This window comes from Scyliorhinus canicula, chromosome 11 (genome assembly GCF_902713615.1).
Source record: "Scyliorhinus canicula chromosome 11, sScyCan1.1, whole genome shotgun sequence".
Lineage (NCBI taxonomy): Eukaryota > Metazoa > Chordata > Chondrichthyes > Carcharhiniformes > Scyliorhinidae > Scyliorhinus > Scyliorhinus canicula.
In genome coordinates this window covers 14,427,697-14,716,054 of record NC_052156.1, presented here as the reverse complement: position 1 = coordinate 14,716,054, position 288,358 = coordinate 14,427,697, and the positions used below count along the sequence as shown (strand labels likewise).

The following is a 288,358-nucleotide window of genomic DNA, read 5'->3' as shown; positions in this document are numbered from 1 at the left end:
AGACACAGGGAGAATGTGCAAACTCCACATGGACAGTGACCCATACCCGGGATCGAACCTGGGTCCTTGGCGTCGTGAGACAACAGTGTTAACCACTGCGCCACCATGCCGCCCCACTCTGAGTGTTCTTACCCTCCACATTTCATCCCCTACCTGATTGTTCCTTCAGGTTGAATGAAGCAGAATCCGTATGTCATGTTTGAATCTTTCCTGAGCTTCGAACCCTGTACCCTCTCTGTCTCTGAGACTGTCCTCCAACTCTTCCACAAAAATGGCCTGTCCTCCCTTACCAATCCTCCTCACTGCTAGATCCTCCGCCTTACCACCAGGCTCAATTTCTGCAAAGTTCAGGGCCCAGGGGAATTTCCAGCCTTCATTGTGGAAGAGATTCCGCCCTCTACCGGCAGCTCCTTCAGCCTCATCAAATCTGGGAATAGTCGGAGACAGTTGCCGGACTATAGAGCAAAAGAGGGTCAAGGCCGATGGATCCCCTGTGCTGGTAAGTCCAGGATCTTGAGCCAGGAATGTTTGGGAAGGTTAGGGAGAGGGTGGGAAGACCTAAGGAGGAAAACGGCAACCTCTGAAGTGACCTCTCTCCCCTATCCTCCCCCACCCTCTCCTTCCTGCCCCTGAAGCATCTTATTTACAAACAAACATTTTATAATTTGGCCAGCTGTTTAATCAGGGTCACGTGGCTTGATAACTAACCTAATTAACCGTTGATTATCATTTAAATATGGCGGGTGTAATGCCAATTTCAGTGCCTGGCCACTCCGCATCCCCACTGTATTATGGGAGAAAGCTCGGGGGTGGATAGGTGTTGAGATGGGCACCCCACATGAAACATACCTGCCAAGAGCGCGTAAAATTCAGCCTGAAACTTTCTTAGTAAACGTTCCCATGTTCATTGGGATTTTCTCCCCACGCTGAATGTGCTGTCCTTTGACATTCATTCTAAGACTATCTCCATGTATGTGGATAACCTGGTTTACCACATTTAAAATTCCTACTTTCATGGCACCATTACCGAGACCAACGTTCAATTCCATATTTTCTTTTACAATGACCGTTGGTCATTCTGAGGGGCGGTCTCACAGCTGACCCCAATTTCCACATCTGCACCCTGCCCAACATCGTGTTCAGAGTCTGAACCTTGGCTGATGTTTTTTCTCCTCCCTCCTCCATTCCTCCCTTCCCCATTCCTCCCCTCCCTATTCCTCCCTTTCCCATTCCAAGGGCAGCATACGTTCTGACCAATTATATATAAAGTGCTGGTGCCAAGGTCCCAGGTTCCATCCCGGCTCTGGGTCACTGTCCATGTGGAGTTTGCACATTCTCCCCGTGTCTGCGTGGGTTTCGCTCCCACAACCCAAAGATGTGCAGGTTTGGCCATGCTAAATCGACCCTTAATTGAAAAAAATGAATTGGGTACTCTAAATTTAAAAGAATATATATATAAAGGGCTGGATTTTTCGACCGCGCCCACTGCAAGATCGCCACAGGCGGGATGGGGACCATGTAGAGGTCCGTTGACCATGGGCGGGAATTTGTGGTTGATGGGCAGGCGCGATCGAAAATTTCCGCCCATAATGACAGTTTCTTGACTATGATCGGACGATGCAGCAACGTTGCGGCAGAATCGACTAAACACCCATCCAACGCGCTGAGAATCTCTTCAAAATTAGCTAACTCAAACGTGGGTGGGAGATGCAAAGAGAGAATAATGGCAAGGGGGTCCAAACGTGAGAGGGGCTGTGGAATCAGTTGGATTTCTCGCCCGTTTCCCACTGAATTCTGTGCGCGTCATTTTCTGAAACACGGATTTAGCAGATGGATGGTTTAACTTTGTCCAAGACTTTTCAGCTTTTGGGGCTCTGCCCATCTGCATTCTTTGTTGCAAGCGCAGCAACAGATGTTGCTTTAAACAATGGTGTTACGGCCCGTACCCATCCACCATTTTGCAAGCTGAGGCAGCTAAATAGGTCGAACAGGGCTTCAGCCTTCGAGAGGTCGGCACGAGGCGAAGGTAGCGCGCTGTCCTTGAAAGAAACCCAGGGGCTGTTCTGCCGTAACTGTGCCGGACACCCAAAGGGTTAAAATGATTAGCAAGAGAGAGAGAGAGGGTCAGCAGAAACCGAGCCAGCGGGTCTGTGAAATTCAGTCACGTCCCGGGAGGCGAGAGATCGGTTTCATGCTTTAGGGCAAATTTACTGCAGTTATCAAGCAACAGTGGTGATTGGATTTCAAGCTGATTATTGCCCATGTCACCATTACCCCAGATATACAACCCAGCAAAAATCACTCCCTTACTGAGTGACAGAGAAATCCATTGGCGTTACAGTATAATTGAATCAGAATGGAAGTATTACAGAGACTCAGATAACAAAATGGAAGTGAATTGCCAGGAACTGGGCTAATAGTGGCTGGCTCAGCCTAATTAAAATCTCTTTTTAAGACCCCAGAAGTAAATGTATATTTCCATGAAATACACACTTGTCCACACTCGGGGAAAAAAAAGTTAACAGCTGGACTCAGCAGAAGGATCAAACTACACAGAATGGTTACATCAGTGTCTCTGCTGTAGCGGGGACTGTAATAGCATTCAGATGGAAGCACTCATCCGTACTTGCCAAAATATTTCTCTGTCAGTCTGGGGCCAAACATACTGAGCATATCATGATGCTCGCTTTACAGTCTTTGTGGTTCTCGGTCCCAGGCCAAGTGGGAAGGGATTTTCAGGTACAATATCGGAGAGCATCTTAACGCTTCGAGCCAAATATTTCAAACATGTCATGAAAAGCTGAAGAGGGGCAGAGAGAGAGAGACACACACGCACGCACACAGAAACAGATGTATCCACACACACAGACAGATACACACATATATATATACACGTTTTATGAAGACACTGGACACAATGGATGTTTCCAGGTGCAAGTTCAGAAAGGAGTCACCATCATCTGTCAGAGAGAAAAATCTAATCCAAGCATTGGGACAGATTGAGAGATTGCTGGACAAGGTGGAATTGGGAAAGCTTTTGGTAACAGTGATCATAATTCAGGTAGATTTAGCGTTGTTGGAAAACATACAAACACGTATATATTCGCAACAGGAGTAGGCCCTCAGCCTTTCAAGTATGCTTTGCGATTCAATCATGGTCGATATGATTTTAAACTCAATGCCACATTCTGGCCTACCCCCCCCCCCCCCCCCCCCCGATAACCTTTCACCCCCTTTCTTATCAAGAATCTATCTACCTCCGTCTTCCATATTCAAGGGTTGTGCCTCCAGCATTATTTAAGGAAAAGAGTTGCAAAGACCAGTGGCCTTCAGAGAAAATAATCTCCCCCTATCTGATCTCCATTGCAAATGGGCAACCGCACACTTTAAACAGTGACCCCGTAGTTCCAGACTCCCCCACACGAGGAAACCACCCCCCCCCCCCCCCCCAACATTGACCCCGTCAAGTCCCCGCCAAGTCTCCGCCGTATCAATCAAAAGAAATGATAGGACTAAAAGTTCTCAGTTGGTGATAGGCCAATGTTATGAAGCTGAGGTGTAGCTGAGCAAATGTAGACTCCACCTCTGTCTACTCTATCTATGCCCCTCATAATTTTATACATCTCAATCAATTCCCTCTCAGCCTCCTCTGCTCGAAGGAAAACAATCCAAGTCTATCCAATCTCTCTTCATAACTAAAACTCTCCACTCCAGGCAACATCCCGGTAAATCTCCTCTACACCCTTCCCAGTGCAATCACATCCCCCCTATAATGTGGATTCCAGGAATGAACACAGTACTCAAGGCAGCTTGAAGATAAATCAGTTTCATAGCAGCGGGAGGCATTCAAGGAGGGAATAGTGAGGGTTCAGAGTAAATATGTCCCCACACAGACACCCAACCTGCAGCCCCATAGATGTCACGGTACATACAGGTTGGATAAGGCATAAAAGAGACCGTTGAGCACGATTTAACTGCTGCATTACGCTGACGCGGATCCAGGCGTGCTGGTTAAATTACAGGAGAGGCCGAAGTCAAGATATACGCTCGGCATGAATCAGTTTGAAAACTAACTGGCCCAGGGCTGGGGGGCTGGGCGCCAAAGATCGGCAGTCGCCCCAGGGTTGGGGGGGGGGGGGGGGGGGCTTGGCATCTGTGCTTCCTACAGGCCATGTTCCAATATTGTGCATCCCATTCCTCGGGAAACCATAGCTGCTGTCTGTTTGCCCTACCAAACACTTCCGGGACAGAGCCCTGTTCTTGGTTATGTACTTAAACTCCCTCTGACTGTGAGCAGCCTCTGGCTGCACAGTTGAAGGCTATCGCTAATAAGGAATTGGCCTTGTTATTTGTGAGAGCAATTCACAGCTGCAGGTGGTGCTTACTGCTTGCGCCTGCTGGTGGCTGCAGATGCCTGGAGGCTGCTGTTGCTGTTTCCTTCCTTTTCTGTCGCCGGAAAGAAGGACAATTGTTTCTAAGGCACCTGGGTCCTGGAACACCGGGCTCGGGGGGATGTACAGTCCAGAAGGCAATCCGCTTTGGAACAAGAAGACGCTGCGGGAGCCGGTGCGCGAGATTAATCCAAATGGACCACCTGATGAAGCTGTTGAAGAAATGCTTTCGCTGATTGCTGATGCTTTTGTTGCTGGTGTGATGAGCACTGCATGTAACTGGCACATGGTGCAGGCCAATGTGGCAGTCGGTGGCGGCTCTATCCTTGGACAACCCCGCGATCGCCAGGGCCCCAACCTCAGGTTTGTACCCAGTTCTAGGTCACTGTGTGTGGAGTTTGCACATTCCTCCCATGTTTGCGTGGGTCACACCCACACAACCCAAAGATATGTAGGGTTGGTGGATTGGCCATGCTGAATTGCCCCTTAATTGGAAAAAATGAATGGGTACTCTAAATTTATTTTTAAAAAGGACAGGAGGATAACTAAGGAAAGCGTAAGGCATATTAAAGATGAAAATGGAAACGTGGGTGTGGAGGTGGAAGTCACCAGGCTGGTTCTTAATGAATTCCTTGCATCAGTTTTCACAAAAGAAGAGGTCGAAGCACATATCGCAGTTAAAGAGGAGGAGTGTGGAATCTTTGATGGGATAAACAATAGGGGCTGGTTTAGCTCACTGAGCTAAATCGCTGGCTTTTAAAGCAGACCAAGCAGGCCAGCAGCACGGTTCGATTCCCGTACCAGCCTCCCCGGACAGGCGCCGGAATGTGGCGACTAGGGGCTTTTCACAGTAACTTCATTGAAGCCTACTTGTGACAATAAGCGATTTTCATTTCATTTTTATTTCATTTCATTTCAAGTGAAGAGGAAATATTTAAGGGATTTAACGTTTTTTCAAGTAGATAAATTGCCAAATCCGGATGCTTAAATCCAGGCAGCAGGGTAGCATGGTGGTTAGCATAAATGCTTCACAGCTCCAGGGTCCCAGGTTCGATTCCTGGCTGGGTCACTGTCTGTGTGGAGTCTGCACGTCCTCCCCCTGTGTGTGTGGGTTTCCTCCGGGTGCTCCGGTTTCCTCCCACAGTCCAAAGATGTGCGAATTAGGTGGATTGGCCATACTAAATTGCCCGTAGTGTCCTAATAAAAGTAAGGTTAAGGGGGGGGGTTGTTGGGTTACGGGTATAGGGTGGATACGTGGGTTTGAGTAGGGTGATCATGGCTCGGCACAACATTAAGGGCCTGTTCTGTGCTGTACTGTTCTATGTTCTATATGTATCCCAGGCTGTTAAGCAAAGGAGGAAATGGCGGAGGCTGTAACAATCTGGACAGCTGGGAAGGCCATTTTCAGTGGGTTTTCACAGTTATGTAATCGGATGCATTCACAGAATCATAAAAAGATGGGCATAGTAGCTCAGTGGTTCGCACTGTTTTGCTTTTCTAATTTAGAGCACCCAATTATTTTTTCTTCCCAATTAAGGGGCAATTTAGCGTGGTCAATCCACTTAACCAGCACATCTTTAGGTTGTGGCGGTGAAACCCACGCAGACACGGGGAGAATGTACAAACTCCACACGGACAGTGACCCAGGGCCGCGATTCGAACCCGGGTCCTCAGCACCCCAGTCCCAGTGCTAACCACTGCGCTACATGCCGCCCCGTGGTTAGCACTGTTGTTTCACAGTGCCAGGGTCCCAGGTTCGATTCCGGATTGGGTCACTGTGTGGAGTCTGCACGTTCTCCCCGTGTCTGCGTGGGTTTCCTCCGGATGCTTCGGTCTCCTCCCACAAGTCCCGAAAGACGTGCTGTTAGGTGAATTGGACATTCTAAATTCCCCCTCAGCGTACCCGAACAGGCACCGGAATGTGGCGACTAGGGGCTTTTCACAGTAGCATCATTGCAGTGTTAATGTAAGCCTACTTGTGACCATAATAAAGATTATTATTATTAGAATCCCTCCAATGCAGAAGGAGGCCATTCGGCCCATCAAGTCTGCGTTAACTCTCCGAAAGAGCTCTCTATCTAGGCCCACTACTCCGCTCTATCTCCGTTACCCCACCTAACCTACACATCTTTGGACACTGAGGGGAAATTCAGCTTGGCCAATCCACCTAACCTGCACATCTTTGGACTGTGGGAGGAAACCGGAGCACCCGGAGGAAACCCACGCCGACACGGGGAGAATGTGCAGACTCCATACAGACAGTCACCTAAGGTCGGAATCAAATCCAGGCCCCTGGCGCTGCAAAGCCACAGTGCTAACCATTGTGCCACCGTGCAGCTTTGCATGGTACATATCTATGAGTTAGACTTAGATTGCAGGAACACGATTAAGAAGTTGCCAATGATTCATGTGGTTGTTAGTGAGGAAGGAAGCTGGAGTCTGCAAGAATGGACTAGTCGGATGGCCAGAAAAGTGACAAATAGAATTCAGTCAGGAGAAATGTGAGGTATGCATTTGAGTGAGACAAACAAGGCAAGCAAAGACATAATAAATGGCAGGATACTGAGGAGGAGGAACAGAGAGACCTGTTCACAGCCTACTGAAAGTAGCAGGAATAATCAAGGTTAAGAAGGGATACAGGACATTTTTATTCGCAGAGGCAGAGTGAGTAAAATCAAGCAAATTATGGTCGATCATCATTTCGACCAAAGCTGGCGTACTGTCCCCAGATCAGGTCACAGCATTATAGAAGGGAGGTGATCTCACTAGAAAATGTACAGAGGAAGGCGTAAAGAACTTACAAAATTGGTCAAGAGAGCAAACAAATAATTGGCAGATGGAGTATAATGAGGAAAATGTAAACTCCTGCACGTGGCAGGAAGAATAGCAAAGCAGCATATCATTGAAATGGGGAGAGATTGGAGAACTCGTGAGGTCCAGACGCACCTGGGTGACTTGGTGCGTGAATCGCAAGAAGGTTACTGCAGGTACAGCAAGTGTTGAGGAAAGCAAATGGAATGTCGCCACTCATTGCCAGGGGAATGGAGTATAACAGTGGGAAGGGTTGCTGCGATTGTATAGGGCGTGGGTGAGGCCACTTCTGGAATACTGTCGACAGTTTTCGTCTCCTTATTTATGAAAGGTTATAATAGCCCTCAAAGCAGTTCAGAGGAGGTTCACTTGACTGATAACTGGAATGAAGGGGTTATTTTATAAAGGAAAGGTTGGACCTGTATCCATTTGAGAATGAGAGCTGATCTTATTGACAGAGTGGATGCTGAGAGGATGATTCCTGTAGTGGGGGAGGCGAGAATTAGGGGACCACCGCTTAAAAATTATAGGACGATCCTGTTTAAGGAGATGAGAAGAATTTTTTCTCTGGGGGTGGTTATCCTGTGGAATCCTCATCCCCAGATTTGAAGAAAGAGGATGCCGGGGAGAGTGGGGGGGAGGGGGGGGGGGGGGGAGTAGTGGGGAGTGGGGGGAGTGGCCTGCTGGTGGTGGTTAATTATGGTGCATGAAATTATGAGGATCCCGGATAGGAAGGACCCATTTCCCGTTGTAGCGAGGTCAATAACCAGGGCGGCATGGATTTAGAGTAATTGGGAGAAGGATTAGAGGGGCGTGGATGAGAAATATTGCCACCCAGAGGCCAGTGGGGATCAGGAATTGAAAGAGGCAGAAACCCACGTCAAATTAAACCAGAAAGACTTGACATGTCCTTGAGGTGTCGTACCTAAAGTGAGATGAGGTTTAATAACCCGTTTATTAGCCAACACAGACATGATACACCAAATGACTTCTTCCTGTGATTCTCCGAGACTGATGCAGATTGAGAAAGGACAGTGAGTCAAATTGTTGAATTTAGGGATTTATCTTAGAATTTTGAAAATCACATAACACAAAATTGCGCCCAATATTGTTTCCACCAGTTATCTCGCCCAATAAGTTGGGAATATCCAAGTGTTTATGTTCATGAGCCACACAGGAAATGAATTGAAAATGAAAATGAAAATCGCTTATTGTCACAAGTAGGCTTCAAATGAAGTTACTGTGAAAAGCCCCTAGTCGCCACATTCTGGCGCCTGTTCGGGGAGGCTGGTACGGGAATTGAACCGTGCTGCTGGCCTGCCTTAGCGATTTAGCCCTGTGCTAAAAGGGAAATTGTGCAGTTTAAATGAAACATTCCCAGTAATTGGAGGGCCTGGTTTGATAGGCCCCTTTGTGCGTATGCCATCTCCGTGAGGGGTTATTTAATTATTCCCACTGCCCTGCTCGTTTCTTATCGCCCAACAAAATTCTTTTGCTTTCAAGAACATTTCCAATTTTGAAATTTGTGCGCTCTGTTTCCACGACCCTTTTCGTTGTATATTCCAGACTCAACAATTCACCTTCTAGCTAGCTGTTTACCTTCAATTAAAAACAGCAAAACTGCTGGTTTGGGCTCTGGAAATGATGTTGATGGTGTGCAAACAGACTCTGGGGGGATTTGTCGCAAGAATCAAGACTTTATCTGAGAGTCCTGGGGAGTTATACAGGGCTATTAGCGTCTGAGTAGCAGAGGAAGACTTTCAGGGTCAAGATGTTATTGCTCATTTTAACCGTACAAAGAATCACAGCCAAACTTGGTGTGCCTTTCTTCCTTGGTCTTTATACATTGGATGTTGACAACATCAGGAGATTTGACAACAAGTGAATTGAACATTGTGTAAGGGAGTTGAAATCAGCAGAGCAATACAGGAACTGCACGTCAGTCGTTGTGTGTGTCTAGTTCAGCTCCCTTTCCAACCTCCAATTAATGGGAATGTTTGATTGAAACTGGACAATGCACCAGACGATCCTCATCCCTGTGGATGCTAGGGGACCCCTGGGCTCCCACGGGATGGAGGGGCAGCTAGATTGAGACACAGAAGCTCCGCTGTCCTCTGGCGCTGGCACTTGTGGATTTCCACCAGTGCCTGCAGCATGCAGTTGAATCCCTGCACCATGGAGTTCATGCCCTCAGCCATGGAGTTCATGCCCTCAGCCATGGAGTTCATGCCCTCAGCCATGGAGTTCATGCCCTTAGCCATGGAGTTCATGCCCTCAGCCATGGAGTTCATGCCCTCAGCCATGGAGGTCATCAGCTGAACCATGGATTCTGCACCAAGGGCTCCACTGCAGATGCCAGTCCCGCAGTGTTGGCCTGGTTACCTCGGAGTGACAGCACCTCCCGTCAGACAGACGGTGATGGGACTCCTCCAATCGGTCTTCCAGTCCCAGGAGGGGTGCTGTCATCTCTTCCTGCTATTCACAACTCTATATTTGTAGCTCGTGCAGCTCGGGGAAGACCGGGCCCAGGGGCATGTCATCGGCCTGGGGGCTCAGCAGGGTCATGGACTCCGGCGTCCCTACGAGTGCCGGAACCCTGGAATGTCCCTGCGTCCGCCTGCTGAGGATCATCAGCTGCAGGATGCTCATCAGTGGGTGGCCCACCAAGGTGCAAACATCCGTGCTGGCGAGGGTGCGGGTGACAGCCGTGAAGCCTCTTCGATGCTATTCTCAGATATTTCCCTCAGAGATGCTCAAGTCCGTCATGTCCAGAGGACGAGAGGATGAGCCGGGCTGGTCGACTGTTTGACCTGCAAGGGAAGCGAGATGAGATGACTGCATGACAGGGGCATAAGGAAAGCAATAACTCATGAGAGGGTGGCCATGACTGGATTTTCTGGGGGCTCTCACTTTTGTGTCTTGCCCCACCTCACCCTCAGCACCCTCTCCTCTCTGGCCAGCTCATGGGCTCTTTCCTCAAACGGAATGAGGGCCTTCAACTCAGGCATCACTCCAGCAGGCTGTGCCCGCTGATGGTGCGGCTCCAGATTATAATGCAATGAGACAGATGGGGAGAGTGTAGGCCTCCCTCAGATGGTAAGGATGACTGGAATGCGCGCCGGGTGAGTGGGGGTGGGGAGAATAAGTGGGGGTGGGGAGGCGAGGAGAAGAGGATCCACTGCGGGGGCTAAGGGATGGGGAGGGTCACGGCAGGGCGAGTGTTGGAACTCTGTGAGGTGGCTGGGAGTGAGATCACCATGGAAGGGTGATGGGTCTGTTAATGGGTGCAGGTGGACACTTGGCAAGAATGACTTACAGTGGCTGCACGAGGAAGGTCATTCATCTTTCTGCACTGGATCCCTTTCCTCTTATGCAGCGAGCTGGCGCTTACTGGCGATGCCCCCGCCTCCCATGTAGGGTCGGTAACCTTGTTGGCAAACCATCTGCCCGTGCGCAGGGAGGGGATGTTGCGCCTCTGCTCCACCTCATTCAGCATCTTGGTCAGGGCTCCCTCTGAGAAACATGGGGCTGGCTTCCTGGCTGTCATCCCCCCCCCCCACTGGACTTTGAACAAATGCTGGGGCGGCATTTAAAAGGTGCGCCCAAGGTCGGCACATGGCATAGTGGTCAGCACTGGGACTACGGCACTGAGGACCTGGGTTTGAATCGCGGCCCTGGGACACTGTCCGTGTGGAGTCAGCACATTCTCCCCGTGTCTGCGTGGGTCTCACCCCCACAACCCAAAGATGTGCAGGGTAGGTGGTATAGCCACACTAAATTGCCCCTTAATTGGGAAAAAAATAATTGGGTACTCTGAATTTATTAAAGTTTTTTAAAAAAGAAAGAAAAATAAATAAATAAATAAATAGAAGGTACACCCAGCTGATTGCTGAGATCATGTGATGCCGGGGCGAGCGAATCAGAGTCGGGGTGTTTTTTCTAAATGGCTGACGGTCTGTCGACTTTTCTTGCTGACGGCGCCAGCATGATCCTCTTGGGTTGTCTCGCTGAAACCGACACTGAGATTCCGGCCCGCCACCGGCGGGCATTGCTGGGGTAGGATGGGAAATTTTGGGGAGCCCGGGCCCAGCATGACTCCCGCTGATGGTGAGGCTGGAATATCCCCGTCCCCTCCACCCTTTGTTTTTCCTTCTGTCCACAGATGAGGTAACAAAATGAGTGTGGATGTGAAATAAATCCCTTGGGGCAATTGAAAAGACAAGTGGGGGATGTTTACGCTGCAGCCTGACCAATATTTATCCCTCAACCAACAAAACAAAACCAATGCTCTGGTCGTCATGACGGTGCGGCATGTGGGAGCTTGCTGTTCGCAAATGGACACGTTTTCTACCCTGCAAAGGTGGCTGCTTTCCTAAAGCATTTCGCTGGCAATAAGGTGCTCGAGTGTTTCCTGAAGTCATGAAAGGCGCTATATAAATGCAAGCCTTTTTTTTTAAATAACACCAGCGGGGAAACTCTGAGAAATCCTATTACTGTCACCAAGGGGACCACCAGGCGTTTTACTTCCCATTTCCTAACCAGCGAACAGACCACTGCGCTCCTCTCAGTTCCGTAGAGCTGATTTGTCAGAGGGGGTGTAGGTGGGGGAAGTTCTCTGGCGGTAAATCCCGTCCTCAGCGCTGATGAAAGTGCGACGCAATCGTACTTGCTGACGGGGAAAGCCTTTATTCAACTTTTGGCCAAGAGGAAATGTTGACCTCTGCCGATTTAAGGAAATGCTCAGCAGGAAATTTTGGGGAGAGGGGGCAGGTAAGCGGGTGGGAATGTTAAATCAGCCCGCAAAACCTTCCCTGAATAGATTGGCTGGTTTAGCTCACTGGGCTAAATCGCTGTCTTTTAAAGCAGACCAAGCAGGCCAGCAGCACTGTTCGATTCCCGTACCAGCCTCCCCGGACAGGCGCCGGAATGTGGCAACTAGGGGGCTTTTCACAGTAACTTCATTGAAGCCTACTCGTGACAATAAGCGATTTTCATTTAATTTCATAATAGATCACGCATTCTGCTTGCAATGGCGAAAACAGTTTCACGCTTCTCTGTCTGTTTTAGTTTGAGCCACCAGTCCATTGTAATCTGCTCTGTCCAAGCATTTCTGTTACTATAATAATAATCTTTATTGTCACAAATAGGCTGACATTAACGCTGCAACGGTGTCACTGTCAAAAGCCCCTGGTCGCCATAGTCCGGCGCTGTGGATTCAAGGAGGCTCACTGAGACACGGCACGTTTCAGCAAAAAACTGAAATTTCTAAATTTAAACGTTCGGTGTCGCAGGAAATTGAAAGGTCAAATAGCAGAGCATGATAAAGTGTCCATTGAGCTCCCTTAATGAATTGTCTGTGTGCCCCTTTAAGCAGAATTTGCGGCCTAAATGCTCCAGCTTTGTTGGGGCTGGTAAATATGGAATTAATTTTGTCTCCGACTTCCTTTGCCCAGTAGGAGCATGAATAGAGGGAGAGGACAGCACATGTAATTGGTTTCAGTAATAAACTCCCTCAGTGATGGACTTCAGAAGGTTTTCATTGTAAGTTACAATGTGAAAGAAGAAGGACTTCCTGCCGTAGGGTCGGGGCATATTGAAACCAGATTGCTGTGAGCTCCTCTGATCTCTCGCTTCACTTCAGATACATCACAGGCGCACTGTCTTAAAACAGCCCCTTCGTCACTTCAGTGAAAAGAAAGATTGGATTCAGTAGCATATCCGACTGTGTCTCCCTTTTTAACACTTTCACTGCCACACTCCTTGGGGGGAGCAATTTTAGAAAGGGATGGTGATTTGTCCGGATGGTTTTGTTCCGCCTGGTGAGTTATGTAACAGTGGCCTTTCCCCCTCTGGGACCAGCACTTGAATCCAGTCTAGACTCTAGGGTTAAATAATCTCTTTTATGTCAACTTGACTCAGCACTCTTACCTGAGTCAGAATGACGTTGGTTCAATACCTACACCAGGACTTCAGCCAAGGCTGATCGTTCAGTGAGGGAGTGCTGGACTATTGGAGTTCACTCAAGTAAAATGTTAAACTGGGCCTGTCCAGACGACGTGAAAAATCCCAATGACGCAATTTAGATGAATAGTGAGGAGGGAGGGAGGGGGGGGGGGGGGGGGGGGGGGGGTGCAGGGCCCAGAGCCCAGACTTGAGGCCAATATTCTTCCCTCAACCAACACCATCACAGAAAACAGATGCATTGGTCATTCAACTATTTCCCTGTTTGTGAAATCTTGCCATGTACACAATTAGCAGACAGATTTCTCAGCTTTTATCTTGCTGCTAGATAAGAGTGACCTCCTTCTATTACACAACTACAAAGCTCTGAGCTGCGTTACCACATGACTTCTGTCTTACCCTTAGAGTCATAGATAAAGTCATGTTTTACTTGGAACCCCGACAGTGCAGAAGGAGGCCATTCGGTCCATCACGTTTGCACAAACCCTCCGAAAGAGCAGCCTACCTAGGCCCCCTCCGCCGCCCTAACCCCGTAACCCCACCTGACCTCTGGTCATACTGAGGGACAATTTAGCCTGGCCAATCCACCTATACTCCACATCTTTGGACTGTGGGAGGAAACCGGAGCACCCGTAGGAAACCCACACAGGCAGGGGGAGAAAGTGAAAACTCCACACAGGCAGTCAGCCAAAGTCGGAATCAAGCCCGGGTCCCTGGCGCTGTGAGTCAGCACTGTGTCACCATGCTGTAAATTCACAATGCTGTTGGGTGGGTAACCGGGATTATACCTATTTTGGTGATCAGGTTCCTTAATTCTATTAGTTTCAAATGGGATATACAGGTTTATTGTGGTGGGGTGAGTCCTTTTTAATTATGTACGTGGAATATTCCGGGAGTTCTGCCAGTGCTTTGGTTAGTGTATTCTGCAATTTATATCCATTTTAATGCGAGAGTTGGAAATCAGTGGTCTGTCTACAATTGTAATCAATCCCAGCTCCCATTCTATACTTTGAGAGCTTAAAATGCATCCTTTAATGGGGTATGACAGTGATCCCTGACAGATTGTACGCTGGCTGCATTTAACTTGAACAGTGTGGTGTAGACGGTTGAAATAGCGAGTGTGGAGCTGAGGGCAGCTCCGCTATAACTGGGCCAAAAAAATCTTTGAAGACATCAACTATTGAAAGAAGGTATTTCTCCCTCTAAATGTTGCGGCTTGAGTTCCTGCAGCTGAGCAAATCTTTTGGCACCCGACTTAAATTTCAGATGGTTCCCAGTAAACTCTACTTGACAACTCTGCCTTATCCACAAAAATGTGACGGATGACCCAGGCTGATGTGAAGGGTGAGTGGAATTGGGCCAGGTATTAGAAACAGATTTGATTATCTTCCATCCATCCTTTTAACCTGTCTGAGAATCGGGCAGTTTCACATCTGGTGAACTGATGATGGGATCTTTTAATATTTGGATATCATTCTCTGTCTCTCTTTGTCTGATCCTTTCCATCAGTTAAAGTATTTCAATTCCGGTTAAAGCAGCGACAGATTCCTTTTATTCTTTCAAGGGATGTAGGCATTGCTGGCATGGTCAACATTTGTTGCCCATCCCTAGTTGCCCCTTGAGGGCCAGGTGAGCCATCTTCCTAAACCCTGCAGTCCATGTGGTGTAAGTACATCCACAGTGATGTTGGGGAGGGAGTGCCAGGATTTTGACCCAGCGACGGTGAAGGAACGGCCGATAGAGTTCCAAGTCAGGCTGGTGTGTGGCTTGAAGGGGAACTTCCAGGTGGTGGCGTTCCCATGTATCTGCTGTCCTCGTCCTTCCATCTTTGTGATAGCAGTCATGGGTTTTGAAGATGCTGTCTGAGCAGTCTTGGTGAGTTCCTTCACCTCGTAGATGGTACACATCATGTGTCGGTGGTGGAGGTGGTCAATGTTTATGGATGGGGTGCCAATTAAGTGGACTGTTTTGTCATGGAAGATGTCAACTTCCTTAAGCGTTGTTGGAGCTGCACTCATCCAGACAAATGGAGAGTATTCCAACACACTGCTGACTTGTGCCTTGTAGATGGTGGACAGGCTTTGGGGAGTCAGGAGGTGAGTTACTCACCACAGGGTTCCTAGCCTCTGACCTGTTCTTGTAACCACAATATTTATATGGCTAGTCCAGTTCAGTTTCTGGTCAATGGTAACCCCCAGGATGTTGATAGTGTGGATTCAGTGATGGCAATGCCATTGAATGTCAAGAGACGATTGTTAGATTATCTCCTGTTGGAGATAGTCATTGCCTGGCACTTGTGTGGCAGGAATGTTACTTGCCACTTGTCAGCTGAAGTCTGGATGTTGTCCAGAACGTGCTGTATTTGGACATAGAATCATAGAATTTACAGTGCAGAAGGCCATTTGGCCCATAAAGTCTGCACTGGCCCTCGGAAAGAGCACTCTAACCTCCACCCTACTCCCGTAACCCAGTAACCCCAGCTAACCTTTTTGGACACTAAGGCAAATTTAGCATGGCCAATCCACCTAAACTTCTTTGGGCTGTGGGAGGAAATCAGAGCACCCGGAGGAAACCCACGAAGACAAGGAGAGAATGTGCAGGCACCGCACAGTGACCCAAGCTGGGAATCTAACCTGGGACCCTGGAGCAGTGAAGCAACAGTGCTAACCACTGTGCTACTGTGCCGCCCCAAGCTGCTTCAGTATCTATGGAGTTGCAAATGATGCTGAACATTGTGTAGTCATCAATGAACATCCCCTCTTCTGACCTTATGATGGAAGGGAGGTCATTGATGAAGCAGCTGAAGATGGTAGGACCTAGGGAACTACCCTGAGGAACTCCCACAGTGATGTCCTGGAACTGAGATGATTCACCTCCAACAACCACAACCACCTCCTTTGTGCCAGGTATGACTCAAACAGCAGAGATTTTCCCCTGATTCACATTGACTCCAGTTTTGCTAGGGCTCAGAGATGCCATAATCAGCCAAATACTGCCTTGACGTCAAGGTAAGTCACTCTCAGTCACCTCTTGATTTCAGCTCTTTTGTTCATGTTTGAAGCAAGGCTATGGTACGGTCTGGAGCTGAGTGACCCTCAGGGAAGCCACACTGAGCATTAGTGAAGTGCCCCTTGATAGGACTGTTGATGTTCCATCACCTTACTGACGATTGAGGATAGACTGATAGGGTGGAATTTGGCTGGGTTGGATTTGTCCTGCTTTTGGTGTTCAGGGCACACCTGGGAAATTTTCCACATTGCCGGGTAGATGCCAGCGTTATACCTGTACATGAACAGCTCGGCTAGGGGTGCGGCAAGTTCTGGAGCACACGTCTTCAGTACTATTGCCAGGATATTGTCAGGGCCCCGAGCCCTTGCAGTATCTACTGTCTTTAGCCATTTCTTAATAACATGTGGGGTGAATAAAATTGGCTGAAGACTGACCTCTGTGATGCTGGGAACTTCGGGGGGAGGCCAAAATGGATCATCCACTCGGTATTTCTGGTTGAAGGTGTCTGAAAATGCTTCAGCCTTAACTTTTGTGCTGATATACTGGGCTCCCTCAACTTTGAGGATGGGGTTATTTGTAGAGTCTCCTCCTTCAGTGAGTTGTTTAATTGTCCACCACCATTCATAATTAGATGTGGCAGGACTGCAGGTCTTAAATCTAATGCATTGGTTGTGGGATCGCTTACCTCTGGCTATCACATGCTGCTTACCCTGTTTTGTATGCAAGCAGTCCTGCGTTGTAGCTTCACCAGCTTGGCAATTCATTTTTAGATATGCCTTGTGCTGCTCCCAGCATGCTCTCCTGCACTCTTCATTGAATCCCCGGACATGGTGGTGATGGTATAGTGGGGATATGCCAGGCCATGAGGTTACAGATTGTGGCTGAGTACAATTCTGTTGCTGTTGATGGCCCACAGCGCCTCATGGATGCCCAGTCTTGAGCTGCTAGATCTGTTTGAAATCATGCAGCACGGTGTTAGTGCCTCACGACACGATGGAGAGTATCCTCAATGTGAAGATGGGGTTTTGTCTCCACAAGGACTGTCCAGTGGACCCTTTCACGGTTTGTCAATGACAGATGCATCTGTGACAGGCAGATTCATGAAGATAAGGTCTAGTATACTTTTCCCTCTTGTTGGTTCTCTCACCACCTGCCGCAGACCCAATCTAGCAGTTATGTCCTTTAGGACCCAGCCAGCTCGGTCAGTAGTGGTGCTACTGAACCACTCTTGGTGATTAACATTGAAGTTCCCCACTCTGAGTACATTCTGCCACCTTGCCACCCTCAGTGCTTCCTCCAAGTGTTGCCTTTTTTACCTACTATAAATAAGGCCGTCAGTAAAGTTGCCCTTCTTTCTTTGGATATTAATATTATATTGCTCAGAGTCGCCAGGTATCAGATGATACCACCACAAGGTTTAACCGGATATCGATCAAAGAGCCAAACACCAGTTAGTTAGTTCAAGATCAAGGGTACTTTATTTACACACACACAATTAATGATGCAACATAGACACTACTAGTTAAACTACACCTATCGACTATGACAACCTGTACTTAACTTCAGACACCCGGCTTAGGTCAGAGGAACAGTGGCCATTGTTCGATTCTGTATCCATTGGGTCTGTGGAAGTAACTGCTGCTCAGCTGGGCTCATCCATCTGGTAGCGGGCGTTGAACTTGAACTTGCTTCTGGTGGGGCTGCAATTGGAGGTAGACGTTGCTGGAGTGCCAGGTCCAAGAGAGGCTGAACACATGGTGGTCTCTCTCTCTTTATCCTTGGGGATTTTCACACTCTTTTGGGCGGTCCTTCAGTTTGGAACCCACTAATTGGGTAATTCTTGATCACTGTGTTCGATTTGAACCAATAAAGGGGCGGATGCGTTGATGGCTGGGCGTGCCCTTAGCGGTCATTGACCCTGTTGTTTACGCTTCCCGCGTACAGGGAGTGGTGCCAAAATATCTGGGATTGTATCGGTTGCTCAAGTATCTGGTCTAGCTCACTGGGCTAAATCGCTGACTTTTAAAGCAGACCAAGCAGGCCAGCAGCACGGTTTGATTCCCGTACCAGCCTCCCCGGACAGGCGCCAGAATGTGGCGACTAGGGGCTTTTCACAGTAACTTCATTGAAGCCTACTCGTGACAATAAGCGATTTTCACTTTCACTTTCACTATTAGTCTTTTGTCTGATGGAGATGGGCCATCAAAATGCTAATCGGTTGGGGGTTTTGATACCGTCTGGATTCTTCGCTCACAAATATACATTCAGGCTCTGAGCCTGCCTGAACCTTACATTGACCATTTTTCCCGTTATGCTTTGCGACCATCCATGTTTCTTATTGTAAGTGGCCATCCCAGGTGGCTACAAAGTGATGGTTAAAGTGGAGGAGCTCTGATTCTTAGCTGAGGGTGGGTGTGGTGTGGTGTTGGGTGCATTCCATCATAATTAGAGAAGGTTACCTTGCCCATGTTTGACATGGTGCCAAGAGACCTCATGGGGTCCAGAAAACTCCCTTCTGACTATATACCACTGAGCCCGCCAGCCCTGCTGGGTCCGTCGTACCTGGGACATTATCTGTAAGATATGAACCTTTTCAAGAAGCTTTCAAAGTGCTAATGAAAAACTGCTTCAAGGCAGCCCAGAGTTATGGTCAAGTGAACTGCAGGAGCTTTGTTTTTCCATTCCTGGGGAATTGAGGAACATTTGGTTCAAGTTGGCATTGTCCTTAGCTAAGTGCAATGGCCTCATGATTATGATCATGGGTTCAAATCCCACCGGCACAGGTTGTGACATTGGCTGTAATCTTCCATTCTGGAGTCAATGTTTGGTGGTGATTTCTGCTGGGATGGCTGGCGATGCGCAATCTGTTCAGCTCATTAAATATGCATCCATGAGGAATTGGTGAATCTCGTGGTGCAGGCAGGCAAGATGTTGCTGCCCCTGACATTACCTCATGAGTTCAAAGGTCTGGCCAACATATTTAAAGGGCGCCCAAAGAGCCTGCATGATCCCTTCCACCTTTACCTGGCCACGTCTCCACCCTTTCCCGCTAACCCTACCTCCCTCACTTGGTCACCCTTCACGTGACTTTCACCGCCATCACCTGACCTCAAGCATAGCTCAAACCCTTGGCCTCCATCACCTCGATGGACAAGGGCAGCATATACGTGGGAACACCACCATCTGAAAGTTACCCTCCAAGCCAAACATCATCCTGACTTGGAACTATACCGCCGTTCCTTCACTGGGTCAAAAACCTGGAACTCCCTCCCTCACAGGGTGTTCCTTCATCTCAGAGGTTCAAGAAGGCAGCTCACCACCACCTGCTGAAGGGCAATTAGGGATGGGCAATAAATGCTGGCCTAGCCAGCGATGCCCACATCCCATGAACACATTTTTTAAAGGTTGGCATTTACAGATGCCCCTCCACTGAGAGAGGGCAATGCAGTGACAACTCACTGTTAATCTCGGAAGATGTCTACCTCACCAGATGCATGTCACTTATATACAGCCATAAATATGAGCGTTGTACTTTTTCGCTGGTGAGGCGCTTACCCTAGAGGGTGTAAAGTCCCACCCAAGCCATCACTCGGAAGCGATGTTTGTAGCAAAACATTTGATTGTACTCGGGTTACAATACACTCCTACTCCGTGAAGGGTCACCGGTGAAGGTACTGCCAGAAGATTCCGCCTGTCAAATTAATAAATCTAATCGTTTGTTGGTTGAAAACAAGTCAAACGACCGTGGAATAGTTGGGTTGTCAAATAAAGCCAACTGGTTTAGTAACGCTCTTCAGGAACCCGCCATCTCTATCCAATCCGATTTCACACCTCTTCATCACCACACTATTATTGGGACAGTCCACGTTACCGTGATAGTGTCGCTCAGATCCCATGACTCGATTGAAAGAATGAACAAACCATGTTATCAGTGATTGAGACGGAGAGAACACAACAGCCATTGGGCGTCTTTTCTAATTGCAGTCCAAATAAATTCCAGACACCGGTGCATTTATAAGGGAGAGGAATCAAATTCTTCTCATTGCACTTGTCAGGTAGGCAAAAGAACAATTGTCAGCAGCATATTCCTGTCCAGAAATTCCCAGACATGTACGAATATTGACCCATCCCTTGGGAAATTGTTAGTCCAACCCCGGAGAGGGTGGGAGGAGCGGGGTTACCAGCAAGTTGGACTTCACCTTCTGAAAGTGTGGTGGACACAGACTCAATGCTAACTTCCTAACGGGGAGTTGAATGTCAATGAAGATGTCACAAGGCTGTGGGAAAAGAGGAGGCGGGTGAATCACAGAATCCCTACAGTGCACAAAGAGGCCATTTGGCCCATCAAGTCTACACCGGCTCTTGGAAAGAGCACCCTTCTTAAGCCCACGCCGCCACCCTATCCCCGTAACCCAACCTAACCTTTGGGCACTGAGGGGCAATTTATCACGGCCAATCCTCCTAACCCGCACATCTTTGGACTGTGGGAGGAAATCGGAGCACCCGGAGGAAACCCACGCAGATATGGGGAGAAAGTGCAAACTGCACACATACGTTCTTTCAAAGCATCCGCACGGACACGATGGGCTGATTGGCCTCCCTCCGGGCTTCATGACTCATTGCTTTGGATGTGAGGAAATTTTGCCATCGCCGAGGCCACAGTATTTACACGAATGGTTGGAATGTCATACATTATACAGCCCATTCAGAATAATTCATGAATAGCTCGTATGTTGAGGTTGTAAGAAACTCTAAGATCAACAAGGAATGACAAGCTGGCTCCAAGCCTGCTATCCGTGTCATGAAATGTAAATCTATGGTCCATGTGAATGAACAGTTGCTTGGAAAAAGGCCTACGAGGCCAGGCCGTCAATCATTCAACACAAACGGTTGGGAACCCCTCCTGCCGTTCAGCTGCAACACGTGAAGATGGAATCTGAAACCAGTTACATGATTTTAAGGTTACTCTCGCCTTGCCTTACCACGGCCGATCTTGAAACAGATTTCTTCATTGCTGATCTATTTATAGGCCCTCTCCCAGCCCCCGAGCCCCTGCTTCTAATCGGTCTGACGGTCCCTGGAGCGAGAAGCAGACAGAATGGTTCGAGTCCGTATGGCTTCTCCGGAGCTCCCGCGAGGAGTCATGCCGAATCTGTGTCTCTCTCCACAGATGCTGCCAGACATGCTGAGTTTTCTCTGGTTATATTCCTGGTCCTACATGTTGCTGGAACCTCTCACTTAAGTTCTCCGTCTCTTTCGTATGGTCCTCTTGCTGCTACAACCCATTCTAGAAGTGACACCGTTACAGGGCCAGTCATTGATCATGCTGGACCCAGCTAAATTATAGGAATGTATCTGTGAGTCAGGGTTTGGCCATCTGCACATGGATCTAGTTGTGTAAACTGTGAATTGCGGCAAAGTGTCACTAATAAGAGTATGGACAGGACAAAGTACGCAGCAGATATCGGCTCTTCCCCCCCCCCACAACACCCCACAGTTATCAGCAGATAGTGTCCGCTCTCTGCTGCCCCCCCCAGTTATCAGCACAATCTCTTTGCCGCAGACTAAACACAGATAATGCCTCGCAAGGTCTGAGTAAGTGCCGTGAGCTTTGAAAATATAACTTGTGTTGGAGGAAGCTGTCCTGTAGTAGCCTCCATACCTGCATCATCAATAGAATAGAATAGAATTTACAGTGCAGAAGGGGGCCATTCGGCCCATCGAGTCTGCACCAGCCCTTGAAAGAGCACGCTACCCAAGCCCACACCTCCACCATATCCCCGTAACCCAGTAACCACACCTAACCTGTGGACACTACGGGGCAATTTAGCGTGGCCAATCCTCCTAACCCGCACACCTTTGGACTGTGGGGGGGAAACCGGAGCACCCGGAGGGAGCCCACGCAGACACGGGGAGGACGTGCAGACTCTGCACAGTGAGTGACCCAAGCCGGGAATCGAACCTGGAGCTTGGAGCTGTGAAGCAACAGTGCTAGCCACTGTGCTGCCGTGCCAGTGCCGTAAAACTGGGATTCAAAGCCGAGCAGAGGAGTCCTTCCTGGTGTCCTGGGCAAGAGTTATCCCTCAACCGACATCACTAAGACAGATTATCTGGTCATTAACACATCGCCATATGAGCGTTTGCTGTGTGCACATTGGCTGCTGTACCTCCTGCATTATATCAGTAACTGCACTCAAAAGAACTTAATTGGCCGTAAAGCACTTTGGGCCATTCCATTTATAGTTTTTTTTTAAATTTAAGAGTTCAGAACATGGGCAACACTGTCAAGGCTGCCACATATTGCACATCCCATCCCTCATTCGGTCTTGGTTGTGAACCATCTTCTCGGACAATTGCAATGCATGTGCTGTAGGTGCTCCCATTGTATATTGGCTGGGAGCTTCAGGGTTTTGTTGCCCAGGATAAGCTTTCAATTCCAACTTAATGAATGAATTGATTTTAAAATCCACCAACCGTCATGATGGGATTTGAACCCCTGTCCCCAGAGTCGTAATCTCTGGACGTCTAGGCCAATGGCATTAGCACTACACCATCATCACCCCGCAAGAGCTTAAGAATCTGAAATTATATGTTCCGCATGGCGGGGTTCTCCGGGGTCAGGTACCAATGACTCCAGATTGGCACCTGAGATACTCTCAAAGACATTGAGATAGATATCTCAAAGATATTAGGGTGGCACAGTGGTTAGCACTGTTGTTCGATTCCAACCTTGGGTGACGGTCTGTGTGGAGTTTGCTTGTTCTCCATGTGTCTGCATGGGTTTCCTCCGGGTGCTCTGGTTTCCTCCCACAGTCCAAAGATGTGCAGGTTAGGTGAATTGGCCATGATAAATTGCCCCCTAGTGTCCAAATGTCAGATGGGGTTACGGGGATAGGGCGTAGATAGGGTGCTCTTTCAGAGGATCAGTGTAGATGGGCTGAATGACCTCCTTCTGCACTGTAGGCATTCTGTTCCATGATTCTATGCTCTATGTTCATACTCTCGGCAGTGGCGTAGTGAAACAATGCCATATTGTCCGAGGTGCCACATTCCGGATGAGACGTCAAGTTTGCCCTCTCCGTGGACATAAAATGGTCCACATGGCATTTTTCGAAGAAGGGTAGGGGAGTTGTCCCTCATGTTCTGGCCAATGTCACTTAACCAGTATCACTAAAAGAGACAACCTGCTCAGTAGCTCATTGCTGTTAGTGGAGTTTTACTGTGTGCAAATTGGCTGCCATATTTCCAACATTACAATAGGGACAATGCTTCACTAAAGTACATTGGCCTGAAGTATTTTGGGGTGTCTTATGATCATAAAATGAGGTTTATTAAGGCAAGTTCTTTTTTTTCCCATTCCCCACACACCCTCACTATTTGGATTCCCCAGTTCCTTCAGGCACGGCTCAGAAAAAGGCCACATGACCAACTCCCAGGTCTCTTGCCAGTGCCGACACAGTGGGTGCGATTCACCGATCGCAGGACAGTGGGCGCGATTCGCCGATTGCTGGACTAAGTGTCCGCGCCATCATGAACACCGTCGCGTTTCACGATGGCGCGAAACGGGCGCGGGCAGTAGCACGGTGCTGGAGCGGTTCACGCCGCTCCAGCTTTACATCCTGGTGCGGACTGGGGGCGGCGCCAACCCGCGCATGCACAGTGGCGAACCGCCAACATGCAGTAGACACACGGAACGCTCCGACCCCGACGCAACATGGCACGGGGGTTCTGGGGCCGGAAGCTGAAAAGAGTAGGCCGGGATGGGGAGAGGCCAGCCTGCCGATCGGTGAGCCCCGATCGTGGGCCAGTCCCCGTCGGAAGCCCCCCCCCCCCGGTGAAGGAGCGCTTTTCCCCGTCCCCCCCAACCCTTCGCGCAGAGTTCCTGCCGGCAGCGACCAGGGGTGAATGGCGCCAGCGGGACTCGGCCATTTCCGTGCGGCTGCTCGGCCCATCCGGGCCAGAGAATCAGCGGCCCAGCCGCGGACAGCAGCCCGCGACCGGTGCCGCGCCAAACCTGCCGGAGCAAATGCCGCTGATTCTCCGCACCTTGGAGAATCGCGCGCCGGCGTCGGGACAGGGTGGCAAGGTTGCGGCAATTCTCCAGCCTGGCACAGAGCTGTAGAGGTTGGGTCATTAATTGTGGTCAAGGCTGAGAGAGACAGATTTTTAATCAGTAGGGGAATCAAGGGTCATGGGGTTAAGGCGGGAATGTGGGGTTGAGGATTTTATCAGATCAGCCATGATCTCGTTGAATGGTCAGCAACAGCCCCCAATGCCTTCTACTTCAATGGACACGGATTCTGTGTCTCTCATTCTGATTTAATTCACTCTGGCTGATGGTTTGAAGCAAAGTTCATAGAATCATACTGCCCAGAAGAAGGCCATTCGGCCCTTCGTGCTTCTGCCGGCCCTTTGAAAGAGCAATCCAATTAATCCTGCAGTCCTGATCTTTCCTCCTAGCCCTATAAATATTCCTGTTTCAAACATATAACCAATGCCCCTTTTGAGAGTTACTACTTCTGCTTCAGATGCAGGGAGACCGTTTCAGATCATGACAACGCGCTGTGTTTAAAAAAAAATTCTCCTTATCTTTTGCCAATTATCTTAAACCTGTGTTTTTTTTTATTCTATCATGGGATGTGGGCGTCGCTGGCAAAGCCAGCATGTGTTGCCCATCCCTGATTGATGTGAACTGAGTGGCGCCCAGTGTGTGTGTTCTTGACTGACTTGCTCTCCCTTCATCATGGGCTATGGGGATGGACAAATTACAAGTGATCCTTGGTCCCATACATTGAGGTATTGAATACAAAAGAAAGAAAGATAGCTAAACCTTTATAAGTCCCCAATTAGGGCTGTGTCTAATTCTGAGCACCACATTTTAAGAAAGGTGTCAGCGCCTTGGCACAGAGGGGCCTTACCTGAGCTGAGACACTCCAGTTATGTTTAGACACCGCAAACAGTAAGGGTGGGATTTTCCAATCCCGCCCACCGTCGGATCTGAAATTCCCGCGCAAAGTCAGCAGACCTTTCAGAGACCGGGATCAGAGATTATGGGGAGATGACAGGGGATGAGAAACATATCAGCCATGATTGAATGGCGGAACAGACTCGATGGGCCAAATGGCCTAATTCTGCTCCTATGTCTTATGGTCTAAGTAAGGACAAACTGTTTCATGAGGTAGAAAGACCAGAAAGGAGAGATCGTAGCATAGTGGCAACGTCATTAGATTAGTAAACCTACAGTCCCAAACTAATACTTTGGGGACATGGGTTCAAATCCCATGTCCCCAATATTTCCCACCATAGCTGGTAGAGTTCAGGACTAGTTAAAAACTTGTCTTAGTAATGACATGAAACTATCCTCAATTGTTGTAAAACGCCATCTGACTCACTCGGGTCTTCTCAGGGTAATCTGCTGTCCTTACCCAGCCTGGCCTACATGTGGTTCCAGAACCCCAGTAATGCAGTTGACTCTTAATTGACCTCTGAAATGGCTGAGTAAGCCAATCAGGGATGGGCAACACACGCTGGCTTTGCCAGCGACACCCACATCCCATGATAGAATTTTTTTTTAAAAAACACAGATTTAAGATAATTGGCAAAAGAACCACGGGGAGATAAGGAGAGTTTTTTTTTAACACAGTCATGATCTGAAATGGTCTCCCTGCATCTGAAGCAGAAGTAGTAACTCTCAAAAGGGGCATTGGTTATATGTTTGAAACGGGAATATTTATAGGGCTAGGAGGAAAGATCAGGACTGCAGGATTAATTGGATTGCTCTTTCAAATGGTCGGCATAAGCACGAAGGGCCGAATGCCCTTCTTCTGGGCAGTATGATTCTATGAACTTTGCTTCAAACCATCAGCCAGAGTGAATTAAATCAGAATGAGAGACACCGAATCGGTGCCCATTTAAGTAGTAGGCATTGGGGCTGTTGCCAACAGAGAGACAAATAGCGTACGGATTTCAGCAAGTCAAAACCATAAGGCATAGGAACGGATTTGGCCATTCAGCCCATCGAGTCTGCTCCACCATTCAATGGGATCATGGCTGATCTGATATAATCCTCAACCCCACATTCCCGCCTTAGCCCCATGACCCTTGATTCCCCTACTGATTAAAAATCTGTCTCTCCCAGCCTTGACCACACTTAATGACCCAGCCTCTACAGCTCTCTATGGTAAAGAATTCCCAGATTCACTTCCCTCTGAGAGAGGAAATTCCTCCTCATCTCTGTGTTAAATGGGCGACCACCTTACTCTGAGATTATGCCCCCGGTTCTAGAGTCTCCCACAAGAGGAAACAACCTCTTACCGTCGACCCTGTCAAACCCCGAGAATCCGTTCAGTGGGATTCTCCGACGCCCTGCCGACGTGGCGCGAATCCCGCCTCACCGCCCGGATGCCGTATGCCGTATTCTCTTGCGCCGTTTTTCAGGCGGGGCGGGGTTCACGCCACGCCGGTCGGGGGCCGTTGGCAGCGGCCAACCCGGCAATTCTCCGGGCCCAGGTGGGCCGGGCGGCTGTCCGTTTTTGGCCAGTCCCGCTGGCGTGGGTTAGACATAGTCCCACACGGAGGGACCTGGCAGGTAAGTCGGCGGGGGCAGTCCTCGGGGGGACGCAGGGGCCTGGCCATGATCGGGGCCCACCGATTTGTGGGCGGAACCTGTGCCGTGAGGGCACTCCTTCCTTCCGCGCCGGCCCCTGTACAAGCTCCGCCAATACCGGCGCGGAGAAGAGAACCCCCCGCGCATGCGGCAAAACATGCCGGCGGTTCCGCTCATGCGCGAGATCACGCCGACCCTTTGGCGCATGCGCGAACGCGCGCAGTCCCTCTGGTGCCGGCTGGAGAATTCCGCACTTTCTGGGGCTGTTGACGCCAGCGTGGTTCGCGCCGGTTTTCCTGCTGGCGTGGGGACTTAGTCCCTGGCCCGTTATGTCGGAATAAGGTCGCCTCTCATTCTTCTAATTTCCCAATGAGTACAGGCCCAACCTACTCAACCTCCCCTCGTAAGGAATACCCTCCACGCCCGGGATCAACCTCGTCAAGGCTGCTCTATTACTGCAGTGACAGTAAACCCGCTGAAAGGGTGTGTTTTTTTTGACTTGGTGAATCAGAGTAGAAACTCATTAAGGTGGTTAGAACTGGCTTCATTACAGTGAGGCACACAGGAAAGTCAGTGCATCTCACTTAAAAGAGGAGGGACTTGATAGACCTGTAAGGAAAGTAAAGTGACTGCCATCTATCTCACTTACACACACATACACATCACATGAGGATGCTGCATTAGGGAGGGAATCCTTTTAAGCCTCAGTAAATTATCACTGTTTGATTCTCTTCAATTATGCCACGGATATATTTCTCACCTACACTGGAGGAGGCAATCCAGAACCTTCCAGCTATCATCCCATTAACCTTTGTCAACGGTAAGACGGGCACTTTGATTAAAAAATAAATCTTTTGCTATCAGGAAACTCTTCATCATTCCCTTTCCTCCGGAGTTAGTCCCTAAAGCTTTCCATACCTGTATTGTACGGCACTCTGTTTAAAATGGGGCATTGCTGCCACATGTGCTGGACGTGGTTTATGTTTGATCTCTGTGGGTTTATGAGGAGGAAGTAATAAACTGAAGCAAATTACTTGCCCACTGAGAGGGAACATGAGTAAGATGGTGAATGTTGGAGGAATGCTGTGTGGTTAAATTGCCAAACTGCTTCTAAGACCCTTTCAGTTAGATCAAAGCCGGTCTGAATTTTAACTCCATTTACCTGATTCGAACCCTTCATGCCTTTATCCGTCAAAAACCTGACAATCTCAGTCTTGAAATGTTCAGTTGACCCAGTATTCACAGTCTTTTGAGGGAACAAGTTCCAGATTTCCACTACCCTATGGGCAGGTTTTCTGCATGTTTCCCGGCGGATTGCCATTGGGATTTTCCAGTCGCGCCGATGTCTGCGCCATTTTGCAAGGCTCACCTGCCCCGCCAGCGGGGAACCGGCCACAGGGGGGCGGTCTTCAACGGGGCCAGAATATCCCGCCGGGAGGGGAAAGGGCTGGAAAATCCTACCCGTTGTGCCAAAAAAGTGTTTCCTGCCTTCCCTTCTAAATGACCGAGGTCTGATGTTAAGATGGCTCCATTTGCCACCATCACAACCGGAGGTTGGGAAATCTCTGAACGCGTGGGCGCAGTGCCTGTGACATCTTGCCACCACTAGTGGTGCACAAGGCAGACTTTCACCTGTTCCCGTGACGAGGTTTTTCCTGGAATGGATCACAATCCTGTCACCAGGGGCTTATAACCTGAGGGACGCCACTCAGCACCAAGCATGTTTATGACCGGGAGTCTCACCCTCTCTTACCACCTGTTATTAGCATGTTGGAGGGATTTTGCAAGTTGATACGCAACCTTCTGGCTCAGAGGCCAGCATGCTACCCACTTCCCCACAGGACCTCCCGCTTCACGGGAGAGCGATCCATCAAATCAATTAACATGAAATGAAAATCGCTTTATTGTCACGAGTAGGCTTCAATGAAGTTACTGTGAAAAGCCCCTAGTCACCACATTCCGGCACCTGTTCGGGGAGGCTGATACGGGAATTGAACCGCGATGCTGGCCTGCCTTGAACTGCTTTAAAAGCCAGCGATTTAGCCCAGTGTGCTGAACAATGACTTGGACATCGAGCCACATAAGGAGATATTAGAACAGGCGGCCAAAAGCTTGCCCAAAGAGATAGGTTTTAAGGAGCATAGTAACGGACGTAGGAGGGACGGGGATATTTGAGGAAGGGATTGCAGAGGTTGAGGCCTGGGCTGCTGAAATGAAAATCGCTTATTGTCACGAGTAGGCTTCAAATGAAGTTACTGTGAAAAGCCCCTAGTCACCACATTCCAGCGCCTGTTTGGGGAGGCTGGTACGGGAATTGAACCCGCGCTGCTGGCCTGCCTTGGTCTGCTTTCAAAGCCAGCGATTTAGCCCAGTGTGCTAAACAGCCCCTGCTGAAGGCATGGCCAGGGATGGTGGAGCAATCGATATCGTGGATAGGAATTGGAGACTAGGGCGGCACGGTGCTTAGCACTGCTGCCTCACGGTGCCGCGGTCCCAGGTTCGATCTCGCCCTGGGTCACTGTCCGTGTGGAGCTCGCACATACCCCCCTTGTCTGCATGGGCCTCACCCCCACGACCCTAAAGATGTGCAGGGTAGGTGGATCGGCCACACTAAATTGCCCCTTAATTGGAAATAAAAAATAATTGGTTACTCTAAATTTATTTTTTTAAAAGTTCAGCTAAGGGTGGCTTGCATTTCTCCCAGCAGCTTTGGAATGAACAGGAAGAAAAAAATAGTGCCTGTCACGTGGGCATGGCCACTCCTAATGACTAATGGCTTTTGTTTGCAGCACGAGCCAAAGTTATTCCCGAACATTTAAAATCCCATCTTGTAAATTGTGTTTTTCATGTTCAAAACAAAGGGGGCGGGTGTTTAAGTTCCGTGCCAGCAGCCAGCTCTTTCCCTTCCATGACACATGTCCACATGATACCTGTTATTTTTGTTTCAACTTAAATTGTCTTCATAATTGGAGCAACGTTTGGAAAGGGAAGAGAGGAAGAGGGAAGTAAGAGAAATACAAGGGCCGGAATTTTCCGACCGTTCTTGCCGGTGGGATTTTCCGGCCCTGCCGGTGGCGAACACCTGCCGCGAGATTCCCGGCGGCATGGGGGGAGGGGGGGGGGGGGGGGGGGGGGGGGGGGGGGGGGGGAGCGATTGTCAGCAAGTGTTGGAGCAAGGCTTCAACTTGACTCCCAAGCTACCAACTCGGCCCCCGCCCGACCACCCATCCCCAACTCAATTTAACATGTCCCAATCTGGACACAGTTTGATTATCTCTCTACTTTATATTGAAAAGACGTGTTCCAAATTGTGATGGAGCTTATGTTCACCATCAAGTTTTTAAGAATCATTTCATGGCACGTGGGCGTCGCTGGCTTGGCCGGCACTTGTTGCCCATCCCTAATGACCCGTGAGAAGGTGGTGGTGAACTGTCTTCTTGAACCGCTGCTGTCCATCAGGTGCGGGTACTCCTACCATGCTGTTAGAAATTAGGATTTTTAAAAAAAAATTATTTTAGACCTAGCGACAGTGAAGGAACGGCTTGGAGGCGATCGTGCAGCTGACAGGGTCGCGTGTGTAAGCTGCACTTGTACTTCACGGTCAGTCGTGGGAAACCTGCAGCCTGTGGGACATTTTGTTGACCGTTGACCACGTGTGGGGTTGCCAGATTCCACTGGTTTCCGCTCCCATGGATTTTGTTCCAACCAGTTTGACTAAAGTGAGACATACACAAAGCAAGGGAGCGCGAAGCGAGGAGCGCGCTGATTCCACGTGACATTGACTGTGAGAGCCGTAAATTCCCTCTGCATCCAATCAAAGCGTAAATATTTATTTTCTTTTTACCATTTGGAATTGATGACAGTTCGATTAATACATGAGTGATTAAGCATTTTCCAACGGTCATTATGAAATTCTCGGCGTGTATTAAATGTATTTAACCTTATTCAGGGGGTCATAGTTTGTGAACAAGCCTGATTTCAATCTTGCAGCCCACTGAGATGAAGGAGGGCCACTCATGCGGCCCACTCACCAGCCTAGGTTGTCTATCACTGTTCTCGGTGATGGAGGTCTTGGGTTTGGAAGGAGCTCTCTAGGCAGCTTTGGTGCAAGACATCTTATAGGTGGTACACGCTGCTGCCACTGTGCATCAGTGGTGGAGGGGGTGAATGTTTAAATTGGTGGATGGGGTGCCAGCCAAATGGGCTGTTTTTTCGTTGATGGTGTTGAGTTTCTTGAGTGTTGTTGGAGCTGCAGTCGTCCAGGCAAGTGGAGAGTATTCCATTGAATTCCTGACTTGTGCCTTCGAGATAATGGACAGGCTTTGGGGAGACCGGGGCCGGGATTCTCCCCTACCCGGCGGGGCGGGGGGTCCTGGCGTAGCAGAGTGACGCCAACCACTCCGGCGTCGGGCCTCCCCAAAGGTGTGGAATTCTCCGCACCTTGAGGGGCTAGGCCCGCGCCGGAGTGGTTGGCGCCACGCGGACTGGCGCCAAAACCGGCGCCAACGGCCTTTGATGCCCGCCGCCCGGCGCCGGGGCTGGCCGAAAAGCCTTCACAGGTTCGCGCATGCGCCAGTGCGTCAGCCGCCGCTGACGTCACCACCGGCACATGCGCGGTAGGGGGGGTCTCTTCCACCTCCGCCATGGTGGAGGCTGTGGCGGCGGCGGAAGAAAAAGAGTGCCCCCACGGCACTGGCCCACCCGCCGATCGGTGGGCCCCGATCGCGGGCCAGGCCACCGTGGGGGCACCCCCCGGGGCCCGATCGCCCCCCCCAGGACCCCGGGGGCCCGCTCACGCTGCCAATCCCGGCGCCACCAGATGTGCTCCAATTCCCGCCGGCGGGAGAGGCCTGTCAGCGGCGGGACTTCGGCCCATCGCGGAGAATCGCCGCGCCGTGATTCCCGCTCCCGCCGATTCCCGGGTGGCAGAGAATTCTGGCCACGACGGGGGCGGGATTTACGCCGGCCCCGGGCAATTCCGCCCCGGAAGTGAGTTACTACTCAAAATTACCAGCCTCTTCCTGATCATAGATTTCATAGAAATTACAGTGCAGAATGAGGCCATTCAGCCCATCGGGTCAACACGAGCCCCTAAAAGAGCACCCTACTAAGCCCACCTCCGCCCTATCGCCGTAACCCAGTAACACCACCTAACCTTTTGGACACTACAGAGCAATTCAGCGTGACCAATCCACCTAACCTGCACATCTTTGGACTGTGGAAGGAAACCGGAGCACCCGAAGGAAATCCACACAGACACGGGGGGAACGTGCAGACTACGCAGAGACAGTGACCCAAGGTGGGAAATGACCCCGGGTCCCTGGTGCTGTGAAGCAACAGTGCTAACCACTGTGCTACCGGGCCGTCTCGTGTCACTACAGAACTTATATGACTGGTCCAGATCAGTTTCTGGCCAATGTCTGCAAATAGCAGGGCCTTGTGTAGTAATGTATGTAGCTTTCAATTGTGTCGAACTGCGATTCCGACTGACAATCTTCCATATGTTGTCAGTGTGTCCTCAGTAAATTGAGGATTATTTAGCAAATGCTGCCCAGTCAAGGATTCACATTGGACAGTGTGGGTGGACGATCCCACCAGCGGGAGCAGCCAGGAAATCCCACCCTACGTTTTGAGTTTTGCGAACAAAAGTTGGTTGAATACAGTCTGTACCTTGCCCGTTGCAAACAGCAGAATAGTCATGTTGTTTATTATGATCCGCCAGGCTATGGGACATACAGCTTACATAGCGAGCATCACACTGGCACTGAAATTCATAGACCACATGACTCATTGGTGTGGCAGGCAGAGTGAGTTTTGATGGTACCATGCTGTCAGTGGCAAACACCGCCCGTGTTGCTACTGAATAGCAACAGCGTGAAACAGCTAGCTTCACCGGTTGCTCAAACCTCTGAGACTCTCTTTCATTGGACCAAACAGTTGCCACTGAGCTATTTTGTGGGACAAGTTTAAGCTTGAGATTTGTCATCGCCATTTAAGAAGATGGGTAAGAATTGTTCTGGTTGGTTGCGTGCAAAATATTCGTAAATACATTCAAACAGAACGTGCAGGGTTCCGGGAGACACCGTTTCTCCTGCATCACTAACGTTTAGAGGTAAAACCAGTGGTGTTGCTACAGCCACTTCACAATTTGGGGCTGGTGCATTTACTCAGACCATCTGCCATTAACAGCTGGTGAGGCAGTGGCTGCAATTTAGGTTAACACCGTGCGTTGCAAACTGAAATTAGCACTCCTGTTAAAGGTGATAGATGAACTGGGAATTCTGCGCAGGCCCGGACCGAGTTTCCAATGGGGAAGGTGTGCTAGACTGCACAGCTCAGAGGTGTTAATGAGAGGAGACTCTCTGCTACTTTGAGGTGTGAAGGTCAGTGTGTAATTAGGGTCAGACAAAAGAAACATTTGGCGATCCCTTCTGTGCTGATCTCATCAAAATAAACAAATGGCTCTGCCAAAGGGCCTAATTATGTGCTGCTCCCTTCAGATCAGAGACCCAAGCCCAGGAAAGTGATTAGGAGGCAGATGGAAGCACGTTGAAACTTTTAGCTTCATGCGCGCACTAAAGACATTGAGAGAATTTAAGGTAGGAGTTAAAAACCCTGAGGAAATGAGGGGCTTTTACATCGGCGAGTGAGTGCCATATACGTCAGTAGTCATTCAGAAGCCCCAGAACTAATTATCTGAATCCCGGCCTTGCAGTTTGAGAATTTGAATTAAGCTTTTCTATGAAGTGTTGCTCTCAGCAAAGCTGCTGGGCTGCCATTAGAACCCTAGCTGGTTCCACTCTTGGCCTCTCAGTTTGGAAATTGGGACCGGATCCTCCGGATTCCAAACCAGGAGTTTCACGATGGCGAGAGGCGGTGTATCATTCGCGGCTGACGGGATTCTCCGTTCCTGCCGCTGTCAATGGAATTTCCCATTGGAGCCACCCCACGGGACCGGGAAACCCATGGGTGGGGGTGCGCTGCCGGAGGAAGCAGAGAATTCCACCGCCAGCTAACAGCCGGAAGATTCCGGACTCCGTGTCCTTACGCAGTCCCACGTCAATGTGGTTATCGCCTAACTACTGTCAGTTGTATTCAGTGGAAGAGGAAGCTCCACCTGCTTCTCAAGGCAACCAGGGATGGGCTTCTCGGCCTTTTGGGTAAGATCACCCGTGGATCTAGTGTGTCTACTCTGTGGGGACCATGAATTGGATTCAATTCCTGATGAGCGTAGGTATGAACTCCCTACCTTCCCTTCAAGGCCAACAATGTAGGGCGCAACTTAACCACCGCATTGTGGCCAGCGTGGATTGGGGCACACTGAGCAACTAACGGGAAAGGCCAAAATTAGGATCCACGCTAAGCGTGATCCATCAAGCAACTCATCTGACCTGCACCAAATGGCGAGTTCCAGACTCACCCAGAAATGGCGAGAACATGATTTACCCTCATTTGCATTGATTTCAATCTCATTGGTGAGATTAAAGTCGAATATTGCGGCCTCCCAGAAATTACCAGACTCCCCAGCGAGAAATTACATGGGCATCGTTTGCTCCCCAGGGCTCGGGAGTTAGGGGGTAGCTTAGCTATGGGGCTGAAGTGTTCCAGGTCGGGGGTCGCCCCTCGGCCGGGGGGGCGGGGGAGGGGGTGGTGAGGGACTTTGCGTGCATGAGGATTTCAAGCCATCTTTAAATATTGTGCAGACCCATAACAAGGGCTTCTGCTTACCAACACTTCCAGGACAAAGCTTCGGTCCTAAAAAGTTCATTTCAGCCCCTTTGACTGTGAGCAGCCTCCAGCTTCAAAGCTGAAGGCTATTTCAAATGAGGATTGTTTGCTGGTGTTGATTCCACACAAGCTGCCCTCGCGTTGCTGGTGACAGCCGAGGCGGGCAGACGCTGGAGAAGGCAGCAGCGACGACACAGGCTGGAGGCGGCACTCCATGTGCAGGGTGACACTGCACACCCTGAAGACCAGGCAGCCAATCAGGCTGAGACAGGACCGAGAGGCGAAGGCCAGTGATGGCCCAAGGTGTACAGGCGTCGTTGGTCATTCAATGAGATGACAGACACCATGTGCCGCAGATGACTCTGTCTCAGCTGTAGCTTTGATGCCCTTGGTGGGCGTCCTCTGGAGGATCTGGAGCTGGAGGGCCCCGGCCAGCTTACCAGTGTCACTGGCATCACCATGCCACCCTGTTCTGCCCACTGCCCTTGAGATGTGCTGGTGTCAGGAGGGGAAGTACCAGTAATGGTATCATTATTCAAGAATGGAAGTAGGGGAAAAAATGGTAATTACAGGCCAGTGAGTCTAACATCAATGGTAGGGAATTTATTGGAAAAGATTCTGATGGACAAAGTTAATCCCTACTTGGAGGGGCCAGGATTAATCAAGGTTAGTCAGCGTGGCTTTGTCTGTGGAAATCATGTCTAACAAATGTGAGGAGGTGACTAGGTGTGAAGGTAAGGGCAGTACGGTTGATGTAGTCTACATGGACTATAGGAAGTTTTTTGAAAGGTCCTGCATGGCAGACTGATCAGGAAGGTAAGAGCCATGGGATCCAGGGCAATTTGGCAAATTGGACCCAAAACTGGCTCAATGGAAGGAGGCAGACGGTGTTGGTCGGAGGTTGTTTGTGTGACTGGAAGCCTGTGTCCAGCGGTGGACTACAGGGATCGGGGCTGGGCCCCTTGCTGTTTGGTTTGTACATTAATGATCTCGACGGGAATGTGGGGGTATGGTCAGTGAGTTGACATGAAAATTGGTGGTGTGGTCAATAGCAAGGAGGAAAGCCTCAGACGGAACACTCTGGACGGGCTGGTCAGATGGGCAGAACAGTGGCAAATGGAATTTAACCCTGAAAAGTGTGGGATGATGCACTTTGGGTGGACTAACAAGGCAAAGGAAATGCACAATGAACGGTGAGACGCTAGGAAGTACAGAGAACCAAGAGGTTCTTGGTGTGCAGGTCCATAGACCCCTGAGGCAGCAGGACAGGTAGATAAGGGGTTAAAAAACATGTGTAATACTTGAATTTATTAGCCAAGGCATAGAATATAAGAGCAGGGAGGTTATGATGGAGTTTTTAAAACACTCCATTAGGCCGCAGCGAGAGTACTGTGTGCAGTTCTGGTTACCTCTATAGGAAGGATGTGAAAGAGGGTGCAGAGGAGATTCAGCTGGGTGTTGCCTGGGCTGGAGCGTTTCAGCTATAAAGAGAGGCTGGTTAGGCCTGGGTTGTTTTCCTTAGAGCAGAGAAGGCTGAGGGGGGGGGGGCCTGATTGAGGTGTACAAAACCATGAGGGACAGAGATAGGATAGGTAGGAAGAAACGTTTCCCATTAGTGGAGGGGTCAATAACCATGGGGCCTAGATGTAAGGTAATGGGCAGGAGATTTAATGGGGATTTGAAGAAAAACGTTTTCACCCAGAGCATGGTCGGAATCTGGAACTCGCTGCCTGAAAGGGTGGTAGATGCAGGAACCATCTAAGAAGTATTTAGATGAGCATTTGAAACGCCAAGACTATGGACCAAGTGCTGGAAAATGGGATTACAATAGATAGGTGCTTGATGGCCGGCACAGACACGATGGGCTGAAGGGAGTCTTTCCAAAGTTTCCAAAATTCTTTGGACTCTGGAATGGTTATGGTTCCTACAGATTGGAGGGTAGAGAATGTAACCCCGCTGTTCAAAATGGGAGGGAGAGAGAAAACAGGGAACTACAAATCAGTGAGCCTAACATCGGTAGTAGGGAAGTTGCTGCAGTCCATTATCAAGGATTTCATAGCACAGCATTTGGAAAGCAGTGGTGTAATCAGACAAATTCAGCATGGATTTACAAAAGGAAAATCGTGTTTGACAAATCTATAGAATTCTTTGAAGAAGTAACTGGTAGAGAAACCAGGGAGAACCGGTGGATGTGGTTCATTTAGACTTTCAGAAGGCTTTCGACAACGTCTCACTTAGCAGATTAATATGTAAAGTTAAAGCACATGGGATTATGGGTAGTGTCTTGAGATGGATAGAAAGTTGGTTAGCAGACAGGAAGCAAAAAGTTGACTTAATTGGTCTTTATCTGATTGGCAGGCAATGACTAGTGGGGTGCCGCAGGGATCTGTGCCAGGAGCCCAACTGTTCTCATTATAAATTAATGATTTGGACGAGGGAACTAAATGTATTATCTCCAAATTTGCAGATGATACAAAGCTGGGTGGGAAGGTGAGCTGTGAGGTGGATGCAGAGATGCTTCAGAGGGATTTGGACAGGCTGAGTGAATGGGCACATGCATGGCAGATGCAGTAAAATGTGGATAAATGTGAGGTTATCTGCGTCGGTAGCAAAAATAGGAAGGCAGATTATTATTTCAATGGGTGTAAATTGAGAGAGGTGAATACTTAATGAGATCTTGGTGTCTTTGTGCAACAGCAGCTGAAAGTAAGTGCGCAGGTACAGCAGGCAGCAAAGAAGGCAAATGGCCTGCATAGGGAGAGGATTTCAGTATAGGAATAGAGATGTTTTACTGCAATTGGATCGGGCATTGGTGAGGCCACACCTGGAGAATTGTGTGCAGTTTTGGTATCCTTATCTGAGGAAGGATGTTCTTGCTCTGGAGGAAGGGCAGAGAAGGTTTACCAGGCTGATTCCTGGGATGGTGGGACTGTCGTATGACGAGAGACTAAGGGCGGAATTCTCCGCTCCCGGGAAAAATCGGGAGGGCCGTCGTGAACTCGGCCGAGTTTCACGACGGCCTCTGAGGCTGCTCCTCGCCCCCTATTCTCCCCTCCCGGCGGGGCTAGGAGCGGCGCTCCGCAACTCTCGGCCACGGGGGTGTCGCGCCGAGAATGACGCGGCCGGCGCGCCTAATGACGTCAGCCGCGCATGAGCAGGTTGGCCGGCTCCAACCCGCGCATGCGCGGCTGACGTCACGACGCTGACAGCTCGAACCCGCGCATGCGCGGTTCCCGTCTTTCCCGTCAGCCGCCCCGCAAGACGTGGCGGCTTGATCTTGCGGGGCGGCGGAGGGGAAATAGTGCGTCTGATTGAGACGCCGGCCCGACGATCGGTGGGCACCGATCGCGGGCCTGTCCCCTCCCGAGCACAGTCGCGGTGCTCATTCCCCACGAGGCCCCCTAAAAGCCCCAAACGGGCATCTCCACACCCGTTTCACGATGGCAGCGACCAGGTGTGGTTGCCGCCGTCGTGAAACGGTCGCGAACGGCAGGCCGCTCGGCCCATCCGGGTCAGAGAATCGCTGGTCGCCGTGAAAAACGGCAAGCAGCGATTCTTCCGAGCGGGGGGGAGGGAGAATCGAGGGGGGCGTGAAATTTGTTGGGGGGCCCTCCCACGATTCCCCCACGCAGCGTGGGGGACGGAGAATCGTGCCCTAAGTCGGTTAGGATTATAATAATTAGAGTTTATAAGAGTGAGAGGCGATCTCAAAGAAACTTGTAAATTCTAATGGGATTAGACAGGGTAGATTCAGAAAGAATGTTCCCGATGGCGTGGGAGTCCAGAACTAGGGTCACAGGTTGAGGATAAGGGGTAAACCTTTTAGGACTAAGGTGAGGAGAATTATTTTCACCCGGAGAGTGGTGAATCTGTGAAATTCGCTACCACTGAAAGTAGTTGAGGCCAAACCGTTGTGTAATTTCAAGAAGGAATTAGATGTCGCTCTTGGGGCTGAAGGGATCAAGGGATATGGGGCGAAGGCGGGATCAGGATATTGAACTTGATGATCAGCCAGGATCATAATGAATGGCGGAGCAGGATCGAAGGGCCGAATGGCCTCCTCCTGCTTCTATTTTCTGTGTTTCTGTGCTGACTGTATGGCTGCACTGCTGCAACATAACTGGGCTGCCACCGTTAGAACAGTGGATCCTCAATACATTAAAGAATCTTTGCCAATTGAAACAGTTCTATGACATAAAGAGGCATGCTTGACCCTTGTTAATGCGATACTAGCCAAGGAAACACAAACCAATATGATTAAAAGATTAATTGAGTCAAATGACTCACTGAAAAACATGAAAACATCATCTTCATAGAGATCTTGTCAGCGATTTAAAAACTCTTTGTTCTGGGCTTGTGGGTATTGTCAAGGCTGTACTTATTGCCCATCCCTGGGTGCCTTGAGGACATTGAAAGTCAGTCATTTAGTGTGGTTCTGAAATTTCAAATGGGTCAGACCAGGTGGGGTGGCAAATACTCTTCTCTCCCCTGAGGAACATTAAAGGAACCAGTTTGGGTTTCCCCAACGATCTGACCAGGTGGTCACCAAAAATCACCTGAACGTCCGAACTCTACTTGCCAATTGGCCACAATATTTCTTTATTCTTTCTTGGGATTTGAGAGGCCAGCATTTATTGCTCGCTCCTAATTGCCCTCAGGAAGCTACTTTCTCGAACCGTTGCCATCCCTCCGATGTCAATACACCTACAGAGGTATAGTTCCAAGTAAGGATGGTGAGTGACCTGGAGGGGGACTTGCAGGTGTGATGGTGTTCCCATGCATCGACCTGCTACCCCTGCCCTTTTTTTGAATTTTAGAGTACCCCAATTCACTTTTTCCAATTAAGGGGCAATTTAGTGTGGCCAATCCACCTAACCTGACCACCTTTGGGTTGTGGGGGTGAATCCCACCCAAACTCGGGAAGAACGTGCAAACGCCACACGGACAGTGACCCAGGGCCGGGATCGAACCTGCAACCTCTCGGAAGAGGCTTGGCAAGTTGCTGCAGTGCATCTTGTAATTGTACACACTTCTGCCACTGCGTGTTGTTGATGGAGGGAGTGAATGTTTAAGGTGGTGGATGAGGTGCCAATCAAGCAGGCTGCTTTGTCCTGTATGGTGTTGAGCCTCTTGTGTGTTATTGGAGCTGCACTCACACAGGTAAGTGGAGAGTATTCCAGCACACTCCTGACTTGCGCCTTGTAGACCAGTGTTCTTCAAACTCAGGGGCACGACCCGCGGGCAGGTGTCGGGAGGGTCACGGAGCCGTCCTTCGTGGCGCTGCCGATCGCGCGAATCAGCCGCAGCAGCCGGCTTTTAATAAGCAGCCTTCAAAATGGCCGCGAACATATTTTTAAAAAATTCATTTATTTTATTCATTTAATTTTTGTTTCATTTATTTTATTCATTTTATTTTATTTCGTTTTACACTTTCGGGGGGCTTTTATTTGATAAAGTTTTACAGGAAAAAGATGCAGAACTTTGGACAGATGGAGACTCCATACTTTCCGACACCGGAAGGCTTCACCTTCATCCAACAGGTTCCATTGGAGGAGCGTGTACGAGGGCCAAAGGGACCCAAACCCATTTCCTCCATTTCTGTCAGCAGCAAACAAAGTAAGAGAAAATGGTGGGTCGCGAAGATCGGCCGGCGCGGGTCCACAAGGTTGGCCGGTGGTAAAAATGGGGCCCTGGAACAAAAGTTTGAAGAACGTTGTTGTAGATGGTGGACAGGCTTTTGAGGGGGGGGGGGGGGTGCAGGAGGTGAGTTAATCACCACAGAATTCCCAGCCTCTAACATGCTCTTGTAATCACAATATTTATATGGGATCCACAACCTCTGCGTTGCTGGTTTATTACTATTAAGAATGAGACTACCTTCTACTCAGCATTTGTAACACTTGTCAGTATTTCTGTGGGGCCTCAATTGCATGAAGCTAATGTTTCCAGGTTCGATCACATTCATTGCCCTCAATGAATCCTCCTTCTATTTCTCTGATTTTTTCCAGCCCAGTGCACATGTTCAGCTGAAAATAGAACTGCTGATATTGACTTTAAATTCACACCTTGCACTGATCTTCCATGATCTTGCGCTTCCACCAGATTGCAATGCTTTCTGCGGGAATTGCACATTCTGAAAAGTGCTTCATGCAGGAAGTGCTGGATCGTGGAATCACGTCTTTCGCACACATTTACTCCCCTCCAACTGCTGCACTAATACAATTGACTTTCATTTCACCCCAACACTAGTCACATCTTCATTACAATTTGAATCCAAAGTCAGCACCCCCCCCCCCCCCCCCCCCCCCATCTAACTCTAGCATGAAGTGGTGTGGGCACAGACACTATCTGCGTTATCTTGTGGTGTGAATGCCCACTTTAATCAGAGTGCCCCTGTGTCCATTTGGACGAAGCGCTGTTCCAACATGACTACAATGTTGTTGTGTGCCATGTGATACAAACGAATTAGGAGCAGGAGTAGGCCACTCGGCCCCTCGAGCCTGCTCCGCCATTCAATAAGATCATGGCTGATCTGATTGTAACCCCAACTCCACATACCTGCCGACCCGCCAATAACCTTTCTGCCCCTTGCTAATCAAGGATCTATCTTGCTCTGCCTTAAAAGTATTAGAGACTCTGCTTTCACTGCCTTTTAAGGAAGAGAGTCCCAAAGACTCATGGTCTCTGAAAGAAAACACTTCTCCTCATCTCAATTAATCGTAAATAAGCGACCCCTTATTTTTAAACAGTGACCCCTATGGTGAATGTATAAGCACTAGTAATTCACCAGTATACTGTGTTGCATTATGCCATGCCATTAACCCTGTGGGCTCCATCTATGGGCCACTGTGTGGCTTCACACACAGGGGGAGATGTGGAGCGAGCATGTACGGGCTCCACCCATTGCTCCGCCCCTCATAGGAAGTATAAGAGCAGCTGACCTGCGGGACTGCCTTCAGTAATGTACCAGTCGCAGGCAGGCAAAGTTGTAAGCTCATTAAAACCACTGTTTACTTCGACTTGAGTCTCTGAGTGAATTGATGGTCGCATTAACCCCTAATTCTAGACTCTCCCACATGTGGAAACATCCTCTCCACATTCACGCTGTCAATACCCTTCAGGATCTTATTTGTTTCAATCAAGTCGCTGAACACTCGTCTAACCTCCAGCGGCCACAAGCCTAGTCTGTCCATCTTCTCCTCAGAAGACAACCCACCCATTCCATGTGTTAGTCTAGTAAGCCTTCTCTGAACTGCTTCTAACACATTCACACCCTTCCTTAAATAAGTAGACCAATGCTATACGTGTGCCGCACATTATTGTGTCATACAAAACTGTATTGTATTCTGTGTGATGTACAGGATTATCTGCCTTGATAAAGGAGAGAAATTGTCAATAAGACCATAAGATCACAAGACATAGGAGCAGAATTAGGCCACTCGGCCCATTGAGTCTGCTGCGCCATTCAATCATGGCTGATATTTTTCTCATCCCCATTCTCCTGCCATCTCCCCATAACCCCGATCCCCTTTTAATCAAGAACCTATCTATCTCTGTCTTAAAGTCATTCGGTGATTTGGCTTCCACAGCTTTCTGCGGCAAAGAGTTCCACAGATTCACCACCCTCTGGCTGAAGAAAGTCCTCCTCGCCCTTCCTCATTGCTGCCAGTGACCACCGCCCAGCAATACCCACTCCCCACTGTTCCTAGGTGTGGATGTCAGTGAGATCGGTATTGCACTGGGTAATAAAGGCAAGTCACGGTGGGGCTCCTCGGTGCAGAAAACGGGGCGAAATACGGCGTCGTCAGGGAGTCCCCGCTGAGGCCCGGATCTACCCCGATGGTCGTTAGATAGCAGGGTGTTTCTCAGCATTCCAAACGCCGGGAAACACTCGGCTGATCTTGCGCACTGCGTGACTCCGTCCCCATTTGGGTAGATCGCGCCCAGATTTCCAGAGCTTTGGGGCTTTCGGAGTTGTAGGCATGACCACCACACGTTGGGAATGTTCAAGAGGCCAGAACTGGAAGAGATCGCAGAGCGTTGTCGGGCTAGTGGGTGGGGGGAATATCAAACATACTGAAGTGCATGGCTATACTTGTATGCAGAGGGGATACAAGGTATCATTGTTAGTGCGGTCCCCCCCCCCCCCCCCCCCCCCCCAGCGTGAGAATGTTGAGTGCCCTCGCTGCAACCACTGGCAAAGGAGGAGACCACCCTCTCGATCACTGGCCAGTATTTGAAACCAGCTCCCAAGAGAAGCAAGGGCGCCCGTCACTTGCTCATTGTCTGTCACCTGTGAGGTGGATCTGCCATGGGTGGCAAACAACAGATCCCTGCCTGCAGGGTATGGACTTGCTTTGCAGAAATTGGTGTCTGCTGGATTGGGGAGCTGTGTCACGTTGTAACAGTGGATATTTTTATGTGTAACTGTCGTGCAAAAGGTCTTGAGCCTGGCATGGGTTTGTGTGTTGGCCTCTTCTGATATCGTAAGCAATAAAGTGCAAATTTATCAAGGAAGCGAAGTGGCCTTGACGGATTCAGGGCTTTAGATTGATGTCTCCTTCTGAAGCCAGCCCTCATTCCAGACCTGAAAGAACTAGTGTTCTCAACCACTGGGCCGTCCTTGTCCCCCGCCTGAAAGAAATGTCTTTTACCCTGACCCTACTGATATGACAGGAAACCCTGCACTGCTAACATAATAAATACGCTGACTGCTGCTTTAAGGGTTGGAGTGCAAGGTCTGAAAGTCTCAAATGCTGCCTTCTTTGAACATTTTCTCCACAGCTGTGGCCGTTTAACAAAACAAATAGGAGTTAGTTAATTGCTTCTTTGAATGGTAACTAAGGCGAGCAAGTTATTACAATTCCTGCCATCGTCCTTCAACTTTGCTGCCATTTTCCTTTCTCTTGTGGAAATGACAACAAAAGGGGCAGGCCTTTTTCTGCCTCATGATGATGAAACTCGACATGAGTATACAAAATAAACAATCTTATTTCTGTTTTCCTCTCAGAAATGGACTCGCTGCACAATCACACATCTACCCCCACCCCCGCCCCACCACCGGACTTGTATTTGTTGCCACAATCCATCTCCCCCCCCCCCCCCCCCCCCCCAACCCTTCCTCACTCGAAGCTTCTCTCGCTGGGTGGAGCGTTGAGGGCACTGTCTGATTTTCGGGAGAGATCAGGAGTGAGAGCACTTGGATGGCTTCGCTGTGACCACTACTTCAGCTGAGATGAGTGCCGCTTGTGGCTCCGCTGGCAGCACTCTCACCTCAGAGTCGCAAGGTTGTGGATTCAAGCCCCACCCCAGGACTTCAGCGCATTCATTTGGGCTGGCAGGGCAGGGCAGTAACTGAGGGAGTGCTGCACTGTCTGGGGTGATGTCCTTCGTACCAGGCGTCAAACTGAGACTCCATCTGCCTGCCTGGGTGGATGTCAAAGATCCCACGGCACTACATGCCGGGAATGATCCCCGGTGTGCTGGCCAAAGGTTACCTCTCGGCCAACACCGGGAAAAGACAAATAACTGGTTGTGACCACATTTCTCTTTGCTGGGGCTTGCTGGGCACAAAATGGCGGCCATGTTTCCTGCATTAGAACAAGGCTGCAAGAGCACTGCATTGGTGGTAAATTGCCTTGGGACATCTGATGGCCGTGAAAAGCACAATAAAAATGCTATTCTTTTTCTTTTTTGAGATCAGTTATCAAAATGGGGACTTTACCGACCCACATTGGGCTGTGCCAGGGGCTGGCCCTCTGGGGCGCTCCCTTATTTGTGGAATGGGGAGTTGACCCGGTTCTTCTGCCGGGGGGGGGGGGGGGGGGGGGGGGGTTGCCCCGGTGCTTGTTGGTGGAGGGGTTGGTGGGTGTGGATTGGGGGGGGGGGGGGGGGGGAGTGGGGTTACCCGATGCTTGTGGTGGGGGATTTACCCAGGTGATTGTGGGGGGCGGGGGGGGGGGGGGGGGGGGGGGGGGGGGAGGATGGGGCAGGGTTCCTCGTATCCATGTGGGAAAGTGTGGGATATTTCTTTCAGCGGAGATTGAGACATCCTTTAAAAACGGCACCCCGACCTCTGTGGAGATGGCGTTGTCGTCTCTAAGTCGGTGTCTATTCCTGAGCCACCAACCTGTCTTCCCGCTTGACGTGCCAGTTTGCAACATTTTCTCTGTTTGCCCTCATTAATCTGTCTCTCTGCCTATTTTGACACCACAGTGCTTGACATGTCAGTCAGAGCCTTCCCCCAGGATCAGGGATGCCGGGGCAGAAGTTCTATCCGCCAAGAGCTTCTGGCCAATCAGAGGCTGACAGCTGTATTGAACAGCAGCTTCACCGAGGGGGGGCGCTGACTGCTGCCAGTGCAACATTCACCCAAGGTCTGGGATCGCCACTGGGTCCCCAGCCACAAGTGATTGATGGTGGGGAGCGGTTGTGGTGCGTGGGTGTGAAGTGCAGGACGTTGGCATTTCACAGCCAGGGCCCGGGGTTAGCTGATGGGGCCTAGCTCTCAGCAACACCTAATTCCCAATTCCAGGGAACTCAACCATGTACTGAGTGCCTTTCAACAATGGGCATCCCGGCCTCCAGCAGGCCACAAGTGACCCCACACGGGTTTGTTTGTCAATCTCCCCGGATGGCCAGGGCCGGCCCAAGGTACCGGCAACTCGGGCAGTCGCCCGGGGCGCCATGTGCTAGGGGGCGCCAGAGACTCGGGTCCCGCGCATGCGCAGTTGGGCCGGTGCCAACCAGCGCATGCGCGGTGGCCGCTCTCCCCCAGGGCGGCCCCCTCCCGCCGCCCCCCTCGGCCCCGCCCCCCTCGGCCCCGCCCCCCCCCTCGCCCCCCCCCCCCCCGAAGGGCGCTGAAGTTCAGCTTGCCCGGGGCGCCAGCAACCCTAGGGCCGGCGCTGCGGATGCCGTGACTCCAGCTGCCGCATTTCCCCCTGACCTGCACGTCCTTGGACTGTGGGAGGAAACCGGAGCACCCGGAGGGAACCCACGCAGACACGGGGAGAATGTGCAGACTCCACATAGACAGTCGGCCAAGGCCGGAATTGAACCCGGGTCCCTGGCGCTGTGAGGCAGCAGCGCTAACCACTGTGCTTCCGGCGGCAGAGGGATGAAGCCCTTAAATGGGCTATAATTGGCCACCATAGGGCTCAATTGGCGGTGGGGTGGGAAAGTCGTCCATGAACTTTCCCGCCACGGACTTAATCGGGTGGAGATGATAAGGTGTCGGGGTCCCCACCTTGCCACCCTTCCACCTGACTAAATGCTGTCCCTGCTACTGAACCCAACATGGGGGTCGACTGGGACTCCGGCCATAAAACGCAAAACACAGAAACAGGCCATTCTGCTCAATAGTTTTATGTTGCACTCAAATCTCTTTCTATCCCTCACCTTGTCGTCCTATCAGCAGGACCTTCCCTTCCTTCCTCCCTCGTGTGTTTTCCTAATCCTTCACTGCATCCCTGCTATTAACTCTGACTATCCCTTGTGAGTTCCACACTCTCTGGGTAAAAAAGCTTCTCCTGAATTCCTGACTGGAGTTATCAGTAACTGTCCTAAATTTATGGCCATTAGTTTTATTCCACCCCCCCCCACTTCCTGCCCCGCCTCGCCCAACAAGTAGAAGCCTGTTCCCTACATCTATCCTGTTAATCCCTTTCATTATCTGAAAGGCCTCAACCAGATCATCCCTAACATTTGAAGCATTAGTCCATATTTTTTTTACAGTGTTTCAGTTAGGGAAGAAATAGTTGAGTTTAGGTTGGGGATAAATTCTTTCCAATGGTTAGGGAATCCATGGGCGCCATAAAAAATCAGAACAGGACCAAGAGAAATTAGGAAATACTTCTGCACGCAGGGAGTAATAAAAGTTTGGAATTCTCTTCTGCCATGGCATCTGAGGCGAGATCATTGAGTAATTATAAAACTGAAACTGGTAGATTTCTTTAAACCAAATTGATTGAGAGATACCATCTACAAAAGTATCTGCAGGAACTCACCAAGGCTCCTTAGGAAGCACGTACCAAACCCACGACCACTACCATTTCGAAGGACAAGGGCAACAGATATATGGCTACCCCACCACCTGGCAGTTCCCCTCCAAGCCACTTGCCATCCTGACTTGAAACTATGTTGCTGTTCCTTCACTGTCACTGGGTCAAAATTCCTGGCGCTCCCCTCCCCTAACAGCACTGTGGGTGTACCTACACCACATGGGCTGCAGCAGTTCAAAAAGGCAGCTCGCCACTAACTTCTCAAGAGCAACAAAGGATGGCCTGGCCAGAAACACCCACATTCCACCAAATGATGAATAAAAACAAAATATGGGGCAACGGTGGGCGTACGGAGTTACGTCACAGTTCAGCCATGATCTCATAGAGTTACCGAAATGGTCCGCTCCTATGTTCCAACCAACATGAGATTACAATCAGACACGGCTAAAATCAACAGCAGGTGAAGCAGTGCCTGAGAGAGAAAAATCAGGTGACTTTTTTATTGTGATTCTTCAACGGAACGTTACACTTTTCTGTTCAAAGCCACAGAGAAGGAAATAATCTGTTGTAATATTTCTGTGTCAGTAGCTGCTTTCACTTGCGTTGCTGTAGATTTGCAGTGCAAGAGATGTGTGTATAGTTAAGGAAATGGGATAATATTCTATTTGGCAATTTTGTGGAGTGTAATGTTAATTATAATGTCTGGATCTACGTGTTGCACTGATTATGAAAGCAGCCAGGCTGATGTTTTTGACATCTCCTAACTTGGCAGTTGTATTCGAAGACAGGTTGGACTGAAAATGGAAAAATATAATTGAAACGTAATTATCACTGAGGAGTGTGTTAATGAGGTAATGCGTTGAGCAATCTAGGTGGTATAAGTCACGTCAGTGAAACTATAATATATAAGAATATCATCTTTATTATTGTCACAAGCAGGCTTACAGTAACGCTGCAATGAAGTTACTGTGAAAAGCCCCTAGTCACCACATTCCGGCGCCTGTTCGGCTACACGGAGGGAGAATTCAGAATGTCCAATTTGCCTCACAGCACGGGTGCAATTCGCCAATCACGGGACAGAGTCTCTGCGCCGTCGTGAATGCCGTCGCGAAACGCGAGCGGGCACTAGCGATTCTGGCTCCAATAGGGGGACAACACGGCGCTGGAGCGGTTACCGCAGCACCAGCCTCACTTCCTGGCAGGCACTGGGGGTGGCACCAACCCGCGCATACACAGTGGCAAATCGCCAACCCACGCATGCACGGTGGCTTTACGGAACGTGCGGGCCCCGACGCAACATGGCGCGGGGTTCTGAGGCCAGACGCACAACAAAGTAGGCCCGGGGTGGGGAGAGGCCGGCCCACCGATCGGTGGGCCCCAATTGTGAGCCAGACCCCATCGGAGGCCCACCCCCTGTGGATGGAGCCCCCCCCCCCAACAGGCCGCCTTCCCCGCCCCCCCCCCCCCCCCCCCCCGACCCTTCGCACAGAGTTCCCTCCGGCAACGTCCAGGTGTGGATGGCGCCAGCGGGACTCTGCTTTTTCCGCTCGGCCCATCCGGGCCGGAGAATAGGTAGCCCGGCCTCGTACAGCGGCCCGCAAACGGCGCCGCGCCAAACGCGCTGGCGCAAATGGTGCCGTTTCTCTGCACCGTGGAGAATCGCGCGCCGGCGTCGGGGCGGCGTGGCGCGGTTGCACCGATTCTCCGGTGTGGCGCGGGGCTGGGAGAATCGCGCCCCACGTCTTTCGGGACTTGTGGGAGGAAACCGGAGCACCCGGAGGAAACCCACCCAGATACAGGGAGAACGTGCAGACTCCACACAGACAGTTACCTAAGCCGGGAATCAAACCGGGGACCCTGGCGCTGTGAAGCAGCAGTGCAAACTGCTATGCTACCGTGCCGCCCTGAAGAGGTTTATGAATGTTTTCTCAAACCTACGCTGTGCTTCCAGCCTGAAGCATTCTCCTGCATGTCCGTCCCTTGTAATTTTTGCAGAATAAAATGGATTTTTATTCAGAAGTACTGTTCAGCAGCTGAGACTTTAGATGCAGACCCAGTCAGTCATCCTTCTCGATAAAAGATGATAAAAGATGTCACGCCGCTGTTTCAGAGAAGGGCAGGAGAACTCTTCGCCAGTGTCCTCATAAACATAAACCCCTCATCTGCCATCTAAAAGTAGATTATGGGGGGATTCTCCTTCCGTTCATGGCGCTGTGATTCTCCAGAATGGGATATTTGGCTGAGCGAACTCGAAGGCTGGAATCGACAGAGTTTTGGTCTCTCAGGGAATCAAGGGACATGCGCGGTGGGCAAGAAAATGGAGTTGAAGCTGAAGATTCATGATCTTATTGAATGGTGGAGCAAGCTCGATGGGTCACATGGCCTACTCCTCCACCAATTTCTTGTTTCGAGGTAAGTTCCCTCCTTAACGAAGGAGTGGCTCCATTCTGTCTCTTGTTAGTTATCTCTAACCACCAAAATGACAGTAATTTTAAGTTCAGCCATGAGTCATCTCCGAAGTCTTCTGGATAGACTTCAGCATCCCGTGAATAAAAAACAAACATTCCCGTTTAGATCTGTTGAGATAATCAGCTAGTCCACAATGCGGATTAATTTGAGGCCCACTGAGTGGGAGCCCAGTTCTTCATTTTTCGCATTTCCTCTCAATATCCACGTATCCAAGGGTGGCACGGCGGCGCAGTGGTTAGCACTGCTGCTTCACGGCGCCTCCCCGAGTTCGGTCCTGGCCCCGGGTCACTGACCGTGTGGAGTTTGCACATTCTCCCTGTGTCTGTGTAGGTCTCACCCCCACAGCCCAAAGATGTGCAGGGTAGCTGGATTGGCCACACTACGGAAAAAAAAGATGTCATGATATGCAGACAATGCACATAATGAGATACAGACAGAACACAGAGAACAGGACATAACCAATCAGCAGGCAGAACACTTGGGGGTGGTTTCCCACTATAGAAGGCACGAGGCACTCCGCCTCTTTCCACTGGGGACATCTACAGAGTGAGTCAGGGTGTATATATCACATAACCCCTCCAGCACGTGGCTAAAAGCTAGTCTGGTTCAATCAGACAGAGTAACCACACTTAGGTTAGCAGCGAGTCGAACTCACAGAGAACTGTGCTAAACGTGTGACAGATTCAATAAATCAAATTGAACTAACTTCAAGGTCTGGAGTATATTTCAGTTAAAGCTGCATCCAGTTGCAGCCCGTGTTATCTCAGTGTGCTTAACATGACAAAAGAATTGGGCACTTAAAAAACAAATTATTTTTAGATGTCCACGAATCCACCTTGAAACAGTCATCCAATTTATTTTCATAGCCTTTCACCTTCCAGCCTGCATAAACTTTAATTGGTCTAGAATTCAGCTGTCCCACATGATAGGCGGGATTTTCCGACCCCCCTGCCGGGTCGGAGAATCGCCGGGGGGGCGGTGCGAATACCGCCCCAGCCGGCCGCCGAATTCTCTGGCACCGGAGATTCGGCGGGGGCGGGAATCGTGCCGCACCGGTCGACGGCCCCCCCTGGCGATTCTCCGGCCCGCGATGGGCCGAAGTCCCACTGCTGTAATGCTGGTCCCACTGGCGTGAATCAAACCACCTCCCTTACTGGCGGGACTGGCGACGTGGGCGGGCTCCGGGGTCCTGGGAGGCGTGCGGGGCGATCTGACCCCGGGGGGGGGGGGGGGGGCTTGCCCCCACGGTGGCCTGGCCCGTGATCGGGGCCCACCGATCCGGGGGCAGGCCTGTGCCGTGGGGAAACTCTTTTCCCTCCGCGTCGGCCGTGTCAGCCTCCGCAATGGCCGACGTGGAGGTGACCCCCCCTGCACATGCGCGGGGATGACGTGTGGCGGGACTGCAACCACTCCAGCGCGGGCCTAGCCCCTCAAGGCGAGAGCTTGGCCCCTAAAGGTACGGAGAAATCCGCACCTTTGAGGCGGGCCGACGCAGGAGTGGTTCCCGCCACTCCATCCCGCCGGGACCCCCCGCCCCGCCGGGTAGTGCAGAATCCCGGCTGATGTCTCACTCACCCATCAGCCCCTATCCTCACCAGGTGTAATGGTTTCTGTTCGCAGAAGCATTGGATGTAAAATGATCGCTCTAATCTTCAAATCTCTAATCCTGTTCTGAAACTTTTTTAGCCACTGTCCCCTCCCACTGCACTTTCATTCTCTGGCCTTTTGTGCATCTGCCCCTCCTGTTGAGCCACAACTGTGGTAAAGACTTTAGCCGTGTTTATTGATCCTTATCGTCTTTCATGGAATGTGAGCTTCACTGGCTAGGCCAGAATTTATTGCCCATCCCTAATTGCCTTTAAGAAAGTGGTGGTGAGCTGCCTTCTTGAACCGCTGCAGTCTCTTGAGGTGTAGGTACATCCACAGTGCAGGATTTTTACCCAACGACAGTGAAAGGTGCAGTGATGTAGCTCCAAGCCAAGATGGCATGTGGTTTGGAGGGGAACTAGCCGGTGGAGGTGCTCCTGTACATCTGCTGCCCCTGTCTTCCTGTGTGGTAGAGGTTGGTGAGGCCCGCACCCGGATCGGTGGGCCCCGACCTTGGTGAGTTGCTGCAGTACACACTCCTGCCACTGTGCATTAGTGGTGGAGGGAGTGAATCTTTAAGGTTGGGGTGCCAATCAAGTGGGCTGCTTTGTGCTGGATGACGGTGGTGGTCTTGGACATTGTGGAAGCTGCACGCATCCTCTCACTATCAGTTTCCTTATCACTTTCATCTCTTGTCCCTCGGGCTATCTGTAAAGTGCCACTAGATACCTTCTGTGCTCAGGGTTTTATCTGAATGGAATTTGTTGTTGGTGTTGAATGGGAATCAAGTGTTCTGTTACTAAAGCTGATGAATGGGTGAACCTGTACTTCCAGAGTTCATGGACAGTTTGGGAATCCGTCACTTAACTGTTGAAACCGCTTGGTTCTCTGAAATAAAATCCAGCGTTCTATTCCTGATGTAATTTGCCCCCTTAATGTGCAGCCCGTCCTTTGCCGCTGGAGACAAAGGGTCTACTCAACAGAAATTCAATATCCTAATGCCTCAACCAATGGCAGTTCATCAGTTTTATTGCTAGAAGTAGCGGACCATCTTTTTGGGGGGCTCTGTCCCACTTCAGTTAATTATCCACTCTGAATGATCGGCCAGTTATTTATTGTTGTACATAATGGACCCTTTGAATGGTGCTCAGTAATCTGCCATTAAAGCTACCGAATTCACTCCCTGGAAGTCCACTGCTCTGGTGCTAAAAATAATGCACTTTCTGAATGAAGGTCCTGTCTTGGCTTGACAGAGCGGAGGCTCTGAATCGGGGTGGGGGGGGGGGGGGGGGGGGGCGGTGAGCGGGAGTGTAGTTTCAAAGTTAGTGAGTCTTCTGAATGGTCATGTAGTTCTGATCACTGGGTCCTGAGCTCGAGGTTTGGAAACATGTTTTTAAAGTTCTTTGGCTCACTGCAAGGATCAGATAGCGATCAGATAGCGATTATGCTGGCTCTTTGAGTTATATTTCTGATGTATAAGACCCCTCGTGTTTCATTCCTTGGAGGAAGGCAGCTTGTTGACTGTGTTGGGTTGTGTTCAGAATAAAAATGAAGCCTTTGTTCCTCCCACAGCATAGCCGCCTGCATCATATTGCTCATCCCTGCGAGAAGCAGTAAACAGAGACAGGTCTTTCAAATCATTAACATGGCACAGCTTTCAATGGACAAGTATATGCTTGTAGCCTGTGTGATCAATAACAAGTTCTAATTGATCATGTTTTTGGTCCTGTCTTACAGCAGAGTTCAAAAATATATATAACTAGTAAACCGCCCATTATTGCTTCATATTCCTGTTGTTCCAGGGCCACTCAAGATAAAATTTACTTTGAAGTAAACAGTCTGAATAAACAATATAAAACACAGTTCGTGACCCCAGGATGTCCCAAAGGACTTTGCAACCAACGAGGTACTCTGGGAAGTGTAATGGATTGCAGCGTAAGAAAAGGCAGCAACAATTGTGTGTGCAACCAGCTCCCACAAACATTCATGAGATAATGACCAAGTTTTCATGATTTTGAATGAGGGCTAAATGTTGGCCAGGGTGCTGGGAGAATGCGCCAACTCTTCTTAAATTAATGCCTTGGGATGTTTCACCTGCGAGGGCTGTCGGTATAATATCAGATTCAAAAGATAGCTCCCCACAGTGAAGCACTACCTCAGTACTGCGCTGAACTATCAACCCTCGGCTGTGCGTTCAAGTCTCTGACCCGGCCTGGGTGATCTTTTTAAAAAAATTTAGAGCACCCAATTATTTTGTTTCCCCCAGTTAAGGGGCAATTTAGCGTGGCCAATCCACCTACCCTGCACATCTTTGGGTTGTGGGGGTGAAACCCACACAGACTCGGGGAGAATGTGCAAACTCCACACAGACAGTGACCCGGGGCCAGGATCGAACCCGGGTCCTCAGCGTCGTAGGCAGCAGTGCTAACCACTGCGCCACCGTGCCGCCCCTTCGAGGCGATCTTCTGACCTTCAGCCAATGATCTACTGTCTCAGGTGTGAATATACCCTTGACTGTGCCAAGCTAACACCTTGATGCATTTTTGAAATATGCACCTATTTCATTTACTGTGTAATCCTTCTCTGCCAGCATCTTGTTCGAAAATGACCTGGTGAGTCTAGATCTGGGTGTGGGCATTGGATTGGGCTGGCTTCGATTCCTTTCACATTCAAATAATCTGCCAGGCAACAACAACTTGTCTTTATAGAGCACCTTTAATGTAACAAAGTGTCCCAAGACCCTTCAAATGAGCATTATACATCTAAATATGACACCATGCCACATAAGGGCATATTAGGCCAAATGGGCAAAACGCTTGGTCACAGAGGTAGGTTTTAGGTGGTGTCCAAAGGGAGAACACGAGGTAGGGAAGTGGAGCGATGGAGTCCCATTGCTGAGGACCGAGGCATCGTGGAGCGATTAAAATCAGGAATTACCAAGACGCCAGGATTGGAGAAGCACGGATATCTCAGAGGATTCTGGGTCATTAGGGTCACATTCGGAGAACGGCGGCTCAACAAGCTGCCTTCACCATTCAGCCAGGCCCCAGCAGGTGGCAACATCTTCGGGAAAGGAGAAGGAGAGCAAGGGGAAGAAGGACTGATTCAAACAAGTGAAAACATCGCAGTGTCCATGGACTGCTTTTGCAATGTGCTATGGTGGGCACACATTGGTCGATGGATGTCATGGTGCGAAGGAAATACAGAAAATGCATTTAAGTGACAATTTCAACAGAAAGAATTTGGGGGCGATTCTCCGAGCCCCGCGCCGGGCCGCTGAATCGCCACAACTGCGCCACGACTCCCCGACGCTGGCGCGCAATTCTCCGAGGTGCAGAGAATCGGCACCATTTGCACCGGTGCGTTTGGCGCGGCACCGGCCATGGGCTGTTGGAATCGGCGGGGCTGCCGATTCTCCGGTCCGGATGGGCCCAGCGGCCGCTCCGATACGACAGAGTCCCGCCGGCGCCGTTCACCCCTGGACGCTGCCGGCGGGAACTCAGCGGGAACAGTCGGGGGGGGGGGGGGGCGGCCTCGGCCTCGGCCTCAGAGTTGCGAGTCCCACTGGAATGTTGTGCTTCAGAACAAGCACACACAAGCGCACAACAACATGTCGATTGGTTTAACCAAGTCGTCAAGGCAGCCTTGAGGAGGAGTTTATACAATGTATCCGCAATAGTTTCCTGTAACAGTATGTAATGGAACCTACGAGGGAACAAGCAGTCCTAGATCTGGTCCTGTGTAATGAGACAGGATTGATTAATGATCTCATAGTTAGTGATCCTCTCGGAAGGAGTGATCACAATATGGTGGAATTTAAAATACAGATGGAGGGTGAGAAGGTAAAATCAAACACGAGTGTTTTGTGCTTAAACAAAGGATATTACAATGGGATGAGAGATGAACTAGCCAAGATAGACTGGGAGCAAAGACTTTATGGTGAAACAGTTGAGGAACAGTGGAGAACCTTCCAAGCGATTTTTCACAGTGCTCAGCAAAGGTTTATATCAACAAAAAGGAAGGACAGCAGAAAGAGGGAAAATCGACCGTGGATATCTAAGGAAATAAGGGAGAGTATCAAATTGAAGGAAAAAACACAAAGTGGCAAAGATTAGTGGGAGACTAGAGGACTGGGAAATCTTTAGGGAGCAACAGAAAGCTACTAAAAAAGCTATAAAGAAGAGTAAGATAGATTATGAGAGTAAACGTGCTCAGATTATAAAAATAGATAATAAAGGTTTCTGTAAATATATAAAACAAAAAAGAGTGGCTAAGGTAAATATTGGTCCTTTAGAGGATGAGAAGGGAGATTTAATAATGGGAGATGAGGAAATGGCTGAGGGACTGAACAGGTTTTTTGGGTCGGTCTTCACAGTGGAAGACACAAATAACATGCCAGTGACTGATGGAAATGAGGCTATGACAGGTGAGGACCTTGAGATGATTGTTATCACTAAAGAGGTAGTGATGGGCAAGCTAACGGGGCTAAAGATAGATAAGTCTCCTGGCCCTGATGGAATGCATCCCAGAGTGCTAAAAGAGATGGCTAATGAAATCACAAATGCACTCGTGATAATTTACCAAAATTCACTAGACTCTGGGGTGGTCCCAGCGGATTGGAAATTAACAAACGTGACACCCTGTTTAAAAAAGGAGGTAGGCAGAAAGCAGGTAATTATAGGCCAGTTAGCTTACCTTTGGTAGTAGGGAAGATGCTGGAATCTATCATCAAGGAAGAAATAGCGAGGCATCTGGATGGAAATTGTCCCATTGGGCAGATGCAGCATGGGTTCATAAAGGGCAAGTCGTGCCTAACTAATTTAGTGGAATTTTTTGAGGACATTATCAGTGCGGTAGATAACAGGGAGCCAATGGATGTGGTATATCTGGATTTCCAGATAGCTTTTGACAAGGTGCCACACAAAAGGTTGCTGCATAAGATAAAGATGCATGACATTAAGGGTAAAGTAGTAGTATGGATAGAGGATTGGTTAATTAATAGAAAGCAAAGAGTGGGGATTAATGGGTGTTTCTCTGGTTGACAATCAGGCCACACCTGGTGTATTGTGTTCATTTTTGGTCTCCTTACCTGAGAAAGGACATACTGGTGCTGGAGGGTGTGCAGAGGTGATTTACTAAATTAATCCCAGAGTTGAAGAGGTTGGATTACGATGAGAGGTTGAGTAGACTGGGACTGTACTCGTTGGAATTGAGAAGGATGCGGGGGGTTCTTATAGAAACATATGAAATTATGAAGGGAATAGATAGGATAGATGCGGGCAGGTTGTTTCCACTGGTGGGTGAAACTGGGGGCATAGCCTCAAAATAAAGGGAAGTAGATTTAGGACTGAGTTTAGGTGGAACTTCTTCACCCAATGGGTTGTGAATCCATGGAATTCCTTGCCCAGTGAAGCAGTTGAGGCTCCTTCATTAAATGTTTTTAAGATAAAGATAGATAGTTTTTTGAAGAATAAAGGGTTTAAGGGTTATGGAGTTCTGGCCGGAACGTGGAGCTGAGTCCACAAAAGATCAGCCACGATCTCATTGAATGGCGGAGCAGGCTCGAGGGGCCAAATGACCTACTCCTGCTCCTAGTTCTTATGTTCTTATACTCTAACAACTCCTCCAAATAAACAGGAAAATAAAATTAAAATTAATCAGTGTTTTCCTTCTGTACATCTTTGGCTTAAAGGTGCGAATTACGAGATACGGGACTACCGCCTCAAATATGGGATGGTCCAATAAAATCCAGGATGGTTGGTCACCCGGATCGGAGTTAAGGCACATATTGATAACAGGGACATTGGAATGAACTAGCTCGGAGTCACCAGCACCCTTAGAACTTCACCCTATCTGCACCTTTGGAAGATGATAGACGAGAACATGTTTATAAATCATATAATGTTCAATTATTTTATTTCTTTGCAGTTAACTAGAAGGTGCTTCTTAAAGCAACGGTGTTGTATAATTTATATCTCAGATCTTGCAGAGGTGACGCTAGTTTCTATGATTGTAGGAACTCCACAAAGTGCTTTGAAATGTCTACCCCATGCTTCCAGCTCAGGCTTCCACTTCTTTCTACAGCTTTGCTTATTTATCTCTAAGTCCACACCCAGGCCTAAACAATGAGCATCAACAGTAAACAGACTCACATAGTCGAACACAGAACAGTTGAACACTGAACAGTACAGCAACAAATTCTGTTAGCCTCTGCATTCAGGAGGGCCCAAACCTTTCAATCAAGTTCATAGCATTCTGATGCTTTCTCCTTTATAGATTTAGTTTCTAGTTTTTCCTTCCATATAATTCTGAATTGTTATGATCTGCAGCATAAACCTTAGCATCTCCCGACTCTTAATTGTACCCTTGAAATTCAAGGCTATCACCGCCTGCATGGCAGCGGCCGCTCACAGACCCGGCCCGTGAAATAGTGCCCCCCACTTTGGCTGACTCGCACACCCCGGACCACCCCCCCAAAGTGCCCCCAGCCCCGAATAATGTACCTCCCCCCCCCCCCCCCCCCCTGGCCTGTGAATTGGCCGTCCCCCATCTGGGGTGGCGCTGGACTGAGTCCACAGCCGCCACACCGAGTTCCTGACGGGTGAGACCATGAGAGATCCACGCCGTTGGGAACTCGGCCAGTCAGGGGCGGAGCATCGGGGGTCATAGCTTTGGAGGGGACGGAGCATCGCCAAACGGTGCCACACCATTTCCGTCAGAAACTTGGATTCTCCGGCCGGTTGCCAAACACGATTTCAGCGTCAGCGACCGGAGAATCCAGCCCAGGGTGGTTTGGAGTTGAGAGCGAGTCAGGCTTGAGAGAGGACAAGAAGAGACATTAAATATGAAATAATCAGTTTGAGTATTGCTGAAACAAGAGACTTTTTTTTGTCAAGGCTTTTCACCTTGCACTCATCAGAATGTTTGCAAGAATACAATGTAAGGGAATTCCACAAATTTGTGCTGTATGAGCAGGGTGCGGATTTGTTTGCAAGTAGACTCTGATCAGTAGAGGCACTGCCATGGAGAATGCACCAGTTGATGGCGACTGACAGATAACTGCCAAGCGTTGTTTGAAATTCAAATCAGGCAGCTTGACTGTTTGGTCAAGGTGTTGCCCTGAAGAATGAACCGGTGAAAGGCTGACCCTTGTTTTGTTTAGCTGGTAAAGGCACAATTTGTATACATGTTTTTTTCTGCTATCATAAAACAGGCTCCTGGATTAATATATGTAGCATCCAGTACGTGCAAATGTGCCACACGACTGACAATCGTAAATCGGTTGTCCGTGTAATTTTTAACACACTGAAGATTATTTAGCAACTTTTGTTTAAATTTCATTTTAAATAAAACTCTCGGCGGCAGATTTAACGGAACTGGAGATGAGTCAAACTGGTAACTTACTGTTCTAGGTGTGATATATTTGCCACTTCTTTGTTACTAAGTATAACTACCGCCTTTAGATGACATCATCTCGGACTGTGCCTCCACTCCGTGTTTACTTCCCATTCACTGAACAAAACGGAATAGACCACATGGGTTTAGAAACAAGAGATTGATCCTCACAAATACACTGGAATAATTTGAGGAAGTAACTTGCGCATCAGAGCGCAGAGAGCGATTCACTGGATATATTTGGACTTTCAGAAGACATTTGATTAACCTACCACGTTGGTGCCTGATAAAGAAGATTAACCAGCATTAATTAACTGCACATGAGCTAAACCTAATTAGAATTGGCTGAGCTGTAGAAAACAGAGGGCGAAGATAAACAGTGAAAAAATGTCCAGCTGTGAGCCAGAGATTGCTGGAACCCGGTGTGGGGAGAGGGGGAGGGGATGTTGGTGGGGGGGGGGGGGGGGGGGGGGGGTCATGGGGTCTATTCTGGGTTCCCTATTGTTGACACTGCTCCGGAATGATTTGGAATTGGGTGATAGGGCTACTTAGCCCACATTTAAGTTAAGAAGCTCAAATCTGCCTAGTTAACAGCGCCAACTGAAGCTTCTAAGTAAATCTCTGTATGAAGCATTTCCCGAAACACTTTGATGTGTTAAGGCATGACATAAATGTGAGATAAATTAATCAACATGAAACTCGAGATCCTATTTCCCCAAAATGTAAAAAGGATTAGTTCCTTCATAAAGTTGCAGGATAATAAAAGATGTAGGGGCTGGTTTAGCACAGGGCTATATCGCTGGCTTTGAAAGCAGACCCAGGCAGGCCAGCAGCACGGGTTCAATTCCCGTACCAGCCTCCCTGAACAGGCACCGGAATGTGGCGACTAGGGGCTTTTCACAGTAACTTAATTTGAAGCCTACTCGTGACAATAAGTGATTTTCATTTCATTTCAAATGAAAGATATTGGCATGGGCAGAACATCGGCTAGCCAACAAGACAGTAGGCATAAATCAGTAATTTTCTGGGAGATGGCGTGTAACCACAGGGATCAGTGCTGGGGCCTCAAAGGTTAAGTCCCAGATGACCACAGGCTGCTCTCCCCTTTAGAGGAGGAGGGGGGGGGTTGCAGGGAGAGATGACTGGTGGTGGTTTAGCCTGAGGATTACCACACCTCAGGCGAGGGGCAAGGTTCAGAAGGTGGGGCCTTCATGAGTGACCTCAGCCAGTACGGGAATTGAACTCAGGCTGTTGGTCTCATTCCGCGTCACGAACCAGCTGACCAGCCAACTGAGCTAAACTGGAATTTATATAAATAACAGCCAAATTGGCTGATGACGCAAAGATAGGTTGAAAAGTAAGTTGCGAAGAGGACTTGGAGGCCACAAAAGGGATAGAAATAAGTTGAGTGAGTGGTAAAGATCTGGCCAATGGAGTAGAATATGGGAAAATGTGGAATTCTTCATTTTGGCAGGGAGAATAAAAAAGAAGCAAATGATCTAAATGGTGAGAGATTGGATAGCTCTGAGATACAGAGGGATCTGGGTGTCATGGTGCTTTAATCGCAAAAGGCTAGTATGCAGGTGCAGCAAGTAATTAGGAAAGCTAATAGAATGTTTATTGCAAGGGGAATTGATTACAAAGCTAGGGAGGTTATGCTTCAGTTATGCAGGGCATTGGTGAGAACCCATCTGGAGTATTATGTACAGTATTGGTCTCCTTATCTAAAGAATTGAACCCGGGTCCCTGGTGCTGTGAGGCAGCAGTGCTAACTACCGTGCCATCTGAATACCCCAATCAACTAAAGTTCGCCATTCGGGTCTTGGAGTGGAGCTTGAACATTCTGCTATGGAGACTCAAACAAAACCACTGACATTATGATTGAAGCATGGTCCAAGCAAATGCAGTTCAAACCCGAAAAGCCATCAGTCGGCAATCATTCATCCTATTATGGTCAACAGCTGACCCTACTGAACCTTTCAGGGTCAGAGCACTGCCCTCATTTTTATGTCGTGGATGGATGGTTTAAATGGATTAATCCAAACAAAGTCCTTTGGAAAATTGTCAGTGCCCCAATATATCTGGATCTCCGCTACATTTGCAACTCATGCAGTGCACTCTAGGTCATGTACCTTTGCTGCAGTTTTGATCAACACTGTAATAAAATAAATGGATGAATACAAATGAGGTCTCCTAAAGCTAAGCAACAATAAAAGTCCCTTTTGTGGAACTTGGTTCCATTGAAATATCACAGTAAGGATCACAACGAGTCAAGATTAAGTCAGACGTAATATATAATACAAAGTTCCTGAGTTTCACCTGGTTTACCTGGGAAAGTGGGTGAGAAGTGGCAGACGCTTTCTTCAGGAAATTGAGGAACAGATATTCTTCTTCAGTAACCAGGAATGAGAGGGCAGCAGGGCAGCACACGTCGCTAGCACTGTGGCTTCACAGCGCCAGGGTGACAGGTTCAATTCCCCGCTGGGTCACTGTCTGTGCGGAGTCTGCACGTTCTCCCCGTGTCTGCGCGGGTTTCCTCCGGGTGCTCCCAGTTTTCTCCCACAGTCCAAAGACGTGCAGGTTAGGTGGATTGGCCACGCTAAATTGCCCTTAGTGTCCAAAAAGGTGAGGAGGGGTTATTGGGTTATGGGGATAGGGTGGAAGTGAGGGCTTAAGTGGGTCGGTGCAGACTCGATGGGCCGAATGGCTTCCTTGTGCACTGTATGTTCTATGTATCTATGAGAGTGAGACAGAAACCCTTGCTGCACATTTGAGCTCTCAAGTTTCGTGTGATTTTCCAATCATTTATTTCAGTGGAGAGAGAGCCGCTAATGGCTTCTTTCAGAATTCGTGGTAAGTGCCTCAGCAATTCATTCACTCAAGCTCTTTAATGCCTGAGTGATGAAGAAGAAAATTTGCCTCTAAATGCATTGAATAGAGCCATCATGGAGTTGATTGTACCCAGTCTTTCAAAAGAATGGGCTTCTTATCAAAATTATTAGGCACGTGCTGTGATGGCTTTTGTTCCAGTTCAATACATAAAGAAAAGGGCATGAATTTATATTAGTGCCTTTCATGGTGTCCCAGCGAGCTTCACAGCCAGAGCCAACAGAACCCAAATTTACACCTAAACCAAAAATCGGCTCCTCAGCAAAGTGTAGCGTCAGGCTGGTACATGTATTCACACCTCTGCATTGTCTGAGAAGCAAGTGTGCTACCCCTGATGGCATTGGGTTATCCTTAAGTCACATTTTAAAAACATAATTCATGTTAATTTAATGTGCAATGCAATGGTGCATAAATATGATCGATTTGGAACGAGGGAAATAAAGTTGAAAGCTGTCGCATTTTCAGCTGGCATGTATGTTCCATCGTAACTCTTATTGGAGTTGCTTTTGCTCCCTGATCAATACTTTGTCTGTGTTTCTGGTGACGGAGCATCCATTGGATTGATTGGAACTGACCGAAAAGGGACCAGTACACCTGGGTGCAGACTCTATGATGAAGATTGTGACTCGTGCATGCACTTCCTCAAGTGCAAACCATTCAGTTGACAACAAAAAAGTAATAAGTTGCTGTAGTCGGGGCGATGATGACACAAACATCTACAGTTGAAGCACAAATCGCAGGGCACACTCCTTGCTTTTCTGATGGGTCAAGCTTTATCCTGTTGAGGATTGCTATAGCAATCGGCACACACGCAGACAAAACGCCCATTGATTCTGAAACGTCTTACTCATTTCTTTGGCAGAGCTCTGGCTTTCTGTGGCCAGTTTACTATTCCAATTGAGTGTTTCTGGAGAAGTAATTGCTTGTCGATTATCGTTTCTTGTGCAGGGGCTAGAAGAGAGAGCTCATTATAATGTCACTAGGAAGGTCACAGGGTGGCTTTGCTAAAAGAGCCCTTGGAGCATCCGACTGCAGAACAGGATGACATTTAAGGGAAAAATATAATAAAAGTCTTGTCCAAAGCCCTGTATTTGTGCCCAGTACATTAACCCATCCTTCCTCCCTTTTTGTATGAACATCTCGCTTATGTGTCGGGGTCTTTGTCTACATGCAAGAGCTGACAGAGACTCTTTCATTGCACAAACCACTATATGTACCATGTCCACATTCTTGGCGACCCTCAAATAAGTCACTTCTTTTTAATTTGCCTTCATTAACTGGCCTGCTGCTGGGCTGTGTGAGAGGAGTTTCTTGGGACTCTGTAACCCCCCCTGGGGTTACCTCAGGATATCCAGGGGCACCACAGCAGGAGCGGGCTGTGCTCCTCGCATTAATTAGAACCTAATTTGGCACTACTGTACTGTGAAATGATGGTGTGGAGATTAAACCCTGGCTTCCTTTTTTTTCAAGAGTCATGTATTTATTTGTTTTAGTCATAGACAGGAAATTGTATAAACTGTAGGCTAGTAATTGTCAGGGGATGTCAAACTACTGCAGTGAGGTTAGATGAGTAAGCACACAATCATCAGGATAAGCAACTAAACTTGATCACTGGTGTAATTGCTCTCATCCCTTGTGGCCATTGAGACAGGTTACTTCAAATGTAACTCTTGTTTTTTGCACTCCTCCTGGAGGCCGACATCATTAAGCTCTGCAGTAGTGCGAGTCACCAAACATGAGTTGCACATCTGAAAACTTGTGCATTTGTGTGCGTACAAAGAACTCTCACTTTTCATGGCCATCAAGATGTTTTACAGCCAATGAAGTACGTTTGAAGAAGAACTGTTCTCATGTCGGAAACGCAGCAGCCAATTTGTGCCCAGCAAGCGCCCACAAACAGCAATACGATAATGACCAGATTATCTGTATTAGTGATATTGATTGAGGAATAAATATTCACCAGCATACTGGGGATAGCATCCCCGTCTTTCTTCGAAATCACATTGTAGGATCTTTAATGTCCACCTGGGAGACAGATTGGGCATTTCATCTAAAAGGCCGCATTGATCATAGAATTTACAGTGCAGAAGGAGGCCATTCGGTCCATCGAGTCTGCAGCAGCCCCTGGAAAGAGCACCCCACTCAAGCCCATACCTCCACCCCATCCCCGTAACCCAGTAAACCACACCTAATCTCTTTGGACTAAGGGGCAATTTAGCGTGGCCAACCCACCTAACCTGCACATCTTTGGACTGTGGGAGGAAACCGGAGCACCCGGAGGAAACCCACGCACCCACGGGGAGAAAGTGCAAACTCCACACAGATAGTCACCCGAGGCTGGAATTGAACCCGGGACCCTGGAGCTGCGGGGCAGCAGTGCTAACAACTGTGTCACCGTGCCGCTTCCTCAGCACTGCCCTGGAATATCAGCTTTGATTCTATTATTGTGTTCAAATCTTGGAGTATGACTTGAACCCACAACCTTTTTGGCTTGGAGGCGACTGAGCCACAGGTGGGCAACTGACTGTAGAGAACAATAAGTTAATGTTTGGCCTTCTTTCCTGCTTACAGGCCAGGTAAGGGATACCCCAAAGCAAATTCAAGGTCTCAGTTCCCTAAGGACAAGCACTTTAAGAATAATCGTTGATTTTGGACTAAATATTTGTTCAATTCTCAGAAAGTCCAATGAAACTGGATAAAATTTGTACCAAACTCTGTGTTTATATATTGGACCCAACTATGTTATATTACTGGGCACAATATAGGCTTTTGTTAATTCGTGCAATGATTATATGAATTTAATTTCGCAAGGATCATTTTCTGAAGTTAGTCAATACCTCTGTTGTGCCAGCAATAATAATCTGGTCATTTAGTTTTTGCATAGTCAAGATTTTAAGGGATCCTGCTGCTGTTATCAGAGCCCCAGCTTTGCAAGGGAGATCCTAATTTCCTCAGGAAGCCTCACACCCGGATCTGATTTATTGCTTGTTTCCGGAAATATTATTTTAATCATCACGTCCCATTATGATGAATTTCCTCTCTGCAACCATTGCGAGACGAGCCTATTGCCACCTCATATAATGATACCTACCCTGATCCAAAAGGATGTGTCCTCTCTTGCTTGTTTGTGCCTCGCGTGGACTGAGGTTAGTGGGTAGGCTGAGTGTAAGCTCACACAAGTTTGGGCATGACTCTGCATTTGAGCATTGATGCCGTCACCTCCGTAGAGTCATCGGGCTGGATTTTCCGATTGCTGATCCCAAAATCACGTTCGGCGATTGGCCGGAGAATCCGATTTTACACCGAAATCTGGGGCGCCGCTGTTTTTCAGGTGCTCTGCCCCCATCATCGCTGAGAATGCCGCACGCCATCGGGTTGTTACCTGAGGCCCCCCCCCCCCCCACCCACCGAGAGGAGCATCAGTGCGGGGGCGCCGCCGACTTTTTGGTCGTAAGACGAGACATACGCTCCGAACATAGCCTCAAAGTCGGAGAGTCAGCCCATTGAGTTTTACTGCACAGAAATAGACCCTTTGGCCCATCGCGTCTGTGTCGCCCCTCAAGCACTTTGACCACCACTTAGTCCATGGCCTTGGGCGCCACGGCATTTCAACGGCTCATCTAAATGCTTCTTAAATGTTGTGAGAGTTGCTGACTCGACCTCCCTTTCAGGCAGTGATTCACTCCACCCTCTGGGTGAAAACATTGTCCCTCAAATCCCCTCTACATTTCCTGCTCCTTAAATCTAGGCCTCCGGGCTATTGGCCCCCTACTAAGGGGAAAGGTTTCTTCCTATCCGCCCTATCAATATCCTTCATAATGTTATACACCTCACCGAGGCACCCCTCACATCCTTCTCTGCTGTGAGGAAGACATCTCCAGCCTATCCACCCTCCCTTCGTAGCTGAAACCCTCCAGCCCAGGCAACATCCTGGTGTATCTCCTGTGCACCCTTTTTAGTGCAATCACGTCCTTCCGATAGTGTGGGGTGACCAGAACTGCACACAGTACTCTAGCTGTGACCTAACGTGCATTTTATACAGCTCCATCATAGCCTATCTGCTCTTATGTTCTGTGCCTCAGCGAATAAAGGCAAATATTCCATGTGGCTTCTCATCATTTGAAAGACCTGGCAAAGCCTGAGCTAGTGGTGCTTTGGAATGTTTGCAGTAATCGCAGATTAAACCTCATTAACGGTTTAATGTGAGTGCTGTTTAAATTTCAGCGGTGATTGATTGGGAGGGAGGGGAGAGGGATGGAATGGGGACCCTCCATAAGGAATGAATTGTAACCTTTGACACTCAGGCTCACATTAAGATCGGATCCCAACTCCCTGGGCTCAAGCGACTGAAGTCCAGATGTTGCAGCCTCACCTCAGTTGTGGAATACCAGATGCAGTTGAAAAATAATTCAGCAGATTTCCAAAGGACAGTCCATAGAATCCCTCCGGTGCAGAAGGATGAAATTTGGCTCATGAATTCCGCACCAACCCTCGAAAGAGCACCTTCTCTAGGCCCACTCCCCGACCACACCACATCTTTTGGACACGAAGGGGCAAATTAGCACGGCCAGTCCACCTAACCTGACACCTTTGTTCTGTGGGTGTGGGGGGGGGGGGGGGGGGGGGGGGGGGGAACTGGAGCGTCTGGAGGAAATCCACGCAGGCATGGGGAGATAGTGCAGACTCCACAGAGTCACCCAAGGCTGGCATTGAACGCGGGTCCCTGGAGCTCTGAGGCAGCAGCGCCAACCCCTGTGCGACTGTGATGTGACAACTATCACAGGTGACCATTACATTCTTTACACCCCCCCGCCCTCCCTCCATCCACCACCAGAATATATCCATTGTCAGCTGTGCCATATCTACTCTGAGAAAAGGTGAAGTATTTTCAAACAGAAACCTGGGGCTGGATTCTCCGCTCGCTGACGCCGAAATCGCGTTCGGCGATTGGCCGGAGAATCAAAGATCCCGACCGAATCGGGGGCGGCGCCACTTTCACGATGCTCCGCCCCTCCAAAATGCGCCGTGTATCGACAGCTTCAGGACATTGCCTGAGGCCCGCCCCTCCCCGATGCTCCGCCCCCGACCGTCCGAGTCCCTGACACGTGACGTCTCCTCCGTCGGGAACTCGGCGTGGTGGCTGCGGACTCAGTCCAGCGCCATCACAGTCGGGGGAGGGCTGATCCGCGGGCAGGGGAGAACTTCAACAGTGGCTGCGGGCACTGTGGGGGGGTGGCCCAGGGTGCGCAAGCCTGCCGAACTGGGGGGGGGACTATTTCGCAGGCCGGGTCTCCAAGCCGTATCAGCAGCTGGAGCCGGGTGCTCTACGCTGCCTTCCTGCTAGCCCCCTGCAAAAAGAGGTGGCCGTTTTACGCCATTTTTTCCACTGTTCCCATGTCGGCGTGGGGACATAGCCCCAGAATCGGAGAAACCAGCCCCTTAAGTCATAGAAAGTAAATCTTCAGACTGAAGAGTTAAATCTTCCGTTTAAAATGTCCTTTTTTTTTTGAAGGACTGTTCCTTTCCAAACAGTCCAATCTCTATTTTAGCATGCTTTTTTCATTCCTTGGGAGGCTCAACGTTTCATTTAGCTGACCCCCAAAACACCACCCCACCCCCACAAACCAAACCCGGGCTAACTTCATGTGATCCTGTGCAGACCCAGCCTGTGTGCAGCACCTCCAGATCACATCTTGACTTGTGAAAGCACAATCTTTCACAGGGAGTTGAACCTTCCAAATTGCGAAATGGAGCAGCATTCACTATCAAACGGAAAGAGAGAGAGAGAAAGAGAGAGAGGGACTGCTGCTGAAGATCTGTTCCTCATTAGCGGGCTGCTTGCTGTTATTCCATTGCCCCTAGCCCCGCAGTATTCCTGACGTTGAGGTGGTAAGTCAAAAGCTCTGGCCGGCCCGAGTTCTTGGCTCACATCAGCCTGTGGCAGCATTTCCGCTCTCAGCTCCCCTCTTCCTCCCCCACTTCACATGTGGATTGATGGAGACAGGAAACAAGCTGAGGAGAGAGGGAACAGCTGTGGGTAACCCCCCCCCCCCCCCCCTCCCCCCTCCACCTTTGGAAAAGAGGCATGAACCTAGCCAGACAGGCAAAGAAAATGCGCCAGAGAGACAGATGTAATAATGGGGGTGGAGACATTAATAGGAGCCAGGAGATTTATCTACCTCAATAATATTTCTGAGGTGGGGGAGGGAGGATGGAATAGCTGTACAGGTGGTGAGTTAACGTCCATGAAAAAGGAAAATGCAAGACACCCATTGCCCAGTATCTGGTCTGAATAAAGGGAAATTGTTGCATGCCATTTACCCTATAACATGCTTACCCAAGATAAATTAATTAATAGCTGCTCTACTTATAACCCCAGCCGAATACATCAATCACTCCAGTTATTTGACTCAAAAAGCTGTTCTCGGCTGAAGGCTGCAGTGGTAAACTACTGACCCCAGAGCTTGTGGCAATGTCCACGGTGGAACAGTGGTTAGCACTGCTGCCTCACAGCACCAGGGACCCCGACTCGATTCCCGGCTTGGGTCACTGTCTGTGCGGAGTCTGCACGTTCTCCCCGTGTCTGCGCGGGTTTCCTCCGGGTGCTCCGGTTTCCTCCCACAGTCCAAAGGTGTGCAGGTGGATTGTCTATGCTAAATTGCTCCCAAGTGTCCCAATATGTGCAGGTTAGATGGGGATAGGGCGGGGGAGTGGTCTTAAGTCGGGCACTCTTTCGGAGGGTCGGTGCTGACTCGGCGAATTGGCTCGCTTCCTTCTGCACGTTAGGGATTCTATGATTGAACACTGAAGATTTGGGTCATCATTGCTCTCTTTTAAAACCCAAGGAATGAAGGCTTATACTTTAGAATATATTAAATAGATAGATGTGTGTGTGTACATGCATGTACTTCACATTTTAAGAAGGACAATCTTTTTTATTGTTGAATGGGTGTATTCTTTGGAACTAACTCAAAATGGGATTACATGGGACAGAAATGAAGACATTGTTCTGGCCCAAAGGGGGTTGAACCACAAAGCCAGATTGCAACCACTTTTATCTTGCAACTCAATATCACAATTACCATACTTTTCTTGCAGAGATATTCGTTTACAGTCACGAAATTATGCCGAACGAATATCAATGTGCGAGTATTTAATGCGCCAATCTGAAGTATTTTGAGGGAGGGTTAGGATTATTTGAGACAGATTGATTTTGAAGTCTTTGTGGTATTTCATTATCACACGGAGACTTGGTGGGATTCCTGAACCTCCTGTGGCTGAAGATGTGAACGGCACAAACCTAATGCCCATCTCGCTTGGAGCTGTAAACTTCCTGGTTGATTTTTTTTTCATCAAATGGATCAATTTAATATTTTTTTTGCAATAATTTTTATTGAAAAAATTTTGATTTTATACAACAATGACGCACCTTAGAAAAATACCAAAAATAACAATAATATTAACAATCATATACATTCGCCCCACCTCCATGAACAACACAGCATTTTAACAACAACGCAGATTAACACATTGTAAAGTTACAGAATAGACACTACAATAATGAACCCCCCCCCCCCCGGGTTGCTGCTGCTATTGACCAAGATACCTATCTTTGAGCCAGGAAGTCCAGAAATGGCTGCCATCGTTTATAGAACCCTTGTATTGATCCTCTCAGGGCAAATTTGACCCTTTCCAACTTTATAAACCCCGCCATGTCACTGATCCAGGTCTCCACCCTTGGGGGCCTCGCATCCTTCCACTGCAGCAAGATCCTCCGCCGGGCTACTGGGGACGCAAAGGCCAGGACACCGGCCTCTTTCGCCTCCTGCACTCCCGGCTCTACCGCAACTCCAAAAATCGCGAGTCCCCACCCTGGTTTGACTCAGGATCCAACCACCCTCGACACCGTCCCCGCCACCCCCTTCCAGAATTCTTCCAGTGCCGGGCATGCCCAGAACATATGGGCGTGGTTTGCTGGACTCCCCGAACACCTGGTGCACCTGTCCTCACCCCCAAAGAACCTACTCAGCATGGTCCCGGACATATGGGCCCGGTGCAGCACCTTAAATTGGATGAGACTAAGCCTCGCACATGAAGAGGAAGAGTTAACTCTCTCCAAGGCATCCTCCCAAGTCCCGTCCTCTATCTGCTCCCCGAGTTCCTCCTCCCATTTAGCCTTCAGCTCCTCCACTGACGACTCCTCCACCTCCTGCATTACCTTATAGATGTCAGACACCTTCCCCTCTCCGACCCACACCCCCGAGATCAATTTAATATTTGAGACAACAATGTGGATATTTGATTTGGCCCCTTAAAAAACACAAAAAAACAATTGCAAAGTGTCCAATTCAGCTGCTATCTTGATCTCTATTCTAACTTCTGTGAATTGGTCTTATGCAAAGAAGCGAAAGATATTACCCTTGTAATGGAAGCTCCCTCCTAAAACAAGGGACGAAACGATGGCCTGCAACCAATAGTGACCTACAGGAAACTGTATTCTGGCTGCCACTAGGAACCTAGGGCTTTTCTATGTAATGTGTGTATCATAGAACACTGCTACAGTGCCATATTGGTCACGTCAGCTCAGCACTAGTTTTTCTTACACGTCCTGAGCACTCGCTAAATACCACAAATCCACGTTTACCTATTTTCGGTTGACATGGGATCGAAAATCTGGTGCACCCAAAAACTGCCAATAGTTGAAATTGTTTCCACCCAGGGGGCTTTTTGTCCTGACAACACCTATTGTTTCAGTCCAGGGTTGTTTCGGTTTTATTCTGCTCTAATACCAATTTGGTGGTCCTGTCTAGAACAATGGGCGGGATTTTCCGATTGCCAGCGGCAAAGTCGCATTCGGCAATTGGCCGGAGAATCCCTTTTGATGCCAAAATCGGGGGCGGCACCTGTTTTCGGATGCTCCGCCCCCTCCAAAACGGCATCATCGGTGAGTACGCGGCACACCATTGGGACGGCCTCCGGACATCACCTGAAGGCCCTCCCCCCCGATCGTCCGCCCCTGATGGGCCGACTTCCCGACGGCGTGGATCACTTGTGCTCTGAGTTTTCATCAACCTCACGTGGTGGCTGGGGACTGTGTCCAGCACCGCCACAGTCAGGGGGTGAGGGGGGGGAGCCGCTCTGCTGGCCAGGGGTGCTTCGGCGGGGGTTGGGGGAGCTGGTGGGAGGCTGTCCAGGCATGGCGAGGGGGGTTGCATGGGGGGGGCACTATCTGGCAGGCCAGGTCCGAGCGCAGCCGGTGCCATGTTGTACAGCACTGCAGGTCACTGGCACGCGTATGCGGGGTCACGGACCAGGCAAATCTCCGTCCGTATCTGCAGCGAGAGTCGGGGGGTTTACGCGGCACGGCTGCCAGCCCCCCACCGGGCAGAGCATCGGTGCGGGGGCAGCAACGATTTCTTGGGTAGTAACACCAGGCACATGCTCCGGACATGGCCTCAAAATCGTAGAATCCAGCCCAATATATTTCAACACCAAAGCTTTCCAGAGATATTTGTCTTGTGGTGAGTTGTGTTTGTGACAGTGTGACAGCTGAACACTTGGAAATGATCACAGCCAGTAACGATCTAGAAGGTCTGAACGACACCTTCTGTACTGTGGCCGTCTGGCCCCGGAATGTAAAGGTCAGGCACACTGTCTGACAATTAAGTTAATTTGAAGAAACTTTAGATTTTATTTTCAAAAGTAAACAAGTAAAGTTCAGTCTTTCCTGTGGGCTAAATTCCATACAGAGTATCTGCCTCCAATATACCTGTCCAAACAGACACATGTAAATCAGGAGAAAAACACAAATCATCTCACTCCTCTTCCCTACACGCATAACTGTGAACACAAACTTGAAGCTCCTCAAATCAGCGGTTTTCACCCACTCCAAAGCACCCACCCACTCTCCTGCCCCCGTGTTAGAAAATTCCACAGACCAGCCCAACCAAGACAAGTCTTTCCATTTGTTTAAAACATGGTTATATGATGAAACATGTTTATTTATTATAAGTTATGTTTTGTTTACTCATGTGTAACTTATTGATGAGCAACAAATCCACCCCCCCCCCCCCCCCCCCCGACCCAGATTTTCGCTCCCCGGTTGGGAGTATCCTTGGTTCTGTGAACCCGATTTTTAAAATGGACGCCCGCAATTGGGATTCTCGTTCGGGATGTGGGAGGTGGGGGACTGGATTGGAAATTGGGCCTATGTTCCAGGTACGAGTGCGGAGGCTGCTGGGTGTAGATCCAAGCTCGGCGGAAGGCTGGCCTCTGTGGTCCAGGTCCAGCACTTTGTTTAAGTTAATTTTTGAAAGAACAAAACAAAAAAAAGATCTCCTGCTCACACCTCCCCCACAAATTCCCCATGGTCCATCCATGCTAACCGATGCCATCTCCATGGCCCCTCATTTCCCCCATGATCCCACCTCCCCATGGCCCTTCAGCCACCATGCCAATTTAGTGCCAACTCATGCCAACCAGTGCGCACCACTCTTTGAACTTATACCCTCCTTGCCTCCTCAACGTTGACAGTTCTTTGACAGGTTTGACAGTTCCTTGATAGTTTCAACAGCCCTAGTGAGTTTATGCACTTTTTACACACAATCATATTTACTATTAACAATCCCAAAAGGTGCCTTATCTCTCCCAAAGGGTGTCTTACATTTCCCAAGACAATATCCAAGTGGTGGCTACCTTCCCTCTCCAAAGGTTTTCCAAACTAATCCGCCAAGTTCGCTTACCTGGTCTAATCTGCACACTTTGGGTTTAACACACCTGTCCGACTAAAGTCCCACGTAAATGGAGACAGGTGTGATGTAAATGGCCAGTTTCCTCCATCAACTACACACGTGCAAATCCAGGTATGACTCCAGTCCTGTCCACGCAGAAATGGAACAAGCCATGTTTGGGGCAGGATTTAGAATTTTCAGCCATTTCCATGATTTTCAGAACTATAGAGTGTTTCTCCATCATAGCAAGTATCTGAGACGATGTGGTTGACTGGCCACGTTACAATCTCTGTCCAGTTTAATACATGTTGAGGCTTAAATGGTACTCAATGTGTTTTCACATAGCCTGGATGGTTCAAGGCACTTCACAGAGAAAATTACCTTCAGGGTGTAGTGACCCTGTGGGCTAACTCACACGTTTGTGGGTGCAAACTGTATTCTGTTCTGCTCATTCTCTGGTTATTTCTGGCAGGTGCCTTGAGACTAACTGACAGAATTCTGCCCCTTAACCAGCCCAACTTGATGACCACATGTTTAACTTTGTCTTCTCAATGTTGCAGTTCCGTGGCAAAGAATGGACAATATGGGATCGCTTTGATGTCCAAGGCATTAAACCAGATGGTAAAGAGATGACACTGGCAGAGTTCCTGGATTACTTTAAGGTAACAGAAACTTCCCTGTTGGTTCATTCATTTAGTTTTGCGGTACAACCTAAACAGAGGTGTATACTCATATTATGGATTGTATTTATCAGCCAATAGGAATGTATAATGTAGGGCGGCACGGTGAGGCAGTGGTTAGCACTGCTGCCTCCTGGCGCCGAGGTCCCAGGTTCGATCCCGGCTCTGGGTCACAGTCCATGTGGAGTTTGCACATTCTCCCCGCGTTTGCGTGGGTTTCCCCCACAACCCAAAGATGTGCAGGGTAGGTGGATCGGCCAAACTAAATTGCCCCTTAATTGGAAAAAAATTATTGGATCCTCTAAATTTACTTTAAAAAAAGAAAGAAAAATAAAGGAATGTAGAAAAGGAGCCCATTTTTATTGGGATCTTTATTCCAAAGCAACACCAAATGCACACATGTGCCATGCCTGGCAGATTGATGTGCCTCAGGGTTTTCAAGTTGTTCCTCACTAAGAAGACTTCGAACCCGACTGATGTTTTTTATCTTGTTCATCAATCGTGTGCTGTTTGTTTGAGGATCTCTGTGATGCAGCTCCAGCACGAATACTCTGTGTCACCCAAGCGTGACTAAAAACAGCAGAAAGTGATGGAACTATGGGGTGGGACTTTAGCGCTCAGACAAGGTATGGCAATGGTCTCACAGGGGTTAAAGACCTTTCAAAAAGAACCCTACCCGCTAACTTTTTAACTCCGCACCTTGCTCTCATGCTGTCCATACTTGCAAGGACACATCCAACCTTGGCCTGCTGCAATGCTCCAGTGAAGCCCGGCGCAATCTGAAGGCGCAGCAACTCATCTTCCGATTGGGCACGTTGCCACCGTTGGGACTCAACGATGAGTTCGACAACTTTAGGTTTTGACCTCTCGCCTCCATCTTAAACCCCCCCTTTTCCCCCCCCCCCACTCCATACATGTATTGCCTCAATGCAGAGCACCTCCCACCCACCCCACCGCACCCCAACCCCCCACACACACTTGCTCTTAAAGTTGCTGCCTTTGTTGTAGTTTCTACATTTGCCCTCCTTTCAATTCTGACGAAGAGTCTATGAGTCGAAACGCTAGCTCTGTTTCTCTCCTAATGGATGCTGCCTGACCTGCTGTCTCTCTAGGGTCCTCTGTTCTTATTTCTGCCAAGTTAGGGGCTTGTCGGAGGTAAGACATGGCAAAAGCAGTCAACCCGCTCCCAGGAGCTAAGGGTGGCAAATTAAAGAGTTTAAAGAGGCTGGCTCTGAATATTATTCAGCTGGCAATTTCAAACCAGTGCCATTTTGCAAATTGCCGAACTTTGAAGGGTGTGTGTCTAATAACCCACTAATGTGGTTGACAGTTAAAGACTCTCTCAAGCACCAAGTGAGAACCACATTACATCTGTGGGGGATTCACTTCTACTTTCATAAAAAATGCAATGTAGTGCAAGTTCATAAATGCAAACATTCTAACAAGGGAAAAAGGCCGAAGTTCTCCGGCCTGACTGCTGGCGGGAGTCTCTGGTCCCACCGGCAGCGCGCCCCCCCCCCCCCCTCCCCCACCCCCCGGCGGCATGGGGTGGCATCAATGGGAATTCCCATTGTCAGTGGCGGGAGCACAAAATCCCACCGCCAGTGAACAGCTGACTGCCTCCACCACCGAGGAACACGTAACTGGGTGGCCAGAGAATCCTGCCCAAAACGTGTAGACAAAATACAGTCTGGATCCTTTTTTGTAAGGAAGCCAAGTTTGCTTTCTATCGTGCCAAGCACCTTTAAACTCAGATTAAGAAAGTCTTAATTGCCACCAAACTAGACACTGCCAGATATTAAGTTATTTACACAATAACATTCATTAAGAGCTGTTCTATCAATATGCACACCTCTCTCCTCGCATTAAATTGCTCCAAGCGTAGCTCCTTCAATAACTGCTTCAGAATACACATCCCCCAGGTAAGGTGTTGGATTGGACCCTTCGTCCAACAACCTGTAAATCTGGAGTGTGATGAGAATTTGGAATTGGCCAACACGTGCACTGTTAGGGTGAATAGCCTAGATGCATTTACGGGGAAGGTGAATACAAGAGGGAAAAGGAAAACTGAAGGATATATCAATAAGGTGACACAAAATAATTAAACTGGGAAACTGCTCATGTCAAAAACAAACACCAGCATAGATGGGTTAGGCTGAATAGGATGTTTTTTTCCCAGTCCAATTCGCTTCCCCGCACCTAATGAAAATGAAATGAAATGAAAATCACTTATTGTCACGAGTAGGCTTCAATGAAGTTACTGTGAAAAGCCCCTAGTCGCCACATTCCGGCGCCTGTCCGGGGAGGCTGGTACGGGAATCGAACCGTGCTGCTGGCCTGCTTGGTCTGTTTTAAAAGCCAGCGATTTAGCCGAGTGAGCTAACCAGCCCCTTTAATTAAATGGTGCACTAAGGCAGACATTTCCCTGTTTCCATAGCTAATAATTCCTGGAACAGGCCGCTAGTTTGTCGCCAGGGGCTTATAGCTTGAGGGTCATCAAGCGTGGCTGATCGGGAGTCTATCCCGCTCTTACCGTCAGCCATTGGCCTATTTCGAGGTATTTATAGGTTGGCAGTCACTTGGTTAACCACGTTGTGAATGCACCGTCCTTGCCCATCATGTCCTGGGGTGGGACTTCAACCTGGAACATCTGATTCAGAGGCAGGGACAGTAACCACTGTGCCACAAGACCTTGAATAGGATGTTTCTGCAGCTGTAAATACTCTGTAACGTTGTGATTTCCCAACTTGCACCTCAGATGGGGCAACACGGGACAAAGTGGTTAGCACTGCTGCCTCACAGCTCCAAGGTCCCGGGTTCAATCCCGGTCTCGGGTGACTGTCTCTGTGGAGTCTGCACTTTCTCCCCGTGTGTGCATGGGGTTTCCTCCGGGTGCTCCGATTTCCTCCCACAGTCCAACGGTTAGGTAGATTGATCATGCTAAATTGCCCCTTAGTGACCAGAAGGTTAGGTCCGGTTATTGGGCTACGGGGATAGGGTGGAGGCCTGGGGTTTAAGTAGGGTGCTCTTTCCAAGGGCCGGTGCAGACTCGAAGGGCGGAATGGCCTCCTTCTGCACTGTAAATTCTATGATTCTATGAGATGCATGCTTGAAGGGTTTACTGGGAGTTGCTGAACTGAGCTGCTTACCTCACAAGGAATGGTTTGGTTCCAACATTTAGACTTTACGTTACTGGGGAGATTAGACCTGATACCATACCCGGTGAGCACACGTTGTCAAAAAGTTCCAGTCAATCAAATGGCTTTGCCACAGACCCCTGTCCAGTACGCAGAGGGTTAAAGTAAGAGTGCGTACCCACCATGCCTCGGTAGCCTTGTTCGGGAACGCAACAAGGATATAAAGGGTTAATAGTGAGACGATGGAAAACTCTCAAGGACTGTAAAAAACTGGGATGGATGTGCAAGTGGAGTTCAGCTCCTGCCTGATGGACAGATGGGTCATTGTAGGTTCAAGGGTAGCATTCGTCATGGGGGGAAATGATCCTTGTCAATCAGGATGAATGCAGGTAGACACAAGTTGGTGCTGTCAACAGCACCGTCTCCTCAGAGCTGAGCCATCACATTGCTCTGTGTTTGCTTTAGTCTGTTATCCTGGCACGCCTCCAGCTGTGCCAGCTGTGAGATTGGTATCACAGCAAAAAAAAATACGATTGAAATCTAACCTCTAATTCTGAGCAACAAATCATATGTATTTAGTTTGCACAAAACCGCGATAACGACGTGTTTCTGACACAATGTGATATTTGGAAAGTGGGGATGTAGAGGGGGAGCGAAGATAAGCCTCAAGAGTAACTAACCTGCGGCATTAAAAAAACGAGCATTGGAAAGCCAAAAACAAACTCCTTTACTTTCTAAAATACTTGAAGTAAATTGTAATTACACACATTACCCGGGGGTTGTTTCTCATCAGTTGTTCACTGACCCTCGCCCCAATGTTACTGTAAACTCCAGCACCCACTCATTCAAGCCAGCAGTTGTGTCTGTGTTAATATAGGATTCTTTCTGAATGGAGAGTGGTGGTTTTTTACATTTAAAAAAAAAAGTTTTGAGTACCCAGTTAATTATTTTTCCAATGAAGGGGTAATTTAGCGTGGCCAATCCACCTACCCTGCACATCTTTTAGGTTGTGGGGGCGAGATCCGCACAGACACGGGGAGAATGTGCAAACTCCACACAGACAGTGACCCTGGGCCGGGATCGAACCCATGCAGGGAGTATAGGGAGGGGGGACAGGGGAGGGAGTCGCTGGGGTGGGGAGTGCGGGGGGGAGGGAATTGGAGGTGGCACAGGGAGGCTGAACTGCCGGTGGCCTCCTAGGCAATGTACCTGGAAGTTATAAGATTCTCCCTTGCGTAGCAGCCCTGGCGCAGTTGTTGCGTGACCTCCTCTGCCTGCCCAGGCCGCATGACCTGTTCATCCTGACCATCCTCCACATCCCCCTCATTGGATGAGGCCTAGAGTTCCTCCTCCCCCTCCTCCAGTACGTCTCCCCTTTGCAGCGTGACGTTGTGCAGGACACAACAGACCAGCACGATGTGGGAGACCCTCCCCCCACCAGAGCGATCCAGGCATCAGAACCACATCTTTGGGACACCGATGCACCGCTCGTGGCTGCTGCATGGGCATCGTTAGAATGGTTCTCCATCTTGAACAGGGACCTGCGGACAGGCATCATTAGCCACGACCGCAGTGGATATCCCTTGTCACCCAGGCGCCAACCCTCACCCAAGGGAGTGCCTCAAAGATGTTGGGCACCAACGTCGCTAGGATGTAAGCGTTGTGCACACTGCCTGGATACCGTGTGCATACATGCATGATGTGCAGCTGGTGGCCACACACCAACTGCACATTCATGGAGTGGAAGCCCTTCCTATTGATGGAGCGCACTCCCTTATGCGACGGTGCCTGTAGGGCGGCATCTAGCACCCCCTGGATCTGGGAAATGCTAGCAATGGTGACGAATGCTGCTGCCTGGGCAACCTGGTGGGCTCGATCCAGATCAAAGTTAATATAGTCTGCCACCCATGGTACAGGGCATCCATGGCAGTGAGCATGTACCTGTGCATGATGTCTGCGACATCCCTGACAGGTCCCACTCAACGCCTGGAAGGACCCCGTTGCAAAAAGGTTCAGGCGACCGTCACCTTGACAGCCACCAGGAGTGGGTGTCCTCCTCCATACCCCCGTGGTGCCATGTACGCCATCATCTGGCACAGGTGGTGCACGGTCTCCAGTCAATCAAAATCTTCGGCGACACTCTCCGTCCGCCAGGTCCTCCAAGGACAGGCGCCGAAGATATACACTTGAGGTTAAAGTCCAAATAAACCTGTTGGGCATTAACCTGGTGTTGTAAGACTTCTTACTGTGCTCACCCCAGTCCAACGCCGGCATCTCCACATCAAGTATACACATGGTCTGACGTCATGCCTCCTTTGCTTCTCCCCCTCGGCCTGTTGGACTGCCTTACTGGCTGTGGCCCCTGCCCCTCTGGGGCAAGCTCCTCTTGTGCAGGGTCCTCCCTGAGCAGTGCTTGTGCCTGCAGCCACAGTGCATCATAAAAACATAAGAACTAGGAGCAGGAGTAGGCCATCTGGCCCCTCGAGCCTGCTCCGCCATTCAATGAGATCATGGCTGATCTTTTGTGGACTCAGCTCCACTTTCCGACCCAAACACCATAAGCCTTAATCCCTTTATTCTTCAAAAAACTATCTATCTTTACCGTAAAAACATTTAATGAAGGAGCCTCAGCTGCTTCACTGGGCAAGGAATTCCATAGATTCACAACCCTTTGGGTGAAGAAGTTCCTCCTAAACTCAATCCTAAATCTACTTCCCCTTATTTTGAGGCTATGTCCCCTAGTTCTGCTTTCACCCGCCAGTGGAAACAACCTGCCCGCATCTATCCTATCTATTCCCTTCATAATTTTAAATGTTTCTATAAGATCCCCCCTCATCCTTCTAAATTCCAACGAGTACAGTCCCAGTCTACTCAACCTCTCCTCATAATCCAACTCCTTCAGATCTGGGATTAACCTAGTGAATCTCCTCTGCACACCCTCCAGTTCCAGTATGTCCTTTCTTAAGTAAGGAGACCAAAACTGAACACAATACTCCAGGTGTGGCCTCACTAACACCTTATACAATTGTAACAAAACTCCCTAGTCTTAAACTCCATCCCTCTAGCAATGAAGGACAAAATTCCATTTGCCTTTTTAATCACCTGTTGCACCTGTAAACCAACTTTCTGTGACTCATGCACTAGCACACCCAGGTCTCTCTGCACAGCGGCATGCTTTAATATTTTATCGTTTAAATAATAATCCCGTTTGCTGTTATTCCTACCAAAATGGATAACCTCACATTTGTCAACATTGTACTCCATCTGCCAGACCCTAGCCCATTCACTTAACCTATCCAAATCCCTCTGCAGACTTCCAGTATCCTCTGCACTTTTCGCTTTACCACTCATCTTAGTGTCATCTGCAAACTTGGACACATTGCCCTTGGTCCCCAACTCCAAATCATCTATGTAAATTGTGAACAATTGAGGGCCCAACACTGATCCCTGAGGGACACCACTAGCTACTGGTTGCCAACCAGAGAAACACCCATTAATCCCCACTCTTTGCTTTCTATTAATTAACCAATCCTCTATCCATGCTACTACTTTACCCTTAATGCCATGCATCTTTATCTTATGCAGCAACCTTTTGTGTGGCACCTTGTCAAAGGCTTTCTGGAAATCCAGATATACCACATCCATTGGCTCCCCGTTATCTACTGCACTGGTAATGTCCTCAAAAAAATCCACTAAATTAGTTAGGCACGACTTGCCCTTTATGAACCCATGCTGCGTCTGCCCAATGGGACAATTTCTATCCAGATGCCTCCCTATTTCTTCCTTGATGATAGATTCCAGCATCTTCCCTACTACCGAAGTTAAGCTCACTGGCCTATAATTTCCTGCTCTCTGCCTACCTCCTTTTTTAAACAGTGGCGTCACGTTTGCTCATTTCCAATCCACCGGGACCACCCCAGAGTCTAGTGAATTTTGGTAAATCATCATTAGTGCATCTGCAATTTCCCTAGCCATCTCTTTTAGCACTCTGGGATGCATTCCATCAGGGCCAGGAGACTTGTCTACCTTTAGCCCCATTAGCTTGCCCATCACTACCTCCTTAGTGATTACAATCCTCTCAAGGTCCTCACCTGTCATAGCCTCATTTCTATCAGTCGCTGGCATGTTATTTGTGTCTTCCACTGTGAAGACCGACCCAGAAACCTGTTCAGTTCCTCAGCCATTTCCTCATCTCCCATTATTAAAACTCCCTTCTCATCCTCTAAAGGACCAATATTTACCTTAGCCACTCTTTTTTGTTTTATATTTGTAAAAGCTTTTACTGTCTGTTTTTATATTCTGAGCAAGTTTACCCTCATACTCTATCTTATTCTTCTTTATAGCTTTTTTAGTAGCTGTCTGTTGCCCCCTAAAGATTTCCCAGTCCTCTAGTCTCCCACCAATCTTTGCCACTTTATATGCTTTTACCTTCAATTTGATACTCTCCCTTATTTCCTTAGATATCCACGGTCGATTTTCCCTCTTTCTATCGTCCTTCCTTTTTGTTGGTGTAAACCTTTGCTGAGCACTATGAAAAATCGCTTGGAAGCTTCTCCACTGTTCCTCAACTGTTCCACCATAAAGTCTTAGCTCCCAGTCTACCTTAGCTAGTTCTTCTCTCATCCCCTTGTAATCTCCTTTGTTTAAACACAAAACACTAGTATTTGATTTTACTTTCTCACCCTCCATCTGTATTTTAAATTCCACCATATTGTGATCACTCCTTCCGAGGGGATCCCTAACTATGAGATCATAAATCAATCCTGTCTCATTACACAGAACAAGATCTAGGACCGCTTGTTCCCTCGTAGGTTCCATTACATACTGTTCTAGGAAACTATCGCGGATACATTCTATAAACTCCTCCTCAAGGTTGCCTTGACCAACCTGGTTAAACCAATCGACATGTAGATTAAAATCCCCCATGATAACTGCTGTACCATTTCTACATGCATCAGTTATTTCTTTGTTTATTGCCTGCCCCAACATAACGTTACTATTTGGTGGCCGATAGACTACTCCTATCAGTGACTTTTTCGCCTTACTATTCCTGATTTCCACCCAAATGGATTCAACCTTATCCTCCATAGCACCGATGTCATCCCTTACTATTGCCCGGATGTCATCCTTAAATAACAGAGCAACACCACCTCCCTTACCATCCACTCTGTCCTTCCGAATAGTTTGATACCCTCGGATATTTAACTCCCAGCCGTGACCATCCTTTAACCATGTTTCAGTAATGGCCACTAAATCATAGTCATTCACGATGATTTGTGCCATCAACTCATTTACTTTATTCTGAATACTACGAGCATTCAGGTAAAGTACACTTATGTTGGTTTTTATACCTCTGTTTTGAATCTTAACATCTCCAGTTTTATTCCTTTTAGTATTACTGGGCCTATTCACTGAGCTCCCCTCAGTCACTGTACCTTGTACTGTCGCCCTTTTTGATTTTTGACTATGTCTTTGCCTTGCACTTTTCCCCTTACTTCCTTTTGCTTCTGTCCCTGTTTTACTACCTTCCAACTTCCTGCATCGGTTCCCATCCCCCTGCCACATTAGTTTAAACCCTCCCCAACAGCTCTAGCAAACACCCCCCCTAGGACATCGGTTCCAGAGGGCTGCTACGACCAGGCAGAGTGCAACCAATGCTGGCTGTATCCAAAATCCATTCTCTGCAGGGGGATCAGGGCTGATATCATAGAATCTACAGTGCACAAGGAGGCCATTTGGTCCATCGAGTCTGCACCGGCCCTTAGAAAGAGCACCCTACCTAAGCCCACACCTCCACCCTATCCCCGTACCCAGTAACCCCACCCAGCCTTTTTGGACACTAAGGGCAATTTAGCGTGGTCAATCCACCTAACCGGCACATCTTTGGACTGTGGAGAAAAAAAACGACAGTGACCCAAGCCGGGAATCGAACCTAGGACCCTGCAGCTGTGAAGCAACTGTGCTTACCACCGTGCTACCGTGCCCCCCATATGTTAGCATGATGAGTACTACTGTACCCATCCAGATCCATCAGGCTATGCAGCAGCCCTGGGTTGCACTGCAGGTCCCTCCCAAATCTCATCCCCACCCCCGGCTGTTCCCCCCCCCCCCCCTCCCCGATACTGTGCCATCCACAATGGCCCCATTGGTGACTGGCCCTAGGAGGGCCTCTACTCCACCAGCTGTCCTTGCCAGCAGGGGTACCAGTGGTTGTCACAGCCCATGCCAACATGTCCATGTCCTGCTCCCTCCTGTTGGGTCAACTGTGAGTGTCCTCCTAGGGCGGCTGTGTGAAACCCTAGCAGCGGGTTGGCGAGTGGTGGCAGGGGGCCATAGTGCGCCACCGCCCACCTCCATGCCTGGTGGTATGCATGCGGCCAGGGGCCACGGGTATGGCTGGGCGAGGGGGGTTGGGCACCAGTTGGGATTGTAGCTGTAGTGTGCTGTGGGTCCTGTGTGCAGCACCTGGGTTGTGCCAATCTGTCTGGGGACAGGATGGATGGGGGCAGGGGCGCAGTGGGCAGGCAGGGCATGGAGACAGCCAGTGGTCCTGCGATGTGGGCTAGCCGATAGTGTCACTGGTGGGGCCTCTGCCCTGCGAGGGGCATTGTGCCAGGGAGGATGTCAGAGGCACGTCCACTGTTCGGGGTAAACTCTGCTCTTCCCCTGCTTCCCCTGCAGTGGGGCCGCGGTTCCGATGTGTTATCGGAGGGGTGCCAACACCCGTTGGGCCATGGGTGCACTTGTCCACGCCCATCCCGTAGATGGGTCGGTTGGGGTCTGCGGGTTCCCACGGTGGCGGCCTGAGGGGTGGGGTGCAGCCAAATGACCGGTGGCGCTCTGCACATGTACAGGACACAGTGGAAAACCAGTGCTGTGCGCAGTCTAATGGCTGCCTTGCAGAGGCAATGCCGATCCATGCCTGGTCACCCTGAACCTGTGGCCTGTCTCCGGGTCAGTTCCCGCTACTGCCCCCGGCCCTGGCAGATGCCCCCCAGCCAGCGGCAACCCACTACTGCGAATTGGGAAACGTTTCTGACCGCTTCTCTCTCGTTCAGTATCTATGGCGCCCGATCCCTGTTTTTAAACACTTGTAGCAAACGTCCACCTGGCGGGGGCGCGGCATCGCGGACAAACCCGGTAACGATATGTTAACGCATGCAAATGCCAGTTTTGCATGCCAATGCCGGCGGAGGCATGGCGAGCGATGGTTGGCGCTACCATTGGGGCCCTGGAACATGGCGGTCGGTTCGGCACCCAGCGCCACACTTGATTTTCGGCTGACGCCCGATTCTCCGCCTGATCGCGTTCCGCGTTTCTGGCTTCGCGTGATGGAGTATTCACCCCATAAGGTCTGTACCAATAATTGACCCTCACGGCCACATCTTACTTCATATCAGCACTGTGATGTTCTGACCATCAACAATAACTTAGAGTTATACACTGCCTTCAGTGTAGTAAACTGCCCCAAGGCACTCCATGGGAGCATCATAGAACAAAAATAGACACTGAGCCATGCAAAGAGTTCTTGGGGCAGATGGCTCGGTCAAAGTGGGCATTATTAAGGAGGGTCGTAAAGGAAAGAAGGGAAGCAGTGAGGAGAAGAGGATCAGGGAAGGAACTCCTGAGCTTAGGGTCTGGGCAGGTATGACCACCAACGATGGAGCGATTAAAATCAGGGTTGCTGGAGTGGCCAAACGTCGGTGAGCGCAGGTATCTGGTGGGGCTGGGGAAGATTAGGGAGGGAGGTGGGCGTGAAGGGAATTGAAAACAAGGATGAGAATTTTATAACCAAGGCGCCACTCAACCTGTAGGAGCCAACGTAGGGCGGCAAGTATAGGGGTGATAAGTGAGCCGGGCTTTGTGTCAGGGAGAGCAAGGCCGCAATGTTTTAAATTACCTCAAGTTCATAGAGGATAAAATGTGGCAGGGGCATATGAGGCAACACAACTCCTAAGTTATATCTTAAAGCCCTGTGACCGCATCTTAAATGCCCCCCTCCAGGCATGTTTTTGACAGGAGGCATGTACCATAGGCCACCCCCACCAACTTCCTATCCACCTCCATAATCCAGGGATTATGGTACCCACTCACCAGGTTTAAAACAACTAATTCGGAGCTAATTGAGCTCATTCACAAGCTAGTTGACCCATATTATACGCTGCCCACAGCATAAAACGATTGGTGTGGTCATTCGGGCGGGAGTGGGTAGGTCACTTTTAGAAAAATCTTTTCAAAGGGCAGGATGGAAGGGAGATTACTTTCTTCAGTGAGTGGGGGTGGGGGGACCTTTGCACATCGGGGTAGCCCCCCCTAAAATAATACCCCCATTTTCTGTATACCCGCCTGCTGTATACACGCAAAGCCCACCCTGCCCCCCCCCCCCCTTCCCTAAATTGCCCTAACCATCCCTTTCCCAAGATCACGGACTTGCCCTGCTCTGGGATCCATGAGCCTTCTTGTTCCTGTTGGAAAACACTCTTGGCGGTATCGGGACTGATGATTGGCCGGCAGCTTCCGGGGGCGGGGCTTTGTCCGCAGTGAGGACCCTCCACCGCCACAATTCGGCCTGCCCACAGCGCGTCATGGCAACTTTGCTCCTGGGCGAGGATAGGAGGGGGTGGGACGGCCACCGCCCCCTCACTGTGCGATGCTCTTGGTGTGTTTTTTATTTGCCAATCGGATGATGTAAGATTATCGCAATCAAGCAAAAGCAGTTTCTCCAGTTTCCTGTTGGGAAAAGCATGTTCAATTACTCATAGCTATCTAACCTGCCCCCAAAACTCCTTTAAAATAAAATTTTGAACAACAAATTAAACTCATGCTGAAGAAATTAGCAAAATATGACTGACTCACGAAAGCGACCCCGACCCTCATTTGATCAAGCGGGAAAGTGCATCTTCCCAGGTCTCTCAGACCCCAGGGACAACAACTTGCATTGACGACGCACCTTCAACAAACTAACACAACTCGAGGTATCTCACAGCGACATTATTAACCAAAATTTAGCATCAAGCTACATAAAGAGATATTGGGGCGGGTGACCGGGGTTTTCCAGACCAGCCAAACGTCCATTGCCTTTCAGTGAGAACAGACAGTCCCAGCAACGGGAAAATCCTGCCCCAAGATTTGGGCAAAGAGTTGGGACATTCCTAAAGCAAGAGAGAGGTATAGAGGTTGAGGGAAGCAACTATCATATAAGCAACTGAAGACATGGCCACCAATGGTGGCACGATTAAAATCCGGGATGAGAAAGAGGCAGGAATCAGGGCGAGCGGAGAGATCCCGGAGAATTGTCGGGCTGGAAAAGCTTACAGCAATGGGAAGGAACGGCAGCCGCGGGGGGATTTGGAAACAAGGGTGAAAATTTTGAATTATGAGGTATATCCTGTTCCGGCAAAGTATCAGGCAAGATTTATCTTACATTTGCTCGTTGGGATATCCTGAAGGAGGGTCACTCCACATTTTAGCTTCGGAGTTCTATAAAATCCTCCATATTGATAACACAGTGCAAGTGCCAGGGGTTTATTGGCATTGCATTCTGTCAAGTGCATTGAGATACTTTACTGCACTGACGGTGCTTTGTGAATACAAGTTGTTGTTGTTTTTTTAAAATTTAGATTGGCCAATTATTTTTTCCAATTAAGGGGCAATTTAGCGTGGCCAATCCACCTACTCTGCACATCTTTGGGTTGTGGGGGCGAAACCCACGCAGACACGGGGAGAATATGCAAACTCCACACGGACAGTGACCCAGAGCCGGGATCGAACCTGGGACCTCAGCGCCGTGAGGCGGTTGTGCTAACCACTAGGCCACCGTGCTGCCCCAAGTTGTTGTTGTTGATGCGAATCATTAGCAGCAGCTACTTGCTTCTGTTCATCGTTGTAGTGGTGGGAACCAAACTCAAGATACACACACCACACATACAGACACACACACCACAACGACACACACATACCACACAGACACACAGATACCACGCACACCACACAGACACACACACACCACACAGACACACACATACCACACAGACACACACATACCACACAGACACAAACACACCACACAGACACACAGAGACACACACACCACACAGACACACACACACCACACAGACACACACAGACACACACACACCACACAGACACACACATACCACACAGACACACACACCACACACACACCACACAGACACACCACACAGACACACACACACCACACAGACACACACAGATACACACACACCACACACACACACCACACAGACACACACACCACACACACACCACACACACACACCACACAGACACACCACACAGACACACACAGACACACACACACCACACAGACACACACATACCACACAGACACACACACCACACAGACACACCACACAGACACACACAGACACACACACACCACACAGACACACACAGACACACACACACCACACAGACACACCACACAGACACACACACACCACACAGACACACACATACCACACAGACACACACACCACACAGACACACCACACAGACACACACAGACACACACACCACACAGACACACACAGACACACACACACCACACAGACACACCACACAGACACACACACACCACACAGACACACACAGATACACACACACCACACACACACACACCACAGACACACACACCACACACACACACCACACAGACACACCACACAGACACACACAGACACACACACACCACACAGACACACACATACCACACAGACACACACACCACACAGACACACCACACAGACACACACAGACACACACACACCACACAGACACACACACACCACACAGACACACCACACAGACACACACACACCACACAGACACACACACCACACAGACACACCACACAGACACACACAGACACACACACACCACACAGACACACACCACACACACACACCACACAGACACACCACATAGACACACACAGACACACACATACCACACAGACACACACACCACACAGACACACCACACAGACACATACAGACACACACACACCAAACAGACACACACAGACACACACACACCACACAGACACACACACCGCAGGCACACACACACCACACAGACACACACACACCACACAGACACACACACTGCACAGACACACCACACAGACACACACCACACACACACACCACACAGACACACCACATAGACACACACAGACACACACACACCACACAGACACACACCACACACACACAGACACACACCACACACACACACCACACAGACACACCACATAGACACACACAGACACACACATACCACACAGACACACACACCACACAGACACACCACACAGACACACACAGACACACACACACCAAACAGACACACACAGACACACACACACCACACAGACACACACACCGCAGGCACACACACACCACACAGACACACACACACCAAACAGACACACACAGACACACACACACCACACAGACACACACACCGCAGGCACACACACACCACACAGACACACACACACCAAACAGACACACACAGACACACACACACCACACAGACACACACACCGCAGGCACACACACACCACACAGACACACACACACCACACAGACACACACACACCACACAGACACACACACACCACACAGACACACACACCGCAGGCACACACACACCACACAGACACACACAGACACACACACACCACACAGACACACACAGACACACACACACCACACAGACACACCACACAGACACACACACACCACACAGACACACACATACCACACAGACACAAACACACCACACAGACACACACAGAGACACACACACCACACAGACACACACACACCACACAGACACACACAGACACACACACACCGCACAGACACACACCACACAGACACACACACACCACAGGCACACACGGACACACACACACCACACAGGCACACACACCACACAGGCACACACACCACACAGGCACACACACTCCACATTAACACACACACCCCACACACACACATGCAATCTCCAAATAACACTTCCCAGTAGTTTGTAATGCCAAGTATCTTAAACTCCAAAGCAAATAGCAGGGCATCAAATTCAAAGCATTGGAAGGACTCCTTGGAAAGCAACAGTGATCTTCGTTCCCGATATCATCACAGGAGAGGCTTTAATAAAACTGTGCTCACATGAAGCTGACCTCATTCACTCCAGGCTGTTCAGTGGGCTGACGGTGGGAAGTGGTCCCATTGTTCTGCTAACCATTTGCAGCTTGGCCCTGAATCTCCCGTATGGACTGAAGGAACCCATTCCTTCAGGTGCTAGAGATTTGTGACTTGTGCAGGGCAACAACATTACCGAATTCTTAATTAATATGCCAGTTAGACTTTTCAAACTGCCGTCATAAAGTCCTGTTTATTATTAATACATATATATGTATGTGTGTATGTATTTGTATATATATATCTTTATATTGATGTATGCGTAAAATTATTAATGGTTCCTGGTAAAGCGTGTGCTTGTTGATAACCCCTGGGGGAGGGACATGGCAGGAATGGTCCTGCACTTACAGTGAGATGGGAATCCTGATAAAGTGGATGAATGTCGGCAAATTGCTGTCAGAACAGGAGCCAAAACTTTTGTGAAGCTGGGGTTTCAAGTGTAAACCTGCAGCTGAGCATCTGTGCCTCAAATGGGGTGTGCGCTCCCCTTTGTAATTGCCAGTGTCTGCCCACTAATGCATGAAGGAGGCTTTGAATGACGACGATATGTTATTAGTACCTCTGCTTTATCAAAGAAAAGAAGCCCTGCAGGCAAAAAGAATATAAAATAAAATTCTGAAAGTCCTTAATGTGATGTTTTGGTGGGGGGGGGGGGGGGGGGGGGGGGGGGGGGGGAGGGAGAGGGGGAGGAGGGGGAGGAGGGGGGAGTGCCAAGATTTACAGATCAAAGATTCCTCAGTATTTTGCTACTTTAGTGAATTACCACAACTGATGAAGTACTTCATTAAAAGTGGTGTTAGAGTACACATCTTTTCTTCAGCCAGGTGTGCTGCTTTGAAAAGCGTTGCCCTCTTTCCCTTCAGTGAAACTTAAATCGAAGTGCAGTACAATGGGAGTTTCATCTGTGGGGAACTCCCCCTCCCCAGAAAATTGAATGGGAATTAACTAATTTTATTTTGCGGATCTTCGCCCTCATAATCACCACTGAATTGTGAAATTTGGGGGCAGGTGAGCGTGCTCTGCTTGTGTTTCTTTCTTCCCATCTGAAGGACGGTCTCATCGACTGCGCTTGTTTTGCTTTTTTGCAGAAAGAACACGACCTGGACGTTAATTTTGTCGCTTGTGAGTGTTGGAATGTGTACGCTGGGCACTTGATCCAGAAGATACAGGAGGAGCGATTACCACAGAGGTCCGTCATATTCCTTTCAACTGAGGCCACCATGCTATGATTACTTAGTGGCAGCCATTTTAACTGTTAGCACTACTGTATAGCGGGCATTAACAGATCAGCAGCCATTTTACTGATCTGTATTTCTATTGACCGAAAAGGAAATAAAAGTCAGGAGAGATTTCTTTTTCTTTATAAATTTAGAGTATCCAATTATTTTTTTTTCCAATTAAGGGACAATTTAGCGTGGCCAATTCGCCTACCCTGCACACCTCTCTGGGTTGTTGGGGGTGAGACCCACACAGACTCGGGGAGAATGTGCAAACTGTTATGGGCCAGGGTTTAGAGAACCCCAAAGTGTATCATGGAGTTCACCTGACCCACAACTTTTGATAGATTGTGGTATGGGGAGCACACGGCCCACTCTACAGGTGTGGTACAGCAGAAATGGGAAAGTATTTTTTTAAAGCAAAACAATGTTTATTCTGTGAGCTCAAGTTAACCTTTTTAAAACATACAGTGAACGTCTTAGCAACCATTAATTCAAATACAACCCCCAAAGACTACAACACTAAGTAAACCTTTAAGCTTTCCTTTTTAACATCCAGACGACTGAAAAACAAAATCTTTATCAGAGGCACCTCAGGTTAAAGTCACCACTGAAAACATTTATAATTCTGAATTCACCAAATGATCAAGAGATAGTCTTTTGATGGCAGAGAGAACAGCAGTACACCTGCTTGGTCTGGCTTCAGCTCCAACACTGAAAACTAAACTAAAACACACCCTGCAGCCTGCTCAAAAACTAAAGTAAAAAGCTGACAGACAGCCCAGCTCCATCCACTCTCTGACATCACTGCAGTAGTAAACACCCATTTCTTAAACATACTCTCACTACAGATATTTATATACACACCCATGTATAAACACCCATTTCTTAAAGGTACTCTCACATGACAAAACTCCACACAGACAGTGACCCGGGGCCGGGATCGAACCCGGGTCCTCAGCGCCCTGAGGCAGCAGTGCTAACCACGGTACCACCGTGCCTCCCATAAGTCAGGAGAGATGTAAGGTTGCCAATTTGCCCATTTTTATTCTACTGCTTGGAAGCAAAATGTTCCCCCTTTCCCCCCCAACGACCTTGTTGGTAACCAACCTACCCCCAGGAGCTCTCCCATATGAATGCTTTAACTAGGTTGCATGCTCCAGATCAGATCTTGAACACTAGCTGCCAGGGTTAGCCAAGCCATCAGGGTTAGCCGACAGCTAAAGGAAGGAGAGGACTACTCAATGATGGAGGTAAGTTATTTTTCAGAACTGCTTATGGGCCAGAGTGAGTGTCGGAGTACTTTCCAAAACCACACAGGTAAACTTATTTCCTCTCCACCAGCTCCCTCACAGCTGCCCCCTCTTTGCCCCGATCTATTTCTGTCAGCTTGTGACTCTCCGAACCATCCAGTCCCCCCACCCCCGGACTCTCATTCGCAAGGAGAACCCCAAAGGAACAGGAGACAGCCTCTTCCGGAGTAATCCTCACCCAACAAAGGGCCAATGTTGCCAAACAGGCTGGCTTCTGGCAGGAAACATGTTTTATTTTAAAACACAGCATTCAGGGCAAGACCAGAACTGCCCCCCCCCCCTCCCCCCACCCGACGACTTGGAGATCCCACCCCAAGTGGGGCTGTTTATTGGAAGTAGGTTCCCAGTCTGACTGCACTGCCCACTGCCACAGGTTTTCCACACCACTTAGGCTAAACATTGTAAAGAATGGAACTCCAATGCGGAACCAAGCCAGATTTAAAGAGTGAGAAAGAAGGGAGGCCTCAAGGACATCATGAACTGCAGTAGGTCTGTTTTGCTTTTTTGACAGTGTGAGCCCCTGGCGCAGCCTTTGGAGACACTTGGAATCTGCAGTGCTGGATGCCGAGGGCTGTAAACTACAGAGCTGGGAAGTGGGATCAGACTTGGTGGCTCTTTCATGGCAGTTACGACGTGCAATTCACACTCCGTAGAGTAAATCAGGGGCTGCTGGCTGTGAGTTGCCCTGTACTGCGCTGGAGATCAAACCAGTTGCAAGTCGTTACTGCAGTATAACTATCCAAAAACAGGGCGGTACTTCTAACTAGTTTAAATAGTGTGACTTAATATTGTACGTTCATTCCTTTGAAAGGAGCATGTGTTTTAGGATGTAAATGCTGTCCACAGTGCAATGGTGGAAGATCTTCACTCCACAGCCTGCCACTGTTTACCCCGGGCAGGAAAAAAGAAATTCCTGTTCAGATTCAAAAGACAAACAATGATGAGGATCTGATTGAATAGAAGGAGGGTGCAATTTTGACCAAAATCACCAGGATCCAACCAGATTGTGTGGGATGCCTGTTTTAACACTATTAGTCCACATTGGTCTTTGTAAAGAGTAAATTTGAGTGGTGTATTTCACCCAATCCCGATTATTGACGGGAGATTTGGTTAGAATTGCCCCCACAGATCCATCCCGGAATGCCGACCAGAGCAGTTAGCAAGTCAGCAATGCATAGAACCCTGTAAAACCAGTATCAACATACACAATCAGCAGTCTTTGAGTCCAGGACTGGATCACGTGAAAATGTGCTTCCATTGTATTTGCTTCCTAGGATCACCACACTAATGAACAACTTTCTAATTGTAAAGCACGTCTGCAACAAGCTGAGGCCATGAACACTGCTATAGAAATCCAAACTCTTTTTTTTTATTGTTCCAATTAAGGGGCAATTTAGCATGGTCAATCCACCCACCCTGCACATCTTTGGGTTGTGGGGGTGAGATCCACGCAGACACAGAGGGAATATGCAAACTCCACACGGACAGTGACCCGGGGCCGGGATTGACCCCGGGTCCTCGGCGCCGTGAGGCAGCAGTGCTAACCACTGCGCCACCGTGCCGCCCTCAAACTTTCTCTTCTAAGAATATTTACATTTTTAACCCATGTTGATGTCGTGACATTTCTTCTGGTTTAGCACACTGGGCTAAATCGCTGGCTTTTAAAGCAGACCAAGGCAGGCCAGCAGCACGGTTCAATTCCCGTACCAGCCTCCCCGAACAGGCGCCGGAATGTGGCGACTAGGGGCTTTTCACAGTAACTTCATTGAAGCCTACTCGTGACAATAAGCGATTTTCATTTCATTTCATTTTCAAACAAGGAACCTCTTTAAACATGACAATTCCCCAAAACAATAACAAAACATGTATTTGTGTCGAGCCTTCACTGTTCTAAAGCGTCCCAAAAGCCAGCACAGGAACGTTATCAAACAATATTTGTTACTCAGCCACATAAGGAGATATCAAGGCCAATGGGTAAAGGCTTGGTTGATGACGTGGGATTTCAGGAACATGTAAAAGGAGGATTGAAAGGTGGAGAGGATTGGGGAAGGACGTCCAGAGCTTAGGCCCTGGTAGCTTTAGACATGGCGACCAATGATGGAGTGATTAAAATTGAGAATGCTCCAAAAAAACAGGATTTCAGGAATATTTAGGAGGGCTGTGGGGCTGGGGAGATTCCAGGGATGGTGAGGGGGTGAGGCCATGGAGGGGTTTGAAAACAAGATTGAGAATTTTAACATTGAGGCTTTGCTTAACCGAGAGCCGGTTTAGATCAGCTAGCGCAGCGGCAATGGGTGAACGAGATTAGGCGTGAGTTTGAACACAGGTGGCAGAGCTTTGGGTGACCTCAAGTTTACAGAAGGGAGAATGTGAGAGGCCGGCCAGTATTTCAGTGGAATAGCCAAGTGTAAAGGTAACAAAGACATGGATGAGGGTTCCAGCATTAGATGAGCTGAGGCAAGGATGTAGTCGAGCGATGTTAGTGATAGCGTAGTTAGGTGGTCAGACAGCCACCTCAAGGTTAAATATGGCACCAGGTTGAACCAACTTGGCTCATCTTAAATCAGTTGCCAAGGAGAGAGATGCTTCAGTGGCTTGGGAACAGAGTTTGTGCTGAGGACTTAAGACAATGGCTTCAGTCTTCCTAATATTTAGTTGGGGAAATTTCCATAGAAACCCACAGTGCAGAAGGAGGCCATTCAGCCCATCAATTCGGCACCAACCCTCCAAAAGAGCACTCGAACTAATCCCACACCTCCACCGTATCCCCTTAACCCCACGCATTGGTGACGGCCACCTAACCTGCACATCTTTGGACTGTGGGAAGAAACCGGAGCACCAGGAGGAAAACCCACGCAGATATGGAGAGATTGTGCAAACTCCATACAGTCACCCGAGACCAGAACCGAATCCAGGTTCCTTGGCGCGGTGAGGCAGCAGTGCTAACCACTGTGCCACCATGCCACCTAGAAATTTCTTCCCCATCCGGTACTGGATGTTGGACAAACAGTCTGATAATTTAGCAACATGAAAAAGTTGATAGAGATGGTGGTGAGGTAAAGCTGAGCATTATCAGTGTACGCCGGGGAAGCCAACACTACATTTACGAATGTTGTCATCAAGAGGTAGATGAGAAATAGGAGAAGCCTGGGAAAGGTGAATAGGAATTTGGGAGACAACACTACATTCCATTTCCAAACACACTCTTTTCTCCCACTCAGCGGTCTGACATGATCCTCAGCTCTCCACTCAGGGTCTGTTTACAGGAGAGAACGGCAAACTTGGTCAGCGAACCATCTACAGGTCTTTGTGATCACATTCAAAACACCTGATCACAAGGCCGTGAATCACATCACTGTTTGCGCATTGGACGCCTTGGGATTGTGCTCTTCAAGGAGCAAGACCTGGACAACATTTAGGCTTGGGCTGATAAACGGCAAGTAACATTCGTGCCTTAGGGGCAGTGGTTAGCACTGCTGCCTCACAGCGCTGAGGACCTGGGTGCGATCCCGGTCCCGAGTCACTGTCCGTGTGGAGTTTGCACATTCCCTCCATGTTTTGCGTGGGTTTCACCCCCACAACCCAAAGATGGATAGGGTAGGTGGATTGCCCATGCCCTTAATTGGAAAAAAAATAGTAATTGGATACTCTAAATTCAAAAAAAACATTTATGCCTTACAAATACCAGGCATCCATAATAGTTAGAGAGAATCTAACCATTTCTTCTTGATATTCAAAGGCATTACCATTTTTAATTCCATTACTATCAATATCCTGGAGGTCAACCTTGACCAGAAACCTAACTGGGCCAGCCACATTGATACTGTGGCCATAAATCAGGTCAGAGGCTATGTTTTTTGGATAAAGTAACTCAATTCCTGACTCCCCAAAGCCTCCCCACCATCTACATGACACGAATCAGGCATGTGATGGAATGCCCTCCACTTGCCTGGATGAGTGCAGCTCCAACAACATTCGAGAAGCTAGATCCTCATACCAGACCCCCCCTTACTCCATCTTAAAGATTTGTTCCCTCCAGCACATCGCAGGTGCAGTGTGCTCCGTCCACAGGACGCATTGTAACAACTAGCCAAGGCTCCTTTGGTACCAACTTCCAAAGCTGGGACTCCTAAGATTTTGGAGGACAAGAGAGCCTTGGGCACATGAGAAGAATACCACCTACAAGTTCCCTTCCAAAATACACACCATTCTGGTGAGGAAACGTATCAGTGTTCCTTCACTGTCGTTTGGTCAAAACCTTGAAACCCCCTCCCTAACAAGGCTGCGGGAGCATTTTACCACATGGACGACAGGAGCTCAAGAAGGTGGTTCACCACCATATTCCCAAGGACACCATCCCATGAAGGAATTGAAAAGAAAGTTCTCTGGTCACAGCGAAATATTTGCCAATTCAATTAATAATAATCATTGGCACCTTTGCTCTGAAATCTCTCCATTATGGTTAACGTAAAGAGGAATTCAGAAAATGTAAATGATTGTATTGTTACTTACGGAAGGTCTTGGCGATGGGATTGAAAGTTCCAAGTATCTAAATATATATATAAATAATCGGCTTATCTCCACAAAGGAATGAGTAACTGCTTCCGTTACTTCGCTGTGTGAAATTTAAATAAAAGTCCAATTACTGAACCCCTGTCAACAGATGGACTCAATCCTCCAATTAAAATTGCACACAATAAACATTAAGCTATATATACTTATATATATAATAGTGCATTTCATAGCTCCATTGAAACACTGGTATAGAAATGCAAATATAGTTTGTACTCAGGCAAAGTCCCGTAACGATCTAACACTGTATTTTCATGAACATTTATATGTTTTAGTCACTTGGGTGACAACGGGATACAAAAAGAGGACAAGGAAACAATGCAAACGGCCAGAGAGAATTTCTTTGTATTCCCTCCCCTTCCCTTTGCTCATGAATGTGGGACAGGCACAAACCTTCAGTGTTTTCCTCCCTCCTCGACTGTAGACCCCCTTAAACCAGGAAGTGGCTAAGTCGAGGGCTTGTTGGGACTGAGGTAACCCGACCTTGGAGGGTACATTAAGGAATGTTGCACTGACACGACGCCACTGTCTGGGATTTTATTTGCTTGTTGTAATTGTTGGAAATGTCTTATGCTTCTGTTCATGTGTGTGTGGCTCTCAGGGCTGGAGGTTATCCCTCTCAACCAGCAGCTGAAGGATGTAAAATTGTAGCTGCAGTTTGACTAGTGGAGTAAACATCCGCCTGTGGCTATTTCCTCTCTGATACCAGCCCAAGACATTTCCTATCACTTTAAAAAGAAAAGCACAGGATCTCTTGACAGCATCACATACACCAGAGCAGAGCAGGATTCTGCTGCCGTGTGCACACGCATGCGTGTGTGTGTGCGCTTGGTGAGTAAGACATTTGCCAGTCTTGCTCGCGAAAAACATGTTCATTTTCACTTTCTGTGTCCAACACCCAATTACAGGGAGGCGCCCCATCTGTCTCCTCCATAGGTTCTTATTATAAAGCCTTGGAGTGCCACATACTCGAGCTTAAATCAACTGCGACATGTGTCTCTAGTTTCCAAGACATAATGTGTTCTGATTCGGGTTTCTATTCACTGATCAGGCAGCCATTAAATAAAATGTAAGAGGGGCAGCACGGTGGCGCAGTAGTTAACACTGGGACTGTGGCGCTGAGGACCCGGGTTCGAATCCCGGCCTTGGGTCACTGTCCGTGTGGAGTTTGCACATTCTCCCTGTGTCTGCGTGACTTTCACCCCCACAACCCAAAGATGTGCAGGTTAGGTGGATTGGCCACGCTAAATTGCCCCTTAATTGGAAAAAAAATAATTGGGTGATCTAAAAAAAATTTTTTTTTTTTAAATATAGGAATGAGTTGCCTGAGCTTGGGAGCTAAGTTGACAGATATCAAGGACACAGAATAGGCAAGATCTTGTGTCCGATAGAAAGTACAGTAGGATGATGTAGTAAAAATCTTTTACAAGTTTAGATTAAATTTATGTCCATTTTATTTCTAATGACACCATAACCTTCTTAAAATAATGGTTTAATACTTCCATTAAGAAGCAGAGAGAAAGGGCGGCAGGGTGGTGCAGTGGTTAGCACTGCTGCCTCACGGCACCGAGGACCCGGGTTCGGCCCCGGCCCTGGGTCACTGTCGGTGTGGGGTTTGCACATTCTCCCCGCGTTTGTGTGGGTTTGACTCCCACAACCCAAAGGTGTGCAGGGTAGGTGGATTGGCCACGCTAAATTGTCCCTTGGGAATTTTTTTTTATAATGAAGAAAAATGTTGCAAACAGGAAGGGCGCACAGAACCACGATTGCCCATGGATTTATCCAGCAATTGTGTATTAATTGTCAAACTTTCAATCATACTTCACAATTAGCCTAGATTCTATTCAGAGTCACAGAATTGTTACGACGCAGAAGAAGGCCATTTGGTCAGTCCTGTCTCCATCGTCTCTTCGAATGAGTGTTGTGACTTAGCGCCATTTCCCCAGCCTTTTCCCCGTGACCCTGCACACTGTTTCTATTCAAATAGTCACCTAATGTCCTCATGGAAGCCTCGATAGAACCTGCCTCCAGCCCACTCCCAGGCAGTGCATTCCAGACCCCGACCATTCCCTGTGTGAAAAAGTTTTTTCTCAGATCGCATTTTCTTCTTTTGCGAAACACTTTGAATCTGTGGCCTCTCGTTCTTGATCCTTTTATGATCATCATCCTCTCGATGCTGTGCACAGGCCGTTCAAAAATGAATGTATATCTACTTAAAATGAGGCCCAGGAAGCCAATGTATATCTAACCCTTGAATGAACTCTAATTGTTGAATCCAGATGATGATATTGCATGCAAACATAATTCTTGTGGTTTGTAAAATAATCTCAATCGTTCAACCACTCTCTGATTAAAACTGCCTTAGGCCCTTGATTAAATCTGTAATCTCAATCCCAGGCATTTATTAATCTGTGCATAACCCATCCAAACCTTCTGATTAGATTACAGTCTCTCATAACAGCAATCTGCATTTATAGAACGTTTTACCTTTCCGAAGGGGCTTCACAACGAGCATAATCAAACAAGAATTGACGCTGAACCAACGAAGGGGATATTAAGATTATTGACCAAAAGCTTGGCCCAAGAAGTAGGTAGTAAGGGACTTATTATAAAAAAAGGACGTTTGGGGGGGATAAAACCCCGCGAGTGAAGAAAGTGTTGCTGGAGCGTAGTCGAGGGGAGGGTGAGCTGGCGCTGCTGAAATTTAGCAACTATTACTGTGGGGCAAATATAGCCATTTGCCTCCCTGGTAGCCCAGAGACGGATACTGTTAGCACGGGGGGACTCAAAGCCCCCGAGATCGGAGACCTGGGTTAGCGACATGGCTGGGTTTCTCAGTCTTGAGAAAATCAAGATGTGGAGATGCCGGCGTTGGACTGGGGTGAGCACAGTAAGAATCCTTACAATACCAGGTTAAAGTGATTCACCTGAGGAAGGAGCAGTGCTCCGAAAGCTAGTGTTTGAAACAAACCTGTTGGACTTTAACCTGGTGTTTGTTGTAAGACTTCTTACTGAGATAATCAAGTTCACCCTAAGAGGGTCAATGCTCGGGTTCGTCCGGAGGTAGCAGCCGTTTGTCAACTTCTTCGGGGAACATTAACTGTCAGCAGAGGCAAAAAATTTAAGGGGGGGGGGAAGTTAGGTTATTTTCTGTTTAGGATAGGAGGGACTTGTTAGGGATGGAGATAATTTATGCAATATGTTTATATTTGGATTTGCATTGTTTACTGTTGTTGTTACTGTTATTATTATAAAATTACAAATACCGGACTTCCGGTTGCGGCTATGCGGAGCTAAGCCGCACGTTCGGCAGCTCCCGCTAAAAACGGACTTTGGGGCTCTTTTCAGGGCCCCCAACGGAACTTCTTCGACGAATCCCGACGTGGGAAGGGGTCTGGAGTAGATCCCTAGGGTCCTATGGTCCGGACCAGGAGTGGGGTGAGCAGTAAAGCAGTGGAAGCGCCCCTGGAAAAGCGGGGGAAGGGAGACAAAATGGCGGCCGGCGGAGCCCTCGAGGAGCTGAGGCAGTGGGCGCAGGAGCAGCAGGAGACTCTGCTGCGCTGCTTCCAGGAGCTTAAGGTGGAGCTGCTGGAGTCGTTGAAGGTTACCACCAGAGAGCTGATGGAGGCTCAGACGGCCCAGGGGGCCGCGATCCAGGAGCTGCAGCAGCAGGCCTCCGAAAGGGAGGATGAGGCCGTGGCCGTCGCGGGGAAGGTGGAGATGCACGAGGCGCTCCATAAAAAGTGGCAGGAGCGGTTCGAAGAGCTGAACTCGTTGATGGGAGCTGGGTCCTTCCAGGGGCCCCTGGAGTTGGAGGGGGTCACAGAATTCTGGCTAGGAGCCCCAAGCCGAATGAGCCGCCGCGGGTGGTGTTGGTGCGGTTTCACCGGTTCGTTGATCGAGAGTGCGTGCTCCGGTGGGCCAAGAAGGAGCGGAGCAGCAAGTGGGAGAACACGGAGGTGCGGATCTTCCAGGACTGGAGTGCGGAGGTGGCTAAGTGGAGGGCCGGGTTCAACCGGACGAAGGCGGTGCTCCACAGTCGGAGCGTGAAGTTTGGCATGTTGCAGCCGGCGCGTCTGTGGGTCACCTACAAGGACCGGCACCATTATTTTGAATCCCCGGAGGAGGCGTGGGCCTTTGTGCAGGCCGAGAAACTGAACTCAAACTGAGGGTCAAGGATGGGGGTTTTTGTATGATAATGTATTGTGTTTAATTTTTGCTCTGGAGTGGGGGGTTCTCTGTTTAATGCAAGATCTGTGTTGGCTTTAGGGTGGGTGGGGAGATGTCGTTATGTCTTTTTGTATGGGTCTGGTGGACGGGTTCGGGCAGGGAGGTAAACTGGGAGTGCGGGGAGCTGGTGGTGGGGACCGGCAATGGGAGTCACCCTAGAGGAGGCGGGGTTGGGCAGGGCGAAAGCGCGGGCTTTTCTCTGGTTTTCCCGCGCTGTGGGATGATGGGGGCGGGGCTGAGAAGCGCGGGGCTTTGCTGGCTGTTATTTTCCCGCGCAAGAGTGGGGGGGGGGGGGGTAGGGCCTGCTGATGGGCACGAAGGAGGAGGAGTAGTCCCACGTGGGGAGGAGTCGGAGGTATGGCAGGAGTCGCCGGGGTCAGCAGAAGTTAGCTGGCTCACGGGAGTGCTATGGAGGGAGGAGCGCGGCTAGGAGTGATCCTAGCCTGGGGGGGGGGGGGGGGGGGGGGGGTGTGTGTGTACCGGGTTGCTGCTGAAATGGCCAGGAAGGAGCTGGAGTATGCAGGGGGTGCCGGGGGTGGGGGGAGGGGGGGGGGGAGTTGCCGCCGTGGGGAACAGGCCGAGCAGGGGACGCTGACCAGTGGTGGGCAGGGGATGGGTTATGGCTAATCGGCAGGGGAGGGGGGCAGCGAGCCCTCGGATAACCTGGAATGTGAGGGGACTGAATGGGCTGGTCAAATGGGCCCGGGTGTTTGCGCACTTGAAGGGGCTGAAGGCTGATGTGGCCATGCTCCAAGAGACACACCTGAAAGTGGCGGACCAGGTTCAGCTGAGGAAGGGATGGGTGGGCCAAGTATTTCATTCAGGGCTGGATGAGAAGAATCGGGGGGTGGCGATCCTGGTGGGAAAGAGGGTGTCGTTTGAGGCGTGGCTGACAGTGGCGGGAGGTATGTGATGGTGAGTGGTAAGGTGCAGGGGCAGCGGGTGATGTTGGTGAATGTTTACGCCCCAAATTGGGACGATGCGGGGTTTATGCGGCGCATGTTGGGCCGCAATACGGACCTGGAGGTGGGGGGCCTGATCATGGGGGGGGACTTCAACACGGTGCTGGATCCCCCATTGGATCGATCCAAGTCCCGGACGGGTATGAGGCCGGCGGCGGCTAAGGCGTTGAGGGGGTTTATGGATCAAATGGGAGGGGTGGATCCCTGGAGGTTTGCGAGGCCAAGGGCCAGGGAGTACTCGTTTTTCTCCCACAGGTATAAGGCCTATTCTAGGATTGATTTTTTTGTCCTGAGCAGGGGGCTGGTTTCGAGGGTGTAGGATGTTGAATACTCTGCCATTGCCATTTCGGATCATGCCCCGCACTGGGTGGACCTCGGGTTGGGGGAGGAGAGGGACCAGCGTCCGCTCTGGCGCTTGGAGGTGGGGCTGCTGGCGGACGAGGAGGTGGCCGGGAGGGTCCGGGGCTGTATCGAGAGGTACCTTGAAGCCAACGATAACGGGGAAGTCCAAGTGGGGACGGTCTGGGAGGCATTGAAGGCGGTGATTAGAGGGGAGTTGATTTCCATCCGAACCCATAGGGAGAGGGGGGGAGCAGAGGGAGGGGGAGAGATTGGTAGGGGAGAGGGTGAGGGTGGATAGGAGATATGCGGAGGCTCCGGAGGAGGGATTGCTGGGGGAGAGGCGTAGTAGCCTTCAGGCCAGGTTCGACCTATTGACTACCAGAAAGGCGGAAGCTCAGTGGAGGAAAGCACAGGGGGCGGTGTATGAATATGGGGAGAAGGCGAGCAGGATGCTGGCACACCAGCTCCGAAAGCGAGACGCGGCCAGGGAGATTGGGGGAGTGACGGATAGAGTTGGGAAGGTGGTGTGGCGGGGGTAGACGTTAATGGGGTCTTTAGGGACTTTTATGGGGAACTGTACCGGTCCGAACCCCCGGTGGAGGAGGGGGGAATGGGGCGCTTCTTGGACAAGCTGCGATTTCCGAGGGTGGAGGAGGGGCAGGTGGAGGGACTGGGGGCGCCGATTGAGCTGGAGGAGCTGGTTAAAGGGATAGGGAGCATGCAGTCGGGGAAGGCGCCGGGGCCGGATGGGTTTCCGGCCGAATTTTATAAAAGGTACACGGATCTGTTGGGCCCCCTGTTGGTCCGGACCTTTAACGAGGCAAGGGAGGGGGGGCTTTGCCCCCAACTATGTCACGGGCGCTGATTTCCTTGATCCTGAAGTGGGACAAGGACCCTCTGCAGTGTGGGTCATATAGGCCGATCTCGCTGCTCAATGTAGACGCCAAGCTGCTGGCAAAGATCTTAGCCACAAGAATAGAGGATTGTGTGCCGGGGTTCATTCACGAGGACCAGACGGGGTTTGTGAAGGGAAGGCAGTTGAATATTAATATACGAAGGCTCCTCAACGTTATTATGATGCCGGCTGTGGAAGGGGAGGCGGAGATAGTGGTGGCATTAGATGCGGAAAAGGCCTTTGATAGGGTTGAGTGGGGGTATCTGTGGGAGGTGTTGGAAAGGTTTGGGTTTGGGGAGGGGTTTGTCCGTTGGGTGAGGTTGCTTTATGAGACCCCGATGGCGAGTGTAGCCACGAATAGGAGGAGGTCGGAGTACTTTCGGCTGTACCGGGGGACGAGACAGGGGTGTCCCCTGTCCCCCTTGCTCTTTGCGTTGGCAATTGAGCCCCTGGCCATGGCGTTGAGGGAGTCAGGGAACTGGAGGGGGCTGGTGCGGGGTGGGGAGGAGCATCGAGTGTCGCTTTATGTGGACGACCTGTTGCTGTATGTGGCGGACCCGGTGGGGGGGGGATGCCGGAGGTGATGAGGATTCTCAGCGAATTTGGGGGCTTCTCTGGGTATAAGCTCAACCTGGGCAAGAGTGAGGTGTTTGTGGTGCACCCGGGGGATCAGGAGGAGGGGATTGGTAGGCTCCCACTGAAGCAGACAGGGAAGAGCTTCAGGTACCTAGGAGTCCAGGTGGCTGGGAGCTGGGGGGCCCTGCACAAACTCAACCTCACAAGGTTGGTGGAGCAGATAGAGGAGGAGTTCAAAAGGTGGGATATGTTACCGTTAAGATGACGGTGCTCCCGAGGTTTTTGTTCCTGTTCCAGTGCCTTCCAATCCTTATCCCGAAGGCCTTTTTTAGGAGAGTTAACAGGAGTATTACGGGATTTGTGTGGGCGCATGGGACTCCGAGGGTGAGAAAGGTGTTCTTGGAACGGGGCAGGGATAGGGGGGGGGGGCTGGCGCTGCCCAACCTCTGTGGGTACTATTGGGCTGCCAACGCAGCAATGGTGCGTAAGTGGGTAATGGACGAGGAGGGGGCAGCATGGAAGAGGATGGAGATGGCGTCCTGTGTGGGCACGAGCCTGGAGGCGCTGGTAACGGCGCCGTTGCTGCTCCCTCCAACGAGGTATACCATGAGCCCGGTGGTGGCGGCTACCCTCAAAGTTTGGGGGCAATGGAGACGGCATAGGGGAGAAGTGGGGGGCTCGATGGAGGCCCCGATACGGGGGAACCATCGGTTTGTTCCAGGGAACATTGAAGGCGGATTTCTGGGCTGGCACAGGGTAGTGGTTAGGAGGTTGAGGGACCTGTTTGTGGAGGGGAGGTTCGCGAGTTTGGGGGAGTTAGAGGGGAAGTTTGGGCTCCCTCCGGGGAACATGTTTCGGTACATGCAGGTTAGGGCGTTTGCCAGGCGGCAGGTGGAGGGGTTCCCCTTGTTGCCCCCACATGGGGTACGGGACAGGGTGCTCTCGGGGGTGTGGGTTGGAGGAGGGAGGATTTCAGACATATACCGGGTAATGCAGGAGGTAGACGAGGCTTCGGTGGAGGAACTGAAGGGTAAATGGGAAGAGGAGCTGGGTGAGGAGATTGAGGAAGGGACGTGGGCGGATGCCCTTGAGAGAGTGAATTCCTCCTCCTCCTGGGCGAGGCTTAGCCTCATACAGTTCAATGTGCTGCATAGGGCCCACATGACTGGGACGAGGATGAGTATGTTTTTCGGGGGCGAAGACAGGTGTGCTAGGTGCTCAGGGAGCCTAGAGAACCACACCCATATGTTTTGGGTGTGCCCAGCGCTGGGGGAGTTTTGGAAGGGGATAGCAAAGACGGTGTCGAGGCTGGTGGGATCCAGGATCAAGCCAGGCTGGGGACTCGCAATTTTTGTGGTTGCAGTGGAGCCGGGAGTGCAGGAGGCGAAAGAGGCCGGTGTCCTGGCCTTTGCGTCCCTCGTAGCCCGGCGGAGGATTCTTCTTCAGTGGAAGGATGCGAGGCCCCCAAGCGTGGCGGCCTGGATCAATGATATGGCGGGGTTCATTAAATTGGACAAGGTGAAATTTGCCCTGAGGGGATCAGTACAGGGGTTCTTTAGGCGGTGGCAGCCTTTCCTGAACTTCCTGGCGGAACGGTAGGAACATAGGCCAGCAGCAACAGCAACCTGGGGGCGGGGGGGGGGGGGGGGGGGGCGGCGTTTGGTTCGGTAGGAGGGAGAATTGTGTCCATGGGTTTGTTGGATGTGGCGGGTGTTATCTCTTTCCATTTTGTTGTTTGCTTTTTTGTTTTGTTTTTGTAGTTGCCTTTGTAGTTGGGTGGTTGTTGTTCTTGGGTTTGTACCATGGTTGTTTTGTTAATATTGTTTTGTTGTTTATATTTTGTGAAAATCTTAATAAAAATTATTTTTTAAAAATAAAATAAAATTACAAATACCTTAATAAAATGTTTTTTTTTAAAGGAAGTAGAGGCAGAGAAGCCTGGGGAGGGAATTCCTGAGGTAATGATCGAGATAACTGAAGACATAACTGTCAATAGTGGGGGTGGGAGCGGTTGTTACGCAAGAGGCCAGAGAACCAGTCAGGGGATGGTTTAGCCAGGGGCTGGTTTAGCTCACTCGGCTAAGTCGCTGGCTTTTAAAGCAGACCAAGCAGGCCAGCAGCACGGTTCGATTCCCGTACCAGCCTCCCCGGACATGTGCCGGAATGTGGCGACTAGGGGCTTTTCACAGTAACTTCATTGAAGCCTACTTGTGACAATAAGCGATTTTCATTTTTTCATTTTCAGTTGGAAAAATGGAAAGTTCTACTTGGGTTGTCGGGCTGGAAAAGGTTACAGAGGGAGTGGGGGGGGGGGGGGGGGGGGGGGGGGGCGGAGATCTTGACCAGAGTGGTGTGGATTAGCATACGTACAGCAGAGATTTGGATAATCTCAAGGTTTTGAAGATGGGTGGTGTTGTGTTAATCACCCTGGGGTAACACAGACTGCAACTGGATGCAGTTGTACTTGAAAGTTGACCCTAAACATTGATTTTCGTTCAATACGCTTTATTGAACTTGTTAAGCAGTGCACATAGTTCGCTGTGGGTTTGACACTCTACCAACCTAAGCTACTATAGCTAACTAGACCAGACTAGCTCTGAGCCACTAAGGTGCTAACTGATATATACACCCTGACTGTCACTACAGTTGTCACCAGTGGAAAGAAGTAGAGTGCTGATGCCTTGTGCGTTTTATAGTGGGAAACCACCTTCTAGTGTTCTGCCTGGTGATTGGTTGTGTTCTGTCCTGTGTGCTGATTGGCTGTACTGGGTGGCTGTCACTGCCTGTCTATCTCATTGTGTGCATGAATGCATATCATGACAGGTGGCTGGTTAGGAAAACATTGGGATGGTGAATTCAAGGGCTTTCAAAAACGTGACTGAGACTTTCACCTGCAGATGGGCAGAGGCTTGTGCTCTGTGGGCAAAAGTAGGTGGACTTTATAAAGGGAGGATATAGGATCAGAAGCTCAGCCCTGTTAAATAGGACGCTGAGGTTGCGAACATTCTGGCCCAGCTGAAGACATTGACCAAGGACAGGAGATAGTGGGATGGAATCAGTCAAGGGGGAACAGAGCTTTGTGCTGGGTGCCAATTAGCATGCCGTTGTCCTTTTCCGTGTTTAACGGGAGGAAATAACCCACTTATTGTACTCAGTGTTTAAAATGATGTGCCTTTAATAAGAACATAACATTCATAGATACACTTGAGAAAAGGGTTATTAGTCAAATAATAGGCAAATTTCCTGACTGAGACCCATGAAATGGCACCTACTTAAAATCTTATTTTAGTCCGTTAAGCAAACAAATTTTAATTGGACCATTGAAAACTTAGCATCGGATTCAATGCAGCTGAATAATAAGGGGATCAGGGGCTATGGGGGGAAGACAGGAGAATGGAGATGAGGAAATATCAGCCATGGTTGGGTGGCGGAGCAGACTCGATGGGCCGAGTGGCCTAATTCTGCTCCTATGTCTTATGGTCTTATGGTTTAATTTAGAAGTTTCTATCAAATAATTTGACGAAAGGGCAGCGCGGTGGCGCAGTGGTTAGCACTGCTGCCTCACGCCGCCAAGGTCCCAGGTTCGATCCCGGCTCTGGGTCACTGTCCGTGTGGAGTTTGCACGTTCTCCCCGTGTTTGCGTGGGTTTCACCCCCACAACTCAAAGATGTACACGGTAGGTGGATTGGCCACGCTAAGTTGTCCTAATTGGAAAAAATTAATTGGATACTCTAAATTTATCTTTAAAAATAATTTGACAAAGCAACATGTTGCAAACTAATGAGTTTTGATTATCTATTCTCTCAACCTTTGAGACCCTTCTTTAAATTCTTTAAAACATTTGGTCAGCCCTCCCATCTCATTGACTCTGCATTCCATTTTTATTTACGTTGCTGTAGGGTATGCTATATAAATGCAAGCTATTGTCCTTACCAAATACAAAATATAATGGTATAGAATCATATAGAATATATAGCGCAGGATCAGACCATTCAGCCCTAACAGTCCATACTGGTGTTTAAAGTCCACTTAAGCTTCCTCTCCCTCTTCCTCATCTTTTTAATAAATTTAGAGTGTCCAATTCATTTTTTCCAATTAAGGGGCAATTTAGCGTGGCCAATCCACCTAGCCTGCACATCTTTGGGTTGTGGGGGCGAAACCCACGCAAACACGGGTAGAATGTGCAAACTCCACACAGACAGTGACCCAGGGCCGGGATCGAACCTGGGACCTCGGCGCCATGAGGCAGCAGTGCTAACCACTGCACCACCGTGCTGTCCCCTCCTCATCTAACTCCATCAGCAAAAACCTATTTTCCCTTCTCCCTCATGTTAGTATTTAGTGTACTTTTGAGTGCATCAGTATTATTCACCTCAGCTACTACCTGTGGCAGCAAGTTCCATACTCTCCCCACTCTCTGAGTAAAAGAGGTTCTTCCGAATTCGCTATATGATTCTTGGTGACTATCTTATATTGATAGCCTCTAGATTTGCTCTTCCCTTCATTTTTGCCCATAACGCCAAAACGCAGATGATTTATAAAGGTATGTGTAACCTTTTGGATTTTCATTGTCAGTTGCTCTTAGAATCCCCAAGTCATCAGAGGACTTTAGTTCTTTGAAGAGAACCAATGGACATGATTTATTTAGATTTCCAGAAAGTCTTTGACAAGGTGCCACATAGGATACTGTTAAATAAGCTTAAGAGCCCATGGTGTTAAGGGTAAGATCCTGGCATGGATAGAGGATTGGCTGACTGGCAGAGAGTGAGGATAAAGGAAAGAGAAAATGCTGGAAAATCTCAGCAAGTCTGGCAGCAACTGTAGGGAGAGAAAAGAGCTAACGTTTCAAGTCCGATGATTCTTTGTCAAAGAGTCATCGGACTTGAAATGTTAGCTCTTTTCTCTCCCTACAGATGCTGCCAGACTTGCTTAGATTTTCCAGCATTGTCTCTTTCGTTTCAGACTCCAGCATCCGCAGTAATTTGCTTTTATCGAGTGGGGATGAAGGGGTATTTTTCAGGACGGCAGCCAGTGCCTAGTGATGTGCCTCAGGGGTCGGTGTTGGATCACAATTTTCACAATGTACATTAGCGATCTGGAAGAAGGAACTGAAGGCACTGTTGCTGAGTTTGCAGATGATACAAAGACATGCAGAGGGCAGGTAGCATTGAGGAAGTAGGCGGGCTGCAGAAGGACTTGGACAGGCTAGGAGAGTAGGCAAACAAGCGGCAGATGGAATACAATGTGGAAAAATGTGAGGTTATGCACTTTGGAAGGAGGAATGGAGACATAGACTATTTTCTAAATGGGGAAATGCTTAGGAAATCTGAAGCACAAAGAAACTTAATAATAATATCTTATTGTCACAAGTAGGCTTCAATGAAGTTACTGTGAAAAGCCCCTGGTTGCCACATTCCGGCACCTGTTCGGGGAGGCCGGTACAGGAATTGAACCCATGCTGCTGGCATTGTTCTGCATTGCAAGCCAGCTATTTAGCCCACTGTGCTAAACCAGCCCCTTGGGAGCCATTGTTCATCTGATGGGAGTTATATGAGAGTACCTTTAAGAATTGGGTGTTTATTACTGCAGTGATGTCAGAGAGTGGGTGGAGCTGGGCTGTCTGTCAGCTTTTTATTTTCATTTTAGGCTGTTTGCGGCAGGATGTGTTTTAGTTTTGTTTTCAGTGTTGGAGCTGAAGCCAGACAAAGCAGGTATACTGCTGTTCTCTCTGCCATCAAAAGACTATTTCTTGAACATTTGGTGAATTCAGAAATATTCTCAGTAGTGAATGTGCTTCTGTTAAAAGGTGTTTCTTTTGTCTGGATGTTGTTTGGGAAGTTATTAAGGATTACTAGTGTTGTATTCTTTGGGGGTTGTATTTGAATTAATGGTTGCTAAGATGTTCACTGTATGTTTTAAAAAAGTTAACTTGAATTCATAGAATAAACATTGTTTTGCTTTTAAAATTACTTTTCCATTTCTGCTGTACCACACCTGTAGAGTGGGCCATGTGCTCCCCATACCACAATCTATTAAAAGTTGTGGGTCAGGTGAACTCCATGATACACTTTATTGCATGTGTGGTGACACAGTGGTTAACACTGCTGCCTCCCAGCGCCAGGGACCCGGGTTCTATTCCGACCTTGGGTGACTGCACATTCTCCCCATGTTTGCGTGGGTTTCCTCCGAGTGCTCTGGTTTCCTTCCACGCCCAAAGATGTGCAGGTAGGTGGATTGGCTATGCTAAAATTGCCCCTCAGTGTCCAAAGATGTGCATGTTAGATGGGGTTATAGGGTTATGGGGATAGGGCTAGGGAGTGGGCATATGTGCGGTGCTGCAGACCCAATGGGCTGAAGGCCTCCTTCTGTACTGTACAGATTCTATGAGTTTGACTTGATTTATTATTGTCACATGTCACAGAACAATGCCAGAAGCACGGGTTCAATTCCCGTACCAGCCTCCCCGAACAGGTGCCGGAATGTGGCGACTAGGGGCTTTTCACAGTGACTTCATTTGAAGCCAACTTGTGACAATAAGCGATTTTCATTTTTCATTTTCATGTATTAGTATACAGTGAAAATTATTGTTTCTTACATGCGATACAGAGAACGCATACCGTACGTGGGGAAGGAAGGAGAGACTACAGAATGTTAATGTTACAGTCATATCTAGGGTGTAGAGAAAAGATCAATGGAATACATAGATTCACATGCAACTTGAATTGAAGGGATTAAATCTTCTCTAAACTGGTAGTTCCAAGTGAAATCAGACTTATGATGAGGAAAGTGTCTTTCTAAAGTTATGAGTTCAGATACAGTTACAGGATACAGAAATTTACCTTGCAAATGAACTGTCCAGTAATGATCACAAAAAAAAATTGCCTCTTACAGAGTGAAATAAACCACCCTATTTGCATCAACTGAATCGTAACAAGGGCACATTATCTGAATAGAATAGTATGTGGTATCGGCAAATAATCAGAATAATCAGTAGTTGGCGGTGTCAGTCCCGCTTTGGCAAGACTAACCGCGGAGGATGTGGTTGGCTAGCCAGAAGGCCATTAATTTTCGATTTGACTACAAGACCCCAACGGCAGGCATGGCCCGAAAATCCCAACCCTATTAAGGGGGGGTTGGCGAGATAGTGAACTGTCACTGGACTAATAATCCAGAGGCCCCGAGCAATGCTCTGGGGACCGGGTTCAAATCCCACCAGAGCAGATGGTGAAATTTGAATTCAGTAAAAATCTGCAATTAAAAGTCTAATGCTGACCACGAAACCATGACTGGAGTGAAAACCCATCCGGTTCACTAATGTCCTTTTAGAGAAGGAAATCTGCTGTCCTTATCTGGTCTGGCCTACGTGTGACTCCAGACCCACGGCAATGCAGTTGACTCTTGATGCCTCTGAAATGGCTCAGCAAGCCACTCAGTTGAAGGGCAATTAGGGATGGGCAATAAATGAAGTGAACGAAAATGAAAATCGCTTATTGTCACGAGTAGGCTTCAATGAAGTTACTGTGAAAAGCGCCTAGTCGCCACATTCCGGCGCCTGTTCGGGGAGGCTGGTACGGGAATCGAACCGTGCTGCTGGCCTGCCTTGGTCTGCTTTAAAAGCCAGCGATTTAGCCCAGTGTGCTAAACCAGCCCCGTCTTAATGCCATACAGTTATTAATGAGAAATCATAAAATAAGCACTATTGACATTTTGCCTCTTTCTTTTCAGATTGTCAGAGATCGTGGCGAAGCTCAGTAAGAAAAAGATCGAGGAACATGTGAAGGCCCTAAAGATTGAGATAGACTGTAATTCTGAGGAAGGTGAAGAAGATGTTGATTTTCCCACTGTTTACTACCGGATCTGATGAAACCATAGGGGCATTGGGATCTCCACCCTGCCCGTCTCACCCAGACAATTGCACTACTTTCCGATAGCCTTATAGAAACCTCTGCATTGTTGGCCTATCAACATTACAAAGCTTGGATATTTTCTTTAAATATAAATTGAGAGTACCCAATTTATTTTTTCCAATTAAGAGGCAATTTAGCGTGGCCAGTCCACCTAACCTGCACATCTTTTGTGTTGTAGGGGTGAAACCCACACAAACACAGGGAGAATGTGCAAACTACACACGGACAGTGACCCAGAGCCAGCTTGGATATTTTCAAATGCTACTGAACTTTCTCTCCCAAAAACATTTTTCTGATGGTAATGATCCAGTTAATCACCACCACTAATGACTTAAGATGCCACTGGCGTGTGCAGCCACTTTAATTATCATTAAAAAGTGATAGACTGTGGACAGAATCAGAAGCCCATGTTTCAGATTGTCCTGAAGACTGGTGGCAGTCCCTTCTAAAATAACAAAGAGCAGAAAATCTAAGCAGCCCAACTGTTTCATTCTAGGATCTGGATTTGAATCCAACCCAGACTGTGGGAATGAATACATCCTCTGTATCTTTCTTTTTGTTCCCTGCAAGCTTGCCAAGTGGCATGAATTGGGACAATCTCAACTCCGTTGTGTATTGGTCACGAGTCAATCTAACTCGTGTCAGCCTCACTCAGTAATAATTGGCACTAAATTTAAGGCAGCACGGTGGCACAGTGGTTAAGCATTGCTGCTTCACAGCGCCAGGGACCCGGGTTTGAATCCAACCTTGGTTGACTGTGTGGCGTTGGCACTCATTCTCCCCGTATCTGCTTGGGTTTCCTCTGGGTGCTCTGGTTTCCTCCCACAGTCCAAAGATGTGCAGGTTAGGTAGATTGGCTTCACTAAATTGCCCTTGGTGTCCAAAGGTTAGGTGGGGTCACAGGGTTAGGGTAGGGGGGAGCAGGCCTGGGTGGGGCGATCTGTCAGAGGGTAGGTGCAGACAAATGGCCTCATTCTGCACCGTAGGAAATCTATGATAAATTGCCAGATCCACTCCGAGGATTTCCATTTCCACTCATTGTCTATCCCGCCACCAATTTAGTGTGGAAAATGGAGCTGTCACATCATAATGCAACAGGCTCATCCTAAAATCAGGATTAAATCTGAGCCAACTTCACCTGCACCTGGTCCATGTTTGAAGAATATGTCATAGCAGAAGCCAATGGTGAAAAATGATCAATTCCTCAACACACTTCCACCTTATTGAGCGCAGATTTCCCTGTAAATTGAAACACTTCGAATACCAAAGAAAAATAAATGTAATGTTTCGGACTGAAAATGCCAAAATAGCATTTTGCCAGCCAATTTGGACTCAGATATAATAACCACAGGATTAATTTTGACAGAACAACAAAATGAAAAGTAATAACAAAAAGAGAAACTGATTAGCTAGAGAAAAATGTCACTCCCCCCCCAAAAAAAAGTGCATCCCACGCAAGTTTGGACACCGAGGTTGCTTTCAAAAAAGGAATTTTATCACTTACCTGATAGATATCAAAGAGAAATCACTCGGCCCTCAGAAACAAGGCAGCTGGTTGTGAAGTATGTGCCAATGGGAAGCCTCAGTATATAAATGGTGCCACTGAAAGACTCCCTCTGTCGTATTGGGCGTTTGGAAGTAAAATCGACTATATACTCGCCACGGGTTAATTTTCACAATTCATTGAAGCAAGCACAGCTTCAGTTACAAGTTATATTTTGTTACATGCGGAGAATACCCCCCTTTTCTGGTCAGCTTGTTCTACATACTCAGCTCATCACATTCTCCAATGGGGCTGGGATATCTTGTGAAAGCAGCAACATTTTAAAAGTAACATTTAAGATGTGATAGGCTTTTGAATAGAGTCTGGATTTGGGCATGTTGCCTCATGGATTCACACTGCTGCAATAACACAAAGCAATACAAATGATTAACATGACTCCTCCCGGATGGGTGAAGACTATGGCTAGTTTCCACCCCTTTTGAACTCTCCTCACAGTTTCTCCATAATACCAGTTTGCAAATGGTAACTTCTACAGCAACTAGGATTGTGTGCATCTCACTGCTGGTTTAATGATTGAAACGGCGTACGCTGGAAGTAAAGAGCACGTTCATCTTTTCCCTTTGTGGAAATCACACAATAAATAATTGTCACCACCAAGGCTGTGAAACCTACAGTTAATTGAAACAACTTTGTTTAGTAACAGATGCTAATTGCTTGCAAAAGTGAGGGCCAATTCTGATTGAGATTGGCTGCAGTTCTGAAGTGTAAAGCTGTAAAGAAGGTCCGATCATGGACATAGACCAGAAAATAGTAATGAAGACATATACCTGCAAAGTGCCATGGAAAGGATTGCACAACATTGATAGAATTGTGGTGATTGATCTGTGCTGGAATTTGACTTCCAAATAAACAAAGAGTTGTCAAACAAAATCATTGAAGAACGTTTTGTGTTTATTTTAAGGCATTGTATAAAATATAAAAATGTATGTTGACAAACTACATAGCTATATACATTTTGGCTTATATCAAAAAGTGATACAAAAATGAGATTAATATGTGCCTCAAGTTGGAAGCACAGGAGTCAATGTTCATTTTGTTTATTCTATACATAACTAATTGTGTCCTTGCAAATAATTGGTTTCCTACTTCTGCTTTTCATCAAAGCAATAAACTTATCAAAGTCTGTTGATGCTTCATGCGTCTGGGGTAGGTTAGAGTGAGAACGATGCAGATAAGAGAGCTTTGGCATGTAATTACCCAAATTTGTCGGACAAGAGAGTCTCTTTGATAGCATGTGTGCATGGCTGTTGTCTCTGCTGCTTTGGTGCTTGGGGTCTGTACTCTTTGACCTGTCAGACCTCGAGATGTTGGCCAGTTTACGCCTGACATTTCCAGAGATGTTCAGGATGAATTCGTGAGGCTTCCCCAACCATCTGCCAGAGTGATCCTTCGCCTTTGATTCCATCGTCTCATCGCCCTCCTCTGGTAGATCCATCCAGTTTTCCACTAGATCTGCAAAACAGTTGTCCCCCAGTACAAGGGGCTGCCTATTCCTGCTCTGGGAGAGCAAATTCACTGTCCAGTCATTGGGATCCGTGTAATCGAAAATCTTCCAAGAGCACTGTTCCGAATAAACATCAGAAGTGGATTTTGGTCTCACTTTTTTGTTTAGTCCCAGGCCAATTTTATTCCTCAAGATTCCAGCAGGAGGAAGTCTATTCTCTCTCAAACATGGCGAGCTTCCCACGCGTGCTGCCTTTGTTAATGTGGGGCCAGATGCCTCTGAATAACCAGAGTCAAACTCTAAGCTTCTCTCACTGCTGGGTGACGCAAATACTGATGGGCTGCTTTCCTCCTCGCTTCTCGGAGATGCCAGGCAACAAGCGGAGTCGTAGGTGTCCGATTCGGAGACGTCGGAGGTAAAACTGTGGGAGCTCCTCCCCTTGGCGGGGGGTAAGGGCACCTCCTCCTCCTTCAGGTTCAGCGTGCTAATGCTCTGGATCTGTTTTAGGTCCTGCAATGCTTGCATCATACATTGCATTTGATCTCGAAGACAAGCCCCTGCCTCCTTCATGTTTATCTGGTCGAAGACAAAATGCAAGGAAACAATGAGTCATTCAAATTGAAGTATTGATTGTTGGTAATTAGCTTCCCATCATTTGTTTAATATTAACTATTGTAGCATAAAATCTCCAAGGGAAGGCCTCTGATTTGTTGAAAAATATTTTTTACAACTCAGCTCACTGTGTGTGGGTGTCTGTATGTGCCTGGGAATGTGCATAAAAGCTCTTTGGGGTAACACATTGGCATGGGTGGATGATTGGCTGGCTACCAGGAATCAGAAAGTAGGCATAAATGGGTATTTTTCAGGTTGACAAGATGTAACATGTGGTGTGCCACAGGGATCAGTGCTGGGACCTCAATTGTTTACAATTTGTATAAATTACTTGGGTGAAGGGACAGTTGCCAAGTTTGCTGATGACGCAAAGGTAGTAAGTTGTGAAGAGGACTAGAGAAGACGTAAGGAAGCTGCAAAAAGATAGGTTAAGTGAGTGGGCAAACTTGGAGGAATGTGGGAATATGTGAAATGGTCCATTTTGGCAGGAAAAATAAAAAAGCATAGTATCGAAACGGTGAGAGATTACAGAGTTTTGAGGTGCAGAGGGATCTGGGTATCCTTATGCATGAATCACAAAAGGCTTGTATTCAGGTACAGCAAGTAATTAGGAAAGCTAATAGAATGTTACCATTTAATAAGAGGAGATTTGAATACAAAACAGGGAGTGTATGGTTCAGTTGTACAGGGCACTAGGGAGACCATATTTGAAGTACTGCCTACAGTATTGATCACTTTATTTGAGAAAGGATGTAAATGCATTGGAAGAAGTTCAGAGAAGGTTAATACCTGGAACGGGTGCGTTGTCTTATGAGGAAAGGTTGGACAGGTTCGGCTTGCATCTGCTGGAGTTTTAGAAGAGTTAGCAGCAACTTGATTGAAACATATTAAATCCTGAGGGTTATTGACAGGGTGGATGTTTCTTCTTATGTGAGAATCCAGAACTAGGGGTCACTATTTACAAATAGAGGGTTGCCCATTAAAAACAGAGGTAATTTTTATTCACTCCGAGGGCCGTGAGTCTTTGGAACTCTCTTCCTCAAAAGATGGTGGAAGCAAAGTCTTGAACATTTTTATTGCAGCTGTGGATAGATTTGTGGTAAGCAAGGGGATGAGAGGTTAATGAGAGTAGGCGGGATACAGATTTGAGTTTACTATCAAATCAGCCATGATCTTATTAAATGGCAGAGCAGGCTAAAGGAGCTGAATGGCCTATTCCTGCTCCTTGTTTGTATGTTCCTTTGCATATTTCCATTAGTAACACTGTGCTGTGTATCCCTCTTCATGTGCATGTGTGAATGCATACTTCTGTACATTGTGTGTATACATGCATATGAGTGCACACCTTGTGCATGTAGGTCAATGTATATATGTCTGTACTTGTGCCTATGCATGTGTATGCTCCTGTTTTCATATTCTATGTTCACAAGTTAGATTGACTCATAACCAACAGTTCCTAAAGAGAAAATAGAATAAACTACCCAAAAAGAGTGGTGAGAATGTGGAGCTGGCTACCACACGGAATGGTTGATGGGAAGGGTCCAGATGCATTTAAGGGAAAGCTAGCATATGAGGAAGAAGGGAATAGATGGTTAGGATGATAGATCAAGGTAAAGAAAGATGGGAGGAGGCTTGAGTGTAATATAAATGCTGGAATGGGCAAATTGGCCATTTCTGAGCAGCATTACCTTTATATATATCCCCACCTTCATGCAAAATCTGGTAAAGGTTTGGCACTCTCCCATGCAAAGCAGCAGATCCTGGCTCAATCATTTTAAATGTGTGATTGAAAGATTCTTGCCAGACAATTGTGCGAAAAGATATAGAACCAAGGCAAATGGATAGAGTCAAGATTCAGAGCAGCCATCACCTCACTGATTGGCAGAGCAGACTCGGGGAGCTGAACAGCATACACCCCTTCCCATGTTCCTCTGTAACACCAGCATTTGCCCAACTTTGCTCCCATACCAATACCCCTTAAACCCACACAATAATTACCATTACTGTCTAAACGCCAGTGTCATGAAGATCTACTTCGCTCCAGACCTCGTTATGCCTTGCCGCCTGTGGGACTTGTATTGTGTGCAACCAGCAATGCTTAATAGATTAATCTGTGAGCATATACGACTGGTCCCATTCCCTCAGCTCTGTGTCAAGTGAAGGATGGAGTGTAACCTACAACACATTAAAAATAACTTTAGTAAATATTTCCTATGAGACTAAGATTTTTTTTTATCTCTTCCCATTATGTCCATACTCTTACAATAAGAAATTAAGAGGCAGCCATGAGTTGTTCAGCATTTGCATCACAGCTTCAGGGACCCATCCCAGGTTCGATTCCCGGTTTGGGTCGCTGTCTGTGCGGAGTCTGCATGTTCTCCCCGTGTCTGCGTGGATTTCCTCCGGGTGCTCCAGTTTCCTCCCACAGTCCAAAGACGTGCAGGTTAGGTGGATTGGCCGTGATAAATTGCCCATAGTGCCAAAAAAAAGGTTAGGTGGGGTTATGGGGATAGGGTGGCGGTGTGGGCATAGATAGGGTGGAGGTGTGGGCATAGGTAGGGTGCTCTTTCTAAGAGCCAGTGCAAACTCGATGGGCCAAATGGTCTTCTTCTGCACTGTAAATCCTAAGATTTCCATGAGGCATCAATGACAAAACACAGTTACAAATCTAAGATTTGTGTACCAACTAAAATGCCACTCTGTGTATGTAGGTGCTCCTTTCAATAAAGATGAATTCAATTTAATTAATCGCCCCCTGTCCTAGCTAATTTTAAAAAAATACGGAGTTGACTTCCTCCAGATTAACGTGCAATCCAGTGTCATGTGCATTGTGGTAATTTGAAGGAAATTTTACTGAACGATTGAACAGAGGCTCCCTCTGCTGACCCAACAAGTCAATGCATTGTGCGAGGTCGGATTGAGCCATGCAGAGCAGCAAGATCCCAGGTTCCAGCCCTCATCTGTGCTTTTTATAGTTTAATGATTTCAGGTCAGAAAACCACTCGGCCCATCACTCCTTCCAGATGACTAACCCAAACACGTTACACAGCCCCCCTGACCCAATATCTCGAACTGGGAAAAGGAAAGTGATGGTACAATTAGAAAGTGGGGGGGGGGGGGGGAGAGACAGAACTTCCTCCTCCCTCCCGCCAAAAAAAAATCTTGCTCCAAACAATCCTGCAGAGTGTTAATAAAGGTTCTAATTGTATATTTCCCGTGAATGTATTGGACTTGAAGGGAAAGGAAAAGTCAATGCCCCCCCCCCCCCCCCCCCCCCCACCCCAGCACCCTCACTGTTTCGAATGAGTTAAGAGATGAGTAAGAAAAGGGTCACAGGCTCTCCCTCAAAGACATTCCATTCCAGCTGTGTAGACGCTGAGGGCAGGTAAGAACATGCAAAGCCCTGCTGCATGGAGAACACCTGGACACACTTACTGCTCACCTGGCCTGCTTCACATTGCACACTCTCCCCTCAATATCTTTACAAATTCGCCCCCCCCCCCCACCTTCCTTCTCTAAAATTAAAAAAGGGGCTGGTTGGGGGCCACATGACATCTGGAATAAGGATCAGATGGATACTGTAATAAACAGCATCTCTGCCTATTTGCCCCTTCTACAACTCACACTGCTAATTGCCCCCTGTGTGTGTCTGTCTCATCGTTCGGGGTTGGCTTACAACCCGGGACCACAGTGAGGAACTCAGACCAGGAAAACCTTAATTAAATCAAATAATTAACCCCCCCCCCCCCCCCCATCCCCCCAAAAAATCTAAGTGTCATTTCATGTTAAAGACTGCTGGGTCCAGGGAACTCATAAATGCATTGTCATTTCTAATATTGCATGGATTGGCATAATGAAGAATTTAGAATGGGGGGGGCGTTATTTTTTTTGTAATGATCACAGGTTCCCAGAGCGATACTGGATTGGAGTTGCAGTTTCCCCGTTCTCAGTCTGAATCTTGTCATTTCCTTGACACAAAAAGAAAAATAACACCCCCCCCCCCCCCAAAAAACAAACAAACCGTCAACTGTTTTCTTTTTTCCTGGGGAAGGTACAGTGGACACAAATCGCCGCGGAAAGTGTCCCATTTATTTATCTTTCTGGTTAACTCACCATTTCTTTGCGGAGATGACAAATGAAATCATCCAATTTGGCGTCCTGCATCGCCCAGTCTTTCAGCAGCCTGCCCTGAGTCCCAGCTGTGTACCGAGAACAGCCTCAATCCTACATCAGAAATTGTTGCTGCCTCTTCAACTCTCTTCAAACCCCCTGCCTGTGATTTCTTGCCCCTCTCCCTCTCAATTTTTGTTTCAAATTTCAGTGACACTGGCATACGCTGATGTATATTATATATGGGGAGTGTCACCTCCCCTCTTGCCCTCCCTCCTCCTATTTAAAAAGCAGCCAGTCAGCACACGGGTCCGTCCCTCGGAGCCAGACACAGTCCAATCGCCTTGCTCTGTAACCTTATCCCAGAATGTATCGCCAAGATTTACAACGTGGAGAAATTGGCCCTCCGCCAGTGTCACAATTAAGGGGCCATGCGCTAAATATTTCTATTTTTCCTGGGGAAGGTACAGTTTTGCGAACTTTAAAAACTGCAGAGTAATTGGAGTTCCCAACACGTTTGAACATCATAGGAAGTTTGCATTGATCTGCTGCAACTTTTTCTGGATCTGTGGGTTTTCTGCATTTGCGAAGTGGACCTCGACATGACAAATGTGCCCTGGAAACTGTCCACAGTGCTCGGTTCCTGGCAATATGTTCTGGCTGTTAATCTGTTTTCTTTGTCCTTTTGCCCAGATTCTGGGTGAAGTCCCCGCTAATTGTCACTCACAGCCCTCTGCAATGGAAATCCCAGGAATGAGCCGGCTGGCGTCACACACGCAGATGTGGGAAGGAGATATTTTGGCTTCTAAAACCTTCTGCAATTCTTCTGGTAGTTAGGGCAATATCGGGTGCAGAGGAGTTATAGATATGAGGGGGTAGTGGTGCTGAGGACTATGATTTTTCATCAGTGAGCAGTGACTGGGTTGGTAATATAAAGGGGCTGCATGGTGGCACAGGGGCTAGCACAGCTGCCTCGCTAGCACCAGGCACCCGGGTTCAATTCTGGCCTTGGGTGCTCTTTCAGTATGCCAGTGCAGAATCGACGGGCCGAATGGTCTATTGCACTGTAGGGATTCTATGATTCTTACCTCTAAATGGTGTGGTCAAGGCCGACAGTTCAAGGCTCACTGGAGGACTTGGTTACAAAGTGGATTGAGGGAGTGCTACACTGTCGGAGGTGTGGTCTTTTGCCTGAGGTCCCATATGTCAGCTGGACACGGGAGAGCAGTTGAGCGGTCCCAATTTCCTGGTCCATATCTATTTCTTGATCGACATCATAAAAAAGATTACCCAGTGCATAGAACCAAAGATTCTCCGTCGACCCTCTGAAAGAGCGCCCTTCCAAGGCACACTCGCCTGCTCTATCCCTGTAACTCCACCTAACACATCTTTGGGCACTAAGTGGCAATTTATCATGGCCAATCCACCTAACGTGCACATCTGTGGGAGGAAACCGGAGCACCCGGAGGAAACCCACGCAGACACAGGGAGAAATCGCCACACAGTCACCCAAGGCTGGAATTGAACCCAGGTCCCTGGCGGCATCAGTGCTAACCACTGTGCCACCATGCCGCCCTCATTATTATTAGCACATTGCTATTTGTGGGAACTTGCGGTGCACAATTTAGCTGCCGCATTTCCTCCATTACAACAGTCATGCTGAAGTGAAGAGGCCACATTTGAAAAGTGCGTCATTGGCTGTAAATAACTTTGGGGCTCCTGAGATCATGAAAGACATTATATAAATGCAAGATTTTCCTTATCTTCTGTATCTTTAAAAAGTATTTCACAGGATGTGGGCATCGCTGCCAAGTTCAGCATGTATAACCTATCCCTAATTGCCCTTGGACTGAATGGATTCTAGGTCATTTCAGACAGCATTTAAGAGTCAACCACATTCCTGTGGATCTGGAGCCATATGTAGGCCAGACCAGGTAAGGACTACAATTTCATTCCCTAAAGGACATTACTGAACCAGATGTGTTTATTGTTTTTAAGTACCCAATTCATTTTTCCCATTAAGGGGCAATTTAGTATGGCCAATCCACCTACCCTGCTAACCACTGTGCCACCATGCTGCCCTAAACCAGATGTGTTTTTGACAATCGACAATGGTTTCATGATCACCCTTAGACTTTTAATTCCAGATTTTTATTTAATTCAAATTTCACCATCTGTCGAGGCGGGATTTGAACCTGGGTCCCCAGAGCATCACCTTATACGACTAGTGACAATACTACTACAGTAGTGCCTCCCTTATATGCTGACATTCCAATGTCATGGCCCATCAATCAAAGTAATTCATTCAATCTAGTACAGAATACCATTGTAATTTATAATGATAATTTCAATACATTATATTCAATTTAATCTCCAAGGTTTATTTTAATCGATGGGAGGTTTCAGGGTGGAATGGTAACTTTAATGCTGGTTATCTATAACCCATTATAAACTTGAAGGCTAGTGTGTCCTCACTGCAGGAAGCTGAGGTTCAATTTGTATCTAAGTGAGATGTGCTTAGCAGAGTTATCATCGAGGATGGACAATTTTCATGGTGCAAGGACTAGCCAGGCATTTATACTGTATTCAAATCTTAACATTTGTACTTTCTTAGGCAGTATCTTGGTGACCTCATGATGCAGGAGCTGATGTGCAATTTGACCAGGAACTCACTGATGTTACAATCCCCTCGGTATCTGTCTTACCTGCAGTTCCTCCCAAATGCCATTGCTTTGCTCCGTGAGTGAACCTTGTGCATTAGGCCGCAAGTGGCAATTCCTGCTCTCATAATAAAGGAAGAGGATGCTTCTGCGAAGAGAGAAGAGGGTGTCTATGGGGAGACCGGGTCTTTGGGAAGAGATAAAGCAGTGCCAGTAAAAAGGGAGGCGCGGGGGGGAAACAAAATCACCAGTGATGGTCATTGTGTGGCATTAGAACGTTGGGCTTAGGATCAGAGTAGGCCATTCAGCCCTTCAAGCTTACCCTACCATTCAGTAAGATCATGGCTGATCAGGTGTATTCGCAACTCCACTTTCCTGTCTGTCCCCCGTAACCATTGACACCCTTGCCTCACACAAATCTGTCCAATTCAGCCTGGAATAAATTTAAAGACCCACCCCCCACACCTTCTAGAAAGAGCATTCCACACTTAAATGACCCTCTGTGAGAAAGAACATTCTCTGCATCTGTCTTGAAAGGTAGACTAAACTCCATCCCCTAATTGTAGTCTCCTGTACAAGAAGAAACATCCTCCGGGTAGCTCCCCTAATCACGTCTCCTCAGGATCTTAAGTCTTTCAATAAAATCACCTCTCATTCTTCTAAACTCCACTGCGTCTAGGCTTAATCTGTTCAAGCCTTCCTCATAAGATAAGTCCTTTATGACAGGAATGAGCCATTGCGTGTTAGAATGAATGAGTAGTCATTTTTAATTATAGACATGTGCCCCAAGTACTATTGAGAACATCTTTTCAGTCCCTCCTCCACACTCCCCCCCCCCCCCCCCCCCCCCCCCCCATGTCGTGTCAAGACACCCAACCCTTGACATCCCTACTCGTAAGTAATAAAGCCATATTTGCTGTCATTGCCAGTGACTAATTTAAAGTTCCTGACATGCCTTAACGTCTTTTTTTTTTATTAGAGATGTGCTTAAGGAACCTGAAGCTGGCTTTTACCAACAGTCATGACACAACTTTGGAACTATTGTTGGGGCCTTTAGGATTCGAGCCTAGGGTTAGGGTTCGGAGTCCAGTTGTGGCAGAGGCTAATGGTTTGCTCTGGTAGTTCTGGTCATGGAGGGGCCATTGGTCAGGTGAGGGAGTGAAATGAAATGAAAAATGAAATGAAAATCGCTTATTGTCACGAGTAGGCTTCAATGAAGTTACTGTGAAAGGCCCCTAGTCGCCACATTCCGGCGCCTGTCCGGGGAGGCTGGTACGGGAGTGACCGTGGCAACGGGTGACTGTGGGGATAGGACTCAATTTTTACAATCTAAGATGGGTCGCAATATCTCGGAATCGGAGCTGGGAGATCCCAAAGCTAATTATTGAAACATTGTCACATAACTTTGGTTGCAAGTGTGGAGTATGCAATCACAGGCAAGTAAAATGAATAGTTGAGTTTGATGGCGACAGACAAGTTGCAAAAGTTGAAGGGAATTAGCAACAACTTGTATGTATATAGCACCTTTAATGGAGTTAAAAATCTCAATGCAATTACAGGGTTATCACCAAACAAAGTTTGACAGCAAATTGCATAATGGTTACCTTCATCTGAGGGCAGAGGGCAAGTAGCCAGATATTTGGTAAAGAGGTTGTTCATTAAAGGAGGGAAGCAGAGCGATTGGCGTAATAGAAAAGTGTCAGGAGAATTCATTGTGACATCTACAGACAATGCAGCCACAGGAAAGATTTATTTAATGGTATAAAAGCAAAATTCTGCAGCTGCTGGAAATCTGAAATACAAACAGAAAATGCTGGAAACTCTCAGCAGGTCCGACAGCAACAGTGGAGAGTTAACTTTTCAAATCGAATATAACTTCTTCAGAAATCTGATAACATATCAATGCACAGATCAATGTCTGTGTAAGGATATGTGTCTGGTCTTTATCTGCCCTAACATCACACACAGGAAGCCAAGACGAAATGTGAAATAAGATTAGATGAAATATATAAATTTTACCAGTGCATCCAGATACAATTCAGTCAATAATTCTGCCCTGGTTTTTATGCTTGCAATATAAACCCCTATGTCAACATTTAGTATGGAAACTGCCTATGTAAACTTGTCACGCGGTAATTCCACCCTCTCGCCAATGGCAATGTTATTTTGGAATGTGTAATTCTCTTCCTCGTTTGTTTTCCTGGTGCATGTGGTCAGAACACAACTCGTTCCCACTACTATTCTGTAGTGGGAATGATCTCAGCTCAGGGCCATCCCTCCTGAAATGCTAAACTGGATCAAGACTCTCCATTTTCTCTCTGCTGTTTATACTAACTCCGGCAGACAGCCGATGGTTACGTGGCAAGGCGGGTTTCAGCAGAGCAGAGTCAGATTCAATTTGTTGGGGTGATAGCAAAAGTATAATAATAATAATCTTTATTGTCACAAGTAGGCTTACATTAACACTGCAATGAAGTTACTGTGAAAATCCCCTCGTCGCCACACTCTAGCGCCTGTTCAGGTACACTGAAGAAGAATTCAGAATGTCCAAATTGCCCAACAGCATATCTTTCGGAACTTGGGGGAGGAAACCGGAGAACCCGGAGGAAACCCACGCAGACATGGAGAGAACGTGCAGACACCGCACAGACAGTGACCCAAGCCGGGAATCGAACCTGGGACCCTGGCGCTGTGAAGAAAGAACAAAGAGCAATACAGCTCAGGAACAGGCCCTTCGGCCCTCCAAGCCTGTACCGGTCATGATACCAACCTTTGCCGAAACCCTCAACACTTGCTTAAAGTAGCAACAGTGCTAACCACTGTGCCACCCTGGAAATCTGAAAATAAAGAGAGAGGTTACGGAATCCAAACGTTAACTCTCGTTTCCCTCCCCACAGGCGCTGCCAGGCCTGCTGAGTTCCCTGCAACATGTTGTGCTTTTATTTCAATTTGCTGGAACATTTCCCCTGGATCTTGCCAAGGGAAGGCGCTGTATGGGTCGCGTGGTCGCAGGTTGAGACACGTGCGGAGGTGGAAATGTTACAACTTGAAACTCTCATCTTGACACATTTTTAGCCCGGAAGACACACCCACGAGCCTGAGAGCTCCTGGGACATTTAATACTTTATTATCACTCCAGTACCTGGGGAGGGAGGGCTGTGCTTTTCATCACCTTATTCTAAGATCACACACTTTTAAAAATAAAGGAAAGACCCCGGGGGGACTGTCTAGTGAGTGCAATCGGTGCCGTTGAATGATTTCCCTATTAAGGGAAGACTGAAGTCTTAAAGGAGCGAATTTAACCCCGTCGGGGTAAAAAAAAATCAAACACTGAACCCCTGGGGGGGGGGGGGGGGCAACAGGCATCTTTCAAACCGCTCCCCAAAATTGACCCAATCTCCAGTTTAAACCTGGGAGCAGGGCAAGTTACGTTTTGCAATATTGGACCACAAAAGGCTTAGCCCCAGATCCGGCGGCCAAACAAAAAAATAAAAATAAACCCAGGCTAAATAATGGTTTAGAAAGTAGCAGTTGTCACTAACTTCAGTCTGTAGGTCGCAAATCCCATTCCTGTTTGCGCTTTGCCTGTGGGGACGGGCTGCGGTTGCATCAACCAATTTTAAGATGACGTTCAATTAAAACTACCGGTTATCTCAGCGAGGCACCTAATTCTCTTCCCCGGGACCAAATTGTGCAAAGCCTTTAAAAGCATTCTGGGCGGTTGCCCATTTCGAATGTAGTTTGGTTTCCCCCTTGTGTCCAACCTGTCTTGTTACAAGCTCCTTCGGAACTGCAACACTGGAAATGTAATTGCATCTCCCCCTCTGGCTGGCTGGCTTGTTAAACCACAGCATTGTCACTGCTTTCAGTACAGTCTTTAATTTCTCTTTTCTTGAAGGCTTGCTTTATTATCAGACCACCCTGTTATTTTTTAATTGATGAACGACTTTCTTTGTCACGTTTATTGTTGATTTGGGCCCCGTTAAGCCTTTTACCTCGGCGCAGGAGTAATTTAACACCTTTATTTTTTTTCAGACTAGGCGTTTATCGAGTGACATGAAATATAATCAACGTCAGATTAAAAATCACATTGTCTGGGCGGAGTGAAATTGTGATTTAATGAGATCAGCGATCTGATCTGATTTGTCTTGATGTGCTATTGTTTCAGAATCATCAACCGTGCTAAGGAGTGTGTATTCGTTTGTCAAGAAGTAATAAGTGTCCTCGGGCAGTAATACACAATGCTTTATCGGATTTTTCTTAAAGTTAGGAAATAACGAGGTGTTGTAAAACATGCCCACAAGATCATTATCACGACATTTCATGGGGGGGGTTCTTGGTCTCAATTATCTTTCTTCAACCCATTCCCCCACACACACATCCACCCTCCTTTGTGCAAGTACTGGCATTTGCTTGTGTGGGACACCACAATCTTCCAGTACCTCAATAAAGTGCCCGTTCTTCATATGTGATGTCAACATCATGGGGCAGCACGGTAGCATTGTGGATAGCACAATCGCTTCACAGCTCCAGGGTCCCAGGTTCGATTCCACCTCGGGTCACTGTCTGTGCGGAGTCTGCACATCCTCCCCGTGTGTGCGTGGGTTTCCTCCGGGTGCTCCGGTTTCCTCCCACAGTCCAAAGATGTGCAGGTTAGGTGGATTGGCCATGATAAATTGCCCTTAGTGTCCAAAATTGCCCTTAGTGTTGGGTGGGGTTACTGGGTTATGAGGATAGGGTGGAGGTGTTGACCTTGGGTAGGGTGCTCTTTCCAAGAGCCGGTGCAGACTCGATGGGCCGAATGGCCTCCTTCGGCACTGTAAATTCTATGATAACATTGTTCCTCATGATTGGATCACAGCCAAGCCCTGACATTTTTTGGGGGTGTTTGCCATCACTAAGAATATGAGGCCAATTGTGGCTCCTCCACAGGCACATAGCCAAGGCTCAAATAAACGTAGCTATCTCAGCTGTATAAACCGCTGGTTAGGCCACAGCTGGAGCACTGTGGGCAGTTCTGGTCGCCGCGCAATAGGAAGGATGCGATTGCACTGGAGAGGGCGCAAAGGGGATTCACCAGGGTGTTGCCTGGGCTGGAGTGTTTCAACTATCAAGAGAAACGGGATAGGCTGCAGCTGTTTTCCTCACGACAGGGAAGGCCGAGGCGGACCTGATTGAGGTGTATAAAATTATGAGGGGCATAGATAGGGTGGAGAGGAAGGAGCTTTTCCCCTGAGCGGACGGGTCAATAACCAGGGGGCATTGATTTAAGGTAATGGGCAGAAGGGTGAGAGGGGATTTTAGGGAAAGAGGGTATTGGGAATCTGGAACTCACTGTCTGAAAGGGTGGTAGATGCAGGAACCCTCAGAACATTTAAGAAGCATTTAGATGAGCCCTTGAAATGCCGTAGCATACAAGTCTACGGACCAAGTGCTGGAAAGTGGGATTAGAGTAATTAGATGCTTTAAAAAAAAATTTTAGAGTACCCAATTATTTTTTTCAATTATAGGACAATCTAGTGTGGCCAATCCACCTACCCTGCACATCCTTTGAGCTGTGGGTGTGAGACCTACACAGACACGGGGAGAATGTGCAAACTCCACAAGGACAGTGACCCGGGGCCAGGATCGAACCTAGGTCCTTGGAGCTGTGAGGCAGCAATGCTAACCACTGTGCCACCCAGGTAAACCGCTGCTTGATGGTGGCACAAGAACAATGGGCTGAAGGACTTGTTTCCGTGCTGTAAAAACTCTATGACTTAATGTCATAGGAAAGTCTGAGTATTTCTGATTTCTAGTTGGGCAGCACGGTAGCACAAGTGGCTAGCACAGTGGCTTCACAGCGCCAGGATCCCAGGTTCGATTCCCCGCTGGGTCACTCTGTGCGGAGTCTGCACGTTCTCCCTGTGGCTGCGTGGGTTTCCTCCGGGTGCTCCAATTTCCTCCCACAGTCCAAAGACGTGCAGGTGAGATGGATTGTCCCTTAGTGTCCAAAAAGGTTAGGAGGGGTTATTAGGTTACGGGGATAGGGTGGAAGTGAGGGCTTATGTGGATCGGTGCAGACTCGATGGGACGAATGGCCTCCTTCTGCACTGTATGTTCTATGTTCCAGTTTCATTTACCCACCAGGCCACGACAGAAGCTGCATAATTGTCTTTCTATTAACTTTCCAGTGATACTGTTATCATTTTATTTTCTATTTGGATTAATTTTTCAACGTCTCTTCCACAAGAAAATCTGGAACTCACTTCCCACCCACCTCCTCAAAAAAAATGCTGAAGCCAGGTTAATTAAAAATGTCAAAATTTAAATTGATATATTTTTGGAAGGTTAAGGTATTGAGGGATATGTCGACAGCAACAAATGAGTTAGACATTAAAGGGTGAGGGGGAATACAGAGGCGGAAGCATGTTAAGATGAGAAGCAATATACAAGCACCTGAAATTGAAATGAGATCTACGTATGCACAGTTAAAACAGCAACATGAGAAGGTAATGCTAATCTTCATTTCGCATCATGTCAGTAGGCAGGATGCAGAAGTATCAGTAAATCAGCAAGATCTCCACAAGATAAATAAAGGTAAAGAGGTCACTCAACTCATCTTTGCTCATCCGTCTAAAGAAAACTGTGCAACCTCCCGCCGCACCCCCCCCCCCCCCCCCACCCCACCACCACCACCCTGGCCCCCCTCCAATTACAGCATCCAGCTGCTTCTCAAAAGATACCAGGGCTATGAGGAGGTCTGTTCCAAGCATTGATTGCTCTTTGTGTGAAACTGTGTCATGATGCAACATCAGTCTAAAATTTACCTTTTGCCAGCTCTGACACTTTATCCGAGTATCGTGGTCTAATTTGTGCTGGGATTCTGGGTTCAGTTTTCTGAATCCCGTCCCCGCCGTGGCAGAGATTCTCCGCCACCCGGGAAGTGGCGGGGGCAGGAATCTCGCCACACCGATCGGAGAGGCCCCTGCGGTGATTCTCCGGCCCGGATGGGCCGAAGTCCCGCCGCTGGGAGGCCTCTCCCGCCGCCGAGGTTTAGACCACCTCTGGAACGGCGGGATCAGCGGCACGAGCGGGCCCCCGGGTCCTGGGGGAGCGGGGGGCGATCAAACCCCGGGGGGTGCCCCCACGGTGGCCTGTGTGTTTGTATTTTCTAGGATAGGGCATCTCAACCCCCCCCCCCCCCGGAGCAGGCTAGATATGAACGTATGAATATAGAAATTCGGAGTAGAAACATAGAAAATAAAAGCAGGAGAAGGCCATTCGGCCCTGCTACGCCATTCATAATGATCATAGCTGACCATCAGGTTCAATACCCTGATCTCGCCTCCCCCCCCCCCCCCCCCCCATATCCCTTTAGCCCCAAGAGCTGTATCTAATTCCTTCTTGAAATTACACAACATTTTGGCTTCAACTACTTTCTGTGGTAGCGAATTCCACAGATTCACCACTCTCTGGGTGAAGAAATTTCCCCCCACCACAGCCCTAAAACCTTTACCGGGGCTGGTTTAGCTCACTGGGCTAAATCGCTGGCTTTTAAAGCAGACCAAGGCAGACCAGCAGCACGGTTCGATTCCCGTACCAGCCTCCCCGGACAGGCGCCGGAATGTGGCGACTAGGGGCTTTTCACAGTAACTTCATTGAAGCCTACTCGTGACAATAAGCAATTTTCATTTCATTTACCCCTGATCCTCAAACTATGACCCCCCAGTTCTGGACTCCCCCACCATCGGGAACATTCTATCTGAATCATCCTGTTAGAATTTTGTAAGTTTTTATGAGGTCCCCTCTCACTCTTCTAAACTCCAATGATGAATATAATCCAAACCGATTTAGTCTCTCCAAAAGGAGGCCACTCGGCCCCTCGAGCCTGCTCCATCATTCAATAAGATCATGGCTGATCTGATTGTGGCCTCAACTCCGCTTTCCTGCCAGCCCCAACACCCTTTGACTCTCTTGTTAGTCAAGAATGTATCCACCTGAGTCAAAATATATCGCCCATTTAAGACAGTGATGAGGAGGAATTTCTTCTCTCAGAGGGTAGCGAAGCTGTGGAATTCTTTGCCACAGAAGGCTGTAGAGGTTGGATCATTAAATATGTTCAAGGCTGAGATAGGCAGATTTTTAATCAGTAAGGGAATCGAGGATTATGGGGATAAGGCAGGAAAGTGAAGCTGAGGGTTATCACATCAGATCAGTCATGATCTCATTGAGTGGCAGATGATGGGCCGAGTGGCCTACCTTTGCTCCTACGTCTTATGGTACCTCTGCCTAAAACTATTCAAGGTCTTCCTCCTGGGAAAGAGAGTTCCACAGACACATGACCGTCTAAGAGAAAAAGTTCCTCCTCATCTCTATCAAATGGGAGACCCCTTATTTCTAAAACCATGTCCCCGAGTTCTAGTCTCTCTCACAAGGGCCAACATCCACTCTTTCAAGTCTCCTCAGGATCTCATATGTTTTAATAAGATCACCTAACATTCTTCTAAACTCCAATGGATACAGGTCCAATCTGTTCAAACTTTCTTCAGAAGATAACCACATCAGCCCAGAGATCAGTCAAGTGAATTTTCTCTGAACTGCCTCTAAATGGGAGGCAATTAAGTCTTCTATCAAATAAGGAGACCAAAACTGTACACAGCGTTTTGAGGAGATAACAAAAACATTCTATGTCCCGTTTTGGGCCAGTTTAGTGAGGTGTTTCACCGGCACTTTGCCTTTTTTTTGGCCTTGGCGAGGAACACCCCATCCAGACTGCATTTTAGTCATTTCCTGCACTGCGAGCTCAGCTCACCAGTCAGTAAGGCTACCCGTGGATCAGGGTCCCATTTTTAAAGACAGCCTCTTCTCTCGACCCTCCCCCACTGCCCCCAGCAATCCCACTGCAGATACTGGACCCCCCCCCCCCCCCCCCCCCCAACTTCACCCAACTTACCTGTTCCGGGGACCTCGAGTGCCCGCCCCTTCACCCCACCTTTTATGGGCAAGCAACCCCCAGCCTGACCTCTAGCATGGGTAACCTGGCACCTGGGCACCTTGGCACTGCTGGTTTGGCACCTTGGCAGTGCCCATGCCAACCTGGAAGTGCCACCCAGGCAAACTGGCAGTGCCAGAGTGCCACCACTAGGGTGCCCAGGTCAAAGTGCCAAGGTGCCAGGCTGGAAGTTCCAAGGTGCCTGGGTACTACCCTACCCAATGACCGACCACCTGGGGGCCTCCAATGGCCTGAGAGACCCCCCCCCCAGGTACCATTACAACTGACCCATGTTAACGTGAGGCAGTACTAAACGGCAACCTGCCGAGATCTCCCAGGCACGGCCCTTGAATGCCAGGCCCCAGCAGAAGCTGGTAGAAGCATATTTAAATGAGCCTAATAGTTCATTTGATTATGCATATCTGGATCTCGCCCAGCGAGTGCAAGATCCAGATACAAGGTCTCGCAAGATTCTATCGAATCTCATGAGACGTGTCGGGTGTCATGAATCTCGTGAGAGGCCTCTCGTAAGATTCAACGGTCTCGTCACACCCGATTTGGTGTCAGGATGAGACCGTAGAATTGCACCCAACAGAAACGTTTGATGGACTTACAGAAGGCATTTGATAGGGTGCCACATAACAGACTTGTGAGAAAAATTATAGCTCATGAAATTATTATGTTTTTTTAAATTTAGAGTTCCCAATTCTTTTTTTTTCCAATTAAGGGGCAATTTAGCGTGGCCAATCCATCTACCCTGCACATCTTTGGGTTTGTGGGGGGGGGGGGGGGGGGAGACCCACACAGACACAGGGAGAATGTGCAAACTCCACACAGACAGTGACCCGGGGCCGGGATCGAATCTGGGTCCTCGGCGCCGTGAGGCAACGGTGCTACCCACTGCGCCACCGTGTCGCCACAACATGGAAGTGTTGTAGACTGTGACGATGACAGAGAACCTCAAAAGGACATGTCAAGTTGGTATAGTGGGCAGAAGGTGGCAGATGAAGTTCAATGCAGAGAAGTGTGAGGTGATGCATTTTGATGGGAAGAACATGGAGAGACAATGGGCGCGATTCAGCAGACAAAATGTTAAGTCTGCTTTTGGGCGAGTTTAGAATAGAATTTACAGTGCAGAAGGAGGCCATTCGGCCCATCAAGTCTGCACCGTCCCTTGGAAAGAGCACCCCACTTAAGTCCATGCCTCCGCCCCATACCCGTATCCCAGCCACCCCACCCCTTTGGAGACTAAGGGCAAGTTAGCATGACCAATCCATCCAACCTGCACATCTTTGGACAGTGGGAGGAAACTGGAGATCCCGGAGGAAATCCACGCAGTCATGAGGAGAACGTGCAGACTCCCCACAGACAGTCACCCAAGCCTGGAACCGAACCTGGGACCCTGGAGCTGTGAAGCGACAGTGCTAACCACTGTGCTACCGTGCTGCCCAGTTTGACAAGATGTTTCTTGGCGGCTGCAGTGCTGAGATTCACTCCGCTATTCACTGACACTTTGCCTGTATTTTGGCTCTTGGGAAGTTTCTGGGATCCACACCATAGGAAGGACGTGAACGCATTGGGGAAAGTTCAGATGAGGTTTACAAGAATGGTTCCAGGACTGAGAAACTTCAGTCATATGGATAAATTGGAGAGGCTGGGACTGTTCCCCATGGAGAGAAAAAGGCTAAGGGTGATTTGAGCGAGATGTTCAAAATCGTGATGTGGCTGGACAGAGTAGACGGAGAGAAACTGAGAAAAGGTTTCTTCACACTGCGATGTGTTGGGGTCTGAAATGCACTGTCTGGAAGTGTGGTGGAGGCAGGTTCAATCGACGCTGTCAAGATGGGACTAGATGCTTATTTGAATAGTAACAATGGGCAGGGTTACGGGGATAGCACTAAGTTGGGTTACTTGTTTGGAGAGCTAGTAATGACTTGATGGACCAGATGGCCTCCGTCTGCGCTGTAACAATTCTACGATGGAGTTCTCCAGATGTGGTCTGACCAACATCCAATGCAACTGTATTAAAACATCCCTATTTTACATTCCTTTCCCCATGCAATAAACAACAACATTCCATTTGCCTTCCTAATCACTTGCTTACCTGCACCAGGATGCCCAGATCCCTCTGCACCTCAGAGTTCTACAATCTCTCATCATTTACCTAATGTGCTCTATTTACATAATGTAGATCAGTTGTTCTCAAAGTTTGGCCAGTGGTGTCCTCCAGGTGCTCCATGGGCTGGACTAAAATGCAGTCACTGGCAGGCTTGCCACAGCCAAGGCCACACAAGGGAACAGGCCAGAACCCTCATCCTCACCACTCGCACAACGTCAAAACAACAAAACTGGCGCCCACGTGTGCAGCATTAGTCACCACGGTGGCACAGTGGTTAGCACTGCTGCCCCACAGTGCCAGGGACCCAGGTTCAATTCCGGGCCTCGGGTGATTGTCTGCGCGGAGTCTGCACGTTCTCCCCGTGTCTGCGTGGGTTTCCTCCAGGTGGTCCTGTTTCCTCAATCCAAAGATGAGTAGGTTAGGTAGATTGGCCATGCTAAATTGCCCCTTGGTGTCCAGAAATGTGTGGGATTGGGCCTAGGTAGGGTGCTCTTTCAGGAAGCCTGTGCAGGCTCGATAGGCTGAATGGCCTCTGACTGCGCTGTAGGGATTCCAGGGGGTCCATTCTATGGATTAGCACGAGCAACAACAATGTAGTTTTCTAAGCAAGATTTATATTACTGCTGATTTTGGTTGATGAATATAGATGTGAGATTCGTTTAAGCTTCTCAGAAGATCATTGTGAAGATTTTATTATACAGATTAGAATTTTTCAAATGAACATGTTCTCTTGTTGTGTTAATGTTTAAAATATTAAAATGTCTACACTTTTGTTTGGAATTAATAATATATTTATGGTACTCAATAAAAAAACGAAAGTACACACATTTATGCCGTGCAGAAGAAACAAAGCTGTTCAATATTTAGTTTCCATTAATTCTGAAGCATCTTTTCATGGTGGAAAACAAGAGCAGGTGGGGTTGGGCTGATTAATGGTCCACTTTACCGTCTAAGTGGTCCATGGGAAAAAACGTTTGAGAATCATGAGGTGGACAAGTGTCGGTTATTTCTACATGTTTGTATTTTTAAAATAAATTTAGAGCAGCCAATTATTTTTTTTCTAATTTAGAAGCAGTTTAGCGTGCCAATCCATCTACCCTACATGTCTTTGGGTTGTGGGGGTGAGGCCCACACAGGCACGAGGAGAATGTGCAAACTCCACATGGTAAGTGACCCGGGGCCGGGATCGACCCGAGTCCTCGACGCCGTGAGGCAGCAGTGCTAACCACTGCGCCGCCTGCCGCCAAGTTTGGCATGTTTGTCGAAAGTAATGTCTCCATCACCTGCTTTTAAGATTGAAAATCACATATCTCTCTCTCTATTTACTTTATTACGGTCCTCCCCCACTGTAGATCAATCGCAAGACTATTCTCCAGCATCACCTCAAGCACTTCTATATGTCTCTCTCGTGACTATGTGGTTAGGACTGGACAAAGCACCCAATGTAACAGGGAGCAGAGCAAACAGAGAAGCAATTTCCCCGACAACTCCACCCCCCCCCCCCCCCCAACTCCCCAACTGAGTGTGACAATGGACCCTGTCAGTAAGCAATAGCTATTAGCAGAACGACTGGTGAGGAACTGTGCTGGAGACATGAAACATAGAATGGAGGCTTCTTTTCTACTTCTTAATAAACTCTTTGAAAGGTTTTATTGAGTCAATCATTGTACAGTTAAACGTTCTCCTCAGTTGGCTGTGTAGAACAGATTGCAGTCATTCAACAACTGCCCAAAGGGACCATTCATTTAAAAGTATTAACAACAGTGTCCACAATATTGACGGCACCAGTAATGTATTCAGGTAAATCTGTATTAATTGCTTTAAGATATATGAGCGTAGTGAATCATCATGATGTCAAATCTGCACTCAGAATTATTCCCAGAATCAGAGTGGTTACAGCACATAAGGAGTCCATTTGGTCCTTCGCAGCCACACTTGATCTCCAAAGGAACAATTCACATGGTGGGGCACCCCCAGCCTTCTCCTTGTAGCCCTGCAGGCTCTTCCTTTTCAGATACTAATCCAACTGACTCTTCAATGCCTCGATTGAACCTGCCTCCCCCAGACTTTCAGACAGCACATTCCGGATCACTCGCCGTGTGAAAAGGTTTTTCCCCATGTCGCTTCTGCAGCCAATTGTTTCAAATCCGCGCCCCTCTGGTTCACAATCCTTCCACCAATTGAAACAGTTTCTCCCGATCTACTCTGTCCAGACCCCCTCATGATTTTGGGTGCGCGTCTATCAAATCTCCTTTCCACCGCCTCTTCTCGAAAGAGAAACAAGACTCCCGCAATCCGCCTACATCGCTGAATTTCCTCATCCCTGGAACCATTCTTGCGAATCTTTACTGCGCTCTCTCTAATGCCTCCACATCTAAACACGCTAAAAGCTGGGAGTGGTGGCATTGTAGTTTGGTAACTGGGCTCGTAATCCGGAGACATGGATTAATGTTCTGAATACATTGGTTCAAATTCCCACATGGCAGCTGATGAAATTCGATTAATGAATGAAAATCTGGAATCTAAAATTAAATCAGTTATAGTAGACATGGTGCTGCCAGATTGTTGTCAAAACCCACCTTGTTCGCTAATGTGCGACAGGGAAGGAGATCTGCCGTCCTTACCCGGTCTGGCCTACATGTGACTCCATAGCAATACGGTTAACTCTAAATGGCCTGGAGAGCCACTCAGCTGCATTAGGGATGGGCAAGAAATGCTGGCCTACATGAGATACTCACATCCCGTTAATTTATGGGCAGCACGGTGGCACAGTGGTTAGCACTGCTGCCTCACAGCTCCAGGGACCCAGGTTCAATTCCTGCCTCAGGTGACTGGCTGTGTGGAGTTTGCACTTTTCCCCCGTGCCTGCGGGGTTTCCTCCGGGTGCTCCAGTTTCCTCCCACAGTCCAAAGAAATGCAAGTTAGGTGGATTGGCCATGCTAAATTGCCCCTTAGTGTCCAAAAGGTTAGGTGGGGTGAGTGGGTAACGGTAGGGTGGAGGCAGGATGCTCTTTCCGAGGGCCGGTGCAGACTCGATGGGCCAAATGGCCTCCTTCTGCACTGTAAATTCTATGATTCCATGAATAAAATAAAAAGCATTCTCTGTATCAAAGGATCTGTACATTAGGGGCTTTCAGGCAAGTATGTTTGTAGCCGTGTTCCCTGTCACCTGAGGTTCCAGCTGCAGAAAGATGTGTGAAAAGGTTATTTAAAAATCCCTGTTAGACTTTGTAATTATTTTTTTAAAGGGCTTAGGGGATACACAAATGCCACTTCCTTTCTCGTCTGAAAGCAACAGTTTCTGCTAATGTGTGCATCCACATCTGCCTGCAACGTCCTGGTCCCTCATTCAATTGGCCTGAGCTGAAACTGAGGGTCACCAAGCTATCCCAGCAGGATGGGGCGTCACAACTTAGCCCAACACTGTCCACGTCTCCATGTGAGACCTTCACCCACATTTGCAGTGCCCGTGGGCTCGAGCAGCAGTCGTCTCATCATCTCCTGTACAGCCTCACCCCCTCGGTATAAACTCCAAATCATTTTCCCATCACCCCTGACCAGTCCCCTTTAGTTCACTGACCCCCCCCCCCCCCCCCCCCCCCCCCCACTGCATTATATTGAAAATCCTCCACGTTCTCACTCACCCAGCAATGGGCACACACATTTTGTTGGAGGAAAACCCTGAAGCTGTGGGGGCAGAGTGGTATTTTTATTCTTATATTTTACAAATCCTTGTTTGCTGACACCTTGCGTTAGGAACGGTTTTTGAGACTGGACTGCTCTCCAGCCACTGCACAAATCTTGTGCTATTTTCTGATCACCAGATGGGGCCTGAGCTCTTTGCAGTCTTTGTGCTTGTCCTGTGTGTGTGTTTTGGTGGGACTGGGGAGGGGTGGGTGTCAGTATGGGAGGAGATATAGGGGGTGCTGAAGACAGCGAGGGTGATGATGGGAAGAGGGTGTTTCTAGGTGGAGGGTGAAATCCTGGTGCAGGCGTCACCTCAATCCTCTCTCTTCAGTCGTTGTTCCTCTCTCCACTAAATCTGCCGGCAACAACTACTCCTTCTAAATGTACGTCACCACACTGGCAAGTTATCACCCCATCTACAACCTCCCTTTCCGCTCCAAAGTCCTGGAACTTATTGTCACCTCCCAAATGCCTGCCCAATGTTTGAATCCCTCCACACACCCCCCCCCCCCCCCCCATCAGGTTTCTGCCCCTGTCACGGGACCAAAGCGGATCTTACACAAGTCACATCCTAAGTGACAAAGATAAGCTCACCCACCTCGTTCTTCTCAACCTGTCTGCAGCTTTTTACATGATGTTCTCCTCCAGCCACTTTTACGCTCTCTCCTTGGCCCTCCATCTCGCCAGCGCCAAGATTGGTTCACTAAAAATAATGAGGTCATCCAGAAACTAGTGGAGGAGAAAACCCTACGCAGAGCTGAAGGAGTGCAAGGAAGGGTCAGCACCTCTCTCGGGCAGGCTCACCACACTCTTTGGAGTGGCTCATACAGTATTCTTCACCCCACTCTCACCTATAGGTTTGATTTGATTTGATTTATTGTCACATATACCGGAGTACAGTAAAAGTATCTTTCTGCGGCCGAGGGAACGTACACAGCACGTACACCGTAGACAAAAGAATAATCAACAGAGAACATTGGCTAATGGTGCATTGACAAACAGTGATTGGTTACAGTGTGGAACAAGAGGCCAAACTAAGCAAATACATGATGTCATGAGAATGTTGCTTTAAGAGATGTTTGGCTGCTCATATTACTGCAGTGATGTCAGAGTGTGGGTGGAGCTGCACTGTCTGTCAGCTTTTTGTTTTTGTTTTAGGTTGTTTGCTGCAGGGTGTGTTTTAGTTTCGTTTTCAGTGTTGGAGCTGAAGCCAGACAGAGCAGGTGGACTGTTGATCTCTCTGCCATGAAAAGACTATCTCTTGATCATTTGGTGAATTCAGAATTATAAATGTTCTCAGTAGTGAATGTAAACCTAATGTGCTTCTGTTAAAAGGTGCTTCTTTTGCCTTCTGGATGTTGTTTGGGAAGGTATTAAGGATTACTTAGTGTTGTATTCTTTGGGGGTTGTATTTGAATTAATGGTTGTTAAGTTGTTCACTTGTATGTTTTAAAAAAGTTAACTTGAGTTCATAGAATAAACATTGTTTTGCTTTATAAAATACTTTTCCATTTCTGCTGTACCACACCTGTAGAGTGGACTGTGTGTTTCCCATACCACAATCTATTAAAAGTTGTGGGTCAGGTGAACTCCATGATACACTTTGGGGTTCTCTAAACCCTTGCCCATAACAATGAGCAAGAGCAGCATAGGGCGTCGTGAATAGTGTTCTTACAGGGAACAGATCAGTCCAAGGGGGAGTCATTGAGGAGTCTTGTAGCTGTGGGGAAGAAGCTGTTCCTATGTCTGGATGTGCAGGTCTTCAGACTTCTGTACCTTCTGCCTGATGGAAGGGTCTGGAAGAAGGCAATGCCAGGGTGGAAGGGGTCTCTGATAAGGCTGTCTGCTTTCCTGAGGCAGAGGGAGGTGTAGACAGAATCAATGTGAGGGTGGCAAGCTTGTGTGATGCGTTGGGCTGAGTTCACCACACTCTGCAGTTTCTTGCGATCTTGGACCGAGCAGTTGCCATACCAAGCTGTGATGCAGCCGGAGAGGATGCTCTCTATCGCACATCTGTAGAAGTTTGTGAGAGTCGATGCAGACATGCCAAATTTCTTTAGCTTCCGCAGGACGCAAAGACGTTGTTGGGCTTTCTTGACTGATGCATCAACGTGAGTGAACCAAGACAGATTTTTGGTGACCCCCCAGGAACTTAAAGCTATCGACCATCTCCACTTGATACAGACGGGAGTGTGTCGTGCTATGCATCCTGAAATCGACGATCAGTTCCTTGGTCTTTCCGACATTTAGAGAGTGATTGTTTTCGATACACCATGCAACCAAGTGATTTATCTCCCTCCTGTAGTCTGATTCATCTTGTTTGAGATACGGCCCACCACAGTTGTATCATCCGCAAACTTATAGATTGAGGTTCAAGTCATTTTTAGCACCAGGCAGTGGCCACACCTCCAATAAACCTCCTTGACTGCCGGGTCAAACCAGCTGAGGGTAGCCATTGGGTCTCCTGCCCGCAGCAACTTGTGGATTTGTCTATGCTGGCATGTGAAGACTGATGTCAGCGGACTGGACAGTTGAGATCAATCTCAGGTTCAACAGTCTTGTGGAATGTGTGGAGTTTGACAAGACAAAAAAGACATCCTGTTCACCCACTGCATCTGGGTCTATCTCCAGCCGTCTAGACTGGTCTTGTCACTGGGCCAAGCTAAATCAGGACGAGAGAGCAGGGCTGAGAAAGTGCGACTCTCCCTCACTTTAATCCAATTCACACACAAGACCTGTACATCACCTTTCTATCATCTGTCATTTATCATGCGTGGTATTATCGTAACTGTCAGAACTGCAGGGGTTAATGAAGTGTCAAGAGTAGCCACTAGAGGGAGCTACAGTTACAACTATATAAGGCAGTGATGCTAAACCTTTTTGAAGAGCGTGTGCAGGAGTTAGATAGATAGAACCAGCAGTGAGACTAGCTGTAGATGAGAGTAGTTTAGATGTTATTAAACACCTGTGCATTCTTAAATATGTGTCAAATCCAAGTTAGTAGTGTTAATAAATTTATAGCTTTGTTTAAGTTCAAGCTATTTTGTGGTCTTTGTGAACAGTAAGCCAACCACCCTGAAATAAGCAACACAAAGAAGACCACATCATGTGCCTCTAAGTCCTGTGGAAATGGGTGAGTGACACAGCAGCAGAGAGCTGTAGCCATTAACCTGCACACATAACATTTAAGAAGTATTTAGACGTGCATTTGCGATCCCAAAGCATACACGCCTATGGGCCAAGTGCTGGGAAATGGGATTAGAGTAGCTGGGTGGTTTTTGACCGGTGCAGACTCGATGGGCCGAAGGGCCTTTTCTGTGTTCTATGACTCTATGGCAGCTCAGGCTGTTTTTCACTGGAATGAAGCAGATGCAAAACTTTTTTTTTACTACTTTAGAGTACCCAATTTTTTTTTTCCCAATTAAGGGGCAATTTTAGTGTGGCCAATCCACCTAACCTGCACATCTTTTGGGTTGTGGGGGAGGGGGGGGGGGGGGAGAGGCACACGCAAACACGGGGGAGGAGTCGTGGGTGGAGTCGTGGGCGGAGCCCTGTACAAACTCCTGAGCATTCCCAGAGCTACTCCCCCTAGTGGTCGGATAACGCTACTGCGCTTACAATAGTATTGGTAAATACAGTGTGAATTACTACGTTACATTCACCACAACCAGTCACGATAGGTGCATGGAACGAGTGTGCCCGCATGGACACTGCAGCAGGCAGACCGGAGAGATGGACTGCTCCTGTTGGTAGAAAGCTGGCCAGCTACAACACACAGATTGCAAATCTCTGTGAGACTTGTCTACCTGAGGTGGGTCAGCTCAAGGAAATCAGTGAACGGGGTCGGAAGGGGTGATCAGAAAAACGGGATTTGCGGTTGCAATGTTCCCCCTTTGCTGAAGTTGTGTGCTGGGCATGAGCTCTCAATCACCAACACAGGTTTCCAGCTCCCTAATCCCAACAAGATGTCTTGGACGAACGCCCATTCTATGCATCACTTTGTACCAAAACACCTGCAGGACGTACTACACAATCTCAGAGAGATGCAAGACATTTGGTCAAATCAGAACACAGGCAAACGTTAGTCATACACAGGCAAGGGAAACTGGAAGAGGTTGCCCTGAAATATGAATTCCAATGCTCCAAAACCTGTCGACAAACCCCAGTTTACTGGATCATTATCATTCCCTGGTGCTGACAAGTCAATACTTTAGAAAAAATTGATTCAAGAGATGTGGGCATCACTGGCTAGGCCAGTGTTTATTGTCCTTGAGAAGGCGGGAGTGAGCTGCCTTATTGAACCGCTCCAGTCATGTCGTGTAGGTGTACCCACACCTTTGTGAGGGAGGACATTCCAGGATTTTGACCCAGCAATAGTGAAGGAATGGTAATAAATTTCCAAGGCAGGATGGTGAGCGGCTTGGAGGGGAACTTCCAAGTTGTTGTGTTTCCATGATTTTGCTGACCTTGTCCGTCTTGATGGTACTGCATGTGGAAGGTGCTGCCTATAGTGCTGCTCACAGAAAACGTTCTAATTCTGGAAGGATGGGCAGAGCACCTTAATTACACCCTCGATCTGCCCTCTCTTGATGATCCTCCCTCAGTGTTAGAAACAATGAACGTGAGTAAACCTCTGTCTGGCAGCCAAGATCTAGGAGCTGATGCCACTCCCAGCTGAGATCTACGAGGCTGGAGATTAATGCTTGGTCAAGAAGCTCAGTGACTCTTTCAGTCTAAGTCAGTGCATGGAACCATGCTGCAAGAATATAACAGTGTCACCATTGCCCACCCGTATTAACAGGAAGGATTTTTCCAACCATGTGACAATCATAGAGGAATCTCACTCCTCTCCATTCCCCAACATCGGGAACATTCTTCCCGCATCCAGCCTGTCCAGTCCCATCAGGATTTTAATTGTTTCTATGAGATCCCCTCTCACTCTTCTAAACTCCAGTGAGTACAAGCCCAGTCGATCCAGTCTTTCTTCATATCTCAGACCTGCCATCCCGGGAGTTAGTCTGGTGAACCTTCACTGGACACCTTCAATAGCAAGAATGTCCTTCCTCAAACCCGGAGACCAAAACTGCGCACAATACTCAAGGTGTGGCCTCACCAAGGCTATGTATAACTTCAGCAACACATCCCTACTCCTATACTCAAATCCTTTCGCTATGAGGGTCAGCATACCATTATCTTTCCTCACTGCCTGCTGTACCTGTATGCCAACCTTCAGCGACTGTTCTACCATGACTCCCAGGTCTCGTTGCACTTCCCCTTTTCCTATACTGCCACCATTCAGATAATAATCTGCCTTCCTGTTTTGCCACCAGTGTAGATGACCTCACATTTACCCACGTTATATTGCATTTGCCAAGTATTTGCCCACTCTGCCAGCCTGCCCAAGTCACCCTGCAGCCTCTTTGCATCCTCCTCCCAGCGCACAATGCCACCCAGCTTAGTGTCGTCTGCAAATTTGGAGATGTTACTTGCAATTCCTTCGTCCAAATCATTCATGTATATCGTGAACAGCTGGGATCCCAGCACAGAACCCTGCGGTACCCCACTAGTCACTGCCTGCCACTCTGAAAAGGACCTGTTTAGTCCCACTCTCTGCTTCGTGTCTGCCAACCAGTTCTCTATCCACATCAATACATTACCCCAATGCCATGAGCTTTAATTTTGATCACTAATCTCTTGTGTGGGACCTTGTCAAAAACCTTTTGAAAGTCCAGATACACAACATCCACTGGTACAATGGGAGTTGGAGTGGGGAGCAGAATATGTGGTGTTTATACTGCAGAATATTTATTGGTGTCTGGCAGCTTAGAGGTGGGGAAAAAACCTCTTTCTAAAGGTGCCAAGGGGTGAGAAAGACCTGTGTCTGTGTTTGGATGCCAGGGGTGGGAGACAGATATGTATTTTTGTGCGGATACAAGTGGGATGGAAAAGAGCTATGTCCTGGGTGAGGAAAGCAGAGTCTATCTGTGGGCATTTCAGATGGGGAAGAGCTATGTCCTGGGTGAGGAAAGCAGAGTCTATCTGTGGGCATTTCAGATGGGGAAGAGCTATGTCCTGGGTGAGGAAAGCAGAGTCTATCTGTGGGCATTTCAGATGGGGAAGAGCTATGATTTTCAGAGTGGCAGGTGGTGACTAGTGGGGTACCGCAGGGTTCAATTCTGGGACCCCCGCTGTTTGCAATACACATTAATGATTTGGACGAAGGAATTGCATGCAATATCACCAAATGTCTCCTCATCTCTGTTCATTTCGGACAGAGGTAAGGAGACATTTCTTCACACAAAGAGTGGTGAGCATGTGGAATTAATTGCCACAGGAAGTAGTTGATGCTAAAACTTTGAATATATTCAAGAGGCGGCTGGACATAACACTTGAGGAGAATGGGATCAAAGGCTATGGGGAGAAAGCAGGATTAGGGTATTGAGTTGGATGATCGGCAATGATCGTGATGAATGGCGGAGCAGGCTCGAAGGGCCAAAAGGCCTCCTCCTGCTCCTATCTTCTATGGAGCTATGTTTGCGCAGTGATGCTGGTGGGGGGTGTTGTTCTCTGTGTGGGTTTGGAGTGAGAGTTGTTTCTCAGTGTGGTGCCAGGGTATTGGGATTGATCTGGGTGACACAGGGGCTAGCACTGCTGCCTCACAGTGCCAGGGACCCGGGTTCGATTCCGACCTCAAGTAGCTGTCTGTGTGGAGTCTGCATTCTTCCCATGTCTGCACGGGTTTCCTCCGGGTGCTCCAATTTCCTCCCACTGTCCAAAGATGTGCACGTTAGGTGGATTGACCATGACAAATTGCCGCTAGGTGGATTACAGGGATCGGGTGCGGGATTGGCCTCGGTAGGGTGCCCTTTCAGAGGGCCGGTGCAAATTCGATGGGCGATAATCGGTGTGTGGGCGATGGGGGTGATCAGTGTGTGGGCGATGGGGGTGATCCGTGTGTGGGCGATGGGGGTGATCTGTGTGTGGGCGATGGGGGTGATCCGTGTGTGGGCAATTATGGGTGATCCATGTGGGGTATTGGGGGTGATCTGTGTGTGGGCAATGGGTGTAGGTGTGTGTGGGCGATGGGGGTGAGAGCTGTGCCTGTTTTTGTCCGCGAGATGTCGCTATTTGCCTCTTATCCACGGGGGCGGGGCTTTGGAAGGGCTGCAGTGCCGGCATCTGAGCGTGGGATGGCGCTGCAGCTGGGCTGCCTGACGTGGAGCACGAGCGGATTGGTTCCGCCCCCACTGCGCTGGAGCTCCGCCCCGGACTGTAGCCCCGCCCTCCGGGGACTGGCCCCGCCTCGTACTGTAGCCTCGCCCTCCGGGACTAGCTCCGCCCTCCAGTGACTGGCCCCGCCCCGGACTGTAGCTCCGCCCTCCGGGGACTGGCTTCGCCGCGCACTGTTGCTCCCTCCGCCCTCCGGGTACTGGCTCCGCGCTGTAGCTCCGCCCTCCGGCAACAGGCTCCGCCCCTGTAGCTCCGCCCTCTGGGTACAGGCTCCGCCCCTGTAGCTGCGCCCTCCGGAGACTGGCACCGCCCCGGACTATAGCTCCACCCTCCGGGTACTGGCTCCGCCCCCCGGTAATTGGCTCCGCCCCGGACTATAGCTCCGCCCTCCGGGTACTGGCTCCGCCCCGCACTGTAGCTCCGCCTCCCGCGGCGGTTTGCGGCCGGCACCGTTACTCTCAGCGTCTCTCTCCAAAGCAGCGCCTCAGCAATGTCGCACCAAACAGGGATCCCCGGTAAGAGCCTCCGCCAATATCGCCAGTAGAACATTAATTTCAGGGACGATCTGTTCCTGATAACGGTTTGCGTGAGGCGCGGGCTCTCCGGTTTATTTGAATCGTAGCCGTTTTTTTATTTGACTCCCGGCTGTCGTCTCTGTTGCTGGGGAAACCCGGCGCCTGACTCCCTGAAGCCGGGACCGGAAGTCCCACCCATGGGCCACGGCGATTGACGGAAAGCGACTTCCGGGCAGCGCGGCGTTTGCTGATTGGTCGGCCCGCAGGTCAATCACAATCAGTGCAGCTTCTCTGGACCTGGGGGAAGAGGTTGAGGACTGCAGCCACAACATGGGTTTTATACCTTCAGGCCTCACTTAACCTTCCCCTGTCTTTGTGAGGGGGTTAAGGTGCAATAACACAATGTGCAGCATAGTGTCTGGCATGCCTCTCTAAGGTCAGGTCATCCCTTGGGTGTGTTTGCACTTTGCTCAGTGTCTCCATTTTGATGGAAAATACCTCTGAGATCACAGCTTATCTGGAAATTTTAATGCATTCTGACGCCAAAAGCTGCAGCAGTGGCCTTTATAGAAAAATAAACCTGCAGCTGGCTTGTCACACAAGTGGTAGGTTACTGGGAGTGAATGTCAGGTCCAAGACAATGAAATGAGCTCTCTCTCCCCCCCCCCCCCCCTCGCCACCCTCCACCTTGTCAGAATGGCAGAGTGGGGGTGGACTTCTGACATTAGGATTGCAACGACGCCAAAGTTCCTTCAGATGCAATGAGTTGCATATCTGTGGTGCCTATTGACCATAATAGGCAGCATTGAGGCAAATTGTGTAGCTGCATTAATCGTGATGGAGAAATGAATAAATAGTAATGCTGACCGGGTTGAAGAGGGGTAGGAGGAAGGTCTGGTGGAGCACAAACACTGGCTTGGACCTTTGAACCGAATGGCCTGTTCTGTGCATGCTATGTGATGACATCAGGTTTAGGTTACACATCATGTGTTGTGAGTACACAACATTCCCCAGGTGAATTAATTTTTTTTATGAAGTTGCAAACAATTTAACCAAATCAAATAGTCCCCGGTGCAACTTGTGCTGTTTAATATAAACACACTGCTTTTTATAAGCTTTCTATATCCCATGGCAGTTTGGAATCTCTTTTGTTTAGCCTACTCCCGGGTCTACATATAGACAACATGTACTTGCTCCAGATGTCTGAATGTAGATTAAAATTCTATCTTTTAAATAATTTGTGATAACATTCATGAGCTTGTTTACTAACTCCAAATGTTGAATTTATTAAATCAACATTTCGATGCCGCAGTGCCATTAGCAGGGGTTCAAATTCTGAAACGTTGAGTAGAAGTAATCTGTAGCTTTTGTGGCCTTGACTGAAATTTTTGTTTCTTTTTAAAAAAAAAATGAGAGTACTCAATTAATTTTTTCCAATTAAGGGGCAATTTATCGTGGCCAGTCCACCTACCCTGCACATCTTTGGGTTGTGGGGGCGAAACCCACGCAAACACAGGGAGAATGTGCAAACTCCACACGGACAGTGACCCAGAGCCAGGATCATGAGACAGCAATACTAACCACTGCGCCACCATGCTGCCCCTGATTGCAATGTAATTGTGTCTCCTTTCGAGTGACCTGACTTGGTAGTTCTACATCAGCCATTTCTGTATCTGTAGTTTATCTTAAGGAACTATCAAATAGAAGGTTGGTGCTTCTGTACCCAAGGGGAGGAGGGAAAGGAAGGGGAGAGATTCCTTTGTTGCTCTTCTGAACATTCTGATATAATGGCTAGAAGCAGGTCACCTGTCATAGTGTCATTTATGGCACAGAAGGAGACTATATTTGGTCATAGAAGTCAGAGAGTAGCAGTGGAAGGGTGCTTTTCTGAATGGAGAGCTGTGACTAGTGGTGTTCTGCAGGGATCAGTGCTGGGACCTTTGTAGTTATTTAAATGATTTGGAGGAAAACGTAACTGGTTTGATTAGTAAGTTTGTGGATAACACAAAGGTTGGTGGAATTGGGGAAGTTTGGGTCGTGATGACGACTGTCACAGGATACAGCAGTATATGGATTAGTTGGAGACTTGAGCGGAGAGATGGCAGATGGAGTTTAATCCGGACAAATATGAGGTAATGCATTTGGGAAATATACAGTGAATGGTAGAACCTTTAAGAGTATTGACAGGCAGAGGAATCTCTGTGTACAGGTCCACAGGTCACTGAAAGTGGCAATGCAGGTGGAAAAGGTAGTCAAGAAGGCATACGGCATGCTTGCCTTCATCAACAGGGGCATTGAATATAAAAATTGGCAAGTCATGCAGCAGCTGTATAGAACCTTAGTTAGGAATATTGCATACAATTCTGGTTGCCACACTACCAGGAGGATGTGGAGGCTTTGGAGAGGGTGCAGAGGAAGTTTAGAGGATGTTGCCTGATATGCAGGGCATTAGATATGAGGAGAGGTTGGATAAACTTGGTGTGTTCTCACTGGAGCGACGGAGATTGAGGGGTGACCTGATAGAAGTCTACAAAATCATGAGGGGCATAGACAGAGTGGATAGTCAGAAGCTTTTTCCCAGGGTGAACGGATCATTATAGGGCACATAGGTTTGAGGTGCGAGGGGCAAAATCTAGAGGACATATGTGAAGTAAATGTTTTACACAGAGGGTAGGTGTGCCTGGAACTCGCTGCCAGTAGAGGTGGTGGAAGCAGATACGATGGCGACGTTTAAGGGGCATCTTGACAAATACATGAATAGGATGGGAATAGAGGGGTACGGATGTTGAGAAGATTTTAGTTTAGACAGGCAGCATATTCAGCACAGGCTTGGAGGCACAAAGGACCTGTTCCTGTGCTGTACTTGTCTTTGCTCTTTATTTGGCCCATGGCGTCTAAGCCAGCTCTCCATGGAGCAATTCACCCACTCTATCACCATTAATTTATTTCCTTCAAGAGCTCATCCAATTTCTTTTTCAAATCATTGACTGTCTCTGCCTCCACCACCCACATGAGCAGCGAGTTTCTGTCTACCCTTCTGGGTGCAGATCTGGTGACAAGTACTCGTGTCAGCTGGTTATATATTGCAGTTTTGACTTGGTAGTATCAAATATTTGGAGCCCGTACAGAATCCTGTTCCTAGTATGTGCAACTGCATTAAAACACAATTGGCATCACCTTGTAGAAGCTAGAAGCTTAAGCCACCTTCAGAATAAATGACCATCTGCCTCATTATGTGACAATGGAAGGAATGATCTCGTCATTGCTCCACTCGGTGTGTGTTACATTGCTACGGTATGGCTGTTTTGTCAATAATTATGTGAATGTAGTTGTGAGATCTGCTGTCATATTACGCAAGGATTGAAATTAATCTCTTCACATGTATACCCCAAGCTCACATTACCCATTTGTTTGTACTCTGATTCCACCGCGTAGAGTGTGATTGATTGTGAAAGCAGGAAGGCATCAGGTGGGCACCACTCGGCAGCCCTCACAAGATATACTTTGAATAAATATTCATGAATGAGCATTGTGTTACCCGACCACAACGCAAATGGGCCCTCGGCTAAAATATTAATTAATTGAGAGAATCCACTTCGCTCCCCGTGCAATGTCAGTCATCAGCACGCTGTTGAGCAATGGTCACCAACTTTTTTTGTTGTTCCCTGTTGAGAGAAACTTTCAGCAGAAGATTGTCTACATGCTGTATTTAATAATGAATAAGAAATGCATCATGCATGAATAATACAGGAGTGCTGTTGGATTTAGTGAGAATGTCAACTTGCCTTAAAATGCATTAGTTCTGATTAGATTGATTGCATATATCTTTGTATTTGGCCTGTTGTATGTGGCACCGATGGCGAGTGTGCGGACCAATGACATGGATTCACGGAACATTGAACTGCACAGGGGAACAAGGCAGAGGTGCCCGCTTTTGCCACTGCTGCCTGCGCTGGCTATAGAGTCTCTGGCAATGACTCTTAGGGGGTTGGCAGAGTGGCGAGGGATTACGAGGGGACAAAGGGAGAATCGGGTGTTGCTATACATGGATGACCTACCATTGAATGTATCGGACCTGCTGGAGGGCATGGAGAGGATCATGGGCCATTTTGGGGAAGTTTGGGTAGTATTCGGGATATAAGTTAAATGTAGGGAAAAGCAAAGTTCCCAGTGAACGTGTTGGGTTGGCGAGCCAGTCTAGGGGGCCCTATAAGGTGGCCAGAGACAGGTTTAGATACCTGGGGATTCAGGTAGCGAGGGAATGGGTGATGCTACACAAATGCAATTTAACAAAACTGGTGGAAGAGGTTAGGGAGGATCTGAAGAGGTGGGACTGGCTGCACTTGACTTTGGCAGGGAGGGCCCAAGTGGTGAAGATAAACATTCTGCCAAGATTCCTGTTCATATTCCAGACACTCTTGATCTTTGTACCGAAGGCCTTCTTTTGAAAACTGGGTATGATTATTTCAGACTTTGTATGGGCAGGGAAGGTGCCAAAGATTAAGAGGACCCTGTGACAGAGGCAGAAGGGGGATTGGCATTGCCGAACCTGCTACATTATTACTGGGTGGCAAATGTGGTGAAGGTGAGATGGTGGTGGGAAGGAGAAGGGGTAGAATAATAATTATTGTCACAAGTAGGCTTACATTAACACTGCAATGAAGTTTCTGTGAAAATGGGTTAGGATGGAGGAAGAATCCTGTCGGGGGTCCAGCTTGAGGGCAGTGGTGAAGGTGACACCAAGGAAACACTTGGAGAGCTCTGTAGTGCAGTCCACGGTGCAGGTCTGGAACCAACTGAGGAGGCACTTTAGGATAATGGGGATGTTGATGTTAATGCCATTGTGCAAAAAACATGGTTTTGAGGTGATAGATGGCATGTATAGGAAGTGGAGAGAAGTGGGGCTGGTTATGGTGAGGGATCTGTACCTGGAAGATGAGTTTGCCAGTATAGAGGAATTGAAAGAGAGGATAGAGCTCCCGAGAGGAAGTGAGTTCAGGTACCTGCAGGTAAGGGACTTTGCGCGGAAGGTTTGGAAACAGTTGCCGAGGTACACCCTGTTGGAGCGACCGCTGCTTCCAGATGTGGAAGGGGAGGGCAGAATTGGAGGGAGACATATACGGGAGGTTGGGAGAGCAGGCTTGGCGGCTTGACTGGGGGACTTACATGACTTTCTTTAGTTTCTTCGTACTTAAAAGATTAAGTACGAATTAAGGGGTTCAGCGGAGGGCTTCGAGGCAAGGTGGAGATGTTCGTGACCATCTTTGAGGAGCTGTTCGGTGAAGGGGGGAGGGAGGAGGGGGTGTTCGTACACTGTATAATTGTGTGTTGGGCAGTTTGTTCCCCGAGTTATTTATGTTTTGTAACCTTTTTTATACGTTTGGAATTAAATACATTTCAAAAATATACATATTTTTGTGATTGCGGAAGGATTTTCTTCCAACAAAAATTTGACAGGGGTTGCTTTTATTCCTGCTAGTGTAACTCTATTTATACGGTCGTTGTTTTGAAGGTTTTAAGTTTTGTTTTTGAGCAGATTTTCTCGTGAATTGGGTTGTGCAATCATGCTTAAAAATATATACTGGTTCATCAAAACAGTTAGCAATCATACGCATGATGCAAAGTCAGGTAAAAGAAATGCAGCATCATCTGGCTAATTCTGGCTTTTATATGGAGTCTAGTGCCATAAAAATGAATTGGAAGAAAAATATACCTGAGGTAGAATGGTTGATAGTCAGCATTTCTGACTGATTTGCTTTTGAAAAGGATGTGAGTTTTGCCTAAATTAAAAACAGAAAATGCTGGAAATTTTCAGCAGGTTAGGGAGCCGCCGTGGAGAGAAGCAGAGTTAACATTTCCAGTTGAGGATGGCTCTGAGCAAATGAAGGAGGGGAAAGGAAGATCAAAAGGGAAAGTCTGTGATAGGGTAGAGGGCAGGAGAGATTAAACATAGATATAGAAAATAAAGAGGAGGCCACTCGGCCCTTCAAGCCTGCTCCACCATTCATTATGATCATGGCTGGTCATCCAACTCAATAGCCTAATCCCGCTATCCCCCATATCCTTTGATCCTCTTCATCCTAAGTGCTATATCTAACTGCTCCTTGAAACATACTATCTTTTGGCCTCAACCACTCTCTGGGTTAAGAGATTTTTCCCCAGCTCTATCCTAAATGGTCTATCTTGTAACCTCAGACTGTGATCCCTGGTTCTGGAACACCCACCATCAGGAACATCCTTCCTGCATCTACCCTGTCCAGTCCAGTTAGAATTTCACAGGATTCTATGAGAACCGCCCCCACCCCCTCATTCTTCTGAACTCCAACGAACACAATCCTAACCGATTCAATCTCTCCTCATACGTCAGTCCTACCATCCCAGGAATCAGTCTAGTAAACCTTTGTTGCACTCTCTCTAGAGCAAGAACATCTTTCCTCAGATTTGGAGACCAAAACTGCACACAATGGGCGATATTATCCGTCCCCCCACCCCTCCCGGGTCGGAGAATCACCGGGATGCCGCATGAATCACGCCATGCTGCCCCGACACCCGCACGCGATTCTCCCCCCCCGAAACCAGCGCCGCGCGAATTGCACCGGGCCGCTCGGAGAATCGCCGCCAACGGCAAGCGGCGATTCTCCGGCCCGGTTGGGCTGAGCGGCCGTGCGTAAACAGCCGATTCCTACCGGCGCCATCCACATCTGGTCGCTGCCACAGGGTACTCGTCGCAAAGGTTTGGGGGCGGCCTGTGGTGGGGGGAGGGGGGCTCCGTTCTCGGGGGGACCTTCCGGTTTTTACTGCGGCGTCGGCACTTAGACTCCCGTTGGGAGAATCCTGCCCAATATTCCAGGTGTGGCCTCACCAAGGCCTGGAATAATTGCAGCAACACATCCCTGCTGTACTCGAACTGTCTCGCTATGAAGGCCAACATACCATCTGCCTTTTTTACTGTCTGCTGTACCCGCATGCTTACCTTCAGTGACTGGTGTACGAGGACTCCCAGGTCTCATTGTACATTCCCCGCTCCTAATTTAAGGCATTCAGATAATAGCTGTGTTAGTTTTGCCTGCTGGTTCTTTGTTATTTCACAATACCAAATGTGAAGAGCCTCAATCTGAGGTCCAAAGCAACATGGAGTTTGGGGAATGATTTCCTGAATTCTGTTGTCGTGTATTGTGATTTAAAAACTGACTTTCCTTCTGCTGGCCCTAACATAACAACAAAGGCAAGAGGGAAAGAAAAACACAATACATGTTTTCAAGCTGACTAGCAGATGCTGAGAAAGGAGGTGTACCCACTTGTCACAAGACTAAACTAGATGGTTTCCAGAGTCAGCAGGGTGTTAGATTCAAAAGTAAATCTGGTTAATTCCAGTCCTTTCAAACATTCAATGCAGCATTACCACCTACCACACTTGCTATGAAGCAAAATACCAGAGAGAAAGAATGAATCCTTCAACTGATATGTAAACCATTTTTACAGCATGGTTTTATAACTTTTGTACCTCAGTGAAAAATATGACCATTTATGATAGTTTTATTAGGGACCTGAACAAATGTAAAATCGTAGAAAGCTACATGCACAAGGAGACCATTCGGCCCATCACATCTGCACGACCCTCCAAAAGAGCACCCTACCTAAACCCATTGACCCGCCCCATCCCCGCAAACCAACCTGACCGTTGGACCCTAAGGGGCAATTTAGATTGGCCAATCCACCAAACCACATCTTTGGTTTGTGGGAGGAAACCAGAGCACCTGGAGGAAACCCACGCTGACACAGGGTGAATGTACAAACTCCACACAGACAGTCGCCCAAGGTCAGAATCGAACCCGGGTCCTTGGCGGTGTGAGGCAGCAGTGCTAACCACTTCCATCATGCCATCCCAATATGTCAGAAGTTGTAGTATTTTGTTTTCGGAATTGGGGAACTATTGTATACAGAGGGGTTTTTTTTTTTATTCGCCATGCCTTTTTGACTCTTGTTAAAAGGTGCATTGAACATATATAAAGTAAAGTAATCTTTATTGTCACAAGTAGGCTTACATTAATACTGCAATGAAGTTACTGTGAAAAGCCCCTAGTGGCCACATGCCGGCACCTGTTTGGGTACACAGAGGGAGAATTCAGAATGTCCAAATTACCTAACAGTACGTCTTTCAGGACTTGTGGGAGGCCGGAGCGCCTGGAAGAAACTCACGCAGGCATGGAGAGAACGTGCAGACTCCGCACAGACAGTGACCCAAGCCGGGAATCGAACTTGGGACCCTGCAGCTGTGAAGCAACAGTGCTACCCACTGTGCTCCATGCTGTATATGGATGCCGTAGTGATGATTTCATACTCTGGACGTGAGCCAGGAAGGAGAACTGACACATTTCACTGTGCTGTCTGCTAAATTATTAACATGTATAAAGAGCTGGTTCTCTTGTTATCTATAAATCAATAAGACTACCTCACCAATACCACGGAACTCTGTGTCAATGTAAACTCTTGTGTTTCTCCCTCACCACCATTAATTGTTGTCCTTTTTCAAATATTAGCAGCCAGGTGCAGCAAGGGTGGAATGGCACCTGGAAATGTCACACTTACTGTGAGATTATAAGTGAAGAATCTTAATTAACCATGAGGATTTCTCAAAGGAACTGTAACATAAAATTTGCTTGACTGCAATTAATCATTTTAATTGTTCAGTCAAGCGGTTTTTGATTTTGTTTATTCATAATATTTGCTTACCACTACTCTTTACGGCATACTTAGAGTTATGAAATTATAAAATTAATTTGTATGCAAGAATTATATTTGAATTTAAACTTGCTATTTACTTGTAGTGTATGCATCATTGCTCTTTTCTTGAAAAGGAGCACTTAAAGACTGAAGAACGTACACCATTTTGTACTCATCATTGATAACCTGTTCACATCCCTTTTCTGTAAAGCTTCTGGGCAGCATAGTGGGCTCGCACCGCTGCCTCTCAGCGCCAGGGACCTAGGTTCAATAATAGCCTTGAATGACTGTGGAGTTTGTATGTTCTCCCCGTGCCTGCGTGGGTTTCCTCCAGGTGCTCCGGTTTCTTCAGACAGCCCACTGCGCCACTGTGCTGCTCAACAACATAGCAGAAGCCTCCGCCATGTTCCCTTCTACTGAGGGTCAAGGAACATCCTAGTCTGACGGCGATCCCTTGCTCGGCTTCTGCTGAGTATTGTATTTACCAGATATTACTTTTACAAAGAGACCCTATGCTACCAAACTAAACTAAATTCCCTCAAAAAATCACCCATAAACCGTGCAAAAAGTGACAAAATCAAAGTATCCTGGCCAGACCCACTGCATGTGTGGACTGCTCACCACATAGCCAGCACTGGAAGTCCCCACCCCCAGGATGTTAATTGTGGGAGCTTCAGTAATGATAATGCCATTACAGTATAGTAAGAAGTCTTACAACACCAGGTTAAAGTCCAACAGGTTTGTTTCAAACACGAGCTTTCGGAGCACGGCTCCTTCTTCAGGTGAAGGAGCCGTGCTCCGAAAGCTCGTGTTTGAAACAAACCTGTTGGACTTTAACCTGGTGTTGTAAGACTTCTTACTGTGCTCACCCCAGTCCAACGCCGGCATCTCCACATCATGGCCATTACAGTATGTCATTGGGACCTCTGGTGTCGCGGAGTTGAGGGAGTTATGTTCTGGTGCACGCCTGAACAAGGTACAGAAAATGAATGCTGAACTCACAAGGGGCAGCACGGTAGCATGGTGGTTAACATAAATGCTTCACAGCTCCAGGGTCCCAGGTTCGATTCCTGGCTGGGTCACTGTCTGTGCGGAGTCTGCACGTCCTCCCCGTGTGTGCGTGGGTTTCCTCCGGGTGCTCCGGTTTCCTCCCACAGTCCAAAGATGTGCGGGTTAGGTGGATTGGCCATGCTAAATTGCCCGTAGTGTCCTAAAAAGTAAGGTTAAGGGGGGGATTGTTGGGTTACGGGTATAGGGTGGATGCGTGGGTTTGAGTGGGGTGATCATTGCTCGGCACAACATCGAGGGCCGAAGGGCCTGTTCTGTGCTGTACTGTTCTATGTTCTATGTTATGGCGAGCAATTGCTATGTGGCCTTCTCCTTATCTCCCTTGTTCTCTGGTGGTGTGTATAGAGACACTAAGGTGAGTCTATTGATGATTGTACTGAACCAATTATGTTGCTGTTCTCCTGTTCCCGTCTGTATCCATATATATTGAGACCCTTTTATTTTTGCTGAGCAGTACCATTCCCGTGGTTGTGTTGTGTTATTTGTTAAAATGAAAAATGTCAATAAAAATACTTTTTAAAAAACTGCAGTCCAGCTGTGCATAGATCCAAATTCTCTTCTGCTGTTAAACTATCTAAACAGACCCGCAAGCCTGATGTCGTCAGTGTGTCTTAGTTAGTAGCACAGTATCAGTCATCTATTCCATACACATGAATGAAATATCACAGATCATTATAGAAAATAAAATCTTCCTGTGGATAAGCATCCATGAGACCCTGACAGAAACAATGAAAGTGATCCGATTGTACAGTAGATCTCAGCTGCAGTGTCATTTACACTCTCAAAATGATTCAGCACAAAAGGAGGCCATTGGATCTGTGCATGTTTGTTATAAAAAACACTCAATTAATCCCATACCCTTCCAAACATTTCCTCCTTTTAAGTATTTATCCGGTTCCCTTTTGAAAGCTACAATTAATCTTTTACCATCTTTCAGGTCTTCAATTGCAACTTGAGTGTAATGTAGCACACAGCTCATAGATCATCATCAGTTAAATATAAATAATTGTAAAAAGCCCTGAGCAATAATACAGGTAATCCATAGAGTGGGTGATCTTTCCCATACATGCTGTAGCGAACTGCATGTATTTGATGTGCTCAGTCAGAAAACTGAGGGCATATAATTAATTATCAATGAATACAATTTTATTGAAGAGTACATGAATGTATTTGTACAATGTAATTGTATAAATGGACATATATCTGGAGTTCACTGCATTAAAATGGTATGTAGTAAACGTTGCTTTTTAGAATGGGATTTTATTTGTAATCAACAGTACTCCACATATTTCTTCCTTGAATTCAAGTTCTGAATTTTGTTCTTTCAATTCCACTTAAAAATTGAGTGTAGTAATATGGTATCCGTCTGCAGTTAACATGTAACCCCATTGGCCCAGATTAAGGATTATCATAATGTGTTATGTTCTATATGAAGTGATGATACATCATCACCCTTAAGAGTTTGTGAATACAAAAACAGAGGTTATGACAGCATTAGGAATAAATGAGCTAATCAAATGCCTATTGTATGAGTGCGTTGTTCTGCAGATCCCCATCTTACTAATGGCTAAATCAGATTAATGTAGAGGCTTTGAAGGTATCTATATTTATAGAAACGTTCACCGAGAAGGAGGCTGCCATGTATCTTCTGTTCTGTAGCAAATGTGTGTAACAGTGTACTAATTTGTATTGTTTTGTGCTGAATCTTTACAGCCACAGAAATTTGCTATCAGCTGTGTGTAGCAATTCAGATCAGTCTAGTTTTGTCCATGGTCCAAAACACACACACAATATTAGGACAGCTGTTTAAAAAATGAATATAACAGGCAACCAGACCATAATATCCAGAAAGAAAAATCTAATCTAAGACTATATATTTGCTCATTGAACAACTTCAATGTTAATAACTGAAATAGCATAATGTCTTGCATATTGTAGATATGAAATAAAAATTACACAAAATTGGATACAGCGGAACTGTAAAAAACTATTGGCTATAATATCATGCACAAATGTCAAATTGTACAATTTTCTGCATTGTCTGGACGGGATTCTCTGCTCCTGGGACTAAGTGCCCGCGCCATCGTGAACACCATCGGGTTTCACGATGGCGCGAACAGGGCCCGGGCACAACCTATTCTGACCACAGGGGGCCAGCACGGCACTGAAGCGGTTCACACGCCGTGCCCGCATGCGCAGTTGGGGCAGCTCATTCCTGCACATGCGCAGTTGGGCCGCGCCATCCTGCGCATGCGCAGGGAACTTCTTACACGCGTCAGCCCCTTACCAACATGGCGCCGGTGTTCTGGGGCTGGCCGCAGTAGGAGGTAGGCCCGGGGGGGGCGGGGGGGGGGGGGGGAAAAGAGTCTGGCCCGCCAATCGGTGGGCCATGATCGCGGGCCAGACCCCTTCGGAGGCCCACCCCCCCCACAGGCCGCCTCCCCAGCATTTCCGCACAGTTCCCGCCAGCAGCGACCAGGGGTGAATGGCGCCGGCAGGACCCTGTCGTGTCGGAGCGCCCACTCGGCCCATCCGGGCCTGAGAATCGGCACTCGCCATTTGCGCCGATTCTCCGAGCGGCCCGGCGCGATTCCCGTGGCACTGGTTTCGGGGTGGTGGGAGAATCGCGTGCGGGGGTGGCGTGGCACCCCGGTGATTCTCCCACCCGGCATGGGGGGGGGGGGGGGGGGGGGAGAATACCGCCCTCTATTTTTGCTGTAGGCATGACGTTCTACTGTCTCATAAAATCAGGGCAACAAGGATAGACCACTTAACCCTGGAACCTGCCCACCTTTCAATATGATTAATGGAACCATCAATTCACCAGACACGTGTTTCCGATGTGAATATAGGCTTTAATCGACTTACTTCAGAGCCAGCCTGTTACCTGTCGATGAACTCGTAGTGAACTCAGGCTGACTCTGGACAAGGGCATTTATACAGCTGCACTAGGGGGAGGAGTCGTGGGTGGAGCCCAGTACAAGTTCCTGAGTGCTCCCAGCGCTACTCTCCCTAGTGGTAGGATAGCGCTACTGCGCTTACAAAGACTGTGTGAATTAACATACATACATCTATATTACATTCACCACATTCACCCCCTGCAAAAAAATCAAGTCCGGCGGGGGTGGTGGTCTAGTCTATAAAGTCAGTCTGTCCGGTAGTCGAATTGTCCGCTGTGATCTGCGGAGCACCGGGGTTGCAGCCTCTTGCGGTGACTGGATGGGTGTAGTGTGCTGGGGTACGATGGCGGACTCCAGGGAGGGTTGTATCCGAGCTTCATACTCTCCTGGTTCGACCGGACACTGGGGGCGCGGAACTGGTGGAGCGAGCTCGTGGGCTCGGGAGTGCAAGGGGGCGGCAGCATGGGGTGTAGGGTGAGAGGTCCTTCTGTGGGGGTAGAGGGAGCGCTGGATCCGGCGGGTGCCAGATCCCGGAGGGATACTGTGTCCTGACGGCCGTCAGGGAACTCGACGAATGCTTACTGGGGGTTGGAGTGGAGCAGGCGCACCTTTTCAACAAGGGGGTCGGTTTTGTGCGCCCTGACGTGTTTCCTCAGAAGTACGGGGCCCGACGTCCTCAGCCATGCCGGAAGTGAGACCCCCGTGGTAGTGCCCCTGGAAAAAATTAAGAGCCTCTCGTGAGGGGTCTGGTTGGTCGCCGTGCACAAAAGGGACCTAATAGCGTGGAGCGCTTCTGGGAGGACATCCTGCCACTGGGAGACTTGGAGGTTTCTAGACCGGAGGGTCAGTAGGACGGTCTTCCAGACCGTTGCGTTCTCCCTTTCCACCTGCCCGTTCCCCCTGGGATTGTAGCCGGTAGTCCTGCTCGAGGCAATGCCCTTGTCGAGCAGGTACTGATGCAGCTCGTCGCTCATGAAGGACGAACCCCGGTCGCTGTGTACGTAGCTGGGGAAACCAAACAGGGTGAAGATGCTATGCAGGGCCCTAATGACTGTGTGGGAGGTCATGTCGGGGCACGGGATAGCGAATGGGAAACGGGAGAACTCGTCTACGACGTTTAAGAAGTAAACATTCTTGTTAGTTGAGGGGAGTGGCCCTTTGAAATCAATCATGAGGCGTTCAAAGGGCCTAGAAGCCTTGACCAGGTGGGCCCTGTCTGGTCTATAGAAGTACGGTTTGCACTCCGCACAGATTGGGCAATCCCTGGTGACCGCTTTTACCTCCTCGTTGGAGAAAGGCAGGTTTCGGGCCCTGATGTAGTGGGCGAGCCGGGTGACACCCGGGTGGCAGAGGTCATTGTGGATGACTTTTAATCGGTCGATCTGCGCGCTGGCGCATGTCCCGCGGGATAGGGCATTCGGAGGCTTGTTGAGCTTCCCGGGTCGATATTTGATATCGTAATTGTAGGTGGAGAGTTCGATCCTCCACCTCAGAATTTTGTCGTTTTTTATTTTGCCCCTTTGCGAGTTGTCGAACATGAAGGCAACCGATCTTTGGTCGGTGATGAGGGTGAACCTCCTACCTGCGAGGTAGTGCCTCCAGTGACGGATAGCCTCCACAATGGCTTGTGCTTCTTTCTCGACTAAAGAGTGTCGGAGTTCTGAAGCGGAGAGGGTACGGGAGAAAAATGCAACTGGTCTCCCTGCCTAATTTAACGTGGCTGCAAGAGCTACCTCTGAGGCGTCGCTGTCTACCTGAAATGGGGTGGATTCATCCACCGCCCGCAAGGCCGCTTTGGCGATGTCCTCCTTGATGCCGTCGAAGGCCTGGCGTGCCTCGGCTGACAGGGGAAATCGTGTGGTCCTAAAGAGTGGGCGGGCTTTATCCGCATATTGAGGGACCCACTGGGCGTAGTAGGAAAAAAATCCCAAGCACCATTTGAGGGCCTTGGGACAATGAGGGGGAGGGAGTTCTAAGAGGGGGCGCATACGGTCCGGGTCGGGGCCCAGGACTCCGTTTTCCACGACATAGCCGAGGATGGCTAGTCTGGATGTGCGGAAAATGCATTTCTCCTTGTTGTACGTGAGATTCAGTTTCTGTGCCATTTGGAGAAAACGGTGGAGGTTGGCGTCGTGGTCCTGCTGGTCATAGCCGCAGATGGTGACATTGTCCAAGTACGGAAACGTGGCCCGCAGCCCGTACTGGTCCACCATTCGGTCCATTGCTCGTTGGAACACCGAGACCCCATTAGTGATGCCGAAGGGGACCCGGAGGAAATGGAAGAGGCGGCCATCGGCCTCGAATGCCGTGTAGTGGCCGTCCTTCGGGCGGATTGGGAGCTGGTGGTATGCAGACTTCAGATCCACCGTGGAAAAGAGCCGGTACTGGGTGATCTGGTTTACCATGTCTGCAATCCTGGGGAAGGGATACGCGTCGAGGAGCGTAAATCTATTTATGGTCTGACTGTAGTCGACAACCATGCGGAATATTTCCCCGGTCTTAACGACCACCACCACCTGAGCTCTCCAGGGACTATTGCTGGCCTCTATAACCCCCTCACTGAGTAGCCTTCAGATCTCAGCTCTGACAAATACCCTAACCTGCAGGCTATACCGCCTGCTACGAGTTTACAGTCCTTAGTGAGATTGGCAAAGGGAGGAGGGGGGGGGGGGGGGGGGGGGAATTTGCAGTGTAGCGAGGCTGCAGATCGTGAGTGGGGGCAGGGGCCCTCCGAAGCTGAGGGTGAGGCTCTTGAGGTTGCATTGGAAGTCTAGGCCTAATAAGAGTGGCGCGCAGAGTTCGGGCAAAACGTAGAGTTTGAATTTCGAGTAACTAGCGCCTCGGATTGTGAGTGTCGCGGCGGTGCGCCCCTGGATCTGGACCAAGTCGGAGCCTGAAGCGAGCGAGATAGTTTGCTGCGTGGGGAAAACAGGGAGCGAACAGTGTCTTACCAGGTCTGGATGTATGAAGCTCTCCGTGCTCCCGGAGTCGAAGAGGCATGGCGTTTTGTACCCGTTGATATGGACCTCTGCCATCGAGTTTCGTAGATTCTTTGGTCGTGATTGGTCCAGGGTGACCGCGCTGAGTTGCGGGTAGTTGGCGGCTCGATCAGCTGTGCTGGAGTGGCCCCGTGATGACTGCCCTCTGAGTTCATAGTCGAATTCGAATTCCTCCACAGAATTGTCCGAGCGCAGAGATGCCGATTGGGCCCATGGATCGCACGTGGCGGGCGGCGAGGAAGATGGCGTCCAAGATGGCGGCCCCCATGAGTCGCACGTAGCCGGCCGCGTGGTGGAGGTTTTCCAAGATGGCGGCCCCCATAGATCGCACGTGGCTGGAGGGGGCGGAGTCGGGGCATAGGCCGCAACGTTTCGGGCCCCGCGGGCCTGCGAGTGAGGGGAGCGATTACTGCGAGTCGCTGGGGAGTTGGAAGCTGGGGCCCTTTTTGCGAGGCACGCTCTTGCATAATGGCCTTTTCGCCCGCAGCTGCTGCAGGTCGCGTTGCGGGCCGGGCAGTGCTGCCGCGGGTGCTGGTTCTGGCCGCAGAAATGGCAGGCTGGAGCAGCATAGTGGCTGGCTGGAACAGCATAGTGGCTGGCTGGGACAGCATGGTGGCTGGGCGGCCACGTAGCACAGGCCTGGGGGAGTCGATGGTCGGGGGCCCATGATTGGGTCGCGGGGTCCGCGGAGAACAAGTTAAGGCTGCGGAAGGAGACCTCCATCGTGGTAGCAGCTTCCACAGTCGTTTCTAAGTCCTGGGCCCCTTTTCCAGCAGTCGTTGGCACACATTAGACTCGAGGCCCGCTACAAAAACATCGCGTACCGCCAATTCCCTGTGTTCAGCCGCGGTAACCGCTTGGTAATTACAGTCATTGGACAAATTATTAAGTTCCCTTAGGAATTCGGCGAGTGATTCCATAGGCCGCTGGCGGTGAGTCGTGAAGACATGGCGAGCGTAAACTTCATTAATGGACCTTACATACATTTTATCGAGAACTGCTAGCGCCGCAGTATATGAACTGGCCGAGTTTAGTTGCGTAGAGATTCTGTGGCTCACCCTCGCGTGCAGTAGACTTAGCTTCTGATCCTCTGTCGTTTCGGCTGTGCTCGCTTCTGCCAGGTAGGCCTTGAAGCACCAGATCTAGTTGGAGAAGATTTCTTTAGCCTCTGCATCCTGCGGGTCAAGTTCCAGGCTTGAGGGCCGATTCCATAATCGATCTTTACTGTTCTTAAGTCGATTAAATTGATGGAACCATCAATTCACCAGACACATGTTTCCGATGTGAATCTAGGCTTTAATCGACTTACTTCAGAGCCAGCCTGTTCCCTGTCGATGAACCCGTAGTGAACTCAGGCTGACTCTGGACAAGGGTATTTATACAGCTGCACTAGGGGGAGGAGTCGTGGGTGGAGCTCAGAACAAGTTCCTCAGTGCTCCCAGCGCTACTCCCCCTAGTGGTAGGATAGCGCTACTGTGCTTACAAAGACAGTGTGAATTAACATATATAAATCTATATTACATTCACCACAATGGTCATATTGAACGCTATCTTAACTTCATTCACCGTGGCTCTATATTGTCATATATCTTTGCCAGATCACTGACTGCAAACAAGCCTCTCAAGTCTTCACCAAAGCTCCCTGTATCAGCTGGAAGAGGATGTCCAAAGGGGGAGGGATTTTGTTGTGAATGACTGTCTTTCATTTACTTCCATTGCGGAGAATGGAGCTTATGTACAACTCCAGTGTTTCCCAAACATTCTTTGGTCACGTACCCTAATTCAGATTTACCAACTTTTTTGCGTACCCCTACAGCATTTTCTTTTTTAACTGTTCCTTTAATTGCCGCCTGTTGTATAAATCATCATAATTTCACATTACAGGTAAAAATATGCCTATAATTTTTTTTAAACTTACCATCAATGTGATGGATGAGTTTGTTTGCTTGTTGGAGCATAAGCACAGAAAGTTGGGGGAAATGGGTGTCGCAGATTGTTTGCAGTACACAAAGGGTGACACTACTTCGATTTAATTCCAGTGAATGGCAAAAATTCTGTTTCACAGGTATGTTGTGCTGAAAAGCATCAAAGCCTCGATAGTTCTGTCTGACAGCTGGCAATCTCTGCTTGCATCTGGACCCAAAAATCTGCTTTTGTTGACACTCAAGCCTTGGACATTCCATGAGTTGCTCTGTCAAAGGGTGTCTCTTGTTCTTTTACAGCCAGCTTTTCTTGTGACTTGGGAATGGCAGAAAAATTTGAAAAAGTATTGTGAATCCAGCTCTTTGTGTTGTCCATCGGGGACGGATAGGAATACTTAACTTTTGTGCCAGTTTAGTGATATGTTGCTTGATGTTACCTTTAATGCTGTTCTGCAAGATTATCTCATTAGTCATCAGGAATTTATGCAGCCTTGGAAGTATTTCCATGTTATTTTCCTCCACTCATTGAGCCCCAAATTCCAGCCTTTTTAAGCATGGCCTAAGTTCTTTTCCTGGGCGTTGAATATTGTTGTGCTCAGCCTTTGGATATACAAATATATTTAGCTAATTTAGGTGAAAGAAAGTATCTGAACAAGTAGCCCAGACACGAGAACCAGGGTGTGGCGTGCAGACTTGCAGAGAGAGGGAATGGGTGAACTGTGAAGAATAGCGTTACTTTGGAGTGCATGTGATTTGCCACAATAATGCTAGCGAACGTCCACCTGGAGCAACAGACTGATGTGTTTGCTTTCCATTTTGTTACATGGGCACGAAAGATGTGTGAATTCAGGGGATGGGTATTTATAAAGTTAACCATTCTCTTTTTAAAAAAATATTTAGAGTACCCAATTATTTTTTTTCCAAGTAAAGGCAATTTAGTGTGGCCAAGGGCAGCATGTGCAAGTGGTTAGCACAGTTGCCTCATGGCGCCGAGATCCCAGGTTCAATCCCGGCTCTGGGTCACTGCCCATGTGGGGTTTGCACATTCTCCCTGTGTTTGCGTGGGTTTCGCCCCCACAACCCAAAAGATGTGCAAGATCAGTGGATTAGCCATACTAAATAGCCCCTTAATTGGAAAAAGTGAATTGGATACTCTAAATTTATTTTAAAAAATAAATGTAGTGTGGCCAATCCACCTAACCTGCACATCTTTGGGTTGTGGGGGTGAAACCCACGTAGACATGGGGAGAATATGCAAACTCCACACGGACGGTGACCCAGGGCCAGGATTCGAACCTGAGACGTCAGCGCTGTAGTCTCAGTGCTAACCACTGCGCCACATGCCGCCCTCTAAGTCAACCATTCTCACAGGATCTAGGGGTGTGGTAATGGACAAATGAAGAAACAAAAGCGCTGCTGAGACTAGAGGAGGTAAGAGTGGCAGAATCCTGAATAGCTGCCGTTAAAAAGCAAAGTTTTAAGAAAAGAGAGAAACAGGCGAAAAAATACAAACCAGTGGGGGTAAAAACAAAATGGCAACAGAGGTTCCAATTTTTAAAATTGTTGGACCCAATGTTGAATCCAGAAGACTGTGAAGTACCAATTCGAAAGGTGAGGTGCTGTTCCGGGGCGTTATGTTGAGCTTCATTGGAACACTGCAGCGGGCTGAGAGAAGAAAGATCAGAGTGGGATCAAAGCGGAGAACTAAAATAACAGGTGACTGGAAGCTCATGCTTGCAGACTGAACAGAGATTTTCTGCAAAGCAGTTAACCAGTCGATTTAATCTCCCCTCTCCAATGCAGAGGGAATCACATTGATAATAGTACATTAAACTGAAAGAAGTACAAGTACATCACTGTTTCAGCTGGAAGGAATGTTTGGGACCTTGGACAATGGTGAATCAGTAGTCCTCCATGAATTGGAGGAAGCACCGAGGAGTGCAAAGGACGCAGAATGTTCTCTAGGTGGGGGACTTCAATGCCCCTCACCAAGAGTGACTCAGTCGCACCATTACCAACCAAGCTGCTTCCTGAAGGGCATAGCTGCAAGACTAGGCCTACGGCAGGTGGTGAGGGAACCAAAAAGAGGGAAAAACCTACTTGATCACATCCTCACCAATTTGCCTTTCACCGATGCATCTGTCTATGACTGTATAGGTATAAGCGACTGTCACACAACCCTTTGGAGTCAAAATCCCATCTTCCCATTCAGGATACTCTCCAACATGATGTGTGGCGCTATCAAAATGCTAAATGGGATAGATGTTCAGCAAATCTAGCAACTCAAATCTGAGCATCCATGAGGCACTATGGGCTGTCAGCAGTAGCATTCAGTAGTATTCAACCACAATCTACAACCTCATGGCCCGATATATCCCCCACTCTACCATTACCATCAAGCTGGGCAATCAACGCTGGTTCAATGAAGAGTGCAGGAGGATATACCAGGAGCAGCACTGGCCATACCTGGAAAATGAGGTGTCAACCTGGTGATGCTACAAGACATGTCGAGTTGCATACCAAACAGTGGAAGCAGCATGCAATAGACAGAGCTAAGCAATCCCATGACCCATGTGTTTGGTAATAGCATCATTGACAGTGGCAGAATTAGCGGAGGATGATCCATTGAATGCGCAGGTTGGGGGGATGGAAGGTGAGGACAAGGGCAATATGATTGTGGTTTTGGGAGGGAAGGAAACCAGTGAATGCAGAAGTGAATGAAATAGAACTGACCCAGCTGAAGGTCCTGTCAACTATGTTGGGTGAGTCCTTGATTGAGGAAAAGGGAAGACATAGCAGAAGTTCTAATATGGAATGTTGCAGCGTCCGAAAGTTGTGACTGTGAAACTAGGGCTGGATTTCTCCGGTCATCAGGATACTCTATTTCTGCCGGCAGCGCACCCCCGACCCCCGGGCTTCCCACTGAGGCAGGGTGGCTTTAATGCAAAATCCCATTGACATGTGGCGGGAATAGAGAATCTCGCCAACAGTGAACGGAGCGGCGCCAAGAAACACACAACTGGGGGACCGGAGAATCCAGCCCAAATTGATAGGGTGGGAGTTACAGGTTCTCTCCAGACCCCAGCAGTGTCTGGAACTCCAGCCTGGAAGAATAGGTGCAACGCCTTGTTATAATTCAGAACGGGAGAGCAGTGAAAGAATTTAGTGTCAGATAAATTAAAGGATAACTTAATTCTCTCTCTGACTAAGCTTATCTGTGACATCAAACAAAATGCCTCTGCCTTCAATGAACTGAAAAGCAACAATACACCACAAGCAGGTCATTTGCAGATAAGATTATTCACACCTCTTGTGACTGATAGTAGTTCATTGTGGCCATAGATTTCAGTTTGGAATAGAGTTGTGAAATCAATCCATTTTCATCAATTGCAGAATGAACTTATGAATTTTATGATTCATAAAATCATAGAATCCCTACAGTGCAGAATAGCCCATTCAGCCCATCCAATCTGCACCCACCTTCCGAAAGAGCGCCCTATCTAGGGCCATTCCCCTGACCTATCCCCAAAATCCCACCTAACCTTTGGACACTAAGGTGCAATTTAGCAAGCCAATCCACCTAACCTGCACATCTTTGGACTGTGGGAGGAAACCGGAGCACCTGGAGGAAATCCACGCAGTCACAGGGAGACAGTCACCCGCGGTCAGAATCAAAACTAGGTTCCTGAAGCTGTGCTTGCCACCATGCTGCCCCACAATGGGAAACCCCATTGGCCGGCTGGCGAGATGGAGAATCCCGTGGGCCTGCTGCACCAGATTGTGCGGTGGGACAGAGAATCCCGCCCCTGGTTTACAGCTAGACAGTCGGTTTTATAGCCATTCTGCCACAGTCTGACCTACACTGGATGGCCTCACATCTGGCATTTTGACCTGTGGTCCATTGACCCTAATAAGCATCGGCAGGGACGTGTGCTCATTTGTTTCCTGGCCTGCAGCAGTCTTTATGCTCCAGGGATGCAAAAGTCAAGTTTGTTTTGATATTTTGTTGATTATTTCCTTGCACTACACTTCCCTCCACCTCCTGCCCCATTGTCTCTCAGGCCTCTATTTGAGTAATAAAACACCTGAGCCCCAGAAAAGAAGATTGCTTGATTGACAGTTCTGTATGCTGCTTATTCACACAAATAAGCAGGTTTCAGGGGTTTTCAATTTCAGCTAGGATTGACTTTTATTGGGGGGACATGAGTGGCCATGGGGATTGTTTGGCGGCATACATTAACATAGGGGCATGGAGGGCCATAGGAGCACAGGTTGGCAAAGTGGATATGAGAATTTTTTGAACTCCATACAGACTATGGCACATAATATCTCTTGAGGTGACATGAACCCCAACTCTTTGAAAAGCTGTCCCAACTCCATGAAAATTGTGGCTGTCTAGGACGTGCCTACCTCTGCAATGGAGCTGGCCAGGTCTGGAGTGCTGGGTTCAGGATCACAACCCAAACCAGCCCGTTCCCTTAAAGGCACTCCTGAAAATAGGAAGCCCCGAGAATAGGACCAGGAACTCTGGAATCATGACTTGCTGTAATTTTAAAAAAACATTCTCATGCCATCCTGACTCAGTGAAAATCCGGGTATCCAGTATATATTGTGTTATCACAGCATGGGTCCAAGTAAATTCCATGCGATTTTCACAGACAAGAAAAGAAAGCTGGAATGCAAAAATTCTGATAGAAAACATTTCTGGTCTTACCTTCATTTCCCTTTCTGTGGAGACCCACCATTTTTGATGTTCTCTTTACTGGGAATATCTCTGTTGACATCATCAACAGTCTGACTGGGACTGACAATCTAGCTGACCCGTGTTCCTGAATGTTGGCTTTTATTCATAAATCTGTAGTAAATCATAAAATACTAATTTTGGCAAAAGGTGATTCTTCTGTTTTAATTTTGGACATGGAACTTAAATGTTGATTTTCAGAGAGGCCTGAGTGTATTCATACAAAGAACAAAAAAAATGAGCGTGCAGGTACAGTAAGCAACTAGGACGATAAACAGAATGTTGGCCTTTATTGCAAGGGGATTGGAGTCCAAGAATAAATAAGTCTGGCTATAATTTTACAGGGTTTTGATGAGACCAAACCTGTAATACTGTGTGTACGATCGTGTCTCCATATTTAAGTAATCATAGAATTTACAGTGCAGAAGGGGGCCATTCAGTCCATCGAGTCTGCACCAGCCCTTGGAAAGAGAATCCTACCTAAACCCATGCCTCCACTCTGTCCCTGTAACCCAGTAATCCCACTTAACCTTTTGGACACTAAGGGGCAATTTATCATGGCCAGCCCACCTAACCTGCACATCTTTGGACTGTGGGAGGAAACCAGAGCACCCGGAGGAAACCCACGCAAACATGGGGAGACTAAAGGAAGGATATACTTGCATTGGAGATGGTACAGCAAAGGTTCACCAGATTGGTGCCTGGGACAAGAGGGTTGTCCTATAATGAGAGGCTGCGTAAATTGGGTCTAAATTCTCTGGAGTTTAGAAGAATGACAGGTGATCTCATTGACACATTCAATATTATGAAGAGTTTTGACAGGGTAGACACTGAAACATTGTTTCTCCTGACTCGGGAATCTAGAACAAGGATAAGAGGCTGATCAATTAGAACTGAGATGAGAAATTTCTTCACTTGGGTTTTGGATCCACTGTCATTGGGGCAGCACCGTGGCGCAGTGGTTAGCACTGCTACCTCACGGTGCCGCGGAGCTGGGTTACTGTCTGTGTGGAGTTTGCTCATTCTTTCCGTGTCTGCGTGGGTCTCACCCCACAACCTAAAATAATGGAGTCCTCTAAATTTATTTTTAAAAAAGTAGATGCACCATCATTGAATGTATTTAAGGCTGAGATAGGCAGATAGTTGGACCTTCAGGAAGTCAAAGGATAGAGAGAAAGGGTGGAAAAGTGGAATTGAAGCTCAGGATTAGCCGTAATCATATTGAGCGGTGGAGCAGACTCAATGGGCTATTTGGTTTCCCTTGCTCCTATTTTTTATGTTCTTAAAAAATGCTTATTTCTATCTCTGATTCATCAGTGGAAATTGTTATTTCAAAACAATGTTAACAGTTTGGGAAGAAAACAAATAAATTACCAATTCGTGTTACATGATAACATTCCTGTTTCCAAAGGTAATTTAAATTCCTGATGCACTCTACCGAGTCCTATCTTCCAACCTTAAATAATCTCAGTTCACGCAAAGCTCTGCTGCCTGTGTCCTATCCCAGTCACCCATCAGTCCCATGTTTACAGACCTACATTAGTTCACAGTCCCTCAAAGCCTCAAATTTAAAATGATCATCCTCCTGTTCAGATCACTTCAAGGCATCATCCCTACCCACCCTCATAGTTGTCTCCAGTCCCACACCCCTTTGAGAACTCTGCATTTCTCTAACTCTGTCCTCTTGTATATCCCCAAATCTCTTTGCCCAATCGTTGACAACTATGCTTTCAGTAATCTTGGCTCCAAGCTTTGGAGTTCCCACCTAACCCTACCCTTTCCTTTTTTAAGACCTACCTCAAAACCCTCTTCCTTGACCAAGCTTTAAGTTATACTTCCTAATCTTCCTTTTTGCCTCGCTGTCAACTTTTGCCTCATTAGCCTTCCGTGAAGCACCTTGGAAATGTTCTTCAGTGCGGAAAGTACTATTTAAATGCAGGTTGTTGCATCTGTCACAAGATAATAATTATGTTTTTTGTGTCTCTATTAATTAAAATAAAGAAGTCCTTAAGCCTGAGTGAGCTGCATGCTGTACAGCTCGGTAAAATATATATATATCATAAATGATCACTTGAGCTCTTCCGTTGGCCTTGCTAAATTTGGGGATTATGTTCACCCATGGTGGTATCAGGTTCTCCTGGTCACATGCATACACAGTATCTAATACTGGAGTCTTACAGAACTTCAATGCTTTACTGTGTACTTCACAGTTTCCACAACACAGACTGACTTAGCATAATTGTGTCTGTAAAGCTCAAGTTGGTCGTCAGGTTTTGCTGGGGAAAAAGCAGTTTGTGGAGTTTTGTTTAATCAACATGTTTCTGATTCTCCTAGCTACCAGGGAATTGAGGGACTTCTTTGCAAAGGCTCGCAATGGATCTATTCGTATTATGAAGGTTATCATCAAAGATGGTGAGTTTTGTCTGTTTCTCTTACTATAATGTGGCCAAATGTTGAACTGTAATTAAAGTCGGAATGTGTGTATTCTTTGTGGAATGAATCTGCACAGCTGCTATATTTATATAGATTTGGATATTGTATACAAAGTACAGTAAGAAGACGGAGCTCGTGTTGAAGTTTTTTTTAAAAAGCTGCTGTGTAGGCCTTTGAGCCAAGTTTATTACAACGTTAATGTACTTTTTAGTTGCATCTAAGAAAATATAATGGATTTTTTATTGCTTGTCAGACATGTCTAAACTCTCAGGCTATCGGTAGCTTTTCGCAGTCCTCCTGACTGGATACTTTTAAGATTCAGTATCTGTCAGCTTTCTCACTCCATTGCAGAAACTCATTTGATTCCTAAGTATGAAATGAGTCTGTGATCCTCCATCCCCAATTATATAAAATCTTGGTTACTTAACTGTGGACGTTGTTGACTAGCTGAGAAGCGAGGACCTGTATACATACCTAGTAAACGCTTTGAATTAACATTGTGTAAATATGTTTGAGCACTGTCACCCACGCCTTCAATAAGTTTCAACTCGTAGGATAAAACTGCCACAATTAGAATATAAGTGGGAACAAATGGTCAGTCTCATATTGGATGGATGATGTAGAGAAGGAGAATGTTGTACCGGTGCAAGAGGGAATGTTGCTCTGACAATAATGTAAAGGCATCTGGTTGGATATGGTGCAAAGACAGTGGGTTATCCAAGATCTATCTAACCCATGCTAAACCCATGGATTGTGACTACTTGATCTGACATCCACAACTCAATCAACTCAAAATATGCTATTTACTTTTAAAGATTGGATCTGATTTCTTAAAGGGATTATTGAGATATTGCAGGGCTCCCATTTAACATCCACTCTAATTTTGTGATAGGATTTATGAGTTTTGGTGATGATGAGACATTCGGCAAATAAAATGGCAATTTAATTTCATATCTGGCATATTAGCATTCCTTGTTACATGATGGCATATTATATACATGAAGGTCAAATTCTAAGTGATGACTTTTGAGGGTGGGGGTTCCTAGTCATTCTTCGAAAAAATGTAATAAATGGTGTATTTTTAGTTGTGAATGGAGAGTCAGGATGTGAATTTGTAATTTCCCAAACACTCAGCTTGGATTGATCATGCACAGAACTGTTTGCTATTAGACGGAGTGTGTATATGGACCATGTTGGTTGGGGTCTGTGTTTGGGGGGGGGGGGGGGCTCGCTGTGTTATTGTGGTTCTTTTGTCTTTGTTGGATCTTTCAGTTTAAAAGTGTTAAAATCATAAACGCCTTAATAAAATATTTTCGGGAAAAAAAATGACAGCACCCTTTTATGAAAGTTAGTGGTTACTGAGGTACAACTCTCCCTGAGTCGCATGTGCCAGTTCCTGGTGACTAGAGTGCATTGACCAATGCCTATACCAGTTCACCAGTCTAATTATCGCCTAAGGGTAAGTGCAGGGTGAAGTCTAAAAAGGAGGGAACCGAGGTCCAATTTGTCTTTCTTTAAATGTATTCCTCTCTACGATCAATTATCTTGTCTGATATTTTTGATTGTTACATACACATAACCTGGACACATGATCTGTTTATGACAATCAGTAAATTTCAGAGGATATTTTTCCATTAATCAATGCCTAGCTTGTTGATGGAGTGCACTGAAAAACATAGATTCAGAACAGTATGTGCTTTGCTGGGATTTATTTCCTTCATGGTGAAATAGCTGTATGGAGCAACTCAGAATTGGGAGGGGGGTGGGTGACACGGGTGGGTGGGCACTGAACATGTAGTGATGTCAGGTGATTTGAGCGACATGATGGGACTTGTCATCTTGCTCTGAAAGTGATGACAGCTGCAGGCTCTGCTTAAAATAGTGCATCCAGCTAATGGGTTCGGCTGGACTCGACTCAGCTGATCGAACAACATCATGAGTTTGTGGCAAAGAACGAAAACATGGTACTGAAGATGTTACTCTGTAAACATGAAAAGCATGGATTAAGTATCAATTACAGATTTATGTGTACATAGAAGGTGGCATAGGATGCATTTGGATACAGTAGTCTAGTTTAATATAGAAATCACTCCAAATTGAGAAGATTCTGGGCGGGAGTGTTCGCAGTCTTAGCCAGGATAGTGGAGGAGGAGGTGGACTCAGACCCTTTGGTGGCGATATTTGCAGTTTCAGAGAAACCGGAGCTCATGGAAAGGAGAAAGGCCGATGTCATGGCAATCGCCTCTCTGATTGCACGACGACGAATTTAGCTGGAGTGGCGGTCGGCATCGCCACCGGGGGTAGCAGCATGGTTGGGTGACCTATACTACTTTCTGTGGTTAGAGAAGGTAAAATATGAGTTAAGGGGCTCAGCAGGGGAGTTTGAGAAAAGGTGGGGGATGTTTCTAACCGTGTTTGAGGAGCTGTTCGTCGCGGGGGAGGGGGAGCTGATGGGGAGGGGGGGGGTGTGAAAAAGGAGGAAAATCTCTACAAACTGTATAGTTGATTGTTGGGAAGAATGTTTCCCAGGGTGTTTATTTACTGTAACCTACTTTGATACAAGTTTGAATAAAATGCGTTTTTTTTTTTAAATATAGAAATCACTCCATCACTATTATAATACAGGTTGAGCATCCCTTATCCAAAATTCCAAAAACCCCAAAATTACACTTTTGTTTTAGCACAAATGTGACGTCACTACGAGGAAATCTCACAAGGCTCTGGGAAGGTTTCCAGGTGATGCGCAGGTCTCATTGCGCCTCATATGTGCAGGTCCCAACGTGCCTCACATGCACAGGTCCCAATGTGCCTCATATGTGCAGGTCCCAACGCGCCTCACATGCACAGGTCCCAATGTGCCTCATATGCGCAGGTCCCAACGCGCCTCACATGCACAGGTCCCAATGTGCCTCATATGCGCAGGTCCCAACGCGCCGCACATGCGCAGGTCCCAACGCACCACAGATGGACATTATATTCCGAAATCCGAAAAATTCCGATACCCAGTACACACTTGGCTCCGAGCATTGCAGATAAAATAAATAAATAAATAATCTTTACTAGTGTCACAAAGTAGGCTTACATTAACAATGCAATGAAGTTACTGTGAAAAACCTCTAGTCGCCACACTCCGGTGCCTGTTCGGGTACACTGAGGGACAATTCAGGATGTCCAATTCACCTGACAAGCATGTCTTTCAGGACTTTGTGGGAGGAAACCGGAGCACCCGGAGGAAACCCATGCAGACACGGGGAGAACGTGCAGACTCCGCACAGACAGTGACCCAGCCGGGAATAGAACCCAGGTCCCTGGCGCGGTGAAGCGACAGTGCTACCTTTCAGGGATGCTCGACCTGTATTGTTCTCAGGAGTCCAGCATCTTCTGCATTCTGTTGTGACACTTAAAGTTCTCAAGTCGCAGTTAGCAGTTATGGAAGCAGCTGTTAATTCTAACATTATCCATCAGCTTGAACATTCAGGGCTACTATATCATTTTTCGCAAAAGTATCCCATCTATAGTTTTGTTGCATACAATATATACTTCTGGAATCTGCTCTTGAAGACTTAGCTGTCATTGTCTTGAACATTTTCAAGGCTGTAGACAGGGCCTGGACGAGAGGGGGGTGGGATTCTATATTTGGGGACTGGTTTTTGCAGATTGTGGGATGGCGTCATTAAGATAGAATCCCCCCTCTTCTTCCCACCCAACTGCCTTAAACCCACCACCCCTACCCACCCCCTCCCTAATTTCTAATAATCTTTACTCTTGTCACAAGTAGGCTTACATAAATAATGATGCGAGATGCCGGCGTTGGACTGGGGTGGGCACAGTAAGAAGTCTTACAACACCAGGTTAAAGTCCAACAGGTTTGTTTCAAATCACTAGCTTTCGGAGCACAGCTCCTTCATCAGGTCACTCTCCGAAAGCTAGTGATTCAAAACAAACCTGTTGGTACATTAACAATGCAACGAGGTTACTGTGAAAATCCCCTCGTCGCCACACTCCGCCGGCTGTTCAAGTACACCGAGGGAAAATTCAGAATGTCCAGATTACCTAACAGCACTTCTTTCGGGACTTGTGGGAGGAAACCAGAGCACCTGGAGGAAACCCACGCAGACACGGGGAGAACGTGCAGACTCCGCACAGACAGTGACTCAAGCCAGGAATTGAACCCAGGTTCCTGGCGCTTTGAAGCACTGTGCTACCGTGCCGCCCCTTCATGTATCACAGGGCTATCACCAGCCACCATTTCTTTTTTTTTCTTCTTTTTTAAAATAAATTTAGAGTGCCCAATTTATTTTTTCCAATTAAGGGGCAATTTAGCATGGCCAATCCACCTACCCTGCACATCTTTGAGTTATGGGGGCGTTTCCCACACAAACACGGGGAGAATGTGTAGACAGTGACCCAGAGCCAGGATCGAACCTGGGACCTCAGCGCCGTGAGACAGCAGTGCTAACCACTGCGCCACCGTGCTGCCTTTCCAGTCACCATTTCTTGATTTGGAAGGCTCCACCATCTTCCCCTCAATAACTTTCTATAATTTACCAATCTGTAAGGCTCAGCATTGGATACATTAGCTCAGTAACCAGTCTAGAACGTAGAGGAATACATTTGTGTATTTATATAGCATCTTTCTGAATCTCAGAACATTCCAAAGCACTTTACAGCAAATGAAATATTTTTTGAACTGTAACCACTGCAGGAAATGCAGCAGCCAGTTTGCATGCAGCAAGCTCCCAGAACAGCAATGTGCTAATGAGCAGATCATTTGTTTTAGCGATGTTGATTGAGAGAGAACTATTAAACAGGACATCTGGGTGAACTCCTCTGATCTTCAAATGGTGCCACAAGATCTTTTCATCCATCGAAAGGGCAGATTGGTCCTCCTCACAAAGAAGGCAAATGACTGTGCAGCATTTCCTCGCTTCTCCACTTGCTGAACTTGGGAACTGGTTATTTCGTGTCTTTTTATCTTGTGTGCTGACAGGAAACTGGATAATAAGTATTTAAATCTGATTGGTCTCCATAATTGAGTGAACTTTGTCTATTTTTCTGAATTGTTCTGACATTCACCATAAAGGTTTTGGGCCTTGGCCCCGGTTTATCAAGTTTTGAATGCATATAAATTAAATCCTTGTTTAAATATCAGCCAGCTTTTCCTATCAGGATTTGAGAGAAATCCAAGGAAATGTTACATCACTAAGCTGTGTGTACCCACTGGTCTGCATAGCAGTGCCATATTAAGCTGTGTTTATTCACTGATCTGTATTAAGCACCATATTAAGCTTTGTTTATCCTGTGGTCTGTAACAGAAATGTGCATTGGCTAACATAAACCATGAGATGTTTAATCTCTGAAGAGAATCTATATTTTGTTGGCTGCAGTTCGTGAGATATATCTATTATTATGTGGTCAAAGTGAAAATATAATATATTTGTCCTACGGATTGGAAAACTAGACTAATTTATCCCAGGTTAAGAATGGTATTCTCCCTGCACTCAATGTTGGTGTCATTTCTGGTAACAATCACAATATCACAGAAAACATTCAAAGTTCTCTGAACTATAACTTGCTTGGGCTGTGAAGCATACGTAAAGTTATTTGAGTTATTTTCATCCAGATGGTAACTGAAATATTACAAAATTGGGAAATTCCAATTTCAACCGCAGTCTTGTGGGAAAGATGGATGGACTGGAATTTTGGAGCAACATCATGTCCGGAACTCTCCAATCAGGTTTCCTCCCCACTACACAACTGAAACATCCATCATCAAAGACACAAATGGCACCCAATCTGACTGTGACTATGTTAAACTATCCTTCAAACTGATTTTTGACCTGTCCACAATTTTGACACAGTTGACTACACCATCTTCCTTCAAAGTTGCTCCTCCCTTGCCCAGCAGCGTGGACGTGCCCTCATTTGGTTCTATTCCTATCCAGTAGTAACCAGAGACTCACCCACAATTGCTTTTCTTCCCACGTTGCCTCTGGAGTTTCAGTTCTTGGCCCTCTCCTATTTTTCATTTATATGGTGGTTTCAGACAACATTACCTGGAAATGTGTCAGGTTTCACATATACATTAATAACACATAACTCAGCTTCATTCATTGCCACTTCTCTTGACACCTCCACAGTCTTTGATTTGTCAGACAATTCGTCCTACATGAACATAAATTTTCTCCAGTTAAATAATGAAGAATGAATGGTCCTGAGCTTCCCAGCCAGTGACTCCATCTCTCTCGCCGGCAGCTGTCAGTGGCAGAAAGAGAGCATTCATCAATCTTTTTGTCTTTTGCATCATGACGACTGTCTACTTTCACCTCTGTAAGATCAACCATCGTCATCGGGCGGCACGGTGCCAAGGACCCGGGTTCGATCCCGGCTCCGGGTAACTGTCCATGTGGAGTTTGCACATTCTCCGCGTGTTTGCGTGGGCCTCCCCCCCCCCCCCCCACAACCCAAAAGATGTGCAGGTAGATTGGCCGTGCTTAATTGCTTCCTAATTGGAAAAAATATAATTGGGTACTCTAAATTTATGGAGAAAAAATCACCCATCTTCACCCTGCCGTATCGCATCCATGCCTCTGCTACCTCTAGACTTAACTATTCCAGTGCTCCCCTGGCTAGTTTGTTATTGTCTACAACTCTGCTTTACACATCCTAACTCCCACCAAATCCTATTCACCATCACAGCTGCCTACACTGGCTCATGGCCTCGGATTTTAAAATTCTCATCCCTGCTCTTCCAGATTTGTAATCCTCTGAGACATCTGTGTTCCTCCAATTCTGGCTCTTTGCACATCCCTGATTTTAATTGTTACTGATTGGTGTTGCCCTAAATCTCTCTCTCCTTTAAGGTGCTTCTTATAACCACCACTTTGATTGCGTTTTTGGTCACCTGCTGTATGTGACGTGATGTCAGATTTGGTTGGATACTATTTCTGTGCAATGCCTTGCAATATTTTATTATGTTATAGACATATAAATGCAAATGATTTATGTTTTATTCAACTTTACCCTAAAAGCTGATTTTGTTGATCAATGCTTTATCGCAAATGTAGCACCTTATTTCAGAAAGGAAGAAGACAGAAAGCAGGAAACTATAGACCAGTTAGCCTAATATCTGTAACTAAGTAAATGCTGGAACCCATTGTTCAGGAAGTAACAGGCGTTTAGAAAGCCATAATATAAGTAAGCAGAATTATTGTGGTTTTGTGGAAGGAAAATCATGTTTGACAAATTTATTAGTGTTGTTTAAAGATGTAATAAGCAAGATGGATAAAGGAGAACCAGTAGATGCAGTGTATTTGGATTTCCAAAAGATGTTTGATAAAGTACCATATAAAAAGTTACTGCACAAGCCAAGAGTTCACGGTGGTGGAGATATATGTTAGCATGAATCGAGAACTGGCTAATAAACAGGAAACAGTATAAATGGGTCATTTTCAGGTTGGGAGATTGTAACGAATGGGATGCTACAGGGACCAGTCCTAGATCTTCAACTATATACAATCTATGTGGATAATTTGGATGAAGGGACTGAGTGTATTGTAGCCAGATTTTCTGACGATACAAAGAGAGGTAGGAAAGCAAGTAGAGAGGAGGACACAAAGAGTAGGATTTATCTCATGGGCTTCGGGACCCTGACATCAGGATCAGAACTCTGCACTGTGGGGTACAGGCAATAAGGCATACCGGGCGAAATTCTCCCAAAACGGGAGAAATCGTCAAACTGCCGTAAAACCCGGGCGGGTTTTACGGCATCGCGCCCCTTCCCGACGGGGGACCGATTCTGGTCCCCCGTCGGGGCTAGCAGCCCGACGTCGGAGGCCCCGACAAGTCGGGCTTAACGAAAATCGTTAAGCCCGCTTGTCGGACTTAGCGCCGGCTGACGCGTCATATGACGTCAGCCGCGCATGCGCAGGTGGGAAGACTCCACCCGCGCATGCGCGGGTGACGTCATCGCGTTTTTGCGCGAAACCCGCGCATGCGCGGTCCGGGTTGCCCCTCAGCCGCCCCGCGTATTGATACTGCGGGGCGGCGGAAGGACAAATAGTGCGCGGGCATCGGGCCCGCTGCCCGCGATCGGTGGGCACCGATCGCGGGCCCATGGCACCCTTGGCACGGCCGTGGTACTGCCGTGCCAATCGGTGCCATGGTTATTTTTTTCCAGGTGGTCACGACGTTTTTACGAATGGCAGGACCAGGTGTGTTTGCCGTTCGTAAAAAGGTCGTAAAGGGCTGGGACTTCGGCCCTTCTAACAGCTGTGAATCGCTGCCGGCCGTAAAAAAACGGCGGCAGCGATTCGTGTCGGGATTTCGGCGGGGGGGGGGAGAATAGCGGGAGGGCGTCAAAAAAGTCGGGAAGGCCCTCCCGCTATTCTCCCACCCGTCGTGGGGGGGGGAGAATTTCGCCCACCGTACCTAGGCACATGGTCCTGACCAATGGACCCTTGCCAACTAGTGTCTGTGGGAACCAATCAGAGCCTGATAGCTTTGTATTTGCTGATAGGCTCAACAACGCGCCTATCAGTTGGCAATGCAGAGTGACATCAGACTCTGAGGTCGAGTCCCCTTAGAGTGGAACAACACATGTGGCCATTGAGGGAGAGAGGCAGCATTCAAGGCAAAGATCTCCTGTGTTTACTTAACTAACGTTTTTGTGAATTGGCGAAAAAAGCGACGAGGGAAGGAGGTGGTGTGCCAGCCAGTCAATCGGGACTCAGAAACAAGCCATCGTCAAGGGGAGCAGGAGCGACGACCCCCTAGCCAGGGCTGAGATAGTCTGGGCAGGCGATAGCCAGCAGCGAGGTGAGGTGCTAGGTGCCACCAGGCGAATTGGCAAACAAAAGCCATGGGAGAGATGTTGAGTGAGCCAGCCAGCCGGCCGGCTAGGACTCAGGGTAGCCATCGCCAAGCAGCGAGGGGAACAGGGGTGACTCAACCCCCAAGGCTGACGAGGGCACAAAAATCATGTCTTTCAGAAAATTCATATTCATTAAAACCAAGAAATATCACTTACTATAAAGCGCCACTATCAAACTGGCAGTCAAAAGCGCAGAAAATTGAAGGCGAGGCAAGAGGGCAAAGCTAGGCAAAAAGACAATTTGGCATTTTACTTTTTTAAATGTTCAAAGTATTGAATAGTACGCAAACTGCACATTCATCCTCAACCACCAAAAGTATGGCTGAATTATCTGATGACTTAGACGTGCCGATTTCAGGAGAAATCACATCGCCTGAAAAAGTTGAACAAGAAGTGGAATCTGAAATGGCAATGCAACTACAAGTTGTTTCTTCTGATGAAGTGATGGATGAAACCTGCCCTGAAGATATTCCCTTAAAGCCAAAATCTGTTCCATTGGGTATGATAGAATATTTTGTACTAAATGAACCAGAAACATGGGTAACATGGAAAATTTGAGAAAAGAGTTTGAGGTTGAAGGCTGAAAGCACGTTCATAAGTTCCATTTTCTGACGGTGAAGAGAAATGGGATGACAGAAATTACATTTTTTTGGAAACCTTTGAGGCAGTCTACTGTCATGTTTGCAAATTATTACCCAATCCTAGTAAAGGGTAACAAGCATTAGTCAATGGTACTTCAACTGGTGAAATGTTGGAAGAGATATTGCTGATCATGAAACTTCCAAAGCTCATATTAAGGCGATGTGCATGTTCATTCAAAGATGTAAATTATCTGGAAGAATTGATTCTGTGCTATCGGCTGAGTTTGTAAAGCAGTGTTCTGATTGAAGAGAAGTGCTGAGATGTGTTGTAGCCACAGTCAAACTGCTGTCTTCCTTGGGACTACACCTAAGAGGACATGATGAGTCATCATTGTCAACTCAAAGAGGTAAGTTTTTATCCTGCTTGAATATCTCAGTGAATTTGATGAGCTTCTCAAAGAGCATTTGAAAAGTTATCAATATTGTGGCTCAGGAAAAACCAACTTTTTAATGCACAGAACTACAATGACTTCATCATTACAATGGCAGAGCGACTCAGAAACCAATTCGCTGATGAAGACAAAGCTGCCAAATACTATTCCATAAAAATTGATTCAACTGCAGATGTGAGTCATGTGGACCAAGTGACATTAATTTTAAGATATGTGATCAGCAATGTTGAAGTTGTAGAACCATTTTTCTGTTGTGGCCAGCTACAATCCCACACTTTGGAGTGTCTGGAGACAATTGTTTTGGAAATCATTGTAAATTTAGGCTTAGACATCAAAAATTGTCGTGGGCAGAACTTTAATGATGCTCCAAATATGGCAAGAAAATATTCAGGCCTACAAGCAAGACTAAACAATGCATGACCCGTGCATTATTCATCCTATGTTCCAGTCGCTCTTTGAATTTAATCTGCAATGCTGCAGCTGAATCCTGTGAGAGCTGTACATTTTTTTGACTTTGTTTGATTATACTGCCCGCTCTCCCAAGGAAGTGGGAAGTGTAGACAGTCAATGGATGGGAGGCGGGTTCACGTGATGGACTGGGCTGTGTTCACGACTCACTGTAGTTTCTTACGGTCTTGGACTGAGAAGTTGCCATATATGGCTGCAATGCAGCCAGATAAGATGCTTTCTGTGGTGCATCTGTAAACATTGGTAAGAGTCAGTATGGACATGCCAAATATCTTGTTCACTTTAGTTTGGAAAGTGGTGGTTGGCTGCACATTAAGGACCACATCTCAGCTGATGTCGAAATATCAGTCCGCTTGTTTGTGACTTGCCAATTCAACAGTTTAGCCTTCTAAGATTACTTGTAAGTAGGGCACGCTTCCAACTGTGTTTGAGATAGGAAAGTCCAAATGAGAACAATCTGTTTCTTTCTTTGAACAATCTGTTCTAAGATGGGGGTCATTTAAAAAAATATATATGATAAAGGTCAAATTAATTCTTTCTATTGCATCGTGTGCCGATGATCCACATTTGTGAGTTTGTAGCAGAATCTCAGGAACTGAACACACATAAATCAGTAGTTATTCAAATTGGATGTCAAGGTTAAACTTCTGTCCCTTTCTTGTCTGATCCGAAATTAGCATTTCTACAGTCCTCCTCAATCTTCTCTGCTCTAAGGAGAACTTTTCCAACTTTGCCAGCCTCTCCCTGTGGCCGGGATTCTCCCCTACCCGGCGGGGCGGGGGGTCCCGGAGTGATGGAGTGGCGTGAACCACTCCAGCGTTGGGCCGCCCCAAAGGTGCGGAAGTCTCCGCACCTTTAGGAGCCAAGCCCCAACATTGAGGGGCTAGAGTAGCACGGTGGCGCAATGGTTAGCATTCCTGCCTATGGCGCTGAGGACCTGGGTTTGAATCCCGGCCCTGGGTCACTGTCCGTGTGGAATTTGCACATTCTCCCCGTGTCTGCGTGGGTTTCACCCCCACAACCCAAAGATGTGCAGAATAGGTAGATTGGCCACTCTAAATTGCCCCTTAATTGGAAAAAATAATTGGGTACTCTCAATTTAAACAAAAAGGAAAAAAAAAAACATTGAGGGGCTAGGCCCGCGCCGGAGGGTTGGCGCTCCGCTGGCTGGCGGGAACTGCCTTTGGCGCCACGCCAGCCGGGGCCGAAGGGACTTCGCTGGCCAGTGGAAGTCCGCGCATGCGCTGGTGCGTCAGCGGCTGCTGACATTGTCCCCGCAAATGTGCAGGGGAGGGGGTCACTTCCGCCTCCGCCATAGTGAAGACTATGGCGAAGGTGGAAGGAAAAGAGTGCCTCCACGGCACAGGCCAGACCACCGTGGCGTCAACGCCCCAGGGCCAGATCGCCCCAAGCCCCCCCCCCCAGGACCCCGGAGCCCGCCCGCGCCGCCTGGTCCCGCCGGTAAGGTAGGTGGTTTGAGCCACGCCGGCGGGGGAGGCATGACAGCGGCGGGACTTCGGCTCATCACAGGCCGGTGAATCGCCGGGGGTGGCGGCGCCGACCGGCACGCCGCGATTCCCACCCCCGCCGAATCTCTGGTGCCGGAGACTTTGGGACACGGCGGGAGAGGGATTGACGCCAGCCCCCGGCAATTCTCCGACCGGGGGGGGGGGGGGGGAGAATCCCACCCTGTAACTGAATTCCCTCATCCATGGTACCCCTTCTGCATGCTCCGCAAAGCCTTGACATCCTTCCTATTTTAAAAAAAAATTGAGTATACAATTAATTTTTTCCAATTAAGGGGCAATTTAGCGTGGCCAATCCAGCTACCTGCACATCTTCAGGTTGTGAGGGCGAAACCCACGCAAACACGGGGAGAATGTGGAAACTCCACACGGACAGTGACCCAGAGCCGGGATCGAACCTAGGACCTCAGTGCCATGGGGCAGCTGTGCTAACCACTAGGCCACCGTGCTGTCTCCTTGACATCCTCCCTAAGTCTATTGTTCAGAATTGAACACATTATGCACACTCGGCTGTGCCCTAAATAATGCTTTTCTGAAGGTTTAGAATAACTTTCTCGCCTTAATTCCACGCCTTTACTTATAAAGCCAAGGAGTCCATATATTTTTTTAGTGTAACCGAACATTTGCATCACCTGACAAAAAACCTGGTGGTTCATTAATTCAAATTGTATACACGCACATGACACCGTGTGTAGTGATCCACGGGAGACCGTGGGGCTTCTTTTTTTGCCCTTACTCTGTCTTCTAATGGATGTAAGCCTGACTCGTCTACTTTATATCCCAGGTACGTCACTTGTGGGGCCAGAAAAACACATTTTTCCCTTTTTAGCCGTACGCCTGCCTTTGCGAAACGCCTGAGCACTTCCTCCAGGTTCCTTAAGTGTTCCCTGTTTGTCCTACCCGTGATTAAGACATCGTCCAAATAAATCGGCACCTGCGGTAGTCCCTGCAAAATATTTTCCATCGTACGCTGGAATATAGCGCAGGCTGATGACACTCCAAAAGGTAGCCTAGTATAACGAAAAAGGCCCTTCAGGGTGTTGATCGTAGCAAACTTCTGGGAGCCCTTGTCCAGTTTTAACTGCAGGTAGGCGTGGCTCATGTCTAGTTTCGTGAACAAAAGCCCACCTGCCAATTTGGCATATAGGTCGTCTATTTTCGGGATTGGGTATTTGTCCAGCAGTGCGTATTTGTTTACTGTCTGTTTGAAATCTCCATAGAGACGTATCGAGCCGTCTGGCTTCAAAATTGGTACCACCGCGCTGCCCATTCTGAGAACTGTACTGGTCTGATAATGCCGTTGCGCCGTAACCTTTCTATTTCGCCATCTACTTTCTTCCTTAATGCAAAAGGTACCGGCCTGGCCTTACAAAATTTCGGAAGGGCTTCTGGGTCCACGTGCAAAGTTGCTTTGGCGCCTATGATTTCTCCCAAACCTTCCTGGAAGACCTCCGGGTATTTTTGGAGTACTCCACTCAACTGCCCGCTTCCACTCTGGAAAATTTTCATCCAGTCTAATTTCAGGTCTTTCAGCCAGTTCCGTCCAATTAAGCTCGGTCCGGAGCCCTCTACTAGCGTCAACGGTAATCTGAACAATTGTTTCTCATATTCCACAGGTACATGAGTCGTGCCTAGGACTTCCAGGGGTTCCCCCGTGTAGGTTTTAAGTTTTGTTGATGTTTTTGTTAGGGTTAGTGGCTGGAGTCTTTCTTTGATTTTTCTAAATGCTGCCACTCCCATTACTGATACGGCCGCACCCGTGTCTATTTCCATTATTGTCGGCCGCCCGTTCACCCGTGGGGTAATCCTAATGGGTTCTGCTTTCTTCGTTGTAATATTATATAATTGTTCCCCTTCGGAGGAGGATGGGGCGTCTAGGTTGTGTACTTCCCTGCGTCCCCACCTGCTATTCCTCTTTTGCCACCTCCTTCTAGGGTTTCTGTCGTCGTTACTCCACTCTGTCTGGTGCCAGAAACGGTCCTTCTCTGTTGGGGGAGCCTCAGCCGGTACTTCCCTCTGTCTCCAGTTAGTCCTGGCAGACTTGGGGGCAGTTCTGGGGTTTTCCTTTTTCCCTCTATTCCTCAGGTTTTTCCTGAGAGCGGCTATCTGGTAGCAGGACCCGTTGTGGTAGTCCCTCTCACAGGTATCTACCTCCATTGGCGTGCCCTGTAGTTCCTGCGCCCCACTTGCTGCCTTTTCTAGGGACAGTGCGAGCTGTAACGCCTGCCTGCAGTCTAGCTCCGTTTCCGCCAACAGGCGTTTCTGTATTGTGAGGTCGTTTATACCACACACTAACCGGTCCAGAAGCATTTCATTTAGCATCGGGCCGAACTCACATTTTTCCGCCAGCCTTCTCAGGCGGGTCAAGAAATTCGTGACTGACTCCCTGTCTTCCCGCTTCGCTGTGTAGAATCTGTACCTACGCAAAATAAGGGGTGGTTTTGGGTCGTAGTGCTCTTTCACCAATTCCGTTACTTCTTGGAAAGTTTTCGTGTCCGGCGCATCGGGATAAGTCAGACTACGTATAATGGCGAAAGCGGAGGGTCCGCACGCCGACAGCAGGATAAGCCGTCTCCTTTCGTCCGTCAGTATATCATTTGCCCGGAAGAAGTAACACATTCTCTCCACATACTGGGACCAGTCCTCAATAGCCGGGTCGAATGCCTCTAACCTCCCAAAAAACGGCATTTTTAAAATGGCAAGGCTTACCCTCCGAGTGCGGCAGCTGGTCTGCGCAAAATTCATAGTTTACCTCGTCGCCACTGTAGTAATCCACAGGAGGCAGGAGTTCCGTCACAACACCAATATTTATTTACAATAACGATATTACAGGAGCAGCTACAAACAGTGCTGCTAGCAGTCCAGTCAACTTAAGACTGGCTCACAAAGCCTACACAGGTGATTATATGGGATAGCTCATTGAGGAGGCTCATATTCCAATTGGCCAACCAATAAAGCCAATTGAAGTTCATTACACCGTGATAATCTCTGAAGGTGTAAAAGTTCAGGAATTTTTAGATACTTTTTCAGCCGATTGAGTTGAAATCTCATGCTTCCAACAAGCTGACAACAGCTTTCCCAAGCAAGCTCTTGTTACAGAGTGGAATTTATTTCCTATAATTTTGAAATGCAGCCTGTCTAGACCTAAGATGGTGAAAACAGAATTTGTTTTGACGTCTGTTTATGGTGCTGCCCTGCTAACATGCCAAATCTCAAAACAAGAAAATGAACAGGAGATCAGTTACTTTGCCTTGCAAGCAGTCACTTAAAAAAAAAAGTTGGCAATTGACACTCAAGCAACCTAATGGAATTGTGAAATGATACAGGATGGAAGGGGTCTTTCAGTCTCTGATGCCAATTTGATGGTGGGATCCAATTGATCCCACTCCCCTACTCTGTCCTCATAGTAAAAACATGTAAGTACAATACTTAGAAGGGAAAGGAGACACGGGGTCTACCTGGGTGCAGTTGGAGTCTGGGTCATGTAGGGAGTACAGTTTGGGGGCGCTGGTGATGGCATCTCTGCCATTTGCTCTGGCAAAATATTTGTCGAATGTGGTGGTTGTCTTCACTTTAAAAATATGGAGGCAACTTCATCAGCACTTCAAGTTAGGGTCAGTGTCAAGGTTGACCCCCATTGGTGGGAACCACCAGTTCAAGCTGGTGTGATACATTTGGGGGGTAGAAGGGGAAGGGATTGGAGAAAATGAGTGATTTATTCCTGGAGGAGCAGTTTGCCAACCTGGTGGAGTTGAAAGAGAAAGTCGGGCTCTCACTCTCAGACGCATTAGGACCTCCGGGTATGAAAGTTTGTTCGAAGGACGTTCCCGACATTCCCAGTGGTGCCGCCATCAACCTTACTGGAGAAGATCCTGTGCAGGGTCTGAAGAGGGTAGTACATCTGGCATATATGGACAGATTTTGAGGAAGGAACTGGTCTCTATCGTAGGGGTTAAGGCCAGGTGGGAGGAGGAGCTGGGGCCCATATTGGAGGAGGAGGTGTGGAGACCTAATTTACATCAACAGAGTTTGAAAATCACTCGAATACCCCACAGCAGGACTCCATTGGAATTGTCAACTCAAGTCGCCTCATGATGTGGGGCTTGAGGTCTGGATTCATCTGGTGCATATTTGCTAATGTACCCTTTTTGAATCATATCCATAACCTTACCCATCAGTTCTTTTTAAGATTTTAGATTTAGATTTATTGTCACGAATACCAAGGTACAGGTATACCAAAGTATTGTTCTGCGCACAGTCCAGTCAAATCGTTCCATACATGAAAAACATAGGACATATAATAAATACACAATGTAAATATATAGACACAGGCATCGGGTGAAGCATACGTAGTGTAGTACTAATCAGTAGAGAAGATGCATGGAGAGATCAGTTCAGTCCACAAGAGGGTCATTCAGGAGTCTGGTAACAGCGGGGAAGAAGCTGTTTTTGAACCTGTTAGTGTGCTTGCTCAGACTTTTATATCTTCTGCCTGATGGGAGAGGTTGGAAGAGAGAATAACCTGGGTGGGAGGGGTCTTTGATTATGCTACCCGCTTTCACAAGGCAGCGGGAGGTGTAGAAAAAGTCGATGGATGGAAGACTAATTTATGTGATGCACTGGGCTCTGTTCACGACTCTCGTCTTAGAACATAGATAGAACATAGAACAGTACAGCACAGAACAGGCCCTTCGGCCCTCGATGTTGTGCCGAGCAATGATCACCCTACTCAAACCCACATATCCACCCTATACGCGTAACCCAACAACCACCCCCCCCCCCCCCCCCACCCCCCCCCACCCCCCCCAACCTTACTTTTTAGGACACTACGGGCAATTTAGCATGGCCAATCCACCTAACCCGCACATCTTTGGACTGTGGGAGGAAACCGGAGCACCCGGAGGAAACCCACGCACACACGGGGAGGACGTGCAGACTCCGCACAGACAGTGACCCAAGCCGGAATCGAACCTGGGACCCTGGAGCTGTGAAGCATTTATGCTAACCACCATGCTACCGTGCTGCCCCGTCTTGTATAATAATAATCTTTATTGTCACAAGTAGGCATACATTAACACTGCAACAAAGTTACTGTGAAAAGCACCTCCACAGTGACTTAAGAAGAATGTGTTTCATACCCCGAGAACTTTGCACAATTATTTTACATTGCATCAATTAGTGTTTTATTGGCAAACCAACCAGCTGTTCTCTATATCCCACAGGATAATTTAATTCTAGTTTGGTTTGCCAGCTAACTTTGTCAGCTACCTTTAGGAAACCTGTTGGAATCTGTAGGCAGATATAGTTCAATATGTATTTTAATAGCTTGACACAGAGTTACTGACAAGAAGGTTTTAAATAATTGCAATAATATATGAAAGACTTCAATTAAAGTCAAACATTTCCCATCCTCAAGAAGCGCCAAAGTGTTTTACAGCCAGTGAATTGAGTGGCACAGGATTAGCACTGCTGCCTCACAGCTCCAGGGATTCAGGTTCAATTTCAGCCTCCAGTTTCCTCCCACGGTCCAAAGATGTGAAGCTTAGGTGGATTGGCCACGCTAAATTACCCCTTACTGCCCAAAAGGTCAGGTGGAGTTACTGGTTATGGGGATAGGTGGAGGTGTGAGCTTAAGTAAGGCACTCTTTCTAAGGGTTGGTGCAGCCCCAATGGGCCAAATGGCCTCCTTCTGCACTATAGGGATTCTATTTTATTCTATTCTAATACTGCAGCCTGATCCTAATGAGATGAATGAGCAGTGTAATGTGATTTTGGTGATGATGGTTGAGCGATGAATGTTGGCCAAGGCACCTTGGAAAAAGTGCCATGGAATTGATTATACCATCAGAGTAGGTGGAGAGGTCCTCGGCTTGGATTACAAGATAGCACCTCCAAAAATGCAACCTCCCTCATACACTGAAAGATCAGCCTACATTATGAGCTCAAGTCTCAACATCCTTTGGACTCGAGAATAGAGTGTGCTTCCAATGATCACTTGTTTGCATGGTGTACTGAAAACAACCTCTCTCTAAATGTCGGAAAGCTTAAGGAACTGATCATCGTCTTCAGGATTTGTTTTGATTTATTGTCACAAGTACCGGAATACGGTGAAAGCGTTGCACTACACACACACACACACAGCTCTCTTCCCCCCCCCCCCGGTCTATATCAATGGTTCCGAAGTGGAGATGGTTGATAGCTTTAAGTTCCTGGGGATCACCATCACTGTCCTGGTCCACTCACGTTGATGCAACAGTCAAGAAAGTCCAACAACTGCTAATTGACATTGATCATCAAGCATCAAACTAACAATACACAGCAATGCTAAAATGGGCAGGACTATGTGGTGTTGCCCCAAAGTCTCGACTATATGTCGAATAATAAACCCCATGCAGACAGCTAAAACTTTCATTTAAGAAGTTAGAACGTTAGCTGTAAAGTGCAGAAAAAAATTAAGGTCACAGTTTAGAGAATTCAGATCAAGTTAGTACAGTAGTTTACATCATTTGCCACTCAATGATTTTTTTCAAAAATATATCTTCTGTCATATACCGAACGTACACTTTTTCTTTTTTTAAATGTATTTTATTTAAATTGTTAATTAAATATGAACATAAAGTCATTTTTAATTTAAGTTAGCTCGCAAAAATGTGCGTAACATACAGCATGCATTTAGTTGCATGCAAACTATATTAATACAATTTTCACCCATTGTTACCAATATTTAAAATGTACAATGGGTGTTTGTAAAGGATCCGACTTTATTGTCAATGAGATTCTAACTGATCTCTCTTTCAGAATGATATAGAAAGTGATGCACATGTTCTTCGAGAGGATCAATTAAAGATGGAGATCTGCCTAAATACTGAATCAAGAAAAATCCTTCACAATCCCCAACCTAAATAACCAATATTTCTTTATGCAGCAAGCAGATTCACAATTTTACTTCTATGCAAACCATTGAAATTATAAACTCCAGATTGTCTACGTATACCTTTTTGTTGTTCTACCAATTTGATTCCTAAACTTACTCTCTAACTACTAGTTAGCCTTAGATTGCTGACAAAAAGCGTTGTTAAACAGGCTAATGATATGCCATTGAGCCACTGTTCTAATGAGAGGTTGTTAGATTTCTCATTATTTCTGAACAAAGGTTAATCCCGATAAAATCTTTTCTGCAATTTAAACTTCCTCAAATCAGAATAGCCTTCCATTGTGGGCTGTACTGCGTTTTAGTTAATGTGCAGAATTATTTAAGACATCATTATTCTATCAGTCATTGCTCATGTTTCAGAACGTTCCTGTAAATTTCTTAGTAGGTAAGAGCTTCGCTGTACACATAGACTGAGATCTTGCAATGTAATCTGAACTCTACATATCATATTCACATGGATAATTAGTGAAGCTTCCCTCGTGCGACTGCATGGTTTTATGAAGGAAACTGCACACACACTTTTTTTGGTGGTGGGGTAGAGAAGTGATTGCCTCTCTATGCATGTACACACATTGCAGAGGGGAGTAGGATTATTTTTGCACCACGACAGCAGCTGACAGGGAATTATACAGGATGGCTTTAGTGCACGATATCGGGAGGGATTTAGCATGTGCAATGTGGGATGTGTCATGCATCTGCATTGGTATTGAGGTAAAACAGTTATTAAGGTTGTTTATTTTAATGCCAGTTCTGATTCATCACATACCATTGATCACTTGTTGAGTTCTTTGTTCCCAATTTAAACCATCCCAATGCAAATTTGTTTGGTATTTGCCCTGCATCTATCAAGACTTCAGATGGTATTTCTAAATCTTTTGGCTTTCACCATATCTTGTGTTCAAATTAGAGCCCACAATCATTCCAAACCATATCTCACATGTACAATATCTGCTATTGTAGTTTTACCTAGTGATCAAAATGTAGATTTATTTAGTTTTCTGAATATGACACATGAATATGACCTATGATGTAATTCACTTGGATAGTCAAAGCATAATCCTACCAGATTGGAAGTTAGGTATAAATAATCGAACAAACCTATTAGAAGTATGAGCTAGGAAGTACCAATACAGTATAAAAGCGTGCTATATTTTAATAGAAGTTTTAATTCACTCTCTTCTCTGGTTCAAAAGTAATAAAAGCTGCAGGATTTCACTAACTCCACTGGCAATGCTAATCTTGGACTCAAATCCGTATTTTAACACTTAGGCATTGCAAATACGTTTTCATAATGGAACTCCATGTGACCACCTTCCCATACGCTGTGGTCCAGTGAATCAAGAATAACTGTCCAGCTGAGGTAGATTACACAAAATAGATATCTGTATGGTCATAGGGCCAGAGCCATTGCGATATAAGTCATAAACTGGTGGTTAAGGATCTAAAATTTGGGTGGGGCATATAACAGGCATTATATCTTTTACAACTTGTTCTGAAGGTGAAGGTCAACCCCTTATGAAACTTCTCATTGTCACGATAGCTAGGCCTTTAAGTCTTTCATCTGTTTCGAGGAAAAATAAATTCACATCTTTATCTTCTGTGGTTCTATAAGGTGGCCCAGAATTTAAAATGCATGGGATACCCGCTGATTAGGGATCACATTTTCTGATTTATGAGCACAATTGGGTAAAGTGATCCAAAATCAACTCCTCTTTCACGTCTGGAAAAGTTGCGACCTCATTCAGGGTATTTTCCATTTGTCCCCGCACCACTGCATGATTTTCCTACCCACTGGAATGAATGGAATGAAAAAAGATCACACAAGTGGAAAAACTTCACTCTTCAGTTATTGAACAACTGCATCAAACACTCTTCGAGCAAAGCAAGTGGTGCTTATTTGGCGTTATATCTGGATGGCTGGTCGAGATGCAGCGTGACACCAACAACGTGGGTTCAATTCCCGTACTGTCCATGAAGGTCTTCTGAACCTTGCCCCTCACCTGAGATCTGGTGACCCTTGAGTTAAATCGCCACCAGTCAGCTCTCTCTCAAAAGGGGAGAGCAGCCTATGGTCCTTGGGGACTATGGCGACTTTCATTTCATTTCATTTCATATCATATCATTACTTTTTTATTTTGCCCTCATAGCATAAAGCCCAAACAAGAACAACAGTCTCTGAGCCTCCTGGTGTTAAGTGCATTTTTCAGTCAGATTGATAGCTAATGTAAGATGAATTAGAAGTGACCAGTTACCTGAATAGAAAATAAGAAATAGACTTGCTTATGATTCGAAATCTGATTAAAATCTCCTATTTTTCATGACACAGGTGCTGCACAACTGAAGTTGAATAGCAGATGTTTTGAAGCTGATCTGTCCTCATTTTTCCATCCTTTCTGATTCAGGTCAAATTTACCCAATCCAATCAAAACTTCAGATGCCATCTCTTCCCATTCTCAGAAGTATAGTATTCTGGATTGTGGGACAAAGTTAGAAAGAACCCAGAGAAAGGCGAGAAAATATGAATTTAGAGAAAGCTTTAGTTATTTTTCTCTTTGAAACGCCCTGTGGGAAGGTCAAATTTGCTATGATCAATTCTGATCTCGGTATTTAGATTCCTCTTGCACAGACCACTTTCATGTCTCATATTCCATTAACTTATAGACACCAGCAACTGGGGATTTAAATTGGACCGTTTGCATCAGTTCAAACCCATTACTTCATTGTCAGCTTTAAGCGTGCATTGCACTTGTCTTGTTTTGAGTGAGGGAGAACACCGATAGCACAACTTAATTTTCTTTCCTTTATATATATATCATGCACCTAACCAAGGGACAGTAAAATTTTTATTATCAGACATGCATTGGGAATGGGTGGTGCCGGTTAATCAAAAATGCTGGTTAACAGAGTTCCATTTCCCAATGGAATGCAGCACAATGCTTGCTTGCAGCATCAACTAATCTGCAAATACTTGGGAAGTAAAGAACAGTGTTCTTTTTACTTATAATCTTCAACAACAAAAAATTCTGAAGTATAAAATAATACAGTATAGAGATACGAGTTAGGGATAATTTCATAATTGCATCTGGTGACTGCAAAGTGACTTTGTATGAGGGGAACATCAGAAATCTGGTTATTAAAGAATTCTGATTGGCCAGTGCTGAATAACACGACATTGACTGTGGTTTGTAAGAGGGGTGTTGAAGCAAGAGTTAGGAACCAGAGGTAATTGACAAAAAAATGTAAATTTATGTCTCTGGGTAAATGGCAAACCTAAGCTTTTAGCATTCCAAGGTCCATGGCGCCAGACATGAAATCTGAGTCATGAACTGTTTGAAGAATGTCTGTTACTCGTGAGATTTAAAAGAGATGTTCAAAATCACAGGCATTGATAGAGTAAATAAGGAGAGTGGAGGAGTCAGAAACCTGAGGAACTTGGATTTAAGGTAATTGTAAAGGAGCCAGACATGACGTGAGGAATTGTTAAGACAGTAAGTTGTTGAGACCCGGAACACACTCCCTGAAAGGGCAGTGGAAGCAGATTCAGTGGTTTCATTCAAAATGAAATTGAATAAGTGAAGGAAAAGTGATATAGTTCCAAGTCAGGATGATATGTGACTCGGAGGGGAGCCAGCAGGTGGTGATGTTTCCATGTGTCTGCTCTTTCACTATCTAGGTTATAGAGGTCACAGGTTTGGAAAATGCTGTTGTGAAGGAGTCTGGCTGCAGTGCATCAAGTAGATGGTATGTGGTGAATGAGATTCACACGGTATAATAAGTTACCAATGTCACTCTGTTCCCATTGTATATTTGTACTGATATCGTAAGTGCAGTTGCACTACCTGACCACCAGGGGGAGTAGCTCTGGGAGTACTCGAGAGTTTGTACTGGGCTCCCCTCTTGGCTCCACCCAGAACTCCTCCCCCTGGAGCTGCTGTATAAAGATCCGTGCCACAGAGTCAGCTAGCCAGTTCATCGAAAGTTCAACGGCTAACAGGCTGGCTCTGTTGTAAGTATATTAAAACCGCTATTCTAATCCTACAAGCACGTGTCCGTAGAATTGATGATTCCATCATGGTACACACTGCTGCCACTGTGCACCATTGGTATAGGGAGTGCTGTTTACGTTGGTGGATGGGATGCCGATCAAGTGGGCTCCTTGTCTTGGATGGCATTGTTGTCTATAAATTATTGGACACTTCAACCAGTTTATTAGTAAATTTACCCAGATGCCCTTCTAGATGAGATGAACAAAAAGCAAACACAGGTTCACAATTCAACCCAAATTTATTCACAAACAAAATAAAACAGCTACTCTCCCAAACTATCCCAAATATTATCTGCCCAAGATTTGACGTTACCCTTGATCGAGCCGCAGGTCCAATCCTCTGAGTCTCAGTCGTTTGCGAAGGTGGTTCTTGCACGCCTCTTCTGTCTGACTCTGGTCTGCCATCGAGTCTTCTCTGTTGGCTCTGTGTCGATTCTTCGCTGGGAAGGGTCTGAACGTGTCTCTTCTTAACCTCTTCTTCGTGCCCTTCTAAACATTTCTCTGGCCCTCAGCCATGAGGTCAGTGAGCGGGGGTCACAATACCCATTCAATTGCCGATTGTAACTCTGCAGGACACCGGGAACTCTCCCCCCCCCCTCCCCCCCCCCCCCCCCCCCCCCCCCCCGGCCCCCTCCCAACCCCCCAGGGGTGCATCCTCAGATGTGTTGCCCGGACATAACCGTATCCCAAATAAAGTAACAGTGGGAAATCAAGATGCCAGAAATGCATCTGGGCAATCCACAACAATCGATCTATCTGAATGGAGCCAATTATCTCTGAACTCCGGTTTACAAGGCAAATCCAGACTGGCCCGGCTTGTCTGTCTCTGTCCAGTATATTCGAACTTGGCTGTTTGAGTTCCCATCAGGCCTGTCTGTGGTTTAATTAAAATGTCAAATTCCGAATTTACTTTTAAAAAATTTTTTTAAATTTAGAGTACCCAATTATTTTTTTTCCAATTACATACATAGATACATAGAAGATAGGAGGAGGAGGAGGCCTTTTGGCCCTGCGAGCCTGCTCTGCCATTCATCACAATCATGGCTGATCATCCAACTCAATAGTCTAATCCTGCTTTCTCCCCATAGCCTTTGATCCCATTCTCCCCAAGTGCTATATCCAGCCGCCTCTTGAATATATTCAAAGTTTTAGCATCAATTACTCCCTGTGGTAATGAATTCCACAGGCTCACCACTCTTTGTGTGAAGAAATATCTCCTTATCTCTGTCCGAAATGGTTTACCCTGAATCCTCAGGCTGTGACCCCTGGTTCAGGACACACCCATCATTGGTAACATCTTCCCTGCATCTACCTGTCTAGTCCTGTTAGAATTTTATAAGTCTCTATGAGAACCCCCCTCATTCTTCTGAACTCCAGCGAGAACAATCCCAACCTAGTCAATCTCTCCTCATGACAATCCCACCATCCCTGGAATCAGTCTGGTAAACCTTCGCTGTACTCCCTCGAGAGCAAGAACATCCTTCCTCAGAGAAGGAAACCAAAACTGCAGACAATAGTCCAAGTGTGGTCTCACCAAAGCCCTGTATAATCGCAGCAACACATCCCTGCTTCTATACTCGAAACCTCTTGCAATGAAGGCCAACATATCACTAGCCTTCTTTACTGCCTGATGAACCTGCATGCTTGCCTTCAGCGAAAGGTGCACAAGGACATGCAGGTCCCGCTGCACACTCCCCTCTCCCAATTTACAACCATTCAGGTAGTAAACTGCCTTCCTGTTTTTGCTTCCAAAATGAATAACCTCACACTTATCCAAATTATACTGCATCTGCCATTGGTTTGCCCACTCGCCCAACCTGTCCAGATCTTGCTGTAGAATCCCTGCATCCTCGTAACAATTCGCCCTCCCACCTAATTTGGTATAATCTGCAAACTTTGAGGTGTTACATTTTGTTCCCTCATCCAAATCATTAATATATACTGTGAATAGCTGGGGTCCCAGCACCAATCCCTGTGGTACCCCACTGGGTACTGCCTGCCAATTTGAAAAGGACCCATTAGTCCCTACTCTTTGTTTCCTCTCTGCCAACCAGTTTTCTATCCACCTCGATACATTTCCTCCAATCCTATGCGCTTTAATTTTGCACAATAATCTCTCATGCGGGACTTTGTCAAAAGCCTTCTGAAAGACCAAATATACCACATCGACTGGCTCCCCCTTGTCAACTGTACTGGTTACCTCTTCAAAGAATTCCAACAGATTTGTCAAGCATGATTTTCCCTTCATAAATCCATGCTGACTTGACTGATCCTGCCACTACTTTCGAAATGTTCTGATATAAAGTCCTTGATAATGGATTCAAGCATTTTCCCCACTACCGATGTTCGGCTTACTGGTCTATAATTCCCTGCGTTCTCTCTACCTCCCTTTTTGAATATCGGAGTGACATGATCTATCCTCCAATCTGCAGGGACAGTTCCAGAGTCTATAGAATCCCAGAAGATGACCACCAATGCATCCACTATTTCCAGAGCCACCTCCTTAAGCACTCTGGGATGCAGATTCTCAGGCCCTGGGGACTTATCCACCTTCAATCCCATCAGTTTTCCGAGCACCATTTGTCTACTAATGTTTATCTCCCTCAGTTCTTCCCTCTCACGAAACCTTTCATTCTCCAACATTTCTGGGATCTGATTTGTGTCCTTTTTTGTGAAGACAGAACCAAAGTATGTATTCAATTGCTGAGCCATTTCTTTGTCCCTTATTATGCATTCCCCTGTTTCTGTTTGTAGGGGGTCTATATTTCTCTTTACCAATCTCTTTCTCTTCACATATCTGTAGAAAATCTTAGTGTCAGTCTTTATGTTCCCTGCAAGCTTCCTTTCATACTGTACTTTCCCCTTCTTAATCAATCCCTTCGTCATTCTTTGCTGAATTCTAAAATGCTCCCAATCCTCAGACCCATGATTTTTCTTGGCCAATCTGTATGCTTTTTCCTTGTATCATATACTATTTCTAAATTCCTTTGTAAGCCATGGATCGGCCCTCTTACACCCTTTGCTTTTGTGCCAGACAGGAATGAACAGTTGCTGTACATCCTCCATGCATTCCTTGAATATTTGCCATTGTCTATCCACTGTCATCCCTTTAAGTAACTCTCCCCAATCTATGAAGGCCAACTCACGGCTCATATCCTCATAGTTCCCTTTATTAAGATTCAGCACCCTGGTCTCCGAATCAACTACTTCATTCTCCACCTTGATAAAAAATTCTATTATGTTATGGTCTCTCATCTCCAAAGGGTCTCGTACAGCCAGGTTGGCAATGATTCCCTTTTCAATACGCAGTACCCAGTCTAAGATGTCCTGCTCTTTAGTTGGTTCCAACACATATTGGTCAAGAAACCCATGCCGTATACACTACAGGAATTCCTCCTCTATGGTATTGTGGCTAATTTGATTTGCCCAATCTATGTGGAGATTAAAATCACCCATGATCACCGATATTCCCTTATTACATGCATCTCTAATTTCTTGTTTAATGCCATTCTCAACCTCACCAGTGCACTTTGGGAGTCTATATATGACACCCACTTATGTTTTTTGTCTCGTGGTATTTCTCAACTCTACCCATACAGATTCCACATTGGGGCAATTTAGCGTGGCCAATCCACCTAACCAGCACATCTTTGGGTTGTGGGGGTGAAACCCACACAGACACGGGGAGAATGTGCAAAGTCCACACGGACAGTGACCCAGGGCCGGGATTCAAACCAGGTCCTAGGCACCGCAGTCCCAGTACTAACCACTGCGCCCCCGTGCCGCCCCCTCAATTCCGAATTTAAAGTGTCCAATTCTGTGTTTTGCCTAAGATTCAGACCGTTTGCCATTTTACCAAAGCGTTGAGCTCCTTGAGCATTCTTGAACTGCACTCATCCAGGCAAGTGGAGAGTATTTTATCACACTTCTCACTTGTGACTTATAGCTGGAGGACGGGCTTTGAGGAGTCTGGAGGTGAATTACTGACCTTGAATTACCAGCCACTGACTTCTTGCAGCCACGGTCAAACAGCAATAATTATGGAATCACATTAAAATTTAGCTGCACGGGATTCCAAAGCTCTGTAAATGTTAACATGGAGTTGTTCTATAGCGTCCTTTTAAAGATATAGATCAAGGGCACTTGTTGGATCATGTTTGTGTGTTTTACGTATGCAAACATTGTGTTGTGCATAAAAAGTTAATCTAAATCGATTCTCTGGTCATCATTCTGTTGAAATGCAAGTGGTGTGTCGCCAGAACAGAATTAGGCCCTGAATCTCAACAGCCTTACATTAAAGCAGTCAGTGACTAAAAATAACATGGCTTATACAGTATAAACGATTTTAAGAGGTGTGGTATGTAGCCAGCTTCTGTGCAGTCAAGGAGATCGTAGCAACTAGATAAACGTTTTTAGATGCCAGTACAAATATGTAACAGTGGTAATCTTGAGGTTCTGTAAATAGTACTCAGACGACTTTCCTATCTAGTAAAAGGAAGTATGTGGTTCATGACAATATATATTAAAATCCAAACCTCCCCCCACGGCAGGAGGCACTGGCACAGACCCTATTGCTTCCTCCTCCGTTGGAATGCTCGATTGCCTCCAGGCTACCCATGGATCAGAGGTGAGGCCAAAGTAAGCCCTGAAGGCGCCACCATCGCCTGGTGCTGCCAGTCCTGGAGGCCCATTCTCGTCCCAACCAGGGTCTCGGTACCCTCAACTACGGAGCACGAGACTGGGTCACGTCCCTCAGCAAGTGAGTCATGTCTCTCTGCGCCTCAGCCATGTTCCTCTGTGACTGACCAAGGTCAGTCAGCACCTGGCCAATGCTCTCGAACCCCTCAGCAATGACTCTTTGTGACTGGGCCAAGCTCTGAAGCACCACAGCAATGTCTTATGTGGCCTGGTACATGGTTGCCTGTGACTTGGCTCCCCTGTCCTGAGCCTCAGCCATCGACTGCACCGTGTGCCCAAGCCTTGGATGTTTTCACCCATGGCTCTGACCTTTTGACCCAAGGCGTCACCGCGGATGCCTCCTGTTCAGTATTTCAACCCATTGCCAGCACAATCTCCTGCACCCGAAGACAGTTGGAAAGTTGTTGACACCCCTTCCTGTAGATCCTGGCTCTGCGTCTGCATCTCCACCAGTGATGGGATCATACTTCCAGAAGCGCGATACCTGTCCGGACTACAGCTGGTTCCTGGGATTGGGCAGCCCTCCAACTGTCTTCTCTCTCTGCAGTTCCTACCTCCACCTGATGTGCTGCAACATGTGTGATGTGCACACCAGAAGGTGACCCAGGAGCCTCTTCACGAAAATGCCTCATTGACATAATAGTCTCTGCAATGGTGGAGGATGCAGGTTAAAGCAGTGCCGAGAAGTGGGTGCCTTCCCCGGACATGTCCTCCAGGGTATGCTGGGGTTGTAGCTGGAGGCAAGGTACTCCAGACAAGCCAGCATGGCCTGTTGGTGATCCTGCATGACAAAAGACAAGACACATGGTGAGATGTGGGCAGGTGGGTTTTCATTGGCCCCAATGGGAGTGAGGATGTGTTATGAGGGACAAGTGTGATGTCAGGGGAACAGAGGTGTCGCTCACCCGAGCTGCTCTAAGGACATTGTTCATCTTGCGCCACTGCGTGCCAGTCCACTTGGTAGGGCTCACAGCGCTAAGCGCCTCAGTCATCTCTGCCCAGGTCTGGTTGACGACCATGGCCGGTAGCTTCCTGTTCACCCTGGGGAATTGATTGTCCCGCCTCTCCTCCACCACATCCAACGTTCTATTGAACTCCACATCAGCGAAGCATGGTGCTTCTCTTTGTGGAACCATCTTCTTGGCTGGAATGAGAATGTGTGGGGAGTGGAGTGCTTATAAGCAGCTCCAGCTTGTCAAGCTCTCCAGCGAATCAGAGGCTGAAGGGAATGAGAATTGCTCTAGATTAAATTGCGCAGTGTGCTGGCCTTTTAGCATGTCCCAAATTGCTCCATAAATAACTTTAAAACATTTTTTAAAAAATTATCTTTGTTGTCACAAGTAGGCTTACATGAACACCGGAATGAAAAGCTCCTAGTCGCCACATTCCGGCGTCTGTTTGGGTACATAGAGCATGAATTCATAATGGCCAAATTACCTAACAGCACATCTTTCGGGACTTGTGGGAGGAAACCGGAGCACCTAGAGGAAACCCACGCAGACACAGGGAGAACGTGCAGACTCCACACAGACAGTGACCCAAGTCGGGAATCGAACCTGGGACCCTGGAGCTGTGAAGCAACGGTTCTACCCACTGTACTACACTGGGGAAATACATTGGCCAGTATATCTGAATTAGTGTTAGATTCCATGAACTCAATTCTGTTTTATCTTCTTTGAGGAATTTTAGAGAATGCATTCTGTCTGAAATTGTTTATTGTGTACTTTAATGCACATTCAGTTGTCAGAAGAAATGCTTGTTTTGTACCATATTTTCAGGTGCATTGAGTTGAACCATTTCAGGTCTCTGGGGGGCGATTCTCCGCACTCACGACGGTGAGTTTTTTACGGCGAGCAGCGATTCTCAGCTGGCCGATGGGCCGAAGTCCAAGCCCTTTACGACCGTTTTTAGGAACGTCAAACACACCTGGTCTGACCGTTCGTAAAAACGGCCGTAAAGTTGCGATCTTGGGAACCATGGCACAGATTGGCACGGCAGTACCACGGCCGTGCCAAGGGTGCCATGGGACCGCGCGGGTACTTACCCCACGCACTCTTTGTCCTTCCGCCGCCCCGCTGTATCCATTCGCGGGGCGGCTGAGGGGCATCCCGGCCCGCGCATGCGCGGGTTTCGTGCAAATGCACGATGACGTCATCCGCGCATGCGCGGGTTGGAGTCTTCCAATCCGCGCATGCGCGGCTGACGTCATGTGACGCGTCAGCCGTCGCAAACTCTGGCAAGCGGGCTTAACGAAATTCGTTAGGCCCGCGATGCCGGAGTTCACGGCCACGGCATGCTAGCCCCGACCGGGGACCAGAATCGGTTCCCGATCGGGGGGGCGGAGGCTGGCGTCAAACCCGCCCGTATTTGACACCAGCCTCACGATTTCTCCCGATTTCGGAGAATCACGCCCCTGCTTCCTGAGCTGCTTTAGAAATGTACGTTGGCAAGTTAACCCAAATATGCTCTGGAGTGGCTAGAACGACTCATACTACTGAAAGTGTCAATCCCACTATCACCGCCACTCCTACCACACCACATTCGGAGGTCTAAGTTTGACTTCTATGTCGTTTGCAAGCTTTAATTTCTGTTCAAGTATTTTGTGTCTCTCCAGGATGTGCACATACCCCATCATATCACCAGAGTGGGTTCATAGTAGCACAGTGGGCGGCACTGTGAATACTTTCCACTTGATTGAATACTCTCCACTTGCCTGGATGAGTGCAACTCCAACAACACTCAACAAGCTTGACAGCCTACTTGATTGGCACCCCATCCACACACAGTCATTCCCTCCACCACCAATGAACAATGGTAGCAGTTTGTATCATCTTACAAGATGCACTGCAGCAACTCACCAACACACCTAAAACAGCACCTTCCAAATCCACGATCCCTACCATCTGGAAGTACAAGGGCAGCAGATACCCAGAAACAGCATCTCCTGGATGTTCCCCGCCAAGCCACTCACCGCCCTGACTGTGGAAATATTTTGCCATTCCTTCACTACCACTGGACCAAAATCCTGGAACTCTCTCCCTAACAACACTGCATGTGCCGACACCTCATAGACTACAACAGTTCAAGAAAGCAGCTTACCACCACCTTCTTGAGGACAATTAGGGATGGGCAATAAATGATGGCCTAGCCAGTGATGCCCACATCCCATAAATGAATAAAGCAAACTCTATAGTTTCCATGAGCTTTATAACATGCTTAAATGGACAAAAACTCATTGAATCTTACAGAAAAGAAAGAGCTAATTGGGCCATCATGCCTGTGTCGACATTTTGAAATTAGTCCAATCCCCTATTCTTTCTTTTTAACTCTACAGTTATTTTTTTCATCCAGTTCCCTTTTGAAAATGATTATTGAATCTGCTTCCGCCACCTTTTCAGTCAATGAATTCTTGAATTCTGATCAGAATACTTGCTGTGTAAAAAAACTATTCTCTTCATCTGCTCTGTGGTTCTTATCCAATTACCTTCAATCTCTGTGCTTTGGCTACTGACCTTCTTAGGCAGTCCCTTGGGGTGGAGGATGACCTGCTTCAACTTCTTGACGATGGGCTCAAAGATGGCTGTTAAGCTGATCCAGTGCCTGATCTGCAGACCCTGCCACATGGGAGGCAGGTGGTGCTTGAAGGGTCAGGGAGATGGCAACATCTCTCCAATATCTTGAATTTACTTCTGCATGCCCCTAACAAAGTCTCTCAATGTGTTCCGTGCCTTCCGAATAAACCTTCTCCATTTTGGGTCCGGCTCCCCATTTGATCCTGCCATTGAGTCCAGAATCAAACCCAAAATCTTACCCAACGTAGAAAGTGACTAATTCCTGGGCTAATACCTGACATGATAGATTCCAAGAAGTGACTACATGGCTGTATTCTAATTAAGTTGACTTGTTAATGTCTAGCTATTCTTTGGCTTATGGAATTATTCATTTGTTGACTCAATACTGGGTGGTTGCAACAGTATTATTCTCCCACTAAAGCAATGTAAGCAGCAGCAGGTAACTTGGATCCAATGACAATACTTGCAATTCATGTTAAAACACATATGTCAGAGATTGCCCTTGTGGTTCTTTACACTCCCAGTAAACAGGAAACCATTTTCAACCACATGGAAAGCCAGAGCTGAGATTGCATCATTGCCTTGAAATCAATCCAAAGTATCTTTTATAATATGTTTGGGTTTTTTTAGCCTTGAATCACTGATAGTAGCTTCTGGAAAGCTTGTTATTAAAATACAATGAAATAAGTTTGCAGCACAGAAGGAAACCATTTGTGTCATCATATCTCCCAATTGTTTAAAGCAATTCAAAGCTAATACGCTGCCTGACTCTCTTCCCGTTGCTCTGGGTATTTAACTAGTTTTGCCTTAAAATATGTGATGTTTGGATTTGATCCTAAGCTCACAATCATTGTTTTCAAATAATCCAAACTAACCGCTTAACAAATTGATTCCAGTAAATAAAATCGAGTCATTTGAAGGACAGCATGTTCTGACCTCTCTCTTGTCAAGTCAGGTCCTCCAAGTTATTACACACCCAATAACTCCAACCACTTCAGAATCATGCTTGTCATCGATCAGCTTATGGACCTGCAGAGTAAAATTATAATGCACCAATTATTTTTCTTTATTTCAGTTTAGTTCTTCTTCAAATGTTTATCTTCAGATCCAGTCTTCATATGGATGAAATAATGAAGCTTTGGTTCCTTCTCTGGGTACAAGTTAAATCTGGAGAAGAGCGTATACTTTCCAGTCAATCCCCAAAGGAGGAGAGCCAATCTGGGGGTGTTACCTTTTTGTCTTGCCAGGTCTAGCTTCCATTATCTGGGGATCTAGGTGGCCCATGATTGGACTCTATCCATAAATTGAACTATGCTAGTCTAGTGATTATGTTTAAGTCCAACTTGCAAAAGTGGGATATCCTTCCCCTGACCTCAGTGGGCAGGGTCCAGACTTCAAACTGAATATCCTCCCGAGATTTATATTTATTTTTCAGTGTCTCTCCACTTTTCTCCCTAAATCCTTTTTTGTGAGAATTAATAAATTGGTAGCCTCCTTTATATGTCGGATAAGACCCCAAGGACTCGTAGGGCATTTCTTCAGAGGGACAGACTGTCGGGGGCGGTCTAGCGCTGTCCAGTTTGGTTTTTTATTATTGGGCAGCCAATATTGAGAAGGTATTGGGATGGTTCAGCGATTCAGGTTCCATATGGAGACAGATGGAGGTGAGTTCGCCAGGGGCTCTAGTTTAGGTGTGCTGGCAACAAACTTACCGCCGTTTTCTCCGACAAGAAATCCGGTGATGGTGTCCACTCTGAAGGATATGGAAACAATTTAAGCAACATTTTAGGCTCAGCTCCATGTCATTGTTGGCCCCTATTTGTGATAACCACTTATTTATGCCATCGAGTTTGGACTCGACGTTTAGGTCATGGGTAGTGGTAGGGAATGATGCCTTGAGCGATTTGGGGACTTATTTGTGGAGTGACGGTTTGCCAGTCTGGAGGAGCTGTCGGCAAAGTTTAGACTTTCTGGGACAAATTTGTTCAGAAACCTCCGCAATTTTGTGCGAAAAGCCTTTCGGTCATTTCCCTTGGCACCATTGTCATTCCTGCTGAGGAGGATTCTATCATTAGTCGAGTCTGATTGGGGGGAGTATTTCAGGTAGCTATGGGCAGATCCTGTCAGTGGTGCCGGCACAGGTGAATGGAGTGAAGGTGAAGTGGGAGGGGGAATAAAAGTGTGGAGTGAGGCCCTTCATAGGGTAAACTCCACGTCCTCCTGTGCGTGGTTCAGCCTGATCCAGCTGAAGGTGGTACATAGGGCTCACTTAACTGACGCTAGGATGAGTGGTTTCTTTCCAGGGGTAGGAGATAAGTGTGAGCGGCGTTCCTGGGGGGCCAGCCAATAACACTCATGTTTTGGTCGTGCCCAAGCTAGTAAGTTTTTTGCGTCTCCTTATTTAACACCATGACAACGATTCTTAACGTCAATCTGGAGCCTTGTCCTTTGGTGGCCATTTTTTGGGGTTTTGGGTACGCCGGGCTGCAGATGGGGATGAAGGCGGGTGTTCTCACCTTTGCCTCGTTAATAGCCCGGAATGAATTCTGCTGGGTGGAGGTCTCCTACTCCACCTCGGTGTGTTTGGGTGACCTCATGGAATTTTTGCATCAGGAGAAGGTCAAGTACATCGTCAGGGGGTCGGTTGAGGGATTTTTCCGAGATGGCAAACATTAATTTCCATCATAGAATCTCTATAGTGCAAAAGGGGGCCATTCGGCCCGTCGCGTCTGCACCAACCCTTGGAAAGAATTCCCACCCTAGGCCCACACCTCGACCCGATCCCCGTAACCCCACCTGACCGTTTTTAACACAAAGGGACAATTTAGCGTGGCCAAACCACCTAACCTGCACATCTTTGGACTGTGGGAGGAAACCGGAGCACCCGGAAGAAACCCACACAAGCACGGGGAGAAAGTGCAAACTCCACACAGTCACCCCAGACTGGAATTGAACCCAGGTCCCTGGCGTCGTAAGGCAGAAGTGCTAACCATTGTGCCACCGTGTTGCCCTTTAAAGAGTTAGTCACCGTCAGTTGTTGGGGGGAGGGGCATTGGTGTTATGTTTATTGGTGGGGTGAGGGTTTTTTCTTTTGGATGGGATTTATATCTTCAATAAAAGTATATATTTTTTAAATTATTTATTTTCAATGTAGAAAATACTTTCAGTATACATTTACTGTCAACATTTCATAGGTGTCCATGCGTTCTCTGCATTATTCTTCGTGAAACAGTTATACAATGTTTATATTAAATCCCAGAGCTCAGAATAGGTCCCAGAATAAACCAGCAATTGGATTAAGATTATGTGAATCTTGTTCATTGGAATTTTTGAGTATGTAGCCGGGGATATTTTTTATGTTGTCATTATATGTGAGATGGCGCAACATTGTTGTGCAAAACATTTCTGATTTAAAACTGTAGCTCACACTGAAAGGGTGAAGTATTTTTGTTCTGTTGTTGATCGAGCGAACCTGTTAATGAGTGAATCGACAGAAGATCAGTGGGTGGTGTTCATAAAGGAATTTAATGTGATATACAACCAGTTCATATCCCTAAAGGGCAATCGTACTACTTGCCAAAATGAAAGCATAAACAACTGAAGAGATAACAGACTATATAATTAAAAGAAAAAGTATATAAAAATGCCAAAAGCACAGATGCTGATGAATGGGAAAGATAGAAAGAACAGTAAGGAGTGACAAAGCAGATAGTATGAACATAATAAAGGAGTTTGAAATGGAACTTGCAAGGAATATCAAAATCAAGACAATTTTCACAATTATATTTGGGGGGAAATGGGTGGTGAGGAACAATGAGGGGACTTGAAAACTGATAATGTGATATTGTCAATGAAAATAAATAAATGGCCAAGGTGTTGAATAATTAATTTGTATAAATGTTTACTGTTTTTTTAAGAAATGTTTTTTGTTGAGTTTTTCAACAAAGTGTATTTACCGTTATGTACACAGAATAAATATATATATATATATATATATATAGAAGAGAAGGGCACACACAAACATACCAAAAAAAAGTAATAATAAAAAATAAAATAAAGTAACTGGTAAGGTATTATGCACCAGCTCAACAGCAGCAACTCTGTACAATTGGCAATATTATTTACAACACATAAGTAGGCATCTGTTTGGGGGTGGGGGGGAGGGGGGGGGGGGGAGTCTGGGGAGGTAGATATACATTTGGGTGCCGGAGAAACAATTACAGAGGGCAATACTCGAATGGGTTGGGTGTTAGTGTTGTCACTTGCTTCTCCCGGACGGGTTTTGCTGCCGTTGTCGTCTCGCGCTCACCTCCGCTTCAGCCATTCGTCCCGTCTTTCACCTGGATTCTCCTTGCTCTCTGTTCCTGTAGGTGCCAAGTTTGTTATCGTTTCCCGTGCTTGCCTTCCGGCTGTCATTTCCCTGCCTCCCCCCCCCCCCCCCCCCCCCCCCCCAACCTCCCTGGTTCTCCTCTATTGTTCCCTGTCTCTTCACTCTTTTCCCCCTCCCCCTCTTCTGCCCCCCCCCCCCCCCCTCTCCTCCTCCTGTGGTTCGCCTTTCTTTCCTCTTCGGTTTAGTTGTCCAGTTCCCCGCTCCCCCACCTCTCGGTCTATCTCTCCCTCTCATGCCTTGGCTACTTTCCCCTGATTCCTGGCTACCTGGCTATTCTTCTGCTTGTTCGTTGGCCACAAACAGGTCCCGGAACAATTGGGTGAATGGCTCCCATGTTCTGTGGAAGCCGCTGTCTGACCCTCGGATGGCGAATTTGATTTACTCCATTTGGAGAGATTCCGAGAGGTCGGACAGCCAGTCTGCAGCTTTGGGCGGTGCTGCTGACCAACAGCCGAACAGGATTCTACGGCGGGCGATCAGGGAGGCAAAGGCAAGGGTGTCCGCCCTCCTCCCCAGGAATAGCTCTGGCTGGTCTGAAACCCCGAAGACCGCCACTTTCGGGCATGGCTCCACCCTCATCGCCACCACTTTGGACATTGCCTCGAAGAAGGCTGTCCAGTACCCCGCAAGTCTGGGGCAAGACCAGAACATGTGGGTGTGGTTGGCCGGTCCTCCTTGGCACTGTTCACATCTATCCTCCACCTCCGGGAAGAAGCTACTCATACGAGTTCTTGTTAAGTGGGCTCTATGTACCACTTTTAGTTGTGTCAGGCTGAGCCTTGCGCACGTGGAGGTGGAGTTGACCCTATGCAATGCTTCACTTCTGAGTCCCCACCCTATTTCAATCCCCAGATCCTCCTTCTTTCTTGTTGCGTCAAGTACGGTGTCGGCCCTTTCTACCAGTCGGGCATACATGTCACTACAGTTTCCGTTACCTAGTATGCTTGCGTCCAGTAACTCTTCCAGCAATGTCTGTCATGGCGGTTGTGGGTATGTCCTTGTCTCCTTTCGTTGGAAGTTTTTGAGTTGCAGGTACCTTAGCTCATTCCCCCTGGCTAGCTGGAATTTCTCCGTCAGTTCATCCAGTGTTGCGACCCTGCCGTCTGTGTATAGGTCCCTGACTGTCAGTGTCCCTCTGTCCTGTCTCCACTTTTTGAAGGTGGCATCAGTCTGCGCTGGTGTGATCCTATGGTTGTTGCAGATGGGAGCTTTGTCCGTCATTTTGATCAGGCCAAATTGCTGCTGCAGTTGGTTCCAGGACTGGAGGGTGGCTGTCACCACCGGGCTGCTGGAATGTTTTTTGGGTGGGGATGGGAGTGCCACCATGACGAGGGCCCGAAGGGAGGTCCCCATGCAGGAGGCCTCTTCCATGCGCACCCACGCGGCTTCTGGCTCCTTGATCGATCCCCATATTCGCTCGGCCGTCGCTGCCAAATGGTAGAATTGTAGTTTTTGGAGGGCTACCCCCTCCCCCTGGATTTTGATTTTTGTAGGACCGTCTTTGGGATACTAGCATTCTTTCCCCCCCCCCCCCCCCCCCCCCCCCCCTCCCCCCCCCCCCCCCCCATACGAACGCCATGATTAGTTTGTCTAGTGCTTTGAAAAAGGCCTTGGGGATGTAGATCGAAATGGATCTAAGTATGAAGAGGTACCTGGACGAGGGAGAGTGGGAGCGTGTTCTGTCTTTGCAGGTCCTTTTTTACTTCCTCTGTCAGACTGGTGAACTTCCATTTGTGGATCCCTTTCTAGTCGTGGGCTATATAGATCCCCAGGTAGCGGAATTTGTGTAAGGCTTGTTTAAACGGCAGTCCCGTTAGAGCTGCCCCACCCCCCCTACTTGTGGGTGTACCGGGAAGATCTCGCTTTTGCTCATGTTGAGTTTGTAGCCCGAGAAGGCGCCAACCTTTTTCAGGAGTGCGATGATTCCGTCCATGCTGCTTTGTGGGTCCGAAATGTAGAGGAGCAGGTCATCTGCATAGAGTGAGACTCTGTGCTCTCTGCCGTCCCTTCGGATCCCCCTCCAGCTTTTTGCTGCTCTGCGCACAATTGCTAGTGGCTCGATTGCTAGGGCGAACACCAGCGGGGCAGTGGACATCCTTGTCTGGTGCCCCTGTGCACCTGGAAGTATCGGAAGTTGGTGTTGTTGGTCCGTACGCTCGCCATGGGAGCGTTGTATAGGAGTTTTGCCCAGGAGGTGAACCCTGTTCCAAGCCCGAACCACTCCAGTACCTCTATGAGGTATTTCCATTCAACCCAGTCGAAGGCCTTTTCTGCGTCTAGGGAGATGATCACCTCTGGTATTCTCTCCCCGGAGGGGGTCATTATCATGTTCAGCAGGCCCCTGATGTTCGAGGTAAGCTGTCTACCTTTGACAAAGCCTGTCTGGTCCTCTGCGACCACCTCTGGTACGCAGTCTTCCAGCCTTTTGGCTTGGATTTTGGTCAGTATTTTGGCATCTGCGTTCAGCAATGAGATGGGCTGTATGACCCACATTCCATTGGGTCTTTATCTTTCTTTCTTAGGTATTAGCGAGATTGAGGCATTGTGCCCCTAGCTAGCAAGTCTGTGAACATCTCCCGCAGGTGCGGGGCCAGCGCTGTCGGAAAGTTTTTGTAGAAGTCCGCCGGGAACCTGTCTGCTCCCGGCACCTTCCCCGCCTGCATGGAGCTAATGCTGTCCATGATCTCGCCCAGTGCTAGTGGTGCTTCCAGGCCCCGTTTTCTGCCCTCCCCCACAACTGGTATGTCCAGTCCATCAAGGAACCGTTTCATCCCGGACTTCCCCACTGGGGGCTCTGAGGTGTACAGCCCTTGGTAGAAGGCCTTGAAGGTTTTGTTGATCTTTTCTGGTTCTGTTTCTAATGTGCCTCTGGTATCCCTGATTTGTGCAATTTCTCTGGTGGCTGCCTGCTTTCTCAACTGGTGTGCCAACAGGCGGCTGGCTTTGTCTCCGTGTTCGTATAGGGTCCCATGTGCCTGGCGGAGCTGGTGCACTGCTTTCCTGCTGGAGAGCAGACCAAAGTTCCTTTGTAGCTCTTTCCTCTCCGCCAAGAGCTCTATGGTCAGGGCCTCGGAGTATTTATGGTCTACCTCCAGTATGGAGTCGACCAGCTGCAGCCTAGACGCCCTTTCTTCCCTATCTCTTCGTGCTTTGAAAGCGATAATTTCCCCTCTTAGTACGGCCTTTAGCGCTTCCCAGAACATGGAGGGTAAGACCTCCCCTTTCTGGTTGTTCTTCGTGTACTCTGCTATGGCCTGCGATATCTTTTTGTTGAAGTCCTTGTCAGCTAGTAGGGCAATGTCCAACCTCCATGTGGGGCGTTGGGCCCTGCCTGTCTCTTGCCTCACGTCCATGTAGTGTGGAGCGTGGTCGGATATCACAATTGCGGAGTATTCCACTTTGTCTATCCCCGGAAGCACCGTTTTCCCCACCACAAAGAAGTCAATTCTGGTGTCTACGTTGTGTACTGGGGAGAAGAAGGAAAATTCCTTCTCCCCTGGGTGGATGAACCTCCAGGGGTCCACCGCTCCCATCTGTTCCATAAAGTGACCGAGTTCCCTTGCCATGCTTGAGGTTTTCCCCGTTTTGGGGCTTGATCTGTCAGTCATTGGATCCTGTACACAGTTGAAGTTGGAGCAACGAATGCAATAGACCAAATTGGAAGAGGTGCAAGTGAAACGTTGCTTAAGTTGGAATGAGTGTTTGGGCCTGGGATATTAAGCATGGAAGAGGTGAAGGGCCAGGTGTTACACCTTCTGCGATTGCATGGGAAGGTGCCATGGGCAGTGGGAGAGGTGTTGGGTATTGTGGAGGAGTGGACTACATTATCTCGGAGGGAACCATCTCTGCGGAATGCTGATAGAGGGAGTGAAGGGAAGATGTGTTTGGTGGTGGCATCACGCTGGAGTTGGCGAAAATGGCGGAGGATTATGCTTTGTATACGGAGGCTGGTGGGGTGAAATGTGAGAACAAGGGGGACTCTATCCTTGTTCAACCTAACTGTGACCCTGGTATCTGTGTGCTGGTCTGAGACACTATGATGGTTTGTGTTGTGTATGTGACTGACATATCATTTGTATGGACAGAGAATATGGGACTGACATATCATTTGTATGGATAGAGATTTGTGCTACCATCAGCCAATTGGAATGCAAATAACTTGTCATCTGACATTATGTAACATCAGGTGGTGGAAGTTGCAACACACCAATTGGTCACATGGGATGTGCCAATTTGGCCACCACCAGGTTCAACAGCATCTTTATAGCTTTGTCTAGATATATGGTTGTTCCTAGCTGTTTAATAAAATTAGTAATCAACTAGTTAAATACTAAAGATATGGCTAACAATGACTAACCAAGTCCTATTTGAACCCAATCCTTGCTAACCTACATTGACAATGCTTCAATTTTAAAACTCATCCTATCACACCAAGGCCTCACCCTTAGTTATCTCTTCAACTTCTTACAACCCTCTTGAGGGCCGGGATTCTCTCCTACCCGGCGGGGCGGGGGGTCCCGGCGTAGCGGAGTGGCGAAAACAACTCTGGTGTCAAGCCTCCTCAAAGCTGCGGAATTCTCCGCACCTTTAGGGGCTAGGCCCGCGCCGGAGTGGTTGACGCCACGCCGACTGGCGCCAAAACCAGCGCCAATGGCCTTTGACACCCACCTCCCGGTGTCGGGGTTGGCCGAAAGGCCTTCGCCGGTTCGCACATGCGCCGGTGCGTCAGCGGCCGCTGACGTCACCACCGGCGCATGCGCTGTAGGGGGGTCTCTTCAGCCTCCACCATGGTGGAGGCCTTGGCAGTCGGTGGGCCCCGATCGCGGGCCAGGCCACTGTGGGGGCACCCGCCGGGGTCCGATCGCCCCGCGCCCACCCCGGGGGCCCGCTCGCGCCGCCAATCCTGCCGGCACCAGAGGTTCTCCAATTCCCGCCGGCTGGAGAGGCCTGTCAACGGCGGGACTTCGGCCCATCGCGGGCCGGAGAATCGCCGCAGGCGGCACGCCGATCGGCACGGCGTGATTCCCGCTCCCACCGATTCCCGGGTGGCGGAGAATTCCGGCCACGGCAGGGGCAGGATTTACGCCGGCCCCGGGCAATTCCCCGACCCTGCAGGGGGTCGGAGAATTCCGCCCGAGATCTCTGTACTCCTGTAATTCTGGCTTCTTGCAGAACCCAGATTTTCATTGTTGCATTATTGATCACTATGCCTTTAGCTATTTCAACCCTGAGCTCTGGAATTCTCTCCCTAAAGCTTTCTGCCTCCCTCTCCTTCAGCATATTCCTTAAAAACTACCATTTTGACCAAGCTTCTGATCACATATTCTAATATCTTTTTTATGTGGCGCGGTCATATTTTAACTGATAATACTTCTGTGAAGCACCTTGAGATGTTGTACTATACATTAAAAATGTTACATGAAATAAGTTGTTGTTTGTACAGTTATAACCTGTGTGTGGCACTGGGCAGCGACAGCTGGATTAAGGAGCCAGAAGCTGAGTGGGTGCGACGAGGAGGCCTCCTGCAGGGGGACCTCTCTCCGGGCCCTCGCCACGGCAGCACTCCCATCCCCACCCAAAAAACACTCCAGCAGCCCAGTGGTGGTAGCCACCCTCCAGACCTGGAACCACTTAAGGCAGCAATTCGGCCTGACCAAAATATCCGACAAAGCCCCCATTTGCAACAACCATAGGTTCACGCCAGCATTCACTGACACCACCTTTAAAAGTGGAGACAGGACAGGGGAGACACTGACAGTCAGGGACCTATACACCGACGGGAGGGTTACAACACTGGACGAACTGACGGAGAGATTCCAGCTAGCTAAGGGCAACAAACTCAGATACCTGCAGCTTAAAAACTTCCTGAAAATGAAACGAAAATGAAAATTGCTTATTGTCACAAGTCGGCTTCAAATGGAGTTACCGTGAAAAGCCCCTAGTCTCCACATTCCGGCGCATGTTCGGGGAGGCTGTGGAAGGAGACAAGGACATACCCGCGACCACCTCGACAGATGCTACTAGAAGAACTACTGGATGCAAACATTCTAGGTAGAGGAAATTGTAGCGACATGTACGAACGACTGACGGAGAGGGCCGACAGTGTGCCAGACGCGAAGAGGAGGAAATGGGAGGAAGACTTGGAGCTCAAAATAGGGTGGGGACTCTGGAGCGAAGCACTACATAGGGTTAATTCCAGCTCCGCATGCGCAAGACTCAACCTAATGCAACTAAAGGTGGTGCATAGAGCCCACTCAACAAGAACCCAAATGAGCAGGTTCTTCCCGGAGGTGGAGGACAGATGTGAATGGTGCTAAGGAGGCCCGGCTAACCACGCCCACATGTTCTGGGCTTGCCACAGACTTGCTGGGTACTGGATAGCCTTCTTCGAGGCAATGTCTAAAGTGGTGGGGATGAGGGTGGAACCGTGCCCGAAAGTGGCAGTTTTTGGGGTATCAGACCAGCCAGATCTCTTCATGGGGAGGAGGGAAGGTGCCTTTGCCTTTGCCTCCCTGAGCACCTGCCTAAAGCTGAAGATTGGCTGTTCAACCAATCGGAATTTCTCCAAATGGAGAAAATCAAATTCGCCAGAACTTGGAAGCCATTCACCCAACTGTTCCGGGATCTGTTTGTGGCCCACAAACAAACAAATAGATAAACAAGGAGCCGGGGAAAGTAGCCAATCCATGAGAGAACAGAGGGAAGGGGCAGCATGGTGGCACAGTGGTTAGCATTGCTGCCTCACGGTGTCAAGGCCCCAGGTTCAATCCTGGCCCTGGGTCACTGTCCGTGTGGAGTTTGCACATTCTCCCCTCGTTTGCGTGGGTCGCCCCCCCCCCCCCACCCCAAAAACCCAAAGATGTGCAGGGTAGGGGAATTGGCCACACTAAATTGCCCCTTAATTGGAAATAAAATGAATTGGGTACTCTAAATTTAGAAAAAAATAGAAGAGAAGGGAGGGAGGGGGAGGGGGGGGGCAAGAGGGAGTAGCCAAACACAGCTGAAAATAAAGGAGAGCAGCAGAGAGGGAGGGGGAAAGGGAGATAGGGAGGGAGGAAGGACGAGAGGAGGAGAACAACAGAAGGGAGCCAGCGGGGAGGAAAGAGGAGGGAACACAAATTGGAGGAAGAGATCAGGAAACTACAATGACCATAACAAGCACAGCAGGGCAAAAGAGAGTAAGAAAGTACAGGAAGAAGGAATGACAAACGGCCGAAGCTGAGGCAAATGGACAGAAATAAAAAAGAAAACCAACCAAGAGATGCAAGTGACATCAGGGGCACCACCCAGGTGCCCCTCCCACCCGGTTTTGTTTTACTAGTTTTGTATTTGATAAAAGAAACAGAAATAAAAGGGGGGAGAAAGCCCCCCCCCCCCCCCACCCCCACCCAGTGGCATGTGTAATGACATTTTCTCCATATACTTCCCCATGTTTTTTTTTCCCACCCCTTGATTTCATAGTTTTGTAGTGTTTTTGTTATTTTTGGTTTCTCTGTGTACACATCTGTAAATATACCATGTATAATACCCAATAAAAAATTCTTAAAATAAAAATAACCTGTGTGCAGAAAGAAAGACAAGACTTTGGTTCTAGAACCAATGTGGGCTGGAATTCTCCAGCCGTTCGCTGGCGGCTCGATTCTCTGGCCCCAAGGGCAGCACACCCCTGCATGCAGGTTTTCCAGAGGCGTGGGGTGGCTTCAATGGGAATTCCCATTGACAGGAATTCCACCACCAGCGATCAACGCGCCGCCTTCCACCACCGATAAACACGCGGCTAGGATACTGGACAATCGTGCCCATGATGTTTGAAATTAAGTAAACTGTGATTTTTTTTGGGATTGCAGATGTCAATTTTCTGTCGGGAGAAATTTTGCGATTTTATAATTGCAAAAGAAAAGTTTACTAATCACTGGTACTCAAAATTATTCTCCAATAAAAGCAATAGAATTGTAATTAAATAAACATAAAGCAGGAAACCATGGAGTAATTTATTCCAATTAAAAGTACATGAACTTTCAAGGCCAGCAGCGCGGGTTCAATTCCCGTACCAGCTGAGAATTCTGAATTGTCCCTCTGTGTACCTGAACAGGTGCTGGAATGTGGAGACTAGGGGCTTTTCACAGTAACTTCATTACTGTGTTAATGTAAGCCTACTTGTGACAATAAAGGTTATTTATTTATTGGGACTTCTTTTGTTTCACATTTATTTTAGATTTTTCTCTTTAGTCAAATAATGGAAGAATTTTGTGCTTGCTATGTATAGTATGTGAACCTTCAGGTATAAATTCAAGGCAGGGTGTATTGTGTACACACATCTAAGTATCAGGAGATCCATTTTTGAACATGTTTGTTTTGAAAGACTAATTTATTGGCACATTTATCCAATTTGGGCATAGAAGTTGATTTTTATATTACTTGCTAGGCTGAACAAAAAATTGCAGTTCCTCCTATTGCAAGATAAAGAAAAGAATAAATTGTTTTTGTTTTGTTGATTTTGTAACCAGGATAAGGGATGATTGGGTATCAAACAGTTTCCATTTAGAGAAAATGGTGTCAGCATCAAACATTCTCAGATCCAAGATGTGACAATTCTGCTTAAAGCATGTGTCCATTGTTGATGCATGTCATTCTGTAAGAATAGAGAGACACACAGCTGTGCAGTATCTGCCAGACCTCTGGCACCAGCTACTGTGGGATGCACACGAGCGGCTCCAGATGTACTCAATCTGTGATTTTTTTGTTGTTGTTTAAAGCAAGTACCTCCTTTCTGCTCACCGCCTTTCTTTGTGGTTGTGATGTGTTTCAGGTGTCTTTTATTCTTTTACCAGTTAATAGTTTGGTAGGTCGCACTGTTAAACTAAAAAGTGTATAGTGTGCTTAAATTTGAAAATACTTTGCCATATTACAGTAACAACAATTTGAATGTGTATTGTGTTTCTCAGCTTTGTCTGCATTTTATATTTAAAAAACTATAAAACAGGAATTTTAAGATGATAGTTTTAGTTACCTTGCTATTAATACTTGAACAAACTGGACACAAAATAATTGTGGAATATGAAATTAACTGTGTGTGTAAATCTCTTCTAGAGCAGTTAGTGTTGGGGATGTACAAGGAGCCATCGCAGGCATGGGACAGAGACTACGACAATTTAATCCTTCCCCTACTGGAGGACATGCAGCCATGCTACATCCTTTATCGCCTTGACAGCCAGAATGCACAGGGCTACGAATGGCTCTTTATTTCCTGGTCACCTGATCATTCCCCTGTAAGTTGTGCACTATATTTATTCAATAGATCTAACATTAAGAATATTAAGTGGTTAGTCAAATATTGGAAGAGAAGAAGGTAGATTAACCTGGACACATTCAGGCTTGGGCTAATGTGTGGTGCAAATGTTGTTTGTCACTTGAGTGACAGGCAATGATCATCATCAACAAGAGAGATTGTATCCATTTAGCCTTCACATTCAATGGCATTACCATTGCTGAATTCCCCCACCATCAACCTGGGGGTTGCAGTTGACCAGTAACTGAACTAGGTCAAATACTGTGGCTACAAGAGCAGGTCAGCTAGAATTCTGTGGAGAGTAACTCACCTCCTGACTCCCCAAAGGCACAAGTCAGGAGTGTGATGGAATACTCTCCACTTGCCTGAATGAGTGCAACTCCAACAATACACAAGAAATTAAATACCATTCAGGACAAAGCTGCCAGTTTGATTGGCACCCCATCCACCACTTTCAACATCCACTCCCTTTACCACTGATAGTGGCAGCAACATGTACCATCTACAAGATGCACTGCAGCAATTCAACAGCACCTCCCAACCCACCACTTCTATCACCTGGACGGACAAGGACAGCAGAAGCATTGGAAAACCACCACCTACAAGTTTTCATCCAAGCCACACATTATCCTGACTTGGAACTATATCACTGTTCCTTCACTGTCACTGGGTCAAAATCCTGGAACTCCATTCCTAACAGCACCTTGAGTGTACGTTTACTACATGGACTGCAGTGGTTCAAGAAGGAAGTTGACCACCAACTTCTCGAGGGCAATTAAGTATTGACAATAAATGCGGATCTACCAGCAATGCCCGTATCCCATGAAAGAATTTTTAAAAACAGTCACCTATGAACAGTGATCCATTATTTGCTTCCATTTTCAAAATATCGAACCTGCATTGAAAGAGCCTACACTGCAACCAATTTAACACCTTTTTATTGAGTGAACTAACTAGGATACGGACTTTGCTTCAATGTTTCTGAGCTTGATCATTTGCAGTTTTAAAGATGAGTGTATCTGAAAGTATTTTACAAGAAAACTGTCCCTTTGATTTTTCCGCCTTCTGAAGTTGATCATGAATGTGAAAAATATATACCAAGCAAGATGGTATTCTGTGTCTTCTCATTAATTTTTCACTACCTCGACTACATGGGAAATTTAAACCAGTTTTTATACAGCTAAGCTGTCTCTTGGGGGGTATTTTTGATCTATGGAAGTACTTGATCTTCTTTGTCAGTGAATAATGGTAAATAGTATATGATACAGCACAACTAAATTATTAATGCTCATTCTTTAACTATAAGGTACCCCACCCTGAAACCTTTAAGGCAAAACAAAAATGTGCTACATATAAGGTTTGCCCTTAGTCTCCAGGTTTACCAGAGTAGGGAAAAAATGTTTTGACACATATTAACTCTCCTTTAAGCAGATAATCCAGAAGAAGCACAGGAATGGATCTTGGCCAGGTTGGTGATTGTGCTTCCTGGAATGAGTGCAGTTCTATCTTCACTATAATTCACCCATATAAGGCAATTCCGACAATTTTTAATTCCAAAACAATGGTGTGAATTCACCATGCAATGCTACTGCCAGAGAGTCCAGAATGCAATCATACTCTGCCAGAATGCACGACAATGACTTGCTTTACAGTACAGCCCTTACAAAGTAATCTAAATTGCTAGTCCCATACACTGCCACAGTCGGAGAGCTGACAGACTTGCTCTCCCTGGCATCCACAGCAGTGCGTCACACAGGAAGCAAACCCCCAATTTCAGCTCACAAGCAATGATTTTGTATGTGCAACGTACAGGAGTTGCAACATGTTAAATATAAACATAAATAAAGTCATAGTCATTTTACTCCCTTAAGATTACATTCCAGATCTTGTTTCCTTCTTCACATGTTCCAGGCAGTTTGCCTTCATTTTCAGGAAAGGCATTCATTTTAATTGCTGGTCCTCAGTTCCACAGTAACTTCTTTTTTGAAGGTAACGGCTGCACCTTTTTTATAAAGAAAAGTGTTTGAACTGTAGTACGAAGTCCACAGGAAAAGCCCTGCATATCAAACAAATGTCAACAACAGCTTGTAGGCCCTTATCAGTTTGCTGCCGGTTACACTGATGGATGGAGCAGGAAGCTGCTGAATACTGACCAATGCCTCTTTTCTACTGAGAAAACAAATTTGAGCTTTAGGTTAACCTGTATTTAACATGCTGCAATTTAACAGAAGAACAATTTCTAAAGATAGGATAATGTGGCATATTCAAACTAGAAAGCAAATTAGTAAAGCAAACATTTTTGCCAATATGGGTTTCATTCAAGTTCTCAATATGAAAAAGTAGGTAAAGAAAAAAGCTTCAGTTTATAGATTATCCCGACCCACAGAATGTGTGGCCTGCAATTACATTCAATGTTATGACTGTATGAATTTCCTTTATTACCCTTTTTTCTCACAGTGTGAATTTTGTCAGACCTTCTGGAGCCTAGGCCTAAGGCTCACAGTTTCCTTCGCTCGATCTGGATCACATGGCCTCCTCTCTATTTCCCCACAACAGTGAAAATGAGGACCCAAGCTTTCTCTAAGTCCAGGATCAATCCTGTGTCCTTTTATTCCATGGCCGATTGAGACGTAAAATTATCGGCATTTTCAACATTATGGTCTTTTAAACTTTTAGGTCATGAATGGGATTTTCTTTCTTCAGAAAATTGCCCCCAAAACGTTATGAGTATCCAACCAGTTGGATGCACAAAGCTCTAGTAAGTGAATTAGGGTGCTGGAGACTGTTCAGAAAGAAACTAGAGCCGTTTTGTCCAAATCTGTTTCCTGAAATCCTATCAGCAGTTTCTTCCAACGCTGTTAAATCTTTCCAACTATCTCCCCAAAACTATTGGAGCTCCCAGTTTATTTGTTGCCACTTTTTTGTGTTTGAATATGTACATTTGTCCTCTAACTTCATGGTTTTATAGTAGATTTGCACATGAAAATGATACAATTAAAGTAAAGCTGCTGGCAAAACAACTCCGAAATCCATCAACAGTGTTTTAAGTGCTTAGCATTTTTTAAAAAAGCTTCTCGCATGACAAAATCAGAATTTGTCCAGCAAAATTCACCGATACTCATCTCTCCAAACTTGCAACAGCAGGTTTTCATAATCAGCGAATTGAGTTGCTGCTTCTATTGCTCAGCAAGTTTTCTGGGTCTCTCTTTTAAACTTGTGCTCCTTCAGCCTCACCCCATACAGTGGCCACAGTAATGAAAAGAAAAGCGTCTGCATAAGGGTTATGGAAAGTTCATTCATGGTGGCAGGATCTTTTTCTCTAGCAGCTGCTCCCACAAACTAGCCACAGGTTTGATAGTTTGTTTGTTATTTACAGCACAGAAGGAGCCATTCGGCTTATCGTGTCTGCAACCTAGCTAGTCCCATTCCCCAGCCCTATCTCCGTAGTTCTCTAAATTTTATCACTTTCAAGTATATATCCAGCTTTCTTTTGAAACCCCTTATGGAATCCACCACCACCACTCTCCCAGGCAGCGCATTCCAAACCCTACAACTCTCTGACGTTTCTCCTCATCTCACTCATATCTCTCTTGCTGACCATCTTGAAATTGTGACCCCTAGTCACTGACTTACCAGCTAGTGGAAACGGAATATCCATCTTTACCCTGTCAAAATTGTTCAGAATTTTGAACACCTCTTAACTGTCTCTGCTCCAAGGAGAACAAGCCCAATTTCTCCAATCTTTCCTTGTATTTAAAATTCCTCGTTCGTGGTATCATTCTAGTAAATCTCCTCTGCACTCTCTCCAGGGTTTCCTTAAATAAAGTGCCCAGAACTGAACACAATACTCCAAATGTGGTCTGACCAATGATTTGTAAAGGTGTATCATAATTTCCTTGATTTTATACTTTTATGCTCTGTTTATAAACCCAAGAATGGGAAGCGAGGTGGCTGACTCACGGTGCCAAGCTCCTAGGTTCGATCTAGGTTCTGGCTCACTGTCCGTGTGGAGTTTGCACATTCTCCCCAAGTTTGCGCGCGTCTCACCCGCACAATCCAAAGATATGCAGGCTAGGTGGTTCGTTAAATTGCCCCTTAGTTGGAAAAAAAATTGGATACTCTAAAATTATAGAATAAATAAATAAACCGAAGAATGCTATAAGCCTTCTTAACAACTGTTTCAACTTGCCTGGCCACTTTCAGAGAATTATGCACTTGAATCCCGAGGTCCCTCTTGCTCCTGTACTCCCCTCAAAGTTATACCATTGAGCCTATATTGTCTCGCTTTTCGCTGCATTGAAATTCATCTGCCAGGCGTCTACCCATTTGGCCAACTTGTCAATGTTCCTCTGCAGTCGCTCAGCATCATCCTCACAATTCACTATTCACCCCAGCTTCGTATCATCTGCAAATTTAGAGATTTTGCCCTCAACACCCACTTCTAAATCATTTATATAAATCAGAAAAAGCAAGGGTCCCAACATTGAGCCCTGGAGAACACCACTTTAATTTGTCTCCAGTCTGAGAAATGTCCATTTATACCGACTCTCTGTTTCTCTCAACCAATTTCTCATCCATGCTGTCAAGAGCCCATCAATCCCAAACATTTTTAATTTACTAACCAACCTGCCATGTGGCATTGTATAGAATAAGCTGAGAGAAAACGCCAAAAATCGGAAATGTAATTGTAAACTCTAGCTGGTCCATTCTGATGAAAGATACACAACTGAAATGTATTTTTGCTTGACAGATGCTAACTGAACTCTGTTCGTCTAGCATCTACAGCTTTTCTGTTCAAAGATCAAAGTTGATAGTTATTGGAGTTGGCACATACAAATATGGTAGGTAGCCTGTTGGCCCAGGTACTGGACTGGAACCCCAGAAGTCTTCAGTTTAAACCTATCTTTTTAAAGTTAATTCATAGGATGTGAGCATCTCTGGCTAGGCCAGCATTTATTGCCCATCCCTAATTGCCCTTGAGAATGTGGTAATGAGTTGCCTTCTTGAACCGCTGCAGTCCATGTGGTGCAGGTGCACCCACAGTGTTGATAGGGAGGGAGTGCCAGGATTTTGACAGTGAAGGAATGGAGATATATTTCCAAGTCAGGATAGTGAGTGGCTTGGAGGAGAATATCCAGGTGGTGGTGTGCCATATGTCTGCTGTTCTTATCCATATGATAGCGGTCATGAGTTTGGAAGGTGCTGCCTCAGGAACCTTGGTGGGTTCCTGCCACGGTGTCAGTGGTGGAGGGAATGAATGTTTACTTGTTTATGTATGGAGTGCCAATCGAGTGGGTTGCTTTGTTCTGAATAGTATTGAGCTTTTTTAAAAAACAAATTTGGGGCAATCTAGTGTGGCTAATCCACCTACTCTGCACATCTTTGAGTTGTGGGGGTGAGACCCACGCAGACCCAGGGAGAATGTGCAAATTCCACATGACTGACCTGGGGCCAGGATCGAACCCGTGACCTCGGCGCCATGAGGCAACGTAGTAATCCACTTCGCCACCGTGTCGCCCTTGGGTGTTGAGCTTCTTGAGTTGATATTGGGGCTACACTCATCCAGGCAATTGGAGAGCTTTCCATCACACTCCTGACTTGGGCTTTGTAGATGGTGGACAGACTTTGGGGAGCGAGGAGGTGATGATCTCGCTGCATGACTCCCAGCCTCTGACCTACTCTTGTAGCCATGGTATTTATTTGGCTAGTACAGATTCTGGTGAATGGTAAGCCCCGAGATGTTGGTAATGAGGAATTCCATGATGGTAATGCCTTTGAATGGCAAGAGGAAATAGTTAGATCTTCTTTTAGACCATAAGACATAGGAGCAGAATTAGGCCACTTGGCCTATCGAGTCTGCTCCGCCGTTCAATCATAGCTGATATTTTCTCATCCCTATTCTCCTGCCTTCTCCCCGTAACTCCTGATCCGCTTATTAATCAGGAACCTATCTATCTCTGTCTTAAAGACACTCAGTGAATTGGCCTCCACAGCCTTCTGCGGCAAAGTGTTCCACTGATTCACCACACTCTGGCTGAAGAAATTCCTCCTCATCTCTGTTTTAAAGGATCGTCCCTTTAATCTGAGATGGTGTCCTCTGGTTCTAGTTTTGTTGGAGATGATCATTGCACAGACTTATGTGGCGTGACTGTTACTTATTACTTGTCATCCCAACTTGGCAAGTTGTCAAATTGGATTCAAACATTTCTTAAGGGCAGCATGGTGGCTCAGTGGTTAGCACTGCTGCCTCACAGTGCCAAGGACCCGAAATCGATCCCGGCTCCAAGTCACTGTCCTTGTGGAATTTGCAAATTCTTTGCATGTCTGCGTGGGTCTCACCCCCACAACCCAAGGATGTGAAGGGGAGGTGGATTGGCCACGCTAAATTGCAATTTGTTTGATAAATTCTGTGCCAATACCATAAACCCTGACAATTCTACTCCGTTTCTCCTATAGTGCATTTTTATAAAGACCTTGTGCAGCTGTAAACTTTAATCAGTTTGGATATACACAAGATAGAAAAAAACTACATATGAAAGCATAAAACATATCATGTTTAATGCTTGTTTCAATAATGCTGAAACTGATTGAAAACTGCAACAGAAGAAAAGATGAAATGTTGGAAAATCGGATTGAACAATGTGCCACAAAAAATGGCAGCTACGTTGAAGTTGATGAACCTAAACTGTATTCTGTTAAAACCATATGAATTACGCTTTCATAAACCATTAACGACTTACTTCTATCCTTTGTACTTTCAAAGTTGTTGAAGTTTAAATTGGCACAAGGGTTTTCTTTTTTAAAAAATAAATTTAGAGTACCCAATAATTTTTTTTCCAATTAAGGGGCAATTTAACGTGGCCAATCCACCTAACCTGCACATCTTTGGGTTGTGGGGGTGAAACCCACGCAAACACGGGGAGTACGTGCAAACTCCACACGGACAATGACCCAAAGCCAGGATTCGAACCCGGGTCCTCAACGCTACAGTCCAAGTGCTATACACTACGCTACATGGCGCCCCGCACAAGGGTTTTCTGAACACCCAGGGCGGGATTCTCCATTGCCCGACGCTGAAATCGGGAATGGCGATCGGGTGGAGAATAGCTCCCAACACCGAAATCCTGGCAGGTGGCGGTTTGACGCTGTGTCGCGATGCTCCGCCCCCTCCAAATCAGCATCATTGCGACACGTACCATGCGCAGTTGCAACTGCGTTCGCATCTCATTATTGGGACCACCCACGATGCTCCGCCATCCGATGGGCCGCGTTCCCGACGACGCGATCCACATGTGGTCGCAACTAGTCGTAAACCTGGCGCAGTAGCTGCAGAGAGAGGGCGATCGGACAGTGTCCAGCACCGCCATACTTCGCCGACAATCGTGCCGCTAGCCGGGTGGGCTTCTGCCAAGGCTGGGGGGAGTAGTGGGGGGTGGCCCTGAGGTGGGTTGTGGGGTCAGGGTGGACAGGGACGTAGTGCAGCACTTACAGGAGCTACCTTTTCGTGTGCTATCGTTGCGAATGTGGGGGCCCATAGTGTACGTGCAGCTGCTGCTTGTGAGCCCTGCGCGTGTCCATCACGGACCCTGTGATTCCCCCAACGTTTTTCGCATGTTCTGCAGGTGTTCCACATGGCGCCGCTGCTAGCCCCTCACCAGTAACAGAATTGGTGCGGGTGTGGCGCCGATTATTCCGTCGTGGAACTCCACGGGTCCTCCGTTGACATCAGTACTGAGTTGCAGGAACGGAGAATCCAGCCCCCTGTCTATAATTCCAGTGTCACACATTTTCTCTACATCGAGGCAACCACGGGTGGGCAATAGAAATTGCCTAGCCAAGTGTCCCTGAGAATAACTTGAGAAATCTTTTAAAAGTCTGCCAGACCAGAAAACAAATTCTGCTGATTCTAATCTCTTGCTAGCACTAACAACGGCATAACTTTCAGCTTCAATGCACATTGTTTCCTTTTGATGAGGGGGCACTCCAACAATGTTTGTTGTTGCAGACGTGTGCTTCATAGAAACACGGTCAGAATGGGAAAGTATGTAGCAAGAGGCTTTGTTACAGATGAGGTATGAAACATGGTTGTTACATTGCAGAATGAGTTTGGATATTATTTGTCACAAGTGTGCTGTTTTTTTAAATTACTTTTTCTGACTTACAAAGCCAGGGCTTAGCGTGTAGACAGGGACAAACCCCAATCCAGTTTCCTGCCTGCTCCAAAAAACAGTTCAAATTGAATCCAATTCATGGTCCCCACAGAGAGACATACCAGATCTGAGCCAAAAGGCAGAGCAGATACTACACTTGATCTTAGCCAAAAGGCTGAGAAGTTGTTTTAGTGTAAGCAAAGTTGAAATCGCAAAATGGATCTGTGTCGCATATTCATAAGCTACTAAGGAATTCCATTGATGAACAAGGACTTTAATATGGCATGCTGAAATGATTTTAAATATGACCCCCACCCTCACATTTTCCCATCATTTACTGGAATAGTGGCTCCCAAATGTTTCTCTTTTCCAGTTTTACCGTTACTCACTCCATGGCTGAAGTCAGGAAGTCACCATATGAGGATATCATATTTGTAATCCCACAATTAGCGATCATTCTTAGGGCCAGTATTGGCGAGGATATAATGCAAAGCACTGGCAGTAATCCTTTAAATAGAATAGAAACCCTGGCGAATAGGACCATTTTACTGAGTTACACCTGTTCATGGATAGCTACTGCCACCTGCTGCCAGGGTTTATCAGCAGGCACAGCAACCAAGATTTGAAGCAATTAGAAAAGGTGATTAGAGTTAAATTATCCCTCCAACGTAAATCTGGAAGGATGCATTGTTGAAATGAGTATTGACATGTGTGTGTGTGGTGTGCTTTGTTTCTTCCAGCACTGAAAAACTGTCAATTGATTAAAATCCAGTGCAATAATTACCAATTACCTGTTTTATGAATGCAAATTATGCAGAATAACATGTGATGTTACTTTAAAGGAGCATCGCTTTTTCAAATCATCTTTGCACCTTAAATTGTGGCAGAGATTCAAACTCACTTCTCAGAATTTTATATATTTTTTATTCATCTTGTATGTTCACCAGTGACAGCTGTGCCTCCAGCTGCCTGGGCCGAAGCTTGAGAATCCTCTCTCTAAACGAAACCTCCCTCACTCTCTGTTCTCTTTCTCTGCACCTTAAAACCTACCTCTTCGATCAAGCGTTCAGTCATCTGTCCCAATATCTCTAGGTGGCTTGGTGTTCAATTTTATTTGTCAGTGCTTTTATGGAATGTTTTGGGGCCTTGCACACTTTAAAGGCACTATATAAATGCAGGCAGTTGTTGCTGCCTGTAATTGAAATGCAGAGGTTTCCTCACCTGCAGTAAATTCTGCTGTCAAATTGCCTCCGATCTCCACTCCAATAGCACAAAGGTTAATTGCAGTTGAATGTGATACAGTCTCATAAAGTCAAGAAAATGTCCCACAGTCTAGGAATAGGGGGAAACACCTCACTTCCTGATTGCTATCCAGCCACTGCACGCTTATTTGTGCGATTGCCAGGGTTCATTTCAGTGGCCCTGAAGGCCCAAAACCTAATTCAATTATATTTCATATGCAGTTCATTCATGAAGAATGGTCATGTTGCCAAAAGATCCCTGTCTGCTTCACTGTATCACATGTACCGCAGTCATCATGGGGAAGAATAAAGGGAGACAATTGGAAAAGGAATGGACCCCATCAGCATGGTTTACCAGACAGTATCCAACTAATGGATTTGGATGAAATTCATAAACCACAAGTCCCAGGATTAGACTGTTTTAGATCTACTGAGAAAAATCTGTGTTTGGTTTTGTGATGACTCAACTTTTTAAAATATGGATTTTAATTCATCTCAGCTTTCATAACATGCTAGAAATGGCATGATTTAGAACTAACTAAGAACCGCAGAATGGAGATAAACTATTTCCACTGGTTGGGGGAGTCTAGCACCACATGGTATAGTGTAAATGTTGGAGCCAGACATTTCACATAAAGGGTGGTTGAGGTTTGGAACTATCTTCAGCAAACAGCAATTGATGACCAATTATTAATTTAAAATTTGAATAGATTTTTTTTGTTAAGCAATGGTTAAGGGATAGAGTTAGGTTGCAGATCAGCCACAATCCTGTTTTAGAGGGGAACCGGCTCAAGGGGCTAAATGAACCACCGCTGTTACATCCACACTGGCCGATGCTCAACAAGGCCGCCGCTCAATAGTTTTTTTTAATTTAGAGTACCCAATTAATTTTTTTCCAATTAAGGGGCAATTTAGCGTGGCCAATCCACCTAACCTGCACATCTTTGGCTTGTGGGGGTGAAGCCCACGCAAACACGGGGAGAATGTGCAAACTCCACACGGACAGTGACCCAGGGCCGGGATCGAACCTGGGACCTCGGCGCCGTGAGACAGCAGTGCTATCCACTGTGCCACCGTGCTGCCCCACCGCCGCTCAATAATAACCTACTACCAGCAGCCGTAAGCAGGCAAGAGTTGGACTTCGGCCTCTCAGTGGGAGGAAATCCCACCCTTGAGAGCTGCTGGCCAATCCAGCGCCACAACTCAGAAATGGTCGCTGCTGGGATTGCCAGCAGTCAACCCACTGGAAGAGTGATGCTGTCTGTCCAGAGTAAGGCAAGTCCTGGGCTTTTAGGGCAACCTAGGGGGTAGGGTGGGGGAATAGGCCAGTTTTGGAAGCCAGACAGGAAGGAACAAAGGCGGAGATGTAACACTTTATGGAGGGGGGGGGGGGGGGGGTGCTCTGGATGAGCAACGGGCACCTCCCAAAGGACGTGCCCACCTTCATTCCCATTTTTTAACTCTGACCCATGCCAACCGTATTATGGCATGGGCATTGTAATGTTTGAGTCATTTGGTTTGTTAACAAGCTTATCTGCCTATTAAGTATCTTTTTACAAATGCCACTTACTGTATTATAGGGGATGGCTCAGGTGCGGCGGTGCGGGATGGACAGGAAGCAGTGGGCTACCAACCCATTATATTTTATGTGACCCTCCTGCCAAAAACACACCCAGTGGGCAACTGTAAAATCCAGTCCCATGATAAAATGACTAATTTTTGCAATGAAGCATTATGTGCATGGCTGAGGGAGAATATCTATTAATGCAAACCTGAAATATATGTGCCTGTTGTTAAATTTGAGATTACTTCCATATATGAAACTAAGTTTATTTTTTAACCTTAGTGAAAGAAATTGATTTGCAGGCAGAAATTTAGGTACGTCGGAATAGTGTACAAACTACATACCTACAATTGCTGTCAGAGACTTGGTGCTTCCTCCATGTTTAATTTATTAATTATTGTGATAAAATAGAGCCATTATTAATTCTTCTGTGTAATTTCCTCTCTCTTTACCAAAATACTGTGTATTTGAAGTATATATGTGAGTGTATGGGTATATGTGTATTATGCTCAACAATGATTGCTGCTGACATTCAGTTGTTTGGTAGGAGCTCCGGAGACCAGTGTTCAGCTGACGTTCCATGAACATCAGTTTATTTACACATGGGTTTACCAGCACTTAAGTTTGAACTGTATGATGTTAAGTTCAAAAGACGGCACGGTGACGCAGTGATTAGCACTGCTGCATGCAGCGCTGAGGACCCGTGTTCGATCCCGTCCCCGGGTCACTGTCCGTGTGGAGTTTGCACATTCACCCCATGCCTGCATGGGTCTCACCCCCACAACCCAAAGATGTGCAGGGTAGGTGGATTAGTCACGCTAAATTGCCACTTCATTGGAAAAAAAATAATTGGGTACTCTGAATTTATATTTTTTTTAAAGTTCAGTAAGTCTTATCTATGATGTAATTTCTATCCAAAAAGGATAATGCAAGAGCAAACAAAATATCACTAGCTTAAATGGTGATTCTTAATTTAATCTATTCTGAAGCAGACTAATGATGATAATTCCTAATTCAGGTCAGCCACTCCATAAGAGATGAGGACAGCAATGGTACAACATTCTTCAGGGTGGTTGCCAATTGCCCAACTTGTTGAATTGTTTTGTGCTCTCCACTCACAATTGTGTACTTCCATTGAGAAAATCTGCTTTCCCTGTATCCTGCTCCAATTATGTACACACTTTAACCCGCATTGTGTTTTCCACAGGTCAGGCAGAAGATGCTGTATGCAGCAACACGGGCGACTGTGAAGAAAGAGTTTGGTGGAGGGCACATTAAGGAAGAATTATTTGGAACAATGAAGGTACCTTGATACTTCATTTTAATGGATGAATATTGCAAGGTATTATCTGTTAATTTTGCATTTTTCATGTGAAATTTTGAAAAATGTACATACAAATCTATTCTTTGCTTTTAGTTATCTTACTGTAAAGTTATGTTCCCCTGTTCTGGATTCACTTTCTAGAGATGTGTAATTCCCTAAGGATGTCAATTCCCACTAAAACTCTCGTCCTTAAATCAAAAGAGAAAATGTTGGAACTACTCAGCAGATCAGACCGTTTCTGTGGAGAGAGAAATAGAGGGCGCGGTTTAACGACCGTGTCATGCCTGCCGAGAATCCGTGCGAGACGGTTCAATCGCGGGAGCAGCCCAAATCGCGATCTCCAAGGGATTTGCAATCGAACCGGCTCACTCCTGTTGGCAGATTTTGGAACTCGCCTAAGCGTGGTGAGATCCCACTAATCACCACATAAGGCCAATCTCCATCTCAATATTGAGACAGTCACCATATCCAACGGCCTCCTGAGAATCGAACTGGCTCGCCAGTGAGAGGTCACGATTAGTGGTCCTTTTGAAAAACATGAAGCTAGTGCAGTGGCTGTGGAGGGGTTCGGAGGATGTGAGTAGCCATCTCCCACCACTACACCACTAAAGTCAGGCTCACTGGTCTATAATTTGCTGGATTATCCCTACTGCCTTTCTTAAATGGGCGGCACAGCTGCACAGTGGCTAGCACTGTTGCTTCACAGCGCCAGGGTCTCAGGTTAGATTCCCGCTTGCTCCTAATAAATGCATTAAAAACCTTGGGATTCTCCTTGACCATGTTTGCTAAAGACATTTCATGGCCCCTTTTAGCCCTCCTAATTCCACGTTTAAATTCCTTTCTACTTTCACTGTACTCTTCAAGGGGAGTCAGTTTTTAGATGTCTAGACCTATCATAAGCTTCCACTTTCCTTTTGACTAAGCTTACAATTTCTCTTTTCATGCATGGTTCCCGAATCCTGCCATTTCTATCCTTCATTTTTGCAGGGACATACCCGTCCTGCCCTTCAATCAACTGGCCTCTAAAAGCCTCCCACATGTCAGACATGGATTTGCCCTCAAATAGCCGCTCCCTATCCACATTCCCCAGTTTCTGTCTAATTTGGATGTAATTAGCCCTTGCCTAGTTAAGCATCCTCACCCGCGGGCCATTCTTGTCCATATCCAAGACTACCCGAAACCTTATGGAATTATGGTTGCTAAACCCAAAATGCTCCCCTGCTGAAACATCAATCACCTGGCCTGGCTCATTCCCCAATGCCAAGTCTAGTATGGCCCCCTCCTGGTTGGATTGTCAACATACTGTATTAAAAAGCCCTCCTGGACACATCTAACAAATTGCTCTCCACCCGAGCCCCTAGCTATAAGGGATTCCCAGTCAATAGGGGAGGGGGAAGTTAAAATCGCCCATCACAACTACCTTTTTTCACACCTTTTCACTATCTGCCTTAAGTGGTGACTGCACATCTCTCTCCTGCAAGCTGTTGGGAGGTCTATAGTACACTCCCAACATTGTGATTTCACTCTTCTTATTCCTGAGCTCCACCCATAATGCCTCACTACAAGATCCCTCCAATGTGTCCTCCCTCAACACAGCTGTGATCTGCTCCTTAATCAGCAGTGCAACATCCCCACCTCTTTTGTTTCCCCTTGAGTCCTGTCTAAAACAATGATATCCCAGAATGTTAAGCTGCAGTCCTGTCCTTCCTTTAACCATGTCTCCGGAATTGCAATTACATCATAGTTCAATGCAGTGATCTAGGCTCTCAGTTCATCTGTCTTACCTGTTATACTTCTTACATTGAAGCAAACACACTCCAGACTTACAGTCCCACTGAGCCCTGCGGCTTCCCTCTGCCTGCTCTCACTCTGCGATATATTTATCTCAGTCTCACGTTTCTCCCCAGTCTCTCTCCCCAACAGCACTAGTAAATCTCCCACCCAGGATATTGATGTCCCTACAGTTCAGGTGCAATCTGTCCTTCTTGTACAGGTCTCGCCTTCCCCAGAAGACATCCCAGTGATCCATATATTTAAAGCTCTCCCTTCTACACCAGCTCTTTAGCCACGTGTTAAACTGTACTATCTCTTTGTTCCAAGCCTCGATAGCACGAGACACAGGGACTAATCCTGCGATTACTGCTCCAGAGATTCTGCTTTTTAGCTCCCGACCTAACTCCCTGAATTGTCTTTACAGGACCTCTTTCCTCTTCCTGCCGATGTCATTAGTACCAATGTGGACAATGACATCTGTCCGCTTGCCCTCCTGTTTCAGGATGCCCCGAGGCCATTTAGAGACATCCAGGACCCTGGCACCAGGAAGGCAACAAAACTTCCTAGAGTTTCCCCCAATCTTTTGGGTGGCAGCGAGGTGACTGGCGCGGGAGCCACCCCAAATGGCCCAGTCCCATTCGATGGAGATCCTGCGGGAGGAAGGACACGCGGTCAGTGAGAGGGAAGGGTCATTTTGTCAGACATGCAATACTCACCTCAGACAGGTTATTAGGGTGGTGGGGCTGAAGTGGGGGGGCTCGCTCCTCCCCGCTCAGGCCAATCTTGCTGTCTGTGACTGCTCTATCATCTGTCAACCCCGTGACTTCCAGGTCCCGTTCCTCATGGGCGGGGTGAGGACTCTGATGTATGGTACCCAGGACCGCCTGGGCCCTCTACCGCCGATCATGGGCTAGCTTCTCCTGAAAGACAGAGAAAGGGCATCGTGAGCCACGTGCTTGGTGCACCAGGAAAGGGGACCAGTGCAGGTGGCACCACTGCCGGTCATTAGAAGGGGCCTGTTGGAGGTCACTGCATGGCCGTCCTCCTGGTCAGGCTGGCCACACGAACGGCTTCTGTTACTGCCTCCCAAGCATCATTGGCGACCCTGTGACCCGCCATCTCCCTCAAGGGAACGGGATGTCCCGTCTCGCACCCATGGCGTCTAGCATCCTGGTCAGGCCAGCATCCCCGAAGCATGGTGCTGTTCTCCGTGGTGGCATGTCTGCCTAGAATATGTTTGGGGGTGTGTTTATGTACGGCTGCCCCCTCATTAACGGGGGCTGCAGAACGAGGGCCTTGGCGAATCAGCGAAGAGTCTGTGGGGGATCATTTCAAGTACTAAGTGCCGTTCAGTAGAGGTTAGGAGCTCGCCAACGCGGCCGTCGAAGAGCTTGCGGGAAACCTCACCTGCTACGGCACTAAGAACTTATCCCGTTCAATCTCACCCAGAGTTAACATTTCAGGCCATTTCAATCCTTAAATTCCTCAGCTCCAACTGCATTTGAAAATCGCTTATTGTCACAAGTAGGCTTCAAATGAAGTTACTGTGAAAAGTCCCTAGTCACCACATTCCGGTGCCCCTTCATCTCCCTTCATCCCAGGTATCAGCCTGTGAATCATATATTTTTCAAGACGCAGAGTTGCTTCGTCAGACTAAAACCAATAATTCTAAAATGCTCTGACCAGTGCTTTTTATAACTGCACCAGGAATTTCTTTGCGCTTATCAAACTTTTTCTGATGAAGTGTGATATTCCATTTACCTTTGATAATTTTAGCATTTGGAAGTTGTTTTTTAATGATTTCTGTATCTGAACCTATAAATCATGTTGGTCACTTGTTCCTCTACTGCTCTGTTCTCTGCTGCTATCTTTCCCTATTTAAATTATAGTCCCAGAGTCATTTTAATGTCCAATGTTATTTAAATGGCCTTTTGCAATTTTCTGCTGTTTGCACAATTGCTTTTATCTCGAACACTGTCTCCGAAACATTTCCCTCTCCATTTCACAAAGTTAGGCACACAGCTCCAAATTTACTTGGAGATGGATGGATGGAAAGGGTCAGAGATTTGTCCTTAATTTTGTTATGTTGGCCAAAATTCTGTTGTATCCATTACATTTATCCATACATTGGTAGTATGAATCCTTGTAAAATCTCCCCCTTCTCTAGTTTTCCCTCTACCTCTGGTATTATATCCTCCTCCATTACACAACTGAAGGGGGAAAACATAATTTGACACTTCCATCACATCCTTATCCTTTAACCATATCAACTTAAATCTGTTTTGAAAGTGTCTATTTCTTCTTTGATTACATCCTTCTACAATACTCACTTACTTATAAAAGCCTTCAATATTGCCTGGATCTTATCTGAAATACTTTTTCAGACTCCCTTATTTATTTATTTATTTTTAATTACATTTAGTGTACCCAATGCGTTTTTTCCAATTAAGGGGCAATTTAGCATGGCCAATCCACCTTCCCTGCACATCTTTGGTTTGTGGGAACGAAACCCACACAAACGTGGGGAGAATGTGCAAACTCCACACGGACAGTGACCCGGGGCTGGGATCGAACCTGGGACCTCGGCGCCATGAGGCAGCAGTGCTAACCACTGCTGCCCCCAGACCCCCTTATGATCGAGATTTAAAATATAATTTTGTTCCTCATAGAGTCCTTAGGAGTTTCACAGGTATGCTGTGCACCTGCAGATTCTCTACATATCACAACAGTCCATTTTAGGAATTAGTTCATCTACACAGATGATCTTGTCAACCACACTGCTTGCCCCAATAAGAAATTACTGCGATTTGCCTGAACTCACTGATAGATGTATCACTTTGGATTCACTAAATCTCAGTAGAAATTTGAGTTAAACCTTGTCAAGTGCAAATAATTGTTTTATTTGTCTTCTATTGATTGCAATTGAGAGTCATTTTAAAGTCCAGTCATCATACGGCTCACAAAGAGGCAATTTGTAGACTATTGAACTTTCAAACAAGCACAGATAAAATTTTACTTGCTTCGGCAGACAGCTCGAAATAACTTCCAAGTTTCAGAGTTAGAAAGTGAAATATGAAGGACAGGTTGATAGATAACGAATAGTAAGTCCAAAAGAATGTAGAATGATCTGAAGAGCCAGAGAGAGCGGAAAAAGAGAGAGAAGATGGCCGAAAATCCATCACGGTTATACCAAGTCATATCTGGCTTCAGGCATCTAATCACATCCTAATTTAATCCTAATTGGTTTGGGTTGAAGTCAAATATATTTGATTCAATGTTTTAACTGTCCATCTTTAAAATCCAGCAATAGTCTAAAATGTTTCAGCCTGTATACGTTATGGAATGTGATTCAGGCTGTTATCACGAGTGGCCTGAAATCAGAACAATAGAGCCTTTACTCCTGCCACCTCATTGCCATGGAATTCAGCCCTTGTCCTTGGAGAAATGTATCAGGCTTCTCGGTTTCTTTCAAACTATGTATTTAGAAAATTAATTTTGCTGTGTCATGCAATCTTGTAAATGAATTTGCAGAATATGTGTTTTTAATCCTTAATTTAAAACTGGGGTTTAATATTTACGCTAAACAGCTATCTTTTACCTATATTAGGTGTATTAGAAATACTTGGCTTCTACACTCACCCTGCTGGTAATATCAATTCTAGTAGCAGTTTGATCTTGCATTTGTTCTAATATTCTGATATTGAAAGTGTCAATATGTTTGCCCCAACAGGAAGATGTCTGTTTTAGTGGCTATCAAAAGCATGTTCTGTCCCGCTTGGGACCGGCACCACTTACAGCAGCTGAGGAGGAACTGAAGCAGATTAAGATTAATGAGGTAACAATGCCATCAATTCTATATCACCATCCACTTCCCTGAGGCTACTTTTGTTCAACAGTTTTCAGGGTATTAAAGAATATTGCAATTTACTTTATCTGACTCTGCAGGAATCATGAAACTAGTTACAGAATCTATGGGCGGCTTGGTGGCACAGTGGGTAGCATTGAGGCCTCACAGCGCCAGGGATCCGGGTTCAATTCCTGCCTTGAGTGACTGTGTGGAGTTGCACATTCTCCCCTTGTCTCTGTGCTCCGGGAGTTTCCTCCAAGGATGTGCAGGTTAGGTGGATTAACCATGCTAAATTGCCCCAAAATGTCCAGGGGTGTGTACGTTATGTTCAGTAAGGGGTTATTGAAGTGGCGCCATGTGGCACAGTGGTTAGCACTGGGACTACGGCACTGAGGACCCGGGTTCGATTCCGGTCCTGGGTTACTGTCCGTGTAGAGTTTGCGCATTCTCCCCATGTCTGCGTGGGTTTCACCGCCACAACCCAAAAATGTGCAGTTTCGGTGGTTTGGCCACTGTTAAATTGCCCCATAATTGGAAAAAAAATTATTGGGTACTCTAAATTTAAAAAAAAGTAAAGGATAGGGCGGGGAAGTGGGCTTGGGTGGAATGCACTTTCAGAGGGTTGGTGCAGACTTGATGGGCCGAATGGCCTCTTTCTGCACTGTTGCGATTCTATGATTGTATGACCTTAGAGCCACAGAGTTTTACAGCATAAATTAATTTGAGGAATAAGCAGATGTTTTCTATTTGATTTTCTGGGGGCAGTAAAGATACAACAAAGGACTATTAAATTATTTAATTATTAAACAAAAATCTCATTGGTGTTTAACATAAAGTATATACTTTTTATGGATGGGCTGCAAAAAACTTAATTATCACCATTGGCAGATGAATGATCTAGTGATGTGAGCCTGATGTGTATGATTGCACCCCAGACAATCATTGAAAAAATAATGTCAGGCATTCTGTTGAATAGATAGACTTATTTAAATAAAATACCTTCTGTATCCATTTGTAGGTTATTATGTCTAGTGCCAGATATTTAATTGCCATCCAGTTGCTTGCATCTGTAAAGAATCCATTTACAGCTGCCACAATGATATTTCTTTTTAAATTGTCAAGCATTGGATTCATATTTATCACAAAGAGGTTTGCTCTGTAGGTTAATCAGTCGTGAATAATGGGAATGTTGTCTCCTGTGAGACAGAAATCTTCTTTTAAAAAAGACATAGCCTGATTGTGGCAAAAAGCATTTCTGGAGCTCTGGGTTGATATTACTGTCTTTTGCAGGATAAGGTGATCCAGGTAAGTACTTAAACATTTTCTGCCGTTTGCATTATCTTGTGTTTTTTTGAAGTGAGCTTGAAAAAGCTATGAATTTTGTATAAAGAATGGAATTAGCGATATCAGAGTACAGTACAATGCAGCCTTTCATCCGTGTCTGATGAGATCAGAAAAAGAAGATTTAAAGGGGCGGTGTTACCATAGTATATTTGCTCCTAAGATAGTTCATCATATTGGTAGTGCAGTAAGAGCTGAAGCAGTGTGCAACATGATAATAATACCACATTGCCAATTACAGATTGCACATTTAGATAATCACAATTAAGAAGTAAGATAAGAATCGAAAAAGTGGATTTACAAATGTTGCTGTTGTTACAGCAATCATTTGCATTGATGTAGCAGTCACTGTAAACTTTACGTAGTAGGATCGAGGGTACTCAGTTCTGACTGCTCCAAGTATGGGAGTCACCAAAGGTCTCCAGCATGGTGGCATCTTAAATAGTGCAATTTAGTTTTAAAAGCCATATTTCTCACAGCAATTGATTCCAGTCCATACTGGGTTGCATGAGCAGAAATGCAGTGTTTTTGAACCGGAAATTTGATGCATGTCAAATCCCTGTGTGCTAATTAGAAATTGAGCTGACTGTAGGTGCAGAAAAAAGCTCAATCATTCCCATCCTTCACCAATAAATCCAGGTGAAATCTTTGAACCTAAATAATGCCACGTGCTTATTGGATGCCTACATGTGATCTGCTAGGTGGGTGCAGTACATTATAACAGCTGCCTGGTTTTACCATTTTACAATGTTTTTTCTTCTGAATTTTTTCCAATTAAGGAGCAATTGAGCATGACCAATCCACTTATCCTACACATCTTAGGGTTGTGAGGGTGAGACCCACGCAGACACGGTGAGAATGTGCAAACACCACACGGAAGTGACCCGGGGCCGGGAATTGAAATCTGGTCCTCGGCACCGTGAGGCAGCAGTGCTAACCACTGCAGCACCGTGTCCCCCCCCACCACATTTTGCAATGTTAGCATTCCCCATCAACCTTGTATTTATGCTGCAGGGCTCCCCAATCAGAAATGTGCCACACGAAGGAATGGCACAGTAGTTAGCACTGCTGCCTCATGGTCCTGAGGACCCGGGTTCGATCCCAGCTCCGGGTCACTGTCCGTGTGGAGTTTGCACATTCTCCCCGTGTCTGCGTGGCTCTCACCCCCTACAACTCAAAAAAATGTGCAGGGTAGTTGAATGGCCATACTAAATTGCCCCTTAATTGGAAAAAAAGGAATTGGGTACTCTAAATTTATTTTGAAAACGAAATGTGCCACACACGGGACAAACAAGCCACACACAAAACACAGTTCTTTCAGGATGGGTTATGCGGAATCATGCAGCAATCCTAAAAGGACCGGAAAATGTAAGAAATGGGCAATGCACGACAAAAGGAAATTAGCAGGAACGTTGGTCCCAACCTTTATAAATCAGATTATTTCACACTTTTCTAAAATTCAAGCATCTATACATTCTGCCAAGGTTCGATTTAAATATGAGAATTCCTTTTTTAAAATAAATTTAGAGTACCCAATTAATGGGCAATTTAGCGTGGCCAATCCACCTAACCTGCACATCTTTGGGTTGTGGGGGTGAAACCCACCCAAACACAGGGAGAATGTGCAAACTCCACATGGGATTCAAACCTGGGTCCTCAGCGTCATAGGCAGCAATGCTAATCACTGTGCCACCGTGCAGCCCCCGAGAGAATTATTTGTTAATGTAATCTCCAGTCTGCACCTACCCGATAACACTGCAAGGGTTAGTCACATGAGGAATTGCATGCATTAGGTTTCCACTAATAAAAACTAGAATGTAGACTTAAATAGGGACAGTGTTCTGGAACACCATATAATCCTTACCAGTGCCTCAGATACACTGCTGTATCTTATATTTGAAACTCCAAGATAGTCTGGGGAAAAAAGGACTCATTGGAATTCATCCAACTCAACATCCCTAACTACCAGGAGTGTGGCTGGAAGAGGAACAAGGCGATAATGGCCCAACTTAATAAAATAAAATTCAACACTTATCTGGTGGGCCTCTTTACTTCCATTAGCCTTTCAAGTGGTGAAAGTATACAAGCCCTCAGCCCAACTGATCGAACTTAAAACCGCAGTGAAGTTTTTATTAATGTCATAGTACTCTAATTCCCATCATAAAAGTGGCCTGAAACAGGCAAGTGATTTGCTCATCCAGCAATAGGCCCCGTTCAAAATGGAACCAATCACATTGTGGCACGGCAAGGCTACTTGACCCTGATGTTGAGCCTGTTATCCCCCCCCCCCCCAGTAACACCAGACAGAGGTAGTGAAAATCATTCTCAAATTGTGTCTCTTGAGTTGCCTCTACAGTATCTGCACAAAACACAAGATTAGGGGCAATTATGAGTGTGTCTTTATTGACCCAATTTAACGGGGTGGGATTTACCGACCAACCCGCCACGTGTTTCCCGGCGGCGGAGGCAGCCACCGGCGGGATTTTATGGTCCCACCGTTGTCAACGCTATTCCCAGTGGGACCGGAATATCCTGCTGGCGGGGACATCCGGTAAATTCCACCCAACAAGTCTTGTTTGTGGTGTGTGTTTATCCGTGTGTCGGCCTGCTTTTGGCGTTGCAATTTATTTTACTTCCTGTAGTTCTGACAGTGGTGTGGTGAAATGTGCATGCCTGTCAGTTGCTTTTCTGATACTTCTTCATCTTGTGCAAAGATTGTTTTCTTATCAAAAGCTGAATACGGTTGCATTTTTAGATATTTATATCAACTCTAATTGAAAATAAACTCAACCAATGCAACTCTTTAGAAAGAATTGACTATTCCTGGGTCACCATCATGAACTTAAGCAGTCAAATGAAAGTAGAGAGTTGGCAAAGGTCTGGGAGTGGGTCACCAACCTTTACTTTGAGCCTTGAGAAATTATGCGAAGCACAAAATACAGACAATATAAGTAGAGGAAGTATTATGCAGAGCAGATGCTCTCAAAAGCCTGGCTCTAAACCCTGCATCTGTTGCAGGGTGTTTCCCTCAATTTTTGTCACTCCTTTTCCGAAGAAAGTCATTCACGCTGTTACCTCACCTCTGGCTATCTGCAAATCTGTGTGAACCTCGATGATGAGCAGTGCCGTGCTATTTAATACACACGATTTGTCTGCCCTGTCCTTACCCGACATCCACACCTGTGTCCTTCATACTGCAGGTCACTGGATAGTGATCAGGAGAGGAACTGACTGACTTTCATTCCTCCCTCTCCTGTCTCGCCCCTTCCTAAGGCCAGTGTGTAGGTATCTTTACTGCAGCCCCTATTATGATCAGGTAACTGAACACTGCCTACATTTGGCATCTGGTTTGTGTGGCTGGGTATTTTGCATCACATTAACAACCAGACAACGTTTGAACAATTTCACATCTCTAAATGAGTTCCACTGTGTTAATTTCTTCATTTTCATTTTTACTTTATGCCCCGCCCCTGGATTGGGTTTGAATTGGATTTAATTACCTACTATTCTTTGTCGTGATTTTCTGTGCGCAATTAAGAATAAATAAGAATTGTAAATTAACGGGGTAGTTGATGAATTAATGTGTATCGTGAGGCCAATTTTCGGTTCTTTTGCATTGTCACAAGATTATTTACAACTTACAGCATTGTTATAATATGAGCGTAATAGTTGCTTTTGACTGGAGTGAATATTCAATACAAAACACATGCAATTTTCCCCCACAGAAATGCAAAAGGCAAACAAGTGCACTACATTGCAAAAACATTTCTGAACACAATAATTCTGCGCAGATGACAAAATATCCCTTTCTATTTCAAGAATGCTTTTCCCTAGTAATTAAAAACACCTCTTCCAAATTATTTTTTTGTGCTTTTTGCCCTGTTAATTATGAACTTCTGTAATTCTTCACCTATCCTAAACTTCCTTGTCACCTTTTTAAATAATGCCCATTACAATTATGTAGCTGCCACTCCATTACACTGAAATTGTCACGTTACATGTTTTCAAAGATGACGGAATTTAGAAAATTGGCCTTCTGGTTAGCAACCAGTTCATATGTGTTTTGTCGTGTCTGGAAGGAATGTTTAAAGGTGTGCAAGAATTCACTAGAATATTCATCAGACTGGTACAGGTTGTTGTTTTGTTCTATGCAATATGTAGTTGCCCTTGAACTTTGATACATGTATGTAGATTGTTACCTGTGTACGTCTGTGTATATGTGTTTTTAACAACGCATATCCCTTGCATATAAATTGTATTCAGCTTCAACCTAGCCGTGCCTACAATTGTATACAGACAATAAACAACATTAAAACTAAACTACATTTTTATCATTTTTTTTAAATTAAAGATACATTTGATCGAAATTGAGAGCTTGTTCCAAAATTTGGAACAGGAGAAGGACACAGTTTTAGATGCAGCTGAATGTCCAACCATCTGGGTGAACAGTTAACATAACAATTTGTCATGGAAAGGGATCCAAATTGACTAGGTTAGACAGCCTATCAGTGGTACAAAAGTGTTTGCAGTGTTCAATCTGCCACTAGATGTCACTGTTGCCTGCTTCAGAATTATTCTATTCTATCCAATTTGCAAATCCTTTTTTTTAAAAGTGTATTTTATTCCAAATGTATATAAAAGGTTACAAAACATAAACAATTCGGGGAACAAATTCCTAACACAGATTGTACGAAATTTCTCTTTTTACACCCACCCCCGTGCCACAAGCAGCTCCTCTAACACAGCCACGAACATCCCCACCTTGCCCCGAAGCCCTCCGCTAAACCCCTTAATTGGTACTTAATTTTTTCCAACTGAAGAAAGTCATATAAGTCCCCCAGCCAAGCCGCCACCCATGGTGATGTTGCTGACCGCCACTCCAGCAGAATTCTTCGCCCAGCAATCAGTGAAGCAAAGGCTAAAACATCGGCCCTCCTCCCCTCCATCAGCTCCGATCTCCCAAATATCGCCACCAGTGGGTCCGGCTCAACCTCCACCCCCACTATCCTTGTTAGCGCCGTAAAACTCTTTCCAAACCTTACGCGCAAAGTCCCTTACCTGCAGGTACCTAAACTCACTTCCTCTCGGGAGCTCTATCCTCTCCTTCAGTTCCTCTATACTGGCAAACCCTTCTTCCAGGTACAAATTCCTCACCTTAACCAGTCCCACTTCTCTCCACTTCCAATACATGCCATCTATCTGCCCCAGCTCAAAACCATGGTTTTCGCACAAAGGCGTTAACACGGACATCCCGTCTATCCTAAAGTTCCTCCTCAGCTGTTTCCAGACTTTCACCTGGATTGACTACAGAGCTCTCCGAGTGTTTCCTTGGCGCCATTGGCAGTACCATCGTCACCATAGCCCTCAAGCTGGACCCCCTACCATTTCTCCTTCCCACCACCGCCTCACCTTCTCGACGTTCGCCACCCAATAATAATGTAGCAGGTTCGGCAACGCCAACCCTCCCTTCTGCCTCTGTCTCTGTAACAGGGTCCTCTTAACCCTTGGCACCTTCCCTGCCCATACAAAGTCTGAAATAATCATATCCAGTTTTTGAAAGAAGGCCTTCGGTACAAAGATCAGGAGTGTCTGGAATTTGAACAGGAACCTCACCACTTGACCCTGCCAAAATCACGTGCAGTGAGTCCCACCTCATCATATCCTCCCTAACCTTCTCCACCAGTTTTGTTAAATTGCATTTGTGTAGCATCGCCCATTCCCTCGCTACCTGAATCCCCAGGTATCTAAACCTGTCTCAGGCCACCTTAATTGGTATCCCCCCCTAGACTGGCTCGCCAACCCAACTCGTGCACCGGGAACACTTTGCTTTTCCCTACATTTAACTTATATCCCGAGAAACACCCAAACTTCCCCAACAGGCCCATTATCCTCTCCATGCTCTCCAGCGGGTCTGAAACATGCAATAGTAGGTTGTCTGCATGTAGCGATACCCGATGCTCCCTTCATCCCCTCATAATCCCTCACCACTCTGCAAACCCCCTAAGAGCCATTTCCAGATACTCTATAGCCAGCACAAACAGCAGTGGTGACAGCGGCCACCTCTGCCTTGTTCCCCTGTGCAGTTCAAGGTTCCGTGAACCCTGTCATTGGTCCGCACACTCTCCATCGGTGCCACATATAACAGGCGCGCACATGCCACAAACTTCGGCCCAAACCAGAAGCTACCCAGGACCTCAAACAGGTACCGTCACCCGGTCAAATGCCTTCTCCGCATCCATGGACACCACTATCTCCAGCACATAGACTCGCGACAGGGTCATGATCACGTTTAACAGCCTCCTTATATTAGTAGAAAGCTACCTGCCCTTGACGAAGTCCGTTAAGTCCTCCACAACCACCCCCGTGACACAACCTTCCATCTTTCCGGCCACCAACTTAGCCAGTACTTTCACATCGTATTCAGCGATATGAGCCTATACGACCCACATTCCAACAGGTCTTTCCCCTTTTTTGGCATTAATGTGATCGTTGAATGCATCATCGTCTCCGGCAGCTTCCCCCTTCTCCAACACCTCAATGAATGCCCCCACGCGATGTGGTGCCAGGTCCGTTGTGACCTCCTTATAGAATTCCGCCAGTAACCATCGGGCCCTGACTTCATACCCCTTATACTATCCAATGCCTCCCTCAACCCCAAGGGCTCCTCTAGGGCCTGCCTCTTCTCTTCCTCCACTGTGGATACTCCAGTTCATCTAAGCACCGTTCCATGTCCCCCTCTGTACCCCCCCCCCCCCCCCCCCCTCTCCCTCTCGGGGCCGCCCTGTACAGCTCCTTACAGTAATCCCTAAACACCTTGTTTATGTTCTCCAGCTCCGACACCACATCCCCTGCCCCAGTCCATATCCACAATATTTCCCTGGACGCGGCCTGCCTCGTAGCTGATGCGCTAACATTCGACTCGCCTTCTCATATTCGTACTGCAACCCCCTTGCCCTACGCAGTTGTCCCACCCGCCTCACCGTGTTCAACCTATCAAATTGACTCTGTAATCTTTTCCTCCTCGCCAATCCCTCCATGGTGGCCGCCCTCGACTACTTCCTATCTACCTCCACTATCTCGTTCATGAGCCGCTCATATTCCTCCCTCTTTCCCTATCAGCATGTGCCTTGAATGAGATAATCTCCCCTCAAACCACCTTTTTTAACGCTTCCCAAAATGTGGCCGCTGACACCTCCCCATTTTGGCTCAATTCTACATAATCTTTAATCACAGCCCGCAATTTGTCATAAACCCCTCTATCTGCCAACAGCCCCGAATCGAGCCCCCACCCCGGCCTCTGCTCCCAAACCGATCTACGGCGAATCTCCAGCCAGTGGGGCACACGGTCTGAGATTACTATCCCCATTTATTCTGCCCCCTCCACCCCAACCAAAACCTCCCGGCTCACCACAAAAAAGTTGGTTCTTGAATACGCTTTATACACATATGAGAAAAAGGAATACTCCCTCCCCCCTGGGTTCTTGAAACGCCATGGGTCCACCATACCCATCTTTTCCATAAACTCACCCAGCTGCTTTGCCATTCGCATCCTACCTATAGACCTGGGACTTGACCTATCTACCCCCGGCTCTAGGACACAATTAAAATCTCCTCCCAGAATCAACTGATGCGTGGCCATGTCCGGGATTGCTGCCAGCAAGCCCCTCATAAAACCTACATCGTCCCAATTTGGTTCATACACATTCACCAATACCATCGGCATCCCTTCTAATACCCCACTCACCATTACATATCTCCCACCCAGATCCCTCACTTCCTTCACGCACACACATCAAAATTTACTCATCAAAATTGCCACCCCTCGCAACTTTGAATCAAATCCTGAGTGGAAAACCTGACCAACCCATCCCTTCCTCAGCCTAACCTGGTCTTTCACACGGAGGTGCGTCTCCTGCAGCAAGTCCACCTCTGCTTTTAAACTTCTTAGGTGCGCAAAGACGCAAGATCCCTTCACCGGTCCATTGAACCCTCGCATGTTCCATGATATCAGCCGTACTGGGGCTTACGCCTCCATTTCCCCCTACCGTCCGCCACTCTCACCTTTCAGCTCTACCCCCGTTAATTTCATCCTGTACCTGACCATCCCTTTCTCCACCCCTGACCATGTTTCTTCTCCAAACGTGCCTCATCGCACCCCTTCCCCCTCCCTCCACCCCCTCTTCCCAATGGCCACCTCTATCGACCGTCTCCTCCACCTCACTGCCGTTCACCAGCATTACTTTGCCAGGATGGCAACTCCTGCTGACCCCCCCCCCCAAAACCCAAACAAAGACTCATCTCAATCCACAGATCACCGTCCCCAAAGACGAACAAAAAGATAAAAAAGAAAAAATCCTTCACATCTGAGGAGAAGAAAAAACACCTCCCTCTAACCCCCACTCTACCCATGTTCTCAATTACTTTGAAGTGCCAGCACCTCAGTCTCCCCAGAATTGTTCAGTTCAGTTCTCTCCCAGTTTCTGCTCCTTGGTAATGTCATAGTCCACTTCTGGGGTCTCAAAACAGCATTTCTGTTCTCCATAGGTCATCCATAGTTTTGCAGGGTAGAGCACCCCAAACCTGATCCGCTGTCTAAAAGCAAATTACTGAGGATGCTGGAATCTGAAACGAAAGAAAAAATGCTGGAAAATCTCAGCAGGTCTGGAAGCATCTGCAGGGAGAGAAAAGAGCTAACGTTTCAAGTCCAATGACTCTTTGTCAAAGCTGTGGGGAATATTTATACTGTGCAGTGAATCCGTTGTCGGTGCAGCACTACCATGGCCCTGTTGAACCCCACATGTCGTTTTGCCAGTTCAGCTCCAATATCCTGGTATGTTCGAACCTTGTTCCCCTCCCATTTGCAGTTGCGCTTTCCCTGACCTAACGCAGAATCTTCTTGATCTCCAAGGACTTGTGGAGCCTCACGATCACTGCCCGCGGTGGCTCCCCTGCCCTAGGCTTCTGCATCAGAGACCTGTGTGCTCTGTCCACCTCAGGGATCCCACCTGCCACCAGCCTCACCAGCATCTTCGAAACGTCCCTCATGGCATTCTCACCATCCACTTCTTCAGGCAGGCCCACTGTGCACAGATTCTGTCTTTTAGACCTCTATTCCTGCTCCTCCATCTGTGCTCTCAACATCTTGCAACGGTCCCTTAAGAGCTCCACCTCCAATGCCACCATCATACTGCTGTGGTCCGACATCACCCTCTCAATCTCTCAGGTCGGTGGCGCCTGTGCCTCCGAGCATTTCTCCACCCTTTCCATCGTTCCCTTCAGTGGTGCCACAGTTCCTTCGATGTCCTTCGAGCGATCCCCTGCATCTCCTTCCTCTACTGGCGGATCTCTTCCTTGATGAAGGCCATCTGCTGGTCCATCTGGGGCTTTCCTACTTGCACTGACCCACCCCCCTCCTCCATCCTTCCACTGGCTGCTGCGCCACAGGTCCCTTCCAACTCCTTGGCCAAGTCCTTCGCGTTCTGCCGGGTTTGATAACCAGCAGACATACCACTCCCAGGCGGAACTTCTCCTCCAACCTTCAGCTACACTTATCCGTCGAAGTTGCACCCGATTTCGGGTAAAAAGAGCTCTTTTCTGCACCATCAAGCAGGAGCTGCCCTGAGTGCGACTACTCACACCATGGCCTCCACCGGAAGTCCAATATTCAAATCCTACTGAAGACACACATGACCAAGATATCAGAGTACATATTCTACCTCCTGTTTTACTGGATTAAGCCCAGCAATTGGACTTAAAATTTCCAAACTCCAGATCTAATAGGGAATCAGAAGTGACTGACTCCAGAACCACACATCATGGGCAGGATTTTGAGCCCTCGAGAGGGCTGGAACGGAGGCAGGCTGGAGCTAAAAATAGCCCCTGCGGCCACCATGCTAGTTTCCCAGCTCCACCCCACTTCCTCTTCCTCACAGCCATTTATGCAGAGATATAATGCTGGCAGGTAGCCTTGCCACCACCTGCAAAAACAGGTAGCCAACATAGCCAATTAAAGGAGGCCATCTAGGATTTTCTGGTCAGGTTCCTGGGCATATCATTCAGTTTGGGTGACTGGAGATGGCCTTCTGGAGGCAGATGGGGTGTGGGGACAGGCTGGTGAGGGTGTTTTCAGTGATCCAGGTGGGTCGAGAGGCCACAGGCAGCCCTATAGAGTAGCTCCCCCACTCTCCACCCCTCAAGTGCCTATAGTGGTGGCCCAGCTGCAAAAGATATTTATAGGGGCTGGTTTAGCCCAGGGCTAAATCGTTGGCTTTGAAAGCAGACCAAGGCAGGCCAACAGCACGGTTCAATTCCCATACCAGCCTCCCAGAACAGGCGCCAGAATGTGGCAACTAGGGGCTTTTCACAGTAACTTAATTTGAAGCCTACTTGTGACAATAAGCGATTTTTTCTTCTTCTTCTTCTTAAAGGTGACATTGAAAAAGTTGGAAAGAGTTTGCCACCATTTTAAGCACCCTTTCCCTTACTTACATTGCAGAATCCTTCCAAGTTGGAAGGTCTCTGATTGGCCCTCCAGCTTTGAGAGCCCACCAGTCATCCTTAATTTGGTAGCAAACTTATCCTCTGCCATTAATAGGTCACTCTGGGGAACATCATGATGAGTGGCAGTTTCTAACTCCCATTTCTGTCTGTCGGGGAGCATCAGATAAATGCAGGGAAATCCTGCCCATGTCTTTGTCAGGCAAACTGAATATTCAGCAATCCAATTGCAATCATGTTGGTCAGTTCTTATTTTCGATACTTGATTTGATGTATACTTCTCCGTGTGTACAATTTTAAAACCCCCATGAAAACAGGGATGGTCAGAAAAAAATCTTTGCGGTCAGAAATTAATTCCCGTTACACGATATTCCTTTGTAGTGGTTCAAATAATGAACTGTTCAACTTAACGCATACTTATAGAAAACGTTAGTTTATCAAACTTGCCTTGAAATAAAGTTCACCTTCAAGAACATAGACAAAGTTAGTGGCCGGTCAAGCAAATCCCATCTGACGGGAGAGAGTATAAGTTGTACCTGTGATAAACAAAATGTGTATCACTTAAGTGGTTACGTACTATCTTGTTTCAAAGTGGCTTGTGGAAGGTTCCAAATTCAGAACCACTTCATACCTGTAAGCAAATCTATTGACAAAGAATCCATTACTGTTAGTCACTTATGGACTATTGCTGATAATTACAGCAGAACAAAGACAGCCATTGCGTTTCCAGTTCCTGATTATTACAGAGCTTTGCTATCATGTTTTTACTTTCTGCTGCATTTTTCTGCCCTTCACATGCCTTCAGAAGTGTAGCAGCACAATGGTAGGCCTCCAGTTCTTCAAGTTTGTTTTTGTTGCGTTATCTGTTCTCTACCTACAGCATTATCGATGTTTAAAGCGGGCTCCATTTCCTCTTAGCTTGTAAAACTATCAAAAATGTTATGCTCTGACTAGCTTGGCAACAGAGCAAAGAATTTCTATTTTTAATGTTTTACTTCAAAAATAATCTTGAGGCTATAAATGTGGATCTCTTGCCTAGCGTGTTTGTTATCCCTTTGTTAATAATTAATTTTATCGGTTTATATTTGATTAATTGGATAAAGTGAACATATTCCATTATGATGAATATTTGATGTTTTAAAAATGTGACTGCAAATCATAGATCATGGTACGATATGCAAAGAAGTGGAAAAATGAAAACTGCCCTTTACTTACAATTGGGCATTCTTCCCTTTCCCACTCAAAATGACCTGACCCTTCTCTGTCTCTAGGTTTTATTTAGAAGCCCAACTCAGACATAACAAACCATGATTGCCAGCAAAATGGCATCTGAATAGATTTCTTTGAAGTAGGCTATTCTGGGGCACGACCCAGTTTAAAATTTCCCTATCATAACCACAAACCTTGTTAATAATGGGGTCAAATTTAAATTATAAAAAGAAAATAACCCAAAATCTGGACGGGTCGAAACCAGTCAAATAGTCTGAATAAACCAGTTCCAATCCAGACCACCCTTCACCCATTTCATTTTCTTAAAGTTCTATGAATACACCCTGAAGGCCAAATGTGATGAAGCAAAAACTTGGGATGTTCAGAGTTTTCACCACAGTTGGGGGCTGCCTTGATTATCCTCATTGAGGTAACATTCTCCTCTTTGTCACAGCATCACTAACTGCCCCATGATCACTAATCCCATTTTCAGCTAAGAATCTATGCAGCTTTTTTTGAAGAAGATAATTACCTCAGCTCACAGAGAGGGTGTCATTGTTGGGGAAATTATTTTATAAATTGCTAGTCTCGTTGAAGCTTACCGATTTTAAGCTAGTGCCTTCAAACTCTGTGCTAGGTCTTAATCAAATAGCCTGCCTACCTCTTCAACATTTCTGCCTATTTGTGTGTTTTTCCTCACCAGTAATCCATAGACATTTACAAAGCAATTCCGGACCAAGATAAATATTGCACTCTAGTAAAAGAAAATGTAAGAGGTGCATGACCTTTTTATTATTCATTCATGGGATGTGGGCTTCGCTGGCTGGGCCAGCATTTATTGCCCATCTCTAATTGCTCTTGAACTGAGTGGCTTGTTAGACCATTTTAGAGGGTATTTTAAGAGTCAACCAAATCATTTGTGGATCTGGAGTCACATGTACACCGGGTAAGGACAGAAGTTTTCCTTCCCTAAAGGACATAAGTGGGTTTTTACAACATCGACAATGGTTTCATGGTCATCATTAGACCTTTAATTCCAGATTTCTCCAGATTCAAATTTCACCATCTGCCGTGCTGGGATTCGAATCTGGATCCCCAGAGCATTACTCTGGGACTCTGGATTATTAGTCCAGCGACAGGGGCTTTTCACAGTAACTTCATTGCAGTGTTAATGTAAGCCTACTTGTGACAATAAAGATTATTTATTTATTTATTTATACCACTGTGCTACCACCTCTTGCATTTATATATATTTCAAGACCTCAAGATACCCCAAAGCGCCTTGTAATAATAATCTTTATTGTCACAAGTAGGCTTACATTAACACTGCAATGAAGTTACTGTGAAAAGCCACTAGTCACGACATTCCGGTGCCTGTTCGGTACATGGGAGAATTCAGAATGTCCAAATTACCTAACAGCACGTCTTTCGGGACTTGTGGGAGGAAACCGGAGCACCCGGAGGAAACCCACGCAGACACAGGGAGAACGTGCAGACTCCGCACAGGCAGTAACACAAGCCGGAAATCGAAACTAGGACCCTGGCGCTGTGAAGCAACAGTGCTAACCACTGTCCACACCGGGTGGCACAGTTTCCTCCCACAAGTCTGGGCAGCAGGGTAGCATGGTGGTTAGCATAAATGCTTCACAGCTCCAGGGTCCCAGGTTCGATTCCCGGCTGGGTCACTGTCTGTGTGGAGTCTGCACGTCCTCCCCCTGTGTGCGTGGGTTTCCTCCGGGTGCTCCGGTTTCCTCCCACAGTCCAAAGATGTGCGGGTTAGGTGGATTGGCCATGCTAAATTGCCCGTAGTGTCCTAAAAAGTAAGGTTAAGGGGGGGTTGTTGGGTTATGGGTATAGGGTGGATACGTGGGTTTGCGTAGGGTGATCATGGCTTGGCACAACATTGAGGGCCGAAGGGCCTGTTCTGTGCTGTACTGTTCTATAATTCTATAAGTCCCTAAAGATGTGTTAGGTGAATTGTACATTCTGAATTCTCCCTCGGTGTACCCGAACAGGTGCCGGAGTGTGGTGACTAGATGATTTTCACAGTAACGTCATTGCAGTGTTAATGTAAGCCTACTTCTGGCAATAAAGATTATTATTATTTTAACCCCTCATCCAAATATTTGCACTTCCGAATTGTTAGACAAGAGTTTTATAATTATCTCTCTCAAGTGGGACTTGTACCAAGAACCTTCTGAGTCAGAGGCCTGAGGATGCACCCATTGACCCACAGCTGTTACTTGAATACCCTAGTGCAGGATACTTGGCTGAGGTACCACTCTGACTGACACATGTGCTAATGACCTGGCCAGTCAGGACTGCAATTCAGATTTCAGTAAGGCAATTTGGCCAGATAGATTTTGGGGCTCAATGTTCAACGTAATAGCTATGCCTTAAGTGGTATGTGCAATCAAAATAAACCAAATTCTTACCCTGATGATTAGAATAATCAGAACCAATTTCAGAATTGCACCAGTAAATTCATGAGCCACTTGAATCAGCAATATATGGCAGAGGTTCTCAACAGGGAGTTGACAGCCCCTAGGGGCCTGCTAAAATATTTCAAGGGGTCCACCAACAATAGCCAGCAGAAAACCTCATTTCATCTGTCCTAAACAGTGGCTGTCATAATCAAAAATCTTTGCTTGCCCTGTCATTCTGATTTAGCTGTGGCCAATCTAGTTGTTCAGTGCTTTTGGCCTTGTGGATGGACAATGCAAATACAACAAGCGCAACAATTACAGGTGGGGACAGGGTCAGGGACCATCATTTTGCTTCAGCTATGGAGATGCAGGGTGTTCTGGTTCAGAGAAATATGCACCAGCAATTGGCCAACAGGGAGTGCATTGAGGCTGTCACCAGTAGCATCAAAAAGACAGTCTATTTCCCCAATTCATCCAGTCCGGCGAGCGGAGAATCCCGCCCGAGGTCATTGGAGTTGTTTCTTCATAGGGACCCAGTGTAAGTCAGCAAACACAGTGGTGATGAGTGAATGGGACAGGGGCAGCAGAGTTTTGAATTATGTCAAGTTTACAGAGGGTAGAATGAGGCTGACCAGCCGGAAGTACATTGGAATTCTCAAGTCTCGAGGTAGCAAAGGCACAGACGAGTGTTTCGGCAGAAGATGAACTGATGCCGGAGTCAGGCGATGTTACAGAGGAAGAAATAGGTAGTCTTAATGCCAGAAGTTTATCATTCACTTCATACCTCTGGGTTCCAAACTTGCTCACTGCAACACACCCTCATACAACACTGAGCATTTACACTCCCTCATACAACACGGAGCATTTTACAATCGATCCTCTGGTCACACTAAGTAAATATAACAAAAGTTATAATGAATATATTGCTTCATTGTATGACTAATTTTTATACTGAAAAAATACTTGTTACAGGGTGTTCTTGGACTTTTTATAACGTTGGGGAGGGGCCACAGAAACACAAACGTTAAGGACCCCTGACTTAATCATTTAAACCAGGAACTCCTTTCTTCTATTTTTAAATTTGCCCTTTCTGTCGACTTTCTTGTCAAGTCAGTTTTGTTTTTTCTCTGCATGACAGAAAAGCATAGTATATCAGGAGGAGTTATACCAAAAAAATACCACCTTGAATTCTTCTGGTGGTTTTTAGAAAGCTGTGTGGATTTACTGTAAATAATTCAATTCATTATTTTAAACTTTCCACAAATAAATTAAAAAAGAACAACAGCTGTCAGGTGAACATTGCACACTGCCCTGTAGCTTGTTTGCAGAACAGAAACTTGCAGAGGAAGAACTTCATTTGTTTTGGCTAGTTTGTTTTTTACTAACAAGAGCAACTTCCTTTTTTTCATGTTGCTTTTTACTCATTCACACAGGGGCAACATTTATTGCCCGTCCCTAATTCCCCTTCAGAAGGTGGTGATAAGCCCCCTAAACAACTTTCAGGCTATATGGTGATGGTGCTGTTAGGTACCCAGAGATGATGGAGGAACAGCCATACATTATAGAATTTCTATAGACCACATAGAACGTCCTTTACGGAAGGAATTCTACTGTCCTTACGTGACCTGTCTGCAGCAATAGGGTTGACTCTTAAAATGCCCTCTGAAATGGCTAGCAAGCGACTCGTTTTATCGAACCACTAAAAAGGCAATAAAAAGGAATGAAACCGAAAAGACTACCCGGTTTCAACCTAGGCACTGGGAACGACAGTGGCCAAACCCAACCTTGTCAAGTCCTCCTTACTACCATCTGAGCGGCTTGTGCCAAAACTGGGAGAACTACCTCACGGATGAGTCAAGCAACAGCTTGACATAGTCATACCCTAAGAATCGTACCTTACAGATAATGCCCCAGACACAAGCATCGCCATTCATGGGTATCACCCGACCCACCAGCAGAGGTGGCAGTACAGTGGTATACAATCGGGAGGGACTTGCCCTGGAAATCCTCAACATCGACTGAGGACTCTGTAAAGTCTCATGGCGTCAGGACGAACATGGGCAAGGAAAGCTCCTGCTGATTACCACCAACACACACACTGCCCCTGGTGAAGCAAGCCTACTTGCTTGTAAGCAGCAATAGAGAGATCTCAGTGATTCCACAATCAGCAGATCAGATCTAAGCTCTGCAGAAGATCTTAAGAGTTCCTCAGGGTAGCGTCGTAAGTCCAACAATCTTCAGCTGCTTCATCCTAAAGTTAGAAGTGGGGATGTTCGCTATTGAGTGCACAATGTTCAGCGGCATTCGCGACTCCTCAAATAATGAAGAAGTCCACGTTCAAATACAGGAAGACCTGGACAATAGCCAGGCTTGGACTGACAAATGGCAAGTTACAATTGCCAGGCAGTGACCATCTGCAACAAGAGGATCTAACATTGCTCCTTGATATTCAATAGCATTGCCATTGCTGAATTTCCCCCACTATCAACATCTTGGGGTAACCACTGAACAGAAATTGAACTGGACTGGCCATATAAATACCGTGCCTACAGGATCAGGGCAAATGTTGGGAATTCTGCAGCATGTGATTCACCCGACTTCCCAGAGCCTGTACACCATCTACTAGCCACAAGTCCAGAGTGTGATGGAACACTTTCCACCTTCCTGGATGAGTGCAGCTCCCACAAAAGAAGATGAACACCATTCAAGACAAAGCTGCACACTTGATTGGTACCCCTTCAACAAACATTCACTCACTCCACCACCACAGTGCCAGCCATGTGTATCATCTACAAGATGCAGGATCAAACCAAAGCTCCTAATGTAGCACCGTTCAAACCCATGACCAGTACCATCTAAAAGGACAAGTGCAGCAGACGCATGGGAAAACCACCATCTGGAAGTTCCCCTGCAAGTCACTCACCATCTGACGTGGAAATATATCACCGTTCCTTCATTGTCGCTGGATCAAGATCCTGAACAAACAACAAAGAAAAATACAGCACAGGAACAGGCCCTTCGGCCCTCCAAGCCTGCACCGACCATACTGCCCGTCTAAACTAAAATCTTCTCCACTTCCGGGGTAAAGAACAAAGAAAAGTAAGTGCACTTACACCACAGGGCCTGCAGCAGTTCAAGAAGACAGCTCACCATCACCTTCTCAAAGGCAATTAAGAATGGGCAATATATGCTGACCCAGCCACTGACACCCACATCCTGTATATTATTTTTTAATAATTCTATCTTGCCCATAAGGTTTCGCTCATGCTGCTTATATGTTGAACGTGTGTGTGTGTGTGTCATTCACTCATCATCCAAATATTGGCAGGCTATTTGACCACAGAGAGTCAGTACACCCAAGTCTGATCATATTCTCATCCGATGGTTCAAATACTGGAATCCTGAAGTACTTTTGCAGTGTAGGAAACACTGCAGCCTATAGGCGCATGGCAAACTCTCACAGAAACGTGCGGCATTGTTTGAGGAGTTAATATTGTCCAAAACACCAGCGATTAAGTCCCCTGCTTTTCTCCGAAATATTGCCATGGAAGCTTTCACATCCACCTGAGCAAACCGATGGGGCCTGAGTTGATCATCTCATTGAAAGACAGAATTGCTGACTGTGCCAGCCTGGATTTCAGTACTCAAGCCCCGGAGTTGGAATTGAATCCAGAACCTCGTGACTCTGAGGCGGAAGTGCTACCAGCTGAATCATGCTTGACACTTAAATCATGACTGGTTTCTACAATAACTTTATTTTTCTCCCCTTCACTCCTGCTATTTTCAACTTCAATGCCATCCTACAATTTCAGTCACAGCCACTCACATAGATTTTAAAGAATTAAAAGGATCAGTTCAGTGCATGATCTGAAATATGAACTAACAACAATTACACAATGCCTTTGTTTTCAGAGTGGGGAGAATATGTGTCTATTTTGCACATTTGTACAAATAGAATAACAAATTAATCACACAATAGTAGTAGGTTCAACGGGCAAGATAGGTTACAGGACGGAAATTATCCGTGGATATGTTGAAGGCTTGACAAAGTATATTTGTTTTTTTAATTGTAGAAACTGGATAATGCCCACTCTTTACAACGTGCAACCGAGGATAGTTTTAATTTTTGGAGGTTAAAGTATCTGTGAAGATGAATTGGCAGAACTTACAACTTCAGTAAAATAAGCAATGTCAGATTGGCAGCTTGCTATACAGGAGGCAGAATCGGTAACAACTCCTTTATGCCCAGAGTCAAAATTATCCAGAGTTTTATCCACACCTCATCCTCATTATTGTGTACACTATGTATATGTAAAGAAATACATCAGTTCAAAACAGAAGACAGCACTGAAACAAGACAGCGGCATTGTGAGCAGCCATTCTTTGAAGATTGTAGGGATCTGTGGCAATTAATTTACCGAAGAACCAGTTAATTTGCCGAAGAACCATTTTTATACCATGCTAGAAGTAAACATTGACTTCTTTTTGCTATTTTAACAAAATTGTTAACTAATTAAAAATAAATGGGGTAACCGCTGTTTTAAAACAGAATGCCACCATAGTTTCTCGGAGAATGTAATGTTACCATAATAAACGGGATAATACATTAGCACAATATGCACAATTCACCGTTACTACATTACAAACTAGGTTAGTGAGGGGTATCCTCCCATTAAATGGCGTCCATCTTTTTTTTTTAAGTGCACTGAAAAATCTAGTCTGGTTATGTTGGAAAATGCACCAAAATAAAGTGTCACAAATATGTGCAACTTTTCTGATGGAACACAATCACAAACTAGTCCTATATGTTATTCAGTATAAAAACCTCTGTAAGAGGTCAGCGAACACACAGATTGTTTTTTAAAAAATAAATTTAGAGTACTCAATTCTTTTTTTTTCCTAATTAAAGGGCAATTTAGTGTGGCCAGTCCACCTACCCTGCACATCTTTGGGTTTGTAGGGGACACGGGGAGAATGTGCAAACTCCACATGGACAGTGACCCGGGGCGGGATCGAACCCAGGTCCTCAGCGCCGTACATCACCGTGCCGCCCTAAACACAAAGATTGTTACCTCAAAACTACTACTCATGCTTGAGTACTTACAAATAAATAGCTAAATATTTGTAAACCTTGTAAGATGGATTTACTCAGTCCTGAAATAAGCTCTGCCTGTCCATTCAATTGGTCTTTGTTGATTAATAGTGGCATTCGTATTATAGGACCATAAGACATAGGAGCATAATTAGGCCATTCGGCCCATCAATCATGGCTGCTATGTTTCTCATCCCCATTCTCCTACCTGCTCCTCATAACCCCTGATCCCTTTATTAATCAAGAACCTATCTATTTCTGTCTTAAAGACACTCAGTGACTTGGCCTCCACAACTTTCTGCAGCAGAGTTCCACAGATTCACCACCCTCTGAATGATTAAGGATCATGATTAGGCATGGTTCATCTGGAATTATTTGCAGTTCATTTGGAGGAAACTTAGTGGTGTTTATTGTGCACAAGCTTAAAAACAAATGTAAAAGGCTAAATTTCAAGAATGCAGTGGGGTTGTTACAATGAATCTTTATAATTGCCAAGAGGTTAATCTGTGGGGTTTTACGTCCCCCTCATTGTATGGGAGTGTCTGATATTCTTTTCACTCCCTCCATTTTGTCCATCCTAACAAATGCTCTGTGGGAAATCATGGTTACAAGCCAGTGTCTTTTCTCATGACCATATAGAATATATTGGGGCTCCAGAATGCTGCAGTGACATGGCACAAAATGCCAAAGACTTTTTCTTTTAAAAAACATTTTTCAGCTGTTCTCTCTAGGGCATTTGTAAGCAAGTTTAAACTTAACTGGAATCTCCTGAATAAATAATTTTTGCTCTATTACTAGGCTGTCACTGTCTGAAATCCAATAATTTGTTGAGCCTTTAGAGAGGCGGTTCACAGATTCATACAGTACAGAAGGCCAATCAACCCCATCCTGCCTGTGCCAGCTCTGTGTACAAACTATCTAATGAGTTTTACTCTCCTGTTCTTTCCCAATAACCCTGCAGTTTTTTCCCTTTTCACCTACGCATCAAGTTCCTTTTTGAAAGTTAGTATTGAATCTGCTGCCATCACCCTTTCATAACTCGCTGCATTAAAAAATACTCTTCATCCCTTCAGTGTTATTTTTGGTAATTAATTTGAATCCGTTTACCGCCCCTCCTTTACACCATCAAAGCCTTTCATAATTTTGAAAACATCTATTAAACCTGCACTTAGCTTTCTTTGATCTAAAGAGAATAATCACAACTTTTGAAATCATTCCACATAACTGAAGCTGTCATCCTTTCTGGTGAATCTGTTCTGCACCTGCTCCAAGGCTTTGACATGCTTCCAAAGCTTTGGTGTCCAGAATTGGGGCTGAACCAATGGCTTATAAAGGTTTAGCATAATAGAAGTTGATCAAAAATCAAGGATCCTGTATACTTCTTTAATAGCCTTTTCAATCACCTTCAACATTTGTAATATATGAACCCCCAGATTTCTATCTTCCAATGTCCCTTTAATGTTGTCAGCTGATTTTCTTACAGCAACCTCTGCATATTTTTGCAAACAGGTGTTGGGCTGAAGAAAGTGTACAAGAGTAGCAATGAAGGTACAGCTTCTGCAGTAAAATTCCGACTATATAACAATTTTCTAGGGCTTGCTGAGCCTAGAGATCAGGAACCCCTGGTGAAAACAATTTACATTGTAGAATTGTGTCCTTGGGTCAGTCATGTTTTGTTATGAAGCAGGTGAAGAAGATGCCAATTGTGGTCTGATTATGTAGTAATTTCATGTTTTGCCATTCCAGGTAAAGACTGAGATCAGTGTCCAAAGTAAGCACCAGACAATGCAAGGTATCGCATTTCCAATCCAGGAAAGTGCCATTGGGGCCCTCCTCTTACTTAAAGAGAAGAAGATAAATTACATCCAGCTGGTATGTAATTCCCTTTTCATTCAATGTAAATTGAATTAATTTCAGAATTGTGTAAGACTGCATCTTGCGTGTAACAAAATATATGGGTTCGGCATGTATCCTAGCGAACACTACAAGATTCATGTACAGGGAGGCTTCCCTTGGGACAATTTCATTATACTCTGATCCAACTGGTGTTACTTGTCCTTATTAGCTAGGAGCAGAGTAATAAAATAAATTAGATTCAGCTAACCTGCTTGGGTGAAAGGAAAAGAGTTATTCGTTACCATTGAAATTCATTGGCAAAAGAAAAATCTTGTGCTGTCATTCTCCTTGGTCCCCTTAATTTTATAATTATAATAGGCCATTGAAACACTGCTGATGCTCACACAGGTGCAGTCTAGGCTATACAGATGGTATAGCCTAGTATAGTTCCTGAGCTTTGAGAAAGAGTCATCTGGACTCGAAACATTAGCTCTTTCCTCTCCCTATAGATGCTGCCAGACCTGCTGAGATTTTCCAGCATTTTCTCTTTTGATAGTACAGATAGTTTTACAGATAGTTTCTTTTCAGTGACTTGTATTCATTTAGACATGCTGCAATAGCTAATGCTAATGTTCAAACAGTTTTTTAATCCTGGGACTTCATGTTTTTAGATGAATAAGCAGTCACGTTTCATGAGTTTAATCCCACTTCTGTAAGACTGCATCTAACAATATATATGTAAAGTAAAATGAACAGACCTTTCATTTGGAAACTGCAACACAATTACTGATATTTTACTTTTGCTTTGATAAGCAACATGGCCATATATCTCAAAAATAGAAAACGATGTATCACATTCTTGGACTCACTTACGGCAATAAATGTGTTAACATCGTGCTGCTTGGTGTTTTCCTGTGCTGTATCAGACATAACTTGTAATAAAAACAAAAAACAATGCTGCAAATATTCAGCACATCAAGTAGCATCTGTGGAGAGAGAAACAGATTAATGGGGGTGATTTTCCAGCCCCTTTGCACCCGGAAAAAATCCTGCTATGTTAGCCCTGCAGGTGAGCCCTGAAACAGGATTTGCACCAAGCGTCAAACAATTTGCAATTTTCCTGAGCCCTCCCAGCAGACGTAATCTGGTTCACGTCCTCGCTGATCATGAACCAAATTAGCACATGTAAATCTTTAATTGAATCTGCAGGATCTGTTTTAAGCTGGATTCTCATGGTTCCTGTAATTCTCCCACCTGCCAGCGCAGTGTGAAGTCAGGGCAATTCACTATTGTCTCCACAAACGGAGACTAGATGTGATGACCAACCAGGTGGTTGGGGATATCCCCTGGCAATGCCATCGTTAGGCATGAGGGGGTGGGGTATTCGGTGACTGCATAGTGGGGTGTTTAGACCCCGCGTCTCTTAATGTCGGTGCAAATCATGCCCCCCTCCAAACAAATGCCTAAGTGGGTGGGAAGATCGCAATGGGAGTCGCGCCCAAAATGACACTTAGCCACTTTTCGGGAAAATTCCACCTAATGTTTCAGGTCAATGATCTTTCATCAGAACTGGAAAAAGTTAGTGATGTAACAGGTTTTAAACAAATGTAGAGGCAGGGAAATGCAGGGATGGGCAGAAAGAAGAAAAGGAAATAATGCGTTGGATAAAGGGAGGTTAAATGCAAAAAGGATGATTGATGGTGCAAGGCAGAAGAAGATGGAGTGAGGAAAAATAAACAACAAACAATGGATGTAGAGGAGCTGAAATGACAAAGCAGAATCATTCCCAGCAACTGCTGTCGGAAAGAATGGGAGCAGTGGTTACGCTCTGAAATTGATGACCTTGGTGTTGAGTTCGGAAGACAGTAAAGAGGTTGATCAAAAGATGAGGTGTTGGTTGGTCTTTGAGCTGATTTTGAGCTTCTTTAGAATAGCATTGGAGGCCAATATCAAAGTGGAAATGGGATGGAGATTAAAATTGGCAAATGCCTGAAAGCTCGGGGGGCACTCTTTCAGGTTGAACAGAGGTGTTCTGCAAAGTAATCACCCAATCTGCATTTGATCTCCATAGAGTAGAGGAGGCCACATCATGAGCAGTGAATACAAATTGAAAGAAGTTCACATGTAAATTACTATTTCATCTGGAAGAAGTGTTTGGCCCCCTGGACAGCGGCAAGGGAGGAGGTCAAAGGGCAGGTGTCGCCTGTACTTGCATGGGAAGGTGCCCTGGAATGGGAAGTGGGTATTCAGATGTCAGTTGAGGAAAAAGGAGGGCATGGCAGAAGCACTGGTATGAAGGGTGGCATAGTTGGAATAGATGCCACAGAGTGAGGAACTGAGAGAACGGAATAAAGTCCTTACGGAAAGGTGGGAGGAAGTATAATGAAGGTCGCTACGGAATCTGTGGCCTTATAGTCAATGCAGTAGTCTATATTCACTGCTCACATTGCCCTGCAAATTCTCCCCTTTAAATGTCAATGGGAAATGGGCAGGTAGAGCAGGACACATTCGATAGCTCTGTCAAAGAAGCCCGATAGGTTGAGTGACCTCCTCCTGTGCTGTGTCATTCTATGCTACTCTGCTCAAGTGCCAGGATGTGACAAGACAACAGGCTTATTTTGTGTGCTCTCAGCCAAGCTTTTTACAAGCTATTCTTGTTAATACAGTATATGTTTCGCTGGACCAACTGCTTACTTTTTTATATTTCTTTCTCTTCTCCTCCTCAGAAACTGGATATAGAGAAGGAAACCATCAACTTGGTTCATACAGATGTTACTGACATCCTTGACTTGCCAAAGAGAATCCCAAGTAATGCTGCTCGCTATCATTTCTTCCTCTATAAGCACGCACATGAGGGAGACTACTTAGAGTCTGTTGGTAAGCTCAAAAATGTATAACTGAAACATTTTGCGTTTTCTGGTTTTTATTTACCTGCTCCTCTTCCCTCCTCTCGTAGTGGTGTCTGCTAGCTCCCCCAACATGCCTGCCCAATGTTCATATACAAACAGAGACAGTCAGTTTTGGGCAAACAATTCAACATTGCAATAGGGGCATCACTACCCTGCCTGTCCGCTCCTTGCAATTGCTGTTTAACAGGTACTCCAGTGGTTAACATGTGATTTTACTCCCTTGCTAATGTGTACTGAGGCCACCCCAACCCTTGCCTATATGAGATCAGCAATCTCAGCACTGACTTTCCTGATCCAGATGGCTCAGAAGGACACCAGGAGGTGAAGTCAACTGCTCAACTTTTAGGGAACCTTGCTGCTTTTTTAAAAAAAAATGTTAATTACAATTTTCCTGTGTCCTCGCCCTCCCAGTTCACACTGCCTCATTCATATACATTAACATTGTCCAACAAATATTAAAGACCAATATTAACGTTTCATAAACTGCCTAAGCTGGTCCTTCACGCGGTGGCGCGTCTCCTGCAGAAAGACCACATCTGCTTTTAAAATCCTTGCGTGTGCACAGACCCAAGATCTCTTCACCTGTCCATTGAGCCCTCGCACCATGCTGCCCAAATTATGTTTCTTCTCCAACCTCACCTCCCCCTCCCCTACGGACCACCTCTCTTGGCCTTCTCCCCCACCCTGGGGTAGCACGGTAGCACAGTTGCTTCACAGCTCCAGGGTCCCAGGTTTGATTCCCAGCTTGGGTCACTGTCTGTGCACGTTCTCCCTGTGTCTGCTTGGGTTTCCTCCAGGTGCTCCGGTTTCCTCCCACAGTCCAAAGATGTGCGGGTTAGGCCATGATAAATTGCCCTTAGTGTCCAAAAAAGGTTAAGTGGGGTTACTGGGTTACGGAGATAGGGTGGAGACGTGGGGTTGAGTACGGTGCTCTTTCCAAAGGCCAGTGCAGACTCAATGGGCCGAATGGCTTCCTTCTGCACTGTAAATTCTATGATTCTACTTTCCATAAAGTTAATGCATTTGTATGTTTATGCCTGTGAATAAAAAGTGAATTATAATGAATTACTGTAATCAGAAGGTTTAAATGATCATTGTCGCTGGGTATAAATCATGCAACTGTGTCCCTCAAAGGACTATGGGTATACCTATACCATATAGACTGCAGAAGTTGAAGACATCTCACCACCACCTTCTCGAGGGTAATTAGGGATAAGCAATAAATGCTGGGCTAGCCAGCGACGCCCACAACCCATGAATGATTTTTTTTTAACACCCATAAATTGCCAAATCTGCTCTTCAGTAATATGAAGCTAGCTGAAACATTCAATGAAGTTACAATCTGTTACTCAATGCTAACCAGCTGTAATTATGCATTTTTGTGATATACTCTTTTATTGGAACATATAGCTTTCTTTAATAGTTCACCTTCCTTGTCCGTTTTACTCCTGCACGTCCACTGTTAGAAATAGATTAAACTGTGCCTTGTCCTGACATATGCGGGAGAACCCAGCTAAGAAGGTTGTGCAGTGCTGGTCCGATGAGACAGAAGAGCTCTTACGTGACTGCTTGGAGACAGTGGACTGGTCCATATTTAAGAACTCAGCGACTAACTTAAATGAGTATGTCACCACCGTCACAGACTTCATCAGCAAATGTGTGGACGACTGCGTGCCAAAGAAAGCAGTACGTACGTTCCCCAACCGGAAACCATGGCTCAACCGCGAGATTGACTCCCTACTGAAGGACAGATCTGAGGCGTTCAAGGCAGACGACCCTGTCCTATACAAGAAATCCAGGTACGACCTCCGCAAAGCCATCCGAGATGCCAAGAGAGAATATCAAACTAAACTAGAGTCACAGACAGACTCTCGGCGGTTGTGGCAAGGACTAAGCAACATAACGGGCTACAAAGCGAAGCCGAGCAGTATCTCTGGCAGCAGTGCACCCCTCCCCGATGAACTTAATGCATTCTATGCTCGGTTTGAGCAGGTAACCAACAATCCGCTATCGAGTGCCCCAGCAACCCATAATTCACCCATACCCACCATCACAGTTTCCGAAGTCAGATCGGCCTTCCTGAAAGTGAACCCACGGCAGGCGATGGGCCCGGACGGGATCCCCGGTCGTGCACTCAGAGCCTGCGCGGACCAGCTGGCAGAGGTTTTCACAGACATCTTTAACCTATCCCTACTCCACTCCGAGGTCCCCACCTGCTTCAAGAAGACCACCATCATACCGGTACCAAAGAAGAACCAGGCAACGTGCCTCAATGACTACCGCCCGGTGACCCTGACATCAGTTGTAATGAAGTGCTTCGAGAGGCTGATCATGAAGCGCATCACCTCCATACTCCCGGAACGCCTTGACCCACTTCAATTCGCATACCGTCGCAACCGGTCCACATCAGACGCCATTTACTTGGCCCTACACTCATCCCTAGAGCATCTCGAAAACAAGGACTCCTACATCAGACTCCTATTTATTGACTACAGCTCCGCCTTCAACACCATAATCCCAGCCAAGCTCATATCAAAGCTCCAAAACCTAGGACTTGGCTCTCCACTCTGCAACTGGATCCTTGACTTTCTGACCAACAGACCACAGTCAGTAAGAATGAACACCAACACCTCCTCCACAATAGTCCTCAATACCGGTGCCCCACAAGGCTGTGTACTTAGCCCCCTACTCTACTCCCTGTACACACACGACTGCATGGCAAAACTGGGTTCCAACTCCATCTACAAGTTTGCTGACGATACGACCATAGTGGGCCGGATCTCGAATAACGACGAGTCCGAATACAGGAGGGAGATAGAGAACCTAGTGGAGTGGTGCAGCGACAACAATCTCTCCCTTAATGCCAGCAAAACTAAAGAGCTGGTCATCGACTTCAGGAAGCAAAGTACTGTGCACACCCCTGTCAGAATCAACGGAGCCGAGGTAGAGATGGTGAGCAGTTTCAAATTCCTAGGGGTGCACATCACCAAAAATCTATCCTGGTCCACTCATGTTGACGCTATCACCAAGAAAGCACAACAGCGCCTTTACTTCCTCCGGAAACTAAGGAAATTCGGCATGTCCACATTAACCCTTACCAACTTTTACAGATGCACTATAGAGAGCATCCTATCGGGCTGCATCACAGCCTGGTATGGCAACTGCTCGGCCCAGGACCGCAAGGAACTTCAGAGAGTCGTGAACACCGCCCAGTCCATCACACGAACCTGCCTCCCATCCATTGATTCCATCTACACCTCCCGCTGCCGGGGGAAAGCAGGCAGCATAATCAAGGATCCCTCCCACCCGGCTTACTCACTTTTCCAACTTCTTCCATCGGGCAGGAGATTCAGAAGTCTGAGAACACGGACGAACAGACTCAAAAACAGCTTCTTCCCCACTGTCACCAGACTCCTAAATGACCCTCTTATGGACTGACCTCATTAACACTACACCCGTGTCTGCTTCATCCGATGCCAATGCTTATGTAGTAGATTGTATATATTGTGTTGCCCTATTATGTATTCTCATGTATTTTCTTGAATTCTGTTTAATTCCCTTTTCTTCCCATGTACTGAATGATCTGTTGAGCTGCTTGCAGAAAAATACTTTTCACTGTACCTCGGTACACGTGACAATAAACAAATCCAATCCAATCCAATCCAATCTCTCACAAATAAGGGATTGCATAAAATTATTTATGTTCAGTGAGGGAATTATAGTGTGTAGAACTGGAGCTCAACCCCAGTCACACATAGCTACAATTCACCTGTTATTTCTAAATGTGTTGAATTTATTATTTTTCTTCCCACAGTATTTATCTACTCCATGCCAGGTTACAGATGTGGTATTAAAGATCGCATGCTGTACTCCAGCTGTAAGGGACCTCTACTGGATGTGGTAGAACAACAGCTACACCTAAAAGTCGTCAAAAAGGTAGTCACCTACGTGTGTGTGTAATTGGGACTATTTCCAGGTCCTGAATTTACTCCCAGGGGAAAGTGGCCACTGTTCAACACAGGTTTAACAGTGGAGATCAGCCTGGTCCCCTCTTCATCCTTGTCTTTTCCCTTCCCAGCAGAATCCAACTCAATGGAGAAATCAGCCTGGCATTAAATTACCCAATACATTCTGTACCCCCACCCCAGGACCCAAAATCCAGAAAATCCTCGTATTCTGTACAAGTCCAGGACCAAGTTTCCTGGATACGGGGTCCTGTACCATTATATGAGGGCTATCATACAGCCTTGTTTGACCCTGGTCCTGATTTTGAAGGGATCTGAGTCAGATCTCCCGCTCAAGACCATTGTAGTCATATCGCCATAAAGAAATGTGATGAAGATTTTTGGACATCTAAAACTTTGAAGCACAGGCCACAGAGCCTTACCATTTACTCAGGGTGGGGGAGGGGGGGGGGGCAAAGAATGATTTAAACATGAGGACAAGGATTTTAAATCTAAAGTGTTGAGGAGCTGGGAGTCACTGTAGGTCAGCAAGGACAGGAATGTTCGGCAAGTTTTATTTGCTGTGGAATCAGTGGAGTTTTGGATGAGCTGAAGTCGACAGAGTGTGGATGATGTGCTTCCCAGGGGATCATTGGTGCAATTGAGTTTGAAGATGACAAAGACTTCAGAGTTTACTGCTAGTTGGATGCAGGCAGAGGTTGAGCAAATGACATTACAGAAGTAGCAGTTAGGACTTTATGATGGAGAGGATATGGGTTGAAAGCTATCAAGAAAGGCGATGGAGCCAATTCTCAAGATTAATTTACTATTTTAAAACCACTCTGAATAATCAACTTAAATGCTTTCCAAATGTTATGTGTGGTATTGTAGACCCTTTATGCTTGGTTCACAATTCAACTGGTTTGGAAATCGGTGAATGAGACAGCTATTTTGAAATTGTACTTTTACAGATCGAGATAGACAATGGAGAAGAGCTCACAGCAGACTTCCTTTATGAAGAAGTCCACCCGAAACAGCATGCCTTCAAACAAGCTTTTGCCAAGCCCAAAGGCCCAGCCGGAAAACGTGGGATGAAGCGAATTATCAAAGGAGGCGGCGATGCAGAAAATGGAGAGGATGTTTAAAAGAAAGACCATCAGGCACAAGGGACTTTGAACTTTATACTTTTTAACAGTGAATTTAAAATTTACATTAGAATATCAATTTATATCAGTTGAACATCATTTTTTTGTCCTTTTTCTCCCAAAATTAATTAATTAACTTTATTATTGTCACAAGTAGGTTTACATTAACACTGCAATGAAGTTACTGTGAAAATCCCCTAGTCGCCACCCTCCGGCGGCGCCTGTTCGGGTACACAGAGGGAGAATTCAGAATGTCCAGTTTACCTAACATAAATACACTAAGCACCTTTTTGAGTTTTAACTTTAATCGTTTGCTTGTAACAGAATTTTGGGGAGAGTTTTTGATTTCGACAAGGACTGTCATGTCATCCTGGAAACACAAAATAATTGGCGCAGTTTCATGGCAACTGTGAATTTACTGACTGCTTTACGTGGCAACAGCACAAAACCAGTTGAAAATCCCATTTCCACTTGGGACTCAGTTCAGTTGGTTCAGTCGGTCCACTGAATCCACTACCTAATGCACTTCAATTATCCCTAACCCAAGGAACACAACAGACAATCTATCAGGTTTCCACCTGGGGGACGTCTAGCATGCTGCTTTTCAAGATTTGCCCAAAAGCAACAAAAACAATTTTTAATTTGAATAAATAAGGGAAAGCTGAAACTATTTTCTTACAAACACTACATGCTGTTCAAGTTCAGAAATGCATTCAAAACTTGCATTATCTATTAGAGATAATAATTAAATTTGAAAACTTCCAAAATAGGTTCCTGAAAATACATAGACCAACTTTAAAAGGCAAATCAGCAATAGGCCACTGGGAACCCAATCTCCAGTGCCAGGAAGTCTGATGTTTAACTCCTGCAGTAAACTGATAGGGGGTTAAATCCATAGCCTCCCACTTGAATCCCCACACTTCCCCACTCCTGATATGCTGGTGCACCCTCTCGTCCAGCAATTGTGAGGGAGTTGGAATACATAACTATAAACATGGAAAATGAGCACATACACCATCACCAGAAAACAAATGTTTGCATGAAAACACCTGTCTGTGGAGGTCCTCCCAGCTCCTTTTTACTCTTTTAAAAAATAAATTTAGAGTACCCAATTACTTTTTTCCAATTAAGGGGCAATTTAGTGTGACCAATCCACCTACCCTGCACATCTTTGGGTTGTGGGGGCGAAACCCACGCAAATATGGGGAGAATGTGCAAACTCCATATGGACAGTGACCCAGAGCCGGGATCGAGCCTGGGACCTCAGCGCCATGAGGCAGCAGGGCTAACCCACTGCGCCACCATGCTGCCCTGGCTCCATTTTACTCTTGACCCTTTGCTGTACACTTGAAAGTTTGGTTGCAATAGAAAATTACTTCCTTTTTATTTTCAACGGGCCAGGTGCCCAGTGTAGGCCAGTTTGGCATGTCATCCATATTGACCTATTGTATATTAGAGTTCTGTACACGAGGGGAGCAGGAATTTGGATCACAATGTTCACCTGAATCTGATTCAAACTTATCTCCTGATTCCGAATTTGTATTTTATTTTGGGGGGGGGGGGGCAGAGTGTAAGTTTTTACTCGAAGCTCATATTGTGGTACTGTAAGTTAATTCACAAAATGCACTTTGCTTTGGTACAGCTATAGATAGGGAATATATCTGACTTTACAGCTGTGGTGTCTGTGGAACTAGAACCATAGCACTAGACCTAATTGATTCAAGTAGAGCCAAAGGTGATTTTAGGTCATAATCGATGCAATGGTGTACACCAGTGAGGCTGCACTCTGCGCCTTTCACTGGCATTTCTTTTTAATGTAGAGTCCTGACCATTTCTAAAAGATAATAAATGAATTCTAACTTGTGTAAATCACATCAGCTTTTAAATCTGTAATGTTTGTTAGTTGCTCCAGGCGGAATACTTCATTAGGTGTGTGTGGACAAAGCAAGTCTTTAGTGTATTTACGCTGTTTAAGTATCCATTGGTATACAGTCGATCACATCATTGATTCAGATCATCAATCCCCTTGTCCAGTGGAATTGTATTGATAAGAAAGAATGTTTAATTCTTTGGGGATTTGCCACTCGAATAAATGAGATTTTTTCCATCTAAGCTCCCAGTGGAAACACAGAATAGTGAGTGGTTTTTTAAAAAAGCATAAAATATATTGGGGTAGTTTCTTCATATGCAGGATCCTCCGCTTCGGTGGCAGCGCACTCGCATCCACGGATTTCGCGACAGCGTGTGAGTGCCCACTATGGGAAACCCCATTGGCCAGCTGCCAGGACGGAGGATCCTGCTGCTGGCAGGGGCACACAGCACCAGAAAACGGGTGCAGCAGGGCGGAGAATGCCGCCCATTATATTTGGAATAAAGATGGAGAACTGACGAGTACTCCAGCCAACCCATCAGCATACTCTCAATTGTTTAATAAGTGAGAGAAGGTGCAGTTGACAGTACAATCAAATTGTAGTCACTCGTCAATAATCTATTTACCAAGGCTCAGTTTGGTTTCCTTCACATCCATTCGGCTCTAGATCACAGCCTAGGTCCAAACATGGACAAAAGAGCTGAATTCCAGAGGTGAGGTGAGAATGACTTCCCCTTAAGATAGCATTTGACTGTGACACCAAGGAGCCCTCGGAAAATCTTCTCTCCCAAGATAAGGTCAGAAGTGGGAATGCATGAAAATGCTAGGCAGTGACCATCTTCAACAATGATGTGGAGATGCCGGCGTTCGACTGGGGTGAGCACAGTAAGAAGTCTTACACCACCAGGTTAAAGTCCAACAGGTTTGTTTCAAACACTAGCTTTCGGAGCACTGCTCCTTCCTCAGGACTTTAACCTGATGTTGTAAGACTTCTTACCATCTTGAACAAAGGAGAGTAACCACATTCCCTTGACCTTGCTGAAACCCCAACATCAACATCCCGGGGGTTACAACTGACCAGAAACTTTACCAGCCATATAAATACTGTGGCTACAAGAGCAGGTCAAATGCTGGGAATTCCGAGGTAAATCACTTCTTAACTCTCCAAAGCCTGTAGATACAAAGCACAAGTCAGGTCTGTAATGCAGTGCGCACACACCTTGCCTGGATGAGTGCAGCTCCAACAAGTCAAGTAGCCTGACATATTCCAAAGCAAAGCAACCCATTTTATTGGCATCCCATCCAGCGCCTTAAACATTCACTCCCTCCACCATTGACATACTATGGCTGCAGTATATACAACCTTCAAAATGCATCCAATTAATTGTTCCTTTGACAGCACTTCTCAAACCTCAGACCTTGAACACTTAATAGGACAGGCATATGAGAACGCCATGTTCTGCAATTCCCTCTCCAAATCACACGCTATTCCGACTTGGAAATGTATCATCACTGGGTGAAAATCCTGGAACACCCGACCTGGACTGCCGAAGTTCACGAAGATAACTCAGCTCCACCTTCTCCAGAGCATTTAAGGATGGGCAAAAAATGGTGGTCTTGCCAGCGAAGCCCACATCCCATTAATTAAAAATAACCTTGCTACATGCTCTTCAGTTATTGAGAAACAAACCTATGACCAAATGGAATGCATCTCTTTCATTGGATGATCATTAGTCACATTTCAACTTTCAGTGGGCAATCCCCTGCATCCGGAGTCCTCCAGAAAAGTCTCCAACTCCTGAGTTCAGAGACTTCGGAGGGTTCCAAATCACTTACCTAGATAGTTACCCAGGAAATGTTAGACTGACCAATATATCCTTGGGGGTAACTATACAACTGACCCTACCACTCCTTCCCCTCCCCCAACTCCCCACCTAACCCTCTGACTCCACCCTTGGGCCTCCAACTATCCCCAATTCTCTGCCTCTTCACCTGACCCTCTGCCCAATCCGCCCCCCCCCCCCCACCCGACCACTCTCCCACTCAACCTTGCTCCCCACTCTGCCAGCCCACCCAGCTGGCACCCTACCCACCTTGCCCCTTGTTGCCTCCCACCCTACCCACATGCTTCATTCATTAACACAGAGAAAAGCTTTTCGCTGTGCTAGTGAATGAAGACTTCCAAAACATGGCTGCGAATGCCATACAAATGGCATAGCACCCCAACGATCTGCCCTACGACGAAGGATTCCCAGAACAGATGCGCTCTTCACTTGTGAAGAGGGCCAATTCGGAGGTCTGGGCCAGGAATGTGGAGGGCTGGTACTGTTTTGAGAAGCAAGGAGCAGAGTGGCATGACCTGGCAGGTGACACAGCCCAGGGTGTTATTGTGCTTTCTCTTGTTTATTGCCATACACTAGCTATTTTGCAGAACAGCGGGACATGTATTTCCTTCACATTATCCCCATGCCGTGAGTCCTTCCCATTGTGGGTGTGCTTTCACAGCTTCACGGTGAGAAGAAGTCATCCTTCAGGCTGCTTTTCAGCATGTCCAAGTGGTTAGATAAAGAGCCACGTTATTTGCCCTGACTCTCATCTGAGGTAGTTACAAAGAATATCCAGAGAATAGGATGTCATGAAAATACCCACGTAAATTGGGGTGTCTGGGAGTCCAAGTTCACAATAAGAGGATACAGAAACTGAGTTACATTTGAGCATGTGTGAGGTGCGTTTATTACACTAGCTGATGGTAAAACCTATTTATTCAAATATTTACATCATAAACCTGTTCATTTATGTCTCAACATGTTTTCTGTTCAAATATTTGCGGAACAAATAAATAATTCAATGACTCAATTGCTAGAATGTAGGCTGCATTTGGACATGGAAAAATCTATTGGCAGCTGAATGATGGAGGACTGATGCCGAAAAAACTGGCATTCAGACCAGATCATTCAGAAGCCACTGAATTTTGGTTTCTATGTTGGATGCCTTTGGTGACATCTTTGTTAATTTCACTGTGCGACCAGTCTGAATTGATTTGACACCTCAACTGACTGTCATTGATTTAACTTATTTAACTTCTCATTACACTTTAACATCGATACAGTCTTCTTCTTGTGCTGATTCTCTTACTATTGTACTACGATATATTCAGAATACCTGTAAAACATGTTTTTGTCAATTGAAATGTAATTTCCCATCAGTTGATGATTCAACGTCAAACTCATCTCTTCTGTCATGTGATACTGGGCCACTTGACAAAACTCAGGCGTCACATCATGACAATATATTCCGGGGTTTGGGGGGGGGGGGGGGGGAGATCAGAAATTGGTAAAAAGCCTTAGACTTCACCGTTAAATATAAGCACCTGAAGTTTCCATCAAGTTTTTCTCAATCTTCCGTCATAAAGTCAACGGAAGATCAGCAGAAACCCTGGAGAAATGGCATGTGTTATTTGCAGCACATTATTCCAGGGGATTGAGGAACTCTGAAAATGTTACCCTGATGTTTGCAGTGTTTTGTATTCTCCGGACAAATTCTGTTTGATAATTATGTGGGCAACATTGATTTGCTTAACTTTTTTCACAGTACATCACTGAATTCAAAGAATGCATACTTCATCCCAGTGTTCAATATAAATAGACAATTTGAATATGTACATATCATGCTTTTTATCAATTGGAGGTCAATTAATGTACAGATTATATGAAACTTAAATGCAATTTACTTATTCATTAATGTAACCTGAGCTTCATTTCCAGTTATTTTTCTTTGAAGGAACATTGCTTGATTTTTTTTAACGGTTTCTCTAAAATCAAATTTATTATCATTATTAATTTTATTATTTTTAGATTTCACCTCAACACAGACAACACCCGACTCGAGCTCACAGCCTCCTCTCTCAGGTCCTCACTAAATTAATAGACGACTTACCTGGCATCAAGTTCTAGATGAGCAGAAAGTTCCTCCAAATGCCCATTTAAATATGCTCATCTGGTTCACATCGAGCGACGGTGTGAACCAGATTGTGTCAGATGCTGCAGGCCGGGAGCACCCACTCCGTTCAGCACCCGGCGGGAACCCGGTTTAGGGGCTCTCCCACTATTCTCCCAGAATAGCAGGATGGGGGGGCAGCACGGCGGCGCAGTGGGTAGCTACCTCACAGCGCCGAGGTCCCAGGTTCGATCCCGGCCCTGGGTCACTGTTCGTGTGGAGTTTGCACATTCTCCCCGTGTTTGCATGGGTTTCACCCCCACAACCCAATGATGTGCAGGTTAGGTGGATTGGCCACGCCAAATTGGAAAATCAAAAATGAATTGGGTACTCTAAATTTATTTTAAAAAGAATAGCAGGATGTGCGCCCAGTGTAACGCGGGCGGAGAATTGCCCCCATTGTTTTCAGTCCCTTCTCCAAATTCCTTTTCCTAGCTACTACCCCATCCCTCTGCCTGGCAACAATCTAAGATTAAGGAAGTCTGTTCACAACTTGGTGTCACCTTTGACCCTGAGATTAGCTTCCAGCCTCATATTTGAGCCACCATTTAAACCATCTATTTCCACCTCCATAACGTCACCAGACCCTGCCCCTAGTTGCATCTTGTCTGCTGCTGATACGTGTTTCTGCCTTTGTTATCTCTAGCCGTGACTATTTCAATGCACTCTGGGCTGGTCTCCCACATTCTACCCTCCACAGCCTTGTGGTCATGTAAATCTCAGCTGCCCCATGTTTAAACTTGATTCCTGGCCCCCATCACTCCTGTGTTCACTGACTTACACTGGCTCTCAGTCAAGTAACGTCTTGACTTTAAAATTCTTCTCCTTGTTCTCAAATCCCTCTTAGTCCTTGCCCTCTCTAGCTCTGTAATTTACTTTAGCCCCATAACCCTCCTGAGATATGTTCATTCCTCTAATTCTGTGTATTCCTGAATTTAATTGCACAATCATTAGTGGCCGTGCTTTCTGTTGCTTCATCCTTAAGTACTGGAATACTCTTCCCTCCCCCTCTTGGCCTTTCTACCTTGCTTTCCTCCTTAAAGATGCACCTTAACCTACCCCATGATCACCTTTTGGTTGTATCTGGCTTGGTACTATACTTGTTTTATAATAATCCTGTGAAGCACCTTGGGACATTTCATTACTTTAAAGGCAAGCTAATTTCATGACCCAGGATATTTTTAATGCCACTTTATGGTCAATGCACCAGGAAGGTTACACACCTTATACATGCAAATACTTATGCGCGCACAGACACCAAACTGATGAAACTCACTGTTCAGGAAGAACTAGAAAACCTTTCAGTCACATATTACAATTGAACTTCGAGACTGCTTTTTAAGGAGTCCCTACGCAGCTCCTTCTCACTTGTCCTTTCAAACAGGACCTATGTAACATTCTTTCGAACACTCCAAATTGTAAACAGCTCTCGTGTATGGTAATCGGCTGCAGCTTATCGTAACTTTGCTTGCTTTTTATTTGTTTCCTATTTCTTATCCTGAAAGGAAATCCTACTTCACCTGAAAGCAGCAAGCAGACAATGTTGTTTCAACACTAACCAGGCTTTCTGCATGTGCCCTCTTGTACAATGTGTTTCAATTGCTGTTGTAAGTAATTTCTTCAAAATGCTAAAAGACGCTCAACGCATCAGTATATGGATTGTTTTGTAATGTTATTCTGGCCTGCCCCTGTTGAAGATGTTCTGTAGTTCAGTTACACCAGTCAACTTTCAAGGAAAAGTTACCTCTGGTCTTACGATGAGAATTGTGAGGAATTGCACAAACTCATGCCTTGTACAATAAATGTTTCTACAAGTTTTTAGTTCATCTTCTGTCTTCAATCAAAGCGAATGAGTACTTGTGGGTTATTTCCAACAGTAGGTTATGGTTGAACACTGGCATCAAAACTAGAAAATTCCAGGTACAGAATCTTATTTTCTCTGTTCCTGATACAGGTCCATATTCCTTGCTGAAGTAGTTTCCTTGGAATCCCATTAACCTCCAGAACCCAGCTCAATTAACCTGATCAGTTGAGTGTTGGTATGTTATTCCATTTTGTGGTTATTGCAGTTGATCTCGTCCCCACACTTGCAAGCTTGCATTCAATAGCAATAAGAAGAAGAAACGAAGATGATTTGCCTGACCCAAGTCTAAGGATGCTAATGACTATTTGTCGCTTCACTAATGGTCCCAGCTGAGCTTAGTTGACTCCAAGATTCTCAACATTTTTTGCCTCTTGAGACCCCTATTGCCCACTGTAACTTCAGCTGCTTCATCTATGATCTTTCTTCCATCATCAGGTCAGAAGAGGGGTGTTCGCTGATGACTACACAAGTTTCGGCACCATTTGCAAATCTTCAGATACTGAAGCAGTCCATGTCCAAATGCAGCAAGACTTGGACAATATCCAGGCTAGGGCTGACACATGTCAAATGACATTCGTCACACAGGTGCCAGGCAATGACCATCTCCAACAAGAGTGGAACTAATCATCGCCCCATGACATTCAATAGCATTACCATCACTGAATCTCCCACTGTCAACATTTTGGGGGTTACAATTGACCAGAAACTGAACTGGCCTAGCTGTATAATCTTTATTATTGTCACAAGTAGGCTTACATTAACACTGCAGTGAAGCCACTGGGGGGGAAAAAAAATACTGTGGCTACAAGAGCAGGTCAACGGCTAGGAATCCTACGGCAAGTAACTCGCCTCTTGACTCCCCAAAGCCTGTACCACCTACGAGGCACATGTATGATGCCAAGATAATAATCTTTATTGTCACAAGTAGGCTTACATTAATACTGCAATGAAGTTACTGTAAAAAGCCACATTCCGGGGTCTGTTCGGGTACACAGAGGGAGAATTCAGAATGCCCAATTCACCTTTCAGCACGTCTTTCGGGATTTGTGGGAGGAAACCGGGGCACCCGGAGGAAATCCACGCAGACTCCGCATAGACACTGACCCAAGCCGGGAATCAAACCTGGGACTCTGGCGCTGTGAAGCAACAGTGCTAACCACTGTGCTACCGTGCCACCCATGATGAATGAAGCTCTAATAACACTCAAGAAGCTCAACATCATCCAGGACAAAGCAGCCCACTTGATTGCTACCCCTTCCACAGACATTCAATCCCTCCACCTCAAATGAGCAGTGGCAGTCGTGTGTACCATCTACAAGATGCACTGCAGAAACTCACCAAAGTTCCTTAGGCAGCACTTTCCAAACGCATGACCACTCCCATCTAGAAGGACAAGAGCATCAGATACCTGGGAACCCCACCACCTAGAAGTTCCCCTCCAAGTCACTCATCACCCCAACTTGGAAATATATTGGCCATCCCTTCACTGTCGCTGAATCAAAACCCTCTCTAATAGCACTGCCGTTGTACCTACACATCAGGGACTTCGGCGGTTCAAGGAGGCAGCTCACCACCATCTTCTCAAGGGCAACTAGGGATGGTCAATATATGTTGGCATCACCAGCGATGTTGACATCCCGTAAATGAATTTTAAAAAGTAAATATTTTTTGGGTAGAAATTAATATATATTTATAGAACATAGAACAGTACAGCACAGAACAGGCCCTTCGGCCCTCAATGTTGTGCCGAGCCATGATCACCCTACTCAAACCCACGTATCCACCCTATACCCGTAACCCAACAACCCCCCCCTTAACCTTACTTTTATTAGGACACTACGGGCAATTTAGCATGGCCAATCCACCTAACCCGCACATCTTTGGACTGTGGGAGGAAACCGGAGCACCCGGAGGAAACCCACGCACACAGGGGGAGGACGTGCAGACTCCACACAGACAGTGACCCAGCCGGGAATCGAACCTGGGACCCTGGAGCTGTGAAGCATTTATGCTAACCACCATGCTACCCTGCTAGTTATGATATACTAGCTTTAATTACTATGAAACAGATTGCTGGTTCTGAGCAAACATTTTGCAAAAATGGAGAGGTGTCTTCGGTAAAAATGGGTAAGGATTTTTTAAAATATAAATTTAGAGTACCCAATTCATTTTTTCCAATTAAGGGGCAATTTAGAGCGGCCAATTCACCTACCCTGCACATCTTTGGGTTCTGGGGGCGAGACCCACGCAAACACGGGGAGAATGTGCAAACTCCACACGGACAGCGACCCAGAGCCGGGATCAAACCTGGGACCTCGGCGCCGTGAGGCAGCAGTGCTAACCACAGCGCCACCGTGATGCCCTAAGGATTATTTGATTAATCATCAAAAATTGATTGCAAAGTCCGAAAACAAAAATATTCAATCGAAAAGCAGGGAAATTACTATGCAAAAAATGGTTAATTATGTTCAGAGATCGACAATGAGAGGGGAATGGTTAACTGAAAAGCAGGGAAATGTTCAAGTAAAAGCTGCAAAAATCAGTAAAATGGTGGCACACAATGATACCAGACCCAAGCCAGTCAGTCACCAGCAATGTGGGTGCCAGTCACTGAAACCTATCCAGACTGTCCTGTTAAAACCATATGCATGCGCACTGTCAGTTTGCCTCAGTGATCCAGTTCATGAGTTGGTACTTCTGGGGTACTCAGGTCAGATGTGGTTTGCCCCAGAGTTCTGAGTCCTATTTAGCGAACCCCTTGAAACATCTCACAGAACACTCGGGGTCTTTGGGCCCCCAGTTGAAAACCCCTGAACTAACTCAGAACAGATCAAGAATTTTTTTTTTTTTTAAACATTTTATTAAGGCAATTATGGTTTTATAACAATGAAAGATACAAATACAAATGTAAACATAGTTCAGTGCACAACACATCCCTCTATCTCCCACTGTTCCCGCCTACTCTAGACACAAAATGGCCTAACTCTCCCCTACCCCCCCTCACCCCCCACCCTTATTGAATCTGCTCACAGTTTAGTTTTCTCCGAAGAAGTCGATAAGCGGCTGCCACCTCCGACCGAACCCTAACGTTGATACTCTCAGGGCGAACTTTCTTAAGTCTAAGAAATCCAGTCATGTCGCTAACCCAAACCCCTGATTTTGGGGGCTTTGAGTCCCTCCATGCTAGCAATATCCGTCTCCGGGCTACCAAGGAGGCAAAGGCCAAGACGTCAGCCTCTCTTGCCTCCCAGAACTCCCGGATCTTCCGACACTCCAAAAATCGGCATCTCTGGACTCGGCGCCATCCTCGTTTTTAGCACTGTGGACATGACATCCGTAAATCCCCTAAAGTATCCCCTAAGCTTCGGGCATGCCCAAAACTAGTGGACATGGTATGCGGACCCTCCCGTGCACCTCACACACATGTACCCCGCCCAAAACAATTGCTCATCCAGGCCACTGTCATGTGTGCCCGGTGAACGACCTTGAATTATATCAGGCTGAGCCTGGCACAACATGAGGACGTGTTGACTCTGCTCAGAGCATCCTCCCACAGACCCGCCTCCAACTCCCCTCCCAGCTCATCCTCCCATTTACGCTTTAGCTCACCTATCTGGGTTTCCTCCCACTCCATAAGTTCTTTATAAATTTCCAAAACCTTCCCCTCCCCCACCCTGTTTTAGAAACTATCTTGCCCTGTATCCCCTGTGGCAGTAGAAGCGGAAAGGTCGAAACTTGCCTTCGCGCAAAATCCCTTATCTGCAGATATCGAAACCCATTCCCTCCTGGCAATTCAAACTCCTCCTCCGAATCCTCTAAACATGGAAAGCTCCCATCAATAAATAGATCCCCCAGCCTCTCAATCCCTGCTCTCTGCCCCATCCAGCCTCCCTGGGACAAACAGGTGGTTGCCACAAATTGGAGCCCACACCGACGCTCCCTCCACTCCCATGTGCTTCCGCCACTGCCCCCAAACTCTCAGAGCCTCACCACTACCACTGGGTTTGTGGAGTTCCGGGCCGGCGATAACGGCAGAGGAGCCGTTACCAATGCCCCCAAACTTGTGCCCTTACATGAGGCTGCCTCTACCTGCTCCCAGACCGACCCCTCCCCACTACCCACTTCCTACTCATGGCTATATTTACCGCCCAGGAATAGTTCCTAAAGTTCGGCAGCGCCAGGCCCCCCCCCCCCCCCCCCCCCCTGGCTTGGCTCCGCTATCTTTACTTGCGGGGTTTTACCCGCCCACACAAAACCAGAGATTACTGAAGGCCTTTGGTATAAAAATAAGGAGGCTCTGGAAAAAACAAACAAATCTCGGGAGGACCGTTATTTAAATGGTCTGTACCCTCCCTGCCAGTGACAGCGGGAGCATGTCCCACCTCCAAAAGTCCTCCCTCATTTATTCAACTAACTGGCTCAAGTTTAATTTATGTAACTTCTCCCATCCCCGTGCCACCTAAATCCCCAAGTAACGAAAACTCACTCCCACCACTTTAAACAGCAACTCCCCCAGTCTCCTCTCCTGCCCCCTCGGCTGGATCATAACAAACTCACTTTTACCCATATTCAATTTGTACCCTGAGAACCGTCCAAATTCCCCTAAGATCCGCATTTCCTTGCCTCATTGACAGCAGTGGGCCCAGCATTCCAGAAAACCTCTTGTAAAATTCCACAGGGTAGCCATCCGGTCCCGGGGCCTTACCCGACTGCATGGTCTCCAATCCCTTTACTACTGCTACAATCCCAATTGGGGTTCCCAACCCCTCCACTGACCCTTCCTCCACCTTCACAAAATCCAAACCTTCCAAAATCTGCCTCATCCCCTTCACCCCAGCTGGGGGTTCCGACTCATATAGCCGACGATAAAGCTCCTTGAACATCCCATTCACCCCCGCTTGGTCCAAGACTGTGTTTCCCCCTCTGTCCATCATTCTTCCTATCTCTCTTGCCCCCTCCCTCTTTCTTAGCTGGTATGCTAGCATCCTACTGGCCTTCACCCCATACTCATATACCACCCCCCTCGCCTTCCTCAACTGTCCCACCGTCTTCCCTGTGGATAACGGACAAAACTCCATCTGCAGATCCTGCTGTTCCTTCAACAGTCCCGCCTCCGGGGCTTCAGAGTACCTTCTATCACCTGGAGTATTTCCCTCACCAGCCTATCCATATCTACCTGCTCCACCTTCTCCCGATGAGCCCATATCACAATTAGCTCCCCCCTAACCACTGCCTTCAGCGCTTCCCATAACCGTTGCTGCCGAAACGTCCCCCGTATCATTTATCTCCGAATAGTTTTGAATGGCCTCCCTCACCTGCCCGCACCCACCCTCACCTGCTAACAGTCCTACATCCAATCTCCATTGCGGGCGCTGACCCACCTCCTTACTCCCCCGCAAATCCACCCAGTGTGGGGCGTGATCCGACACAACAATCGCCTGATACTCGGTATCCACCACCCTTGCCAGTAAAGCCCTGTTCAAAATGAAAAAAATCAATCGTGGGAAAAAAAAAAGAAAACTCCTTCACTTCGCCATGTATTCGGCGCGACCACTGCAGGTCGTCGCCGTGTGCATGCGCGGCCACGCACCCGGACATTCTCCAGGCGTTTGTATTGTGTGAGGCGGGGGTTTACTCGGCGTGGCTGCTAGCCCCTTACCGGTCACAGAATCGGTGAAAGTCCGGCGACGATTTTGGCATCGCAAAACGCCACAGTTCCCACGCCAGCATCGGCACTTTGCCTGAAAGACGGGGAATCCAGCCCATTGTGTCTACCTTCACTGCAGAATACATTAAAAATATCCCAGAAATAATTGTAAATCAGGAATTGAAAAGGAGGGGCCGGCAGGGTGGCGCAGTGGTTAGCACTGCTGCCTCACAGTGCTGAGGACCCGGGTTCGATCCTGGCCCCGGGTCACTGTCCGTATGGAGTTTGTACATTCTGCCCGTGTTTACATGGGTCTCACCCCCACAACCCAAAGATTTGCAGGGTAGGTGGACTGGCCACGCTAAATTACTCCTTAATTGGTACTCTAAATTTATTTTAAGAAAAGGAATTTAAAAGGAGAGACAACATTAAAAATTACAATCTGCAGGAAAAAGTACTGAAAGAATTATTGGAACGCAAAGTCTTGACAGGTCCCCAAGTCCTGATGGACTTCATCCCAGAATCTTAAAATAAACGGCTGCTGAGAGAGCGGACACATTGGTTTTAATTCTCCAAAATTTCCTAGATTCTGAAAAGGTCCCATCAGATTGTAATATTGCAAATTGAACTCCTGCTTTCTGTCACCTTTCTTTCCTGAATAGAGGAAGCTACAGGCAAGTTAATCTAACATCTGTCGTCGGGAAAGTGCAGGAATATATTGTTCGAAAGGTTATAGCAAGGCACTTAGAAATGTTCAGGCAATCAGGCAGAATCAACATTGTTTTGTGAAAACAATATCCTGTTTAATTTATTAGAGTTGTTTGAGGAGAGGCAGAGTGGTGGCGCAATGGTCAGCACTGCTGCATATGGCGCTGAGAACCTGAGTTCGATCGCGACCCCGTGTCACTGTCCGTGTGGAGTTTGCACATTCTCCCCGTGTCTGTGTGGGTTTCACCCCCACAACCCAAAGCTATGCAGGTTACGTGGATTGACCACGCTAAATTCCCCTTCACTGGAAACAAAATAATTGGGTACTCTAAATTTTTTTTTTAAAGAGTTCTTTGAAGAAGTAACAAGCACCGTGGATAAAGGGAAACTTCTAGATGTGATATACTTGGATTTTCAAAAGACACGTCGCAAGGTGCCTCATCAAAGGTCACTACGCATAATAAGAACTTATGTTTTGGCCATTAGTATGGACAGAGGATGGGTTAGTGAACAAGAAGCAGAGAGTAGGGATAAATGGGTCATTTCAGGTTGGCAATATGTACACTGTGAGGTGCTACAGGGATCAATGCAGGGGCCTCTGTTATTTACAATCCATCACAATGACTTTGATGAAAAGATCGAATATATGATTGCTAAATTTGCTGATGACGGACAGATAGATAGGAGAGTAAATTGTGAAGGGGACATAAGGGACTGGATTCTCCACTCGCTGACGCCGAAATCGCGTTCGGCAATCGGCCGGAGAATCAAAGTTCCCGATCGAATCGGGAGCGCTGCCGCTTTCGCGTTGCTCCGCCCCCCAATCCAAAGCGCCACATATCGACGGCCTCACGACATTGTCTGAGGCCCGCCCACCCGATGCTCCGACCCCGACCGGCCATGTTCCCGACAGCGTCAGAAACGTGTGGTCTCACCCGTCGGGAACTCGGCGTGGCTGCTGCGGACTTAGTCCAGCCCCGTCACTGTCGGGGGAGGGCCGATCCATGGGCAGGGGGACTTCATCAGGGGCTGGGGGCATTGTGGGGAGGGGGGGGGGGGGGTCCGGGGCGCGCGAGCCAGCCGAAGGTGGGGCCATGTTGCACGGCACAGCTGCTGCAGGCCACCGCCGTGCGCATGCGCAGCCACGGACCCGGCAATTCTCCCGGCCATATCGGCAGCTAGAGCCGGGTGCTCTACGCTGCCTTCCTGCGAGCCCCCAGCAAACCGTGAATTAGTGGCCATTTTACGCCATTTCCTCTGGTGTAAAACGCCACCTTTCCCACGCCGGCTTGGGGACATAGTCCCAGAATCGGAGAATCCAGCCCAAGGAGTCTGTGGAGAGATATAGATAGGTTAAGTGAGTGGACAATAATTTGGCAGATGGCATACAATGTGGGAAAATGTGAACTTATTTACTTAGACAGGAAGAATGGAAAAGCAGCATATTGGCGTGGGAGCCGGGAGCTTTACCCGGCATGGCTGCAAGCCCCCCATTGGTCCCGGAATCGGTGCAGCTATTGCACTGTTTTCTTCTGCCGTAAAATGCCACTGTTCCCACACCAGCCCATAGCCTCCCAAATGGAGAATCCTGTCCTTAATTTTCATTATTTAGCTGGTGCTCCAGTGCAGTCTGTGCTGACAATGCTGAACTGTTTCGGTGTCATCTTTTGGGTAAAATATTAAACCAAGTCTCAATCTTTCCTCTCAGATAAGTGGAAAGGCGATTATGGGGTGGGGGGATAGGCAGGAAAGTGGCGAGAAGGCCACAGTCAGATCAGCCATCATCTTATTGAATGGCAGAGAACGCTTGAGGGGCCGAATGTCCTCCTCCTGCACCTATTATGACAACTCTTCTATGTGCTATTTCGAAGGAAAGGAGGGGTTCCCTGTACTTGAATGCCGGTGTCCTGACCAATATTTATCCCGCAACCAAAATCATCAGAAATTGACTATCTGGCCATTATCACATTGCTGTTTGTGGGAGCTTAAGTTGCTGTGCACAAATTAGCTGCCACGTTTCCTACGTGACGTCAGTGACTGCACCGAGTGCAGTATATAATTGCCTCTAAAGTAATTTTGGGCGCTTTGAGGTTGTGAAATGTATTCTATAAATGCAAGTCTTTCTTGTTTCAAATAATTCAACAAAATTGACTTTTATGGAAATTGTGTTGCAATCTTCATTTCAAGAATGTAGAACATTTTGTTTTGTCCCAATGACCTTTTAAACTATTGCCTAGTTATGAGGGCAGTCTGCTCTATGGTTTCTGCGTTTGATTTCCCAGGCCGTTCTCCATGAGTTTATAAATATTTCCTTGACTCCTAAAAATGATCGTCAAACCTGATCCATTAGTGATTTTTGTAGTTCAGCCAAACATTCAGAATGTGGCCACATGGCAAATTAAATGTTCAGCCAATTGTTGAGCCTGCTTGTGTTGATAACAGTTGCATGGTGAGTACTGGATGGGTGGACATGAAGGGGACATGGGGGTGGACTAGGAGTGAGGGGTAGAGGGCTAACAACCATAAATAGAACTGGGTTGATGTCCCAGTTAATGGAGGCAGGACTTCCAACCTGCTGGCCTCAGTGACCGCCCATCTCCATTGCCTCTGGAGACTTCAACCTGCACCTGAGTCAGGGAAGCTGCTTTTAGATGTCGGGAATGCAAGGACTCAAGTTTAGGGGCACTGTTGACGGCGCCTTTACTTTTCTTGTTGGCCAGGTACTCCACAAGCCCGGTAGTGGTGGCGGCCCTGAGGGTGTGGGGACAGTGGCAGCAGCACCTGAGCCTGGAGGGGGCCTCAGTTTGGGCATGGATCTGTAGGAACCATCGGTTTGTCAAGGTGGGGCTGGACGGGGGGTTTTCAGGGGTGGCAACGGGCGGGGATTGAACGGTTTGGGGATCTATTCATTGGGGGCAGCTTCTCGAGCTTGGAGGGGTTGGAGGAGTTTGAGTTGCCTGCCGGGAATGGGTTCCAGTATTTGCAGGTGAGGAATTTTGTCCGGAAGCAGGTACCGTCCCTTCCTCACCTGCGGCCCCGGGGGCTGCAGGACAAGGTGGTGTCAAGAACAGGAGTAGAAGAGGGTAAAGTGTCAGAAATTTACAAGGAGTTGATGGATTGGGAGGGAGCCCCGAGAGGGGTAGTGAAGCGTAAGTGAGAGGAAGAGTTGGGAAGGGAGGTGGGGGCTGGAGTGTGTGAGGAGGCCTTGAGGAGAGTGAATGCATCCTCGTTATTTGCTAGGCTTAGCCTTATCCAGTTTAAGGTGGTCCACAGGGCACATATGACTGTGGCCAGGATGTGCAGGTTCTTTGACGATGTGGAGAATAGGTGTGGGCGGTGTGCGAGTGGGCCCGCGAACTGTGTCCACATGTTCTGGGCGTGTCCGAAGCTTGGGGGATTCTGGCAGGGGTTTGCAGACGTCATGTCGGAGGTCCTGAAGGTGAAGGTGGTCCCGAGTCCAGGTCTTTGGAGTGTCGGAAGACCCGGGAGTCCAGGGGGCGAGAGAGGCCAATGTCGTGGCCTTTGCCTCCCTGGTAGCCTGGAGACGGTGATTATGTTTGATGTGTAAATATATAAATGCCTCAATAAAATATTTTTCCAAAAAAAAAGTTAGGAGTGCAAAGTCACAAATGGTCCAACTCACAGTTCCCAAACCGAAGATGAAAATCTGGCCCTAATTATCCTAGATTTGATTAATGAAATGATCCGCAGCAGAGATGATCTTTTGGGTGGATCGAGGCAGTTTCTAAAAACATTTTTCATCGGGCGTGGGCATGCCAGCTTTTGTTGCCCATCTCTAACTTTCATTAAGAATGATGTGGAGATGCCGGCGTTGGACTGGGGTGAGCACAGTAAGAAGTCTTACAACACCAGGTTAATGCCCAACAGGTTTCTTTTGAATCACTAGCTTTCAGAGTGTAGCTCTTCCTCACCTGAGGAAGGAGCTGCGCTCCGAATGCTAGTGATTCGAAACAAACTTGTTGGACTTTAACCTGGTATTGTAAGACTTCTTACTTTCCTTAAGAAGGTGTTGCTAGTAAGCTACCTTCTTGCAGTCCATCAGATCTAGGCACGGCCACAATGGTGTTAGGAAGTTTTTTTTAAATGTAAAATACCCAATTATTTTTTCCAATTAAGGGCCAACTTAACATGGCCAATCCACCTACCCTGCACATCTTTTTGGGTTGTGAGGGTGAGACCCACACAGACACGGGGAGAATGTGCAAACTCCACACAGACAATGACCTGGAGCCAGGAGCGAACCTGGGTCCTCAGTGGTGCTGTGAGGCAGCAGTGCTAACCACTGGGGTTAAGGAGTAAGTTGCAGAAGGGCGGCAATGGTTAGCACTGCTGCCTCATGACGCCGAGATCCCAGGTTCGATCCTGGCTTTGGATCACAGTCCGGGTGGAGTTTGCACATTCTCCCCGTGTCTGAGTGAGTCTCAACTCCACAACCCAAAAAAGATGTGCAGGGTAGGTGGATTGGCCACGCTAAATTGCCTCTGAGTTAGAAAAAAATAATTGGGTATTCTAAATTTATATTAAAAACAGAAGTAAGTTGCAGGATTTTGATTCAGCCGCAATTAATGATTGGCAATGTCAGCTTCTCTAGTCCTTCTACGTGGTAACGGTGGCAGAGAACCTAACCATTTCCGCTTAACATTCAATGGTGTTGCTATTGTAGAATCCTCTGTTATCAACTAGGTGGTAGAGGTTACAGGGGCCGATTTAACCCAGTTGGCTGGACAGCTGGTTCGTGATGCAGAGTGACGGCAACAGCACGTGTTCAATTCCTGTACCGGCTGAGGCTATTCATGAAGACCCTGCCTTCTCAACCTTGCCCCCTGCCTGAAGTGTGGTGATCCTCAGGTTAAATCACCACCAGTCAGCTCTCCACCTCCAAGGAGGAAAGCAGCCTGTGGTCATCTGGGATTATGGTGACTTTACTTACTTTAGAAGTCGCAGTTGGAAGGTACTGTTAAAGGGAGTTTGGTGAGTTGCTGCAATTTGTTTTATAGGATGGTACATACTGCTTCCACTGTTCACCAGTGGTGGAGAGATTGAATATTTAAGGTGGTGAATGGGGTACCAATCAAGCGGATTACTTTGTCCTGAATGCCGTTGAGCCTCTTGAATGTTGTTGGAGCCGCACTCATTCAGGCAAGTGGAAAGAGTTCCAATAAACCCCCGACATGCCTTGTAGATGGTGGATAGACTTTGGGGAATCGGGGGGTGGTGGGGCGGGGGGGGGGGGGGGGGGGGGGGGGGGGGGAATCTATTCATCGCTGAATTCCTCTGACTTCTTCTAACCATGGTATTTATGCGGCTGGTACAGTCCAATTTTGGGTCAATGGTCACCCCCAGGATGTTGATAGTGGGGAACTCAGCAATAGTGTTGCCTTTGAATGTCAAGTGGAAATGGTTAGATTCTTTCTTGGTGGGATCATTGCCTGGCACTGATTGACGCAACTGTTATTTGCCACTTATCAGCCCAAGCCTGAGTGTTGTCCAGTACTGTTGAACATGGACAGGGACTGCCTTAATATCTGAGGAGTTGTGAATTGTACTGAACATTGTGCAATCATCAGCGAATATCCACATTTCTGTCCTTATGATGAGGGAAGGTCATTGATGAAGCAGCTGAAGGTGCTTGGGCCTAGAATCCTGAGCAGCTCTTACAGCAATGTCCTATGGCTGAGATGATTAGCATCAAAGAACCACAACTAATTTCCTTTATGCTTGGTGTGACTCCAGCCAGTGGAGAACGTTGCCCTGATTTCCATTTATCCAGTTTTCCTAGGGCTCTTTGATGCCATACTCTGTCAAATGTGGTTGGATGTCAAGAACAGTCATGATGTGGAGATGCTGGCGTTGGACTGGGGTGAGCACAGTAATAAGTCTTACAACACCAGGTTAAAGTCCAACAGGTTTGTTTCAAACATGAGCTTTCGGAGTGCAGCTCCTCAAGGAGCTGCGCTCGAGGGGCCAGATGGCCTACTCCTGCTCCTAGTTCTTATGTTCTAGTTCTTATGAAAGCTCGTGTTTGAAACAAACCTGTTGGACTTTAACCTGGTGTTGTAAGAACAGTCAATCTCACCTCACCGAGAGTTTGGTTATTTTGTCCATGTTTGGACCAAGGCTACGTTGAGGTCAGGAGCTGAGTGGCCTTGGCGGATCCACAGTAACTTCATTGCAGCGTTAATGTAAGGACACTTGTGACACTAATAAAGATTTTTTTTTTAAACTGTTATGTCCGTCAGTAGGTTATTGCTATGTAAGTTCTGTTTGATAGCACTGTAGATGATATTTGCCATTAATTTTCTGATGATACAGAGTGGATTGATGGGACGGTAATTGGCCAGATTGGATTTGCCCTGCTTATTGTGGGCAGGACATAGTTGGGCAGCTTTCTTCAATGTCATGTAGATTCCAGTGTTGTAGCTGTTCCGTAACAGCTTGGCTATGGGTGCAGGCAATTCTGGAGCACAAGTCTTCAGTACTATTGCTGGAATATTATCAGCGCCCATGGCCTCAGCAATATCCAGTGCCTTCAATTGTTTTTTGATATCACGTGGAGTGAATTAAATTGGCTGGAGGAAGCCAAGATGGATCATCCACTTGGTATTTCTGGCTGATGTTGAAAACAGTTCAGCCTTGTCTTTTGCACTGATATGCTGGGTTCCCCATGATTGAGGATGGGGGATATTTGTGGAACCCCCACCTCCAGTTAGTTGTTTAATTGCCCACCAGCATCTACAACTGGAAGATCGCAAGACGGCACGATAGCACAGTGGTTATCACGGTTGCTTCACAGCTTCAGGGCCCCAGGTTCAATTCCCAGCTTGGGTCACTGTCTTTGCAGAGTCTGCATGTTCTCCCCCGTATCTGCGTGGGTTTCCTTCGGCTGCTCCGGTTTCCTCCCACAGTCCAAAGATGTGCAGTTAAGGTGGATTGGCCATGCTAAATTGCTCTTAGTGTCCAAAACAAAAAAGGTTTGGTGGGGTTGCAGGGTGACGGGGATAGGGTGGAGGTGTGGGCTTAAGTACGGTGCTCTTTCCAAAGGGCAGGTGCAGACCCAATGGACCGAATGGCCTCCTTCTGCACTGTAAATTCTATGATCTATGATTCTATGATCTAAGACTGCAGAGCTTTGATCTGATCCATTGGTTGTGGGATCTCTTAGCTCTGTCTATTACATGCTGCTTACACTGGTTTGCAAGTAGTCCTGTGTCGCAGCTGTGCTTCACATCTCATTTTCAGGTATGCCTGATGCTGTTACTGCCATACATAAGAACTCGGAGCAAGAGTAGGCCATCTGGACCCTCGAACCTGCTCCTCCATTCAGTAAGATCATGGCTGATCTTTTTGTGGACTCAGCTCCACTTACCCGCTTACCGTAACTACCTTTGCCTGGCGGGGGGGGGGGGGGGGGGGGGGGGGGCGGGGGGGCCGGGGCCGAGGAGGGGCGGACCCGAGGGAGGGGCGGACGCGGGGGGAGGGGCGGACGCGGGGGGCGGGCGGACCCGAGGGCGGGGCGGGGGGGCGGACCCGAGGGGGGCGGACCCGAGGGGGAGGGGGGGGAGCGGGGGGGGCGGGGGGGGAGCGGGGGGGGCGGACCGAGCCGGGGGGCCGCCCTGGGGGCGGGCGGCCACCGCGCATGCGCTGGTTGGCACCGGCCCAACTGCGCATGCGCGGGACCCGAGTCTCTGGCGCCCCCAAGCACATGGCGCCCCGGGCAACAGCCCGAGTTGCCGGTGCCTTGAGCCGGCCCTGGCTATGCCCCCTAGTTCTGCTTTCACCCACCAGTGGAAACAACCTCCCCACATCAATCCTATCTATTCCCTTCATAATTTTAGATGTTTTTATCAGATTCCCCCCTCTCATTTTTCTAAATTCCAATGAGTCTCTCCTCATAAGCTAATCCCCTCAACTCCTCACATCCTTGACTCTTCATTGAATCCCGGATTAAATGGTAATGGTAGAGTGGGGGATATGTTAAGCCTTGCTGTTGCAGATTGTGGTGGAATATAATTTGGCTGCTGATAGCCCACAGCATCTCATGTCTAGTGTTGAGCTGCTAGATCTATGCTGAATCTATCCCGTTTAGCATGGTGATAGTGCCACACAACACAATAGTGGGTACTGTTCTTGAAAATACAGAAAAATGTGTCATTTGAAACATGGACGTCTGGCAATATCTGGTTTGAGAGGATACAGGGAAAGATCCCACAAAAGTTTAATAGCAGCTTCAAAGAGCAGGGTTATAAAATGCAGATTCTTGATCACAAGCAGGTTTAGCAAACACATAGGTTTCATGTGGTAAGCTAAAACAATGGCTCACACCTTCATGGAATGTAACTATCTCAGGAAGCATCTGGAAAAGCATGGATGAGAGTTTCAATTGCATTAAGTGACGAATGTTTAAAACAGGCAAGTCTTTCAAGTCATAACCAAGTTAAATTTTAGCATACAGCTAAAAGCAAAGTTTCACACCTTAATTGAAATAAACTCTCTTAGTAAACAGCTGGAAAGGATCGATGATGCTCAGTCGAATTTGGTGTCAATTCTAAAGTGTAAAATTCTATGAACATCAAGTCAATTAAAAGAAAATTGGAGACGACCTGTCTACGAGAAACATCATTTAAGTCAAAATCAAAGGCAAAGTTATGAGCTGGGGACAATTGGAAAATTAAACGATTCAAAATCACAGAAATAAAAGTAACACCTATTGAAACCAAAGCATTTTTGTATCAGATCTGAGAGGAGACGATATGCCCAAAATGAATAATTAGTTGTAGTAAAATGTTTACATCAAAGATACTTTTAACTATTAAAGTGAAACAAGCTCATTTACAATAAAGTCGTTAAAACTTAATAACTCTCAGAAAGAGAATATAAACCCAGGGAGCAGCAGCAACAAGGACAGAGGACAGGACAGAGGAAACCAGCAACAGGAGAGAAGGGGAGGAGAACTCAGAGAGAGAGAGAGAGAGCTCGGTCATGGGAAAGACAAGGCAAGCAGCCGAGTTTAAACAGTTATACATCTAAGGAAGACTAGAATTTAAACAGGAGGAGAGCCAGAGCCAGCTCTCACAGCTCGGTGCATGGGAAGGACAGGACACAGCAACCGAGTTCACCAGCGAATACAACTCAAGAAGACCAGATTTTAAGAAGATCGATTGACAAGGTGGGCCTGAAGGTCTGTACAACCAACCAGCAGCAGCCAGAAGCAAGATCTTTTTTCCTTTCTGTAAAGAAAGTGTTTGCAGCTTTTAAAAGAAAAAATATAATAATAAAAATAACTTAACCTGAAAAAGTGGTTATTAGCTTACTTCACTTAATAACGCAGGACCCAGGACATCGATGCTATTAAGGGGTAAGTAGGTAAAATTCTTCGGTGAAGGTATGGGTTATACCGGGGGATAACTTGAAAAGATAGTTTGACCTGAATAGCACCCACAGAAGCCTGCAGCGGAGTCAGGGAGTGAGAATCCCTGTTCACCATTTAGAATATCGACCTTTTTTTTGGTATAGGGGGAATTCTAAGAATAGTGGTGAGTTTTAACTTCAGTACCTCTGTGTGAAGACAGAAGTCACTCAACAGTACCGTCATGGACAGATGCATCTGGGGCTGGTTTAGCACAGGGCTAAATCGCTGGCTTTTAAAGCTCACCAAGGCAGGCCAGCAGCACGGTTCAATTCCCGTACCAGCCTCCCCAAACAGGAATGTGGTGACTAGGGGCTTTTCACAGTAACTTCATTTGAAGCCTACTTGTGACAATAAGCGATTTTCATTTCATTTTCATCTGGAACAGGTAGACCAAAAATGACAAGGTCTACTCGGTTTCACCCCCTTGTTGGTTCCCTCACCACCTGCTGCAGATCCAGACAGGCAGATAGCTCCTTCAGGACTGGGCCAGCCCAGTATGTAGGGCATGCTTCCGAGCCGCTATTGATGGATATTGAAGTCCCTCTCCCTGAGTACATTCTGTGCCCATGTCCCCTCAGTGCATCCTACAATTGGGGTTCAATATAGAGGAGTACTAATTCATCAATCGGTGGAGGGGGCAAGGGGGTGGAGTGGAGGGTGGGCACAGGGGTATGTGGTAATCAGAAGGAGGTTTCCTTCCTCATGTTTGATGTGATGCCATGAAACTTCATCAGGTCCGGAGTCAATGTTTCTTATTTATTTATTTTATTTTAAATTGAGAGTACCCAATTAATTTTTCCAATTAAGGGGCAATTTAGCGTGACCAATCCACCTAGCCTGCACATCTTTGGGTTGTGGGGGCGAAACCCATGCAGACTCGGGGAGAATGTGCAAACTCCACATGGGCAGTGACCCAGAGCCGGGATCGAACCTGGGACCTCGGGATCGAACCTGGGACCTCGGCGCCGTGAGGCATCAGTGCTAACCACTGCGCCACCGCGTTGCCCGTCCGGAGTCAATGTTGAGGACTCCCAAGGAAAACGCTCTCTCGATTGTATAGCACTGTGCTGCCACCTCGGGCAGGATAGGGCATGCCCGGAACTGATGGTGGTGGTGTCTGAGACATTGTCTGTAAGGTATGATTGGGTGAGTGTGACTATATCAGGCTGTTGCTTGACTAGTCTGTGAGACAATTCTCCCAATTTTGGCACAAGCCCCCAGATGCTGGGTGTACCATTGTTGTTTCCAGTGCTTAGTTTGATGGCCAGAGATGGCTCTGTTCCTGTAGCAACTTGGTACAACTGAGTGACTTGCTAGTCCATTCCACACAGTCATTAAGAGTCAATCATATTGATCCTGGCCACTGACAAAGATTTTGAAAGGCAGCAGGCCAGAGCATGCTACTGCAATCCACAAGGCCACGGGATGAAAGAAACTTGGTGAGAATGTTGTCCTCTTGTACCACAAAGTGGTTTCCATTGCGCCACAGGGCATAACTAAGTCATCGAGTGGTAGGGTACATAAAGAAAATTGCCTGATAAAAAATATATTTAGAAAGCTTCTCTGATAGCTGAATTGTCGTCGTAACTACCCAGTGTTAAGCTATAGCAAATAGGAAGGTGCCCGGTTTTATGCCTGCATTAAGTCAGTTTCCACTTTGAACAGCAGTTGAGACGTCACTTAGAAGTTACAGCACTGAAAGAGGCCAATTCTGCCCAATTTCTCTATGCTGGAGCTTATGGGCCAGACCACCGGCCTCCTTTATCTATCCCTATAAGTTACAGTTGGCTGCAAGAAAGGGATCAATATCTCCAATGGTGTAGCTCTTCCTCTAGTCCTGCACAGCAGCCAGCCTTGACATTTGTACTCAGGTGCTGGAGTTTGCACATAGTGACTCAGAAGCAAGTGTACTTACCAGCTCAGTCTCAGCAGATTGCAGTGCTTAAATATAGAAGCTAACTCAGCAGCAGTACACACTTTCTGTCTGACACTAGCAGTCCTTCCTGCTTATGAGCATTTTTCACTGCGACTGGAATTTGGGAGCCAATCAGATAAAGCAGGATTGAACAATGTATTAAGGGTTTATTTTAATGGGGTTTGCGTTCTGTTGAAATAGCAGAATGTGATGAACGTGTTAGGTTTTTTTTGCATTATTCCCACTATGTTTTCAAAGCGTGAGAAAATACCCGGCCCTTTGGCCAATGTGAGAGAGGAAAGGAGAAGTGGATGATTGCTTTTGACCCTTCAGTGGAACTTGGCTCCAACATTTTATTTCCCTTATTTTGAGCGATGAAAACAAACGTAACTTTCAAAAGGGAATTGGATCAATGCCTGAAAGGGAGAAAATTGCAGGACGATAGTTCTTCCAAACGGGCCAGTACAAGCATGATGGGTTGAATGGCCTCCTTCATTACTGTAAGGTTCAACAACTCACCTTGATCCCTCTTGAGAGCACATTGCTGTGAAACCAAACTTATAAGACATAGGAGCAGGAGTACGCCATTCGGCCCATCGAGTGTGCTCCACCATTCAATGAGGTCACGACTGATCTGACACAATGATCCTCAACTCTACTTTTCCTCCTTATCCCCACTACCCTTGATTCTTTTACTGACTGAAGACCTGTCTATCTTAACATGATAATTTAGTAATGTGATTTTCCGTGGAGATTATCACTCAGTCACATTGTTGAAAGTTTCAGCTCACAAATGAACATAACTTAGCTAGTTTCGGATTCCGAATGAAAAGGCCCTGTGGACTAGCGTTGAAGCCCCAACTTCAGCACAATGATTTAAATCGAGAGTCCCTGTTATTACTTTCACATTTAAAATACCTCTTCCATGGATAAATAATTCTAGACTTGTAAAACTGAAGTAAAGTGCAATCCAAAATGCCAGAGGTTTCAGCCTCACAATTCTCATGATGTGAACTCCCCTGGACTGTCCCTGAAAATAAATCTGCCAAACAGGGAGTTCAGCTCCTCGAGCCTGCTCCGTCATTCAATAAGATGAATGAAATGAAAAATGAAATGAAAATCTCTTATTGTCATGAGTAGGCTTCAATGAAGTTACTGTGAAAAGCCCCTAGTCGCCACATTCCGGCGCCTATCCGGGGAGGCTGGTACGGGAATCGAACCGTGCTGCTGGCCTGCTTGGTCTACTTTACAAGCCAGTGATTTGGCTCAGTGAGCTATCATGGCTGATCGAATAGTAACCCCAAATCTGCATCCCGCCTTCCCTCAATAACCTATCGCCCCTTTGCTTATCAAGAATCTATCCACCTCTGCCTTATAAATGTTCAAACACTCTGCTTCCACCGTCTTTCCAGCAAGAGTTCCAAAGACCCACGATCCTCTGAGAATTTCTATTGCCTCGTCTCTATTTTAAGTAAGCACCTCCTTATTTTACCCTAGTTCCAAATTCTCCCCATCCATCCTGACAAGGCCCCTCAGGATTTTAAGGGCGGGATTCTCTCACCCCGGGTCTGGGCCGGAGAATCGCCGGGACCGGCATGAATCGCGCCACGCCGGCCCGACGCCGGTCCGCTAATTCGGCGCCATTGGCGCGGCGCAGGTCAGGGGCCGCTCTATGGGGCCCCCCCCCGGCGATGCTCGGCCTGTGCCGGGCCAAGTGGCCACGCCAAAAAAGCCGAGTCCTGCCGACGCCGTTCACACCTGCTCTTACCCGGCGGGACCTTGACGTGGATGCATCCGGGGACGACCTGGTGGGGGAGAGGGTGGTCCGACCCCAGGGGGGGGGGGTCACCTCTGTGGCCTGGCCCATGATCAGGGCCCACCGATCGGCGGGCCGGCCTCTTGGGCTGGGGGCCTCTTTTGTTCCGTGCCGGCCCCTGTAGCCCTACGTCATGTTGCGTCAGGGCTGGTGCGGAGAAGGGAGCCACTGGGGGCCACAAAGGGGGGGTTTGGGGGGAGTGCAATCGTTCCCCCCCTTACAAACTTACAACTCCCCTAAAAAATCCCACCCTTCAGCAACACAAAACAGCAATAACACCCACCTTTTGCAGACTTAACATCCTCCATCGCACCCCCCCCCCCCCTAACATCCTCCATCGCACCCCCCCCCCTCAGTTCTCCCCCAGCTTACGGTCCTTTATAAAGCCATTTGCCTCCTTTGGCGTCTCAAAATAGTATTCCCGGCCATCGAATGTAACCCATAGTCTCACTGGGTATAGCAACGGAAAACTAATCTTCTGTCGATACAACACAGCCCTGGCCCTGTTGAATCCCACAGGCCTCTTCACCAGCTCCGCACCAATGTCTGGGTATATCCGGACTCGATTACCCTCCCATTCGCAGTCTCACTTTGCCCTGGTCCACGTCAGAATCTTCTACTTATCCAC

At 47.1% G+C, this 288,358-nt stretch overlaps 3 protein-coding genes and 1 non-coding gene across 6 annotated transcripts in view; 2 read left to right on the top strand and 2 right to left on the bottom strand.

Annotated features, from left to right (window-relative positions):
- LOC119973637 (ubiquitin-like modifier-activating enzyme 1 Y) overlaps positions 1-110,452 on the top strand; it is a 354,147-nt gene extending 243,695 nt beyond the window's left edge. Inside the window, exons 21-23 of the mRNA XM_038812018.1 lie at positions 72,136-72,237; positions 88,732-88,832; positions 109,476-110,452. Coding sequence (XP_038667946.1) covers positions 72,136-72,237; positions 88,732-88,832; positions 109,476-109,611 — 339 coding nt within the window. The 3' untranslated portion in view covers positions 109,612-110,452. The remainder of the gene's footprint in view (positions 1-72,135; positions 72,238-88,731; positions 88,833-109,475) is intronic.
- Positions 110,453-112,091: 1,639 nt separating this feature from the next.
- Positions 112,092-117,608, bottom strand: inka1a (inka box actin regulator 1a). Of its 2 annotated transcripts, XM_038812327.1 has the most exons (3): positions 117,391-117,604; positions 115,276-115,452; positions 112,092-113,241 (listed from the first exon to the last, which is right to left on the bottom strand). In XM_038812327.1, the coding sequence occupies exons 2-3, from the start codon at positions 115,276-115,278 to the stop codon at positions 112,264-112,266; spliced, it is 981 nt and encodes a 326-aa protein (XP_038668255.1). In that variant the 5' UTR covers positions 115,279-115,452; positions 117,391-117,604; the 3' UTR covers positions 112,092-112,263. The 2 variants fall into 2 exon arrangements, with proteins under 2 accessions (XP_038668255.1, XP_038668254.1); XM_038812326.1 differs by lacking the exon at positions 115,276-115,452 and having other exon boundaries at positions 117,391-117,608.
- A 24,838-nt stretch (positions 117,609-142,446) lies between these two features.
- Positions 142,447-262,356, top strand: LOC119973848 (twinfilin-2). Of its 2 annotated transcripts, XM_038812324.1 has the most exons (10): positions 142,447-142,572; positions 167,261-167,338; positions 211,988-212,166; positions 224,349-224,444; positions 229,969-230,073; positions 242,729-242,746; positions 252,397-252,522; positions 255,213-255,363; positions 259,210-259,331; positions 260,311-262,356. In XM_038812324.1, exons 1-10 carry the CDS (start codon positions 142,548-142,550, stop codon positions 260,482-260,484), a joined length of 1,074 nt encoding a protein of 357 aa, XP_038668252.1. In that variant the 5' UTR covers positions 142,447-142,547; the 3' UTR covers positions 260,485-262,356. The 2 variants fall into 2 exon arrangements, with proteins under 2 accessions (XP_038668252.1, XP_038668253.1); XM_038812325.1 differs by lacking the exon at positions 242,729-242,746.
- On the bottom strand, positions 220,326-220,523 carry LOC119974040. Its single transcript, XR_005462435.1, has one exon. It is a non-coding gene; the product is annotated as a U2 spliceosomal RNA (small nuclear RNA).
- Positions 262,357-288,358: the final 26,002 nt, after the last annotated feature.

Bases quoted from the DNA above. Each gene is read 5' to 3' on its own strand.
- LOC119973848 (XM_038812324.1), top strand. From the start codon at position 142,548: ATGTCGCACCAAACAGGGATCCCCG. The intron at 142,573-167,260 runs GTAAGAGCCTCC...TGATTCTCCTAG, and splicing joins GCACCAAACAGGGATCCCCG to CTACCAGGGAATTGAGGGAC. The intron at 252,523-255,212 runs GTATGTAATTCC...TCTCCTCCTCAG, and splicing joins AGATAAATTACATCCAGCTG to AAACTGGATATAGAGAAGGA.
- inka1a (XM_038812326.1), bottom strand. From the start codon at position 117,441: ATGCAGGACGCCAAATTGGATGATTTCATTTGTCATCTCCGCAAAGAA. The intron at 113,242-117,390 runs GTGAGTTAACCA...GTCTTCGACCAG, and splicing joins GTCATCTCCGCAAAGAAATG to ATAAACATGAAGGAGGCAGG.